This window comes from Oryctolagus cuniculus, chromosome 10 (assembly GCF_051225735.1).
Source record: "Oryctolagus cuniculus isolate XC-2025 breed Fujian yellow rabbit chromosome 10, ASM5122573v1, whole genome shotgun sequence".
Taxonomy (NCBI): domain Eukaryota; kingdom Metazoa; phylum Chordata; class Mammalia; order Lagomorpha; family Leporidae; genus Oryctolagus; species Oryctolagus cuniculus.
Genome location: NC_142876.1, coordinates 114,856,695 through 115,113,603, shown reverse-complemented (window position 1 = coordinate 115,113,603; position 256,909 = coordinate 114,856,695). Strand labels below are relative to the sequence as shown.

Sequence of the window (256,909 nt, the reverse complement as noted above, 5' to 3'; positions counted from 1 at the left end):
ATTGGGATCTTTGATGCTTCTGTAAGAATTCAGTAGTTGTGTCTGGTTCTCTGAAAAATATCATTGGTATTTTGATGGGGATTGCAAAGATCCTGTAACAATCAGTTTGTGTGGTATGGACATTGTACTGATAATTACTTTTCCATTCTATCCACATGGAAAATCTTTTATGTCTTTACATCATCTTCTGTTTCTTTCTTCAGTGCTTTATAGTTTTCATTGTAGAGATCATTTTCTTCCTTGAGTAAATGTACTTTATTGTGTTGTTTTTGTAGTTACTACAAATGGCATTGCTTCCTTGATTTCTTTTTCAGATAACTTGCTGTTGATGTATAATAGTGCTATTGATTTTTGTAAGTGACTTCATATTTTGCAACTTTGCTGAATGTGTTTATTAATTTTAACTCCTTTTGGCCGAGTCCTTAGGGTTTTCTATATTTGAGGTCATATCATCTGCAAATGGTGACAATTTAACTCTTTCCTTTTCTTTTTTTAAAGATTTTATTTATTTATTTGAGAGGTAGAGTTACAGACAGTGAGAGGGAGAGACAGAGAGAGAGGTCTTTCTTCCGTTGGTTCACTCCCCAACTGGCCGCAATGTCCGGAATTGTGCCAATATCCGAAGGCAGGAGCCAGGTGCTTCTTCCCGGTCTCCCATGAGGGTGCAGGTGCCCAAGGATTTGGGCCATCTTCCACTGCTTCCCCAGGCCATCATAAAGAGCTGGATAGGAAGTGGAGCAGCCAGGACCAGAACCGGCGCCCATATGGCATGCCAGCACTGCAGGTGGAAGATTAACCCACTGTGCCACAGTGCCAGCCCTTAACTCTTTCCTTTTCTATGTGAACATCCTTATTTTTCCCCTTAATTTCTTCACCAGTACCTTTCTCTATTGTCCAAGGAAAGTCCAATGGTATGCCTTGGACAAAAGAAAAGTCACTCTTGAGTTTTCTTCTTTTATGAAAATGTTTCTTCATATTAACATTTTGTTAATATCTCCATAATAATAATAGAAAATTTTAAACATATAAAATGCAAACAAAATAGTTTACTTCACCCACCCTCAGCAATATAAACATTCTGTTACTTTGTACCATCCTCCAGCTTTGTGAGATAATTGATATGACAGTATAATTTGAAGATATATCATGTAGATTTTATGTACACAAAGATAGACAAACATTGTAAAGTAGGTACCATAATCAAACCTGTTGACACTTCCCCTCATTCACATATGATGGTACTTCAAAAAGATTGTGGGAAAATGGAACTGAAAGATAAATTTTTATGGGTGCAAAAACATTTTTTAAATCCTTGCCTAGTTTTTAAAATCATAACATGGGTTTTTGTGAAGTTTTTGAAGAACTTTGTTTGCTTCTATGTGTGTTGATAATCTTGAGGATCTATTCTCTCACCCAATTCAAATGTATGATACAGTGTTAATCATGGCCACCATGTTGTATAGTGATCCCTAGGTTGTACTCAACTTAGAATGAAATCTTTCCCTCTGACCAGCAGCTCCCCATGTCAACCCCATGCTATCCCCAGCAACCATCCTACTATTCTATTCTTTGCTCATTTCAACTTTATTACATTCCACATAAAAGTGAAATCAATTTAAATGGTGGTTTTATTGTCAGAAATGTTTTTTGTTTTTATTTGAAAGGGAGAGAGACAGAAATAGATTTTCTATCCACTGGTTCATTCCCCAGATGCCCACAACAGCCAGGGCTGGGGCAGTCTGAAGCCAGGTGTCTGGAATTCAGCCCAGTCTCCCACATGGATGTCAGGGAGCCAATTACTTTATTTATCACTTAGCACCTCCTGTAAGCTGGAGCTCTGTCTACGCACAAGGCCATGAGCACCCATTTTGGCACACCCTCCACTGCTCTCCTGGCACTTACATATGGATCTGAGCATCTCTCAGAAGTTCCATGCCCATTGGATGGTACCGTGGTCACAGCATTGCCTGTGGCATGGATAATGGCAGGATGCTGAGTGTGTGAAGTGATGGCTGCCTGGAGCAGCTGTGCTACTCCTCTCCTGAATTCACAGCACACAGAGGTGGAGCGTGTACTCCACTGATAGAATTGTGTGTGGTCTGCACAGCGTGGAGACAGCTGGGGGTTTGGAGTCAGGGCCTCTGTTCTCTCCAAGGGAGCTCCCGTGGGTGGGAACTCCTGAATACATCTAACTGTATCATTTCCTGACCAGTAGTATTGAAAGGGAATAAGGTTTTCCAGTTCCAACTCAGGAATTTCCTGCATAGAAAAATGTAAAATCCTGTGTTTTTTTTTATTTAATAAATGCATTTTTACATAAATACAAATTTAGGAATAGAGTGGTTCTTTCCCCCATGCCTCCCACCCCACTCCCTTCCTGCCTCCCATTCCCTCTCCCATCTCCTTCTTCATTATGGATCCTTTTTAATATGACTTAATATATAGAGGACCATCTCTATGCTAATCATAGATTTCAACAATTTGCCTCCACACCCACACACAACATATAGAGTACAGTTTGGGGAGAGAATTTACAGTCAATTCTCATTTTGTAGTTCAATAGGGACAGAGGTCCTACCTGAGGAGCAAGTGCACAGAGACTACTGTTGTTCATTTAACAATTAACACTCTTGTTCTATGACGCTGGCGATCATCCGAGGCTCCGGCCGTGGGCCACCAGGGCCACGGAGGCCCCCTGTGATCACAGACTCCATCGTCACCTGGACACAGCCATAAGCAAAGAGGATGTTCTCCCCTCCCCTCAGAGAAGAGCGTCCCCTTCCCCGATTACCTTCCCCACCTCCCGAGGTCTTAAAGAGATCCTTCGTGTAGGTTCCCCCCACCCCCAGAATCGTGTCTTTCCGTGCTCAAGATGCTCCTGCAGGCCCTTCAGCCCAACCAGGAAGCCCCATGGGCTGACTCTGAGGTCAGAGTGCCATCCACCACGAAAGTCATTCTGGGAGTCTGCCAGGCTGACTGTGCCCCCCTTCAATTCCATTATTTTTACCAGGTATTTGATGTTATTTATGTCATCCCTTTTAAATTTAAACCAGTCTATCTGTTGCTTTTAACATTTAAGTTGATCACTGTAATGGTGAAGATGGTGTTTATACCACCGATCCTTATGGGTTTGGAGCCCCATGACTAGTTCTTGGGGTGTACCCTGAGAGGTAAGTCTGTATGCCTGTATGCAGAACCATACTGCTTTACAGTTTTAGACTACCTCCTCCATCTCTTATTCCCTCCCTTGTTTTTAACTGAGATCTTTTTCCAATTGCTTTAAAATACATGTAGTTAACTCTGTGTTAGAGAGTTCAGCATATAGTGTGAAGTAGAGAGATGAGAGAGAGAGAGAGAAAACAGAGAAAACGACAAAACAAAATGAAGAGGATATACACAGTAAAAAGTACAATGGTTGACTGTCTCTCAACAATCAGGTCAAGGATTCTTGAGGACGTTAGTTCTGAAAGTGACTATTTCGCTTCTATAGCTTTAATTTTAGCTGGGCTGTTAATTCTCCTGAATCAGGGAGAACATATGATGTTTGTCTCTTTGGGGCTGGGTTATTTCACTAAGTGTGAGGTTTTCCAGCTTGCTCCATTTTGTTGCAAAGCACCAGATTTCATCCTTTTTTACTGCTGTGTAGTATTCCATAGTGTACATATCCCACAATTTCTTTATCCAATCTTTGGTTGATGGACATTTAGGTTGCTTCTATGTCTTAGCTATTGTGAATTGAGCTGCAATAAACATGGTGGTGCAAATAGTACTTTTGTTTACTGATTTCATTTCCCTTGGGTAAATCCTAGTAGTGGAATGGCTGGGTCACACGGCAGGTCTGTATTCAGGTCTTTGAGGTATCTCCATACTGTTTTCCACAGTGGCTTTACCAGTTTACATTCCCACCCACAGTGGGCTAGGGTGCTCTTTTCCCCACCTCCTCGCCAGCATTTGTTGTTTGTTGATTCTTCTATGAGTTCCAATAGTCTCTTAGAGGGATCTATTGGATCCCCTATATATAGTATCATGTCATCTGCAAATAGGTATAGTTTAACTTCCTCCTTTCCCATTTGTATCTCTTTAATTTCTTTTTGTTGCCTGATGGCTCTGCTAAAACTTCTAGGACTATATTGAATAGCAATGGTGAGAGTGGGTATCCCTGTCTGGTGCAAGTTTTCAATGGAAATGCCTCCAACTTTTCTCCATTCAATATAATGCTGGCCATGGGTTTGTCATCAATTGCCTTAATTGTGTTGATGAATGTTCCTTCTAAATCCAATTTGCTTACAGTTTTCATCATGAAAGGGTGTTGTATTTTATCAAATGCTTTCTCTGCATCTATTGAGATAATCATATGATTTTTGTTTCTCAATTTGTTAATGTGATGTATCACATTGATTGATTTTTGAATGTTGAACCATCCATGCATACCAGGGATACATCCTACTTGGTCCAGGCGAATGATCTTTCTGATGTGTAGTTGGATTCAGTTGGCTGTGGGGAGCAACTGAGACTAGACTAAGTTATTGGAATTAAGACTTGTTCTATGCATCTGATCTCCCACAATATGGCGCTGAGAGAGACCAAACAACTTCTACGCAGCTGCCTCACCAATTCCACTGATAAACTGCAGGAGTTGATCCTGCTCCTGATTGGAGGAGAGCAGCGTGCTCGGCGTGTGGGCAGCAGAGCAAGGATTGGTGGAAGAGGACTATAAAGGAAAAGAAGGACAATATGCACTGGGGAACATCTGAGGAACATCTGAGCAGCCCCCGAGAGAGCCGGCTGGCGGTGTGCTGCTCCTCCGTGGAAGCAGGGAAAGCGGTGGGGGGTGCCGCCCCTCTGCGGAGGCGGGGGGCCGGCAGCTAACCCAGGATGGCGTCATTCCTCCATGAGTGAGGGAACAAACGGCAGCTAACCCGGGAAGGGCCGGACAAAAGAACAGTGCAGGGTCTGGTGTCGTTCCTCAGCGAATGGGGGAGTGACATAATGGTGCCGTGACTCGGATATGAAACCTAGGAGGGAAGAAGCGGGCAAATACTGGAGAGAGAGAATAGGGAAGAGCCTAGGGAAAAGCCGGATGGAAAAAGTGCCGGAAGAAGCTAGTGAAAGCCTAGGCATAGACTCGGATACAGACTATGGGGAGAAGCTAGGAGAAATCTAAGGTTGAAAGTGAAAGTGAAAGCTAGAAGAAACATAGACTCGGATACGGACTGTGGGGAGAAGCTAGGAGAAATGAGAGAGAAATATTGTTGGAAAAGTACTGGGTAGAGAAAAATATAAGCTAGGGAAAGTGAAGCCGTGGGGGTAGGCCGAAGTGGAGACGTAAGCTAGGTTGGGATCCATCAAGTCAGCCCGAGGAGCAAAAGGCGAAAAACTAAACCGGAAGCGGAGATGTAAGCTAGGTTGGAATTCGTCAGGTTAGCCCGGGGAACTTAGACTGAAAACTAAACCGGTAGCAGAAACGTGAGCTAGGCCATGATTTGTGGAAGCCGCCGAGCGCAGAGAGAGTGTGCGGGGTACGAGTGGAGAGAGCGCACGGGGCGCGAGCAGATAGGAGAGCGTGGGGCTGGTGCAGAGGCCGTGGTGCGGGCGCGAAAGGCGCGGAGACCATGGAGCGCGCGTGAAGCCGGGAAGCCGCACAGATAAGAGAAGCGCGGGCTGAAGCTGTGCAGAGCCAGGAAGCTGCTGCGGTGTGGGGTGCCAGAAAGCCACCGCAGGGCGGGTGCTGGGAACCCGCGGGGATAAGAGAAACAGAAGTATAGAAGTAAAATGAGAGAAATAGGAATGCTGGCAGATAGAAGTAAAATAAGAGAAATAGGAATGCCCAGAGATAGAGAAATAGAGAAAAATAAGGCCTCCCCACAACACGGCGATGAGAAGGCTCAGATTTGGTCTGCCTGATTAGTAAGGCGATAAGCACCTGTGGGCGGCTAGCAGAGTATGTGCAGCGGGTCACCGAAGATAGGCACGTATCAATGCCAATAAAAGCCTCCCAACAACACGGCAATGAGAGGGCTTGGATTCAGTCTGCCTGATTAGTAAGGCGGTAAGCACCTGTGGGCGGCTAGCAGAGTATGCACAGCGGGTCACTGAAGATAGGCACGTATCAACACCAATAAAAGTCTCCCCACAACACGGCAATGAGAGGGCTTGGATTCGGTCTGCCTGATTAGTAAGGTGGTAAGCACCTGTGGGCAGTTCTAGCAGAGCAGAGCATGCACCACAGGGCACCGAACACAGGCACGCATCAACGCCTAAAAACCTCCCCACAACATGGCAAAGAGAGGACCCGGATTCGGTTTGCCTGATTGGTAGGGCTGTAAGCACCTGTGGGCAACTCGAGCAGAGCAGAGCAGAGCAGAGTGTGTGCTGCGGGGCACCAAAGACAGGCGCGTATCAATGCCAAAGAATAAAAAGAAAGGGGGAACTGTGGGGAGCAACTGAGACTAGACTAAGTTACTGGAATTAAGACTTATTCTATGCATCTGATCTCCCACAATATGGCGCTGAGAGAGACCAAACAACTTCTACGCAGCTGCCTCACCAATTCCACTGATAAACTGCAGGAGTTGATCCTGCTCCTGATTGGAGGAGAGCAGCGTGCTCGGCATGTGGGCAGCAGAGCAAGGATTGGTGGAAGAGGACTATAAAGGAAGAGAGAGACAACATGCACCAGGGAACACCTGAGGAACATCTGAGCAGCCCCCGAGAGAGCCGGCCAGCAGTGTGCTGCTCCTCCGCGGAAGCGGGGAAAGCGGTGGGGGGTGCCGCCCATCCGTGGAGACGAGGGGCCAGCAGTTAACCCGGGATGGCGTCGTTCCTCCATGAGTGAGGGAACGAACGGCAGCTAACCTGGGAAGGGCTGAACAAAAGAACAGTGCAGGGTCTGGTGTCGTTCCTCCGTGAATGGGGGAGCGACAGTTGGCCAGGATTTTGTTGAATATTTTTGCATCTATGTTTATCAGTGAAATAGATCTGTATTTTTCTTTCTTTGTTGCATCTTTTCTGGGCTTTGGAATTAAGTTGATATTGGATTTATAGAAATAATTTGAGAGGATTCCCTCCCTTTCAATTATTTTGAATAATTTGAGAAGAACTGGGGTTATTTGTTCTTTAAATTTCTGGTAGAATTCAGTAGTGAAGCTGTCTGGTCCTGGGCTCTTCTTTTTTTTCAGTAGTGTGTTTATTACTGATTCAATTTCTTTCACGGTTATGGGTCTGTTTAGGTTTTCTATGTCTTCATGGCTCAGTTTCAGAAGGTTTTATGTATCCAGGAATCTGTCCATTTCTTCCAGGTTTCCCCATTTGCTGGCATACAGCTCTTTGTAGTGGTTTCTGATGATTCTTTTTATTTCTGTTGTGTCTGTTGTTACATTTCCATTACTATCTTTAATTTTATTCTCTCCCTTTTTTGGTTAGTTGGACCAATGGTGTGTCTATTTATTTTTTCAAAGAACCAGCTCTTGGTTTTGCTGATCTTTTGTATTGCTTTTTTGGTTTCAATTCTGTTTATTTCTTCTCTAATCTTTAGTATTTCTTTTCTTCTGCTGGGTTTGGGTTTGGTTTGCTGCTGTTTTTCTAAATCTTCGGAGTGCATAGAGAGGCCGTTTGTTTGGTATCTTTCCAGTTTCTTGATGTGGCACCAATTGCTATAAACTTCCTCTTAGCACTGCTTTTGCTGTATCCCACAAGTTTTGATAAGTTGTACTATCATTTTCATTTGTTTCTAGAAATTTTTTGATTTCTTTTATGACCAACTATTCACTCAGAATCACGTTGTTCATTCTCCATGTGTTTTATTATGATGTAGAGATTCTTGAGTTTTTGATTTTGAGTTTCATTGCATTGTGGTCTGAGAAGATGCGTGGTATAATTTCATTTTTTTTTTGAATTTGCTGAGGCTCCCTTTATGGCCTAGCATATGGTCAATCCTAGAGTAAGTTCCATGTACCAGAGAGAAACATGTGTACTCTGTGGCTGTGGGGTGGAAGGCTCTGTAGATATCTACTAGGTCTATTTGGTCTATAGTGTCAATTAACTCTGTTGTTTCCTTGTTGGTTTTCTGTCTGGTTGATCTGTCCATTGGTGAAAGTGGGGTGTTGAAGCCCCCTGTTACTATTGTATTTGAGTCTATATCTCCCTTTAAATCCTTTAGTAATTCTTTCAAGTAGCCAGGCACCCTATAATTAGGTGCATATACATTTATAATAGTAATGTCTTCGTGTTGGATTGATCCTGTAATCATTATATATTGTGCTTCTTTGTCTCTTTTAATAGCTTTTGTGTTAAAGTCTATTTTGTCTGATATTAAGATGGCCACACTGGCTCTTTTTTGGTTTCTGTTTGGTTGGAATATCTTTTTCCATCCTTTCGCTTTCAGTCTGCTTGCATCTTTGCTGGTGAGGTGTGATTCCTGAAGGCAACAGATAGATGGATTTTCTCTTTTAATCCATTCAGGTAGTCTGTGTCTCTTGATTGTAGAGTTGTGATCATTTACATTCAGTGTGACTATTGTTAAATACTGTCGTTTTCCTGTCATGTTTTCCTTATGTGTTTTGGGATTTGTTTGTAGTTTAGTTGGGTCATTTTCTACATTTGTTGTCTTTTGTAGTGAAGTTCTTGTTTTTGTATTTTTGTGTGCAGCACGTCCTTGAGCCAGTGTTGTAGGGCTGGACGTGAAGATACAAATTCTTTCAGTTTCTGTTTGTCATGGAAAATCTTTATTTCCCCTTCATTCATAAATGACAGCTTTGCAGGGTACATTATTCTCAGCTGGCATCCTTTATATTTTAAAACTTGAAATATATCATGCCATTGTTTCCTTGCCTGTAGGATTTGTGATAAGTCTGAGGTAAGTCTGATTGAATTACCTCTGAATGTGATTTGTCGTTTCTCTCTGGCACATTTTAGGATTTGTTCTTTGTGTTTCACTGAGCTGAGTGTTGCCACAATGTGTCATAGTGAATTCCTTTTCTTGTCATATTTGTTAGGACTCCTGTGTATTTATTGAATTTGGTTGTTTCTTTCAAACTGCCTATGTTGGAATTTTTCTGATACTATTTCATTGAAAATGCATTTAAATCCGTTCTCTCTTTCCACACCCTCAGGGACTCCTATTATCCAGATGTTACAATGCTTGATTGAATCTTGTAAGTCTTCAACTGTGTTTTTTAATTTTCTAATTTCTTCTTCCTGTGCTTGATCTGACTGTATTACTTTTGGAAGTTTGTCTTTGAGTTCTGATATTCGCTCTTCTATTTCATCTGTTCGATTTCTGAAGGGCTCCACAGTGTTTTTTATTTGGTGTTTTTTATCTGTTTTTCATTTCCAATGTTTCATTCTGGCTTCTCTTTAGGATCTCTAATCCTTGGGTGTGGTTTTCATTCAGATCTTGAATCTGTTTCTCATTGGTTCTAAGTAATATGATTATTAATTTTCTGAATTCTTTTTCTGGCATGACTTAAAATTCTTCTTCAGCCTCTATTATGGATGGTTTAGCTTGCTCCATTGGCGAATTCATAGGTTCTTCTATATTCTTATTCAGGATTTTCCTTTGTTCTTTGGCATTTCTGTTTGGTTTCTGTTTGGTTTAAATTTTAGGTGGATTTCCCTCTGCTATGGGTCTGTGCTGATTGCCAGTGTAAGCAGGCAGCTCCACCTTCTAGCGTTTGTTTATTTCTGGTAACTGAGGGAGGTGGGTACTTGTGTAGGCTGGTATCTGGGCTTTGAGGTACTAAGCTCTGCCCGCTGGGGCCGGTCTCCCTGTTCCTTAGTTCACCCTAGAGAGCCTGGGTTCCGTTGCTCAGCCCCCGCCCCATCAATGCTGTGGTCCTTGTTCCCTGGGTGGGGTGATCCCCGCCACTGAGGTTCGCATTCGGGAGGCAAAAGCAGAGCCCACTCTCTTTCATTCTGAATGTAAACAAACAAGATGGCTGTTCTCCGCCCACTGCAGCTCTGGTTGGGGGGGGAAGACACTGAGGGATCATGGTGTATTCAGTCTCTCAATTCATGCCCCAGGATCGCACCCTCTTCCCGCTTACTGCAGTGAGCACTATTCACTTTGCTTCCATTTTCTTCCCCACTCATCCGTGCTTGTGTCTCACCTGTCTGTCCAGAGTGGGTCAGAGGTCGTGGCGGCAGTGGTGGCAGTGGCAGCAGTGGCGGCGGTGGTGGCACTCATCCTCCCACTGGTTCTTTGTTCCGTTCTCTTTCTGCAGTTCTGGGCACCTCTACCTACCCTGGGGTGTTCCCTGGCACTCTCTGGCGTGCTCCTGTGCCACTCTGCGCCAACCTTTTGTGGTTCCATCACCTGTCCCCTCTATTCATCAGTCTTTCTCTGCGCGACTCAGCACACCTTGCTGCTATGCCGCCATCTTGAGCCCTATAGGTTTTTGTGTAATGACCTGCTTCAAGCATGGTTTCCCAAATGTCACTACAAATTCATGGCCTCTGCCCACCTACCCTGGCTTCTCTTTCTTTGCACATAATGTTGGCAGGACTTTGGCTCCCTAAGATCACTGAAAATAGTGAAGTCCTGTTACTTCAATGTGAAGGTGATTAAAACATACTACTTGACCCATTTTATGCTGCTAAATGTTTTACTGCACTGAAGAGAAATGATACAAGTTAATTAATGTCTTGGAGTTGAGATTCCATGATCATTTACAGCCCCTGTCTCTACTATTGAGGAACAGTGTTTTTATTCTTCATAATATCTGCTGAACTCTTTACTTGGTGTTGGGTTAGACTTAAAACTATAACATGAACTGAAAATAGATCTTTGTAAAAGTTCAGGGTGGATGTAGGAGAGGGAGCAGAAGGAAGGGTTGGAGTGTAGGCAGGGCAGAAGGTAGGGTGGAAAGCATTACTATGGTCCTAAATCTTTACATATCAGATACATGAAACTTGTATAGATGAAATAAAATTAGAATATTTTCTCTTTAAATATTTTTAAACATATTTCTTTATGCAGTGATCTGTTGATTCACATCTGGTTTGATTCTGTATCTTGGTTATAGTGAGTTGAGCTGCCATAAACATGGGGGTACAGATAACTCTTTCATATGCTGATTTCTTTTCCTTTTGGTAAATACTAAGGAGTGAGATGGCCAGGTCAAATGGTACATCTATTTTAAGATTCCTGAGGAATTCCTATACTGTCTTCCATAATGATTGTATTAGTTTACATCCCCACCAACAGTGTATGAGGGTACGTTTTCTCCCATGTCCTCTCTAGCATTTGTTGTTTTTGGATGATATCTATTGTAACTTGGGTGAGTTACAACTTCATTGTAGCTTTTATTTGCATTTCCCCAATATGGTTAGTGATCCTGAGCATCTTTACTGTGTGTGTTGACCATTTGTATTTCATCTGTTGAAAAACACCGGTTCTGGCTGGCGCCGTGGCTCAATAGGCTAATCCTCTGCCTGCGGCGCCAGCACACCAGGTTCAAGTCCCGGTCGGGGCACCAGATTCTGTCCCGGTTGCCCCTCTTCCAGGCCAGCTCTCTGCTGTGGTCCGGGAAGGCAGTGGAGGATGGCCCAAGTGCTTGGGCCCTGCACTGAATGGGAGACCAGGAGAAGCACCTGGCTTCTGCCTTCGGATAGGTGTGGTGCGCCGGCTGCAGCTGGCCATTGGAGGGTGAACCAATGGCAAAGGAAGACCTTTCTCTCTATCTCTCTCTTACTATCCACTCTGCCTGTCAAAAAAAAAAAAACAGTTGCTATCCTTAGCCCATTTCTTAACTGATTGTTTATTTTCTTGTTCTTGAGTTTCTTGAGCTCCTTATATACTCTGGATGTTAATCCTTGATCAGATGTATTGTTTGCAAATATTTTCTCCTCATTTTTTTGGATTGCTGCTTTATAAGTGTTTCTTGTGCTGTGCAGAAGCTTCTTAGTTGATATAAATCTATTTGTCTACTTTTGCCTTTATTACCTGTGCTGCCTCAGTCTTATCCAAGACAACTTTGCCTATGCCAATGTCTTCCATGTTTCCCCTCTGTTTTCCTCTAGTAGTTAGATAGTTTCTGGTCTTATTTTTAGATCCTTGATTGATTTAGAGGATGTAAGGTAGGGGACTTGTTTCATACTTCTGAATGCAGAAGTCCAGTGTTCCCAACACCATTTATTGAAGAGACTGTGCTTTTTCCAGGGGATGATTTTAGCTTGTATGTCAAAGATTAGTTGCTTGTGGAGGTGTGTATTAGTTTCTGTGGTCTCTATTTTGTTGGCATTGGTTGACGGGTCTGTTCTTGGGCTGGGACCAAGCTGTTTTGGTTTAACTGCCTTGTAATAATCCCTTCTTCTCCCCTCCTTGTCTTCTCCTTTACCTCATCCTCTCCTCCCTCGCTTGCTCTCTTCCTCCCCCACTCCTTTTCTCACCAGAGATAATTCAAACAACTGTCTTCTAGGTCAGATATTCTTTCTTTTGCCTCACCAATCTGTTATTAAGGCTTTACATATATTTTAAATGCTTTGTTTCTAATATTTCTATTTTTTAAACATCTCTCTTTTCAGAATTCTTCACAATGCCACCTACTAACTTCCTAATTTGACCTCAGTGTTTCTGTAAGTTTTTAAGTAACCTTATACTCTTTCTTTTGAATTATTTTTCAGGCATTTTCAATCTTCCTTCTTCACATTACAATTTTCAAGAATTATCATGTTCCGTGAGGACACATATGCCTTCCTTGGTCATGAGAGGTTGCATATGCCCTTCCTTGATTATGGTTTTGTGTAGCTACATTGACTTTCTCATATCTGGGGGATCTCTTGTTACTCTCTCCTCTGGAGAATGGGCATTTTAGTTTATTTTTTGGGTTTTTTTTTTGGTTGAATATTTTAATCCCAGGAAATGTGCCTCTGGGACTTGGAGGAGTGTCTGAGGCTTACACTTGAGTTCCAGGTCTTTGTGCTGAGAAGGACCAGGGAGCTCTGGCCACTGTTTGTGGGTGGGGCAAGAGTCCAGATTGACACCCACGCTGGCTGTGCTGCAGAGCCTCTGGTAGTCAGTGGGGCAGGGGATGGTGGAGGCTCCTAGTGTGTGGACAGTGGCAGCTTTCTCTGACAGGGTGAGCCAGTTGATTGAAGGTCTAGAGTGAGCTCATGGTGCTAGTGCCCTCCCCCACCTATGCACGTGGCCAGACAGGGCCCTGACTCACTTCACGGGGGGTGTGTCTCCCAACTCCCTGCAGGATCTGTCCCCAGAGAGCAGTGGGGTCTGAGACTCCACAGACTGCTTAGGTGCACTGGAACTCAGCTGCATCCCACCTCCTTCTGAACCCCATGGTGAATACCACCAACTCCCACAGTGACAGGGTGCAGGTCGTCTCCACCCTGCAAGTCGCCCTGCCCCAGGCCCTGGCAGGCTCCAGCAGGGATGCAACTGCCTGCTGTTAACTGAGTGAGGACAGAGCTGAGCCGCGGCTCCACCTCAGCAAATTGTGTCTGGTGCTTCGGTGGAGGAGGGGAGGGAGCCAACATGGCCTCGTTTCACAGAGCAAAGTAGTCAGCCATCCCCTGCAGCTCCCCAGGCCAGACTTGGATCCAGTGGGAGAGCTGGAATCCTTCCTCAGTGACAGCTGCCAGTGGCAGGGGCCCAGGCAACCTCCTCTGACCCTGCTGCCCTGTGAAGATGGAAGCCCCAGTCATGAGCCACTGACAAATGCAGCGGTGGCTGGCGGCCACGTGTCCGTCCTCCCTCCTCACTGCTCCATGGATTCTCTGTTCTGTGCATCCGCCACTGGAAGCTTCTCTGAATGAGTCCCCTGAGGATGTGGTCCTTCCTCTGCTTTTCTGGGAACTTTCTGTGCCTGGGGACAATGTAGCTTCCCCATTCCACCATCTCGAATCTCCCTTATTTCTATATTTCAGCGAACCTAGAAGAGCACGTTCTATAAGCAATCATGAAGCACTTAGAAGTCAAAGTATTTGCTCAGGGAAAGACATGTTTATTCCTGAACAAATAAACACTTAATTTCCTTCTCCCACATGAACTTGAAAAGCTTGATCATTCGTTTTTCACTGCTGATTAACACCAAGGGACCAATGGTTGCATAGCCATTGCCCACCAACAGCTGAATGCAGAGGTGAACTGGGTCATTTTTCCACCACAGCCCTGAGAATGAGAACACAATGCAGTCTGTCAAGTACAGGAGCACAAAGACACCCATGAGCAGCAGGATGGTCTGGGTTGCCCTGTGCTCTGGGGAGGCTCTTGGAGAGAGGCTGGTACTGTGAAGGTGCTGGGACTGCCTCTTGTGCCTGCACAGGAGAGTCACCATGTACCCACTTGAGACGGCCATGAGCCCTACAAGGGAGACATCCCTGAAGATCCACAATATGGAAAATGTGTATCTAGGTAAGTAGCTCAGGGGCCAAAGAGAGCAGGATTTAGTGACAAACATAAGACTGTGGGATGTACAATTTTTGGTGGCAACAGTGGAGGTTAAGAGACGAGCACTGATGGACAAATTGAACACCCATAGTAAGAGAAATCCAGACACGTTGTGCTGTGAGGACGTGTGCTTGAACTTTGCCAACCAGGAGCTCCTGGGGCTGAGGGTGATGGCCTGGAGGACACTCAGCAGGCAGGTGTTACATAGGGAGAGGCTCCGTGTCACCTGGTGCAAGTAGATGACAGCTTTACATGTGATGTCATACCAAAACTCCTGAGACTCAAAAATGTCTGAAGCTATGACTCCCACAGTGATCAGCATCCCCAGGTGGATGAGGGCCAGGTGTCCAATGGCCAGGTCGGTGGGCCTGGGCCTGTGCTTGAGAAAGAACCAGAGGATGTGGAAGAGAAGGAGGAAGGTGTTGGCTGTGATCCCAATGCTGACTTCAGAGAAAATGGCATTTCTGACAGCAATAAAACTGGAAAGTATAGTGTTCTTACTCATTTTTAGAGTAGAAAACAAATAGAAAGTCTGTGGAAAAAGTAAGAGAAAATGATCTATCAGAAATACTCCTTCATGTATTGGTTGTGACCCCAGCTGCTCTGTTCATGGAGATATCTGGATCAGTCCTCCTGCATCCTTCTGTACCTGGGAATACTCAGTCTACCTCAGCCTATCTTGGAAGCCACTGTGTTGCTAGCTGCACACCTGCCCACCATGATTAAGGAGTACTTCCCTGTCTGGACTCCCACAGGATCTGCAGAATGGAATTGTCACTATATTAAAGGTGTTTCCTGATTTTTACCTTACTTTGAGTTTTTCACCTGAAGGGCAGTGAGTTACTTCCCTTTGCAGCTGCAGGATCCTGATAAAGTTCTGAACCCAAAGTAGGAGTGAACTCTAAGAATTTTAGGAAAGCAGAAATGAGACCATCATGTGCAGTAAGTGGCAAGGGTCTATCTATGCATGTAAATGTCTTACGTCACTGTTAGGTTCATTTTCATTTATTTCCAGAGAAATTTTCTTAAAGAGTTAACAGAAATATTGGTTAGTGTACACTCTGAATTTAATTGTATGATCTGACATTTACTAAGTTTGTGACCTTCAGCTGTCACTCAACATGTGACACCCTGTTATCTGTTAGTATCGGTAAGTGTGTCACTTACTAGAGATGGTGTGTCAAAGGGTATTGGGTAGACGTGTGAACAGGTATAGGGCCTGGGGGACAGTGGTCTCTGCAGAAGCTGCAGCCACTGCTGTCCCTGTGAGGTTCTCCTCCTGAGCTCACCTGGAGAGAGCGCCGTCCTCTCCTAATGTGCCAGTTCCTTCCCTGCCTGGAGGAGCAGGGGGAAGTGAGCACCACAGTCAAGGGTGCTGAACGCCCTCTGTTCCACGGTCCCTTCCCCCTCTGTCCCTGCCTTATGGAAACCACAGTGACTATGTTCACAGGCTAAGCTGACAGATGACTGCTTTCTACAGAAATGATGATGGGACACAGATTTAAACAGTCTTCTCTGTCTTTCCTGTGCTTAAAAAGAAACTCAGCTATTTACTGGGTTTCTATTTCACCTAAGCTTGGAAAAATATTCTGATCATGTTTTAAAATAATAGTTAATAGATAGAAAATAATTTAATGATTTAGAAGATTGCATAAAAATTAAAATACTAGGAAAGGAAGATCTTTTTATCTCTCCGTCTGTAACCCTCCCTTTTAAATGGGTAAGTAAATCTTTGAAAATATCAAAGTTCTAAACTTCTACTTTATTTTTAAAAGATTTATTTATTTATTTGAAAGGCAGAGTTACAGAGAGGCAGTGAGAGAGCGAGAGAGAGAGATCTTACATCAGCTGGTTCACTTCCCAGATAGCCGCAGCAGATGGAGCTGCACCAATCCAAAGCTAACAGCCAGGAGCTTCTTCCAGGTCTCCCATGTGGTTGCAGGGGCCCAAGGACTTGGACCATATTCTGCTGCTTCCCCAGGCCATATCAGAGAGCTGGATTGGAAATGGAGCAACTGAGACATGAACCAGTGTGCATATGGGCTGCTGGCACTGCAGGCAGCAGCTTTACCTGCTATGCCATGGTGATGGCCTCTAAAATTCTATTTTCTTATGTTATTTGAAGTATTTGAGGATGTTTCTTATGTTGTTTGAAATACGTGAAAACATCAAAAAATGGAAACATGATTTTTTAAAAAAATTGAACTATATATATGAAGATCTTTAAAACTTTAATTAAAGTGCATGTTATGAAAAAAAAAAACTATGTGTGGATTTCAAAATAATCTGTTTTACCAAAATATGCTTACCTTTTACTTCTGTGGTCCTCGCATGCTTTGAAGTTCTCTTGTGTGTGCTGTGCTTGAATTCAGATTTAAAAATATAATGTAGCTGATAGGAGTATGGGCATATAATATTAGAACACTGATCTGCCAGCTTCCTCATCATTGGTAAGTTGGGGTTGGTGGACAACAGAAGTTGAGTGTTTGTCAGGGGCATGTGTAAGAAAAGGCAGGACAGATGATGCCACAAAGTAGGGATCATATCAGGAAGTACCATTCTCATGGATCATTCTTCAAACCACTGGAAAAGCCTTGCTTTGCCTATGGACGAAATTCCCCAGAAGGAGCTGGAAGACATCTCCTTCTTTCCCAGGGTGTTGATCAGGAAGAGGACACATTTGGATGCATCCAGGGCACGCACTGACGGTGTCTGTGGAGGATCAGGAGAGACGGCTGAAGACAGGAGTGCTCTCCCTGAGCTGTGTCCTCACCGTGCTGAGTACACACTGTGGCTGTCATTGCCAGATGCGTGCATTTTTATTTTTATGCACTTATTGAAAGGAAGCTAAATAGCTAATACCTGGTACTGTGTTATTTTATGAGAAGACATTCCTTAAGGTGTGAACATTTCAGAAAAGAAGGTGTAGAAATGCTGTCAGTTAGTTCTCCCCAGCTGTGCCTGCTCACACACAGCCCTGAGTAGCACAGCATGGTGTGGGAGAGTAGAGGATGGTACAGAACTCTGCATCAGCAGGAGGAGCCAGGAGACCCTCCTCCAGCACAGCTCCTGGGGTGATGATACTGACACCACACCTGCTCTCCTGATGCACCAAGCCCAAAATCCATTTGCCACACAGGAGACAGCAACCTGCCCTCAGAGAGACCTGAGGTTCTGAATACAGTAACATAAACCACAGGCTAATCATGTGGAAGAAAGTCCTGCAAGAGTTCTCACTCGGACAGGTCGCACCATGGGAGAGGAAGGGAAAGGCTAAGTGGGCAGGTTAGGAGAGCAAAACATGCACGGAGTAAGAAAGTCAACAGGAAATCAGCATTTCACTGAATGCTCACTGCCAGGAGTTGGCAGAACTGATCGTGAAGGCTGATGCTCCGTGAGCAAATTAGCAATGTTAGGACTGTGTGCCACCCCAGTAAACAGCAGTCACTTCTGACACTGCATTTACCCCAGTCAGGCAGTCTTACCACACACTGCACCATCAGATGGGCCAGGCACAAGGGGTTACTGCTTAGGTCAATGCACGTGAACCAGTGGACAGAGAGAACTGGCAGTGGTAACGGGACAAGGAAAACCCTCTGCAGGCCCCAGTGCAGGCTTTCTGACTAGGAGTTAGTGGGTGGACAGAGACAGGGTGAGGGAGGAAGAGAGGGAGGGCGTTTCAGTTCTGTCTCCTGGAGCATAAGTGTGGTCCTGCATCTCTCTCAGGACTGAGTTAATGGATATAAACTAGGATTTATGTCTGCTCCTTGCAATGTGCCTTGGATACATGAGGGAGCTCACCTTTGCTTGTTGTTACCATAGTTTGTCTTCACCACATGGTCGACATAAAAGCTCTCTGGTGTGTGGCACTGACCACACATGGTGTATGTATGTTAGGGACTATGTGTGTTTGGAACAGCATGTTCTATTCATGAACAATTCGAGCTGGAGTGTTATGAGATCTATGGAGAAACAGCTGACAGTAGCCAGCAGAGGCTAAGTTCCCCCAAAGAATCCTCCTAACAAAAAAGAGTGATTACTTCTTTTTACTGTTCTAGTAAATGCAAGATACATATACAGCAGGCACAAGATTTCTTGTATCTTCAGTATATCAAATTGGGGGGGGATGTAAATCAAGCAAGGACATCAAGGTACATGAAATTTATCTCTTTCTTTTCTTTTTTTTTTTTTTTTTTGACAGGCAGAGTGGACAGTGAGAGAGAGAGACAGAGAGAGAAAGGTCTTCCTTTTGCCGCTGGTTCACCCTCCAATGGCCGCCGCTGCAGCCGGCGCACCGCGCTGATCCTGGCAGGAGCCAGGAGCCAGGTGCTTTTCCTGGTCTCCCATGGGGTGCAGGGCCCAAGCACCTGGGCCATCCTCCACTGCACTCCCTGGCCATAGCAGAGAGCTGGCCTGGAAGAGGGGCAACCGGGACAGAATCCGGCGCCCCAACCGGGACTAGAACCCGGTGTGCCGGCGCCGCAAGGTGGAGGATTAGCCTATTGAGCCACGGCGCCGGCTCGAAATTTATCTCTTTCTAGAATTTCCTCCCAATGAAAGGTTTCTTCAGTATTTATCATCAGTAATACACAAGGACTTTTTCATGAATAGAGTAGTTATTAGGACACTTATTTCTGACATACTGTTCTTCTAAAAATTGGAGATAGAGAGAATTAAGTCCCATCTCCATCACTCCATTGTCATTCAGTGTAGTGGCAGCCTCATTTCCTCATCCTCTAGTTTGTACTTGCTGCACAGCCCAAGAGCTGACTTCATCAATCTGAACTGTGTGAAATTGCAGCCAGGACAAGAAAGCCCTCTGTGAGAACACACTGGGAGGAAGTGGAGAGAGAAATTTTCCTGGCATTGCTTTGATCAAACATTCCCATTTGCTAAAAAAAGGCTTAAGGTACTTTTCAGGACAAACTTTAAAGTAGTGTAAAATGACAACTCAGTGTCCTACAGATGAAAGAATAAAGCTGATAACTGAATGGAAACTGAGAATTCAACTTGTCCCATGTGGGGTGCGGTTAGAAACGAGAACTGTTGTAGTAAGAAAATGGTTGAAAAATGTGTACTTCATCAGGAGATAAACCAAGCCAGTGGATGTCATTTCATGGAAAGAAATTAATGTGAAACTGAAATTGATCAGTTGACTGTTTCATATGGAAAAATGTGCTAATTTTATGGGTTTCCAAATTTAAAGAGCAAATATCCCAAGAAGTAAATGTTCTCACTGGATCACAGAGAGCACTGCTGAGCTATGGAGGACTGTGAGCCCACGTCTCTTCTGAGGCTGCTGCAAACCTCACTGTAGCCACATTTGCTGCCATTCACAACCTGCCTAGGAACCACTGCACCCTGATTGCCCATCCGTGGAATAAAGAGCCACTTACCCAGGACGACAGCCGGGGGATTCCATGCACCTGAGAGCACCCTGCAGGGTTTTAAGGAAAAGACTCCCTGAGCTCATCTCTCTGTGGATCGTCATTGTGGTGTCTGGGGAAAGGTGACGGATCCCGCCGCACAGAACACAGAGTCCCCAGTGGAACATGTCATCTGTCTCTCCGTTTTCCTCTATTAACCCCTGGATAATAGCAATCTGGGGAGAGCTGAGCTCAAAACTTTCTTCTGAGTTTCCTGACACTTGAGTGAAGGTCAGAAGGGGCCCAGCCCCATAGACAAAACCAGGTTCTCCCAGTTTTATCCTAGAGCACCTTAGTCCAAACCACTCCACACTGTGCAGTGCCCCTTCCTCTGTCTGAGAGACCCCTGGTGTCCTCCATGACTTCCCTGATGCTGAGGGTCCTCTCCTTACAGTGTGAGGGGTGACCAGGTCCTGACATCCATTCATGCACACAGCACCTGATTTCTGTGTGGCATTAGTCATATATTCTATGATGTCTGTGACTTAGCAGCTGGCTGAGTTAGCTTTTACTCAGACAGCCACTTGCCAGCAATAATTATTAGAAACCTACATTAGCTTATTTTTGAAAGTTGGGACAGTTTTTTCTGTTTCTCTGCTTTTGAAAAGGTAAAATGGCTTTATCCCTAACTGTGTCATACATGGCTGATACCAGATTCCTCATGGCAGGACTTTGATGGAGCAGTGAGCATCAGGACATCTGTGCCACCTGAGCACCAAAGTGCACCTGCTCCACTCACTCATAGCCTTTGGGCACTCTGGATGAAGTTTATTTTTAAGGGTATTTTATTTATTTAAAAGGCAGAGAGAGAAAGATCTCGCATCTGATGGATCACTCACCAGATGCTCGCAATAGCTCAGGCTGGGTGGGGCAGAACCCAGCACGTGGAACTCAGTCCATGTCTCTTGCATGGGTAGCAGGGTTCCACTTGCATGACCTGTTACCTGCCACTACTACTGCATGTGGAAATCCAGTTTTCCCAGCACCATTTGTTGAAGAGACTGTCCTTGCTCCAAAGATTGGTTTAAGCTCCTTGGTGAAATATAGCTTGGCTGTAGATGCTTGGGTTGATTTCTGGTGATTATATTCTGTTATGTTCCATTGGTCTAGACATACATTTTTATATCAATACCAGGCTGTTTTGATTATAATTGTCTTGTAGTGTGCCTTGAAATCGGGTATTATGATGCCTCCGGCCTTGTTTTTGTTGTATAAGATTGCTTTAGCTATTCAAGGTCCCTGTGTTTCCATTTGAATTTTGGCATCATTTTTTCTAGATCTGAGAAGAATTTCTTTGGTATTTTGATTGGTATCACATTGAATCTGTAAATTGCTTTTGGAAGAATGGACATTTTGATGATATTGATTCTTCCAATCCATGAACATGGAATATTTTTTCACGTTTTTCTGTATCTTCCTCTCTTTCTTTCTTTAATGTTTTTAATTCTCATTGTAGAGATCTTTGACATCATTGGTTGAATTTATTCTAAAGTAATTGATTTTTTTGTAGCTATTGTGAATGGGATTGATCTTAGAAGTTCTTTGTCAGCCGTGGCATTGTCTGTGTATAGAAAGGCTTTTGATTTTGTGTATTGACTTTATATCTTTACTTTTCCAAAGTCTTCTTGAGTTCCAATAGTTTCTTGTTGGAGTCTTTTTGGCTCCCCTGTATATAGAATCATGTCATCTGCAAATGGGGATAGTTTGACTTCCTCCTTCCCAATTTGTATACCTTTGATTTTTTCCTTGCCTAATGGCTCTATCTGGCCAAAACTTCCAGGATTATATTGAATAGCAGTGATAATAGTGTGCATCCATGTCTGGTTCCAGATCTCAGTGGGAATTCTTGCAAAATTTCCCTGTTCGATAGGATGTTGGTTGTGGGTTTGTCATAAATTGCTTTGATTATGTTGAGGAATGTTCCTTGTATACCCAGTTTGGTTAGAGTTTTCATAATGAAAGGGTGTTATATATTATCACATGTTTTCTCTGCATCTATGAGATAATCATGTTTTTTCCTTTATTTTGCTAATGTGATGTATCACATTGATTTGCGAATGTTGAGCCATTACTGCATGCTAGGGATAAATCCCACTATGTCTGGGTGAATGATCTTTCTGACGTGTTGTTGGATTCGATTGGCCAGAATTTTGTTCAGGATTTTTGTGTCTATTTTCATCAGGGAAATTGTTCTGTAGTTCTCTCTCTCTGTTGTATCTTTTTTTCAGGTTTAGGAATTAAGGTGATGCTGGCTTCATAGAATTTGGAGAATTCTCCCCCTTGCAATTGTTTTGAATACGTTGAGAAGAAGTGGAGTTAGTTCTTCTGTAAATGTCTGGTAGAATTCAGCTGTGAAGCCATCTGGTCCTGGGCATTTCATTATTGGGAGGGTCTTTATTACTGATTCAATTTCCATCTTGTTGATGGGTCTGTTTAAGTTTTCCCTGTCTTGGTAGCTCAATTTAGGTAGGTTGTATGTGTCCAGGAATCTATCCATTTCCTCTAGGTTTCCCAGTTTGTTATCATACAGCTCTTTGTGGTAATTTCTGATGATTCATTTTATTTCTGTGGTGTCTGTTGTTACATTTCCTTTTCATCTCTATTGTTTTTAAACATGCAGAGTGGACAGTGAGAGAGAGAGATAAAGGTCTTCCTTTGCCATTGGTTCACCCTCAAATGGCCACTGCAGCTGGCGTGCTGCAGCCGGCGCACCATGCTAATCTGAAGCCAGGAGCCAGGTGATTCTCCTGGTATCCTGTGCGGGTGCATGGCCCAAGGACTTGGGCCATCCTCCACTGCACTCCCAGGCCACAGCAGAGAGCTGGATTGGAAGAGGAGCAACTGGGACAGAATCTGGTGCCCTGACTGGGACTAGAACCCGGTGTGCCGGCGCCACAGGCAGAGGATTAGCCTATTGAGCCGTGGTGCCAGCCTTCATCTCTAATTTTATTGATTTGGGTCTTCTTTTTTTGCTTAGTTGGGCTAATGGTATGTCAATTTTGTTTATTTTTTTCAAAAAACCAGATATTTGTTTTGCTTATCTTTGTATTTTTTGATTCAGTTTTGTTGATTTGTTGTAATTTTAGCTATTTCTTTTCTCCAGCTAGTTTTTGGTTGGTTTGCTGTTATTCTTCTAGATTCTTGAGATACATCGATAGCTCACTTATTTGGTGCCTTTCCTATTTCTTGATGTAGGCACCAATTGTTATAAAGTTTCCACTTAACACTGCTTTTGCTGTTTTGAAATGTTATATTATCATCTTCATTTATTTCCAGAAATTTTTTTTGATTTCTCCTATGACTCACTGTTCATTCAGGAGCATGTTGTTCAGTCTCCATGTGTTTGCATATGCTCCAGATATTCCTGAGTTTCTTATTTCCAGCTTCATTGCATTGTGGTCTGAGAAGATGCATGGTATTATTTTGATTCTTGTGAATTTGCTGAGACTTGTGTTAGCATGCGGTCAATCCTAGAGAAAGATCTCTGTACTGCTGAGAAGAATGTGATTTTGCAGCTGTAGGATGAAAAGTTCTATAGACCCATATGGTCTATAGTTTCTATTCATTCTTCTGTTTCCTTGCTGATGTTCTGTCTGGTTGATCTGTCCATTGCTGAAAGTGAGGTATTGAAATCCCCCATTAATGTTGTATTTGAGTCTGTGTCTGCCTCTAAATCCCTTAATATATATATTAGGGGGGAGCGGCAAGATGGCGGAATAGGAAGGGAGCACACTGATAGTCCGGGGAGAGACAGTTTAATAAAAGTGGAGATACTGCAAGTTCAAGGAAGAGTAGGGGAAGAAACAGCAGAGGAAACTCTTACAGAACTAGTGATTCACAGTGGACCTGCGTGGAGAGCATGGTTCAGGACACCAGTGGCAGACTCAACACACCAGCGCTGGAACCTGAGGTGAGCTGAACCTCAATAGCCCGAGACACCAGCAGGCAAGCGGAAAGAGGAGACTAGAGGGAACGATCCCATGGGCAAAAGTTCACCAGGCTAACTAGAAGAGAGGGAGGAAAAAAAAAGTGACCGATACGGACATGAGTTTCTCTCTCTCTGCTCACCTCTCAAAGGCGAGCAAGACAAAATGCAGGCACCATCTTGGACATATGTCATAAGCAGGGCGACCACAGGTCTGCACCGGCCCTGAGCCTACCAAAAAAACCTAACTCTGTGTTGGGGGGTGAATTAACAGGAGATTAGGACCTAGTGAATGTGTGGTTTACTGAACTGAGACTGTGAAAAAAGAGACGGTGGGAGAGAGAACTCAAGGAAATCACGTGAGTACTCTCCAGAGATGCTACAATTCAGTAACCTTGGCAACCCATTGGGAGACTGCAGGAGAATTTGAGCCCACACTGAGGGTAGGACAGATTCCCTGTGTGGTCCTTGGGAAAGAGCTTCTGATCTCTGGCTCCTGTGGGTATATCATTTGCCTGCTAACTACCTCCAATTCCACTCAGATGTGTGGAATTACATCCCTTTTGAATCAAAAAAAAAAAAGAAAGAAAGAGAGAGAGATCTACCACGCCTAACCTGGGAGTGTCACCTTGGACACACCCTTAACCCTGAGGAACCAGAGCTCTCAGGCCGCACCCATCTCAAGACTCTAAGGCTCCATCAAAAACAGACAGTCCACTTAATCTAGAGTTATAGTATAACAAGAAAAAACACCACAGTAAAGAAACCAAAGAATATCTCCAATATGCCAAACAACAAATGCAAAAACCGAGGTATTAAGAACAAAGAAGACACTATGACGCCCCCAAATGAAAAACACACCCCAATTCAAGATTATGAAGATGATGAGATAGAAGAAATGCAAGAAGTGGATCTCAAAAAATTGATAAGGACATTAAGAAGTTCTCAAAAACAAATTCTTGAACTACAGAAGTCCTTAACGGACAAGATAGAAAATCTTTCTCATGAAAATGAAATATTAAGGAGGAATCAAAATGAAATGAAACAACTAGTAGAACATGAAACTGTGATAGTGATGAGAAATCATAATGAAATGAAGAACTCAATAGATCAAATGACAAACACATTAGAGAGCCTTAAAAACAGAATGGGTGAAGCAGAAGAGAGACTATCGGACTTAGAAGACAGAGCACAAGAAAGGATACAGTCAAACCAAAGAAAGGAAGAGAAAATTAGAAATCTAAAAAATATTGTTGGGAATCTACAGGATCCTACTAAAAAACCCAACATTTGGGTTCTAGGAGTTCCTGAAGGCATGGAGAGGGAGAAAGGATTAGAATGCCTTTTTAGTGAGATAATAGCAGAAAATTTCCCAGGTTTGGAGAAGGACAGAGAAATCCTAGTACAGGAAGCTCATAGAACCCCTAATAAACATGACCAAAAGAGATCCTCACCACAACACGTTGTAATTAAACTCACCACAGTGAAACAGAAAGAAAAGATCCTAAAATGTGCAAGAGAGAAACGTCAGATTACTTTCAGAGGATCTCCAATTAGACTCACAGCAGACTTCTCATCAGAAACCCTACAAGCTAGAAGGGAATGGTGAGATATAGCCCAGGTACTAAGAGAGAAAAACTGCCAGCCCAGAATATTATATCCTGCCAAGCTCTCATTTGTGAATGAAGGTGAAATAAAGACTTTTCATAGCAAACAGAAATTGAAATAATTTGTCGCCACTTGTCCAGCCCTGCAAAAGATGCTTAAAGATGTGTTGCACACAGAAACACAGAAACACGGTCATCGACATGAAAGAAGGTAAAGGAAGGAAACCTCACAGCAAAAGATCACAGGGAATTCAAAGCATATATTAGAACTTATCTTTGGCAAATGGCAGGGCAAAGTTACCACTTATCAATAGTCACATTGAACGTTAATGGCCTATACTTTCCAGTTAAAAGACACCGATTGGCTGATTGGTTAAGGAACAAAACCCATCTATTTGCTGCTTACAAGAAACACATCTTTCCAACAAAGATTCATACAGATTGAAAGTGAAAGGCTGGAAAAAGATATACCATGCCAACAGAAATGAAAAAAGAGCGGGCGTAGCCATCTTAATATTGGACAACATAAACTTTAACGCAAAAACTGTTAAGAGAGACAAAGAGGGGCACTATATATAATGATTCAGGGATCAATTCAACAGGAAGATATAACAATTATCAATGTATATGCACCTAATTACAGGGCACTGGTTTATTTAAAATATTTGTTAAGGGACTTAAAGGGAGACTTAGACCCCAATACAATAGTACTGGGGGACTTCAATACTCCACTCTCAGAAATAGACAGATCAACAGGACAGAAGATCAACAAGGAGACAGTAGATTTAAATGAGACTATAGCCCAAATGGATCTAACAGAGATCTACAGAACTTTTTCATCCTACACATAAAGCATTTACATTCTTCTCAGCAGTACATGGAACCTTCTCTAGGATTGACCACATACTAGGCCATAAAGCAAGTCTCAGCAAATTCAAAAGAATTAGAATCATACCATGCAGCTTCTCAGACCATAAAGGAATGAAGTTGGAAATTAGCAACTCAGGAATCCCTAGAGCATATGCAAACACATGGAGATTGAACAACATGCACCTGAATGAACAATGGATCATTGAAGAATTTAAAAGAGAAATCAAAACTTTTCTGGAAGTAAATGAGGATAACAGCACAACATACTAAAACTTATGGGACGCAGCAAAAGCAGTGTTAAGAGGAAAGTTTATATCAATAGGTGCCTACATCAAGAAATTGGAAAGGCACCAAATAGATGACCTTTCAGTGCATCTGAAGGATCTAGAAAATCTGCAGCAAACCAGACCCAAATCTAGTAGGAGAAGAGAAATAATTAAAATCAGAGAAGAAATTAACAGGATTGAATCCAAAAAAAATTACAAAAAATCAGCCAAACGAGGAGCTGGTTTTTTGAAAAAATAAACAAAATTGACACCCCATTGGCCCAACTAACTAAAAAAAGAAGAGAAAAGACCCAAATCAATAAAATCAGAGATGAAAAAGGAAACGTAACAACAGACACCACAGAAATAAAAAGAATCATCAGAAATTACTACAAGGACCTGTATGCCAGCAAACAGGGAAACCTATCAGAAATGGATCGATTCCTGGATACATGCAACCTACCTAAATTGAACCAGGAAGACATCGAAAACCTAAATAGACCCATAACTGAGACAGAAATTGAAACAGTAATAAAGGCCCTCCCAACAAAGAAAAGCCCAGGACCAGATGGATTCACTGCTGAATTCTACCAGACATTTAAAGAAGAACTGACTCCAATTCTTCTCAAACTATTCAGAACAATCGAAAAAGAGGGAATCCTCCCAAATTCTTTCTAGGAAGCCAGCATCACCTTAATTCCTTAGCCGTAAAAAGATGCAGCATTGAAACAGAATTACAGACCAGTCTCCCTGATGAACATAGATGCAAAAATCCTCAATAAAATTCTCGCCAATAGAATGCAACAACACATCAGAAAGATCATCCACCCAGACCAAGTGGGATTTATCCCTGGCATGCAGGGATGGTTCAATGTGCACAAAACAATCAACGTGATATACTACATTAACAGACTGCAGAAGAAAAACCATATGGTTATCTCAATAGATGCCGAGAAAGCATTTGATAAAATACAACACGCTTTCATGATGAAACCACTAAGGAAATTGGGTATGGAAGGAACATTCCTCAATACAATCAAAGCAATTTATGAAAAACCCACGGCCAATGTGGGGAGCAACCCGGACTGGACTGAGTTACTGGAATTAAGACTTATTCTATGCATCTGCTCTCCCACAATATGGCGCTGGGAGAGGAGAAAACAGTTTCTACACAGCTGCCTCCAGTTCAGCCAATAAACAGCAGGACCTCCTCCTGATTGGAGGAGAGCAGCGTACTCGGCGTGTGGGCAGCCGAGCACGGATTGGCGGAGGAGGACTATAAAGGAGGAGAGAGACGGCATGCACCAGGAACATCTGAAGGAACATCTAAGGGGAACATCTAAGGGGAACACCTGTGCAGCCCCCGAGAGAGCCGGCCGGCGGTGTGCCGCTCCCCTGCGGAAGTGGGGAATGTGGCCAGGGGGAACTGCCCTTCCACGGAGGTGGAAGGGATAGTAGCCAACCCAGGAAGAACCAGCAGCAAACCCGGGGAGGGCTGAGCAGACGAAAGAACAGCGCAGGGTCCTGTGTCGTTCCTCCACGAAGAGGGGGAGCGACATAATGGTGCCGTGACTCGGATATGAAGCCTAGGCAGGGTTTAGTGTCGTTCCTCCGTGAAGAGGGGGAGCGACATAATGGTGCCGTGACTCGGATATGAAGCCTCGGCAGGGTTTAGTGTCGTTCCTCCATGAAGAGGGGGAGCGACATAATGGTGCCGTGACTCGGATATGAAGCCTCGGCAGGGTTTAGTGTCGTTCCCCCATGAAGACGGGGAGTGACATAATGGTGCCGTGACTCGGATAGGAAACTTAGGAGGGAAGAAACGGGAAGAAGCAGGAAAATACCGGAGAGAGAGACTAGCAAAGAGCCTAGGTGCCGGAAGAAGCTATTGAAAGCCTAGGCATGGACTCGGATATGGACTGTGGGAAAGAAGTTAGGATTTAAAGTGAAAGCAAGAAGAAACTTAGACTCAGATACGGACTGCAGGTTGAAAGTGAAAGTGAAACCTATAAGAAACTTAGACTTGGATACGGACTGTGGGGAGAGGCCAGGAGAAATGAGGGAGGAATATTGTTGGAAGAAAACTTAAGGAAACATACCGGGTAGAGAAAAATGTTAGGGAGGATGAAGCCGCGAGTGCAGGCCCAGGCGGAGACGTAAGCCACCTTGGAATTCTTCAAGTCACCCCGGGGAGCAAGAGGTGAAGATCTGGAACCAGAAGCAGAGACATGGGCCGCCAGGTTGGAATTCGCCAGGTTAGTCCGGGGAACTTGGACTGAATGCCGGTGGTGGTGGAAACATTCGCAGAAGCCGCCGCGTGCAGAGAGAGCACGGGGCGTGAATAGATAGGGAACGCGGGGCTGGCGCGAGGCCGTGGTGCGGGCGCGAAGTGCGTGGAGACCGCGGAGCGTGCGCGCGAAGCTGAGCCGCGCAGAGCCGGGAGCCCGCCGGCGGGGCGAGGCGCCGGGAAGCCGCGCAGAGCCGTGAAGCTGCCGCGGGGCGGGCGCCGGGAAGCCGCAGGGATAAGAGAAACAGAAGTTTAGAAGTAAAATGAGAGAAATAGGAATGCTGGCAGATAGAAGTAAAATGGGAGAAATAGGAATGCCCGGAGATAGAGAAATAGAGAAATAGAAAGGCCTCCCCTCAACATGGCAAGGAGAGAGCTTGGATTCGGTCTGCCTGATTAGTGAGGCGATGAGCACCTGCGGGCGGCTAGCAGCTTATGCGTCGCAGGTCACCGAAGACAGGCACGAATTAACATCAATAAGGCCTCCCCACAACACAGCAATGAGAGAGCTTGGATTTGGTCTGCCTGATTAGTAAGGCGGTAAGCACCAGCAGGCAGCTCGACCAGAGTATGAGCTGCAGGTCACCGAAGATAGGCACGAATCAACACCAATAAGCCTCCCCACAATATGGCGCTGAGAAGGCTTGGATTCGGTTTGCCTGATAGGGCTTGTAAGCCCCTGCAGGCAGAGCAGAGCATGCACTGCAGGGCACCGAACACAGGCACGCATCAGCGCCTAAAAACCTCCTCACAACATGGTGAAGAGAGGACCCGGATTCGGTTTGCCTGATTGATAGGACTTGTAAGAACCTGTTGCAACTCTAGCAAGCAGAGCAGAGTGTGTGCCGCAGGACACCGAAGACAGGCCCGTATCAACGCCAAAAAATAAAAAGAAAGGGGGATCTGTGGGGAGCAACCCGGACTGGACTGAGTTACTGGAATTAAGACTTATTCTATGCATCTGCTCTCCCACAATATGGCGCTGGGAGAGGAGAAAACAGTTTCTACACAGCTGCCTCCAGTTCAGCCAATAAACAGCAGGACCTCCTCCTGATTGGAGGAGAGCAGCGTACTCAGCGTGTGGGCAGCCGAGCACGGATTGGCGGAGGAGGACTATAAAGGAGGAGAGAGACGGCATGCACCAGGAACATCTAAGGGGAACATCTAAGGGGAACACCTGTGCAGCCCCCGAGAGAGCCGGCCGGCAGTGTGCCGCTCCCCTGCGGAAGTGGGGAATGTGGCCAGGGGGAACTGCCCTTCCACGGAGGTGGAAGGGATAGTAGCCAACCCAGGAAGAACCAGCAGCAAACCCGGGGAGGGCTGAGCAGACGAAAGAACAGCGCAGGGTCCTGTGTCGTTCCTCCACGAAGAGGGGGAGCGACATAATGGTGCCGTGACTCGGATATGAAGCCTAGGCAGGGTTTAGTGTCGTTCCTCCACGAAGAGGGGGAGCGACAGGCCAACATCATATTGAATGGGGGAAAAGTTGGAAGCATTTCCACTGAGATCTGGTACCAGACAGGGATGCCCACTCTCACCACTACTATTCAATATAGTTCTGGAAGTTCTAGCCAGAGCTATTAGGCAAGAAAAAGAAATTAAAGGGAAACGAATTGGGAAGGAAGAACTCAAAACTATCCCTCTTTGCAGATGATATGGTTCTTTATTTAGAAGATTCAAAGAACTCTACTAAGAGACTTTTGGAACTCATAGAAGAGTTTGGGAAAGTAGCAGGATATAAAATCAATGCACAAAAATCAACAGCCTTTGTATACACAGGCAATGCCATAGCTGAGGAAGAACTTCTAAGATCAATCACATTCACAATAGCTACAAAAACAATCAAATACCTTGGAATAAACTTAACCAAGGATGTTAAGGATTTCTACGATGAAAATTACAAAACCTTAAAGAAAGAAATAGAAGAGGATACCAAGAAATGGAAAAATCTTCCATGCTCATGGATTGGAAGAATCAATATTATCAAAATGTCCATTCTCCCAAAAGCAATTTAGAGATTCAATGGAATACCAATAAAAATACCAAAGCATTCTTCTCAGACCTGTAAAAAATGATGCTGACATTCATATGGAGACACAGGGGACCTCGAATAGCTAAAGCAATCTTGTACAACAAAAACAAAGCCGGAGGCATCACAATACCAGATTTTAGGACATACTACAGGGCAGGTGTTATCAAAACAGCATGGTACTGGTACAGAAACAGATGGATAGACCAATGGAACAGAATTGAAACACCAGAAATCAACCCAAACATCTACAGCCAACTTATATTTGATCAAGCATCTAAAACCAATTCCTGGAGCAAGGAGAGTCTATTCAATAAATGGTGCTGGGAAAACTGGATTTCCACGTACAGAATCATGAAGCTAGATCCCTACCTTTCATCTTACACGAAAATTCACTCAATATGGATTGAAGACTTAAATCTACGACCTGACACCATCAAATTATTAGAGAGCATTGGAGAAACTCTGCAAGGTATAGGTGCTGGCAAAGACTTCTTGGAAAATATCCCAGAAGCACAAGCAGTCAAATCCAACATTAACATTTGGGATTGCATCAAATTGAGAAGTTTCTGTACTGCAAAAGAAACAGTCACGAAAGTGAAGAGGCAACCAACAGAATGGGAAAAAATATTCGCAAACTATGTAACAGAAAAAGGGTTGATAACCAGAATCTACAAAGAGATCAAGAAACTCCTCAACATCAAAACAAACAACCCACTGAAGGGATGGGCCAAGGACCTCAATAGACATTTTTCAAAAGAGGAAATCCAAATGGCCAACAGACACATGAAAAAATGTTCAAGATTACTAGCCACCAGGGAAATGCAAATCAAAACCACATTGAGGGGGCTGGCGCTGTGGCACAGCGGGTTGACACCCTGGACTGAGATGCTGGCATCCCATGTGGGCGCCAGTTCGAGACCTGGCTGCTCCACTTCCCATCCAGCTCTCTGCTTTGGCCTGGGAAAACAGAAGGTGGCCCAAGTCCTTGGGCCCCTGCGCCCGTGTGGGAGGCCCGGAGGAGGCTCCTGGCTCCTGGCTTTGGATTGGCGCAGCTCTGGCCATTGCGGCCAATTGGGGAGTGAACCAGTGGATGGAAGACTTCTCTCTCTCTCTCTCTCTCTCTCTCTCTCTCTCTGCCTCTCCTCTCTCAGTGTAACTCAATGACTTTCAAATAAATAAATAAATCTTTAAAAAAAAAAAACACATTGAGGTTTCACCTCACCCTGGTTAGAATGGCTCACATTCAGAAATCTACCAAAAACAGATGCTGGCGAGGATGTGGGGGGAAAGGGACACTAACCCACTGTTGGTGGGAATGCAAAGTGGTTAAGCCACTATGGAAATCAGTCTGGAGTTTCCTCAGAAACCTGAATATAACCCTACCATACAACCCAGCCATCCCACTCCTTGGAATTTACCCAAAGGAATTTAAATTGGCAAACAAAAAAGCGGTCTGCACCTTAATGTTTATTGCAGCTCAATTCACAAGAGCTAAGACCTGGAACCAACGCTATTGCCCATCAACAGTAGGCTGGATAAAGAAATTATGGGACATGTACTCTATAGAATACTATACAGCAGTCAAAAACAACGAAATCCGGTCATTTGCAACAAGATGGAGGAATCTGGAAAACATTATGCTGAGTGAATTAAGCCAGTCCCAAAGGGAAAAATATCATATGTTCTCCCTAATTGGCGACAACTAACTGAGCACCAAAGGGGGAACCTGTTGAAGTGAAATGGACACTATGAGAAACAGTGACTTGATCACCCCTTGCCCTGACTGTTGATGAACAACTTAATACGTTATCCCTCTTAGTATTTTCTCTTTGTTTTGTTCTAGTACTATTGGTTGAACTCTGTGATTAACATACAATTATTCTTAGGTGTTTAAATTTTAACTGAAAAGTGATCCCTGTTAAATATAAGAGTGGCAATAAGAGAGGGAGGAGATGTACAGTTTGTAACATGCTCAATCAGAATTGCCCCAAATGGTGGAGTTAGAATCATGGCAGGGGATCCCAATACAATCCCATCAAGGTGGCATGTACCAATGCCATCTCGCTAGTCCACGTGATCAATTTTGGTCACAATTGATCACACTGATAGGTCTAATAGTCAAAGGGATCACACAAACATGTCTAGTGTCTGCTAAAACTAACTGATAGAATCAAAAAGGGAGAGAACGATCCATCATGGGAAGCGGGATACACAGTAGACTAACAGAATAGCAGTTGTCCTAAATAGCACTCTGGCCTCAGAATCAGCCCTTAAGGCATTCGGATCTGGCTGAAGGGCCCATGAGAGTATTTTAGGCATGCAAAGCCAAGACACCCTGGGGAAAAAAAAAAGGAAGACCTAAATGGAAGATCTCTGCGAGTGAGATCCCAGTGGAAAGAATGGGGCCATCAAAGAAGGAGGTACCTTTCTCTGAAGGAGGAGAGAACTTCCACATGACTATGATCCTGTCAGAATAAGATCGAAGTTGGCGAACTCAAAAGGCTTCCATAGCCTCGGCAACTCATGACTAGAGCCTAGGGAGATTACTGACACCATAAACAAGAGTGTCAAATTGTTAAGTCAACAACAGGAGTCACTGTGTACTTACTTCTCATGTGGGATCTGTCCTTAGTGTGTTGTCCAATGTGAAGTAATGCTATAACTAGTACTGAAACAGTATTTTACACTTTGTGTTTCTGCGTGGGTGCAAACTGATGAAATATTTACTTAATATATACTGAATAGATCTTCTGTATCTAAAGATAATTGAAAATGAATCTTGATGTGAATGGAATGGGAGAGGGAGCAGGAGATGGGAGGGGTGTGAGTGGGAGGGAAATTATGGGGGGGGAAGCCATTGTAATCCATTAACTGTACTTTGAAAATTTATATTTACTAAATAAAAAATAAATAAAAACATATATTTTAAACAGCCATGTTCCATGTTATTAGGTGTATATAATTTTTAAAAATAATTATAATAGTTATATCATCCTATTGAATTGATCCTTTAATCATTAGGTAATGTCCTTCTTTTTCTCTTTTAACAGTTTTTGTGTTAAAGCCTATTTTGTCTGACATTAGGATGGCTACACCAGCTTTTTTTTGGTTTCTATTGGCATGAAATGTCTTTTCCCATCCTTTCACTTTCAGTGCATCCTTGTATCCTTTCATTTTCACTGCGTGCATCTTTGTTGTTGAGATGTGTTTCTGTAGGCAGCAAGAAGATTGGTTTTGTTTTTCATCTTTTCAGCCAGTCTGTGTCTTTTATCTGGACAGTTGAGGCCATTTACATTCAAGGTGAATATTGATAAGTAACATCATTGCCCTGCCATTTTCCATAAATATTCCTATTTTTAACTTTGAATTTTCTTTGTACTTTTACTGGGAGCTTTCCTTCCTTTACCTTCTTCTGTAGTGAAGACCATGTTTTTGTGTTTCTGTGTGCAGCACATCCTTAGGCATCTTCTGCAATGCTGGATGAGTGGTGACAAATTCTTTCAGTTTCTGTTTGTCATAGAAGGTCTTTATTTCACTTTCATTCATAAAAGAGAGCTTTGCAGGATATAGTATTACGGGTTGACAGTTTTTTCTCTTGAGACTTGGACCATATCTCTCCATTCTCTCCTAGCCTGATTAGAAGTCAGCTATGAGTCTAACTGGAGAACTTCTGAAAGTAATCTGGCATTTCTCTCCTGCACATTTTTGAATCTTTTCTTTATGCTTCTCTGTGGAGAGTTTGATTACAATATGTCTTTGTGAAGATCTTTTCTGTTCATGTTTATTAGGAGTTCTAGGTGCTTCTGTACTTGGATGACCCTTTCTTTTGCCAAATTGGGGAACTTTTCTGTTATTATTTCACTAAAAAGGCCTTATAATCCTTTCTTTCCATGCCTTCAGGGCCTCCTAGAACCCATATGTTGGCTCATTTTATAGTATGTTGTAGGTTCCCAATAGTGTTTTTTAGTTTTCTAATTTCATCTTCTTGTGTTCAGTCTGTATAATTTCCTGTGCTTTGTCTTCTAAGTTGTGTATTCTTTCTTCTGCTTCACCGCTTCTGTTCTCTACTGTATTTTTTATTTGTTCTACGGAATTCTTCATTTCCAAGATTTCATTTTGCCTTCTCTTCAAGATCTCAATTTCGTGGGAGGAATTTTTTTTCATGTCATGTATGGATTTCATTAGTTCATGCATTTGCTTCTGATTACTTCTAAATAATCCTTGATCAGTTTTTAAAATTCCATTTCTGATATTTCTTCAGGCTCATCATCTTCACAATCTAGTATTGAGGTGTTGTGTTCTTTTGAGTGTGTCACGTTGTCTTCCTTGTTCTTGTTTCTTGGGTTGGTGCATTTGTTATTTAGCATTTGTGGGGATACTCCTTGTTTTCTTTGGGTTTTTGCTGTAGCAGCTTTTATCTTTGGACTACGTCTGATTGGATTAATGGAGTCTCTGCTGGTCTTACCTCACTCTCCATTGCTGGCACTGTGAGCTGCTGGGGTCCTGAGGGTGCACGTCCATCCCTCCATGTAGGTCCACTACTTTGTGTAGTGTTGTGTCCCTCTAATTTGTGCAGCATTTCCTCTGCCATTTTCTCTCTAACTCTTCCCTGAGATTGCCCTCTCTCCACTTTTTTTTTAAAACTATCTTCTCCTAGACTAGAGCAAAAGCTCCCTCCCTACTGCACTGTCTTAATCCAGGATGTTCTTGAAGTCACAATTACTTATCTGAAAAATTAAGCTACTTCCATTAACTCCCATTCTAAAAACTAAAATTAGGAAGTACAGCAGACACAACAAGAGGTGAAACATAACTACAGAATTGAAATGAAGAGCAATGTACAAACAATTATTCATCTCCTCTAAATTTCTTATCACTCTTAAAAATTCAACTTTCAAAATTTGTTTTCATTATAATCTATAATAAGAAATACATTTTACATAACGATCCAGTGCACACATCTGTGTATATGTAACTGAAACGAAAATGTTATCACTTAACCTTATGGCCTGTAATAGACCCTAATATTTTTGTTCCCTTTTTGTTGGGGAATAGAGTTAGCACCTGCAATGCTGATCTCTGCTGGCAGGTTGAGGAACGCTTCCAGCTCAGGTAGAAGTGGTTACATGTACAGCGTGAAAACACAGTAGGTGCTCCAATGTTTGCTGTATGTAAGACAGTGGTGGAAACGGAAATTTAAAAGAAATGACGGCATGAAGGCAGAACACATTGTTTTCTCGATCTAGAGTCTACACAGAACTACTTTCTCATTAAAATGCCTGCATGGTGGCTGGGACTAGAGAAATTGTTAGTTTTCCAGGCTCACTTGCTGAGGGAAAAATGGCTGTGAATGATTTAACAAAGTCCAGTTACTAAAAGTGTGTGAACAACTGTTACAGTGCATGTTGTGTTGTGGTGGCAGCCTCTGTGCTGCCTGTGTGGCCTGCTCTAGAATATTCTGTAAAGGCCAGAGATAGAGCAGGATAAATAACATGTACATATTCTCTGAACTTGATTCTACCCAGTTGCTTGCCCCTATGTCCCTCATGAGATACGCCAAGCTGGTTCAAATTCTATCATTTGTTTCCTTTGCTCGCCCTCTAGAGGACATGGGTGCATATTTAGAAGCATTTTATCTTCTTGCTGTACTGAACTTTGCATTAATAGGTGATGTTCTTCCTTCTCTGTACTTACAAATGCTGTGGACTTAAGGCCCTTCTCCCTGACATTAGTGTAGCCACCCCTGCTTCCCTCTGCTTATTATTTACATGGGATACCTTTATCTCGTTTCTTAGTCACCTTTTTTGTGTCTTTGATCTGAAGTCAATATTGTTGTGGATGGCAAATTTGGTCATGTTTTTCTCTCCATTATGCCTTCCCCTGCATTTTTCTTTTTATTTCACAAAAACTAAAACATTTAATCAAAATCTCTTTGATTTTTAACATTTTACCACATGTGCTTCATATGTAAATATCATATAAATACACATATGTACTGTTTTTCTTGAAAGCAGAGACATGAATTTCAGATGACATGGGTTAATGACAAGCATCACCAAGTGGGGGGAGGGGTGCATTATTATGGTAGTGAACACAACATTTATAACTATTTGTACACCAAATAATACAGCACCACACAGATTTCATACTCTCTGTATTACACATATGAGAGAAAAACAGGTAGAATTTGTCTTTCTCTGCCTTGTTTCAGTTATCATAAGGATCTACAGTTACATCCATTTTGTTGCAGATGTCAGAATATCATTCTTTTCTATAAGTAATATTCCATCAAGTGTATGTGCCACATATTCTTTGTCCAGTCATCAGTTGGTGAACATCTAGGTTGATCCAACATCTGCTATTTTGAGTTTGGCAATTGAAGTGGGAGTGCAGGTATCTTTTTGATATGCTAACTTGATTTCATTTGGTATATTCTCAGAAGTGGGATAGCATGTGGTAGATCTATTTTTAGTTTTTTGAAGAATGGACATTACTGTTTTCCATAATGGCTGTATTTTCATCTGCATCCTCTCTAGCATTTTTTTTTTGACTTTTGGGTAATAGCCTGTTTTTGATAGGCATGTTCAATCCATTTTTATTTAAAGCAATTCCTCATAAGGAAGGACTGATGTCTGTCATTTTTCTGTTTGTTTTCTATAGCATTAAAGCTTTGGGGTTCCTCATTTTCTGCAATAGCTATTTAGGGCTTTCTGTAGTGAAATGTTTGAATTCCCTCCTTATTTCCTTTAGCATGTTTTTCTACAGTTACTTTCTTTGTGGTCACCGTAGGGTTCTAACACCCAAAAGTTACATCATTGTGATGTGAATCTCCACCAGTTTAACATCAGTAACATAAAAAAAGCTCTGCTGCACTACAGCTCCCACCCAGCCCCTCTTAGGCATCAGTGACACAAGGATACATCTCTGTGCACTGTGTGTATAAAAGTGTAGATAGATTTTTAAAAGAGTTATTTCTTTATTTGAAAATCAGGGTTACAGTGAGAGAGGGAGCATCTGTAGAATTACAATAAAGGGCCAAGCATAGAGTCGGATAGATTGTGGGGAAATTAGGCACAGGAGGCAATTCAAAGATGGTGGCTGAAGGGAAATTAGGCACATGTGGCAATTCAAAGATGGCGCCCAAAGGAAGTAAGGTGGGTGGTGTCCAAAGTCATTTACCACCAAAGCTGATTGGCGGCCGTGCAGCATCAGGGGAGGTGACAACTGAGGATGAGTGTACAGACATATGGCTGTTCCTGTAAAAAGTCATCCCATAAAATGACCTTTTAAGTAATTGGTCCTTAAGCCCTGCCCCAGTAATCATGTGGTCTTGTGCTTTAAAAGGCTTTGCCATGTGCCAATAAACAGAGTTCTTGCTTGCTTGACTTGACTCCCCGCTGCGTCTGATTGTCTCTGGGATCGGGAGGCTGGGGAACGGGCAAGCGGCGCACTTACCTTTCTTCAGACCCAGTCCATCTTCGTTTGGGTGAACTAAGACCCAGCAAATGTTAATAATTTAGATTGGTGCTATTATCTTAGGACACTGAGATAGATTAAGGACACATATTATTGCTAGAGTGGTTTTCTCTGGGACCCTAAATACACTTGAAACCAATCGAGGACATGAAATGGCTTTTTGATGTGAATTGAATCAAAGCTTAGTATGCTGAAAATTGAAACAGAAATTCTAGAAATATTTTATATTACTTCACCTAATCAAAACTTAAGATCCATTATGATAAGCAGGATATTTGTTAAAAGGAGGTACATTTTTAAAAGTAAAAAAGATCTGTGCTAAAATGGGGTTGTTTTGCATGTTTTTTTCTCATCTTTCTAGTGTCTGGCTTAAGAGGAGTCAGCTGGACTCATCAGGGCAGGCACTGTGCTCGAAGTGTGTGGGGACGATCTGGTTTCACCTGGTAGGCAGTGGAGACGTGGAGAGCCGGTCCCAGTGCCGGCTGCAGCAATTAGATCTGGCTTTCTGCTAATTTGCCTAGGAAAGCATGGGAAGGTAGCCTAAGTACTTGGCCCCCTGCCAGCCACAGGGATGACCCAGATGGAATTCCAGGCTCCCGGCTTCAGCCTGGCCCAGACCCGTGCAATTGTGGCCATTTGAGGAATGAAGCCGCAGATGGAGGATCTCTCTGCATCTCTGTAACCGCCTTTCGTAAAGAAAACCTTTAGTCTTCTTCCAGTGAAGGGTGTCAGCTGCCGGTTTCCATTGTTTCCTGCCCATTACCAGGTAAGGAAATTATTTTATATTTCCACTTTGTTGAGTGTTGGATTTTGTTAAATGCCATTACCACACCATTGGACTTCTCTATGGGTTTTGATTTCTTCTATTGTTTAATACATTGACTTTTCTTTGTTGAAGCAAGCTTGCATTCATGGAATATAGGCGCTTGGTCATATTTATTTATTTATTTATTGACAGGTAGAGTGGACAGTGAGAGAGAGAGAGACAGAGAGAAAGGTCTTCCTTTGCTGTTGGTTCACCCTCCAATGGCTGCCGCGGCTGGTGCACCTCGCTGATCTGATGGCAGGAGCCAGGTGCTTCTCCTGGTCTCCCATGAGGTGCAGGGCCTAAGTACTTGGGCCATCTTCCACTGCACTCCCAGGCCACACAGAGAGCTGGCCTGGAAGAGGGGCAACCGGGACAGAATCTGGCGCCCCAACCGGGACTAGAACCCGGTGTGCCGGCACCACAAGGTGGAGGATTAGCCTAGTGAGCCACAGCACGGGCCATATTTGTTTTATTTTATGTTTATTATTTATTGGTCATGTGTTGCTGTTTTTGGTTTATGAATATCTTATTGAAAATTTTTGCATTTGTATTCATCAAGAGTGCTGGTCGTGGTTTTCCTTTCTCTGGTTGGTTCTCTGGCTCAGGATCACAGTGGACTCATCGAAGGAGCTTGGCAGTTTTCCCTGTTCTATTTCTGGAAGAGTTTGAGAAGAATTGGTGTTCAGCTCCCTTTTCCAGAAGATATTTTGGAAGCCCCTAGAATGCTAGATTGTTTTTTCTCCTGAAGTACTGGGTGGTGGTGGTGGTGGTGGTGGTGGTGGTGTGTGTGTGTGTGTGTGTGTTTTGCCCTCTGGCTTGAAGCATTTATGGAAAGAATGGGCTTTCATTCTTTGCTCCTGGGAACAGCCCTCCCCACTCCCAGCTGCTTGTCAGCTTTGTGTTCAGAGAGTCTTTCCCAGCAGTTGCGTTCAGCTGTGTGTAGAATGTTTTCTCAGTTCTGTTGGGATTCACCGAGCTTCTCCGACCTAGAGATTTCATCACATTTGGGAAAAACTCCAGCTGGCATTAACGTTTTCTCTGTCTTTCCTTGCATCTCCTATTAGACATAGGCGAGGGCCCTTGACATAGTCCATGAAGTTCCTGAAACCTCGAAGACTTTTTTCCTAGGTTTGCTTTCTTTCTTTCTTTTTTTTAAGATGTATTTATTTATTTGAAAGGCAGAGCTATACAGACACAGAGAGTGACACACAGAGTGAGTGGGAGAGGGTCTTCCATCTGCTGGTTCATTCCCCAAATGGCCACAACGGCCAGAGCTGGACCAATTCAGAGGCAGGAACCCAGAGATTCTTCCAGGTTTCCTACATGGGTGCAGGGGCCCAAGTACTTGGGCACCTTCTATTGTTTTCCCAGGCCACAGCAGAGAGCTGAATCGGAAATTGAGCATCTGGGTCCCGAACCAGCGCCTGTATGGGATGCTGCCACTGCAGGCAGTGGCTTTACCCACTATGCCACAGTGCCGGCCCCTCTTTCTTTGTTTTTACAATTGCTGTGTGTGTTGAATCAACTTATTTGATATGGCATCTACTGTGATGTCTACTTTTTGAGCGTATTTTCATTTAAAATGAAAGTTGGGCATAGAGGTATCCATTTTGACCCCTTAGTTAGACATACATAAAAGTTGCAAAAGTAACACCCAGGATTTGCTATATCCTCCACCTCGCTTCCCCTAAAGTTGCCAACTATGTAACATCTTATAGTTTAAAAATCTAATACTTTGACTATAAAAACCAAGATATTTACATTGATTGAAATGTTTGCTAATCTACATCAGTCACTCGAATTTCGTGAATTCTCCCCGTAACATCAGTTTCGCAGTCGAGTGTCTAACTGAAGATCCCACGTTTCATTTAGTTGTAAAGTCATCTTTCTGCAGAACCTGAAAGTTCCTCTGTCATTCTCGACCTTCCATGCCCTTGACATTTTTGAAGTCCTCACTTTATTTTGTAAACTCTCCCCTCAGTTTGGATCTGACTGGTGCTTCCTAATGGAAACATTGAAGTTAATGCATTTTTGGCAAGTGCTCCAATCAAGTGAAGGAGGCCTTTCTTAGCACATCACGGCAGTAGACAAGATGTCAGTAAGTGTTAATACCGGTGATGAAACTTGTTGTTCTCTGAGGTACCTGGCAGCTGGTGAGACATCACCAGTTTCTCATAGTCATGAATAAGCAACTCATGAGAAGTTAGCTTGGGATTCCAGAATACACTATTTCTCACCATGCTTGCACACTCTGATGTTAACCATCTATGAGATTCCTGCCTGAAACAGTTACTACTGCAGTGCTTGCTATTTGTTTTATAGTTCTTTCATTCCTTACACATTTGCCAGTTGAACTTTTGTTTTGTAAAAAGAGCATCCTCTGGGCTGGTGCTGTGGCGTAGTGGGTAAAGCCGCCATCTGTAGTGCTGGCATTCCATATGGGCGCCGATTTGAGTCCTGGTTGCTCCACTTCCGATCCAGCTCTCTGCTATGGCCTGGGACAACAGTGGAGGATGGCCCAGATCGATCCCTGCCTGCTGTCCTGTGTACCTGGCTGCCTTTCCCTGAGGCTGGCGGCAGGGGTCCTGGGGCACCGAGGCTGTGACAGCAGGTCTTGGGGGGTGGGTAAGTCATTTCTGGTCCCACTACAAAAACTTTATTTTTGATTAGAATAGAGTACCATCTCAAATCTCGCCTATAGAAACAAAGCAAAGAAACCCAGAACAAAAAAATGTAGCCACTTCACTCACTTCAAGACCTATATACATGTAAGTTGTTTTCTGTGTTTTTTTTTTTTTTTGCCTTTTTTCTTTAAATTTTTTTTTGCTTTTTAAAAAAACATTTTAAATTTAAAAACAAAATAAACTCAGTGTTCACATTTCTATAAAGAATTAATAACAAAGTTTCAGGAACCCTGCCCTGGCAGCACAGAGAGGCAGCGCCTCCCCTGCCTGCCTCCAGCCTGCTCAGCCACTCTGACGCACTGGGGCACCTGGGAGGTGGCAGCCCGTGGAAGAGGAGTCAACGTCAGGTCTGTGCTTGTAGGCCCTGGGGCCAGGAAGCTTTCGAGAAAGCAGAGGGGAAGAGTAGCTTACTGTGAAACCCTTTAAAAAATATTCATACACTTCAGCATGCGCCTGTCGAGTCGCGGGGAGAACAGGAGCTTGGAATGCCCCAGGCAGGCCATGGGCAGGCGGACAGGGCCTGGCTCTGCACCTGCAGGCAGGAGACCTGCCCGGCGCCCTGCTTCTCTTCCACTCTTTCCTCTAAAACCTGTGTCAAGTCTTTGACTGCATGCACGGGGAAGCATGAACGTTCGACTTGTATGCAAAAAAGGTACAAAACAACTAGAATATAAAAGTTTTGGTAATATAAGGCCATCTGTTCAGGGCCACCTTGGAAACCTGTAACAGATATTTAAATACTACAGTGAAAAGGCATCTTAATATACTTTTTAAAAACATCTGAAGTAATCTGCTAAGACTAAGTGTAAAAAAACAAAACAAAACAAAACAAAGCCCATTCCCATTGAGGGCACTTTGTCCTTTGGAGAGGGCTGGTGGTGGGGGGGTGGTGGTGGTCAGAGCTTCAGCCAGGGGTGGGCTTCAATGGAGGCCTTGCTGCAGTCCCCGTAGTCTTAGGGCAGCAGAAGCTTCTTAGCTTGATGTAATCCCATTTGTCTATTTGTGCTTTTATTACCATGCTTCTAGAATTTTACCCAAAAGTCTTTGTATAGGCCAATGTCTTGGAGCATTTCCTCTATGTTTTCCTCTAGTAATTTGATGGTCTCAGGTCTTAAGTTTATATCACTGATCCATTGTGAGTTGATTTTTGTATAGAGTATATGTTAATGGTCTTGTTTCAAATGTCTGCATGTGGAAATCCAATTTTCCCAGCATTATTTGTTGAAGAGACTGTCTTTTCTCCAAGCAATGATTTTAGCTTATTTTTCAGATTTTAGCTGGTTGTAGATGTGTGTGTTAATTTCTGGTATTCTGCTCCATTCCATTAGTCAACATGCCTATTGTTGTGCCAATACCAGTACTCTTTTGATTATAACAGACCTGTAGTATGTCTTGAAATCTGATATTGTGTTATATCCAGCTTTGTTTTTATTGTTTAAGATTTATTTGGATATTCAGGGTCTTATGTGTTTCCATACGCTTTTTTTTGTTCATGATATCACAATTTATTACTACACCACAATGGTAGATTTTTGATACCACAATGGTTTTTACAACTATGTTATTGATTATGACATCACAATAGTATAGTCATGGTTTTTGTCATCACAATGGTGGCTTATGACATCACAACTGATTATGACTCCATAATTCTCATTTATAATTTCATAGTGCTTTTTATGATTTCACAATTGATCATGGCATCTGAATGACAGCTTTATGATTCAACAATTGTGGTTTATCACAACCCAGTTGATATTTCAACCTCAAAATTGATTACTAGATAAGAATGGTGCCTTTATTTTATGTCATAATAATGGTTTATGAAATCACAATGGGTTTTATGACATCACAATAGAAAATAAAATAATAGTGGTTTATGACATAGCAATTAATTATGACTTAGAAAACTATTAATGGTAGGTTTATGATATACTGCTGGTTTTTGAGTTCACAATTGATTTTGAAGTCAGTATTATCATTTATGCCATAGCAATAGATTTTCACTTCACAGTGGTGTTTATGACATCACAATTGCTTATGACTTACAATGTTAGGCTTATGATATCATAGTGGAAGTTTGTTACATTCCAATAAATTATGACATCAGAAGCATCCTTACATCACAAATTATTATGACATAACTGATAGTTTTATGATATCACATGGACTTTTATGACATCACAATAGACTTCAAGATAACAATTATTTTATGATGTCAAAATTGATTTTAAAATCATAATGGTGGTTTTCATTTTAGAAAACATTCATTTAATAAATATCAATTTTCAAAGTACAACTTTTGAATTATAACGGTTCATCCCCTCCATTACCACCCTCCTACCTGCAAACCATCCCATCTCCTACTTCTTCTCCCATCCCATTATTCATTAAGATTCATTTTTAATTATCTTTATATATAGAAGATCAACTCTCTACTAAGTAAATATTTCAACAGTTTGCAGCCACACAGACACACAATGCATAAAGTACTGTTTGAAGACTAGTTTTACCATTAATTCTCATAGTACAACACATTTAGGACAGAGCTCCTTTATAGGGAGCAAGTGCACAGTGACTCCTGTTGTTGATTTAACAATTAACACTCTTATTTATGATGTCAGTAGTCACCCGAGGCTCTTGTCATGAGCAGGCACAGTTCTAAGAAGACAACCATACTCCTGTCCTTCCCTCTCTTCTTCTCCCAGACTTCTTCCTTTAATTCTTCCAATCCAGGATCCTGGAATATTCTTCATTTTTGTTATCTTCTATTTATTTCATGGGTTTTTTTGTAATTTTCATTGTAGAGATCCTTGGTTGAATTTGTACGAAGGCATTTACAGTTTTTTGTAGCTATTGTGAATGGGAATGGTCTTACAAGTTTTTTTTCTCACCTAGAAACTATTGATGTTTAAGAATGCCATTGATTTTTGTGTGTTGATTTTATATTATGCCAAATTCTCTTATGAATTCTAATAGTCTCTTAGTGAGTCTTTTGGTTCCCCCTATATAAATAATCATGCCATCAGCAAACAGAGATAATTTGACTTCCTCTTTTCTAATTTGTATCCCTTTGATTTATTTTTATTGCCTAAGGGCTCTGAATAATAGTGATGAGAGTGAGCATCCTTGTCTGGTTCTGTATCTTAGTGTAAATACTTCCAGCTTTGCCCATTCTATATGATGCTGCCTGTGTTTGTTATATATTGTGTTTATTGTGTTGAGGTATGTTTATTCTGTACCCATTTTTTTTGTTTTCATCAGGAGATGACATTTTATCAAGTGCCTTTTATTCATTTATTGAGGTAATCATATGGTTTTTATCTTTCATTTTGTTGATGTTACATATCACAATTGCTGATTTGCATATGTTGAACCATATATGGGATAAATCCCACTTGGTCAGGGCCAGTGCTGTGGTGTAGCAGGTAAAGCCGCCACTTATAGTGCTGGCATCGTATATGGGAATTGGTTGGAGTCTTGGCTGCTCCATTTCCAATCCAGCTCTCTGCTATGGCCTGGGAAAGCAGTAGAAGATGGCCCAAGTTCTTGGGCCCCTGCACCCACATGGGAGACCCAGATGAAGCTCCTGGCTCCTGGCGCCTGGCTCCTGGCTTCAGATCGACGGAGCTCTGGCCATTGTGGCCAGGTGGGGAGTGTACTAGTGGATGAAAGACCTCTCTCTCTCTCTCTCTCTCTCTCTCTCTCTTTCTCTCTTTCTAATTCAGCCTCAGCCTTGAGTATTGGTCTATTCAGGCTTTCTATATCTTGATGCCTCAATTTTGATAAATTATATAGGTCCAGAAAAGAATCCATTTATTCAAGATTTTCCAAATTTTAGCATATAATTGTTTGCAATGATTCCTAATTGTTTCTATTTCTGTGGTATCTGTTGTAACATCTCATTTTTCTTCTCTGATTTTATTAATTTTGATCTTTTCCCCTATTTTTAATTAGTTTGGCCAATGGCCTATCAATTTTATTTCTTCATAAGACTTCGCTCTTCATTTCATTGATTTTATTTACAAATTTATTTATTTATTTGAAAGTTACAGAGAGGCAGAGGCAGAGAGAAGAGAGAGAGGTCTTCTATCTGCCAGTTCACTTGCAAGAGAGCCATGGCAGCTGAGGTTGTGCCAATCCGAAGCCAGGAGCCTGGAGCTTCTTCCAGGTCTCCTACACGGGTGCAGGGGCCTAAGGACTTGGGCCATCTTCTACTGCTTTCCCAGGCCATAGCAGAGAGCTGGATTGGAAGTAGAGCAACTGGGACTTGAACTGTTGCCCATATGGGATGCCAGCACTGCAGGCAGTGGCTTTACCCATTATGCCACAGTGCTGGCCCCACATTGATTTTTTTACGGTTTTTAAATTTATATTTATGTATCCTATAATTTTATTTATTTGCTTCTACTTATTTTGGACTTTGTTCTTATTTTTATGGGTCCTTGAGATGCATTATTAGAACATTTATTTGATTTCTTTGTAATTTTTAAATGTAGGCACTTAGTTCTGTAAACTTCACTATTAACCCTACTTTTGATGTATCCCCTAAGTTTTGGTATGTTTTGTTTCCATTTCACTCATTTTAAGGAATATTTTGATTTTGCTTTTGATTTCTTCTATGACATGTTATACATTCAGAAGCATGTTGTTCAGTCTCTATATATTTGTATATTTCTTAGGATTTCCTCTGCTGTTAATTTCTAACTTTATTCTGTTGTGGTCAGAAAAGATATATGGAATTTTTTAATTTGTTGAGACTTACATTATGGCCTACTATTTGGTCTGTCCTAGAAAATGTTCCATGTACTGATGAAAAGAATGTGTATTCTACAGCTTTGGGATGGAATGTTCTGTAGGTATCTGTTAGTCCCATTTGGTCTGTGGTATGGAATAGCTCTGTTGTTTCTTTGCTGATTTTTTATCTGGTTGATATGTCCATTGGTGAATGTGGGGTGTTGAAGTCCTCCATTATTTTGTATTGGAGCATATGTCTCCATTTAGATCCATTAGCAAATTTTTTATTAAAGTGTGTGTGTTAGCAGTCATATCATATATTAGTTAGTCATATAATACATTTATGCTAATCATATCTTCTTGTTGAATTGATCTCAATAATTACATAATGACATTGTTTCTTTTAACAACTTTTGTGTTAAAGTTTGTTTTTTTTTTTCTGATATGAGTATAGCTCCTCCTACTTGTATTTGATTTCTATTTGCTTGTCAAGTCTTTTTCCATTCTTTGACTTTCAGTCTGTGTGTATCTTTATTGGTTAGGAGTGTTTCTCATAGGCAGTACATAAGTGGGTTTTGTTTTTTATCCATTCATCAGGGATGTGTCTTTTAATTGGAGAATTTAGTCCATTTACATTCAAGACTATTATTGATGATAATATTAAATATTCTTGTTTGTTTTGAGTCTACTTTGATCTTTCTGTATAAAGTTTCATGTCTGCACATTCTTTCATGTTGCTGATTGTCTTTCTCTGTTTCTGTGTAGTAAATTTTTTTTTGACAGGCAGAGGTGGACAGTGAGAGAGACAGAGAGAAAGGTCTTCCTTTTCCATTGGTTCACCCCCCAAATGGCTGCTACAGGCAGCACGCTGTGCTGATCCAAAGCCAGGAGCCAGGTGCTTCTCCTGGTCTCCCATGCAGGTGCAGGGCCCAAGCACTTGGGCCATCCTCTACTGCACTCCCGGGCCATAGCAGAGAGCTGGCCTGGAAGAGGGGCAACCGGGACAGAATCCTGCGCCCCAACAGGGACTAGAACCCGGTGTGTTGGCGCTGCAGGCGGAGGATTAGCCTAGTGAGCCGCGGCGCCGGCCAGTAGTACATTCTTAAGTATCATTTGTGATGCTGGCCTGGTCATGAGAATTTCTTTCAACTTTTGCTTATCTTAGAAGGTATTTATTTCACCTTTATTTATAAATTAGAGCTTCACTGGGTAGAGTATTCTAAGTTGGCATTGTTTTTTTCTTGTAGGACTTCGACTGTATCACTTCATTCTCTTGTGGCCTGTAGTGTTTCTGTTGAGAAATCTGCTCTCAGTGTGATAGGAGTTACTTTAAAGGTAATCTGACATTTTTCTCTTGCAAATGTTAGGATATTCTCTTTATGGCTTGTTTTTGTAAGTTCAATGCTTCATGGTAGGATTTTTCTGTTCATGCCTATTTGGGGTTGTATGTGCTGCCTGTATTTGGATGGCCATATCTTTATCCAAATATCTTAATAGCCATATCTGCTACTATTTCACTGGATAGGTTTTTTATGACTTTGTTTTTTCTTGTTCATGCCTTCGAGAACTCCTAAGGCTCGTGTATTTGGTCATTTTGTGATCTCCCATAGATCCTCACACTGTGCTTTCTTTCTGATTGTTTCTCCTCCTCTTTCTTCGTTTCTTCTTCCTCTTCTGTGACTGAGATATTTCAGAAGACTTACCCTCTAGATTGTCTTCTACCACACTGAGCCTTTGATAAGTTTTCCACTGTATTTTTGACATATTGAATGCTCCATCTCTTTATTTTTTTTAGATTTCATTTACTTGAGAGGTAGAGTCACAGACAGTGAGAAGGAGAGACAGAGAGAAAGGTCTCCCTTCCGTTGGCTCACTCCCCAGATGATTGCAATGGCCAGAGCTGCGCTGATCCAAAGCCAGGAGCCAGGTGCTTCCTCCAGGTCTCCCATGCGGGCACAGGGGCCCAAGCACTTGGACCATCTTCTACTGCTTTCCCAGGACATAGCAGAAAGCTGAATTCCAAGAGGGACAGCCGGGACTAGAACCATATGGGATGCCAGCACCACAGGTGGAGGATTAACCTAGTGCGCCATGGAGCTGGCCCCTGAATACTCCATTTCTAACGTTTCTGTTTTTTTTTCAGTATCTATCTCTTTCTAGAATTTCTTTTCATGTACTGATTTACTGATTTCATTTAACTCTTTATATATATATATATTTTAACTTTTATTTAATGAATATAAATTTCCAAAGTACAGCTTATGGATTACAGTGGCTTCCCCCCCATAACGTCCCTCCCACCCGCAACACTCCCCTTTCCCACTCCCTCTCCCCTTCCATTCACATCAAGATTCATTTTCGATTCTCTTTATATACAGAACATCAGTTTAGTATACATTAAGTAAAGATTTCAACAGTTTGCTCCCACACAGAAACATAAAGTGAAAAATACTGTTTGAGTACTAGTTATAGCATTAAATCTCAATGTACAGCACACTAAGGACAAAGATCCTACATGAGGAGTAAGTGCACAGTGACTCCTGTTGTTGACTTAACAAATTGACACTCTTGTTTATGGTATCAGTAATCACCCTAGGCTCTTGTCACTTATCTCCTCTGATAAAATATAAACTGATATTGCTTTAAAACAATATTTTTAAGTAGATGAACATTAGCAGTTCATAAATAATAATTTACAACAGTTCTGAAATTACCTTTCTGTGAAATACAGCTTTTATTTAATTCAGTTTAATTAGAGCTTTAAAACTTGCCCACAAAGTGAGCTAAAACTCACTGGGTAGCTAGCTCTAAACATCTGGGAATCAAGGGTGTTTGACTCTAATTCCAGTTTGCTTAAGACAGAGCAGTGCCACAGATGTCAGTGTTTAAGGAGGAGCAGGAGTGTACACAGCCCACAGTGCAAAATAATGTTTAGGAAATTAGAGCTACACTGGATCATTTTCTAAGACCACAGAAACCTTGCTTTGCCTATGGTGAAAATCCACACAAGGACCCGAGGATGTGAATCTCCTTCTCCAGGGTGTGGAGCAAGGACAGTGACACAGTAGATGGCATTGCAAGTGACAACTGTGCTTTGCTCCATGCGGTTCCAGGACAGACATGGAAAACACTTCTCAGCAACAGTGTCCACATAACGGACCACACACCCTCTAGCAGTGAAACACACATCAAATACAAATGGAACAGATAAATATATAAATATCAGGACGGTTTGGAGTCATTTCAGCCCTGATGCATCACTCTCATGAATAGGAATCATTCAAATAGAAAAAAATACCCCAAAGCCATGCTCTTGGTGAGTCCTCTCTTCATCACACACACAGGTGTAGGAATTGAGGGCACAGGACAGGAGCTCTCTGCCATCAGCAGGGTAACCTAGGAGACCTCCCCACACATGGCTCCTGGGATGTTGGTATGGAGACAGAACCTGGCTTGCGTAACCAATCCACACATAAAAATTGCATTTTCCATACTGGAGAAGACAGGAGGCCCTGAGAGAGTCATGACTTCAGTGATAAGTGACATAAATCACAGGGAGAACCATGTGGGCCTCCTGAGATACACTGGGGAAGAATAGGGGAAAGCAACCTGATCAGATTCCAAAAGTGAAATGCACATGGAGAAAGAAACATCACAAAGCCCTGAGCCCTCCTTGTTAGAGCTGGCAGTGAAGTCAGGGCAGCGTCACAACAGTTAGTGCAGTGAACTCTGCATACATGGAGCAAGGATGCAGTCATCTTAGACATCGTGACTCCCCGTGTGTACCCAACAGTGGACAATCCTGTGAGCCCCGGATCATCCAATGGCCCCGACTAGTGACTAATGCCTAGGTCAGTACATCCGAGGCCATGGACAGCAGAAACAGGAGGGGAAACCCCTCAGCAGAGCCCAGCACGATCTAGGGTGCTGTGACCTTGTGAGTGGACAGACACAGGATTAGGGAAAGGGCTGAGAGCCCACCTGCTTTCTCAGCAGCAGCCTGAGCACCACGGATGGAGACGCTGTGACACAGTGTGATGTTGTCCAGCACTGGTCAGTACCTGCCCAGCCTCATGTGCATGAACCGGCCCACTGCAGTCGTCATTCCCACAGAGCTCAGCTCCACCATTGTGACACTGTCCTCGCTGTGGGCACCTTGTATGTGTCACAGTGAAATTGGATGAGAGGGGACTGGGAGCTGAGATGGTCATGCACCGTGCATGTGGGTTAGGGATTGGGAAACTGCACAAGCTGCTCACCCTCACAGAGGAGTTCCAGCTGGGACACTCTGAGGCGCCCTGGGGGAAGTGGCTGTTACAGCCAGGAAGGCGACGTCATCTCCACGCAGAGCTCGGTGCTGTGTGCAGAGAGGCTGTGCATACAGGAGCCTGGAACCAGGAGCTTCCTCAGGGTCTCTCATGCAGGTGCAGGGGCCCAAGGACGTGGTCCATCTTCTACTGTTTTCCCAGGCCATGGCAAAAAGCTGGATCAGAAGTGGAGCACATGAAATGGAACCAGTACCCATGTGGGATGCTGGTGCTGCAGGCTGGGCTTTAACCTGCAGTACTACAGGTTCCTGTGTTTTTCTTTTCAAGAGAGTTTTTTTTCCTTTTTAAAAAGAATTTTTGAAATATAAAGAGAACAGATTTTATGTATTTCATACTATACTTCACTCACTTCCCCTCCTCTTCTTCAATCTCCTTTCTTCCATATTTTCTTCTTTAGTTTTTTAAAACTTTAATTTCAGTTTATTTATAAACATAGTTTCAGTACAACACTAACCATAATATTCAATAAGTAAAAAGTAAAAAGGCCACTGTCCATAGGAGTATAGACCAGGCTAATGCCAATAATCAAATCATAAGATACCTCTGCTTTTTCACACTGTTTATGGTATTCTTTATTAACTGCCACGTGTCAGGGAAAATATGATGTATGTCTTCTCAGGACTGGTCTTTTTCATGAAGCATGATGCTTTCCAGTTACATGAGCATGGAATGGATTTCATTTCTGTGTGTCTGAGTGAATTTCTTCCATTAGTGTAGTATACTTATTAGAGAATACATCATTCCCTTTCCTGGTTAAATTTCTTCCTAGTGATTTCATTTAATTTACTACAATTTTAAGGGAGATTTTTTTTTATTCCTTGACTTTTCACATAGTTTGTTTTTATTGTAAAGAAATGAAGGATGTTTGTTTTGTGTTTTTTTTTCTGTATACTGCAACTTACTAGCATTCTTTTTTAAATATTTGTTTATATATTTGAAAGAGTCACACAGAGAGAGAAGGAGATGGAGATGGAGAAGGAGAAGGAGAAGGAGAGGGAGGGAGAGAGGGAGAGAGGGAGAGAGGGAGAGAGGGAGAGAGGGAGAGAGGGAGAGGGAAAGAGGTCTTCCATCCTCTGGTTCATTCTCCAGTTGGCCTCACTAGTTGGAACTGCACCCACCTGAAGCCAGGAGCCAGGAGCTTGTTTGAGCCATCTTGTACTGCTTTTCCAGGCCATAGCAGAGAGCTTGGTTGGAAATGTCTGTCCATGTCTTTCATACATTTCTCAGTTGAATTGTGTTCTTCATTGCTACACTCTATCATCCAGATAGGTGCATGTTATTCTATCAAGTTAATTGATGGACATTATTTTATTTTGTAATATTATAATCTTGTGCATTTTGATTATATCAATTTTACAAAGTGAATGCAACATTTTTTTTTCCAGCAAATTACCAGCTCCTCTTACTCAAATTTAACATGTATTTAGATTACAAACCTAATGGGGAAAACTGCCAAATCAAAGAAGGAAGAGTGATATAAGGGTGCTTCAAAAAGTTTCTGGAGAACTGGAATTCAAAGATGTTTATTTTCATGTCAAACTTTTTTGAAATCCATGTTGTATATAGTATGCATTTTTTAACTTTTATTTAATGAATTTAAATTTCCAAAGTACAGCTTATGGATTACAATGGCTTCCCCCCCATAACATCCCTCCCACCCGCAACCCTCCCCTTTCCCACTCCCTCTCCCTTTCCATTCACATCAAGATTCATTTTTGATTCTCTTTATATACAGAAGATCAGTTTAGTATACATTAAGTAAAGATTTCAACAGTTTGCTCCCACACAGAAACATAAAGTGAAAATAATAGATGATTATTTTAAATGATGATGAAATCAGATCAGACCTATTGTCAAGTTTAATCCCAATGAGAGTCAAGTTGGGAATTGATAATTTCTTTTTTTTACAGAAGATCAGTTTAGTATACATTAAGTAAAGATTTCAACAGTTTGCACCCACATAGAAACACAAAGTGAAATATACTGTTTGAGTACTTGTTATAGCATTAAATCTCAATGTACAGCACATTAAGGACCGAGATCCTACATGAGGAGTAAGTGCACAGTGACTCCTGTTGTTGACTTTACAAATTGATACTCCTGTTTATGGCATCAGTAATCTCCCTATGCTCCAGTCATGAGTTTCCAAGGCTATGGAAGCCTTTTGAGTTCTCCGACTCTTATCTTGTTTAGACACAAGGTCATAGTCAAAATGGAGGTTCTCTCCTCCCTTCAGAGAAAGGTACCTCCTTCTTTGAAGACCTGTTCTTTCCACTGGCATCTCATTCACAGAGATCTTTCATTTAGTTCTTTTTTTTTGCCAGAGTGTCTTGGCTTTCCATGCCTGAAATACTCTCATGGGCTTTTCAGCCAGATCCGAATGCCTTAAGGGCTGATTCTGAGGCCAGAGTGCTGTTTAGGACATCTGCCATTCTATGAGTCTGCTGAGTATCTCGCTTCCCATGTTGGATCATTCTCCCCTTTATTTATTATATCGGTTAGTATTAGCAGGTACTAGACTTGTTTATGTGCTCCCTTTGACTCTTAGTCCTTTCATTATGATCAATTGTGAACTGAAATTGATCACTTGGACTAGTGAGGTGGCATTGGTACATGCCACCTTGATGGGATTAAATTGGAGTCCCCTGGTATGTTTCTAACTCTACCATTTGGAGCAAGTCAGCTTGAGCATGTCCCAAATTGTACATCTCTTCCCTCTCTTATCCCCACTCTTATGTTTAACAGGGATCACATTTCAGTTAAATTTCAACACTTAAGAATAACTGCGTATTAATTACAGAATTAAACCAGTCATATTAAGTAGAACAGACAAAAAAAAACTACTAAGAGGGATAATATATTAAGTTGTTCATTAACAGTCAGGGCTATGCTGATCAAGTCACCGTTTCTCATAGTGTCCATTTCACTTCAACAGGTTTCCTTTTTGGTGTTCAGTCAGTAGTCACCGATCAGGGGGAACATATGATATTTGTCCCTTTGGTACTGGCTTATTTCACTCAGCATGATGTGTTCCAGATTCCTCCATTTTGTTGCAAATGACTGGATTTTGTTGTTTCTTACTGCGGTATAGTATTCTAAAGAGTACATATCCCATAATTTCTTTATCCAGTCTACTGTTGATGGGCACTTAGGTTGGTTCCAGGTCTTGGCTATTATGAATTGTGCTGCGATAAACATTAGGGTGCAGACCGCTTTTTTGTTTGCCAATTTAAATTCCTTTGGGTAAATTCCAAGGAGTGGGGTGGCTTGGTCGAACGGTAGGGTTATCTTCAGGTTTCTGAGGAATCTCCAGACTGACTTCCATAGTGGCTTGACCAGTTTGCATTCCCACCCACAGTGGGTTAGTGTCCCTTTTTCCCCACATCCTCGCCAGCATCTGTTGTTGGTAGATTTCTGAATGTGAGCCATTCTAACCGGGGTGAGGTGAAACCTCATTGTGGTTTTGATTAGCATTTCCATGATTGCTAGTGATCTTGAACATTTTTTCATGTGCCTGTTGGCCATTTGGATGTCCTCTTTTGTAAAATGTCTATTGAGGTCCTTGGCCCATCTCTTAGGTGGGTTGTTTGTTTTGTTTTTGTGGAGAGTCTTGATCTCTTTGTAGATTCTGGTTATTAGCCTTTTATCTGTTGCATAGTTTGCAAATATTTTTTCCCATTCTGTCGGTTGTCTCTTCACTCTCCTGACTGTTTCTTTTGCAGTACAGAAACTTCTCAATTTGATGCAATCCCAATAGTTGATTTTGGCTTTGACTGCCTGTGCCTCCTGGGTCTTTTCCAGAAACTCTTTGCCTGTACCAATATCTTGAAGGGTTTCTCCAATGTTCTCTAATAACTTGATGGTGTCAGGTCGTAGACTTAGGTCTTTAATCCATGTTGAGTGGATTTTTGTGTAAGGTGTAAGGTAGGGGTCTTGCTTCTGCACGTGGAAATCCAGTTTTCCCAGCACCATTTATTGAATAGACTGTCCTTGCTCCAGGAATTGGTTTTAGATCCTTGATCAAATATAAGTTGGCTGTAGATGTTTGGGTTGATTTCTGGTGTTTCAATTCTGTTCCATTGGTCTATCCATCTGTTTCTGTACCAGTACCATGCTGCTTTGATTACAACTGCCCTGTAGTATGTCCTGAAATCTGGTATTGTGATGCCTCTGGCTTTGTTTTTTTGTACAAGATTGATTTAGCTATTCGAGGTCTCTTGTGCCTCCATATGAATTTCAGCATCATTTTTTCTAGATCTGAGAAGAAGGTCTTTGGTATCCTGATTGGAATTGCATTGAATATATAAATTGCTTTTGGGAGAATGGACATTTTGATGATGTTGATTCTTCCAATCGATGAGCATGGAAGATTTTTCCATTTTTTGGTATCCTCTTCTATTTCTTTAAGATTTTGTAATTCTCATCGTAGAGATCTTTAACGTCCTTGGTTAAGTTTATTCCAAGATATTTGATTGCTTTTGTAGCTATTGTGAATGGGGTTGATCTTAGCAGTTCTTTCTCAGCCGTGGCATTGCTTGTGTATACAAAGGCTGTTGATTTTTGTGCATTGATTTTATATCCTGCCAATTTGCCAAACTCCTCTATGACTTCCAATAGTCTCTTAGTAGAGTTCTTTGGATCTTCTAAGTAAAGAATCATATCGTCTGCAAAGAGGGATAGTTTGAGTTCTTCCTTCTCAATTTGTATTCCTTTAATTTCTTTTTCTTGTCTGATGGCTCTGGCTAAAACTTCCAGAACTATGTTAAATAGCAGCGGTGAGAGTGGGCATCCCTGTCTGGTGCCAGATCTCAGTGGAAATGCTTCCAACTTTTCCCCATTCAATGGGATGCTGGCCGTGGGTTTTTCATAAATTGCTTTGATTATATTGAGGAATGTTCCTTCTATACCCAATTTGCTTAGAGTTTTCATCATGAAAGGGTGTTGAATTTTATCGAATGCTTTCTCTGCATCCATTGAGATAATCATATGGTTTTTTTTCTGCATTTTGTTAATGTGCTGTGTCACATTGATTGATTTGCTCACACTGAACCATTCCTGCATATCAGGGATAAATCCCACTTGGTTTGGGTGGATGATATTTCTGATGTTGTTGTATTCTATTGGCGAGAATTTTATTGAGGATTTTTGGGTCTATGTTCATCAGGGATATTGGTCTGTAATTCTGTTTCAATGCTGCATCTTTTTACGGCTAAGGAATTAAGGTGATGCTTTCTTCATAGAAAGAATTTGGGAGGATTCCCTCTTCTTCGATTGTTCTGAATAGTTTGAGAAGAATTGGAGTCAGTTCTTCTTTCAATGTCTGGTAGAATTCAGCAGTGAATCCATCTTGTCCTGGGCTTTTCTTTGTTGGGAGGGCCTTTATTACTGTTTCAATTTCTGTTTCAGTTATGGGTCTATTTAGGTTTTCGATGTCTTCATGGTTCAATTTTGTAGGTTGCATGTGTCCAGGAATCGATCCATTTCTGATAAATTTCCCTGTTTGCTGGCATACAAGTCCTTGTAGTAATTTCTGATGATTCTTTTTATTTCTGTGGTGTCTGTTGTTACGTTTCCTTTTTCATCTCTGATTTTATTGATTTGGATCTTTTCTCTTCTTTTTTTAGTTAGTTGGGCCAATGGGGTGTCAATTTTGTTTATTTTTTCAAAAAACCAGTTCCTCTCTTGGCTGATTTTTTGTAATGTTTTTTTTGGATTCAATCCTGTTGATTTCTTCTCTGATTTTAATTATTTCTCTTCTCCTACTAAATTTGGGTTTGTTTGCTGCAGTTTTTCTAGGTCCTTGAGATGCGCTGAAAGCTCATCTATTTGGTGCCTTTCCAATTTCTTGATGTAGGCACCTATTGCTATAAACTTTCCTCTTAACACTGCTTTTGCTGTATCCCATAAGTTTTGATATGTTGTGCTGTTATCCTCATGTACTTCCAGAAAGTTTTTGATTTCTCTTTTGATTTCTTGAATGACCCAGTGTTCATTCAGGAGCATGTTGTTCAGTCTCCATGTGTTTGCATACTTTCTAGGGTTTCCTGAGTTTCTAATTTCCAGCTTCATTCCACTGTGGTCTGAGAAGCTGCATGGTATGATTCTAATTCTTTTGAATTTGCTGAGACTTGCTTTATGGCCTAGTATGTGATCAATGCTAGAGAAGGTTCCATGCACTGCTGAGAAGATGTGAAGTCTTTAGATGTAGGATTGAAAGTTCTGTAGATATCTGTTAGATCCATTTGGACAATAGTGTCGATTAAATCTGCTGTTTCCTTGTTGACCTTCTGTCTGATGATCTGTCTATTTCTGAGAGTGGAGTATTGAAGTCCCCCAGTACTATTGTATTGGAATCTAAATCTCCCTTTAAGTCCCTCAACATATCTTTTCAATAGACCGGTGCCCTGTAATTAGGTGCATATACATTTATAATAGTTACATCTTCCTGTTGAATTGAACCCTTAATCATTATATAGTGTCCCTCTTTGTCTCTCTTAACAGTTTTTGTATTAAAGTTTATTTTGTCTGGTATTAATATGGCTACACCTTTTTTTTTTGTTTCTGTTGGCATGGAATAACTTTTTCCAACCTTTCACTTTCAGTCTGCATGCATCTTTGTTAGAGAGATGTGTTTCTTGTAGGCAACAAATAGTTGGGTTTTGTTCCTTGAGCCAATCAGCCAATTGGTGTCTTTTAACTGAAGAGTTAAGTCCATTAATGTTTAATGTGACTATTGATATGTAGTGACTTTGCCCTGACATTTTCCCGGAGACATTTTCTGGTATATGCTTTGAGCTTCCCATGCTCTTTTACTGGTGGTTTTTCTTCCTTTACATTCTTTCATATTGGTGGCCGTGTTTCTGTGTTTCTGAGTGTAGCACATCTTTAAGTATCTTTTGCAGGGCCGGACGAGTGGCCGCAAAGTCTTTCAATTTCTGTTTGCTATGAAAGGTCTTTATTTCAGCTTCATTCACAAATGATAGCTTGGCAGGATATAATATTCTGGGCTGGCAGTTTTTCTCTCTTAGCACCTGGGCTATGTCTTGCCATTCCCTCCTAGCCTGTAGGGTTTCTGATGAGAAGTCTGCTGTGAGTCTAATTGGAGATCCTCTGAGAGTAATCTGAAGTTTCTCTCTTGCACATTTTAGGATCTTTTCTTTATGTTTCACTGTGGTGAGTTTAATTACAACGTGTCGTGGTGAGGATCTCTTTTGGTCATGTTTATTGGGGATTCTATGAGTTTCCTGTACTAGGATGTCCCTGTCCTTCTCCAATCCTGGAAAGTTCTCTGCTAGTATCTCACTAAAAAGGCCTTCTAATCTTTTCTCCCTCTCCATGCTTTCAGGAACTCCTAGAACTTGAATGTTGGTTTTTTTAATAGTATCCTGTAGATTCCCAATAATATTTTTTAGATTTCTAGTTTCCTATTCTTTTCTTTGGTTTGACTGTGTTTTCCTGTGCTCTGTCTTCTAAGTCTGATATTCTCTCTTCTGCTTCACCCATTCTGTTTTTAAGGCTCTCTAATGTGTTTGTCATTTGATCTATTGAGCTCTTCATTTCATTTTGATTTCTCTTCACTATCACACTTTCCTGTTCTACTAGTTTCTGCGTTTCATTTTGATTCTTCCTTAAAATTTCATTTTCACGAGAGAGATTTTCTATCCTGTCCAATAAGGCTTTCTGTAGTTCAAGTATTTGCTTTTGAAAACTTCTAAATGTTCTTATCATACATTTTTTGAAATCCATATCTTGCATTTCTTCTATCTCATCATCTTCATAATCTTGGCTTGGGGTGTTTTGTTTATTTGGAGGCATCATAGTGTCATCGTTGATGTTGTTCCATTGATTTTTGTGTTTGTTGCTTGACATAGTTAATGCTTCTTCCCTCACTGTGCGTTTTTTTATTTTTTTATTTTTATTTTTTTAATTTTACACTATGTCTGTGTTATGTGGACTGCCTGCTGTTGGAGGAGCCTTGGAGGCTTGAGATGTGTGTGGCCTGAGAGCTCTGCTTGGTTCTTCCTGGTAACGGGTGTGCAAAGGTGACACCCTCAGGTTATGAGTTGTAAATCTCTCTCTTTTTATTTATGTATTTATTTTATTTATTCAGGAGGTAAGTAATACCGCATCGCACGGCTGTGCAGAATTGATGGTGTTTAGCTTCCGATCTCTGGCTTCTACCCAAAGAGTCTGTGCAGGCTCAGTTTCTCCTCTGGACTCCCACTGGGTTGCCTAGGCTACTCAATTGTAGTGATTCAGTTCCTTAGCTCTCCCCTGTTGTTATGTAAATCCAGAGTGGGGCCTTCTCTTTGTCTCTTGCTCACCTTTGCAAGGTTGGCGGAGAGAGAAACTAGAGAGAAACTTGTCTGTACCAGTACCCCCCCACCTTTTTTCCTTCTCTCCTGTAGTCAGTCTGGTGAACTTTCCCACTCCCCTCTGGATTCTGACCACCGTTTTCCTGCCAATGTCTCGGGTTACTGAGCTCACCTCCCCTTCCAGCATCAATGTGTGGACTCGGAGCCCTGGGCATCCCTGCTCTCCCCGCTGATGTCTGTGTGACATCCACTCCCCTTCCTGCACTGGCGTGCAGACCCTGCGGCTCCTGTGGCTCGGCTTCCGCGCGGTTGGCAACCTTGTTCTCCCAGTAGGTCCTCCGAGTCACAGCCACTAGATCCGGAAGAGTTTCCTCTGCAATTTTTTCCTGATCCTTTTTCTGAGGCTACCGTAACTCCACTTTTATTAAACTAAATTTTCCCGGACTATCGGTGCGCGCCCTCACTATTCCGCCATCTTGGCTCTGCCCTCTATAGTATGCATTTTTATACACTCTTTGACCACCCCTCCTACTAATATATTCGGACATTTTGAACCAAAATATACTTACCATTCAATAGAATTATTAAAAAGATTTACTTATTTTGGGCAAGTGAGGCAAGAACTTATGAAATCAGTTTTCATTTATTTTTTGTTGAAGTGAATCCATCTTTATCTACTGTCTGCTGAGCTCCAGGCTGGTCATAGAAAGGACATATCCTTTGAAAATGTGGAGACACACTTATTTTATTAAATTAATAGTAATAAAAGTAGATTTAAAACTTAGAAATGAATTCAGAATTTTGGCTACTGGTAGTGAGGAAGGGAAGATGGGTGGGAAGTGTCATTATGCTCTTCAAATTGTACATATGAAATATGTTTCCTTTAAGCTCATGCCGTGGCTCAATAGGCTAATCCTCCGCCTTGGGGCGCTGGCACCCTGGGTTCTAGTCCCGGTCAGGGTTCCGGATTCTTTCCCGGTTGCCCCTCTTCCAGGCCAGCTCTCTGCTATGGCCAGGGAGTTCAGTGGAGGATGGCCCAAGTCCTTGGGCTCTGCACCCGCATGGGAGACCAGGAGAAGCACCTGGCTCCTGGCTTCAGATCAGCGCGATGCACCGGCTGCAGCACACTGGCCGCAGCGGCCATTGGAGTGTGAACCAATGGCAAAGGAACTAGAACTGGCACCCACACGGGATGCCAGGGCCTCAGGCCAGGGTGTTAACCCACTGTACCACAGCACTGGCCCCTGGATTGTTTTTTGAAACCTGAGTTTTAGATGATTTTATTAACTAGGAAGAACTAGCTTCTGGTATGATTTTAAGAGTTTTTTTTTTTCTTTTTATAACTTAAAGATACTATATGTCTCTAATGTTCATCTCATGAATTATTTTAGAGGCTAGGTAATTTTCCATGTATTGATTTATTACCTAAATTCTTTGTTTTAGCCTCATATTCAACATTTTATCTAGAAGGTTCCAAGGTGGACCTGCTGAAGATTTGCACCAGTAGAAAATAATCTTTAAATTATTGTTTGGTACAAATTTACTAAAAAATTTAAAACTTACTGAAAAACTGTAATTTGGCACTTTAAAAAGCTTTTCACTTTGTGTTTTAAGAAAAAACTGCTCCATTAACTAGAACATAAGTAGAAACATCTTTATTGTGTTAAAATACACATAACATAAAAATGTCCCCTTTAATCTTATTTAGCTGTGCAATCCAGTGGCTCTAAGTTCATCCCACTGTTGTGCAACCACAACAACCATGCATTTCCAGAATGTTTTTCTCTTCCTGTACTGAATTCTGTGACCATTAAACAAGAGCTGCACTTTCCTCCTCTCCATCAGCCTCTGACCACCTTATGTGAGGAGATTCGTAGAACACCTGTTCTTTGGTGACTGAATGATCTCACTTAGCATAATCAAGGTGCGAGACAGAATTTCCTTCTTGTTTGAGACCAAAAATGATTTCATTGTTTGTGTAGCCCACATTTTCTTTATACACTCATGTGGTTGTTGGGTTGCTTCTATTTTTTGACTGTTGTAATAATGCTATTATGGGTTTTGGTGTGCAAATCACTGTGTTGAGTTCCTGTATTCAACACTTTTTGGCATCTACATAGGGGTAGAGTAGCTGGATCATATGGTAATTCATGATAAAACCTGATTGTATGCATAGTTAGGCAGTGTACAGATCACTGTGGATTTGTTGAAAGTGCTTTGAACCCTCATGAATCTGTAACTGGATGACAGGAGGTAGTGACAAATGGGATCTATCTCACACATACATCTTGAGAAGCAACTCACACATAAAGCACATTTGTGTCAGGTCATACCAATACAATGTCCCATGATGCATTGTGATCTTGTAGTACAGGCATCCAAGTAAATAAATCCAAGGATAAGGCATAACCCCATATTATACTTTACCCAGACAGCAAATAGTGGCTGCAGTAGTAAAAATGTGAAACCAATGCAATAACTCATTTAGAGAACCACCTTTCACTGAACAGTTAAACACCTGTTTCTCTCCACCCTGAAGGATTTCACGCAGGTAATTATACGTTTTTCAGTACAGAGGAACACAAAAGGACTTACTGTGGCATAGCTGTTGGCCACAATAAAATGGGTACAGTAAAAAATTGGATCATTATTCATCTTGAGTCTTGAGGCAGAGAAAATGGATTCCAAAATGGACATGACCATGAAAAAGCTCAAGAGCACCAGAATGCTCTGTGTGGCCCTTTGCTCTGGGGAGGCTCTTGGAGTCAGGTTGGTGCCACGTAGGTGCTGGGACTTCCTCCTGTGCCTGTATAGAAACATCACCATTTATCCACTTGAGAGGGCCATGAGCCCTATATGGAAGACTTCCCTACAGATCATCAGTGTGTAGTATGTTTGCATTAGGGAATAGCTCATGGCCCAAATAGAGCAGGATTTAGTGATATACAGTAGACTGTGTGAGGTCCCATTGGGAGTGGCAACGATGCTGATTATGGTGTGACTGCTGATGGACATATAGAAGAAGCATAGGACAAGCATGGAGCACATGCTTTGACGTAAGTGTTTATGCTTGAAGTTTGCCAACCAGGAGTTCCTGGGGCTGAGCGTGATGGCCTGGAGGACACTCAACACTGGAGGGTCATTAGACTTCTTTGTGTTCAATTTGTTAATGGCTGTAGTTAGGGCCTGTATGGGTGTATCGGCAGGGTTTACCTCCTTTGTGGCTACTATCCATTTAGAAATGTCTTCATTACAGACTGGGGCGATTGCAGCTTTTGCCTCTTTGGTAGCACCTTCCCAAACTAATTGTTTGACCAAATTGTCTTGATCGGGGCCAGGCAGTAATCTTTTCTCTACTGCCTCCAAGACTCTGGCAAGGAAATCAGGAAACCATTTGCCTGGGCCTTGAACTAGATTTCTAAAGAGCTAACTATAATTAGGAGGATTTATATTTTTTAAGGCTTTAATTGCCAAATCTCTGACCTGATCAAAATAGGCAACTACTCCAATGTGGGCCTGTTCTTGAGGATATATGTAGATGCCATGGCTTGTAAGCATATCAAAGATTACTGCTATTCCATAGGCAGCATTATTGCTTGCTGCAGTTTCAGCCTCTTCCTGATAGGAGGCTTTCCACTGTGAAAACTTTGGTCTCAACAAACATGCTTTAAGCAGTGCAACCCAGTCAAAATGAGTTTGAAGGTTTGCTGCCCATTGTTTAAGCACTTGTTCAAAGTAGGGAGAGTCAGAACCTGACTCTTGAGAAGCCTTTTTTAGCATAGGAAGGTCATTTATGGGTGTTGGAATCCAGGGCCTGAATTCTGCATCCTCTCCTACAATAACAGCAAATGTGCAGGTGGGACGGGGTCTAGTGGCTGCCCAGAGAGCTTGGGGTATCTGAGTACTGCTACAAATGTGGGGATCCTCATTGGGTGCAGATGGGATGACCTCGCATGAGTTACCGTCTAGAGGTCCTCTAAGTTCATCCCATGGGTATGTGGCGGGTGGCTGACTAGGCATTGCTACCTTGTTTGCTACCTTGTATGCTACATTGTCATTTTCACTGTGGGAGCTCTCTCTCCCTAACTCATCAACTGTTGTCTGTGAGACAGATGCCTGGAGTGACAGGCTCTTATCACTCACAGATTCACTATGTTTGGTAATCGGTGTGCGCTTCTGAGAGGGGGTATCTCCCATGTCTGAGCACTTAAGAGTGGCACAGCACACCAACTTTAGCTAAAGGAAAGACATGCACAGCACTGCTGCCATAACAAAGCAAATTCCTAGTACCTCAGCTGTTGATGGCATTTTGCAGGAAGTTTCCCTATGTTAGACGAACACATAGTGGTGTATCAGATTGTAATTATGTCCTGTGCTTAGTGGGGGACTTCCTTGACTCATTAGGTCAAGGCCGTATGCCCACACGGTGTCTCTGGAGGGTCACCTCTCTCGAGTGAGGGAAGATGACTTGGTTCCAAATTCTGGGATGATCAGTCCCTTATGTGAATTCGCCGGGCAAACCAAAAGTAAAAGGAGGAGCCGAGAAGCGACGCACGCTTCTGGGCAGTGTGTGCCTAACCTGGGGTCATGTAGACCGAGGACAAGGACAAGGAAAGGGGTGTACGAAGGGGTTCTGTGCTCACCCTCACAGAACCAAACAGCACACAAAACACCGAGGGGCCTTTTTGCTGAATTCCAGGGGGGACCTTGTCAAGTCCCACACGCTGTCTCTTTCTCAGTCACGTTGGGGCACCAGATGTTGCAGTTGATTTCTAAACAATGTTGCAGTGGATTCAATTCTGAGAGGAGGAGCGTGGTGGGGGCAAGAGGCACAGAGTCACCACACAGATCCCAGGAGTCGGGTGAAAGCAGGCTTAAGGAAAGCAGCCCACAGACTTGTTTATTTCAGTTGGTACAACATCTTATATAACCAAGACCAGCCAATCCGGTCAAGGGACGGTCTATGCCTCAACCAAACATAGCCTGTTGCCAGGCAGTTTCCAAAGCCATCCAATCACAGCCTGTTGCCAGGGAGGCTCCATTTGCCAGGTGGGTTTCAAATCCATCCAATCACAGCCTGTTGCCAAGCAGGCTCTGTTGCCAGGTGGGTTTCAAAGCCATTCCTGAGTAACTGACACTCACTTGCCAGCGGCCACCTTGGCATGACCTTCTTATTCCACCGCATTGGGTTGCTTCTACTTTTTGACTGTTGTAATAATGCTGTTATGGGTTTCGGTGTGGAAATCACTGTGTGAGTTCATGTATTCAGTACTTTTTGGCATTTGTAGGAGTAGAGTAGCTGCATCATAGGAAATTTAAGGTAAAAGCTGATTGCATACATAGGTAGGCAATGTGCAGATCACTGTGGATTTGTTAGAAAGTGCTTTGATCTCATGAATCAGTACTTTCTGGATCACACGAGGCAGTGGCAAATGGGATCTATCTCACACTTCCATCTTGAGGAGCCACTCACACATAAAGCACATTTGTATCAGCTCATACCAGTGCACTGTTCCATTATGCATTATGATTTTGCCATGTATGCATGAGAGTAAATAAATCCAAGGATATATCATAAATCCATATAATACTTTACCCAGACAACATATACTGGCTACTGTAATAAAAATGTGACAACCAGTGCAATAGCTCATTTAGAGAACTGCCTTACATTGAATAACTTAACATCTATCGTTCTCCCCCTAATGGATTTCACGAAGGTAATTATACGCTTTTCATTACAGAGAAACACACAAGGACTGACTGTAGCATAGTTGCTGGACACAATAATATGCATACAGTAAAGAATTGGGTCATCATTGAACATGAGTCTTGAGGCAGAGAAAATGCAGTCCAAAATGCTTATGACCATGAAAAAACTCATGAGCACCAGAATGGTCTGGGTGGCCCTTTGCTCAGGGGAGGCTCTTGGAGAAAGGCTGGTGTCACGCAGGTGCTGGGACTTTCTCCTGTGCCTGTACAGCAGGATCACCATGTATCCACTGGAGAGGGCCATGATCCCTATTTGAACGACTTCTCTCATGATTGCCAATATGGAAAATGTTTGCATTAGGAAATAGCTCATAGCCCAAACAGAGCAGGATTTAGTGACATACATTACACTGTGTGAGGTCCCATTGGGAGTGCCAACGATGCTGATTATGGTGTGACTGCTGATGAACATAGAGAACATGCATAGGACAAAAAGGGAGCACAGGATGCGTTGTGAAAATGCCTGCTTGAAGTTTGCCAAAGAAGAGTTCCTGGGGCTGAGGGTGATGGCCTGGAGGACACAGAGCAGGCAGGATGTGTACAGGGAGAGGGCCCGCAGCACCCGGTAGGAGAAGAAGACTGCTTTACATGTGACGTCATCCCAGGAACGCTGAGATCCAAACATGTCCATAGCCTGGCTCACCACAATCATCAGCATCACTAAGTGGATGAGGGCCAAGAGACCAACTGTCATGTCGATCGGCTTGGGTCTGTGCTGGAGAAAGTAATTGAGGACATGGAAGAGAAGAAGGAAGGCATTGGCCGAGATCCCAATGGAAATTTCAGTGTATAAAATGAATTTCATCTCATTGCTTTCGTAAATTTCATAATTTTTATATATATTATAGGTGGAAGAAGTATACATGTTGGGTCTGAGGAGAAAACAAATTTTTCATCAAATTCATTAGCACATTGTTTCCTCCAACACTCTTGTCATTCAAAATACGGAGATCAACCCCATTCAACCTCTGTGACACTGAAGTCTACCTCACAGCCACAGCCCTGCCCCAGGACACCTCTGCTTTATTACGGTTGGATGATGTTTGTCATCTCTGGGCTCCAAAGTCCATAAGCTGTGCTCTTCATGAAATATTACCATAGGGCCATGTGTTTGGAGCAGCTGTTAAGGCAATACTTGGGATGGCTTCACCCTATATCACAGTGCCTAGGATTGAGCTCTCTCTGTATTCCTCCTTCCTAGAAATGTGCTCCCTAGGAGGTGGTAAGCGATGGCTCACATGGCTGGGTCACTTCCACCCATGTTGGAGACACAGATTGAGCCCCTGATTCCTCGACATGTCCTGGCTTGCTCCAGGCCAGTGTGGACTAGCGAATGGGGGAGTACATGCTTTCTTCCCTACCCCAGCACTCTGACTCTCATATAAACACAATCACTTTTAAAAAATGCCCTGTATCATGTAAGCATCCTTATTATAGCTTCACTCTGAGCTTTTTCAGGGGCACAAGCAATGTCTTACTTGGCTTGATCTGTATCATCTTGATAAAGTATCAGGAACAAAGTAGAGTTCTAGCACATTTTTTGGAATGGAATGACATAGATTGTGTAAAAAATGACACACACACACAGGGTCTCATAACTTAGAACTTCACAAAGCTAGTTTATATCAGTGATACTTTTTTGTATTTATTGCCATAGCGTGTATTCCTATAATGCATCCATGGAGCACATGTCCTTCAGAGTGAACTCTGGCGTCTGCCTGCTGGGATTTATGTCCCCGGGCTGCCTTCCCTACAAGTGTGACCTTCAGGCATCTGTGAGGCTGAGATCTGCTCATGTCGTCCACCCAGTATTCTCAATTTTAGATGTGACCTGGATCATTGTGCTAACATGTGTGAAAAAGATAAAGTATACATACCAAACGTGGAAGTGGACCTGGGGTTGTTTATCTTAGAAACATTTCTTCTTATGCAGGTCCTCAAAATTTGATCTAGGGGGCTTCATGCAGTTCTTTACTGATTGATCAACTCTGCCTCTGCCTAGAAAAATGAAGGTAAAATACAAGAATAGCAGAATATTTTCACAATATTTGGTTAGAGGTCTCTGATGTAGTTTTAATCCTTTTCTCTGAATTCCCAAGATAGCAACATTTCTTAACTAATTGTTATTATCTTGTCAAAGCACTGAGTGGATTCCAGTTATCAACTCTTAGAAAGACCTTCTCATTTTTTTTTTCACAGTTGGAAAAATATTTTTAATACATTTAGAAAGTCTTGCTAATGCAATGGACAAGTACTTAGCAATGAACTATGTGGGTATTTTTACAAGCACAATACTATGTTCAACATATGGTTTGTGGTGTGTTAAGCCTGTGATTATAAAGTAAATTGAAAGTACATTTTTGCAAAAATTAATGGGAAAAAAGAAAAAAGGAGGGGGGTTAATGGAGAGAGGGAGGGAAGTATGGTTATCCTTTTATACTGTATCTATGAAATACTTGAAATCTGTACTCTTTATATTTATAAAATTTAAGCAAATAGCATTCCCCATGTATGTTTTAAAGCTTTAGGTGCCAGCGTTGTGGGTACAAAGGGTGAGACCACTGCCTGTGATGCCAGCAACCATGTGGATGATGGTTTGCGTTTTGGTTGATCCACTTCTGATTCAACCCCCCTACTGATGGCCTGAGGAAAGCAACAAAGGATGGTCCATGTGCTTAGACCTCTGCTATGCGCATGGGGGACCTGGAGAAAGCTCTCTTGTGACCTGGCCCAGCACTGGCCATCGTTGGCATATGGGGAGTGAACCAAAGGATGGCAGATAGCTCTCTGTGTCTGTCCACCCCCCGCCCACCTGGAGCTCTCAAACGCTTTCTAATAAATGGATAAATCTAAAAGATTTATTGCATTTCTTTGAAAGGGACAGTGATGAGCGAGGAAGAAGAAACATTAAACAAAGGTATGTGTGTTTCCTAGCATTATAGATCATATATGATCCCTAGCAAATTGCACTAAACAAAATTCTTCTCTTCTGGGTCATTACAGGTGGCACATGTCTAGTACTGTAGATTTATCCCTTATGAGCAAACTATAAACTGATAATATTTGAAAAGAATACTTTTAAGTAGAAGTACATTGGCAATTCATAAATATCACTTTATATTAGTTCTGAAATTACCTTTCTGTGAAATACAGCTTTTATTTAATTCAGTTTAATTAGGGCTTTAAGACTTGCACACATAGTGAGATAAAACTCACTGGGTAGCTAGCTCTAAACATCTGGGAATCAAGGGTGTTTGACTCTAATTCCAGTTTGCTTAAGACAGAGCAGTGCCACCAATGTCAGTGTTTTAGAACCAGTAGTTTACACATCCCAGTCATGCAAAATATTGTTTAGGAAATTAGAGCTACACTGGATCATTTTCTAAGACCACAGAAACCTTCCTCTCCCTATGGTGAAAATCCACACAAGGACCAGAGAATGTGACTCTCCTTCTCCAGGGTGTGGGGCAAGGACAGTGACACAGTTGATGGCATCACAAGTGGCAACTGTGCTTTGCTCCATGTAGGGCCAGGACAGACATGGAAAACACTTCTCACCAACGGTGTCCACATAATGGACCACACACCCTCTAGCAGTGAAACATACATTAAATACAGGTGGCACAGTTGTATATAAAGATCACACAGGGTATGGAGTCATTTCAGCCCTGATGCATCATTCTGTGGATAAGAATCCTTCAAATAAAAAAAAATGCCCCCACCCCATACTCTTAGCGAGTCCTCTCCCAGCCGTGCCTCATCACATGCACAGGTGAACAGCACAGTGTGGTGTAGGAGATGAGGGCACAGGACAGGAGCTCTCTGCCATCAGCAGGGTAATCTAGGAGACCCTCCCCACACACGGCTCCTGGGATGTTGGTGTGGAGACAGAGCCTGGCTTGCATAACATATCCACACATAAAATTGCATTTTCCACACTGGAGAAGACAGGAGGCCCTGAGAGAGTCATGACTTCAGTGACAAGTGACATAAATCACAGGGAGAACCATGTGGAGCTCCTGAGATACACTGGGGAACAAGCGGGAAAAGCAAAGTGACCAGTACCTGCCCAACTGCACGTGCGTGAGCCGGCACACAGCAGTCATCATTCCCACAGAGCTCAGCTCCACCATCGTGACACTGTGTCCTCACTGTGGCACCTTCTGTGTGTCACAGTGAAATTGGACGACAGGGGACTGGGAACTCAGATGGTCATGCACCGTGCATGTGGGTTAGGGATTGGGAAATGACACAAGCTGCTCACCTCACAGAGGAGTTCCAGCTGGGACACTCTGAGCCACCCTGGGGGAAGTGGCTGTCACAGCCAGGAAGGTGACATCATCTCCACGCAGAGCTCGGTGCTGTGTGCAGAGAGGCTGTGCATACAGGAGCCAGGGATGTGAGGAAGAAGCACCTAGAGAATTTTGGGCAAATGAAAGGCAGCTCTTTTGAAATAATTGGAGGTGAGAATTAGCCATTGTTTTTGCAGCTGGGAGCCTTTTGTAGCACAGCTCAGCACTGACAGGTACAGGGAGAATATTTACAGCGTCTATATTTTTCAGTCAATCTTGAGAGAAATCAGGAGAAGGGAAAGGGTTTGAAGGTAGAGAGACAGGACCCCGAGAGCTCAGCCCAGGTGCTGTTCCGTCCTTACCAGAACCCAAGCCCTGGGGCCGCCCTGCTGCCTGCAGCACCCAGGACAGAATGGGAGCCCTGAGGGCTCTGCCTGGAAAGCAGTGGCTCTCCTTCATCTGCACTCGCTGTGCATCTGAGTTTGTCTTGTCCATGGCTGAGAGTTGGGAGGGGGCACTGAGAAAGGAGACTGCAGAGAGCGACTGATGGACGCAGACCCCTCCCTCTGCAGCTCTATGATACTGCATTCCTGAGTGTTCAGAGCTGAGAGGTGGAAGCTTCCATCACCTTCCCCTGCTTTTACTATTTTCTGGAACTGCGATGCATTGTCACTGTCCTCACACTGGGAGAGTGCAGGCTCAGGGTGTCATTCTCCACACAAGAATCCTGAAGTTTCCACTGGGAAAATGTTCCTGACAAATACTGATGTATTTCTGCAAGGATGTGAGGTTAAACCATTTCCTCCTCAGCATACACATGTTCTTTTTTAATCATCACAAACTACAGCAAACACCTATTTAGTAACAGTCCTGCTTGATATATGAGCTGAGAAAGGCACAATGGGTTATACTAAATAAAAGACTCATTGACACTTTGTTGTTTCCTGCTCACCAGTTTCTGCCTAAGTAACACTTTGTTTAAATTCACAATACAAAGTAATATGTAGTTGAATTGTTGTACAGCACCCTAAAAGACCTCTTAGTAACAAAAGTATATAGAAATCTAAAGCTAATTATTTTCTGTGAATTATCTAACTTTAGGTTCCTCGCTTTAAAGAACTGAATATACTGAGAAACACAGGGACCCTCGTCTAGCTGAGCAGGCGGGTGGTGCTGATGGCCCCTCTGAAGCTCCTACACCCCTCACCATGGCCCATTCCCTGCCAGTTGCTGTATGAAGGCCCCACCACCCCTGGCTCCCACGTGTGGAGTAAAGAGCCACTCACCAGGCAGACGTGTGCAGGGGACTCTGTGCACCTGAGGGGAACCTGCAGTTTTAAGGGAAGGACGTCTGAGCTCATCTCTCTGCAGGCTGTCATTTTCGCATCTGCCCAGAGCTGATGGATCCCGGTGGGGAGCTCAGAACATGGAGTCCCCAGTGGAAAATATCACCTGTGTCCTCACTGTCCTTTATTCCCTCCTGCACTAGAGGAGTCTGGGGAGAGCTGAGCTCAGAACTTCTTCTGAGTCCCTGACACCACAATGTGAGGGTCAGATGGGACCCACCCTGTAGATGACATCGAGTTCTCTCCTTGTGATCCTGAGAGCAGCTTAGTCTCTGCCCACTGCATCGAGGTCCCTTGCCCACAGTGTGTGATGGGCTCCTTCTCCTCCAGGGCCGCCCTCACACAGAGCACCTCGATCCTGGCTGTTACTGGCCCTGTAATTCCAGTATCTCAGGCTCTATGCTCAAAGTTTAATCTATGGCTCTAATTTTAAATGCATATTTAGTAAAGGTAAAATAGATTATTTTCATAAAAATGTAAACGCCTTGGGAACCAAATGAAAGTACAAGAACTAAAGACGTCACAGTTCAATGTCTGAAATTTGGACATGGTGGCCTGCAGGGTTCAGGACGCCAGAGCAGAAAGCTTCTATGAATGCAGCTCCTCCTTCTCCCTTGTGTTCTCTCCTTTGGTAGCAAGACTCCGGCAGAGCCCACCCTCAAGCAGGAGTGTGTTATGCACCCCCTCTGGCAGGGGCTCTAACTGCACTCATTATTTTGAATCCTTCTGTTTGACTTTTCCTTCTCCCTAACTTATTTGTGTGTAGTTTTTTTTTTTTTCTTGTAACATCAGTATGTGCTCATATATTCACCTTACTACATCATTCACGTTTATGGTCCCATAGTTACTGCTTTGGCTGTCGCGAAGTCTTTCAGCTGAGTTTCTGGGCCACTGTCACACATCTGTATTTTTTGTTTTGAGATCTCTTTCTTTCTACTGTAAGACGTCCAGGCTCCTGTTTTGTTTACCTTGTTAGTCCGAGTCAGCTATTTCTCCAACAAGCAGGTTTCTTTTCCATAGTATTAGCAGGGATTACATCATTTGTGGTGCTTGAGCAAAATGAAAAGCTGCAAGTCCTTATTCAAGCAGAGAACAAGTGCCATTGTTGTTCTAAAACATAAGATACTGAGTTACAGTGGTGCTTTTTATTTGCTTTTTTGAAGGTTTTTAGTGAATGAATACAAGTTTTCATAAGTACAGCTTCTAGGGATATAGTGTTTATTCCCCCCATTCCCTCTCTCCCATCCCCATTCCCATCCCACCTCCCACCTCCCATCTCCAACCTCCCACTCCCATTGCATTTTCCATTTAGATTGATTTTAATTGACTTTATATACAGAATACCTACTCTACACTAAGAAGAAATTTCAACTCTTTGCACCCACACAGACACACAAAGTATAAAGTACTGTTTGAAAACAAGTTTTACAGTTAATTCTCATAGTACAACTCATTAAGGACAGAGGTCCTACAAGGGGAGCAAGTGCACAGTGACTCCTATTGATGATTTAACAACTGACACTCTTATTTATGATGTCAGTGATAACCCGAGGCTCTTGACATGAGTTTCCATGGCTATGGGAGCCTTTTGATTTCACAGACTCTGTTGGTTTTTAGACTGGGCCATATACAAAGTGGGAGTTCTCTCTTCCCTTCAGAGAAAAGTACATCCTTCTTTGATGACCCCTTCTTTCCACTGGGGTCTCCCTCACAGAGATCCTTTGCAGAACCATTTTTTCCACTATATATTGGCTTTCCATGCCTGAAATTCTCTCATGGTGTTTTCAGTCAGGCCTTAGGGGCTGATTCTGAGGTCAGAGTGCTGTTTAGGGAGTTTCTCATTCTGTGAGTCTGCTGTGTGGACTGCTTCCCATGTTAGAACTTTCTTTCCTTTGTAATTCTATTGTTATTACCAGGCACTTGTTCTTATTTATGTGATCCCTTTGACTTTTTGGTCTAGCTATATGATTAATTCCATACTTTATATGATCACTTTATCACACAAGATGGGATTAGTGCCACCCCTATTAGGATTTGAGGTCCCATGGAAAGTTTTTAGCTTCACTCTTCTGGGAAGTCTAGGAATGTGTGCTGATCTGTACAGCTCCTCCCTCTCTGATACCCACTCTTATTTTTAACTGGAATCTATTTTCAGTTGATTTAATACATCTATATCAATTCTATGTTAAATAAGGAGTTAAACCAATGATATTAAGTAGAGAAAAAAAGAATAAAACATTAAATAAAATGAAATAATAAACTGTTCCTCATAGTCAACACAAGAACTATTCAAGTAATTGCTTCTCATAGTGTCAGTTTCACTTTTACAGGTTTCCTTTTAGGTGCTCTGTTACTTGTCGCAGATCAGGGAGAACATATGGTATTTGTCCCTTTGGGACTGGCTTATTTCACTAAGTATGATATTTTCCAGATTCATCCATTTAGCTGTAAATGATCGCATTTAGTTTTTTAAACTGCTGTGTAGTATTCCATAGAGTACATATCCTATATTTTCTTTTGCCAGTCATCTCTTGATGGGCATTTAGGTTGAGTCCATGTCTTGGCTATTGTGAATTGAGCTGCAATAAACATGGAGGTGCAGATGACACTTTTATTTGCTAATTTCATTTCCTTTGGGTAAATTCTGAGGAGTGGGATGACTGGGTCTGATGGTTGGGCTATATTCAGATTTCTGAGGTATCTCCAAACCGTCTTACATAGTAGCTTTATCAGTTTGCATTCTCACCAACAGTGGATTAGGGTACCCTTTACCCAAGAGCTTCACCAGCATTTGTTGTTTGTTGATTTCTGTATGAAAGCCATTCTAACTGGGGTGAGGTGAAACCTCATTGTGGTTTTGATTTGCATCTCCCTGATGGCTAGTGGTCCTGAGCTTTCTGTCATGTGTCTGTAGGCCATTTGGATTTCTTTTTTTGAGAAATGTCTATTTAAGTTTTTTGCCCACTTCTTGACTGGGTTGTTTGGTATTGTAGAGTTTTTTTGTATCACTTTATATGTTCTGTTTATTAATTCTTTATCAGTTACATGGTTTGCAAGTGATTTCTCCCATTCTGTTGGTTGCCTCTTTACTTTCCTGACTGTTTCTTTTGCTGTACAGAAGCTTCTCAATTGGATGTAATCCCACTTGTTCATCTTGGTTTTTATTGCCTGTGCCTGAGGGTTCTTTTCCAGGAACTCTGTGCCTAAACTGATATCTTGCAGGGTTTCCCAAATGCTCTCTAGTAACTTGATGGAATTTGGTTGTAGACTTAGATCTTTAATCCATGTTGAATGGATTTTTGTGTAAGGTGTAAGGTAGGGGTCTTACTTCATATTTCTGCATGTGGAAATCCAGTTTTCCCAGCACCATTTATTGAATAGACTGTCCTTGCTCCAGGGAATGGTTTTAGCTCCTTGGTGGAATATAAGTTGGCTGTAGTTCATTAGCTAGATTCCTGGCGTTTCTATTCTGTTCCATTTGTCTATCCATCTGTTTTTCTACCAATACCAGGATGTTTTGATTATAACTTTTTGTAGTATGTCTTGAAGTCTGGTATTGTTTTTTTTTCGACAGGCAGAGTTAGACAGTTAGAGAGAGAGACAGAGAGAAAGGTCTTCCTTTTTCCATTGGTTCATCCCCCAAGTTGCCGCTACAGGCAGTGTTATGCGCCTGTTGCACTGCGCTGTTCTGAAGCCAGGAGCCAGGTGCTTCCTCCTGGTCTCCCATGTGGGTGCAGGACCCAAGGACCTGGACCAACCTCCACTGCACTCCCAGGCCACAGCAGAGAGCTGGGCAGGAAGAGGAGCAACCGGGACTAGAACTCTAGGTGCTGGCACTGCAGCTGGAGGATTAGTCTAGTGAGCCACCTTGAAGTCTGGTATTGTTTTACCTGCAGCTTTGTTTTTGTGTATAAGATTGCTTAAGTCTCTGAGGCCTCTTGTGTTTCCAAATGAATTTCAGCATCATTTTTTTCTAGATTTGAGAAGAATGTGTTTGGTATTTTTCTTGTTATTGCATTGAATCTGTAAATCATTTTCTGAAGAATGGACATTTTCATGATCTTGATTCTTCTGATACAGGAACATGGAAGTTTTTACCATTTTTAAAATTCTTCTTGTATTTCCTCCTTTAGAGTTTTGTAATTCTTGTGGATTTCTTGACCTCCTTGGTTGAATTTATTCCAAGGTATTTACTTTTTTTGTAGCTATTGTGAATGGGATTGATTTTATAAGTTCTTTCTCAGCCATGGCATTGTCTGTGTATACAGACTGTTGTTTTTTGTGTGTTGATTTTATATCTTGCAATTTTACCAAAATCTTCACTGATGTCCAGTAGTCTCCTAGTGGAGTCTTTTAGTGTATGTGTGTGTGTGTGTGTGTGTGTGTGTGTGTGTGTATAATCATATATCATCTGCAAATAAGGATAATTTGACTTCATCCATACCAATCTGAATCCTTATTATTTTCTTTCTTTTGCCTAATGGCTCTGGCTAAACTTCCAGGACTATATTGAATAGCAATGGAGAGTGGGCATCTTTGTTAGGTTCCAGATCTCAGTGAGAATGCTTCCAATTTTCCCCTATTCAGTAGGAAGCTGGCCATGGGTTTGTTGTGCATTGCCTGAAGAATGTTGAGGAATGTTCCTTCTAGACCAAATTTGTTAAGAGTTTTCATCATGAAAGGGTGTTGTATTTTATCAAATGCTTTCTCTGCATCTATTGACATAATCATATGGTTTTTGTTCTTCAATTTGTTAACGTGATGTATCACATTAATTGATTTGTGAATGTTGAACCATGCTTGCCTACCAGGGATAAATTCCACTTGGTCTGGGTGAATGATCTTCCTGATGTTTTGTTGAATTCATTTGGCCAGGGTTTTTTTGAGGATTTTCTCATGAGTGTTCATCAAGGAAATTGGTCTATAGTTTTCCTTCTCTATTGCATCTTTTCCAGATCAAGGGATTAAGGTGATGCTGGCTTCAGAGAAGGAATTTGGGAAGATTCCATCGCTTTCAATTGTTTTAAATAGCTTGAGAAGAACTGGAGTTAGTTCCTCTTTAAATGTCTGTTCAATTCAGCAGTGCAGCCTTCCAGTCCTGAGCTTTTCTTTGTTGGGTGGGTCTTTCTGACTGACTCAATTTTTGTTTCAGCTATGGGTCTGTTTAGGTTTTCCATGTCTTCATGGCTCAGTTTAGTTAGGTCCTATGTGTCCAGGAATCCATCCATTTCTTCTAGGTTTCCCAGCTGGGAAACAGCCCTTTGTAGTAAATTCTGATGATTCTTTTCATTTCTGTGGTGTCTGTTGTTACAATTCCTTTTTCATCTCTAATTTTATTGATTGATGTCTTCTCTCTCCTCTTTTTGGTTGGTTGGGCCAGTGGTGTGTCAATTTTGTTACCAGCTCTTCATTTTGCTTACATTTTGTATTGTATTTTTTTTGGTTTCAATTTTGTTGATTTCTTCTCTAATTTTCATTATTGTCTTCCTTCTACTGGTTTTTGGTTTAGTTTGCAGTTTTTTTCCCCTAGGTCCTTGAGGTACATAGATAGTTCATTCATTTGGTGTCTTTCCAGTTTCTTGATGTAGGCACCGATTGCTATACCGTTTCGTCTTAACACTGCTTTTGCTGTGTCTCTCAAATTTTGGTATGTTGTATTGTCATCTTTGTATGTTTCCAGAAATTTTTTGATTTCTCTTTTGACTTCTTCTCTCATCCACTGTTCATTCAGGAGCACGTTGTTTAGTCTCCATGTGTTTGCGTATTTTCTAGGGATTCCTGATTTGTTGATTTCCAGCTTCATTGCATTGTGGTCTTAGAAGATGTGTAGTATGACTGGTTTTTTTGAAGTTGCTAAAACTTGCTCTATGGCCTAGTATTCATCAATCCTAGAGAAAGCTCCATACACTGCTGAGAAGAATGTGTATTCTGCAACTGTAGGATGAAAAGTTCTGTAACTATCTAATAGTTCTGTTTGGTCTGTGGTGTCAATTAATCTGATGTTTGCTTATTGATTTTCTGTTTTGTTGATCTGTCCATTGCTGAGTGTGGGATATTGAAGTCCCCCATCTCTATTGTATTTGGATCTATATCTCCCTCTAAATCCTTTAACATTTCTTTTAAATAGCCAGTCATCCTGTGGTTGGGTCCAAATATATTTATAATGGTCACATCTTCCTGTTGAATTGATATTTGATCTTTATATAGTGTCCTTCTTTGTCTCTCTTGATTTTTTTTGATAGGCAGAGTTAGACGGTGAGAGAGAGAGAGAGAGAGAGAGGTCTTCCTTCCGTTGGTTCATCCCCCAAATGGCCACTACGGCCGGCATACTGCGCCGATCCAAAGCCAGGAGCCATGTGCTTCCTCTTGGTCTCCCATGCGGTTGTAGGGCCCAAGCACTTGGGCCATCCTCCACTGCCTTCCTGGGCCACAGCAGAGAGCTGGACTGGAAGAGGAGCAACTGGGTCAGAACTGGACCCCAACAGGGGCAGGAACCTGGAGTGCCAGCTCCGCAGGCGGAGGATTAGACTAGTGAGCCATGGTGCCGGCCTCTCTTGATGGTTTTTGAATTCGTCTTTTGTGTATGATTGTAGGATGTCCACACCAGCTCTTTTTTGGTTTCTGTTGGCATGGATTTTCTTTTTCCATCCTTTCACTTTGCATCTGTGAGCATAATTTTTTGGCAAGATGTGTTTCTTGTGGCAGCAAATAGATGGATTTTCTTTTTTAATCATTCAGCCTTGTGGGGAGCAACTCGGACTAGACTAAGTTACTGGAATTAAGACTTATTCTATGCATCTGCTCTCCCACAATATGGCGCTGAGAAGGGAGAAACAGCTTCTACACAGCTGCCTCCAGTTCAACCAATAAACAGCAGGACCTGCTCCTGATTGGAGGAGAGCAGCGTACTCGGCGTGTGGGTAGCAGAGTTGGGATTGGTGGAAGAGGACTATAAAGGAGGAGAGAGACAACATGCGCCAGAAACATCTAAGGGGAACATCTGAATAACATCTGAGCAGCCCCCGAGAGAGCCGGCTGGCGGTGTGCCGCTCCTCCGCAGAAGTGGGGAAAGTGGCTAGGGGGAACCGCCCTTCCACGGAGGTGGAAGGGTCGGTAGCCAACCCGGGAAGAACCAGCAGCAAACCCGGGGAGGGCCGAGCAGACAAAAGAACAGCGCAGGGTCCTGTGTCGTTCCTCCGCGAAGAGGGGGAGCGACACAGCCTGTCTGTGTCTTTTAACTGGGGAGTTGAGACCATTTACATTCAGTGTTACTACTGTTAATTACCACCTTTGCCCCACCATGTTTCTGTAAATAGTCCTGTGTATGTACTTTGGATTTCATTTGTTCTTCTGCTGGGTGATTATCTACTTTTCCAATGATATTCCTGTCTCTGTGTTTGTGTATAGCACTTGTTTGAGCATGTTTCCTAGGGCTGGAAATTCTTAGAATTTCTTAGAGTTCTTAGAAATTTATTCAATTTTTCTTTGCTGTGGAAGATGCTTATTTCTCCTTCATTCTTAAATGAGAGTTTTGCAGGGTACAGTAATCTGGGTAGATGGTTTTTATCTCTTAGGATTTGGAGTATGTCTCTCCATTCTCTCCTTGCCTGTAGGGTTTGTTTTGTGAAGTCTGGGGTGAGTTTAATCGAGTTTGCTCTGAATGTGATTTGACATTTCTCTTGTGCACATTTTAGGATCTTTTCTTTGTGTGTTACTGAGGAGAGCTTTGCCACTGTGTGTCTAGGTGAGGATCTTTACTGGTCCTGTCTATTGGGAGTGCTGCGTAATTAATGAACTGTATGTCGGTTTCTCCAGATGCGGGAATTCTTTGCTCTTATATCATTAAGAAGGCATTCTTTTTTTTTAAACTTTTATTTAATGAATATAAATTTCCAAAGTACAGCTTATGGATTACAATGGCTTCTCCCCCCATAACTTCCCTCCCACCCGCAACCCTCTCCTTTCCCTCTCCCTCCCCCCTTCCATTCACATCAAGATTCATTTTCAATTCTACTTATATACAGATCAGTTTAGCATATATTAAGTAAAGATTTCAACAGTTTGCACCCACATAGAAACACAAAGTGAAAAATACTGTTGAGTACTAGTTATAGCATTAAATCACAATGTACAGCACATTAAGGACAGACATCCTACATGAGGAGTAAGTGCACAGTTACTCCTGTTGTTGACTTAACAAATTGACACTCTTGTTTATGGCATCAGTAATCACCCTAGGCTCTTGTCATGAGTCACCAATGCTAAGGAATCCTTTTGAGTTCACCAACTCTGATAATATGTAGACAAGGTCATAGTCAAAGTGTAAGTTCTCTCCTCCCTTCAGATAAAGGTACTTCCTTCTTTGATGGCCTGTTCTTTTCACTGGGATCTCACTAGCGGAGATCTTTCACGTAGTTGTGTTTTTTTTTTTTGTCAGAGTGTTTTGGCTTTCCATGCCTGTAATACTCTCATGGACTTTTCAGCCTTACCCACGTGCCTTAAGGGTTGATTCTGAGGCTAGAGTGCTGTTTAGGACATCTGCCAATCTATGGGTCTGCTGTGTATCTCGCTTCCCACGTTGGATCGTTATCTCCCATTTTTATTCTATCAGCTAGTATTTGCAGACACTAGTCTTGTTTATGTGCTCCCTTTGGCTCTTAGTCCTATCATTAGGATCAATTGTGAACAGAAATTGATCACCAGGACTAGTGAGATGGCATTGGTACATGCCACCTTGATGGGATTGAATTGGAATCCACTGGTATGTTTCTAACTCTACCGTTTGAGGTAAGTCAGCTTGAGAATGTCCTGAATTGCACATCTCTTTCCTCTCTTATTCCCACTTTTATATTTAACAGCAATCACTTTTCAGTTAAGTTTCAACACTTGAGAATAACTGTGTATTGATTATAGTATTCAACCAAAAGTATTAAGTAGAGCAAACAAAAAAATACTAAGAGGGATAACGTATTAAGTTGTTCATCAACAGTCAGGGCAAGGGCTGATCAAGTCACCGTTTCTCATGTGTTCATTTCACTTTAACAGGTTTCCTTTTTGGTGCTCAGTTAATTGTCACCGATCAGGGAGAACATATGGTATTTGTCCCTTTGGGACTGGCTTATTTCACTCAGCATAATGCTTTCCAGATTCCTAACAGGGATCACTTTTCAGTTAAAATTTAAACACCTAAGAATAATTGTGTGTTAATCACAGAGTTCAACCAATAGTACTAGAACAAAAAATACTAAAATGGATAAAATATTACATTGTACATCAACAGTCAGGACAAGAGCTGTTCAAGTCACTGTTTCTCATAGTGTCCATTTCATTTCAACAAGTTTCCCCTTTGGTGCTCAGTTAGTTGTCGCCAATCAGGGAGAACATATGATATTTGTCCCTTTGGGACTGGCTTAATTCACTCAGCATAATGTTTTCCAAATTCTCCATCTTGTTGCAAATGACCAGGTTTCATTGTTTTTGACTGCTGTATAGTATTCTATAGAGTACATGTCCCATAATTTCTTTATCCAGTCTACTGTTGATGGGCATTTAGGTTGGTTCCAGGTCTTAGCTCTTGTAAATTGAGCTGCAATAAACATTAAGGTGCAGATAGCTTTTGTGTTTGCCAATTTCATTTCCTTTGGGTAAATTCCAAGGAGTGGATGGCTGGGTTGTAGGGTAGGGTTATATTCAGGTTTCTGAGGAATCTCCAGACTGACTTCCATAGTGGCTTGACCAGTTTGCATTCCCACCAACAGTGGGTTAGTGTCCCTTTTCCCCCACATCCTCGCCAGCATCTGTTGTTGGTAGATTTCTGAATGTGAGCCATTATAACTGGGGTGAGGTGGAACCTCATTGTGGTTTTGATTTGCATTTCCCCGATTGCTAGTGATCTTGAACATTTTTTCATGTGCCTGTTGGCCATTTGGATTTCCTCTTTTGAAAAATGTCTATTGAGGTCCTTGGCCCATCTCTTAGGTGGGTTGTTTGTTTTGCTATTGTGGATTTTCCTGATTTATTTGTAGATTCTGGTTATCAACCCTTTATCTATTGCATAGTTTGCAAATGTTTTTTCCCATTCTGTCAGTTGCCTCTTCACATTCCTGTTTGTTTTGCCATACATAAACTTCTTAATTTGATGCAATCCCAAATGTTAATATTGGCTTTGACTGCCTGTGCTTCTGGGGTATTTTCCAAGAAGTCTTTGCCAGTACCCATATCTTGCAGAGTTTCTCAAATGCTCTCTAATAATTTGATGGTGTCAGGTCATAGATTTAAGTCTTTAATCCATGTTGAGTGAATTTTCGTGTAAGGTGAAAGGTAGGGATCTTGCTTCATGCTTCTGCACCTGGAAATCCAGTTTTCCCAGCACCATTTATTGAATAGACTGTGCTTACTCCAGGGATTGGTTTTTGTATCCTTGATCAAATATGAGTTGGCTGTAGATGTTTGGATTGATTTCTGGTGTTTCTATTCTGTTCCATTGGTCTATCCATCTGTTTCTGTACCAGTACCATGCTGCTTTGAATACAACTGCCCTGTAGTATGTCCTGAAATCTGGTATTGTGATGCCTCTGGCTTTGTTTTTGTTGTACAAGATTGCTTTAGCTATTCGAGGTCTCCTGTGTCTCCATATGAATTTCAGCAGCATTTTTCTCCAGATTGAGAATAAGGTCTTCGGTATCTTCATTGGTATCGCATTGAATCTGTAAATTGCTTTTGGGAGAATGGACATTTTGATAATATTGATTCTTCCAATCCATGAGCATGGAAGATTTTTCCATTTTTTGTTATCCTCTTCTATTTATTTCTTAAAGGTTTTGTAATTCTCATTGTAGAGAACTTTAATGTCCTTGGTTCAGTTTATTCCAAGGTATTTGATTGTTTTTGTGGCTATTGTGAATGGGATTGATTTTAGAAGTTCTTTCTCTTCCGTGGCATTGCCTGTGTATACAAAGGCTGTTGATCTTTGTGCATTGATTTTATATCCTGCTATTTTGCCAAACTCTTCTATGAGTTCCAATAGTCTCTTAGTAGTGTTCTTTGGATTCCCTAAATATAGAATATATCATCTGTAAAGAGGGATAGTTTGAGTTCTTCCTTCCCAATTTGTATCCCTTTAATTTCTTTTTCTTGCCTAATAGCTCTGGCTAGAACTTCCAGAACTATATTGAATAGCAGTGGTGAGAGTGGGCATCCCTGTCTGGTACCAGATCTCAGTGGAAATGCTTCCAACTTTTCCCCATTCAATAGGATGCTGCCCGTGGGTTTTTCATAGATTGCTTTGATTGTATTGAGGAATGTTCCTTCTATACCCAATTTGCTTAGAGTTTTCGTCATGAAAGGCTGTTGTATTTTATCAAATGCTTTCTTGGCATCTATTGAGATAATCATATGGTTTTTCTTCTGTGGTGTATCACATTGATTGTCTTGCGCACATTAAACCATCCCTGCATGCCAAGGATAAATCCCACTTGGTCTGGGTGGATGATCTTTCTGATGTGTTGTTGGCGAGAATTTTATTGAGGATTTTTGCATCTATGTTCATCAGGGATATTGGTCTGTAATTCTCTTTCAGTGCTGCATCTTTTTCCGACTTAGGAATTAGGGTGATGTTGGTTTCATAGAAAGAATTTGGGAGGATTCCCTTTTTTCGATTGTTCTGAATAGTTTGAGAAGAATTGGAGTTAGTTCTTCTTTAAATGTCTGGTAGAATTCAGCAGTGAATCCATCTGGTCCTGGGCTTTTCTTTGTTGGGAAGGCCTTTATTACTGTTTCAATTTCTGTTTCAGTTATGGGTCTGTTTAGGTTTTCTATGTCTTCATGGTTCAATTTTGTAGGTTGCATGTGTCCAGGAATCTATCCATTTCTGATAGCTTTCCCTGTTTTCTGGCATACAGGTCCTTGTAGTAATTTCTGATGATTCATTTTATTTCTGTGGTGTCTGTTGTTACGTTTCCTTTTTCTTCTCTGATTTTATTGATTTGGATCTTTTCTCTTCTTTTTTTAGTTAGTTGGGCCAATGGGGTGTCAATTTTGTTTATTTTTTCAAAAAACCAGCTTCTCGCTTGGCTGATTTTTGTAATTTTTTTTTTGGATTCAATCCTGTTGATTTCTTCTCTGATTTTAATTATTTCTCTTCTACTAGATTTGGGTCTCGTTTGCTGCAGTTTTTCTACATCCTTGAGACGTATTGAAAGCTCATTTATTTGGTGCCTTTCCAATTTCTTAATGTAGGCTCCTATTGCTATAAACTTTCCTCTTAACACTGCTTTTGCTGTATCCCATAAGTTTTGATATGTTGTGCTGTTATCCTCATGTACTTCCAGAAAGTTTTTGATTTCTCTTTTGATTTCTTCTATGACCCATTTTTCATTCAGGAGCATGTTGTTTAATCTCCATGTGTTTGCATACACTCTAGGGATTCCTGAGTTGCTAATTTCCAACTTCATTCCACTGTGGTCTGAGAAACTGCATGGTATGATTCTAATTCTTTTGAATTTGCTGAGACTTGCTTTATGGCCTAGTATGTGGTCAATCCTAGAGAAGATTCCATGTACTGCTGAGAAGAATGTAAATGCTTTATGTGTAGGATGAAAAGTTCTATAGATATCTGTTAGATCCATTTGGGTAATAGTGTTGATTAAATCTACTGTTTCCTTGTTGATCTTATGTGCTGTTCATCTGTATATTTCTGAGAGTGGAGTAATGAAGTCCCCCAGTACTATTGTATTGGAGTTTAAGTCTCCCTTTAAGTCCCTTAACAAATATTTTAAATAAACTGATGCCCTGTAATTAGGTGCATATACATTGATAATCATTATATCTTCCTGTTGAATTGATCCCTGAATCATTATATAGTACCCCTCTTTGTCTCTTAACAGTTTTTCATGGCTATGGCCGCCCTTTTTATTTTTCTGTTGGCATGGTATATCTTTTTCTAGCCTTTCACTTGTTTGTTGGAAAGATGTGTTTCTTGTAAGCAGCAAATAGATGGGTTTTGTTGCTTAAGACAATCAGTTAATCTCTTTCATTTAACTGGACAGTTCAGGCCATTAACGTTCAATGTGACTATTGATAAGTGGTAACTTTGCCCTGCCATTTGCCAAAGATATTTTCTAATATATGCTTTGAATTCCCTGTGATCTTTTGCTGTGAGGGTTCCTTCCTTTATCTTCTTTCATATTGATGACCATATTTCTCTGTTTACAGGGCTGGGCGAGTGGTCGCAAAGTCTTTCAACTTCTGTTTGCTATGAAAGGTCTTTATTTCACCTTCATTCACAAATGAGAGCTTTGCAGGATATAATATTCTGGGCTGGCAGTTTTTCTCTCTTAGCACCTGGGCTGTGGGGAGCAACTGGGAGCAACTCGGACTAGACTAAGTTACTGGAATTAAGACTTATTCTATGTACCTGCTCTCCCACAATATGGAGCTGGGAGAGGAGAAAACAGCTTCTACCCAGCTGCCTCTCACCAACTTGACAAACTGTAGGACCTGCTCCTGATTGGAGGAGAGCAGCGTACTCAGCGTGTGGGTAGCAGAGTTGGGATTGGTGGAAGAGGACTATAAAGGAGGAGAGAGACAACATGAACCAGGAACATCTATCTGAAGGAACACCTGTGCAGCCCCCGAGAGAGCCGGCCAGCGGTGTGCCGCTCCCCCGCGGAAGTGGGGAAAGTGGCAGGCGGCACCGCCCTTCCACGGAGGTGGAAGGGTCGGTAGCCAACCCGGGAAGAACCAGCAGCAAACCCGGGGAGGGCCGAGCAGACAAAAGAACAGCGCAGGGTCCTGTGTCGTTCCTCCGCGAAGAGGGGGAGCGACATAATGGTGCCGTGACTCGGATATGAAGCCTAGGCAGGGTTTAGTGTCGTTCCTCCATGAAGAGGGGGAGCGACATGGGCTATGTCTCGCCATTCCCTCCTAGCCTATAGTGTTTCTGATGAGAAGTCTGCTGTGAGTCTAATTGGAGATCCTCTGAGAGTAATCTGACATTTCTCTTTTGCACATTTTAGAATCTTTTCTATGTTTCACTGTGGTGAGTTTGATTACAACCTATCATGGTGAGGATCTCTTTTGGTCATGTTTACTAGGGGTCCTATGAGCTTCCTGTACTAGGATTTCTCTGTCCTTCTCCAAACCTGGGAAATTTTCTGCTATTATCTCACTAAAATGGCATTCTAATCCTTTCTCCCTCTCCATGCCTTCAGGAACTCCTAGAACCCGAATGTTGGTTTTTTTAATAGTATCCTGCAGATTCCAAACAATATTTTTTAGATTTCTAATTTCCTCTTCTTTTCTTTGGTTTGACTGTATCCTTTCCTGTGCTCTGTCTTCTAAGTCCGATATTCTCTCTTCTGCTTCACCCATTCTGTTTTTAAGGCTCTCTAATGTGTTTGTCATTTGATCTATTGAGTTCTTTATTTCATTATGATTTCTCATCACTATCACAGTTTCATGTTCTACTAGTTGTTTCATTTCATTTTGATTCCTACTTAATATTTCATTTTCATGAGAAAGATTTTCTATCTTGTCCATTAAGGATTTCTGTAGTTCAAGAATTTGTTTTTGAGAACTTCTTAATGTTCTTATCAATTTTTTGAGATCTGCTTCTTGCATTTCTTCCATCTCATCATCTTCATAGCCTTGTCTTGGGGTGTCTTTTTCATTTGGGGGCGTCATAGTGTCTTCCTTGTTCTTAATACCTCGGTTTTTGCATTTGTTGTTTGGCATATTGGAGATATTCTTTGGTTTCTTCACTGTGGTGTTTTTTCTTGTTATACTATGACTCTAGATTAAGTGGACTATCTGTTTTTGATGGAGCCTTAGAGTCTTGAGATGGGTGTGGCCTGAGAGCTCTGTTTGGTGTGCCAAAGGTGACACTCCCAGGTTAGGCGTGGTAAATCTCTCTCTCTCTCTCTTTCTTTTTTTTTTTTTTGATTCAAAAGGGAAGTAATTCCACACAGCTGAATGAAGTTGGAGGTAGTTAGCAGGCAAATGATATACCCACAGAAGCCAGAGATCAGAAGCTCTTTCCCAAGGACCACACAGGGAATCTGTCCTGCCCTCAGTGTGGGCTCAAATTCTCCTTCAGTCTCCCTCTGGGTTGCCAAGGTTACTGAATTGTAGCATCTCTGGAGAGTACTCAGAGAATTCCTTGAGTTCTCTCCCCCACCCTCTCTTTTTTCACAGTCTCAGTTCAGTAGCACCACACATTCACTAGGTCCTAATCTCCTGTTAATTCACCCTCCTCCCCAGAGTTAGGTTTTTCTGCTAGGCTCAGGGCCGGTGCAGACCTGTGGTCGCCCTGCTTATGACGTATGTCCAAGATGGCGTCTGCTCTTTGTCTTGCTCGCGTTTGAGAGGTGAGCAGAGAGAGAGAGAAACTCGTGTCCGTATCGGTCACTTTTTTTTTCTCTCTCTCTTCTAGTTAGCCTGGTTATCTTTTCCCCAGGGGTCGTTCCCTCTAGTCTCCTCTTTCTGCTTGCCTGCCGGTGTCTCGGGCTGTTGAGGTTCAGCTCACCTCAGATTCCAGTGCTGGTGTGTTGAGTCTGCCGCTGGTGTCCCAAACTGTGGGCTCCTACGCTCTCCACACAGGTCCACTGTGAATCACTAGTTCTGAAAGAGTTTCCTCTGCTGTTTCTTCCCCTACTCTTCCTTGAACTTGCAGTATCTCCACTTTTATTAAACTGTCTCTCCCCAGACTATCAGTGTGCTCCCTTCCTATTCCGCCATCTTGCCACTCCTGTGTACTGATTTTATATCCTGCTTCTTTACCAAACTCACATTCTGTGAGTTCCAATATTCTCTTGGATATTCTAAATATAAAATCATGTCATCTGCAAATAGGGACAGTGTGACTTCCTGTTTCCTGATTGGAATTTGAATCCCTTTGGTTTCTTTTCCTTTTTTTTTACAGGTAGAGTGGACAGTGAGAGAGAGAGAGAGAGAGACAGACAGACAGACAGACAGAAAGAGAAAGGTCTTCCTTTGCCATTGTTCACCCTCCAATGGCCACCGTGGCTGGTGCACTGCAGCTGGTGCACCACGCTGATCTGAAGACAGGAGCCAGGTGCTTCTCTTGGTCTCCCATGGGGTGCAGGGCCCAAGGACTTGCGCTATCCTCCACTGCACTCCCAGGCCACAGCAGAGAGCTGATTGGAAGAGGAGCAACCGGGACAGAATCCGGCGCCCTACGAGGATTGGAACCCGGTGTGCCAGCGCCCCAGGCGGAGGATTAGCCTATTGAGCTGTGGCACCAGCCTGGTTTCTTTTTCTTGCCTAATGTCTCTGGCTAAAACTTCAGGACTATATTGAATAGCAGTCATTACCAGATTAGAGAGGTTTCAGTTGTTACTTCACTGAATAGGTTTTCTGTGCCTTTATTCCTCTCTCCCTTTAGGGATTTCCAAAATTCTAGTTGTTTTTTCATTTCAGGAGTGTGTTAAAAGTGGTATTTTTCAAAAGTTCATGGGAAATGCAATTGCAAGCTTATTTTGGTGCCAACAATAGAGAAGCACATGCATAGCTTTTTACATGAAAATTATGGAAGAGTATTTACAGAAACCCAAGAGTCTGGTTAAAGAGCAAAGAAAAGTCAAAGGAGACGGGCACCTGACACACTTTGCAGATCCCAGGAAGACTGGGAAAAGGCTGAGAATGCGAAGCATCCCCTCAGGGAGGGATGAGACCACAGGAGCTGCCTTCAGCATTCTGCCCACAGGACAGCAGTCACACAACGAGGCAGGAGGACTGTCAGAGCCACCATCATCCTTCTACATGGTAACAGAGGTCCTTGCCACAGTAATTATGTAAACAGTAAATGAAAGGCATAAAACTGGAAGCAATAAGTAACATTATATGTTTGTAGATAACATGACTACATAAGTAGATGATGATGTCAAGAAGGGCTGTGCTGTGGCATAGCAGCTAAGTCCGCTGTCTGCAGTACTGGTGTCCCACATGGGTGCTGGTTCAAGACCTGGTGGCTCCACTTCAAATCCAACACTCTGCTATGGCTTGGAAAAGCAGTATAAGATGGCCCAAATCCTTGGGGCCCTGCACCCACATGGGAGACCCAGAAGAAGCTCCTGGCTCCTGGCTTCAGATCAGCACATCTCCAGCAATAGAGGCCAACCGGGGAATAAACCAGAGGATGGAAGATCGATCAATCTCTCTCTCTCTCTATGCCTCTCCTTCTCTCTCTGTGTAAATCCTTCAAATAAATAAACAAATATTTGAAGAAAAGGATTCAAGAAAGTTGCAGTATACAAAAAGTAAAACATAAAGCAAACCTCCTCCCCCATTTCTTTACACTAAAAACATACTGAAAAGTCAAGGAATAAAACAATCTCCCTTAAAATTGTAGTAAATTAAATGAAATGATTAGGAAGAAATTTAACCAGGGAAGGGAATGATGTATTCTGTAATAAGTATACTACACTAATGGAAGAAATTAACTCAGACACACATAAATGAAATCCATTCCATGCTCATCGATTGGAAAATTTAATATTGCTAAAATGTGAATACTACCTAAGTCATAGTCATAGATACAGATAAAGATCCATATATATATATATATATATATATACACACACACACACACACACGTAAACCTAGAAGATCTTTAGAAGCCAATACCATCTTGCAAAAAATAAAAACATTAGAAAGAATTTTTCTTACAGACTTCAAAATATGGTATAAGGAGCATGCATTGGGGACAGTAGTTAAGATGCCACAATGCCACCTTCCATACTGGACTATGGGATCAAGTCCCAACTCTGTTTCCCATTCCAGCTTCTTAATAATGCATACTCTGGAATGGCTTACTAATGCATACTATGGAATGGCCCTGCAACCCATGCTGGAAATTTGGATTGAGCTCCAGGATCCTGGATTTTATCTGGTTAGCCCCATCTAGTTTAGACCTTTAAGGACTGAGCCAGTGGATGGAGCAGTGTCTCTTTCTTTCTTTCTATTCATTCCTCCTTCCCTCCCTCTCTCTCTTTCTTCCTCTCTCCCTCCCTCCATTCCTTTCTCTCTCCCTCCCTCCTTCTATCCTTCTCTCCCTCTCCCCCTCCCCATATCTCCTCATCTCCCTCCCCATTCACCTCTCCTTTCAGTTCACTCTCCATGTAAAATAAATTTTTTAATGAAATTGATTTAGTGTTTTTAAAACCTCTCCAACAAAGGAATGATATTCAAAAGATATCAGTAACCTAAAGACTCTACAACAAAAAAATCCAATCCAGTTAAGAAATGGGAAGGGATGGTGCCGGTACTGTGGTACAGCAGGTTAACGCCCTGGCCCGAAGCGCCAGTATCCCATTTGGGGGCGGGTTCTAGTCCCGGCTGCTCCTCTTCCAATCAAGCTCCCTGAAACAGCCTGGGAAAGCAGTAGAAGATGGCCCAGTCCTTGGGCCCTTGCACCTACGTGGGAGACCCGGAAGAAGCTCCTGGCTCCTGGCTTTGGATTGGCACAGCACCAGCCATTACAGCCATCTGGGGAGTAAACCATCGGATGGAAAACCTCTCTTTCTCTCTCTGCCTTTCTTCTCTCTGTGTAACTCTGACTTTCAAATAAATAAATAAAACTTAAAAAAAAGAAAAGGGAAAGGACCTAAACAGACAGTTCCCAAAAAGAAATACAAATGGCCAACAAATATATGAAAAAATGCTCATCATGGGCCATCAGTGAAATGCAAATCAAAACCACAATGAGATCTCCCCTTACCCTTGTCAGAATGGCTAAAATTCAAAACTCAGAGAATAACAAATGATGGCAAGGATGTGGAAAAGGGGAGAACACTTATACACTGTTGGTGGGAATCTAAATTTGCCATCATGAAAAAAAAATGAGATATTGCTTAGAAAACTAGAAATGGACTTCTCTTGTGATACAGCAATCCCACTTCTGGGTATATACCTGAGAGACTTGAACAGAGATTCCTGCACCACCATGTTTTAACAGCACTGGGTCACAATAGCCAAAATATGGAATGAACCATGATGTCTATAATGAAATGAACGGTTAAAGAAAATGTTAGGGGCCTGCACTGTGGCACAGCGGATAAGCCACCTCCTGTAGTGTCAGCATCCCATATGGATGCCTGGTTGAGTCCTGGATGATACACTTCTGATCCAGCTCTCTGCTATGGGGAAGCAATAGAAGATGGGCAAAGTCCTTAGGCCCCTGCACATGCATGGGAGACCCTGAAGTGGCTCCTGGCTTCGGAACAGCTTTACTGCAGTTCATTTCACAATAACTAAGATATGGACTCGACACAGATGCCCATCAACTGATGACTGGATAAAGAAAATATGGTATATACACTAAGGAATACTACTCAGCCATAAAAATGACATACTCTCTTTGCAACAAAATGAATGTAACTGGAAACCATCGTGTTTTGTGAAACAGGCCAGTCCTGAAAAGACATACATCATATTTTCCCTGACATGTGGCAGTTAATAAAGAATACCATAAACAGTGTGTAAATTGAAACAGATATCTTATGATTTGATTATTGGTATTAGCCTGGTCTATACTCCAATGGTCAGTGGTCTTTCTTACTTTTTACTTATTGAATATTATGATTAGTGTTGTATTGAAGCTATGTTTATAAAGAAACTGAAATTAAGGTTTTGAAAACTAAAGAAAAAAAAGGAGATTGATGAAGAGAGGAGAAATAGAGTGAAGTATAGTAATCTTCTTAGACTGATATCTATGAATTATGTAAAATCTATTCTCTTTATATTATCAGAAATTCTTTTTTAAGTAGAAAAAAATCTCTCTTGAAAAGAAAAACACAGGGGCCTGTGGTGCAGAGGGTTAAAGCCCCAATGCAAACTTCTGAAAGAAAGAAACACAGTTGAAAGCATTACACTTCGCTTACTTCAAAATATGTTATAAGGAGCAAGCACTGGGGGCAGTGGTTGAGATGCCACAAAATGCCACATTCCATACTGGACTATTTGAATTCATGTCCCAACTCTGCTTCCACTGCCAGCTTCCTACTAATGCATACTCTGGAAGGCAGCAGGTAATGGCTCGCTCTCTCTCCCTCTCTCTCTCTCTCCCTCAATCCTTTCCAGACTCTATGCATCACTCACTCCCTCTCTTCTCCCTCTCTCCACTCCTGCCTTGCACTCTCTTCCATTGATTCTCCCTTTACAACATAAAATAAAAATAAACTATTTTTGAAAAACCTATCCAACAAACTATTAATATTCAGAATATATCAGCAACTTTAAAAACTCATCAACAAAAAACTAACCCCATTAAATAATGGGCTAAGGATCTAGATAGCTTCAAAAACAGAAATACAAATGGCCAACTACTATATGAAAAAACTCAACATCAGGGAAATGCAAAACAAAACCACAATGAAATATAACATGATTCCTGCGAGAATGGCCAAAATCCAAAACACAGAGAGCAACAAATGCCAGCGAGAATGTGCAGAAGGTGGAAACTTGTACACTTGGTGGGAATCTAAATTAGCCACCGTGGAAAACAGTATGCAGATTTCTTAGAAAACTAGAAACAGACTTACCATATGATCCAGCAATCCCACTTCTGGGTATGTACCTAAAGGACATGAGCACATTTTACCAAAAAGATATCTGTGCCACCATGTTTATAGTGGCAATGGTCACAATAGCCAAAATATGGCAGGAACCAAGCTGTCCTGCATCAGATGAATGAAAGAAGAAAATGTGGTATTGAAACACAATGGAGTATTACTCAGTTGTTAAAAAGAATGAAATCCTACCATTTTCAACAAAATGCATGCAATGGAAGGACATCATGTTCAGTGAAATAAGCCAGACAAAGAAAGACAAATATGGCATTTCTCCCTTGTTAGTGAAGGCAAAATTTTATGAGAGTATTTTAGGCATGGAAAGCCAAGACACTCTGACAAAAAAAAAAAAAGAGGACCTAAATGAAAAAAAAAAAAAGAGGACCTAAATGAAATATCTCTGCGAGTGAGATCCCAGTGGAAAGAACGGGAAAATACTCCTGTATTTTTTGAGATAACATGTTTTAAATTTACAGTATATTCAAGGTCTTAATACTCCACTAATAGAAAGTGTAAAAAGTAAAATCAAAAAAGCATACTTATAATTTTGTATTTTAGTATTTCTAATAAAAAAGAACATTATGTCTCCATAACTTTCTGAGTATGAATTGCTATCAAGGCTAGATAATTTTCCATAAATTATTCAGATTTTAATTCTATATTCCCCTTCATATAAAGCACTTCATCCAGGAAATTATGAGCCTGGAGCTACCCTAAAGCAGTGTAGAAAGTCTGTGAAAATTTGAGTAGCACAGAGTCGTACTTACCCACACCAAATACATCAATAAGTTCATCAGAGAATTATCAGTAAGATGTGTGCATTTAGGAAACAAATTTTAAATTATTACTTGGCATAAATTTCATACATTGTCCCAAGATTTGTCTGTCTGTCAGTTAATGTGTGTGTGTGTGTGTGTGTGTGAGAGAGAGAGAGAGAGAGAGAGAGAGAGAATATGAAATGAATGTAAATCTCTCTTCTGGCTCACTCTGTTACTGCCTGCAACAGCTACTGCTAGACTGGGCCACAGTCAACAGCCAGGAACTGTTTCCAGGTATCCAGCATGGATGGCCCAGACTCAGCTACTTGAGCCCTTACCTACTGTATCCTGAACATTATCAGGAAGTTGGAATGAGGAGCAGAGAAAGCCATCAAACCATGCACTCTGATACAGTGCTGGCATCCCAATTGGAACCCTAACCACTACACCAGATGCCTAGCCCCAGTTGCTGTTGTTGTTAGAATAAGGGTCCAACTTTATTCTGTTTGTGTAAATATTCTCTTCTCCAGCACAATTTGGTGAAGAGACTTATTCCCATACCGTGTGTTCTGGGCACGGTTATCTAAAATCACTTGTCAGTGTGCGTGTGAGATGATCTCCTGGCTCTCCTTTTCTTTTCCATTGGTGTCTGTGTTTGCTGCTGTTTCCCTGCCAAATGTGGTGGCATCACTGCTCACTTCAGGTGTCCATTTGCATGCATCCAGTGTTTCCATCCTCCCACCTTTATCTTATGTGCTTCTTTAAGTCTAAAGCGAGACTCTTGCAGGCAGCATTTTAACCATTGTATCTCCTTGATTGTTTGATTAAGTACTTGTATCCATGCATGTTTTACTTAGTGATAGAAGAAGACTTAAAATTGCCATTGCTTTCCGCTTTTTGCCTCATTTTCCTCTTTTAGAGTATTTCTGATGTATCTATACCATCATATGCTTTGACTCACTGATGTCTCTCCTTCATGTTTTACCATGAGTATTTTCATTGGGATTTTCTCAAAGCCTCCAGAAATGTGGATATTCCCGTCTACTTCAGCTGACAGCAGCAATTTCCGTCACACTCAGTCTGCACTTTTGGTTCTCCCTCATCCACCCTGTGCTATGGATGTCATGGTCTTTGTGTTCTGTACACAAATGTTTGTAGTCATTACATTACTTTGTCATTTATGCTTCATACAGGTTGAAAGTGAATTGCATGTCACCCTTACAGTAGTGTGGTGTCTGTTATTGGTTTGTGTGTTTACCTTTGCTCTGTACTGCAGACACTCAGATGTTTTCATGTCTGTGTGGTTTCCTTTCACTTCTCTGGATAATTCATACTTTTCTGTAGGATACATCTAGTGCTGCTGAGATGCTTCAGCTTCTGTTTTCTGGCATGCTCTCCTGTGTCTTCAAATATGTGCATGTGAAAGGGCTCTTGTACTGATTCACCTTGTCTATGCATGGAGCAAAGCGTGAGTCCCTCTGGAGGTCTCTTTCCCCAACCCAGCACCACGGGGTCATTCAAGACCTCCCTTCTTGTTGTCTCTGTCTTCCCTTTCCAGAAGTGAGTGGCCCGGCACTCACTAGCTGCCTTCTACCGCCCTGTCTATTCAACCCTACAGGCAGTTTTAGAATTTCAAGCCATTCTTTAGCAAGAAACATATACCTTATAGAGGAGAACAGTGTAATGTTCAGCCCCACAGTTTCATTGTACTAGAGCCTTCTGATTTCTAGTGAGGACATCATCTATCAGATTTTGTTAACTCATTGCCTTTTTGAGGTTACAAACATTAGAGTTAATTGTTTGTAATTCTGTAGGTTCTGACAAATACATGTAATCAGGTGCATAATGGATGCAGGGGTGGGTTTACCTGCTGTGGCACTGCATGGGCCCCTAGTCTGATATATTGCATGTGATAAAGGGCACATAAGGCTTAGTTATGTTGCTGAGTTAATCAATAGACTTCTCTTCTTTGCTGACAAGAACTCATTGTTTGCAAGAAAAGTATTGGCTTATCCTTGCCTCTGCTGGTATAGCATAATTGCTTCCAACTCATGCTGATTATGATGGAAGCAGCTGTAAACATTTACATACAGGGATTATAGTTTAGAAATGAGTTGGTTGAAATCTATAGGTTGATTGTTGGGTCACAGGTTAGGTCTATGTAAGGATAATAAATTCTCCTCCTGTGCCATAGCGATTCTATCATGTTGCCTTCCTACTACCATCAGTGAGAATTCCTGTGCTCTGCAGGTCCACCAGCATCTGTTATGGGTGTGTTTGGTGGTGCCTCACTGTTGTTTGAATTTCATTTCCCTGATGACATGTGATGTGAAGCAATTGTTCAGTTGCTACTTGCCTTCAAGTTGTCTTTTTGTATGAAATGTCTGTCCATGTCTTTCACACATTTCTCAGTTGAATTGTGTCCTTCATTCCTGCATTCTATTATCCAGATATGTGTAGGTTATTCTATCAAGTTAATTGTTAGATATTGTTTTATTTGGTAATATTATAATTTTGTGCATTTGATTACTTTAACTTTGCAAAGTATTTGTAATTACTTTACAAAGTGTATGCAACATTTTTCCAGCAAATTACCAGCTCTTCTTACTCAAATTTATCATGCATTTACATTACAATCCTAATGGCAAAACTACCAAATCAAAGAAGGAAGAGTGATATAAGGGTACTTCAACAAATTTCTGGAGAAGTGGAATTAAAAGATGTTTATTTTCGTGTCAAAATTTTTTGAAATCCATGTTGTATATAAAATGTATTTCTATACACTTTTTGACCACCCCTCATATGAATATATTTGGACACTTTGAATCAAAATATACTTGCCATTCAATAGAATTTTTAAAAAGATTTATTTATTTATTGGAAAGGCAGAGTTACAGAGAGGCAGAGAAAGAGAGTTCTTCTATACATTGGTTTACTCCTCAAAAGGGTACAGAGGCTGGATCTGAGCCATTCTGAAGCCAGGAGCCAGGAGCCTCTTCCATTTCTCCCATGTGAGTTCAGATACCCAAGGACTTGGGCCATCTTCTACTGCTTTACCAGGCCATAGCAGAGTGTTGGATTGGAAGTGGAATAGCCGGAACTTGAACCGGCTTTCATAAGGGATGCCAGCACTGTAGGCAGTGGTTTTATACAGTACGCCAAAGCATTGGCCCCTATGGAGTTTGTTTTGTTTGTTTGTTTTTTTTTTTTTAGTACATGATATTACTAAGTGATAGTATATATGTGATTTTGATTTCGTAACTGTTCTCTGGATTGTTTTTTTGAAACACTGAGTTTTAGATGATGCTATTAACTAGGAGGAACTAACTTCTGGCATGATTTTAATAGATTTTTTTTCTTTTTCTAACTTAAAGATAATATATGTGTCTAATGTTCATCTCATGAATTGTTTCTGGAGCTAGTGATTTTCCATGATTTGATATATTACCTAAATTCTGAGATTTACCTCATATACAACATTATATCTGGGAAGTTCCAAGCTGGAGCTGCCCAAGGCAATGCTGAATGTCTCTAATGGCAGCACAGAAAGGTCTTATATGAATCCACACTACATATATATCTACTTTCTTTGGGGAACCTGCAAGTAGGGTTTGCACCAGTAGAAAATAATCTTCAAATTATTGTTTGGTACAAATACTAAAATATTTAAAACTTGTTGAAAAACTGCAATTTGGCACTTTAAAAATCTTGTCACTTTATGTTTCTGAGAATAAAATTGCATCATTAGCTAGAACATAACTGAAAACATCTTTATTATGGTACAGTAATCAAAACATAAAATTTTCCCCTTTAACCTTATTTAACTGTGCAATTTAGTCATTAAGTACATCCCACTGTTGTACAACCTCAGCCATCATCCATTTCCAGAATGTTTTCTTCTTCCTGCACTGAATTCTGTGTCTATTAAACAAGAACTGCACTTTCCTCCCCTCCATCAGCCTCTGACCACCTTCTGAGAGGAGATTCTTGGAATACGTGTTCTTTGGTGGCTGAATGATTTCACTTAGGATAACAGATTCAAGGGTAATGACAGAATTCCCTTCTTGTTTGGTACCAAAATCTATTTCATCATTTTTGTAGCCCACATTTTGTTTATACACTCCTGTGGTTGTTGGGTTGCTTCTTTACTTGCTTTACTTTTTGACTGTTACGATAATGCTGTTATGGATTTTGGAGTTCAAATCACTGTGTGAGTTCATGTTTTCAATACTTTTTGGCATATATAGGAGTAAAATAGCTGGATCATATGGTAATTCATGGTAAAACCTGATTGTATGCATAGTTAGGCAATGTACAGATCACTGTTAATTTGTTGAAGATGCTTTGAACTCTCATGAATCTGTAACTGTCTGGATCACACAAGGCAGTGACCAATGGAATCTATCTCACACTTCCATCTTGAAGAGCCACTCACACATAAAGCACATTTGTGTCAGCTCATACCAGTACACTGTCCCATTATGCATTATGATCTTGCCATATAGGCATCCAAGTAAATAAATCCAAAGATAAATGATAACTCCATATTATACTTTACCCAGACAGCAAATACTGGCTGCTATAATAAAAACATAGAAACCAGTACAAGAGCTCATTTAGAGAACCACCTTTCAGTGAACAATTAAACATCTATTTTCTCTCCACTCTGATGGATTTCACAAAGGTAATTATACGTTTTTCAGTACAGAGGAATACGAAAGGACTGACTGTGGCATAGCTGTTGGACACAATAAAATGGGTACAGTAAAAAATTGGATCATTATTCATCTTGAGTCTTGAGGCAGAGAAAATGGATTCCAAAATGGACATGACCATGAAAAAGCTCAAGAGCACCAGAATGCTCTGTGTGGCCCTTTGCTCTGGGGAGGCTCTTGGAGTCAGGTTGGTGCCACGTAGGTGCTGGGACTTCCTCCTGTGCCTGTATAGAAACATCACCATGTATCCACTTGAGAGGGCCATGAGCCCTATATGGAAGACTTCCCTACAGATCATCAATGTGTAGTATGTTTGCATTAGGGAATAGCTCATGGCCCAAATAGAGCAGGATTTAGTGACATACATTAGACTGTGTGAGGTCCCATTGGGAGTGCAATGACAGTGATAATGGTGTGACTGCTAATGGCCATATAGAAGACGCACAGGACAAGCATGGAGCACAGGCTTTCACCTAAGTGTTTGCGCTTAAAGTTTGCCAACCAGGAGTTCCTGGGGCTGAGGGTGATGGCCTGGAGGACACTCAGCAGGCAGGTGGTGTACAGGGAGAGGGCCCACAGCACCCGGTAGGAGAAGAAGACAGCTTTACATGTGACGTCATCCCAGGAACGCTGGGATCCAAACATGTCCACAGCCTGGCTCACCACAATCATCAGCATCACTAAGTGGATGAGGGCCAAGAGACCAATCGTCATGTCAGTGGGCTTGGGTCTGTGATGGAGAAAGTAATTGAGGACGTGGAAGAGAAGAAGGAAGGCATTGGCTGAGACTCCAATGGAAATTTCAGTGTAATAAATGAATCTCATCTCACTGCTTTCGTAAATTTCGTAATTTTTATTCATATTATAGGTGTAATAAGTATATCGTGTGTGTCTGAGGAGAAAAAGAAGAATGATTTTTCAGCAAATTCATTAGATTTTTCAACTGATTCCTCCAACACTCTTGTCATCCAAAATACGGAGGTCAACGCCAATACATCTTTGCCCTCTGAGACACTGATGTCCACTTCACAGCCACAGCCCTGCCCCTGGCCACCTCTGCTCTCTTATGGTTGGATCATGTGTGTCATCGCTGGGCTCCAAAGTCTATAAGCTGTGCTCTTGATGAAATATTACCATAGGGCCATGTGTTTGGAGCAGCTGTTCAGGCAATACTTGGGATGGCTTCACCCCATACCACAGTGCCGAGGTTTGAGCTCTTCTCTATCCCTCCTTCCTAGAAATGTGCTCCCTAGGAGGTGGTAAGCAATGGCTCACATGACTGGGTCACTTCCACCTATGTTGGAGACCCAGATTGAGCCCCTGATTCCTAGACATGTCCTGGCTTGCTCCAGGCCAGTGTGGACTAGCGAATGGGGGAAGTACATACTCTCTTTCCCTTCCTCACCACTCTGCCTCTTGTATAAACACAATCACTTTTAAAAAATGCCCTGTATCATGTAAGCATCCTTATTATAGCTTCACTCTGAGCTTTTTCAGGGACACAAGCAATGTCTTACTTGATTTGATCTGATACATCTTGATAGAGTGTCAGGAACAAAGTTGAGTTCTACACATTTGTTGAAATGGAATGAAAAAGATATGTAAAAATAATAACACATGCACACACACACAGAGTCTTATAACTTAGAATCTCATAGAGCTAGTTTTTATCAATGGTACTTTTTGGTGCATTTATGGCCATAGCATGTATTCCTATAATGCATCCATGGAGCACATGTCCTTCAGAGTGAACTCTGGCGTCTGCCTGCTGGGATTTATGTCCCTGGGCTGCCTTCCCTACAAGTGTGACCTTCAGCCATCTGTGAGGTTGAGATCTGCTCATGTCGTCCACCCAGTATTCTCAATTTTAGATGTGACCTGGATCTTTGTGCTAACATGTGTGAAACAGATGAAGTGTACATACCAAACATGGAAACGGATCTGGAATGTAATGATATCCTAGAGATGTTTATCCTAGAAACACTTCTTGTCATGCAGGTCGTCATAAATGTGATCCAGGGGCTCCCTGCAGTTCTTTAATGATTGATCAAGACTGCTTCTGCCTAGAAGAGAGAAGATAAAATACAAGAATAGCAGAATATTTTCACAATATTTGGTTAGAGGTCTCTGATGTAGTTTTAGTCTTTTTCTCTGAATTCCCAAGATGGCAACATTTCTTAACTAGTTGTCATTATCTTGTCAAAGCACTGAGCAGAATCTAGGTATCTATTGTTAGAAAGATTTTCTCATTATTACTCATGCATGTAGAATGTGGTATTAAATGGAAGCACAACTGGAACAGTTTCATGGTCTTTCTATTTTAACAGAGTCCATTAAAACTAGAAATACAACTGTCATAGCTGCAGATTCTGACAACTGGGGGTATATCCAAAAGACATGAAAATGTTATATCAAAAAGATAGCTGCATCCCCATTTTTTTTGTATTACTGCTCACAATTTCCAACAGACAGAATTGTTCTTGATGCCCGTTATCAGAAGAATGGATAAAGAAAGTGTAGTATATTCACACAATGAAGTATTTTCAACAGAAAACCACAAATCCTGTCATTTTCAGTAAAACGCTTGAAGTAAAACTTTGTGTTAAATGAGATAAGCCTGGTGCAGAAAGAGGGACACCTTCACACGTGGAAGCTAAACAGCTCAATCTTGTGACAGAATGGTGATTACTAGAGGCCGAGAGTGGTGGAGGGAACAGCGGGGATTTGGATATAGAAGCAAGGAGAAAGTCCCTGGTGTCACATGGCAGACTGGGCTGAATAGAATAAGTAGCTCATAGTGCCCTGCACATACCCTCCACGTTTCAATCAGAACATGACGTCACTCGTGGGAAAACATCAGTCACCCTGACTGGATCCATCACATGTATTAGAAGTCATCTGTAGCCCATACATAGGTACAATTATTTATAAATTTTTACAATAAATTAAAAATATATCAATTTAAATTTCAGAGAAGCAAAGAAAAACATTTAACAAAGGTATGCATTTCCAAGGTTTAGGAGTCATATATGATCCTTAGCAAACTGCCCTAAACGAAATTGTCCTCTTCTGTGTCATTACAGATGGCATATGCTTAGTTTTGTACATGTATCCCTTCTGAGTAAACTATAAACTAATACTATTTGAAAAGAATAAGTACAAGTACATTAGCAATTCATAAATATCATTTTATATTAGTTGTGAAATTAGCTTTCTGTGAAATACAGCTTTTATGTAATTCAGTTTAATTAGAGCTTTTAGACTTGCACACAGTGAGCTAAAACTCACTGGGTAGCTCACTCTAAACACCTGGGAATCAAGGGTATTTGACTCTAATTCCAGTTTTCTTAAGACAGAGCAGTACCACAGACATCAGTGTTTTGGGAGGAGCAGGAGTGTACACAGCCCATAGTACAAAATAATGTTTAGGAAATTAGAGCTACACTGGATCAGTTTAAGACCACAGAAACCTTGCTTTGCCTATGGTGAAAATCCATACAAGAACCCGAGGATGTGAATCTCCTTCTCAGGGTGTGGGGCAAGGACAGTGACACAGTTGATGGCATCACAAGAGACAACTGTGCTTTCCTCCATGCAGTGCCAGGACAGTCATGGTTACTGATGCCAAAACAAGAGTGTCAATTTGTTAAGTCAACAACAGGAGTCACTGTGCACTTACTCCTCATGTAGGATCTCTGTCCTTAATGTGCTGTATATTGTGATTTAATGCTATAACTAGTACTCAAACAGTATTTTTCACTTTGTGTTTCTATGTGGGTGCAAACTGTTGAAATCTTTACTTAATATATGCTAAACTGATCTTCTGTATATAAAGAGAATTGAATATGAATCTTGATGTGAATGGAAGGGGGAGGGAGAGGGAAAGGGGAGGGTTGCGGGTGGGAGGGACGTTATGGGGGGGGAAGCCATTGTAATCCATAAGCTGTACTTTGGAAATTTATATTCATTAAATAAATGTTAAAAAAAAAAAGAAAACACTTCTAAGCAAACTATTCACATAACAGACCACACACCCTCTAGCGGTGACACATAAATTAAATACAGGTGGCACAGCCGTATCTAAATACAACAGGGTATGGATCATTTCAGCCCGGATGCATCATTCACATGAATAGGAATCCTTCAAATAAAAAAATGCCCCCATCCCATACTCTTAGCGAGTCCTCCCCAGCCGTGCCTCATCACACGCACAGGTGAACAGCACAGTGTGGTGTAGGAATTGAGGGCACAGGACAGGAGCTCTCTGTCATCAGCAGGGTAATCTAGGAGACCCTCCCCACACACGGCTCCTGGGATGTTGGTGTGGAGACAGAGCCTGGCTTGCTTAACAACCCACACATTGAAACTGCATTTTCCACACTGGAGAAGACAGGAGGCCCTGAGAGAGTTGTGACTTCAGTGACAAGTGACATAAATCATGGGAAGAACCATGTGGAGCTCCTGAGATACACTGGGGAACAAGCAGGAAAAGCAAAGTGACCAGTACCTGCCCAGCCTCATGTGCATGAGCCAGCACACAGCAGTCATCATTCCCACAGAGCTCAGCTCCACCATCGTGACACTCTGTCCTCGCTGTGGCACCTTCTATGTGTCACAGTGAAATTGGACGAGAGGGGACTGGGAGCTGAGATGGTCATGCACCGTGCATGTGGGTTAGGGATTGGGAAACTGCACAAGCTGCTCACCCTCACAGAGGAGTTCCAACTGGGACACTCTGAGGCACCCTGGGGGAAGTGGCTGTCACAGCCAGGAAGGTGGCGTCATCTCCACGCAGAGCTCGGTGCTGTGTGCAGAGAGGCTGTGCATACAGGAGCCAGGGATGTGAGGAAGAAGCACCTGGAGAATTTTGGGCAAATGAAAGGTAGCTCTTTTGAAATGACTGGAGGTGAGAATTAGCAGTTTTTGCAGCTGGGAGCCTTGTGTAGCACAGCTCAGCACTGACAGGTGCAGGGAGAATATTTACAGCGTCCATATTTTTCAGTGAATCTTGAGAGAAATCAGGAGAAGGGAAAGGGTTTGAAGGTAGAGAGACAGGTCCCCGAGAGCTCAGCCCAGGCACTGCCCTGTCCTTACCAGATCCTGAGCCCTGGGGCCTCCCTGCTCCCTGAACACCCAGGACAGAATGGGAGCCCCGAGGGCTCTGCCGGAAAGCAGTGGCTCTCCTTCATCTGCACTGGCTCTGCATCTGAGTTTGTCTCATCCATGGCTGAGAGTTGGGAGGGGGCACTGAGAAAGGAGACTGCAGAGAGGGACTGATGGACGCAGACCCCTCCCTCTGCAGCTCTATGATACTGCATTCCTGAGTGTTCAGAGCTGAGTGTTGGAAGCTTCCATCACCTTCCCCTGCTTTTACTATTTTCTGGAACTGCCATGCATCGTCACTGTCCTCACACTGAGAAAGCGCAGGCTCAGGGTGTCATTCTCCACACAGGAAAACCTGAAGTTTCCACTGGAAAAATGTTCCTGACCAATACTGATGTATTTCTGCAAGGATGTGAGGTTAAACCATTTCCTCCTCAGCATACACATGTTCTTTTTTAATCATCACAAACTACAGCAAACACCTATTAGTAACAGTCCTGCTTGATTTATGAGCTGAGAAAGGCACAATGGGTTACTAAATAAAACAGTCATTGACACTTTCTTGTTTCCTGCTCATGAGTTGCTGCCCAAGTAACACTTTGTTTAAATTCACAATACAACGTAATATGTAGTTGAATTGTTGTACAGCACCCAAAAAGACCTCTTAGTAACAAAAGTATATAGAAATCTAAAGCTAATTATTTTCTGTGAATTATCTAACTTTAGGTTCCTCGCTTTTATTTTATTTTTTGACAGGCAGAGCGGACAGTGAGAGAGAGAGACAGAGAGAAAGGTCTTCCTTTGCCGTTGGTTCACCCTCCAATGGCCGCCGCGGCCGGCGCGCTGCGGCCGGCGCACCGCGCTGATCCGATGGCAGGAGCCAGGAGCCAGGTGCTTTTCCTCGTCTCCCATGAGGTGCAGGGCCCAAGCACCTGGGCCATCCTCCACTGCACTCCCTGGCCACAGCAGAGGGCTGGCCTGGAAGAGGGGCAACCGGGACAGAATCCGGCACCCCAACCAGGACTAGAACCCGGTGTGCCGGCGCCGCTAGGCGGAGGATTAGCCTAGTGAGCCGCGGCGCCGGCCTGGTTCCTCGCTTTAAAGAACTGAATATACTGAGAAACACAGGGACCCTCCTCTAGCCGAGCAGGCGGGTGGTGCTGATGGCCCCTCTGAAGCACCTATACCCCTCACCATGGCCCATTCCCCGCCAGTTGCTGTATGAAAGCCCCAAAACCCCTGGCTCCCACGTGTGGAGTAAAAAGCCACTCACCAGGCAGATGTGTGCAGGGGACTCTGTGCACCTGAGAGGAACCTGAAGTTTTAAGGGAAGGACGTCTGAGCTTATCTCTCTGCAGGCTGTCATTTTTGTATCTGCCCAGAGGTGACAGATCCCACTGGGGAGCTCAGAGCATGGAGTCCCCAGTGGAACACGTCACCTGTGTTCTCACGTCCTTTATTCCCTCCTGCACAAGAGGAGTCTGGGGAGAGCTGAGCTCAGAACTCCTTAGTCCCTGACACAGCCATATGAGGGTTAGAAGGGGCACACCCTGTAGGTGACATGCGTTCTCTCCTTGTGATCCTGAGAGCAGCTTGGTCCCCACCCACACTGCACTGCAGCACCCTGGCCTCCTGCCAGCTCCCATGACACTGAGGTCCTCTCCCCACAGTGTGTGATGGGCATCCTCTCCCCAGGACCACCCTCTCCTTGTGCACCTGGCTCCTGGTTGTTACTGGCCCTGTACTCTCATGTCCCATGCTGTCCACTTCAAGGTTCAATCTGTGTCTCAAATGTGTATTTAATAAAATGATGAAAAGATTATTTTATAAAGAAATGGAAATATAAAGGGAACCAAATGAGAGCCCTAGAATGAAAAACTGTAATGGGTCCAAAATGTGGAGTTTGGGATTGATGGCCCGTGGAGGACAGGACGCCAGAGTAGGAAGCTGCGGGCCCTGCAGCTCCTCCCTTCTGCTCTCTGCTTTGGAAGCAGGACCCCAGCAGAGCCCACCCTCAAGGGGGAGGGTGTTATGCGCCCCCTCCTGGTGGGGTTCTGTCTGCACACATACTTCTGCAAGAACTTTCTTCTCCCTAATTATATTGTGCGGTCTTTATTTCTTTTTACATCATGTGTGCTCATACATTCCTCTTACTACGTCATTAACTTTATTGCTCCAATCGTTCCTGCTTTGGCTGTCACAAGTCTTCAACTGAGTTCCTGGGCTCTTGTCAGGCATCCACACATTTTGTTTTGGGAACAATTCCTTTCTAATATAAGGTGTCCTGGCTCCTTTTCTGCTTACCTGTTTAGGTCCTAGAATCAGCTATTTCTCCTCTGAGCCAGGTTTATTTTCACAGGGTTTACATCATTTATGGGGATGATTAAAATGAAAAGTTGGGGTTGTTATTCAAGCAGAGACCAAGTGCCACTGGTGTTCTAAAACACTAGATAATTACTCTGTTTTTTTTTTATTGGATTTCACTTACAAAATTAAATGCAGGTAACATTAGTAAGTTCATGATTGTGACAGCAGAGCATTGATGCTAGTGCAGGGACATTCTGAGCTCAGATTTCAGGTGTGACTGGAAGCTCACACATCTCTGCAGCTGGTGCTGCGATTTCTCCCTTCCTCCTTCCTCCCACTCCCTTCCTCCTCCTTTCCCATCTTCCTTCTGAACAATTACCATGAGATCTGTGCAAATAATTTTATACTTAAGCTTATCTTTGAAATCATTAGATCACCATGGGATACTTGTGCACCTCATGGTTCAGTGCAGTTATTTCAGAGCTTATGTGCAGAATCAGCTGAGCCAATCAGGCAGTCAGCTGCCCACTGCCCCGTCCTACATACTTGTAGTCGACCTGTGCCCGTCCTTCTGTGCACCGTGTGACACGGTGTTGTAGATGTGGTCACCTTTTATGTCGTGGGTGCCCAGGCCTTCTTACTGCTGTCTGGCTGTGCTTCGGTTCCTGCTATCCATGCTCCTTCCATCCCCACTCCCCACCTTTCCCCACTCTAGAAATCACCATCCTCATTTCAGATGAACTCTTCAAAATTTTCTACCTATCACAGAGGTTAGGCAGTATCTGTCTCACTGTGTCTTTTTATTTTAAAATACTTCACATAATACAGAAAAATGTAATAAAGAGCTCAGTGAGCACACAGAGATTTTAAATTTTAATGTTTTATCACAATTGATTAATTTATAGTCATTGCATATGTATACACATTACTTTTTTTAGGCTAGAATACATAGATTAATATTATCATAATAATCTCTAGTTAATTTCATTTTGCTGGAGATTTCAGGATTTTGCTCTTTGTAAAGACTGAAAACTAGTCCATCGTGAATATGTACCACATTTTCTTTGTCCTCTTGTCCGTAGAAAGACACCCACTTTGGATCCACGTCGTGGCTGCTGTGAGTGGTCTGCAGTGAACTTGATACTCAGACTTCCTTCCCCCGTGATGAGCCTAGACGTGAGATAGCTGGATCATAGGCAGACCTATTTTTCTTCTTTAGGAATCGCCTCATTATTTTCCATGACTGTACTCCCCTGCATACCCACCCCCAGTGCAAAAGGGTACCATTTCTCCACATCCTTATCAACGCGTGAGTTTTTTTGATATATTATTTAGCTGCTTATATTTTTTTGAGAAATGTCAGTTTGGATCCTTTGCCCGGTTTAAAATGGATTGTTTTTGTACTGGCTAGTTTATTTCTTGTTGAGTTTTGAATTCCTAATGTTTTCTAGTTATTAATCCTTTAGAAGATGAATATCTTGCAAATGTTTTCTTCCACTCTCTCAGTTTCTTCTTCGCTCTGTTAATTCTTCCCTTTGCTATGCAGAAGCTTCTTGCTTTGAGTAAGTCTTATTTGCCTAGTCCTGCTTTGATTCCTGTGCTTTTGGAATCTTAAATCAGAAAAATTCACTGTCTACACTGATGTCTTGAGCTTGTCTCCGGAGTTTTTCCCAGTAATTTCCTAGGTTTAGGTCAAATCTTTAGACCGTTGATCCACTCTGAGTTGATTTTTGAGTAGGAGGAGAGGTCGTAGTTGAGTTTCCATCTTCATACGGGCATCCAGTTGTGTCAGTCCCATCTCCTGACAGGATGTCCTTAACCCAGAGTGATCATGGCATCTTTGCCAAGAAACATTTGTGCAGCAGCATGGATTCATGTCTGAGGTTCTATTCTGTTCCATTGTTCTGTTTCTGTTTTTAAGCCAGTACCATTCTGTTTTGGTTACTGTCACTTAGTAGTATGTCTTTAGATCATTGAATGTGGTACCTCTGGCTTAGTTCTATTTGCTAAAGATTACTCCGTCTACTTGGAGGCAAAATTTTGTCTCTTCATAATAAAATTTTAGGATTATTTTTTCCTAGTTCTGTGAATAATGACAGTACTATTTTGATGGTGTTTGCATTGAATCTGTAAACTGTTTTCAGTAGTAGGGTAATTTTAATATTCTTTTCACTCATTTACATGGGGGGATTTTCCCATTTTTGTGTCTTCAGTTTCTTTTATTAATGTTCTATAATTTTTACTGTAGAGTTTGTTCATATCCTTGATACAATTTATTCCTAGATGTTTTACTGTTTTTTAAAGTTACTACCTTTTCTGCTTCATCAAGTTATTCATATGCTATTGATTTTTTAAAAAGATTTATTTATTGATTTGAGAGGCAACACAGAGAAGGATATGTAGAGGAGAGAGGGAGGGAGGGGTCTTCATTCCGCTGAATCACTCCCCAAATGACTGCAACAGCCAGAGCTGAGCTGATCCGGAGCCAGGAGCCAGGAGCTTCCTCAGGGTCTCTCATGCAGGTGCAGGGGCCCAAGGACGTGGTCCATCTTCTACTGTTTTCCCAGGCCATGGCAAAAAGCTGGATCAGAAGTGGAGCACAGGGAATGGAACCAGTACCCATGTGGGATGCCGATGCTGCAGGCTGGGCTTTAACCTGCAGTACTACAGGCTCCTGTGTTTTTCTTTTGAAGAGAGATTTTCCTTTTTAAAAAGAATTTTTGTTAATATAAAGAGAATAGATTTCATATATTTCATAGATATCAGTCTAAGAAGATGACTATACTTCACTTACTCCCCCTCATTCTTCAATCTCCCTATTTCCATCTTTTCTTCTTTAGTCTTTTTTAAAATTTTTTTGACAGGCAGAGTGGACAGTGAGAGAGAGAGACAGAGAGAAAGGTCTTCCTTTGCCGTTGGTTCACCCTCTAATGGCTGCCACAGCTGGTGCGCTGCGGCGGGCGCACCGTACTGATCTGATGGCAGGAGCCAGGTACTTCTCCTGGTCTCCCATGGGGTGCAAGGCCCAAGTACATGGGCCATCCTCCACTGCACTCCCTGGCCACAGCAGAGAGCTGGCCTGGAAGAGGGGCAACCAGGACAGAATCCGGCACCCCGACCGGGATTAGAACCCGGTGTGCCGGTGCTGCAAGGCAGAGGATTAGCCTAGTGAGCCACGGCGCCGGCCTCTTCTTTAGTTTTTTAAAACCTTAATTTCAGTTTATTTATAAACATAGATTCAGTACAACACTAACCATAATATGAAATAAGTTAAAAGCAAAAAGGCCACTGTCCATAGGAGTATAGACCAGGCTAGTACCAGTTATCAAAGCATAAGATATCTGTTCATTTTACACACTGTTTATGGTATTCCTTATTAACTGCCACATGTCAGGGAAAATATGATGTATGTCTTTTCAGGACTGGCCTGTTTCACAAAACATGATGGTTTCCAGTTACATTCATTTTGTTCCAAAGAGAATATGTCATTTTTTATGGCTGAGTAGTATTCCATAGTGTGTATATACCATATTTTCTTTATCCAGTCATCAGTTGATGGGCATCTGTGTCGAGTCCATATCTTAGTTATTGTGAAATGAACTGCAGTAAAACTGATCTGAAGCCAGGAGCAGCTTCTGGTCTCCCATGCATGTGCAGGGGCCCCAGCACTTGGGGCATCTTCTACTGCTTTCCCAGCCCATAGCAGAGAGCTGGATTGGAAGTATAGTAGCCAGAACTCAAATAGGCATCTAAATGGGATGCTGACACTACAGGAGGTGGCTTAACCACTGTGCCACAGTGCCAGCCTCCAACATTTTCTTTAACCATTCATCTCATTATAGATATCTTGGTTCATTTCAGATTTTGGCTATTGTGACCCAGTGCTGTTATTAACATGGTGGTGCGAGAATCTCTTTGGTACAGTTTGTTCAAGTCTCTCAGGTATATACCCAGAAGTGGGATTGCTATATCATAAGAGAAACCTATTTCTAGTTTTCTCAGCGATATCCCATTTTGTTTTTCATGGTAGCTAATTTAAATTCCCACCAACAGTGTATAAGTGTTCTCCCTTTTCCACATCCTTGCCATCATTTGTTGTTCTCTGTGTTTTGAATTTTAGCCATTCTGACATGGGTGAGGGGAGATCACATTGTAGTTTTCTTTCTTTTTCTTGAATACAGAGTTACAGAGAGAGGTAGAGACAGAGAGAGAGGTCTTTCATCTGCCGGTTCACTCCCTAGATGGCTGTAATGGCCAGAGCTGTGCTGATCTGAAGCCAGGAGCTAGGAGCCTCCTCTGGGTTTCCCACAGGGGTGCAGGGGCTCAAGGACTTAGGCCATCCTCTACTACTATCCCAGGCCATAGCAGAGAACTAGATTGGAAGAGGAGTAGCCAGGACTAGAACTGGCACCCACATGGGATGCCTGCGCTTCAGGCCAGGGCTTTAACCCACTGTTCCACAGCACTGGCCCCTCTCATTGCGGTTTTGATTCACATTTCCCTAATGGCTCATGATGAACATTTTTTTTTTCATATATTTGTTAGCCATTTGTGTTTCTTTTTGAGAACTGTCTGTTTAGGTCCTTTCCGATTTCTTAATTTGCTTGGATGTTTTTTGTTGTTGAGTTTTAAGTTACTGATATATTTTGAATATCAATACTTTGTTGGAGAGGTTTTCCAAAAAATGTATTTCATTAAAAATTTTATTTTAAATGGAGAGTGAACTGGAAGGAGAGGTGAATGGGAAGGGAGATGAGGAGATATGGGGAGGGGGAGAGGGAGAGAAGGATAGAAGGAGGGAGGGAGAGAGAAAGGAATGGAGGGAGGGAGAGAGGAAGACAGAGAGAGAGGGAGGGAGGGAGGAATGAAGAGAAAGAAAGAAAGAGACACTGTTCATCTACTGGTTCAGTCCTGAAATGTCTAAACTAGCTGGGGCTACCTAGATAAAATCCAGGATCCTGGATCTCAATCCAAATTTACAACATGGATAGCAGGGACACAAATAACTGAGCCATTCCAGAGTATGCATTAGTAAGAAGCTGGAATGGGAAACAGAGTTGGGGCTTGATCCCATAGTCCAGTATGGCAGGTGGCATTGTGGCATCTTAGCTACTGTCCCCAGTATGTGCTCCTTATACCATATTTTGAAGTTTGTAAGTAAAATTCTTTCTAATATTTTTATTTTTTTGCAAGATGGTATTGGCTTCTCAAGATCTTCTAGGTTTATATATATGTACATATATATATATATATATTAGGATTTTTTATCTGCATCTATGAATTTGTGATTGAGAATTTTGTAGGGACTGCATTGTATCTGTTGATTCACTTAGGTGTGGTATTCACATTTTAACAATATTAAATTTTCCAATCGATGAGCATGGGATGGATTTCATTTCTGTGTGTCTGAGTTAATTTCTTTCATTAGTGTAGTATACTTATTAGAGAACATATCATTCCATTCCCTGGTTAAATTTCTTCTTAATGATTTCATTTAATTTACTACAATTTTAAGTGAGAATTGTTCCTTTTCTTTCACATAGTTTGTTTTTAGTGTAAAGAATTGAGGGAGGTTTGTTTTGTGTTTTTTCTTTGTATACTGCAACTTTCTTGAATTCTTTTTTAAATACTTATTTATTTTAAAGAGTTACACATATAGAGAAGGCGAGGGGGAAGAGAAGGGGGAGGGAGAGGGTGAGAGAAGAGGTAGAGAGAGAGAGAGAGAGAGAGAGAGAGAGAGAGATCCATCGATCTTACATCCTCTGGTTCATTCCCCACTTGGCCCCAGTGGTTGGAGCTGCACTCATCCAAAGCAAGGAGCCAGGAGCTTCTTCTAGGTCTCCCATGTGGGTGCAGGGGCCCAAGGATTTGGGCCATCTTGTACTGCTTTTCCAGGCCATAGAAGAAAGCTGGATTGGAAGTGGAGCAGCCCATGTCTTTCATACATTTCTCAGTTGAGTTATGTCCTTCATTGCTATGTTCTATCATCCAGATAGGTGCATGTTATTCTATCAAGTTAATTGTTAGATATTATTTTATTTTGCATATTACAAGTTTGTGCATTTTAATTACTTTAACTTTACAAAGTGTATACAACATTTTTTTTCCACCAAATTACCAGTTCCTCTTACTCAAATTTAACATGTATTTAGATTACAATCCTAATGGGGAAAACTGCCAAATCAAAGAAGGAAGAGTGATATGAGGGTGCTTTGATAAGTTTCTGGAGAACTGAAATTAAAAGATGTTTATTTTCATGTCAAAAATTTTTGAAATCCATGTTGTATATAATACGCATTTTTACATACTTTTTGACCACCCCTCATATGAATATATTTGGACATTTTGAACCAAAATATACTTACTGTTCAATAGAATTTTTAAAAAGATTTACTTATTTTGGGCAAGTGAGTCAAGAACTTATGAAATCAGTTTTCATTTATTTTTTGTTGAAGTGATTCCATCTTTATCTACTGTCTGCTGAGATCCAGGCTGGTCATAGAAAGGACATATCCTTTGAAAATGTGGAGACACACTTATTTTATTAAATTAATAGTGATAAAAGTAGATTTAAAACTTAGAAATGAATTCAGAATTTTGGCTACTGGTAGTGAGGGAGGGAAGAAGGGTGGGAAGTGTCATTGTGCTCTTCTAATTGTACATATGAAATGTGTTTCCTTTATATAAATAACAAAGTTAAAAGAAAAAAAAGATTTATTTATTTGAAAGAGAGGGTTAAAGAGAGGCAGAAAAAGAGATCTTCCAGACATTGGATCACTCCCCAAATGGCCACAAAGGCTGGATTTGAGCCCTTCTGAAGCCAGGAGTCGGGAGCCTCTTCCATTGCTCCCATGTGCATTCAGGGTCCCAAGGACTTGGGCTATCTTCTACTGCTTTCCCAGGCCTTAGCAGAGCACTGGATTGGATGTGGAACAGCCTGGACTTGAACCGGCATTCATATGGGATGCCGGCACTGCAGGTGGCAGTTTAACACACTATGCCAAAGTATCAGCCCCTGAAGTCAATTTTACTGGAGATTTTTTAGTACCCTTATATTACTAAGTGATAGAATACATGTGATTTTGGTTTCAAAACTGGTCTCTGGATTGGTTTTTTGAAACCTGAGTTTTAGATGATGTTATTAACTAGGAAGAACTAACTTCTGGTATGATTTTAAGAGATGTGTTTTTCTTTTTCTAACTTAAAGATACTGTATGTCTCTAATGTTCATCTCATGAATTGTTTCTGGGGCTAGGTAAACTTCCATGTATTGATTTATTACCTAAATTCTGTGTTTTAGCCTCATATTCAATATTTTATCTGGAAGGTTCCATGCTGGAGCTGCCCAAGGCGATGCTGAATGTCTCTAATGGCAGCACAGAGTGGTCTTATATGAATCCACACCGCAAATGTCTCTACTTTCTTTGGGGAACCTGCAAGTAGGACTTGCACTAGTAGAAAAAATCTTCATATTATTAATGGCACAAATTTACCAAAAATGTAAAACTTATTGAAAAACTGTAATTTTTGCCACTTTAAAAAGCTTCTCACTTTATTTTTGAGGAAAAAAATTACTGCATTGGCTAGAACATAAGTGGAAACATCTTTATTGTGGTAATATACACATAACATAAAAATATCCCCTTTAATCTTTTTTTCACTTTTATTTAATGAATATAAATTTCCAAAGTACAGCTTATGTATTACAATAGCTTCCCCCTACCCATAACACACTCCATCTGCAACCCTCCCCTCTCCCGCTCCCTCTCCCTTTCAATTCACATCAAGATTCATTTTAATTTATCTTTATATACAGAAGATAAATTTAGCATATATAAGTAAAGCTTTCACCGTTTGCACCCACACAGAAACACAAAGTGTAAAATACTGTTTGAGTAATAGTTATAGCATTAAATCACAATGTACAACACATTTAGGACAGAGATCCTACATGAGGAATAAGTGCACAGTGACTCCTGTTGTTGACTTAACAAATTGACACTCTTGTTTATGGCATCAGTAATCCACCTAGGCTGTTGTCATGTGTTGCCAAGGCTATGGAGGCCTTTTGAGTTCTCCGACTCTGATCATATTTAGACAAGGTCATAGTCATAGTGGAAGTTCTCTCCTCCCTTCAGAGAAAGGTAGCTCCTTCTTTGATGGCCTGTTCTTTCTACTGGGATCTCACTCACAGAGATCTTTCATTTAGGTCTTTTTTTTTTTTTTTGCCAGAGTGTCTTGACTTTCCATGCCTAAAATACTCTCATGGGTTCTTCAGCCAGATCCAAATGCCTTAAGGGCTGATTCTGAGGCCAGAGTGCTGTGTAGGACATCTGCCATTCTATGAGTCTGCTGTGTATCCCGCTTCCCATTCTGGATCCTTCTCCCCCTATTTTATTCTATCAGTTAGAATTAGCAGACACTAGTCTTGTTTATGTGATCCCTTTGACTCTTAATCCTATCATTATGATCAATTGTGAACAGAAATTGATCACTTGGACTAGTGAGATGGCATTGGTATATGCCACCTTGATGAATATCCCCTTTAATCTTATTTAGCTGTGCAATTCAGTGGCACTAAGTACATCCCACTGTTGTACAACCACAACAACCATCCATTTCCAGAATGTTTTCCTCTTTCTGTACTGAATTCTGTGACCATTAAACAAGAGCTGCATTTTCCTCCCCTCCATCAGTCTCTGGCCACCTTATATGAGGAGATTCTTAGAATACCTGTTTTTTGGTGGCTGAATGATTTCACTTAGCATAATAGATTCAAGGCTCATGACAGAATTTCCTTCTTCTTTGAGAACAAAAATGATTTCATTATTTGTACAGGTCATATTTTGTTTATACACTCATATGGTTATTGGGTTGCTTCTATTTTTGACTGTTGTAATAATGCTATTATGGGTTTTGGTGTGCAAATCACTGTGTGAGTTCATGTATTCAACACTTTTTGGCATATACATCGGGGTAGAGTAGCTGGATCATATGGTAATTCATGGTAAAACCTGATTGTATGCATAGTTAGGCAGTGCACAGATCACTGTTGATTTGTTGAAAGGGCTTTGAACTCTTATGAATCTGTAACTGTCTGGATCACACAAGACAGTGACCAATGGGATCTATCTCACACTTCCATCTTGAAGAGCCACTCACACATAAAGCACATTTGTGTCAGCTCATACCAGTACACTGTCCCATTATGCATTATGATCTTGCCATACAGCCATCCAATTAAATAATCCAAGGATAAGGCATAACTCCATATTATACTTTACCCAGACAGCAAATACTGGCTGCAATAATAAAAATGTGGAAAGCAGTACAATAGCTCATTTAGAGAACCACCTTTCACTGAACAATTAAACATCTATTTCTCTCCACTCTGATGGATTTCACAAAGGTAATTATACGTTTTTCAGTACAGAGGAATACGAAAGGACTGACTGTGGCATAGCTGTTGGCCACAATAAAATGGGTGCAGTAAAAAATTGGATCATCATTCATCTTGAGTCTTGAGGCAGAGAAAATGGATTCCAAAATGGACATGACCATGAAAAAGCTCAAGAGCACCAGAATGCTCTGTGTGGCCCTTTGCTCTGGGGAGGCTCTTGGAGTCAGGTTGGTGCCACGTAGGTGCTGGGACTTTTTCCTGTGCCTGTAGAGGAGCATTACCATGTATCCACTTGAGAGGACCATGAGCCCTATATGGAAGACTTCCCTAAAGATCAGCAATGTGTAAAATGTTTGAATTAGGAAATAGCTCATGGCCCAAACAGAGCAGGATTTAGTGACATACATTACACTGTGTGAGGTCCCATTGGGAGTGCCAACGATGCTGATTATGGCGTGGCTGCTAACGGACATATAGAAGAAGCATAGGACAAGCATGGAGCACAGGCTTTGACGTAAGTGTTTATGCTTGAAGTTTGCCAACCAGGAGTTCCTGGGGCTGAGGGTGATGGCCTGGAGGACACACAGCACGCAGGTGGTGTACAGGGAGAGGGCCCGCAGCACCCGGTAGGAGAAGAAGACTGCTTTACATGTGACGTCATCCCAGGAACGCTGAGATCCAAACATGTCCATAGCCTGGCTCACCACAATCATCAGCATCACTAAGTGGATGAGGGCCAAGAGACCAACTGTCATGTCGATGGGCTTGGGTCTGTGCTGGAGAAAGTAATTGAGGACGTGGAAGAGAAGAAGGAAGGCATTGGCCGAGATCCCAATGGAAATTTCAGTGTAATAAATGAATCTCATCTCATTGCTTTCATAAATTTTGTAATTTTTATACATATTATAAGTGGAAGAAGTATACATTTTGAGTCTGAGGAGAAAAAAGAGTAATTTTTCATCAAATTCATGAGCACATTCATCAGTTTTCTCCAACACTCTTGTCATTCTCATTCATAATACGGAGATCAACCCCATTCAACCTCTGTGACACTGAAGTCTACCTCAGAGCCACAGCCCTGCCCCCAGGACACCTCTGCTTTCTTAGGTTGGATCATGTGTGTCATCGCTGGGTTCCAAAGTGTATAAGCTGTGCTCTTCATGAAACATCACCATAGGGCCATGTGTTTGGAGCGGCTGTTAAGGCAATACTTGGGATGTCTGCACCCCCGCCCCCCCATATCACAGTGATGAGGTCTGAGCTTGCTCTCTATTCCTCCTTCCTAGAAATGTGCTCCCTAGGGGGTGGTAAGCAATGGCTCACATGGCTGGGTCACCTCCTCCCATGTCAGAGATGCAGATTGAGCCCCTGATTCCTAACATACCCTGGCTTGCTCCAGGCCAGTGTGGACAAGTGAATGGGGAGAACATGCTTTCTTCCCTACTCCCAGCACTCTGACTCTCATATAAACACAATCACTCTTAAAAATGTCATATATCATGTAAATATCCTTATTATAGCTTCACTCTGAGCTTTCTCAGGGGCACATGCAATGTCTTAGTTGGCTTGATCTGCATCATCTTGATAAAGTATCAGGAACAAAGTAGAGTTCTACCACATTTGTTGAAATGGAATGACAAAGATTGTGTAAAAATAATAATACATACACACACACAGTCTCATAACTTAGAACTTCACAAAGCTAGCTTATATCAGTGATACTTTTTGGTGTATTTATTGCCATAGCATGTATTCCTATAATGCATCCATGGAGCACATGTCCTTCAGAGTGAACTCTGGCGTCTGCCTGCTGGGATTTATGTCCCCGGGCTGCCTTCCCTACAAGTGTGACTTTCAGCCATCTGCAAGGCTGAGATCTGCTCATGCCATCCAACCAGTATTCTCAGTCTTACGTGTGGCCTGGATCTTTGTGCTACCTTGTGTGAAAAAGTTGAAGTACATACCAAACGTGGAAGTGGATCTAGAGTTGTTTATCTTAGAAATGTTTATCTTAGAAATGTTTATTTTATGCAGGTCCTCATAAATGTGATCTAGGGGGCTTCATGCAGTTCTTTACTGATTGATCAACTCTGCCTCTAGAATAGAGAAGATAAAATACATATATAGCAGAAATTTTTAACAATATTTGATTAGAGGTCTCTGATGTAGTTGTAATCCTTTTCTCTGAATTCACAAGATAGCAACATTTCTTAACTAATTGTTATTATCTTGTCAAAGCACTGAGTAGAATCCAGTTATCAACTCTTAGGAAGATCTTCTCATTTTACTCATGCGTGTAGATGGGTGGGTATTAAATGGGACCACAACTGTAAGAGTTTCAGGGACATACTATTTTAAGAGAGTCCATTAAAATGAGAAATACAAATAGAAATGCCATAGCCACATTATTCTTTTTTTTTTTTTTTAACAGGCAGAGTGGACAGTGAGAGAGACAGAGAGAAAGGTCTTCCTTTGCCGTTGGTTCACCCTCCAATGGCCGCCGCGGCTGGCGCGCTGCGGCCGGCGCACCGCGCTGATCCGATGGCAGGAGCCAGGAGCCAGGTGCTTTTCCTGGTCTCCCATGGGGTGCAGGGCCCAAGCACCTGGGCCATCCTCCACTGCACTCCCTGGCCACAGCAGAGAGCTGGCCTGGAAGAGGGGCAACCGGGACAGAATCTGGCGCCCCGACCGGGACTAGAACCCGGTGTGCCGGCGCCGCTAGGCGGAGGATTAGCCTAGTGAGCTGCGGCGCCGGCCCACATTATTCTTGTGGATAGGAATCCTTCAAATAAAAAAAATACCCCCATGCCATGGTCTTAGCGAGTCCTCTCCCAGCCGTGCCTTATCACATGCACAGGTGAACAGCTTCAGTGTGGTGTAGGAGATGAGGATACAGGACAGGAGCTCTCTGCCATCAGCAGGGTAATCTAGGAGACCCTCCCCACACACAGCTCCTGGGATGTTGGTGTGGAGACAGAGCCTGGCTTGCTTAACAACCCACACATTGAAACTGCATTTTCCATACTGGAGAAGACAGGAGGCCCTGAGAGAGTCGTGACTTCAGTGACAAGTGACATAAATCACAGGGAGAACCATGTGGAGCTCCTGAGATACACTGGGGAACAAGCAGGAAAAGCAAAGTGACCAGTACCTGCCCAACCGCACGTGCGTGAGCCGGCACACAGCAGTCATCATTCCCACAGAGCTCAGCTCCACCATCGTGACACTGTGTCCTCGCTGTGGCACCTTCTATGTGTCACAGTGAAATTGGACGAGAGGGGACTGGGAGCTGAGATGGTCATGCACCGTGCATGTGGGTTAGGGATTGGGAAACAGCACAAGCTGCTCACCTCACAGAGGAGTTCCAGCTGGGACACTCTGAGGCGCCCTGGGGGAAGTTGCTGTCACAGCCAGGAAGGCGACGTCATCTCCACGCAGAGCTCGGTGCTGTGTGCAGAGAGGCTGTGCATATAGGAGCCAGGGATGTGAGGAAGAAGCACCTAGAGAATTTTGGGCAAATGAAAGGCAGCTCTTTTGAAATGATTGGAGGTGAGAATTAGCCATTGTTTTTGCAGCTGGGAGCCTTGTGTAGCACAGCTCAGCACTGACAGGTGCAGGGAGAATATTTACAGCATCCATATTTTTCAGTGAATCTTGAGAGAAATCAGGAGAAGGGAAAGGGTTTGAAGGTAGAGAGACAGGACCCCGAGAGCTCAGCCCAGGCGCTGCCCGGTCCTTACCAGAACCCGAGCCCTGGGGCCACCCTGCTCCCTGCAGCACCCAGGGCAGAATGGGAGCCCCGAGGGCTCTGCCTGGAAAGCAGTGGCTCTCCTTCATCTGCACTCGCTGTGCATCTGAGTGTTGTCTTGTCCATGGCTGAGTTGGGAGGGGGCACTGAGAAAGGAGACTGCAAAGAGCGACTGATGGACGCAGACCCCTCCCTCTGCAGCTCTATGATACTGCATTCCTCGGTGTTCAGAGCTGAGAGGCAGAAGCTTCCATCACCTTCCCCTGCTTTTACTATTTTCTGGAATTGTGATACATCGTCACTGTCCTCACACTGAGAAAGCACAGGCTCAGGGTGTCATTCTCCACACAAGAAACCTGAAGTTTCCACTGGAAAAATGTTCCTGACAAATACTGGTGTATTTCTGCAAGGATGTGAGGTTAAACCATTTCCTCCTCAGCATACACATGTTCTTTTTTAATCATCACAAACTACAGCAAACACCTATAGTAACAGTCCTGCTTGATTCATGAGCTGAGAAAGGCACAATGGGTTATACTAAATAAAAGACTCATTGACACTTTGTTGTTTCCTGCTCACCAGTTTCTGCCTAAGTAACACTCTGTTTAAATTCACAATACAAAGTAATATGTAGTTGAATTGTTGTACAGCACCCAAAAAGACCTCTTAGTAACAAAAGTATGTAGAAATCTAAAGCTAATTATTTTCTGTGAATTATCTAACTTTAGGTTCCTCGCTTTAAAGAACTGAATATACTGAGAAACACAGGGACCCTCGTCTAGCTGAGCAGGCGGGTGGTGCTGATGGCCCCTCTGAAGCTCCTACACCCCTCACCATGGCCCATTCCCTGCCAGTTGCTGTATGAAGGCCCCACCACCCCTGACTCCCACACATGTAGTAAAGAGTCGCTCACCAGGCAGACGTGTGCAGGGGACTCTGCACCTGAGAGGAACCTGCAGTTTTAAGGGAAGGATGTCTGAGCTCATCTCTCTGCAGGCTGTCATTTTCGCATCTGCCCAGAGCTGATGGATCCCGGTGGGGAGCTCAGAACATGGAGTCCCCAGTGGAAAATATCACCTGTGTCCTCACTGTCCTTTATTCCCTCCTGCACAAAAGGAGTCTGGGGAGAGCTGAGCTCAGAACTTCTTCTGAGTCCCTGACACCGCAATGTGAGGGTCAGATGGGACCCACCCTGTAGATGACATCGAGTTCTCTCCTTGTGATCCTGAGAGCAGCTTAGTCTCTGCCCACTGCATCGAGGTCCCTTGCCCACAGTGTGTGATGGGCTCCTTCTCCTCCAGGGCCACCCTCACACAGAGCACCTCGATCCTGGCTGTTACTGGCCCTGTAATTCCAGTATCTCAGGCTCTATGCTCAAAGTTCAATCTATGGCTCTAATTTTAAATGCATATTTAATAAAATAAAGTAGAAGAGAAGATTATTTTCATAAAAATGTAAATACCTTGGGAACCAAATGAAAGTACAAGAACTAAAGGCGTCACAGTTCAATGTCTGAAATTTGGACATGGTGGCCTCCAGGGTTCAGGACGCCAGAGCAGAAAGCTTCTATGAATGCAGCTCCTCCTTCTCCCTTGTGTTCTCTCCTTTGGGAGCAAGACCCTGGCAGAGCCCACCCTCAAGCGGGAGTGTGTTATGCACCCCCTCTGGCGGGGGCTCTGACTGCACTCATTATTTTGAATCCTTCTGTTTGACTTTTCCTTCTCCCTAACTTATTTGTGTGTAGTCTTTTTTTCTTTCTTGTGACATAAGTGTGTGCTCATATATTCCCCTTACTGCATCATTCACCTTTATAGTCCCATAGTTCCAGCTTTGCTGTCATGAAGTCTTTCAGCTGAGTTCCTGGGCCATTGTCACACATCCATGTTTTCTGTTTTGAGATCACTTTCTTTATAATGTAAGATGTCCAGGCTCCTGTTTTGTTTACCTTGTTAGTCTGAGTCAGCTATTTCTCCAACAAGCCAGGTTTCTTTTCCATAGTATTAGCAGGGATTACATCATTTGTGGTGCTTGAGTAAAATGAAAAGCTGCAAGTCCTTATTCAAGCAGAGAACAAGTGCCATTGTTGTTCTAAAACATAAGATACTGAGTTACAGTGGTGCTTTTTATTTGCTTTTTTGAAGGTTTTTAGTGAATGAATACAAGTTTTCATAAGTACAGCTTCTAGGGATATAGTGTTTATTCCCCCCATTCCCTCTCTCCCATCCCCATTCCCATCCCACCTCCCACTCCCTCTCCCATTCCATTTTCCATTAAGATTGATTTTAATTGACTTTATATACAGAATACCTACTCTACACTAAGAAGAAATTTCAACTCTTTGCACCCACACGGACACACAAAGTATAAAGCACTGTTTGAAAACAACTTTTACAGTTAATTCTCGTAGTACAACTCATTAAGGACAGAGGTCCTACAAGGGGAGCAAGTGCACAGTGACTCCTTTTGATGATTTAACAACTGACACTCTTATTTATGATGTCAGTGATAGCCCGAGGCTCTTGACATGAGTTTCCATGGCTATGGGAGCCTTTTGATTTCACAGACTCTGTTGGTTTTTAGACTGGGCCATATACAAAGTGGGAGTTCTCTCTTTCCTTCAGAGAAAAGTACATCCTTCTTTGATGACCCCTTCTTTCCACTGGGGTCTCCCTCACGGAGATCCTTTATGCAGAACCAATTTTGCCACTACATCTTAGCTTTCCCTGTTTGGAATGCTCTCATTTTTTTTTCAGTCAGGCCTTAGGGGCTGATTCTGAGGTCAGAGTGCTGTTTAGGGAGTTTCTCATTCTGTGAGTCTCCTGTGTGGACTGCTTCCCATGTTAGAACTTTCTTTCCTTTGTTATTCTATTGTTATTACCAGGCACTTGTTCTTATTTATGTGATCCCTTTGAATTTTTGGTCTAGCTATATGATTAATTCCATACTTAATATTATCACTTTATCACACAAGATGGGATTAGTGCCACCCACTATTAGGATTTGAGGTCCCATGGATAGTTTTTAGCTTCACTCTTCTGGCAAGTCTAGGAATATGTGCCGATCTGTGCAGCTCCTCCCTCTTTTATACCCACTCTTATTTTTAACTGGCATCTATTTTCAGTTGACTTAATACATCTATATCAATTATATGTTAAATAAGGAGTTAAACCAATGATATTAAGTAGAGAAAGAAGAATAAAACATCAAATAAAATGAAATAATAAACTGTTCCTCATAGTCAACACAATAACTATTCAAGTAGTTGCTTCTCATAGTGTCAGTTTCACTTCTACAGGTTTCCTTTTAGGTGCTCTGTTACTTGTCGCAGATCAGGGAGAACATATGGTATTTGTCCCTTTGGGACTGGCTTATTTCACTAAGTATGATATTTTCCAGATTCATCCATTTAGCTGTAAATGATCGCATTTAGTTTTTTAAACTGCTGTGTAGTATTCCATAGAGTACATATCCTATATTTTCTTTTGCCAGTCATCTGTTGATGGGCATTTTGGTTGAGTCCATGTCTTGGCTATTGTGAATTGAGCTGCAATAAACATGGAGGTGCAGATGACACTTTTATTTGCTAATTTCATTTCCTTTGGGTAAATTCTGAAGGGTGGGATGACTGGCTCTGATGGTAGGGTGTCGCTCCCCCTCTTCGCGGAGGAACGACACAGGACCCTGCGTTGTTCTTTCGTCTGCTCGGCCCTTCCCGTGTTTGCTGCTGGTTCTTCCCGGGTTGGCTACCGACCCTTCCACCTCCGTGGAAGGGCGGTGCCCCCTGCCACTTTCCCCACTTCCGCGGGGGAGCAGCACACCGCCGGCCGGCTCTCTCGGGGGCTGCACAGGTGTTCCTTCAGATAGATATTCCTGGTGCATGTTGTCTCTCTCCTCCTTTATAGTCCTCTTCCACCAATCCCAACTCTGCTACCCACACGCCGAGTACGCTGCTCTCCTCCAATCAGGAGCAGGTCCTGCAGCTTGTCAAGTTGGTGAGAGGCAGCTGTGTAGAAGCTGTTTCCTCCTCTCCCAGCGCCATATTGTGGGAGAGCAGATGCATAGAATAAGTCTTAATTCCAGTAACTTAGTCTAATCCGAGTTGCTCCCCACAGTAGGGCTATATTCAGATTTCTGAGGTATCTCCAAACTGTCTTACATAGTAGCTTTATTAGTTTGCATTCTCACCAACAGTGGATTAGGGTACCTTTTCCCCACATCCTCACCAACATCTGTTGATTTCTGTATGAAAGCCATTCTAACTGGGGTGAGGTGAAACCTCATTGTGGTTTTGATTTGCATCTCCCTGATGGCTAGTGATCCTGAGCTTTTTGTCACATGTCTGTAGGCCATTTGGATTTCTTTTTTTGAGAAATGTCTATTTAAGTTTTTTGCCCACTTCTTGACTGGGTTGTTTGGTATTGTAGAGTTTTTTTTTATCACTTTATATGTTCTGTTTATTAATTCTTTATCAGTTACATGGTTTGCAAGTGATTTCTCCCATTCTGTTGGTAGCCTCTTTACTTTCCTGACTGTTTCTTTTGCTGTACAGAAGCTTCTCAATTGGATGTAATCCCACTTGTTCGTCTTGGTTTTTATTGCCTGTGCCTGAGGGGTCTTTTCCAGGAACTCTGTGCCTAAGCTGATGTCTTGCAGGGTTTCCTCAATGCTCTCTAGTAATTTGATAGAATTCGGTTGTAGACTTAGATCTTTAATCCATTTTGAATGGATTTTTGTGTACGGTGTAAGGTAGGGGTCTTACTTCATATTTCTGCATGTGGAAATCCAGTTTTCCCAGCATGATTTGCTGAAGACACTGTCCTTGCTCCAGGGAATGGTTTTAGCTCCTTGGTCGAATATAAGTTGGTTGTAGTTCATTAGTCTGATTTCTGGCGTTTCTGTTCTGTTCCATTCGTCTATCCGTCTGTTTTTGTACCAGTACAAGGATGTTTTGATTATAGCTTTTTGTAGCATGTCTTGAAGTCTGGTATTTTTTTTTTTTCGACAGGCAGAGTTAGACAGTGAGAGAGAGAGACAGAGAGAGGTCTTCCTTTTTCCGTTGGTTCATCCCCCAAGTGGCTGCTATGGCCATCGCATTGCGCCTGATGCACTGGGCTGATCCGAAGCCAGGAGCCAGGTGCTTCTCATGGTCTCCCATGTGGGTGCAGGGCCCAAGGACTTGGGCCATCCTCTACTGCACTCTTGGCCACAGCAGAGAGCTGGACTGGAAGAGGAGCAACCATGCAGAACTGGTGTCCCGACAGGGACAGGAACCTGGAGTGCCAGTTACGCAGGCGGAGGATTAGCCTAGTTGTCGCTCCCCCATTCGCGGAGGAAAAACACAGGACCCTGCGTTGTTCTTTTGTCTGCTCTGCCCTTCCCGGGTTTCCTGCTGGTTCTTCCCGGGTTGGCTGCCGATCCTCCACCTCCGTGGAGGGGTGGGCCCCCCTGGCACTTTCCCCACTTCCGCGGGGGAGTGGCACACCGCTGGCCGGCTCTCTCGGGGGCTGCTCAGATGTTATTCAGATGTTCCCCTTAGATGTTTCTGGCGCATGTTGTCTCTCTCCTCCTTTATAGTCCTCTTCCACCAATCCCAACTCTGCTACCCACACGCCGAGTACGCTGCTCTCCTCCAATCAGGAGCAGGATCAGCTCCTGCAGGTTACTGGTCGAACTGGAGGCAGCTGTGTAGAAGCTGTTTCCTCCTCTCCCAGCGCCATATTGTGGGAGAGCAGATGCATAGAATAAGTCTTAATTCCAGTAACTTAGTCTAGTCTGAGTTGCTCCCCACACGTAGTGAGCCACAGTGCCGGCCTCTCTTGATGGTTTTTGAGTTAGTCTATTGTGTATGATTGTAGGATGGCCACACCAGCTCTTTTTTGGTATCTGTTGGCATGGATTTTCTTTTTCCATCCTTTCACTTTGCATCTGTGAGCATATTTTTTTGGCAAGATGTTTCTTGTGGCTGCAAACAGATGGATTTTCTTTTTTAATCATTCAGTCTGTCTGTGTCTTTTTTTAAAATTTTTTAATTTAATTTTTTATTTAGTAAATGTATTTCCAAAGTACAGTTTATGGATTACAATGGCTTCCCCCCCCATAATTTCCCTTCTACTTGCACCCTTCCCATCTCCTGCTCCATCTCCCATTCCATTCACATCAAGATTCATTTTCAATTATCTTTATATACAGAAGATCTATTCAGTATATATTAAGTAAAGATTTCATCAGTTTGCACCCACACAGAAACACAAAGTGTAAAATACTGTTTCAGTACTAGTTATAGCATTACTTCACATTGGACAACACACTAAGGACAGATCCCACATGAGAAGTAAGTACACAGTGACTCCTGTTGTTGACTTAACAATTTGACACTCTTGTTTATGGCGTCAGTAATCTCCCTAGGCTCTAGTCATGAGTTGCCGAGGCTATGGAAGCCTTTTGAGTTCACCGACTTCGATCTTATTCTGACAGGCTCATAGTCAAAGTGGAAGTTCTCTCCTCCCTTCAGAGAAAGGTACCTCCTTCTTTGATGGCCCATTCTTTCCACTGGGATCTCTCTCGCAGAGATCTTTCATTTAGGTCTTCCTCTTTTTTTTTTGCCAGAGTGTTTTGGCTTTCCATGCCTAAAATACTCTCATGGGCTCTTCAGCCATATCTGAATGCCTTAGTGGCTGATTCTGAGGCCAAAGTGCTATTTAGGACATCTGCCATTCTATGAGTCTGCTGTGTATCCCGCTTCCCATGATGGATTGTTCTCTCCCTTTTTGATTCTCTCAGTTAGTATTAGCAGACACTAGTCTTGTTTGTGTGATCCCTTTGACTCTTAGACCTATCAGTGTGATCAATTGTGAACAGAAATTGACCACTTGGACTACTGAGATGGCATTGGTACATGCCACCTTGATGGGATTGTATTGGAATCCCCTGGCACATTTGTAACTCTACCATTTGGGGCAATTCTGATTGAGCATGTTACAAACTGTACATCTCCTCCCTCTCTTATTGCCACTCTTATATTTCAGGGATCACTTTTCAGTTAAAATTTAAACACCTAAGAATAATTGTGTGTTAATTACAGAGTTCAACCAATAGTATTAAGTAGAACAAAAAAATACTAAAAGGGATGAAGTATTAAATTGTACATCAACATAAGAACAAGGGCCAATCAAGTCACTGTTTCTCATAGTGTCCATTTCACTTCAACAGGTTTCCTTTCTTGTGCTTCGTTAGTTGTCACCGGTCAAGGAGAACATATGATATTTGTCCCATTGGGACTGGCTTATTTCACTCCACATGATGGTTTCCACATTCTTCCATTTTGTTGCAAATGACCAGATTTCATTATTTTTCACTGCTGTATAGTAGTCTATAGAGTGCATTTCCCATAATTTCTTGCATTGTGGTCCATTTTAAGTGTCTAATTTCCTTATTTTGCTTGTGAATATCCCATTCACAGCACCATTTGTTTACGAGACTATCCTTTCTCCTCTGTTGTATATTTCTGGTCCTTGTGGCCTTCATTGTGTTGATTTATATCTGGGGTCCCTGTTCTGCTCCCATGATCTTCATTTTAGCTATTCTGCCTGGACTATAGTGTTTTAATTACTATAGCTGTGTGGCATTTTAAAATTTATCCATTTATTTTAAAATATTTATTTATTTTTACTTTTAATAAGAATCCATATTGTTCTGAGACACAGGTCTCAGAATATAATGATATTCTCATCCTATGTCTCCTTCTCTCCCTCCCACCTTACCTCCTCCATTTCTTTTTTCTTTATTTATAGTTTTTGAGATAATGTGTTTTAAATTTACATCATGCCTTAAGTGCTTAATGCTCCACTACATAGAATGTGAAGGGAAGAAAACCTTCTTTATTGGGTATATAGGGAAGTGGTAATAATAATTAAAACTGTACTAATATGACATTCTTAACCATTGGTTTCACAAAGGTATACTGGAAGCATTGGCAAAGCTGTATTTGTGGAAATGCCAATGCACATAGGCTTTTCTTCCTTTTTGGAATGATTTTCTTTTCAAATTTTAGCTTCCTCTTGTAAGGGAGAACATGTGGTATTTCCATTTTTGTGTCTGGCTTATTTCACTCAGTATGTCCTCCAGTTGCATCCATTTTGCTGTACATGGTGATTTAATTCTTTTTAAGAGCTGAGTAGTATTCCATCGTACATATAAACCACATTTTCTTTAACCATTCATCTCATGGTGGACAGTTTGGCTACGGTGACCCAGTGCTGCTATTAACACGATAGGGCAGGTATCTCTTTGATGCAGTATGTTCTAGTCTTGCAGGTGTATACCCAGAAGTGGGATTGCTGTATCAGAAGAAAAGGCTTTCTTGTTTTCTAAGCACTCTCCATTTTGTTTTTCAGGGTGGCTAATTTAGATTCCCACTGACAGTATATAAGTGTTCCCCTTTGTCCACATCCTTGTCAGTATTTGTTATTCTATGTGCTTTGAATTTTAGTTATTCTGACATGGGTAAGGTAATACCTCTTTGCTGTTTGGTTCACATTCCCTGATAGCTCATGATGGGGAGCATTTTTCTCATATATTTCTTGTCCGTTTGTATTTCTTTTTTTGAGTACAGTATTTAGGTCCTTTTCCATTTCTCAATTGGATGTGTTTTGCTGTTGAGTGTTTTAAGTTACTTATATCAGTTACTGATATATGTTATTATATCAATATTTTGTTGTAAATGATTAAAAAATAAATATAATGAATTTTATTTTAAAGGGAGAGATAACTTGAAGGAGAGGGGGATGAGGAGGGAGATGGCAAAATATGGGGAGGGGGAGAGAGGGAGAGGAAGAGAGAAGGACGGAGGCAGAGAGAAATGGATGTAGAGAGAGAGAGTGGAAGGGAAGGAGAGAGGGAGGAAGAACGAGATAAGAAAGAGAGAGATACTCTATTCCATCCACTTGTTCACTCCAGAATGTCTAAACTAGCTGGGGCTGAACCAGATAAAGTCCAGGGTCCTGGAACTGAATCCAGATTTCTAACACATGTTGCAGGGACACAAATAATTGAGCCATTACCTGCTGTTTCAAGAGTGTGCAGTAGTAGGAAGCTGGGTTTGGAAGCAGAGTTGGGACTTGAACCCAGATAGTCCAGTATGGAATGTGGCATTGTGGCATCTTAGCTACTGTCCCCAATGCATGCTCCATATAACAGATTTTGATATAAGAAAGTGTAACACTTTCTTATTTTTTTATAGGATTGTATTGGCTTTTCGAGATCTTCTAGGTTTCTATATAATTTTAGGATTTTTTGTTGTATCTATGAATATGCCATTGAGATTTTTATAGGGATTGCTTGGAATCTGTTGATTGACTTTATTGGGTGTTGCCTAAATCCTCCATTACAACATGGCACCTCGCGGATGTTTGAGGGGTGTGTTTGCGGCTGCTGCAGTTAAGCCATGTACGATCGGACCACCTGCAGGGATAGGTCTGCTTTAGTTCCAGACACGTGGACAGTGCATGATCCCTATACTTTGTTTAAGATGCCCCTGTATGTGGTCCATGCACACCTTCCTGACCTTTTCGCTGATTTGCTCCCCTACCGTGCAACGTGTCTTTTGTAAGCCTTGTAAGCCTGTACACTTCCTCAATAAAACAGTTCCTGCTTTTACAGGACTCACGGGTGCTTGCTGTGTTCTTGACCCGTTGACCTTACCTTTCCCTTTCGCCTAGTCGGGGAGTGCTTGTACTGTTCCCTGCTGGTCAGGGCCAGCCTCAGGCTTAAGACCCCAACATCACTGAAGTAGTATTCACATATTTTTGTAAAGATTTATTTATTTTTATTTGAAAGTCAGTGTTACACAGAGAGTGGAGAGGCAGAGAGAGACAGAGTCTTCCACCTGATAGTTCACTCCCTTATTGGCCGCAACGGCCAGAGCTCTGCTGATCCAAACCCAGGATCCAGGAGCTTCTTCCAGGTTCTAGAGGTCTGTAAATGCTGTTCCATAATGTTTCATGTAAAAAGCTATGCATGGATTTGAATTATTTTGGCACCAAAATAACCTTGCAATTCCATTTGCCATGAAGTTCTGATAAATTCCATTGTTGTATCACCTATGTTAAAGCACACTTGTGATTTTATATTTTGATTTGTTTTCTAGTAAAAATGAATATTCTGTCTCCATAACTTTCAGGGCATGAATTGCTATCAAGGCTAGGTAATTTTCAATGCATGATTCAGTATTGAAATTCTGTGTCCCCCTTCATATAAAGTGCTTCATCCAGGACGTTATGAGACTGGAGATACTTAATGCAATGTAGAAAGTGTGAGTAGCACAGAATGGTGTTTATCCACACCAGATAGTTGGATAAATTCCTCAAAATAGTAAACTTTAAACAAGATATACACATTTAGGAAACAAACTTTAAATTATTATTTGTCACAAAATTGATACATTGTCCCAAGATTTATTTCTCTCTCTTAATACACACACACAAATATATATATTGTTATTTTATTATTTTAATAATTTTATTTTATTTTTTTGACAAGCAGAGCTAGAGAGAGAGACAGAGAGAAAGGTCTTCCTTCCATTGGTTCACCCCCACCAAATGGCCACTTCGGCTGGTGCGCTGTGCTGATTTGAAGCCAGGAGCCAGGTGCTTCCTCCTGGTCTCCCATGTGGGTGCAGGACCCAAGCACTTGGGCCATCCTCCACTGCCTTCTCGGGCCACAGCAGAGAGCTGGACTGGAAGAGCAGCGACCAGAACAGAATCCAGTGCCCTAACTGGGACTAGAACCTGGGGTGCTGGTGCTGCAGGCAGAGGATTAGCCTAGTGAACCATGGTGTCAGCCTATTATTTTATTTTTAAAGTAATACTATTATTTATTAATATCATAAATATATATGTGAGCATATGAAATAAAGAGAGAGAGCAAGAGTGAGAGAGAATGAATCTTCTATTCGCTGACTCACTGTCTCAATGCCTGCAAAAGCCAATGCTAGACAAGGTCAAATCCAACAGCTAGGAACTACTTCCAGGTATCCAACTTGGATGGCAGAGACCCAGTTACTGGAACCTACCTACCATACCTAAGGGTGCAATTTAGCCAGATGCTGGAATCAGGAGCAGAGAAAGACATCAAAGCAGGCACTGAGGTACAGAGTGCTGGAACGCTAACCACTACACCAGATGCCTAGCCCCAGTTGCTGTTGTGGATAAGATAAGGGTGCAATTTTACTCTGTTTGTGTAAATATTCTCTTCTCCAGCAAATTTGGTGAAGAGACTTATTTCCATACCGTGTGTTCTGGGCACTCTTGTCAAACTCACTTGTGTGAGTTGATTTCCTGGCTCTCCTTTTCTCTTCCATTGGTGTCCGTCTTTGCTACTGTTTCCCTGCCATATGTGTGTAGGTATCCCTGCCCACTTTAGATTTCCACTTTGCATGCAGTCCAGTTTTTTCCATCCTCTCACCTTTTTCTTGAGTGCATCTTTAAGTCTAAAGTGAGGCTCTTCTAGGCAGACTTTTAACCATTCCATCACCTTATATTGTTTGGTTATGTGGTTATATCCATTCATGTTTTACTTAGTGATAGAAGAAGAGTTAAAATGGCCATTGCTTTCTGTTTTATTTTAAATTTTTGCTTCATGTCGCTCCCCGTCTTCGTGGAGGAATGACACAGGACCCTGCACTGTTCTTTTGTCTGCTCGGCCCTCCCCGGGTTTGCTGCTGGTTCTTCCCGGGTTGGCTACCGACCCTTCCACCTCCGTGGAAGGGCGGTTCCCCCTGCCACTTTCCCCACTTCCACAGGGGAGCAGCACACCCCCGGCCGGCTCTCTCGGGGGCTGCACAGGTGTTCCTTCAGATAGATGTTCCCGGTGCATGTTGTCTCTCTCCTCCTTTATAGTCCTCTTCCACCAATCCCAACTCTGCTACCCACACGCCGAGTACGCTGCTCTCCTCCAATCAGGAGCAGGTCCTGCTGTTTATTGGTTGAACTGGAGGCAGCTGTGTAGAAGCTGTTTCCTCCTCTCCCAGCGCCATATTGTGGGAGAGCAGATGCATAGAATAAGTCTTAATTCCAGTAACTTAGTCTAGTCCAAGTTGCTCCCCACAGATCCCCCTTTCTTTTTATTTTTGGCGTTGATACGCGCCTGTCTTCGGTGCCCCGTGACACACACTCTGCTCTGCTTGCTGGAGTTGCCCACAGGTGCTTACAAGCCCTACCAATCAGGCAAACCGAATCCGGGTCCTCTCTTCACCATGTTGTGAGGAGGTTTTTAGGCACTGATGCGTGCCTGTGTTCGGTGCCCTGCAGCGCATGCTCTGCTCTGCTAGAACTGCCTGCAGGTGCTTACAAGCCCTAGCAATCAGGCAAACCGAATCCAAGCCCTCTCATTGCTGTCTTGTGGGGAGACTTATTGGTGTTGATAACGTGCCTGTCTTCGGTGACCTGCAGCCGCCCACAGGTGCTTATCGTCTTACTAATCAGGCAGACCGAATCCAAGCTCTCTCATTGCCATGTTGTGGGGAGGCCTTATTTTTCTCTTTATCTCCGGGCATCCCTATCTCTCCTATTTTACTTCTATCTGCCAGCATTCCTATTTCTCTCATTTTACTTCTAAACTTCTGTTTCTCTTATCCCCGCGGCTTCCCGGCGCCCGCCCCGAGGCTGCTTCTCGGCGCCTCGCCCCGCGGCGGCTTCCCGGCTCTGCACCGCTTCAGCCCTCACTTCTCTCATCTGTGCGGCTTCCCGGCGCCCGCCCCGAGGCTGCTTCTTGTTTGTGCCCCGCGCGCTCTCTCTGCGCGCGGCGGCTTCCGTGAATCACACAGCCTAGCTCACGTTTCCGCCACCGGTAGTCAGTCTAAGTTCCCCGGGCTAACCTGGCGAATTCAACCTAGCTTACACGTCTCCGCCTTATGGTTTGGCTTCCCGTCTTTTGCTCCCTGGGCTAATCTGACAGATTCCAACCTAACTTACGTGTCTCCGCCTCTGGTTTTAGATTTTCACCTTTTGCTCCCCGGGCTGACTTGACGAATCCCAAGCTAGCTTACGTCTCCGCCTCAGCCTGCCCCCGTGGCTTCATTTTTTTTTCTCTAACATTTTTCTCTACCCGGTATGTTTCCTAACTTTTCTTCCAACAATATTCCCCTCTCATTTCTCCTGGCTTCTCCCCACAGTCCGTATCCAAGTCTAAGTTTCTTCTAGGTTTCACTTTCGCTTTCGACCTTAGAGATTTCTCCCAGCTTCCTTCCCACAGTCCGTATCCGAGTCTATGCCTAGGCTTTCAATAGCTTCTTCCGGCACCTTTTCCGTCCGGCTTTCCCCTAGGCTCTTTGCTAGTCTCTCTCTCCGGTATTTTCCAGCTTCTTCCCACTTCTTCCCTCCTAAGTTTCCTATCTGAGTCACGGCACCATTATGTCGCTCCCCCTCTTCGTGGAGTAACGACATAGGACCCTGCGCTGTTCTTTTGTCTGCTCGGCCCTCCCCGGGTTTGCTGCTGGTTTTCAATGATTGCCTGTCCCTGTGGGTTGTATGGGTTACCTGTGGCAGACTGTATGTTCCAAGATTTCAGGAAGGAATTAAATTCCTGTGATGTATACCCTGGCCCGTTATCAGTCTTTATGGTCCAGGGGACACCAAGGACCAGTATGGCTGATTTAACTGCCTTCATCACATTACTAGCTTTTTCTCCTGATTGAGCTGTTGCAAATACAGCCTTTGAATAAGTATCTACCACCACATGGACAAGCTTAAGTTTACCAAAGGAGTTAATGTGGGTGATGTCCACTTGTCATAGCTTATTAGGAGCAAGGCCTTGTGGGTTCACTCTTGCTTGTTGCAGTGGGCCTAATGGGGCGAGGGGTGCACAATTCTTGCAAGAGTGCACTAGATATTTGCACTGGCTCATTGTTAGCTCTGGGAAAAGCAATTTTATGTTGCTTGCTGACATATGAAATTTTTGGTGTAAAATATGGCTTGTTCTAAGTGTCCAATGGAAGCCATGTTGCAGGAGATAAGACAATCAACCTTTCTGTTGCCTTGGGAAATAAAGCCAGGTAACCCAGTATGTGATCTTACGTGTGATATATACCGTGGGTATTTTCTGTTCTCAGTTAGCTCTTTAAGTGTTGTGAACATCTGGTCAATTGGCTTATTGGTCGGGTTAAAGACTGCAAAAGAGATTGTCTTTGCTCCCTGTACTGAGTATTTGCTGTCCGAAAATATATTTACCAGTCCATCTTGGCTAAGGAGTAGAACCTTGACTATTGCTCTTATTTCTCCCAACTGTACTGATCCCCGGTGGAGTTCTACATGGATCTTATCTTTTTCTGTTAAAGATTTGATCACTATTCCAAACATTGACTTGTTGGCACCCGTAAACACACATGGTGCCATGGGTATAGGTTGATTAGCAGGGAAAGCATGTTTTGGATAGTCTATTTCTAAGGTTTGTAGTGTCTGGAGTAGCCTGTCCACTGGCAGGTGATTGTCAACCTGTCCTGGGAAGTTTATCATTAAAGTTTGAAAGAGTGTGCTATTCTGCATCAATATTGACAGTTCTAATTGTGATAGTGGTAGGATCACTATGTCTGGCTCTGTGTTAAATATCTTATTGACATAATATCTTAATTTAAGTCCCACCATAAGGATGGCATCTACTTTACTATTTTATGACAATCGCTCAAGGCTATGTGCACCCAAAAAAGTGGTCCATGTTGTTGCCAAATAACTCCTAAGGGGGCCTTGAGGGTAGATATGGTTATGGCCAATAGAGGCACCTGAGGGTCATATCTAAAGGTTTTTAAATTTGATAAGTGGGTGTTAATCTTTTCTATAGTGGATTTGGCTGCAGGTGTCAATGTGATTTTTGAAGAAGGGCTGTTTCCCTTAGTCAGTAAATCGTATAGCGGTCTAAGCTCTGCAGGTGTTAGGGGAAGGAAGGGCTTCAGCCAATTAATTTGGCCACATAGTTGCTGAAGTTCATTAAGTGAGTATTTATGCTTGACTTTCAGGTTTGGGCCCATTGGAGATATATGGGAGGAGATTTGATAACCCAAGAATTGAAAGGGAGGAAAATGTTGTACCTTTTCTGTGGCAATAGACAAACCCAGGAATTGTAAATTTTTTTCTCACTTAGACAGGCATTCAGAGTTGTTGCATTCTTGTGAGCAAGTAAGATATCATCCACATAATGTATGACCAAGCACTGATCTTTAAGTGTGCTGGTTGCATGAGAAACGTATCTTTGGCAAATGGCAGGGTTATTTTTCATGCCTTGTGGGAGTACTGTCCACTGGAATCTTTTTGCAGGGAGCTGGAAATTGGGCTCCCATTCTGTAAAGGCAAAGTAAGCCTTATCCTGCTCCGCAATGGGAATGGAAAAGAAGCAATCTTTGATATCAATGGTAACTATGTGATATCTGTTAGGAATGGCCCCTGGATGGGTAATGCCAGCCTGGAATGTTCCCATCTTTTTTTATATTTTTGTTAATAGCTCTCAAATCCTGTAGAAGCCTATATTTTCACTGTTTCTTTGGTATCACAAAAATGGGTGTGTTATGAGGGCTAGTGGAGGGTTCTATGTGCCCCTTCTCCAATTGTTCCTGTACCAATTCTTTAAGGATGCTAAGTTTGGGTTGTATTATTTGCCACTGCTCTACCCAGATGTTTACTGTTTTTTTCCCATTCAATGGGGATTGGTGAGCAGTGGCCCCTAGAATTGGGGGTGAATGTTACTTGTAGGTTCTCCATTAAAACTGTTGGCTTGTGGAGATTTGTGATCCATAGTAAGGACCACTTGCATTTGTGAGAGCACATCTCTCCCCCATAAGGTCATGGAAACCTCAGCAATTAGTGGAAAAATGATTCCTGTATCTCCATTGTCATCTCACCACGTTACAGGCATGATGACCTGATCAGCCAATTTTAATCCTCCAACACCTTGGAGGTTGGATCCAGGTGCTGTCTTCCAATATTGCATTTTTCTTGCATCCCTAGCTTTTAAGACAGTAACATCTGCTCCCATATCAATTAAACCCACAAAGGCAATATCATCTAAATATAGGGTCAATTTCAGCCTCAGACTGAAGATGGGCATCGACCAGTCAATGGTGGTGGGACTCCCTCTTACGTGCTGGGCTGAGGGCCTCCCCACTGGGAGTTTAAAGGCTTGGTCTTACAGTCTTTTGCCCAATGAAAGCCTTTTTTACATCTGGGATTCAGCATGTTGGGCGTGCCCCTTCTTTAGCATTTGGGCAGTTTCACCATAGGTGTCTTATTTCCTGGCATCCACAACAAACTGGAGGGTCATTAGACTTCTTTGTGTTCAATTTGTTAATGGCTGTAGTTAGGGCCTGTATGGGTGTATCGGCAGGGTTTACCTCCTTTGTGGCTACTATCCATTTAGAAATGTCTTCATTACAGACTGGGGTGATTGCAGCTTTTGCCTCTTTGGTAGCACCTTCCCAAACTAATTGTTTGACCAAATTGTCTTGATCGGGGCCAGGCAGTAATCTTTTCTCTACTGCCTCCAAGACTCTGGCAAGGAAATCAGGAAACCATTTGCCTGGGCCTTGAACTAGATTTCTAAAGAGCTAACTATAATTAGGAGGATTTATATTTTTTAAGGCTTTAATTGCCAAATCTCTGACCTGATCAAAATAGGCAACTACTCCAATGTGGGCCTGTTCTTGAGGATATATGTAGATGCCATGGCTTGTAAGCATATCAAAGATTACTGCTATTCCATAGGCAGCATTATTCCTTGCTGCAGTTTCAGCCTCTTCCTGATAGGAGGCTTTCCACTGTGAAAACTGTGGTCTCAACAAACATGCTTTAAGCAGTGCAACCCAGTCAAAATGAGTTTGAAGGTTTGCTGCCCATTGTTTAAGCACTTGTTCAAAGTAGGGAGAGTCAGGACCTGACTCTTGAGAAGCCTTTTTTAGCATAGGAAGGTCATTTATGGGTGTTGGAATCCAGGGCCTGAATTCTGCATCCTCTCCTACAATAACAGCAAATGTGCAGGTGGGACGGGGTCTAGTGGCTGCCCAGAGAGCTTGGGGTATCTGAGTACTGCTACAAATGTGGAGATCCTCACTGGGTCCAGATGGGATGACTTCGCATGAGTTACTGTCTAGAGGTCCTCTAAGTTCATCCCATGGGTATGTGGCGGGTGGCTGACTAGGCATTGCTACCTTGTTTGCTATCTTGTATGCTACATTGTCATTTTCACTGTGGGAGCTCTCTCTCCCTAACTCATCAACTGTTGTCTGTGAGACAGATGCCTGGAGTGACAGGCTCTTATCACTCACAGATTCACTATGTTTGGTAATCGGTGTGCGCTTCTGAGAGGGGGTATCTCCCATGTCTGAGCACTTAAGAGTGGCACAGCATGCCAACTCTAGCTAAAGGAAAGACATGCACAGCACTGCTGCCATAACAAAGCAAATTCCTAGTACCTCAGCTGTTGATGGCATTTTGCAGGAAGTTTCCCTATGTTAGACGAACACATAGTGGTGTATCAGATTGTAATTATGTCCTGTGCTTAGTGGGGGACTTCCTTGACTCATTAGGTCAAGGCCGTATGCCCACACGGTGTCTCTGGAGGGTCACCTCTCTCGAGTGAGGGAAGATGACTTGGTTCCAAATTCTGGGATGATCAGTCCCTTATGTGAATTCGCCGGGCAAACCAAAAGTAAAAGGAGGAGCCGAGAAGCGACGCACGCTTCTGGGCAGTGTGTGCCTAACCTGGGGTCATGTAGACCGAGGACAAGGACAAGGAAAGGGGTGTACGAAGGGGTTCTGTGCTCACCCTCACAGAACCAAACAGCACACAAAACACCGAGGGGCCTTTTTGCTGAATTCCAGGGGGGACCTTGTCAAGTCCCACACGCTGTCTCTTTCTCAGTCACATTGGGGCACCAGATGTTGCAGTTGATTTCTAAACAATGTTGCAGTGGATTCAATTCTGAGAGGAGGAGCGTGGTGGGGGCAAGAGGCACAGAGTCACCACACAGATCCCAGGAGTCGGGTGAAAGCAGGCTTAAGGAAAGCAGCCCACAGACTTGTTTATTTCAGTTGGTACAACATCTTATATAACCAAGACCAGCCAATCTGGTCAAGGGGCGGTCTATGCCTCAACCAAACATAGCCTGTTGCCAGGCAGTTTCCAAAGCCATCCAATCACAGCCTGTTGCCAGGGAGGCTCCATTTGCCAGGTGGGTTTCAAATCCATCCAATCACAGCCTGTTGCCAAGCAGGCTCTGTTGCCAGGTGGGTTTCAAAGCCATTCCTGAGTAACTGACACTCACTTGCCAGCGGCCACCTTGGCATGACCTTCTTATTCCACCGCATTGGGTTGCTTCTACTTTTTGACTGTTGTAATAATGCTGTTATGGGTTTCGGTGTGGAAATCACTGTGTGAGTTCATGTATTCAGTACTTTTTGGCATTTGTAGGAGTAGAGTAGCTGCATCATAGGAAATTTAAGGTAAAAGCTGATTGCATACATAGGTAGGCAATGTGCAGATCACTGTGGATTTGTTAGAAAGTGCTTTGATCTCATGAATCAGTACTTTCTGGATCACACGAGGCAGTGGCAAATGGGATCTATCTCACACTTCCATCTTGAGGAGCCACTCACACATAAAGCACATTTGTATCAGCTCATACCAGTGCACTGTTCCATTATGCATTATGATTTTGCCATGTATGCATGAGAGTAAATAAATCCAAGGATATATCATAAATCCATATAATACTTTACCCAGACAACATATACTGGCTACTGTAATAAAAATGTGACAACCAGTGCAATAGCTCATTTAGAGAACTGCCTTACATTGAATAACTTAACATCTATCGTTCTCCCCCTAATGGATTTCACGAAGGTAATTATACGCTTTTCATTACAGAGAAACACACAAGGACAGACTGTGGCATAGTTGCTGGACACAATAATATGCATACAGTAAAGAATTGGGTCATCATTGAACATGAGTCTTGAGGCAGAGAAAATGCAGTCCAAAATGCTTATGACCATGAAAAAACTCATGAGCACCAGAATGGTCTGGGTGGCCCTTTGCTCAGGGGAGGCTCTTGGAGAAAGGCTGGTGTCACGCAGGTGCTGGGACTTTCTCCTGTGCCTGTACAGCAGGATCACCATGTATCCACTGGAGAGGGCCATGATCCCTATTTGAACGACTTCTCTCATGATTGCCAATATGGAAAATGTTTGCATTAGGAAATAGCTCATAGCCCAAACAGAGCAGGATTTAGTGACATACATTACACTGTGTGAGGTCCCATTGGGAGTGGCAGTGATGGAGATTATGAGGTGACTGCTGGTGGACATAGAGAACATGCATAGGACAAAAAGGGAGCACAGGATGCGTTGTGAAAATGCCTGCTTGAAGTTTGCCAAAGAAGAGTTCCTGGGGCTGAGGGTGATGGCCTGGAGGACACAGAGCAGGCAGGATGTGTACAGGGAGAGGGCCCGCAGCACCCGGTAGGAGAAGAAGACTGCTTTACATGTGACATCATCCCAGGAACGCTGAGATCCAAACATGTCCATAGCCTGGCTCACCACAATCATCAGCATCACTAAGTGGATGAGGGCCAAGAGACCAATTGTCATGTCGACGGGCTTTGGTCTGTGCTGGAGAAAGTAATTGAGGACGTGGAAGAGAAGAAGGAAGGCATTGGCTGAGACCCCAATGGAAATTTCAGTGTAATAAATGAATCTCATCTCATTGCTTTCATAAATTTTATTATAGTTATTCATATTATATTTAGAAAAAACTTATAGCATGTGTCTGAGGAGAAAAAGAAGAAAGAAATTTATTATCACATTCATCTGTTTCCTCCAACACTCTTGTCATCCTCAAAATATTGAGATCAACCCCATGCATCTTTCTGCTCTTTAAACTGAAGCCCACATCACAGCCACACCCCTACCCCAGGCCACCTCTCCTTTCTTAGGCTTGGATCATGTGTGTCATCGCTTAGTTCCAAAGTGTATAAGCTTTGCTTTTCATGAAACATTATCATAGGGCCATGTTTATGGAGCGGCTGTTAAGGCAATACTTGGGATGCTGCACCCCATATCACAGTGCCGAGTTTTGAGCTCCACTCTCTATTCCTCCTTCCAAGAAATGTGCTCCCTAGGAGGAGTAAAGGATGGCTCACATGGCTGGGTCACCTCCACCCAGGTTAGAGACCCAGAAGGAGCCCCTGATTCCTGACATGTCCTGGCTTGCTCCTGGCCACTGTGGACAAGTGAATGTGGGAGTACAAGCTCTCTTCCCCACCCCCACCACTCTGCCTCTCATACAAACAAAATCATTTTTTCCAAAGTCCACATATCATGTAATTATCCTTATTATAGCTTTTTCAGAGGCACAAGCAATGTCTTATTTGATTAGATCTGCATCATCTTGGTAGAGTGTCAGGAACAAAGTAGAATCTACAACATTTGTTGAAATGAAAAAGACTGTAAAAATAACAATAACACATACATAGAGAGTCTTAGCAGCTTAGAATGCAAAGAATTCATTAATTTACATGCTGTTTTTTGGTGTATTTATGCCATACCATGTATTCCTATCTAATGTATCCATGGAGCAAAGTTGTTCAGAGTGCACTCTGGTGTCTGCCTGCTGGGTTTATGTCCCTGGGCTGCCCTTCCCTCAAGTGTGACCTTCAGCCATCTGTGAGGCTGAGATTGCTCAGGTCCTCCACCAGGTATGCTCAGTCTGAGTTGTGCCCTGGAACTTTTTGCTACCTCCTGTGAATAAAGATGAAGTGTACATACCAAACGTGGAAGTGGAACTGGAATGTAATCATATCCTAGAGATGTTAATCTCAGAAATGTTTCTTGTTATGCAGGTCCTCATAAATGTGATCTAGGGGGCTTCCTGCAGTTCTTTAATGAATGATCAATTCTGCCTCTGCCTAGAAGAGAGAAGACAAAATACAAGAATAGCAGAATATTTTAACAATATTGGTTAGAGGACTCTGATGTAATTTTAAGTCTTTTCTCTGAATCCCCAAAATAGGGACACTTCTTAACAAGTCATTATTATCTTGTCAAAGCCCTGAGTAGAGTCCAGTTGTCAACTCTTAGGAAGATCTTCTCATCATTACTCACACATGTAGAATGTGGGTATTGAATGGGACCCTGGCTGGAGCAGTTTCAGAGTCATTGTATTTTAAGAGAGTCCACTAAATCTAGAAATACAACTTCCATATGCTCCAGCTTTCTGGCAACTGGGAGTATATCCAAGAGACACGAAAACATTCTACCAAAGAGTTACTTAAACCCCGTGTGTGTTGTAGCACTGGTCACAATGTCCAACAGATGGAATCTTTCAAGGTGTGCATTATGAAATGAATATATAAAGAAAGTGTAATATATTCACACAATGATATATTTTTGACAGAAAACAATGAAATCCTGTTAATTTCAAAAATGCGTGGAACTAGAAGACATCGTGTTAAGTGACATAAAGCGTGGTAGAGAATGATGAACACCTTTTATGGGTCATATATGATCGCTAATAAATGGCTGTAAATGGAATTCTTCTCTTTACAGATGGCATATGCCTGGTTTTTGTACTTATCTACTATGAGTAAAATATAAACAAATAACATCTTAAAAGTATAATTTTAAATAGATGCACATTAGCAGTTCACAAAAAATTTTTTTTAAATGGCCCTGAGGACCAGCACCGTGGTGCACTATGTTAATCCTCTGCTTGCAATGTCGGCATCACATATGGGAGCCAGTTCTGTCTGGATTGCTTCTCTTATAGTCCAGCTCTTTGCTGTGTCCTGCGGGGCAGTGGAAAAGATGGCCCAAGTGCTTATGCCCCTTCACCTGCGTGGTAGACTGGGAGGAAGCACCTGACTCCTGGCTTTGGAAAAGCATAGCTCTGGCCATTGCATCCATCTGGGGAGTGAACATGGGGAAGGAAGAACTTTCTCTTTGTCTCCCTCTCTATCTGTAACTCTGTTAAATTAAATAAATAGAATTCATTAAAAACAGCTCTGAAATTACATTACTGTGAAATATAGCTCTTATTTAGTTCAGTCTAATTAGACCTTTAAGACTTGCACAAATAGTGAGCGCAATCTCACTGGGGCGCTTGCTCTAAACATCTGGGAATCAAGAGTGTTTGACTCTAATTCCAGTGTTGCTTAAGACAGAGCAGTGCCACAGACACCAGTGTTTTAGGAGGAGCAGGAGTGTACACAGCCCAGCCGTGTGAAGGAATAGGTAGAAACACAGCTTCAGTGAGTTCTTGGTTAAAGACCACTGATACTCTTTGCTGATGGTGAAAGTCCACAGCAGGACAAGAGGAAATGGAACTCCTTCTCCAGGGTGTGGAGCAGGGACAGTGACACAGTTGATGGCATCACAGTGACAGCTGTGCTTTCCTCCAGGAGTGCCGGCACAGATGTGGAGACGCTGGGACATGGTGTGATGCCTGTCCATCATGCGTCAGTACTCGCTCAGCCTCCCATGCATGAAGGGGCAGCCTTCAGTGTGTGCTTCCCACAGAGCTGCACTCCACCCTCATGACTGGTGGTCCTCGCTACGGTCACCTTCTGTGTGTGACAGTGAGACTGGCCGAGAGGGGACGGGGAGATGAGACTGGCCATGTTCCATGCAGGGGGGTGTGGGACTGGGTAGTAGCACAGCCCACTGTCTCTCACAGAGCATTTCCAGCTGGGAAACTCTGAGGAGCCCTGGGGGGAGTGGCTGGCAGAGCCAATAGGATGACCTCATCCCCACATAGTCCTGGGTGCTGTGTACAGAGATGCTGGGAAATGCAGGAGCCCTGGGGTGTGAGGGAGAAACACATGGAGAACACTTGGGCAAGGAAAGGCAGCTATTTTAACATAAATGGAGGTGAGAATTAACCACTGTTTTTGAAGCTGAAAGGGTTGTGGAGCACAGCTCAGGTTGGCACATATAGGCAGAATATTTACAATGCCCATATTATTAATATATCTTGAGAAAGGTTAGGCAAAGGAAAGGATCCTGTGAAAGTGCAGAGAAAGCACCCGGGAGCTCAGCACACACGCTGTGCTATCCTTACCAGAACCAGAGCCCTGCACCCGCCTGCTCCCTGCTGCCCCTGAGTTGGAACGAGAGCCCTGAGCACATTTCTGGCTGGACGGCAGTGGCTCTCCTTCATCTGCACTCACCCTCTGTCTGTGTGACAAGAGCAGGACACAGGGTCAGGTTTTCCTGATCATGGGAAGTGCATGCAAATCTGTCCTTTGGGAGAAATCTAAAACCTAAGCCAAGACCCGGGCAGGATCAGGTTCAAGTCCCCAGCATGTTTGTGCTTTTGGAATGAGATCAGTCTGCTCCATTGCTAAAGAATTGGGAGGGGGGCTGCAAAACCAGACTGCAGAGAAAGACTGATGGACACGGATCCCAAATCCTCTGCAGCTCTTTGAATTTGCCCTATTTCCCGTTTTGAGCTGAGAGGTGGAAGCATCCATCACCTTCCCTTGCCTTTAAAGTTTCCTGGAATTGCAATGCCTTGTCCATCACTGTCCTCGCACTGGGAGAGCACATTCTGCAGATTGTCATCCTGCACTCATAGAATCTGTAATTAGAACTGCACAAAGAAACTTTCCTGACAAGACACTGGTGATACTGGTATATATCTCACAGGGATGTGAGGTTACTCTCAATTCCTCCTCAGGATGCAAAAGTTGCTTTTTAATCATCAGAAACTGCAGCAATCACTTAGGCATAAGAGTTCCACTTGATTTATGAAGTTGAGAAGGGCACAGCAGATTACATTAAATAAAACAGTTGTTAACACCAGTTCCCTGCACACGTGTATGAGCCTTAGTTACACTTCAGTTTAAGCTCACTAGGTGCATAATATGTAGCATGAGTATTGCTAAAGCAAGTGCAAAAAAAGATTGTAGTAAGAAACATGAACAGATACCTAAAACTAACTAGGTTCTGTGAAAAATCATTTATTTGTAGGTACCTGGACATCCAAGGGCTGAATGACCTGAGAAGCAGACACCCCAAGTGCATTGCACAGGGACGCTCCTCTAGGATGAATAGAGCTGATGGCCCCAGTGAAGTTCCCACACCCCTCACCACTGCCCAGTTCCCCCATCAGTCCCCGTTCAGAGGCCCCACCACCCCTGGTTCCCACGTGTGCAATAAAGAGCCACTCACCAGGCAGACGTGTGCAGGGGACTCTGCACCTGAGAGGAACCTGCAGTTTTAAGGGAAGGGCGTCTGAGTTCATCTCTCTGCAGGCTGTCATTTTCGCGTCTTCCCAGAGGTGACAGATCCAGGTGGGGAGCTCAGATCATGGATTACCCAGCAGAACACATCACCTGTGTCCTCATGTCCTTTATTCCCTCCTGCACAAGAGGAATCTGGGGAGAGCTGAGCTCAGAACTTCTTCTGATTCCTGACACAGGAGTGTGAGGGTCAGAAGGGACCAACCCTGTAGATGACATCAGGTTTTCCCTTGTGATCCTGAGAGCAGCTTAGTGCCTACCCCCTCCACACTGCAGCACCCTGGCCTCCTGTGAGACCACAGTGGCACCGAGGTCCTCTCCACCCATGTGTGATGGTTACCCTGTCCCTAGGGCCACCCTCACCTTGTGCACCTGGCTCCTGGCCATTTCTGGGCCTGTAATTCCAGTATCACTGGCTCTCAGCTTCAAAATTCAAACTGTGACTCTAATTTTGAACTTATATTTAATTTAATACAATTGACAGTGTGTTATTTTCATAAAGAATTGGCAATGTAAAGGGAACCGAATTACAGTTCAAGAACTGAACACTGTAACAGGTCCAAAATCTGACACTTGGGATGGTGGCCCTAAGAGGACAGGACGCCAGAGCAGAAAGCTTCAAGCACCTGCAGCTTCTTTTTTCCTTTCTGCTCTCTGCTTTGGAAGTAACACCCAGGTCTGGCCCACACTCAAGGGGGAGGGTGCTAAATGCCCCCTCCTTGCTGGGGCTCTTTCTGCATGCATGATTTTGTCTTCTTCCCCCTAATTTATTTGTGTGCAACTTTTCTTTTTCTTGTTACATCAGTATGTGCTCATATATTCACCTTTCCATGTCATTATCTTTATTGCTCCAATGGTTTCCTGCCTTGGCTGTCATGAGTTCTTTCACTTATGTTCCTGAGACTTTGTCAGGCATCCATATATTTTGGCTGGTGATCACTTTCTTTCTAATCTAAGATGTCCAGGCTCCTGTTTTGTTTACCTTGTTAGTCCTAGAGTCAGCAATTTCTGCCACAAGTCAGGTTTCTTTTCCATTGTGATTAGTAGGGAATGCATCAATTGTTGCGCTTGAGTAAAATGAGAACCTGCAGCCCTTATTCAAGCAGAGAACAAGTGGAATTGGTGTTTAAAACATTAGATGCAGACTTGCAATGGTGCATTTTCTTTGCTCTTTAATGCTATATTAGATAATAAAATATTAATATTTATTAGCATGAATTTTCACATGTATCTTTTATTATACTGTGTCAATTTTAAATAATACATAAGAGCATTGAACTTGCATCTAGAATCTATAATTTAAACAAATCATAGTTTTTGGTCTTCACATGCATATGGATTTTATTCATGTCAGGACATTGAAAGTGCTACAAAAATAAAAACAATTTAATTGTGTCTGCTACACCTTGATACACAGGCACACCACCAGTTAACGCTGCCCTTGGCTTATTGATGGTAACAAAGACTGAAAAAAATTAACATGATAGATTATCCTGTCTTTCTCTTTCCTTCCATGTCTTTGGCATAAGAGTTTGGGTCATTCGGTGATATAACAGGCTTTAGAGAGAAAGAGATAGAGCTCCTTGGTCACAGGCATTTCTCGGGCTATGTTGCCTTCCTTCTGCATTTGAACCAGGTTCTGGTGTGAGCCAACAGTGTGAGCTCCCTGACTATAAAGATTTGCTACCCTCCTTGTTTTCTTCAATGTAAGATTTAGGTTGTATCTTTTTTAAAAAAATTATGTTTTTTTTTTGATAGATTTACACAGAGAGACATAGGTAGAGGCACAGAGAGAGAGAGAGAGTGTGTCTTCCAATCCACTGAATCACTTCCCAGATGGCAGCAAAGGCTGGAGCTGCACTGATCCGAAGCCTGGAGCCAGGAGTTTCTTCGAGGATTCCTACATCTGTGCAAGGCCATCTTCTACAGCTTTCCCAGGTCAAACTAGAGAGCTGGGTTGTAAGTGGAGCAGCCTCGTCTCGAACCGTTTCCCATACGGAACAATGGTACTGCAGGTGGCGGCTTTACCTGCTACGCAACAGCGCTGGCCCCTTCGGTTGTATTGTTACACTGATCCACTTTGAGTTGATTTTTGAATTGGAGGAGAGGTAGTTGTTGAATTTCCATCTTCATATGGGCATCCAGGTGTCTCAGTCCCATCTACTGACAAGACGTCCTTTCCCAATAGTGATTATGGCATCTTTGTCAAGTATCAGTTGTGTAGATGCATGAATTCATTTCTAGGTTCTGCTCTGTTTCATTGTTCTGTTTCAATTTTTATGCCAGAACTATTCTGTTTTGGTTATTATAGCTCTGTAGTCTATTTTTCAATAGTGAATTGTGACACCTTTAGCTTTGTTTAGCTAAAGATTGCTTTGTTTATTTGAGGACTTTTGACCTATTTAATGATATTTTTGATTTGTTCTTTCTAATTCTATGAATAATGACACTACTATCTTGATTGGGAATACATTGTAACTGTAAACTGTTTTGAGTACTGTGGGCATGTTAGTATAAATTCTTCCCACTGATGTACATTGAAGAACTCGCCTCTTTATTGTGTCTGCAATTCATTTATCAGTGTTTCCTAAGTTTTACTGTGGAGATCTTTCATATTGGTGGTTAAATTAACTTCTAGATGTTTTACTATTTTTAATGCTATCATTTTTCCTAAAGGTAATTATGTGCTATGCATTTTCATGTTGATTCTTTTATCTTATAACTGTACTGAATTTATCACATCTAGTAGTCTTGATGGAATCCTTGGAGATGTATATATGCCCACACCACTTGTAAGGATAGTTTGACTCCCTACTTCTTTATTTGTATATCCTTTAATCCTCTCTCTTGCCTAATTGCACTAGCTAAGACTTTCAATACAAAATTAACTAAGAGTGGTGAGGATGGACATTCTTGTCCAGTTCTAGATCACAGAGGAAATACTTTCAGCTATTCCTCACTCTCATAATATAGGTTTCACATATGAAGCCCTTTTATGTTGTGATATAATCTTTCCATACCTACATTGTTGACAGTTTGGTGATGAGTAGAAGGTAAATTTTATGAAATATTTTCTGCATCAATTGAGATGATTAACTGACTTCATGCTTCACTCTGTTGATGTTAATATTATATTCAATTGTTTGTGTATGTAGAAGCATTCTTGGACCCAGAGGATAAATCCCACTTGATCATAATGGTAGTTTTGGTTGTGCTGTTGAGTACAGTTTGCTAGTATTAGGGGAGGTTTTTTGCACCCGTGTTCATCAGGGATGTTGGCCTACACCTTTTTTTTCTTATTGTCTCCATGTCTGCTATTGGCATCATGATTATACTGGCCTTGTAATGAGTTTTGATTTCCTTTCATGTAACTTTTGGCAGTAGTTTGGGGGAGAACTGATGTTAGCTGTTCTTTAAAAGGTTGGAGCAATGCAGCAGTGAATCCAGTTAGTCATGTTAGACTTCATTAATTCAATCTCATTACTCATTATTGGTATGTCCAATTGGTATTTGTTTTTTTTTTCTTGTTCAATTCGGTAGTTAATGTGTTCAGAAATTTATCCATTTATTCTAGGTTTTTGATTTGTTGGCATTCATAACTGGACATACTTTTTTTTTTTTTTAATCTCTGAGGTATCATTCAGTCATAATAACCCCTTTCCCTTCTGTGGTTTTATTTGAGTTCTCTGTTGCTTGATTAGTCTAGCTGAAGGTTCATCAATATAGTTTTAGGCTTTTAAAAATAAGCTCATGGGGCCAGCACAGTGGCATAACAGGTTGACGCCCTGGCTTGAAGCTCTGGTCCCGGATGCTCCACTTCTGATCCAGCTCTCTGCTATGGCCTGGGAAAGCAGTAGAAGATGGCCCAAGTGATTTATCCCCTGCACCCACGTGGGAGACCCGGAAGAAGCTCCTTGCTCCTGGCTTTGGATTGTTGCAGCTCCAGCCCTTGTGGCCAGTTGGGGAGTGAACCAGTGGATGGAAGACCTCTCTCTCTCTGCCTTTCCTCTCTCTGTGTAACTCTGACTTTCAAATAAATAATAAATAAATCTTAAAACATGAAAAATCAGCTCAGTTTGGTTGATGCTTTGTATTATTTTCTTAGGCTCTATTTTGTTTATTTCTTCTCTGATCTTTGTTTCTTCTTGTCTTCTACTAATTTTTCATTTGCTTTGTTCTTGCCTTTCTAGTTCCTTGAGATGCTTTTGTAGATAGTTTACTTGAAATCTTTTTTTAAGAGTATAGTATTCTAGGTTGGCATTGTTTGTCTTTTAAAACTTGAAATATATCATGCCATTGTCTCCTTGCCTGTAGTGTTTGCGATGAGAAATCTGGGGTGAGTCTGATTAACTTACCCCTGAATGTGATTTGTTGTTTTTCTCTGGCACATTTTAGGATTTGTTCTTTGTGTGTCACTGAGCTGAGTGTTGCCACAATGTGTCGCGGTGAATTTCTCTTCTGGTCTATCCTGTTCGGAGTCCTGGCTATCTGTTGAATTTGCCTGTTGTTATCCAGCTGCCTTTGTTTGAAGTTTTCTGATAATATTTCATTGAAAACACCTCCCAATCCATTCTCTCTTTCCACCCCCTCAGGGACTCCTATTATCCGAACATCACACCGTTTGATTGAATCTTTTTGGTCTCTGACCATATTTTTTAATTTCTTCTTCCTGCGTTTGAACTGACTGTATTATTTCTAGAAGTTTGTCTTCGAATTCTGATATTCGGTCTTCTATTTCATCTGTTTGATTTCTGAGGGATTCCACGGTGCTTTTTATATGGTCAATTGAGTTTTTCATTTCCAGTATTTCATTCTGGCTTCTCTTTAGGATCTCTAATCCTTGGGCTTGTTTTTCATTCAGCTCTTGCCACTGTTTCTCATTATTTCTAAATATTCTGATTATTAATTTTCTGAATTCTTTTTCTGGCATAGTTTCAAATTCTTCTTCTTCAGCCTCTGTTATGGTTGGTTTAGCCTGCTCCGTTGGCGAGTTTATATGTTCTTCTATATTCTTATTGTGTGTTTTTTTTTTTTTTTTTTTTTTTTTGGCATTCCGTCTGGGTGGTTTTTCAGTTTGATTTCCCTCTGCTATGGGCTGCTGTGAGTCTGTACCAATATCCAGTGTAAGCAGGCTGCTCTGCCTTCTAGAGTTTGTTTGCTTATTTTTACTTATTTATTTATTTATAACTTGAGTGGGCTGGTGTCAGGGCTTTGAGGTGCCAATCTCCGCCCCTTGGGGGCCAGTTTCCTTGTTCCTATGTTCGCCCTTACATGTCTGTGCCTGGGGTTCATTGGTCAGCCACTCTCTTTCACTGCACCTCCTGTGTGAGGAGTGTCAAGTAGCTCCAGACCACCTTTGGACTCCGCCCCTGCTGCTTCCTCCTTTGGAGCAGTGGCCAGCCTCCTTTAAGCCCAAATGTAAAGAAACAAGATGGCTACACTCTGCCCGCTGCAGCTCTGATTGTGGGTTTGGCGGTCCTAAGGATCCTGGCGTTTTTGATATCTCAGTTCGTCCCCCTGGAACCTGCCCTCTTCCCGTGCGCGCTATTCAATTTTTTTTTTCTGGTAACTTCAGTAGACTGGTGTCAGGGCTTTGAGCTTCCCTCCCTCGCTGCCCACCCCTGCGCAAGGAGTGTCGTTTAGCTCCACTCCACCTTTGGGCTCCACCTCTGAAGGTTAGTGCCGAGGCAGAGGCAGTTCTCCTTTAAGCCCAAATGTAAACAAACAAGATGGCTGCTTCCCGCCTGCTGCAGCTCCGATTTGGGGGGAGGGATCCTCGCCTGTTTATACCCTCTATTAGTCCCCCTGAATCACTCACTCTTTCCGCAGGCACTGCTCACTCTATTTCCTTCCCCACTCAGTCATACATGTCTCAGTGTCCATCCCAGGGTGGGTTGGGGGAGGGGCGGCGGCTGTTACAGTGGTGCTGGGCAAGCGCCCTGTCTCACCTTGTCTTCCAGCGCTGGTGCATACACACTCCTGCGGTTTACTGCTCTTCAGGCATCTGTGTCCTCCTCGCAGGTCCACCCTGTCTCCCCCATTTTGGAAGAGCTTCCCTTTCCTGGAAACTACAAATTCTCACCCTCTTTGAACCTGCCCTTCCCAGACCATCGGTGTGCTCCCTCCCTATTCCACCATCTTGGAACCAGGTAATCCCAAGATTCATTTTCAATTATTTTGAGAGTTTGTTTGAATATATGACATGGAATGTTCTTCTCTGTCCCTCTGATGTGGGGTCTTTTGAGCCTCCTGTACTTGGAAGTTCATGTCTCTCACCCAATTAGAGGGTTGTTCAGTTGTTATTTCACTAAGTAGGTTTTCTGTGCCTTTTTTCCTCTCTCCCCTTAGGAATTTCCAAAATTCTAGTTATTGTTCATTTCACGGTGTTCCAAGGGTCTTTGAAGCATTTTTTCTGAATTCTTTGTGTTTTATGTTGTCGTCTGATATTTGAAAAAAAATCTGTCTTCAAGCTCAGATTTCTTGATCTAGTCTTCTGTGGAAGCTTTAAACTTACTTTTATTTGACGTAATGAGATTCAGATTTCCATGATTTTTGTTTGGTTCTTGATTGAATTCTTTGGCTAAATTTGTCCTTTATATCCTGCATTGTTTCCCCAATTTCATTAAGCTTTGTGGTCTTGTCTCCTTGTCTTCCATCATGGTTATAAATTCCTTATCATAGGATTCCTTATCATAGGATTCTTCATCTCATTTACATTGCAATCTTTGGTTAAAGCATTCTTGTATCATTGGATTCTTTTGCTAAGGATTCTTGTGTCCTTTTGGAATTCTCACATTGCCTTGCTTTCTGCACACCTTTGTGTCACTATGTATTTATGCATCTGGTGGGTCTTCAATCAGTACATCAGTTGTCTTTATAACTTTTGAGGGGTAGCTTTCATGGTGAAAAAATTTTTTGAAGGTGTATCTTCAGGTGCCCATTTGGTTGGCAACTTTGGCTTTAGTTCTCATTGGATGCTACGGTGTAGCCTCCTGATTCCTTTTCCCACTGTAAGTGATATTTGTAGAGGCAGGTAAGTGGGGGTACTCCTAAGCCCCAGAGTGGCTCAGATGCTGCACAGTCTCCCAGCTTCTCCATGAGAGACTGGAGTCACAAGAGTGAAGGTGGTGGTTGACAGCATGCTGGGAGGCAGTTCAGGCCAAAGTTGAGAGTGCCCTGGCTGGGAGTCCTGGTGTGCATGGGCCGTGGTAGTGTCCTGGGTGGTAGAGGGATGGGTTCTAAGCCTGAAGGGGCAAGCAAGTACCCATAACTTTAGGGTGTTGGAGTCAGATCCTGGGCTGTTCTTCACCCCTTTCCTTGCAGCACCAAGACTGCATGGGCTAGTGTGCTGGGTTGTTATTGCCCTTCTGGGTCTAGTGGGTTCCTCCTGCTGTAGTCCCTTTGGTTGGTGTGGTTCAATGTCTGTGGGGACTCAGGGATGAGAGGGTGCAAGGTTTCTGCCTCCCGGGGCAACATCATTTCTTACAGTGACTCTGTTCTCAGAATGGTGGCCCTCACCACAGCCTGTGCTCCGGGAGTTGTGTGGGAGACACTGAGATCCTTCCCTCAGGGAAACCTACTATGAGTTCTCCAGGTGCCTCTGGGATGCTATTTGGGATGTATGCCAAGGTGGCCACTGGCAAGCGAGCATCAGTTACTCAGGAATGGCTTTGAAACCCACCTGGCAACGGAGCCTGCCTGGCAACAGGCTGTGATTGGATGGATTTGGAAACTGCCTGGCAACAGGCTGTGATTGGATGGCTTTGGGAACTGCCTGGCAACAGACTGTGATTGGTTGGGGCATAGACTGCCCCTTGACCAGATTGGCTGGTCTTGGCTATATAAGATGTAGTTCCAACTGAAATAAACAAGTCTTCGGGCTGCTCGCCTCAAGCCCGCTTTCACCCGACTCCCGGGGTCTGTGTGGTGACTCTGTGCCTCTTGCCCCCACCACGCTGCTCCTCTCAGAAAAGAATGCACTGCAACATTGTTGAGGAATCAACTGTGACATCCCTGCCTTCTTCCTGTAGCTGGGATTGCCAGAGGAAGCATCCATGTAGATGGGCTCTGCTGAGCCCTCCTGTTCACACTTTCCCCTAAGCTGTGGATCCTCCAGACCAAGGATGGTGGCTTCCAGGTGACTTTGTTCCTGCCTTTATGCTGCCATCCCAGGTCTCTGTCTGTGACAGGGTTCCCATAGGGCCTCTTTTGAGTTCTCGTGTTCTACCTCATGCATTCACCTTGAAGGCGATCTTACTCTTTTTTTCTTCTCTGTGAAGGAAGAGGCACAGACTGGTCTCCTCTGTCTGATATCTCTTGATTAAGGGTTTTTAGGTGCACATGCAATATTGTCAATTATAAGCACACCACTTTAAAGCTAATCTAGAACTCATCCATCTTGTATAACTGAGGTGTCCTCCCAGTTGAATGGTCATGCCTTCACTCCCAAACCCAAACTGCTGACACCCAACATACTGCTCTCTTTCTCTGACTTTAACTGTTACAGCTCCCTCTAGGAGGAATCATGCAATATGAGTCCTTCCATGCCTGCCAGATTCTGCCTGGCATAATTTCTTCCAAATCGATCCATGTTCTCACAAGGGGCAGATTTTCTCTTTTTTTGGAGAGAATCATTAAGAAGCCATATTTTCTCTAGCTATTCATCTGGTGAGACAGAGGATATGAGGTTTAAACTTATCTAATTTAATTAGGTTATATATTAGGGAAACCTACCATGAGTTCTCCAGGTGCCTCTGGGATGCTATTGCGATGTTCTGCATTCTTCCTGTAGCTGGGATTGCCAGCAAAAGGCATCCAGGCAGACAGATATGTATAATATATATATTAGATTATATATATATATGTATATGTGTATATATATATATATATATATATATATATAGCTATGATTGGCATATGGCTCATAGGTCATGTGTACTGTATTGGAAAACACAGCCCTGGCTTGTTTCAATTGATGCAAATATGCATTTTGGAGGTATTGAAAATAATTTTTTTGTTTGTTTGTTTGTTTTTGTTTGTTTGGTAGGCTTCTTGTTACCTGAGCAGTTCAATTTTGTCTTGTAGAAGGCGGGGATAATGATAGCATTCACTTGTTAAGTTAACAAGTTATGTATTTCTGTATTGCGGATAGTATGACTACTGTTTAATGAGAATGAAAGTGCTAATTCTTCTAGAATTCCTTGTGGAAATTCATTGAAATCAATACTTAGAAGGGACATTGGTAGAATAGAGCAGGTATGTGGTGGAATGAGAAGGTCATGCCAAGATGGCCACTGACAACAGAAACTGCCTGGTAACAGGCTGTGCATGATTGGATGGCTTCGGAAACCACATGACAACAGAGCCTGACTGACCACAGGCTGTGATTGGATGGTTTCAGAAACTGCCTGGCAACAGAGCCTGACTGGCAACAGGCTGTGATTGGATGACTTTGGAAACTGCCTGGAAACAGGCTGTGATTGGTTAGGGCATAGACCACCCCTTGACTGGATTGGCTGCCTTGGCTATATAAGCAGCTGTAGCAACTGAAATAAACGAGTCTTCAGGCTCCTTGCCTCAGGCCTGCCTTCACCCGACTCCCGGGTCTGTGTGGTGACTATGCGCCTCTTGCCCCCACCACGCTCTTCCTCTCAGAAATGAATCCACCTCAACACAGGTAGATATTGATTTTTAAGTAAATTCTTTACTAGCTTCCATATTATGTAAAAGGCACCATTTTATTGTTTACATATTACATAAAAGGCACCACCAACAGTGTATAATGATTGTAATTTCAGCCAGCACCGTGGCTCACTAGGCTAATCCTCCGCCTGTGGCATTGGCACCCCAGGGTATAGTCCCCATCAGGGTGCTGGATTCTGTCCTGCTTGTTCCTCTTCCTCCAGCTTTCTGCTATGGCCCAGGAAGGCAGTGGAGGATGGCCCAGGTGCTTGGGCCCTGCACTGGCATGGGAGACCAGGAGGAAGCAACTGGCTCCTGGCTTCGGATCAGCGCGGCGCGCCAGCCGCCACGTGCCGGCCATAGCGGCCATTTAGGGGGATGAACCAACGGAAAATGAAGACCTTTCTCTCTCTCTCTCTGTCTCTCACTGTCTAACTCTGCCTGTCAAAAAAAAAGATTGTAATTTCTCCACATCTTTACTAAGAGTGGTTATCTTTTGGTTTTGTTTTCTTGATAAAAGCCATGCAAATAGGTGTGAAGTGAAGTGTCATTATGGTTTTGATTTTCCTTTCATTACACATTAGGTGATGTAGAGCGTTTTGTCCTGCACTATTGATTCTTTAGATGTCTTCTATGGGGAAAATGTTCTCATCACTTTGACTCTGGAAGTCAGGTTATTTGTTTTTGCTGCTGAAGTAAAGGTGTGCTGTGTTTTGGATATTGACTCAGTGGTGACTTAGAAATATTTTCTCCCTTTCTATAGGTTTTCTCTTTACTCTGTACATGGATTATTTGTCAAACAAAGTTTTTAGTTTGAGATAATCAATCCCATTATTGTATTTTTGTTTGTGCCTATTATTTTGTATTAATATCTAAGATAATATTGGCTATTATGACCAATGGTATGAAAATTTTCCTCTATGTTTTCTTGTAGTAGTTTAATATATTCAGTCCTGTGGTTTAAATATCCAAAACTTTGAGTTGATTTTTATGTGTAGTCTATTATAAGGGCCTAATTTCATTATTTTGCTTGTGAATATCCAGTTCCCAGCACCATTTGTTTAAGAAGCTATCCATTCAACTCTCTATATATTCTTGCTACCAGGATCAAAGATCTGTTGTCCTGCTTCTTGTTGGTTTATAGGTCACATCCAGTTTTTTTCCAATGATGTTCACATTTGTTATTATGCCAGGACTGCAGTGCAGTAATTACTATAGCTTTGTAACATTTTAAAATTTATTAATTTATTTCTAAAGTTTTTTTTTTAAGTTTTAACAGATTCAGTATAGTTCTTAGATACACTTCTCAGAATAAAATGATAATCCCTCCCTTACTCTCCACTTTCCCCTCCCAGCCTACCTCCCTCTCCCTTTCTTTTTTCATTCTTTTTTAGTTTTTAGGTAACATACTTTTATATTATAGCCAAAATCTTAATACTCTACTTACTAGAAAGTATAGCAAGTAAAAGCAAAAATACCTTAGTTTAGTTGGAATATAGGCCTATAGGTCTATAAACAATAACTGAATGGAAAGATGGCCATTCTCCCATTTAATTTTAAAGTTTAATGATCACAGATAATTAAAACTATAGTAATATACCATTCTTAACCATTGGTTTCACAAAGATGTAGCACAAAGTATATTTGCAGCAATACTGACAGACACACGGGCATATCTTCCTTTTTTGAATTTTTGATTTTAGTTTACAATTACAAGGGAGCACATGTGATAGTTCTCTTTTTCTTTCTGTGTCTGGCTTATTTCACTCAACCTGATCTTCTCCAGTTGCATGCCTTTTTTGTTTTGCAAATGGTAGGATTTCATTCTTTTTAATAACTGAATAATACTCCATTGTGTTTATGGTGTTTATGTACCACATTTTCTTTATCCATTCATCTAATGACGGACACTTTGGTTCATTCTCTATTTTGGCTCTTGTGACCAGTGATGCTATAAACATGGTTGTGTATGTATCTCTTTGGTAAAACTTGCTTATGTCTTTCAGTTATACACTTGTAAGTGAGATTGCTGTATCATATGGTAAGTCTATTTCTAGTTTTCTATGAAATCTCTATACTGTTTTCCAAAGTGGCTAATTTAGATTCCTACCAACAGTGTATAAGTATTACCAATTTCTCTACATTATTGCTAGATTTGTTGCTCTCTCTTTTGGATTTTAGCCATCCTGACAGGGGTGAGATGATGTTCCATTGTGGTTTTGATTTGTATTTCCCTGATGGCTATTGATGTTGAGTTTTTTTTTCATATATTTGTTGGACATTTGTATTTCTTCTTTTGAGAACTGTTTATTTAGGTCATTTGCCCAGTTTTTAACTGGATTAGTTATTTTTTTTGTTGTTGAATTTTTAAAGTTGCTGATACATTCTGAATATTAATCCTTTGTTAGACAGATTTTTTTGAAAAAATAAAATGAAGTTCTTTTAAAATTTTATTTTAAAGGGAGCAAGAACAGGAGTGGGAGTGAGTGTGTGAGGGTGGGACAGAGGGAGAGGGAGATCAAGAAAGAGAGAGAGAGAGAGGGAGAGACTGACTGAGTGACTGATTGACTCTTCCATACACTTGTTCACTCCACAAATGCCTATGGTTTTCTATATGGGTTGCAGGGACACAATTACTTGAGCTGTTACCTTCTGCCTCCCAGACTGGGCATTAGTAGGAAGCTGGAATCTGAAGCAGAGTTGGGACTTGAACTCAAAAAGTCCAATATGGAATGTGGCATTTTGTGGTGTCTTAACCACCACATCCAATGCTTGCTCCCTATAACATATTTTGGAGTAAGTGAGTGTAATGCGGTCAACTGTTTTTTTTTTTTTTCTTAGAAGTGTGCATTGGCTTCTCAGCGTCTTTTAGGGTTCTATATAGGTTTTAGGATTATTTTTATGTTTCTATAAAATGCCATTGATACCTTTATAGGGGTTGCATTGCATCTGTTGATTAATTTCAGTAGTATTCACATTTTAACAATATCAAGTTTTCCAATTGATGTATATGGAATGACTTTCATGTATGTGTGTCTGCTTTCATTTCTTCTATTAGTGTAGTACACTTTTCAAAGTCAACATCTTTCCTCTCCCTGGTTAAATGTCTTCCTATTTATTTTTATTTAATTTAATACTATTATAAGGGAGATTATTTTAGTCATTAGTTTTTCCTATAGTTTGTTTTTGGCATAAAGAAATGAGTTAGGTTTGATTTTTATACTGTAGCTTTCCTGAAGTCTTAGTCTGCTTCTGCAATCACGTTATCTGCAAACAGCCAGTTTTGCTTATTGCTTCCAGTTTTATGCCTTTCATTTATTTTTTCATAATTTCTCAGTCAAGGACCTCCAGTACCATGTAGATGGATGATGGTGGCATCCTTGCCTTGTTCTAGATGGTAGCTCTGACAGTCCTCCTGCTTTGTTGTGTGACTGCCGTCCTGTAGGCTGGAATGCTGAAGGCAGCTCCTCTGTTCTCATCCTTCCCCGAGGAACATTGGGCTGTGCTCTCTGCCTTTTCTCGATCTTCCTGGGTTCTGCAGTGTGCATCAGGTGGCCAGTCTCTCTGACTCTTCTTTGCTTCTGCAAACTACTGGGATCCCATATGTGCTTTCACAATTTCTTATGGTAAGACCTATGCATTGGTTTCAATAATGTTTGGCACCAAAATAAGCTAGCAATTTCATTTTCTCTTGAAGTTTCGCAAGTGCCATTGTATTATCACATATTTAAAAGTATGCCTGTGAAAAAACTTTGTTTTTATTACTTTTTCCAAGAAGAAAGAATTTTATATCTCCTTATTTTTCAGAACATGAATTGATATCAGGCTAAATAATTTTCATATATGATTCAGTACTTAAATTCTGTTTTCCCCCTCATATAAAGCACTTCATTTAGGAAGGTATGATACCAGAGCTTACTAAAGGATTACAGAAATCTGTGAAATTGTGAGCAGTACAGAGTAGTACCTATCCACACTGAAAACTTTGATGATTTCTTTAGGTAAATTAGATTACAAATAAGATGTGCACCTTTAGGGAACGAACTTCAAATTATTATTGGTACAAACTTGCTACCATGTCCTAAAATTGATGTCATTCTCTGCCCCCACCATTTCTCTCCCCACTCCTTCTCTTCTTATACCCACACCATACACACACAACACACACACACACACACACACACACAACTATTAAGTGTTAATTTAACAGTTTAATGTTGAAGGTGTCAGAAATGGCAAATAACACAATTTGATATTCACACGTTGCCTACAGGCATTGAATTATCACACTGTGCATCAACAACATGTACCTTTAAAACAAAACTAACCTAAATCATTGAAAATATTATGTTTTGATGCTTTTCAAATCTGGTGACTTGGCTTCTCTAACTTCAGAGAATATGTATTCACAATTGGGTGGTCAGTGATTGGAAACTTCTTATAATAGTCAAAGGTTACCCTTTAAACCATTTTAAGTGTATAATAATGCAGTGGCATAAGTCCACTTGCATTGCTGTGCACCCATCACCACCATCCATCTCCAGAACTTTTCTTCATCCCAGACTGAAATTCTTTGTCCATTTCCCTATTCCCTCAGCATCTAGACTGCCATTCTATTCTCTGTCTCTATAAATTTGTTTGCTCTGAGTTTCACTTCCCATAACTAGATTCACAGAATATTTGTTCTCTTTAACTGACAGTCTAGTTGTTATAAAATATTTTATGTCTTTTTTGCTGAACCATGTACCAGAGGGAGTGCCATTCCTTTTTAAGGCTGAATAATACTCTGTACAGGCCATACTGGTATGCACTCAGGTAGTCATGGACCTTGAGTTGTTTCTGCCTTTGAGTGTTTGGATCATGGTATGATGAGCCTTGCTGTACAAATAGCTGTGTTCCTGTATTCAATTCTTTTTGGTAGAATTGCAGGATAAAATGATGATTGATGGTGATAGATATTTCTTAGGCTAAATTCAGAATGCTGAGACTTATTAAAAAGTGCTATGAACAGTCACTTATCTGAGGTAGTGTGGGCTAACCCAAGTGAGACCTACCTCACAGGCACCCTCGAAGAGCTTGAGTGGAAATATAAAGTCCTTCTGTTTACTAAGAAAGGCATATGGTTCAATTATATCTAAAATATGTGACATCCACATATATCAAAGGAAACAGGTTATTGAGAAAGTACAGCTCTATGTTTTCATTCAACCAAGAGAGCACATGCTATGTACCATGAGTAACCTTTTTGAAGCCAGTATATTGGGACAATTTTTAAACTTACTTTTTAAACAGTAACATTTCAAAATAGGTTTAAATGTATTCAACAGCAATTTTGAGGTACTGCAAGAATTTCCATATTCCCACACAGCATCCCCATTGCTAACAAGTTATATTAGTATATTTGTTAAAATATATATGTTCTGTTTAAAATTGACATGTAATGTTTATCCATATTTTGGAGGTATAATGTGATGTTTCAGTTCAGGTGTACATTGAGTAATGGTCAACACAGGGAATTAGCATCTCTATCACCATAAAGTTGAAGAAAAATTATCCAACACAGAATAATTTAACCCTTGTTTTCTTCCCCTGTATGGATTTAATAAAGTCTATTATACGTTTTTCAGTGCTGATTAGCAGCAAAGGACTGATTGTGGCAAAGCCGTTGGCCACCATCACCTGGACACAGCGAAACACCGGGTCATTGTTCCACATCACTCTTGAGGAGGAGACAGTGCATTCCAACAAGTACATGAACACAAAGACACTCATGAGCAGTAGAATGGTGCGGGTGGCCCTTTGCTCTGGGGAGGCTCTTGGAGAGAGGCTGGTGCTGTGAAGGTGCTGGGACCGCCTCTTGTGCCTGCACAGGAGAGTCACCATGTACCCACTTGAGAGGGCCATGAGCCCTAAGAGGGAGGCATCTCGGAAGATGCCCAGGATGGAAAATAACTGCCAGACATAGTAACCCATGGGAACAATAGTACAGGATTCACTGAGAAATAGAAGACTGCCTGAGCTCACATTGGAGAAATAAACAGCAGAGTAGGAGTAGTGAGCACTAAAGAACATAGAGAAGACCCACAGGGAAAGGAGGGAACACAGCTGCTGATGTGGGGCTAGGTATAGTTTGAACTTTGCCAAGCAGGAGCTCCTGGGGCTGAGGGTGATGGCCTGGCTGACACTGAGCAGGCAGGTGGTGCACAGGGAGAGGACTCGCATCAACCGGTATAAGTAAATAAATGATTTGCACGTGATGTCATCCCAGAAACCTCGAGACACAAACATGTCTGTAGCCATGAACCCCATGATTAGCAGCATCGTTAGGTGAACTGGGGCCAAGAGACCAATGGGCAGGTCCGTGGACTTGGGTCTGTGCTTGTAAAAGAACTGGAAGAGGTAGAAAAGAAGGAGGAAAGCATTTGCTGACATCCCAACACTGACTTCAGAGAAGAAGATGTATCTAATAGTTATAACACTGGAAAGTTTGTTATTTCTATTCATCTTATGATGAATAGAGCAGTATCTGGGGAGAAAAGCAAGAAAAACTCAGTATCACAAATATAACCACTGTTACCAAATCAGCCAACAATACCTCTATCATCAAAACATATGGTCACTCCCAATGCATCCTTGTTTCCTCTTGAATAATCCTGTCTATGTCACACATCCATAAGCAGTCCCCTCTCTCCCCTATCCCATTTCACCCAATCATGGCTGGATTATGTCTGCTGTTGCTGGTCTCCTATGAGACCTATGCTTTCTGGTACACGAAAAGCTGCCAAATATCATAGAGAATATTTCCTCATTGCATAGCTGTTAGTTGTTCATGACAATCACTAGCAATGGCTGTTTTGGATTTGTTGTACATCATCTTGGTTAAGTGTTGGGTTCAATCTTGGTGAGTTCAAATGAAGAGGATTGCATACATGTGCAAATAAGATCCTCACAGGAAAAGCGTCTTAGTGGGTGAGACATACAGAGCTGCACTGTTTCAAAGTGATCTTTAGTCCAGTGTGTTTACTGCCAGACCAAATGCTCCTAACCTTCCGACAGACCAAACGCTGAAATTTGTGGGCTTTGCCTTAGATGTCTTAAATTTATGTCTCTGATCTGCCATATGCAACCAGTATGACTTTTATATATTACAGAGCTCAGCTCTGTGCACTCACCTCTGAACTCTAAACAGTAATGTTGCCTGGATCCTAGAGATTCCTGTGTGAATAAAGAAAGAGCGTATGTACCAAACACGGAAGTAGTTCTGGTGCATGATGGTCTTGATAGAAATGGTTGATGATGTTTTTATTATTATGATGTTCTTCCCATGTGTTACTTGGAAAACCCTATGCAGTTTTCTCACTAATTGGTCAGCTCTGTTCCTGCCTAAAAGAAAAAAAAAGAAAAAAACTCACCACAACAGTTAAAGATTTTAGCAGTCTCTGTCCAGAGAACTCTGGGTATTTTGAGTCTTTTCTATAACTTCCCGACACAGCTGCACATCTTGCATATTTTAAAAAATCATCCTACAAGTTTGAAAAGCCCATGAGTCAGAGTCCAGTTATTAAATATTAGCAGGAACATACTCTTATTTATTTTTCTAATCATGCATATGAATCAAAGTGCTAAACAGATACGTAATTAATTTTAGTTCAAGGATAAGTGTCCGCCCAACCCTGCGAGATAGGTCTCTGTAGGAGTCCAAGCTTTTATCTCTCTTTCATGTAAGCAGTAATATTTCTCTAAATTCAAGAGACCAAAAGTAAAATTTTTGTTAGACTAGAAAATTTGATGATGGCCAACTGGTAAACAGTTCTTGTAGAATACACATACTGACTTTAAAGCAACCTCTAAACACAATTTTTGTAGCATTTTGATGAGCTTCAGTGACCATGTAGAAAAATTGTCATCTAACAATCAAGGGTCTAAGATTAAATTTTTTCACAGCTCTAGTCTATATGTATGCTACAAAGGGAAAGTGATGGGCTGGCTAGATGGCACAGTAGGTTTAGCCTTCACCTGCCATGCCACCATCCCATGTAGGCACTGCTTCTAGTCTAGGATGCTCCTCTTCAAATCGAGCTCTCTGCTGTTGCCTGGGAAAGCAGTGGAAGATGGCCCAAGTGCTTGGGCCCCTTCACCCAGATGGGAGACCAGGAAGAAACAGCTGGCTCCTGACTTTGGATCGGTGCAGCTCCGGCCATTGTGGGCATCTGGGGAGTGAACCAACAGAAGGAAGACCTTTCTCTATGTCTCTCCCTCTCACTGTCTATAACTCTACCTCTCAAATAAATACATAAAATCTGAAAAAAGGGAAAGTGAAATGTTCAAGATTCATGAATATTGAATACCATTTAGGTGCAGTTTCTTGGTTAAAATATTTGAAAATATGGACTTCCTAAAATGAAAGTTCTGTAGCAGCAATAGGGAAAGTTAACCTTTTTCTAAAGTAAGGATGAGATAAGATGACACAGATTTCTCCATTTATTTGTTCATCATGTTGGAGTTGATGCTCATGACGAGCCCAAGAGGAAGCAGAGGAGAATAGAAACCCAAATGTCCAATACCATTAACACCACTTCTAAAATTACCTTTCATGTTATTTTTGAAGTGAGGTTTGCTATAATTTAGTTTACTTCATTTTAAAAATCTGACCTTGCAAACACACAGCACTGTGAAATTCTTGAAGTTGCATACTAAACACTAAGGTATTTGCCTGCCTTGTTTACAGGGTTGCTAAGGAAAGTCTGCTGTTACAAGCACAAATGTTTCTACCAATGGAGAAGTGTAGAGATACCGGTCATTGACAATAATTATAAGGAAGTCCTGGCTCTGGAAGATCATTTCTTGAAATGTGTAAGAAAATATGAGTTTTATGAATGTGAAATTTTGCAGTGGGAGCCAAAAATATGAATCTCCTTCCCCAGGGTGTGGATGGAGGAATTGGCACCAGTTGATGCAATCACAAGTGGCATTTCACCTTCTTCATGCAGTGCCAGGAGAGGCACAGAACATGTTTCTCTAGTCACCAGCAGTGTTCACATGTTGGATCATGCACAACTCTCAGTGAAGCAGCCACGTAAAATATATCCCTCTTAAATGTTTGTGAATAATATGAGAGATGTCATTATTATAGATAATACTTAATATGCAATTGAGGTCTAATATGTGATTTTTATGACACAGGATTCTGGTGACTATGAGCCCTTCAGATTAAAAAGCAAAGCCTGTAGTGCATCTTCTCCTGCTGTGCCTTGTCACACACAAAGATAGAGAAACAGATACAGAAATACACTCATACAGATAAACACACAAACACACACACCACACACACACACACACAGCTGACCAGCACAGCACAGCGCAGTCTAGGAGACCAGGGGACAGGAAGGGAGCTCTATGCCATCAGCAGGGTGAGGCCGTTCAGATCGCTGGTGCTGAGACTGCCCTTGTCTGTGTCAGAGCAGCATCACTGAAGTCACACTGAACACTCAGCAGGAAGCCGGCAGCCCTAGGGGACTTGCCATCCTGTGTCTCAGAGCAAGCAAAAGGAACTCTGAAATGAGTCACATTGGAGAGGGCACTTTGGCTAAAAGAAAGGAAAGGCCAAGTGGACAGATTAGGTGAAAATAAGCATACATGGAGTAAGAGATCTTAAGAAATATCTGAGCACTGATTTGTTAGAGCTGACGGTGAAGGTTGTGGCTCCCAGGGAGAAAGATGACAGTTAAGACTCCCTGTGACTTGCACATGACGGAGACAATCATTTAGACATAGCCTTACCCACTGTTTTCCAGAAAACAGATGATGCTGTGATGCATGGGGCCATCCAGTGGGCCCCTACTAGTGACCAGTGCTTGGCCAGTGCACCTGAGGCCATGTCAGGTGAGGAGTGGAGGGGCAACATGAGGAGGAAAACTCTGAGTGGGTGGACAGACACAGGGATAAGGGAAGGGCTGGAGGACTAGCCTGATTCTCATCTTCTGCCCGACTGCAATCACGCAGACTCCCTGGTGTAGAGATGATGTGTAAATAACACTACTTGTGTCCAGCTCTTAGCAGTGTGTGCTCAGACTAACATACGTGAAGAATACTCTTTGGGTTGTCCTTATCACCATAGCTGAACTTCACTATGTCTGTCATCGCTTCACTATGTTAGCAAAGAGGGATTCAGGGGTGAGCCTGGCATGCTACGTGCATGTGGGGTTGAGACTCAGGTTAAACACACCAGCTGCTCTGTATCACAGACCAGTTGCAGCTGGGAAACTGTGACAAGCCCTGGGGGGAAGCAGCAGGCACAGCTGGGAAGGAGACGTCATCTCCACGCAGAGGTCGGTGCTGTGTGCAGAGATGCTGGGAAAAACAGGAGCCTGTGGGTGTGAGGAGGAAACACCCAGAGGACATTTGGGCAAACAAATGGCAGCTTTTTGTAAAAAGTGGGGGTGAGAACAAACGACTGTCACTGTAAAGTCAAAGGATTGTGGAGCACAGATCAGGGTTCACACTTGCAGCTAGAACAGTGAGATTATCAGAGTTTTAAAAATATATCTTAAAGATTGGCAGAGGGGGCAGGCAGGAGGTGCAGGGAGTTAAGCTGCCCTAGAGACCCCCACATCAGGTTTGTGTCCTCGCTGTCCCACATCCCATCCAGCTCCCTACTGATGTGCCTGGGAAGGCAGCAGAAGATGCCCAAGTACTTGTACTTCTGCCACCCATGTGGGAGACCCAGATGGAGCTCCATGCTCCTGGATTGCACCTGCACCAGCCTGGGCTGTTGTAGCCATTTGAGAAGTGAACCAGTGGGGGAAGTTCTCCCTCTCTCTCTTTCTTTAACTCTGCCTTTGAAATAATTAATAAGTCGGTTGTTTTAAAAGAAAGAAAGGTCAGAAGAAGTGTTAGGATCCTTGGAAAGTAAAGGGCAAGGAGCCCAGGGAGCTTCATTGGCGCTCACTGTCCTTACCAGGAAAGGCGGTCCTGCAGGAGACCTTACTCCCTGGGCCACCAGGGATGGATGAGTCACATGAAGCTTTCCTTCATCACCATCGTCTGTGTCTGAGCGACAGGGCATAGGTTGACATTCACCTGTTCATGCGAGTTCATGAAAAGAGCATGCTTCAAAAATCCTGAAACACAGCACAGGAATCAGAACAGAGCAGGGTTCCCGTGGCCTGCATGTGTGCTCCAGGCATGTCCCTGACTAAAGAATGGGCAGGAAGTTTTATACATGGGAAATGCAAGGGGAAGAGAGGAACAAACGTCTTCCTGCCCTCTAGTTCTTAGAGATTTTGGTTCTAGGGTTTTGGAGTCAGCAGAGGAAACCAGCATCTTCTCCATTTAAAAAGTATTTGTTGTCCTGGAATCTTCACCATCCCTCTCCTCTTATTCACAGTTTTGAACTAGCAGAGCACAGACTGCAGGATGGTACCGTAATTTGTCATCTGTGAAATTTGAACTGGGAAGAGAAAGCTTTCAAGAGAAAGCACTTGGAAGTTCTTGCAGTGAGGTGAGGTTACATGCTGTGAGATGACATTTGCAACAAATAAACTCATTTAGTTCTCATGAATCTAAAATCATTTTTAAATGCACAGCCTATATACATCCCTTATAAAAGTAATACTCATATTTTATTTATGAAAAGCAGGGTATCTTAATAAGAACTGAATTTAAAGCTGAGTATATTTAACAAAGTAAGAAAGTAAAACTCAAAACTTGCCTGAGAATAAGGAATGTTTTAGTTTAAATCACTAGGTAACATAATAATACATAAGGCTACAGTTTGTCAATCAATTAAGATGATTTATTCAGGAGAACTGAGACCAAAATTGTGCATTTCACTCTAAAGGAAATGTATACTTTTATGTATTTTGTAGTCTAGAGAGCAAACACGCTAAGCAACTCCCCCCCCTGGATTGCACAGAGACCCTCTTCTGAGTCAAGTAGGGTGGTGATGCTGATGTCTCCACACCCCTCACCCACGAACTCATGTCCCCCAGTTCCTGCCTAGATGCCCCCTGCCCCTGGTTTCCCATGTGTGGAGTAAAGAACCACTCACCAGGTAGAGGTGTGCAGGGGACTCTGTGCACCTGAGAGGAACCTGCAGTTTTAAGGGAAGGACGTTTGAGCTCATCTCTCTGCAGGCTGTCATTTTCACATCTGCCCAGAGGTGACAGATCCCACTGGGGAGCTCAGAACCTGGAGTCCTCAGTGGATCACGTCACCTGTGTCCTCACTGTCCTTTATTCCCTCCTGCACAAGAGGAGTCTGGGGAGAGCTGAGCTAAGAACTTCCTCTAAGTTCCCTGACTCTTCTATGAGGGTCAGAAGGGGCCCAGTCCTGTAGACAACACCAAGTTCTCTCCTTGTGATCCTGAGAGCAGCTTAGTCCCCACCACTCCCCGCTGTGCAGTGCCCCTGCCCTGGGCTGAGAGACTCGTGGTGCCCTCTGAGAACTCCTGGAGGCTCTGAGATCCTTGCCCTCCAGCGTGAGGAGCACCCTCCCCCCAAGTCCACTCTTACCTGGTACCTGGAGGTCTATCAGTCTTGTGTTCCATGATTTCTCAACTTTCAATGTTTCAAAATGTCAGTCAATTGCAAAAAAAAAAGATATTAAAAAGAAAAGCAATTCTCAGTGGTAAATTGGAGGCTGAGCTAGGGGTTAGGAGTTGAGATCCCAGGCAGGCTGAACATAGATGTAGCCGAGACTCACCCTGAGCTGTGCTCAATCCGTGAGTGGGAGCAAAGCAGGCCCTGTCTCAGAAATAAGACAAAGTTGTGCTTCGTCCCCGGTGTACTTTTTGCTAAATTATGTGAAGCGTTACGAGACTGCGGACAAAAGGGGACCATGTGACCTGTATTCGAAAGTCAGTACACTCATTTCATGTAGATTCACTGATGTTCCATGGATTTGGAAGACCTCACTTTACAACATTCCCAATGAAAATGGGTAGAATGGATATACAGATGAGTCATTTGCAGAGGAAAAATGGAAATACAAGAACTAAAAATTATAACAGGTATAATCTGAAGCTTGGGGTCAGTGGGCCAGGGGAGGACTGGATGACACAGCAGAGAGCATCAGGGATGTGCAGTCCTTCTCCCCCATCTGTTTGCTCCTCTAAAGCAAGGCCCAGTGCAGCCCACCCTGGAGGGGGAGGGTTTTAGGAGGGGGGATCTGTCTGCACACATTATTTTGAATCTGTCTGTAAGATGTTTCTCTTCTAATTTATTTATACGTGAATCACTTATTTATATAAGTATGTGGTCATATATTTTATGTGGTGAGTTATAGTCTAATACTAAGTTACAAATTTTTCTTTATTCAATGTAATATTTATTATTTTTGAGCTAACTTATTTGTAACTTACATTGTAGTCAAAGGTTGAATGCTCCAGGAAATAGAGTTCGACAGACAGTAAAAGGACTATAGTCCAGCATAAAAATAGAGAAAGGCTTTATACAATAATCAGTATAAAGATGTTCACCCTCACTCATATAAATTTTAAATTAGTGACATAATCATTCAACCATAGCAGTATATAATTCCTACCAAGTTGTTTGACAGAATTTAATGCTTGAAAATATACTGTTTGCAGCAGACGTGATACACATGGGCGTTTGTTTCTTTTTTAGTTTAGCTCCAACATATGAGGGTGAACATGTGATACTTGCCTTTCTGTGTTCAGCTTATTTTACTCAACCGGATGTCTTCTGGTTCCAATCATTCTGTTGCAAGCAATAGAAATTCATTCTTTTTGAATTGCTGAATAACATTATACACAGAGAGACACAACTGCAGCCTCACAATTTTTGGTCGAAACATTTCTTGTTTCTTAGGTCTGTTTCCTTTTTTGGTTGTTTTTGTTTTACAAACATTGAAGTCCAGTCTTTTATTTATTTATTTATTTATTTTTATTTAGTAAATATAAATTTCCAAAGTAGAGTTAATGGATTACAATGGCTCCACCCCCCCATAATTTCTCTCCCACTCACATCCCTCCCATCTCCCGCTCCCTCTCCCATTCCATTCACATCAAGATTCATTTTCAATTACCTTTTTATACAGAAGATCAATTTAGTATATATTAAGTAAAGATTTCATCAGTTTGCACCCACACAGAAACACAAAGTGTAAAATACTGTTTCAGTACTAGTTATAGCATTATTTCACATTGGACAACACACTAAGGACAGATCCCACATGAGAAGTAAGTACACAGTGACTCCTGTTGTTGACTTAACAATTTGACACTCTTGTTTATGGCGTCAGTAATCTCTCTAGGCTCTAGTCATGAGTTTCCAAGGCTATGGAAGCCTTTTGAGTTCGCCGAGTTCGATCTTATTCCGACAGGGTCATAGTCAAAGTGGAAGTTCTCTCCTCCCTTCAGAGAAAGGTACCTCCTTCTTTGATGGCCCTGTTCTTTCCACTGGGATCTCACTCGCAGAGATCTTCATTTAGGTCTTCTTTTTTTTTTTTCAGGGTGTCTTGGCTTTGCATGCCTAAAATACTCTCATGGGCTCTTCAGCCATATCCGAATGCCTTAGGGGCTGATTCTGAGGTCAGAGTGCTATTTAGGATATCTGCCATTCTATGAGTCTGCTGTGTTTCCCGCTTCCCATGTTAGATCGTTCTCCCCTTTTTTATTCTATCGGTTAGTATTAGCAGGTACTAGTCTTGTTTGTGTGATCCCTTTGACTCTTAGACCTATCAGTGTGATCAATTGTGAACTGAAATTGATCACTTGGTGAAGTCCACTCTTTCAATACCAAATTCCATGTCATGACAAATCCATATACTCGTGTATCCATCACTCAGGTGTAACACAGAATAGTTCCTCCACCACAAAACTCCCCTGGGTGCATCATCTTTGTCTTCAGCCATTGCTCACTCCACCAATCCTGAAAACTGTTGATCTCTTCTCTCCCTATTTTGTTTCATTTTTGAAAACATCATACAAGTGGAATAATAAAATAGAGATCATTAGCAGCCTGACTTCTTCAGAACACAAGACACTTAACATTCATTCATGTCATTGAGCTGATCAGTAACTTTCCTCTCTTCTGCTGAGTAGTACTTGTTTTGTGAAAGCATCATATTTGCTTATCCAGCTCTTAGCTCAAATAGATCTCGATTGATCCAAAGTCTAGGATTATGAATAGAGCTGCTATAAACACTGGCATACATTATAAGCATAAGCATAGCTTTTCAAACAGTTTGAGTTAAAACTAGAAATGCACTTGCATCTGGCAGATATTATGGTTAAGTCTATGCTGAGAAGAGATGACCACCTGTTTCCCATAAAGGCTGTGTGAACTGACTCCTCACTCATCACCAGTGAGAATTCCTGCACCCTGAACACTCAGCAGCATTGTGGCTTCTACTTCCTTTCCCCAGTGATAGATGATTGAAGCATATTTTCTCTGCTTATTTGTCAGATATGTATCTAATTCTTATCAAGTATCTGTTCATGTCTGTTACACATTTCTCAACTGGATTGTTTCCTTCTAGGTGATGGAATAGAAGGAGTGTTTTTAAGATTTATTTATTTGAAAGTCAGAGGAGAGAGAGAGAGAGGGAGAGAGAGAGAGAGAATATGAGAGAGAATGAGAGAGAATGAGAATCTTCCAACTGTTGAAACACTCTCCAAATGGCCTAACAGCCACGGCTGGGCCAGGCCAAAGCCAGGAGCCAGGAGCTCAATCTGAGATTCCCACATGGGTGACAGGAAACCAAGCACCTGGGTCATCATCCACTGCCTTCTGAGTTGTGAGCAGGAAGCTGGATTGGAAGCACACACAGGGGCCTCTGATATGGACTGTGGGCAGTTTAACCTGCTGCTCTGTGGTGTCCACCTCTTTTGACTGTTATAAATCAGGTTTCCATGGGTTTTGGTATACAGATAACTGAGTCCCTACATTCAGTACTTTTAAGAATATACATAGGATTAAAATTGCTGGAATTTATGGTAATTTATGGTAATAAACAATTACATAGCTGGTTAGGTGAAATACAGATCACCAAGAATATTGAGTTATTAAAAGTGCTGCGGCCGGGGCCGCGGCTCACTAGGCTAATCCTCCACCTTGCGGCGCTGGCACACCAGGTTCTAGTCCTGGTTGGGGCGCCGGATTCTGTCCCGGTTGCCCCTCTTCCAGGCCAGCTCTCTGCTGTGGCCAGGGAGTGCAGTGGAGGATGGCCTAAGTGCTTGGTCCCTGCACCCCATGGGAGACCAGGAGAAGTACCTGGCTCCTGCCATCAGATCAGTGCGGTGCGCCGGCTGCAGCGCGCTGGCTGCGGCGGCCATTGGAGGGTGAGCCAACGGCCAAGGAATACCTTTCTCTCTGTCTCTCTCTCTCACTGTCCACTCTGCCTGTCAAAAAAAAAGTGCTGCAAATGTCCATGTACCTGTAAGTCTGTGAGCTACCCCAAGCCATGACATGTGAGATCCACTTCATCAGTCTCTCTTTAGGAGATACTCAGAAATATTAGATATATCAGAGAGGCACGTGGCACAATTACCTATTACTCATTGGCCATGCACATCTATCAAAGTAAGTGGGTTTAATGAGAAAAGGAGGGCTTCCTAATGTCATTGAATCCAGAAAGCACATGCTGTATCCTCCGATTAACGATTTTGAAACCAATGTGTTGGTGCATCCTGAGAGAATTTATCCATCACTGAATAATCACACAATAACCACGCACAGATTTCAGAAAGGTGATTATTCGTTTTTCAGTGCTGATGAACACCAGTGGGCTGACTGTAGCATAGCTGTTGATCACCAGCATATGGACACAATGGAGAGTTGGGTCATTGTTCCATATCACTCTTGAGGAAGAGACAATGTAGTCTGAAATAGACATGAACATGAAAATGCACAGGAGCAGGAGAATGGTCTGGGTGGCCCTTTCCTCGGGGGAGGCTCTTGGAGAAAGGCTGGTGCTGTGAAGGTGTTGAGACTGCCTCTTGTGCCTGCACAGGAGAGTGACCATGTACCCACTTGAGACGGCCATGAGCCCAGTCATGAAGACTTCTCGGAAGGTCACCAGCATGGAAAACATCTGCCTAAAGAAATAACTCATGGGCCTAATGGAACAGAATTCAGTGGCATAGATTAAACTGTCTGAGGTCAGGTTGGGAGTGGCAATGGTGGTGATTATGAGGGGACTGCTAATGAAGACATAGACAACCCACAGGAAGAGGAGAGAACACAGGCTGTGATGTGAGGGCATCTGCTTGAACTTTGCCAGACAGGAGCTCCTGGGACTGAGGGTGATGGCCTGGAGGACGCTCAGCAGGCAGGTGGTGCACAGGGAGAGACCCCGCAGGATTCGGTACAAGTAGAAAACCGATTTACACATGACGTCATTCCAGAAACCCCGAGACCCGAAAATGTCTGTGATGAGGAAGCCCATGATTAGCAGCATCACTAGGTGGATGAGGGCCAAGAGGCCAATGGTCAGGTCCAAGGGCTTGGGTCTGTGCTGGAGAAAAAACGTGAGGATGTGGAAGAGAAGAAGCATGGTGTTGGCGGAGACCCCAATGCCAACTTCAGAGAAAAGGGTGTATCTTATGTCACTGGTGTGGTGCTGTTTGTTTTTATTCATCTGGTAGGGAAAACAATAATACAGTAAATTTCTGAAGAAAACAGCAAGAAAAATTATTTGTCACAAATATTAGCTCCTTCCCGAATCTCAACTAACACTGCTGTTATTATTAAAACCTATGGATCAATCCCAGTACTTCCTGTTCTCCCTTCATTAGTCAAGTCCACCTCAGACCTTCCTGGAGCCACCCCTACCATCTCCTTCATCCCTCCACATGCCAGCTATGGCTGGGTCATGGGTACCGTGGCCAGCTCCCACAGAAACACACACTTTCCTGTGCATTAAAAACTGCAACATGTTACAGGTAGCAGGAACACATTCCAATGTCTTTTTCTAATAATGTGGAGTGAGGGTGGTAAATAGAACCACAATTAAAATAAATTCAATCTCATTTCAATTTAAGGTTTTAATTGAAGGACTTTTGTCTGAATATAAAAAAAAAAACCTTTAAGATAGGTATCCATGAGATCCCAAGGTTTCATCTCCCTTTCAAATAAGCAAAGATGTTTTCTAGACTCAAGATTTCCAGGAGTAAAAATTACACTAGAAAATGAGATGATGACATACTGTTGACTGTTTCCTCTTGAATATGTGTACAAGATTTTATTGAACCCCATAAATAGAAATTCTATAACACTGATTAATGTCTCCAAGCATATATTTAAAAAGAATTATCATTTGATAGCAGGGTATGTGGCACAATTATGTCATGGCTCCTTGAACCATGTGATTATATCATTTCAGGCACGAAAGAGAGGCAGAATGCTGATTTCCTGAACACGAGATGCCATAAAACTCTTCAGAACTCAGGTGCCTACTTTGTTAAAGATTGACAAGTGTGGATTTTTTTAAGGTGAAAATGAACAGCATGAGAAAAAGTTAACATTTTTCCTAGGTAGTGATCAGGTGGTTGGCAGGATTTGTTGAGCTCGTTTCAGATTGCCTCCATGGTCCTTCCAGGAAGACTGATGGTAAAATATTAATCCAGGGCCCACCACCTTCAAGCTTCATGGATCTCTGACAATCACCATGCTGATATTCTGCTATGTCTGTTACTGCATTTTTGTGTGTATGTTTTATGCAAGGTGAAAAATATCATGCTAATATTTAAATGAAACTGCCATGCTGTTTGCCAGAGTGGCTATACAACTTCACATTTCCACCAGCACCATGTGAGCTTTTCACTTCCTCTCCAACACATGGTCTTGTCAGTATTGTTTTTAAAGTCAGAGAGAGGCATTAGATGCAATTTGTAAGAGACCACTTGGAATGCCCACATCCCAGGTCAGAGGGCCTGGGTTTGAGTTCCAGCCCTGCTTCTGATTCTAGCTCCCTGCCAATGCACACCCTGGGAGGCAACAGGTGAAGGCTTAAGTAGTTGCATCCCTGCCGCCTTGTGGGAAACCCATCTGGCAAGTTCTGAGCTCCTGGCTTTGGCCTGGCCCAGCCTCCTCCGTTGTGGGCATTTGGGAAATAAACCAGTAGATGGAAGATTGCTCTCTGTGTCTACTCTCTGCCTATCAAACTGATAAAAACTTAAACACTTGTTTTAAAAGTAATTACTTGAAATAATTCACATTATCATTTAATAGCTAATATTCAGGATAGTTCTAAAATTACCTGAAGTCATTTAATTTTTGTGAAATAGAGACCTTGTGTGAGTTAAGTTTAACTGATTCTTGAAGCCTGAACCTGGCAAACACACAGCATGGTAAAACCCTCCAAGTACTGTGTTTTAATCATCTGTGAATCAAGGCTGCTTGTATTATGTTCAGTGTCACTTAGGAAGCTACTGCTGCAGATGTAAGTGGTTTAGGTAAAGCTGCAGTGTACCAGTGACATGAATTTGTAATAATATTCAGGAAATCTTTGCTTGGGTGAAATATCACTTTGATAACACTGGAAACTGTTATTTTTTTAGTGGTGAAATGCCACAGTAGAAGCAGTGAAAAATTATCTCCATTTCCAGAATGTGGATTAAGGATAGTGACAATTTTATTCATCACAAAGAGCAACTTACCTTTCCTCCAGGTATTGACAAGAGAGACACAAAATAGTTCTTCAGTCTTCTGTGTCCAAAGATGGGATCACACAAGACAGCACCAGAGAAACCCCTCAGATACACGTTGCTTAATTCTACTAAAACAGCGTCCAGTGTGTGAGCATTGTAAGGGTATATCACTCTTTCTGTGCTAATAGATCATTTCTACTAGAGACCACTCTGCTGAACATGGACCCTTTAAACAAATGAACTGAAATAATGCTCTTAGCAGGTCCTCTCCCAGCTGCTCCTTGTCACAGGCACATCTGACCAGCACAGTGCAGTCTAGGAGATCAGAGGACAGGGCATGGCTCTCATCCATCAGCAGGGTGAGCAAGGAGACCCTCCTCAAATAAGGTTCCCAGGTGTGCTGAGCCTGAGAGGGTCCTTGGGTGTCCTACAGTGCCACACACCAAAGTCACATAGTGCACTGTGGAGAGTTAGGTGCCCTCAAGGGACCTGGCATTTTGTACCTATGATGAAATCATAGGCAACAAGACTTCTGAAACAGGCCGTATGCAGAAGCCACCTTGGGGAAGGGAAGGGAAAGTCCAAGTTGTCAGATGAGAAAAAGAAAGACACAGGGAGAAATGATTTTCAAAGAAACAAAATATTCACTCCGAGAGCTGTGTGACATGTGAGATCATACAATGAGCCCCAAAGCAGGGACCAACGTCCAGGTCAATGTACACCAACGGCGGTCAGGAGAGTAGTGGAGGGTGCTTCTGGAGGAGGAAGCCCCTAGGCAGACCCCAGGGTAGGCCCAGGTGCCTGTGGCCTTGTGGATGTATGGGAACAGGGTGATGGAAGGTAGGGAGGACGCCTCTGCTCTCTGCATCCTGTGTGTCAGCGTTCACAGTCAGGGTTGAGATGATGTGTAAATTACATGATTTCTGCCCAGTGCTAAGCAGTACCTGTGCAGCTGAACGTCCATGAAAGGGCATACTTTGGCTTGTCATCCAAGACCTCAACCTGGCCATCATGAGATCCCAAGTGTCACTCTCATCACCTTCCTTATTTTAAGGAATAGATGGACGAGAGGGAACTGGCTGGTAGGTGAGAGTGAGCAGGCTTCATGCACATGGATGTGGGGCTGAGGTTAAACAGCAGCAGCTGACTTGTGGCACAGCTCCAGCTGGGAAGCTGAAGAGCTTGGGGTGGGATGGAAGTGGCTGGCAGAGCCAGGAAGGCGACATCATCCCCACACAGATGTCAGGGCTGTGTGCAGAGATGCTGTGAAATACAGCACCAAGGATGTGAGGATGGAACAGGTGGAGAACCTTTGAGCAAATGAATGGCAGCTAACTCTGAGAACTGTAGGGGTGGGAACTGGCCATTGTTTCAGAATTGAACAGATTGTGAAGCACAGCTCAGTGGTCACTCGGGTGGATAGAATGTTCACAATATCCACATTTTAAAATCTGTCTTGAGAGAAGTCGGGAAAAGAGGACCTGCATTAAGGTAGAGGGACGGGACCCCCGTAGAGCTTCTTCTCATATGCTTTGCTGTCCTTACCTGGAAAGGAGATTCCTGTGGGAGACCCTGCTCCCTGGGCCACCCGAGATGCAACGAGTTCACGTGCGGCTTTCTGGCTGAATGGCTTCGTCTTTCCTTCATCACCCTGCTCTCCTTGTCTGAGTGACAAGTGGAAGACACAGGTTCACATGTAGGCGGAGATGTCACTTGGCAAACATTTGGAACTTCAGCCAGACGCGGGCAAGGTGAGGTTCAACTCACTGCATGTTCCCCCTCACAGAGTAAGTTCAGTCTCTGACTGCTAAGGATGTGGGAAAAGAGGCATTTTAAAAAATAAGGTAATATTAAATTATTACTTCATAGAGAAAAGATGAATAAGCAGAAATAATCTCTCACTGCACCTGTTGGAATTTAAACTTCTCAGTTTCTGAAGCTTTGGAGGGGAAATTGTCAGCCTCTCCCCTTATTTTTTTAATAGCAACGTCATTGCAGCCTTCCTGTGCTTGTCCTCTCATTGGAGACCTGCAGGCTGACACAGCACTTGCTTACAAGCTGGCACTATTCCCTTGTAGTTTCTGGAACTAAACCTGAGAATACAAAGGCTTTCAGGGGAACTGCTGGTAGGTAACTCGGTAATGCGAGATCACACACCAAAAATGATATTTTGAACAAATAAACACATTTTTCTTAAGAATATGAATTATATTTTAATTACTATAGGAGTTTACTTACTATGGAAGTTACATAAGTCAGTAATTTGGACTCTTAATTAAAGGACTAAATGAGAAACAAACCTCCCCATTGCATTACAGAGGGATCTTCTCTGAGCAGAGCAGGGCAGGTGGGGCTGATGTCTCCTCTGAAGCTTCCACACTCCTCAGCATGGCCCAGTTTCCCCCTAAAGTCCCCTGCACAGAAGCCCCATCTGCCCCCGATCCCCAATTGTGGGGCAAAAAGCCACTTACCCAGTCAGACGTATGCAGGGATTCTGTGCACCTGAGAAGAACCTGCATTGTTTTAAAGAAAGGACGTCTGAGCTCATCCGTCTGCAGGCTGTCACATTAGCATCTACGGCGGTGACAGATCCCACTGGGGATCACAGAACACAGAGTCCCTGGTGGAACACCTCACCCATCTCTTCATTGTCCTTGATTTCCTCCTGCATAATTACAACCTGGGGAGAGCACTGCTCACAACTGTCCTGTGCGTGAACTTTCTGACGTGTTGTTGAGTTTGATTTGCTAGTGTTCTCTTGGGTTCCTGCCTCTGTGCTCATTAGCATATTGGTCTGTAGTTTCCTTTTGTTGTTTTTGCTGTTGTGTCCTTGTCTGGTTTCAGAATCAAAAGTGAGTTTGCTAGGGTTCCACCCCATCCACTATAATGGAATAGTTTGAGAAGAACTGAGGTTTTCCTTAAACGTTTGCAGAGGTCAGCAATGAAGCCATCTGGTGTTGGGCTTTTCTTTGTTGGGAAACTGTTCTGTACTGATCCAACCTAATTACCCATTACTGGTCTGCTCCATTGTTCAATTTTGAGAAGTTATATATATCCAAAATTTGTCTACTCTGTCTAGGTTCTACAATTTGTTGGTGTATAGTTTTTCATAATAGCTTCCAATAATCGTATATATTTCTGATTTTGAAAACTGACCATTTCTTAGCTGGATATGTTGCTCTGTTTTGTTGTTGCTGACTTTTTTGTTCTTGATATCCTCTGCATATTAATCCTTTGTCAGTTAAGTAGCTTGCTGCTATTTCTCCATCATTTTGGATGTCTCTTCACTCTTGATTCCTTTCCTGGGCAGAAGCTTCTGAGTTTGATATAATCCCATTTGTGTAGCTTTTCTCTGATTGTCTACATTTTTTGGCAGTGCTAAATCACTCCTCACCCTCCAACATGCCTATACCAATGTGTTGAAGGGTTTCTCAATATGTTTTATTCTAGAAACTTTAGAGTCACAGGTCTTAAATTTAGGTTTTGATCATCATGAGTTGCACATGGTGAAGTAGGTTTCTAATTTAATTCTTCTACATATACATGGATAAACACACACTGTTTAGAGGCGCTGGCACTATGGTGGTGTGGGTAAAGCTACTGCCTGCAGTGCTGGCATCCCATATGGGCACCAGTTTGAATCCCGGCAGCTCCACTTCTTTTACAGCTCTCGGCTATTGCCTAGGAAAGCAGCAGAAGATGCCCCAAGACCTTGGGCCCCTGCACCCACATGGCAGACCCAGAAGAAGCTCCTGGTTCCTGGCTTGGGATCAGTACAGCTCCAGCCATTGCAGGCAATTGGGGAGTGAACCATCGCATGGAAGACCCCCCCCCCCCCCGCCTCTCCGTTTTCCGCATAACTCTTTCGAATAATGAAATAAATCTTTAAAAACTCCATTAGAACTGATAGCCAATCCTGTAAAGTCAGATAAAATATCAACATGCAAAAATAGCATTTTTTACCACACTGATAATGATCTTACTGAAAGGGAATGTATAAAATCATGTCATCTTCAAACACACGTATTTTGACCTCCTCTTTTTCAATTTTGATGGTGTTTGTTCTTTTTGCATTCCCTAACTGCTCTTGCTAATATTTCAAATAATATTTTGAGTAAGAGTGGTAAAAGAGGGCATTCTTGTCTTGTTCCAGATGTGAAGATACATGCTTTCAGCTTTTCTCCACTCAGTATGATATGGGCTGTGGATTTGTCTTTTGTATCCTTGATAAGTTGGAGGTATGTTCCTTATACACCCAATTTGTTGAGAATGTCTATCATGAAAGGATACTGAATCTTATCAGGTGCTTTTCTGCATCAATTGAGATAACCATATGGTTTACGTTCTTCATTCTGTTGATGTGATTTATTATACTTAACTTGTTAGAATGTTGAGATAAAGCCAAGTTGATCATGAGGTAGATCTTTTTCGCATAGCAGTAAATTGGGTTTTCTAGTATTTTGTTAATGATATAAGCACCTCTGCTCATCCTTCTGTCTAAATAATGATTTTGAAGTTAATGGAAAATGAAATTAAAGGATGAAATTATTCTGTAGAAAAACACTTTGAAATCCACGCATATGAGAATAGTTGAAAAATTTCATGACAGTATATCTTGTGAAAAATCTATGCAATGATTTCAAATAAATATTTTTCAAATAAACACCTTTCAATTCCATTTTCCATGAATTTACCCTTGTGTGCTATGTTCTCTTCCAGAATTCAGTGTTGGAATCAACCTTACAGAATTATAGGGAGTGAGAGTAGGGGAAAGGATGGTTTTCAGTGAGTAATTGAGATACTTTTAAAGTAAGATTTATTTATTTGAGAGGAAGAGTTACAGAGAAAAAGAGAGACAGACAGAGAGGTGTTCCACCCACTGGTTCACTCCTCAAATGGCTGTACCAATCCAAAGCCAGGAAGCAGGAACTTCTTCCAGGTCTCCCACATGGGTGCAGGGCTCCAAGCACTTGGTCCATCTTCTACTGCTTTTCCAGGCCATTAGCAGGGAGCTGCATTGGAAGAGGAGCAGCTGGGATTCAAACCAGTGTCCTTATGGGATGCTGGCACTGCAGGCGGAGGCTTAGGCCACTGTGCACAGTGCCAGCCCCTGATTTTTTTTTGTACCTCTGGCATCTCCTATATTCTCTGAGTTATTTTAATGTCAATAAAATGGCATTGCCAATGGCTTCCTCTTGAAATAATCAATTTCTAGGCTGTGTCTGTCTACAGAAAGCACAGAGGGATCTCTGTGCCCCATGTGCTGCATGTCCACACACAAATCTCTGACCATCACAGGGCATCACCCCCAGCCTGCAAGCCACCATGGAAGTGTCCTGCATCTTCCTTCATACCTTTCACACCTACTATGAATGGTTTATTGGAGTCTGGCTCACCTGTTAGCTTTGAGTTGTCTGATGCACTGATTGGGTCCATTTTGCACAAATTTATGCTTGGAATCCTTGCTCAGTAGCTGCCATGTGTCCAGGGTTGAAGGATATTTTTGGATGACCAATACATGAAAAATTATGAAATACAAAAAATGACATACCTAGGAGGAGTAGGGAAGAGACACAGGGGAACAGTTAAAGTCAGAGAACAGAACATTTGCTAAAGACAGGACAGTTTGATCATCAGTAGGGAAAATATGACAACAAATTGAAACACTATTCTTAAATCTAAGAGTTCATAAAGAGAAAAAACCCTCACAGATCACTTTAGATGCTGCCAGGAAAGAAATGAGATGCTGTAACTGAAAACCAGAACTGCACAGGATGCATAGACACTCTTAACACACAGGCGCTGTTCATCATCACAGACGTGGCACAGTGGGCTAAGCCACCCCTCGAGAGGCCCACATCCCCCAGCACACTGCGGCCCCTCATTTTCCCACTCTGAAACTTGTTGTTACCGCTGATGCTGCTCCTCTGGAGAACAACAGGCTTTGCTTCCACTAGGTTTCTCTGGAGCACCTTGCTCTTTCCTCTTTATCTTGCTGTGGACTCACGGCCCAAATGGCTGCCAGGTGAGCCTGAAGAACCGAGTTCTGGTGGCAGAGGCTTCACTCCTGTCCTGCAGCCCAGCAGCCTCCTGCAGGCTCGCTGGCAGCTGTGCAGGGAAGTTTAGTACAGATCAAATCTCCCTTCTCCTGTCTGTTCAGATGTTGTATCTCTCCTTGGAGTCAGAATTGATCATTTTTGTGTTTGTAGGAATGTGTCAGTTTTACGTGGGTTGTCTGATTTGTTGGCTTCCACCTGTCCCCAGTGGACCCTACTTACAGTTCTGTAGACTTGGTGCTGTGGTCCTCACATGCACCTGTCCCCAGTGGTCCCTACTTACAGTTCTGTAGACTTGGTGGTGTGGTGTTCACATGCACCTGTCCCAGTGGGCCCTACTTACAGTTCTGTAGACTGGGTGGTATGGTCCTCACATGCACCTGTCCCCAGTGGCCCCTATTTACAGTTCCGTAGACTGGGTGGTGTTGTCCTCACATGCACCTATCCCCAGTGGCCCCTACTTACAGTTCTGTAGACTTGGTGGTGTGGTCCTCACATGCACCTTTCCCAGTGGCCCTACTTACAGTTCTGTAGACTGGGTGGTGTGGTCTTCACATGCACCTGTCCCACTGGGCCCTACTTACAGTTCTGTAGACTGGGTGGTGTAGTGTTCACATGCACCTGTCCCAGTGGGCCCTACTTACAGTTCTGTAGACTGGGTGGTGTGGTCCTCACATGCACCTGTCCCCAGTGGCCCTACTTAGAGTTCCGTAGACTGGGTGGTGTGGTCCTCACATGCACCTGTCCCAGTGGGCCCTACCTACAGTTCTTAGACTTTGTGATGTGGTCTTCACATGCACCTGTCCCCAGTGGCCCTACTTAAAGCTCTTTATACTACGTGGTGTGGACCTCACATTCACCTGTCCCACTGGGCCCTATTTACAGTTCTGTAGACTGGGTGGTGTGGTCCTCACATGCACCTGTCCCAGTGGCCCCTACTTGCAGTTCTGTAGACTGAGTGGTGTGGTGTTCACATGCACCTGTCCCCAGGGGCCCTACTTACCGTTCTGTAGACTTGGTGGTGTCGTGTTCACATGCACCTGTTCCAGGGGGCCCTACTTACAGTTCTGTAGATTGGGTGGTGTGGTCCTCACATTCACCTGTCCCCAGTGACCCCTACTTACGGTTCTGTAGACTGGGTTTGTGAGGTTCTCAGCCTCATTTCCTATGCAGTTGTTTGCATCTTCTCTTGCTGCAGGCCTTTCAGGTCAAAGCCTATCAATTTTGCTGATGGTCCCTAGGAATCTAGCTTAATTTTGGGTACCTCCTCTGTCTCCCTCTCTCTGCCTCCTCTAGTTCCACTCTAATGTGCCTCTTCTTTCCTTTGTTAGATTTGGGTTTGGTTTTCCTCTTTCTCAAACTCCTTAAGGTGTAAAGTTAGTTTTAAGTTGCCAGACTTTTTCTTTTCACTGCTGGCTTTCACAGCTGTAAGTCATCGAATTGATCCTTTCATTTTAGGCACTGGCATCCCTTGTTTCTAGAGACATTTTTTTAAATCTAAAATCCACTTTGTGGAGTACCTGAAAGTAATCTGCAGGAGTGACATAGACACTTCGAGATGAGAGAATTTTTTAAAATTTTTATTTAATATAAATTTACAAAGTACAGCTTATGGATTACAATGGCTCTCCCCCCTCCATAACTTCCCTCCCACCCGCAACCCTCCCATTTCCCGCTCCCTCTCCCTTTCCATTCACATCAAGATTCATTTTCAATTCGAGATGAGAGGATTTTAACAGTCCTTGTCTGGATTGTTGAGGAGCACTGTTTTTTTTTTTTTGTTTTTGTTTTTTGTTGTTGTTGTTGTTGTTTTGTTTTCCTGCATACTATTTCCTGAGCCCTTTATTTAGTGTAGAGTTAATCTTATGAGTATGAAGCTAACTGAAAATACATCTTTGTAAATAAAAATTAAGAAGGGAACAGGAGAGGGAGAAGGAAGAAGGGTGGGAGGGAGGGTAGGATGGGAAGAATCTCTGTGTTCCTGAATCCATAGGTATGAAATACATGAAATTTGTATACTGTAAATAAAATTTAAGAAAAAAAAAAAAAACCACGCCTGCTTATTTTTTTTCTAAGGAAAGCTGCGGTTGTTACCGTGGCATTTACGCAGGGAGGCCAGATGCGGTTAGGAAGGGCTATCAGTTCTAGCCACGCTCAGGTGGGCGCTCTCGCTGTCGCCCCCACTGCACAGGTGAGCGAGCCTGGGCACAGGGCGCAGCGCCGAGGTAATTTAAAGGCCAGAGGTCGTGGGAGCCCAGGTGCTGGGGCGGGCTCCGGGCTGGGCTGCGCTGCGGGCCTATGCTCCGCGCATGGCGAGGCCCAGCGCGGTGACTTTCTCTCCGCACCTGCCCCGCGCCCTGGCTTCGCGAAGCCGCCGCCTGGAGGAGCCCTTCCGGGAGCGCGGCGTCCCGGCCTCCCCGGAAGGCTTCGGAGATGACGAGGACTGGTGTGGTTTGCGCGGCTCCTGGCAGAGGTGCCCAGGTAGGTGGTGATGACCCGGCGGGCTGGTGGGCTGGTGGCGGGGTCGCGCGGGCCAGGCGGGCTGCGGGCGGGGACCGGGCTCTCGCGCCCCGGGACTGCCTGGGGGCTCAGATCTGGCATCGCGGCTCCAGGGCAGGGACGCGGCCTGGCGACACGGATTGCAGGGTCTTGGCTGTGCCACGTCTGGACCAGGCCGAGGTGTTGACTTTCTGTAGCTCTGAAGGCTCGGGAGGTGTGGAGCAAGGTTGGTGGGTTCTGCTGCCGGCGTCACGTGGACTTTGGGGCGCAGTGGCCAGGAGTCTCGATTCTTTAAAACGGTCGCACAGTGAGGGCATGGTCGCTTCGAAAATTCGCTTTTAACAAGCACACTTTAAAATTTCATTTATTTGAGAGGGAGAGCAGGAGGGGGGAGAAGTTGGTGACTCCTTAATCCCCTGGCCCTATCCTGCAATGCTCCCAAAGACCTGGGTGTGGGGCAGCCAGGGCCTGGAAACGCAGTCCAGGTCTCCCCCGTGAGTCGCTTGAGCCATCACAGCTGCCCCCAGGTCTGCGAGGGCGGGAAGCTTGGAGTCAGCAGTCCACGCTGCCCTCCGGAGTGGGACACCCGTGTTGACCACCAGGCTGAGCACCTGCTCCTTGGCTCTGAAGTTCCCATGGCACAAGGTCTGTAACTCGGTAAATTGGGGAGAGTTACCTAACTGAGAACTTTGCCTGCAGCAGTTGCATTTCGGGATATTTAGGAATTGGTTCCCAGTAGGACAAAACCTTTTGATTGCTAGATTCCCAGCCAATGCCACTGACTTCTCGTTCAGACAGGTGCGTCTCATGGGGTGTGCTCCTGTGGCTGGATTACTAGTTACAGCTCCTTTTAGCCTTCAAAATGCCTATGATACGTTTTGGTATTACAGAACTGCATTTCAAGCAAAGAGCTTTTTTTCTGTTAATGTGTTTTTAATCGTCTTTCATTGTGCTATTATAATCACTATAGCTTTGCAGTATATTTTAAGCCACATACTGTGCTATCTCTTTGTTCTGTTGAATTGTTTTTGCTGTTGGGTCATTCATGGGTCAGTGAAGAACCAAAGTGACTCCATTTTAAAACAATAAAAAAAGCAGCCTCTGTTTCCCATAGCAGACCTGGGTCCTTGTAAAAGCAGGCATTCAGGCATTCTGGAGATATCAAAGCTTACCAGGGACAGGTAGCTTGGTAGACCAAGGACAGCACAGCAGAGATTGCTAAACAAAGTCACTCCCTGTGCCCAAAGCTTCCGTGCTGAAGCCCCCACTGTAACTCCCTGTACCCAGAGCTTCCATGCTGTATGTAACTCTTTTTTTCCTGCTGATGTAGCCCTTTTTTCCTTTAAAAACTCTCCCAAAGAAAGACCAGGGCCTCACTGGGGCCTCACTCCTTCCTCCGCTGTGCCGGTTGGTTGGATGGGGTCCCTGTCGTGGCTTGTACTCCTGAATAAACCTTGCTTTTGGAGTTCGGTGTGATCGAGTCTCTGGGGGTCTCTGCGGGGATCTAATGATCTGGGGACAACATATTTTTTGGTGTCCAACATCAGTAGTGTTTCTGGTTCTCTGGAATTTGTCCTTGGTAATTTGATGGAGATTGCATTGTGTCTGCATGTCAGTTTATATAATACGGACTTGTAAATGGTACTTACTCTTCCATTCCCCGCATATGGGAAGTTGTTGTATGTCTTCATGCCCTCTTCAATGCCTGTTGCTAGTGATTCATAGTTGTAATTGTAGAGATCTTCTACAGTACATTTGTTTTACAGTAAATTTGTTGAAAATTATTATCTTTTTAAAAGATTTATTAATTTGAAAGCAAAGGTAAAAAGAGGGAGAGACAGGAAAAGAGAGCTCTTCCATCTACTGGTTCACTCTCCAGATGGCCCCAACAGTCAGGGCTGGAGCAGGCTGAAGCCAGGAACCAGGAGCTTCATCTGGGTTTCCCAGATAGATAGCAGTGGCCCAAGCACCAGGACCATGTTTCGATGTGTTCCCAGGGACATTAGAAGGAAGCTGGGTAGGAAGTGAAAGCAGCTGGGGTATGCACCAGTGCCCGTACATGATGCCAGCATCACAGGTGGTGGTGGCTTTATCTGCTACACCGTAACATGGGCCCCTTAATTATATTTTAATGACTATAATGATATCTGCTCTATCACTTCTCGGCCTTTTGGCTAAGATCAAGTGTAGCATCTGCTCTATGGTGATGTCTTCTCCCTAGTTCTGACTGGCGATCCATTCCTTTCTCCCATGTATTGATTCTAACCAGAATTTTATTTTCATCCTTGTAAAGATGATTGGCTTAATTTCTCTGTCAGTTTCTGAAAGAAGCAGCTCAGATAACCATCTGGGGACTGCTCTTTGTTGGAATACCATTTGATATTACCTATTATCCTCTATGCAGTGCTTAGGCATCACACACATTGTGACATAGGTTTGCCATTTCGGGTCATTTACACAATTTCTATGATTTCCCTTGGCATTGTTAGACTGCTGTGTTTTTTAGAAATGCACAGATTCATTCACAAATGTTTGAGGCTTCTCAGGATTCCTTTAGTTACTGATAGCTATTTGATTACCTTGTAGTTAAAGAATCTCACTTGTGTTAGTCAGACTTTGAGACTTAGAGCTGGCTGCAGGACCAGAACATGGCCTATTATCACAACTACACATCTCATCCCAGGTTAGGTGTCCCAGCTTTAAGTGAATGATATCAATGCATCGGCACATGCTGCAGCAGCTCTATGTGTCAGATGACAACAGTGACTATGGGGCTAAAATTTCCTTAAAAGTAAACAAACTGAGCATTTTAGTGGTTGCCTCCTACTTGCTGCCAAAGATCAAAGAGGTCATTTTATATCTGATGAGGATATTGAGTGATGAGACAGTGGTGCAGTGGGTAACACCAAAAAGGAAACCTGTTGAAGTGAAATGGACACTATGGGAAATGGTGACTTGATCAGCATAGCCCTGACTGTTAATGAACAACTTAATACATTATCCCTCTTAGTAGTTTTTTTTGTCTGTTCTACTTAATATGACTTGTTTAATTCTGTAATTAATACACAGTTATTCTTAAGTGTTGAAAATTAACTGAAATGTGATCCCTGTTAAACATAAGAGTGGGAATAAGAGAGGGAAGAGATGTATAATTTGGGACATGCTCAAGCTGACTTGCCCCAAATGGTAGAGTTAGAAACATACCAGGGGATTCCAATTCAATCCCATCAAGGTGGCATGTACCAATGCCATCTCACTAGTCCAAGTGATCAATTTCAGTTCACAATTGATCATAATGAAAGGACTAAGAGTCAAAGGGAACACATAAACAAGTCTAGTACCTGCTAACACTAACCGATAGAATAAATAAAGGGGAGAGTGATCCAACATGGGAAGTGAGATACTCAGCAGACTCATAGAATGGCAGATGTCCTAAATAGCACTCTGGCCTCAGAATCAGCCCTAAAGGCATTCGGATCTGGCTGAAAAGCCCACGAGAGTATTTCAGTCATGGAAAGCCAAGACACTCTGGCAAAAGATCTCTGCGAGTGAGATCCCAGTGGAAAGAACAGGTCTTCAAAGAAGGAGGTACCTTTCTCTGAAGGGAGGAGAGAACCTCCACTTTGAATATGACCTTGTCTAAACAAGATAAGAGTCGGAGAACTCAGAGGGCTTCCATAGCCTTGGAAACTCATGACTGGAGCATACGGAGATTACTGATGCCATAGACAGGATTGTCAATGGTAAAGTCAACAACAGGAGTCACTGTGCACTTACTCCTCATGTAGGATCTCTGTCCTTAATGTGCTGTGCATTGAGATTTAATGCTATAACGAGTACTCAAACAATATATTTCACTTTGTGTTTCTATGGGGTTGCAAACTGTTGAAATCTTTACTTAATGCATACTAAACTGATCCTCTGTAAAAAAAAAAAAAGAAATTATCAACTCCCAACTTGACTCTCACTGGGATTAAACATGACAATAGGTCTGATCTGATTTCATCATCATTTAAAAAAAATCACCTATTATTTTTCACTTTATGTTTCTGTGTGGGAGCAAACTGCTGAAATCCTTACTTAATGTATACTAAGCTGATCTTCTCTATATTAAGATAATCGAAAATGAATCTTGATGTGAATGGAAGGGGAGAGGGAGTGGGAAAGGGGATGGTTGTGGGTGGGAGGGATGGTATGGGGGGGAAGCCATTGTAATCCATAAATCGTACTTTGGAAATTTATATTCATTAAATAAAAGTTAAAAAAAAAAGAAAACCCAGGTGTGCTTTTTCTTGTACCTAAAGCAGGTCAGCGAGTGCTGGACCTCATGGTGGTCATGCATCATCTCAACTCCTGTTTCACTCACGCTGCAGATGGGAGAACAGCTGTGCCCTTGCCTCATTCCTTTGTATTTGAGCTCTGTCACTCACAGGGCCACAAGTACCTGCTCTGGGTCCTGTGACTGGGTCCACAGTCAATTCCCCAGTGTTTCCTATGCCCCTTTCTTGTCCTTCTATCCTGTGTATGTCCTCAGATCACATCTCCATCTTGAAAACTCACTGTGTTTAGTCACTTAAAGTTTGTAACTCAGGACAAGCTCTAGTTATTATGCATCTGATTTGAATTAGACGCTTGGGTTTACTCAATAGTTGTTGTAGGGCTAAGTTACCTATTTTTTACATGTCAACATGCAACAACATAAGTAGTTTAACAGAAAAAACCCTGAACTCCATAAATATATGTGAACCTGGAGAGCACATCTTGTACACAACCATTAATCATTTTGAGGTCAAATATTTATATCTAAAGACATGTTAATTATTGAAGAGTTTTTTAAATATTTAAGGTATCCAGATTTCATGCAATTCCCATGTACAGATTCAGGAACATAATGATAATTTCCACCCTATCCTCTCTCTCACCTCTTCTCCTACCTTTCTTCTCCATCCTCTCCAATTCTCATTCTTAAATTAACAAATATCTACGTTAGCTTTATACTTATAAGTCAACAAAACGCTAAGTAGAGTTCAACAAATAGTATGAAGAAAAAACCACTGTTCCTCAAAGTCGAGACAAGGGCTACGAAAAATTATTGAATTTCAAAGTGTGATTTCACTCCTATAGATGACATTTTAGGTACTGTATTGGTTATTCCAGATCAGGGAAATCATATGGTATTTGCCTTTTTTGGACTGGATTATTTCACTAAGAATTGTAGTTTCCAGGTGCATCCATTTTGTTGCAAATGACAGGACTTCATATTTTTTACTGCTGTGTAGTATTTCATAGTGTGTATGTATCATAATTTCTTTATCCAGTCTTCATTTGGTAGACATCTGGGTTAAATCCATATCTTGGCTTTTGTGAATTGAGCTGCAGTGAACATAGATGTACAGGTATTTCTTTAATATGCTGATTTATCTTCATTTGGTTAAATTTTCAGGAGTGGGATGGTTGGGTCATTCAACAATGGTTGTCTCAGTTTACATTGTCACCAGCTGTGGAGTAGGCTACCTTTCCCACCACATCCTTGCCAGCATTTGTTGATTGTTGATGTCTGTATGACAGGCATTTTAAATGGGGTGATTTCAAATCTCGTTGTGCTTTTCATTTGCATCTCCGTGATGGCTAGTGATCCTGAGCATTTTTTTATGTGTCTTTTGGCCAGTAGAGTTTTGCCTCTTGAAAAAATACTTACTTAATACCTTTACCCATTTCTTCGCTGGATTGTTGTGTTGTTGAAGTTGAGTTTTTTGAGCTCGTCATAGATTCTGGATATTAATCCTTTTTCAGTTGCCATGTTGGCAAATATTTTCTCCCATTCTCTCAGCTGATTCTTCACTTTGCTGAGTATTTCTGCAGTGCAGAATTTTCTTAGTTTGATGTAATCCCATTTGTTAATTTTGACTTTGACTTCCTCTGCCTCTGTGGTCTTTTCCAATCAGGACATTGGCATAGGTAAAGACTTAAGTCCAGTGTTCTCTAGTAATCTGATGGTAGCAGTTTGTAGATTTAGGTCTTTGATTCACTTTGAGTGGACTTTTGTGTAAGGTGGAGGTCCTGCTTCATTTTTCTGCATGTGGAAATCCAGTTTTTCCAGCATGATTTGTTGAAGAGACTCTCCTTTCTCCAGGGAATGGTTTTAGCTCCTTGTTTGAATATAAGTTGGGTGTAGATGCTGGATTGATATCTGGCATTTCTGTTCTGTTCCATTGGTCTATGCAGCTGTTTTATTTTAACTAGTACCAGGCTGTTTGAATTATAACTTCCTTGTAGTAATATTCGCAATTTGGTATTGTGATGCTTCTGGCTTTGGTTTTGCTGTATAAGATATGCTTTAGCTATCCAGGGTCTCTTGTGTTTTCATATGAATTTTACCATTGGTTTTTCTAGATCTAAGAGGAATGTCATTGGTATTGTGATTGGGGTTACATTGAATCTGTAAATTGCTTTTGGCAGTATGCACACTTTGATCATATTGTTTCCTTGGTGCATTGAGCCCTGGACTCTGGAGTTTGTGATACACTGAGAGGTTGAGCATACCTCAGAGTTGTAGATTGGTGCTGAGCCCCTGTCAGTCCTCCAGCCAGGCTTAACATCAGTGGGGAATGTGGATTTTTTTTTCATCTGGTAAAATCCCTGGATCACATGTGTGCAGAATACCAGCACGACCCTGCTTGTTTCACAATCATGTTGGGCATTTACAAGAGTTTCTGCAGCTGGTACTAACATTGGAAAGGTTGCCTCTCCCCATCTGTTGCCAGATGAGTGCATGGGAACTGCTGCCATTGCCTGTGCTGATGAGATGGCGACTGTCCCTGAAGCAGCTGCTTCAAAATGGCACCCACCCTCTGGCAGCCGGTTGATGTACGCTGTTGTTAGGGTTATGGGAAGAGAGAGATGTGCCCCTATTCTTCTCTGCTGGTTGAGTAAGAACCCTGTTCCCCTCAGGGTTGTGGACTGGACTCCAAGTGGAGTCTGCTGTGTCACTGCAGCTGTAACTACAGTGGCCTGGGCTGCTGCACTCTGATCTCATCTTGATCTCCAGAGCTGGTGCTTTCTGCAGCTCAGGGCTATTGGGTTCGTTTGTTTTGTGCATGCTTGTTGTGGTGCCTGTGCAGCCTGCACACAGATCCCCAGCATCGCTCTTCCTTCCACAGAATTTACACTGTAGTTGTTCCTCCAACTATCCCATGAGAATGCACAGTCTCCACTTTTTTTTAACTTTTATTTAATGAATATAAATTTCCAAAGTACGATTTATGGATTACAATGGCTTCCCCCCCATACCGTCCCTCCCACCCACAACCATCCCCTTTCCCACTCCCTCTCCCCTTCCATTCACATCAAGATTCATTTTCGATTATCTTAATATACAGAAGATCAGCTTAGTATACATTAAGTAAGGATTTCAACAGTTTGCTCCCACACAGAAACATAAAGTGAAAAATAATAGATGATTTTTTAAAAACCATTTTCTCCTAGCCTAGTAAAGGCTGCCCTGTTCCTATTCTTTCTTGAAATCAGGCATTAATGAAAAATTAAACACTTACGTGCCTTTCCAACATGGATTTGAAAAACTGGATCATTCACTTTTCACTACTGATGAACAACAAAGGTCCAATGGTGGCATAGCCATTGCCCACCAACAAATGGATGCACAGGCGAACTGGGTCGCTGTTCCACCACATCCCTGAGAATGAGTACACAATGCAGTCCATGAAGTACAGGAGCACAAGACACTCATGAGCAGCAAGATGGTCTGGGTGGCCCTGTGCTCTGGGGAGGCTCTTGGAGAAATCCTAGTGCTGTGAAGGTGCTGGGACCGCCTCTTGTGCCTGCACAGGAGAGTGACCATGTACCCACTTGAGACGGCCATGAGCCCTATTAAGGAGGCATCCCAGAAGATCCCCAACATAGAAAATGTGTGCCTGGGTAAGTGGCTCAGTGGCCAGAGAGAGCAGGATTGAGTGACAAACATAAGACCGTGGGATGTATCATTCGGAGTAGCAACAGTTGAGATCAAGAAACGAGCATGACTGGACAAATTGAAGACCCATAGGAGGAGAAATCCACACATGTTGTGCTGTGAGGATGTGAGCTTGAATTTTGCTAAACAGGAGCTCCAGGGGCTGAGAGTGATGGCCTGGAGGACACTCAGCAGGCAGGTGGTGCACAGGGAGAGGCCCCGCATCACCTGGTATGAGTAGATGACAACTTTACAGGTGATGTCATCCCATAAGTCATGAATCTCAAAAACATCTGCGACTATAACCCCTACGGTGATCAGCATCAGCAGGTGGATGAGGGCCAGGTGCCCAATGGTCAGGTCGGTGGGCCTGGGCCTGTGCTTGAGAAACAACGAGAGGATGTGGAAGAGAAGAAGGAAGGCATTGGCAGTGATCCCAAAGCTGACTTCCAAGAATAAGGCATTTCTGGCAGCAATGAGATTGGAAAGTATATTGTTTTTATTCATCTTTTTTGGGGGAAGAAAGATGTAGTAAATGTCTGAGGATAAAGTAAGAAATGTTGTTATGAGAAATACTATATTATTGATCATTTTCAACCACAAGATGTATGGATCATTCCAAGTGTACACTTGTTGCCTGCAGCCCCAGTCACGCTCTCCTGGGAGCCACTCTGTTTGCAGCTGCGCACTTGGCATTCATGATCATATACTATGTCCCACTGCTGGCCTTCTGCAGGACCTGGACCATGAAATTGTCATGCTGTGAAAATTGTTTGCTGAGTTTACCTTATTTTTACTTTTTCAAAGTCAAGGGCAATGAGTTTTTACTTTGAATCTATAAAATCCAGATAATTTTCTGGCTACTTAGTGAGAGCTCTGTAATTTTTGGTGGATTCCAATGAAGAGAACACTTTATAAGTGTCCATGATACACCCATGCGTGTAGTTATTTTATCTCACTGTTACGTTTATTTTGGTTTATTTCTTGATAAACACTCTGAATAATAACCATTCTTGGTTAGTATAGATTCTGAATTTAATCTTTTAATGACAGGAAGAGTTAGTGAGAGGGAGAGAGACAGAGAGAAAGGTCTTCCTTCCATTGGTTCACCCTCCATATGGCTGCTACAGCCGGTGCACTGTGCCTATCTGAAGCCAGGAGCCAGGTGCCTCCTCCTGGTTTCCCATGTGGGTGCAGGGCCCAAGGTCCTGTGCCATCCTCTACAGCCTTCCTGGGCCACAGCAGAGAGCTGGACTGGAAGAAGAGCAACTGGGACAGAATCTGGTACCCCAACTCAGTTCAATGATAGCATTTTTTAAAGCTAATCTTTCTTTCTCAAAGAATTGATCAAATAAATGACATAATCTTCTCCATTCATACTTTGAGCAAGATAAGATTTGATCCTGTTATATGCTCCGGAGGAAAGAGGAAAATATGTCTTGCTATTCACTCGTCTCTGCATTTCATGGGTCCTGTGCTGCCATTAACCTCTGAACAGTCTCCTCTGTCTCTCCTGTACTTAAATAAAATTCCCTTATTTGCTATGTATCTGTTTGACCAACCTTAGGTGAAATAAACTGATAGTACTGAAAATATATAATAGATTAAATAATATTTTCATGTCACATTTTACTAGATCACAGTAACATGGCTGGCACTGTGGCATAACAGGTTAAAGCTCTGCTTGCAGCACCAGCATCCAATATGGACAGCGGTTCAAGTCCTTGCTGTTCCACTTCTGATCTAGCTTTCTGCTAATGACTTGTGAAGGCAATGGAAGATGGCCCAAGTGCTTGGGGCCCTGCCCCCATGTGGGAGACAAAGAAGGCTGCTGGCTCCTGGCTTCGAATGGGTCCAGCTATGGCTGTTGTGGCCATTTGGGTAGTGAACCAGAGAAAGGAAGATCTGTCTTTCTGTCTCTCCCTGTGTCTGTCTGTAATTCTGCCTCAAAAAAAAAAAAAAACTTTTAAAAGATTGCAATAAAATTAAAATTGTAACCTTGTTTTCCTATGTTATTTGAAATGTGAGGATTTCTCTTAAGTTATTGAAATATGTGAGCCGGCGCCGTGGCTCAATAGGCTAATCCTCCACCTTGCGGCGCCGGCACACCGGGTTCTAGTCCCGGTTGGGGAGCCGGATTCTGTCCCGGTTGCCCCTCTTCCAGGCCAGCTCTCTGCTATGGCCAGGGAGTGCAGTGGAGGATGGCCCAGGTGCTTGGGCCCTGCACCCCATGGGAGACCAGGAAAAGCACCTGGCTCCTGGCTCCTGCCAGGATCAGCGCGGTGCGCCGGCTGCAGCGGCGGCCATTGGAGGGTGAACCAGCGGCAAAGGAAGACCTTTCTCTCTCTGTCTCTCTCTCTCACTGTCCACTCTGCCTGTCAAAAAAAAAAAAAAAAAAAAAAAAAAAAAAAAAAAAAAGAAATATGTGAACATTGGGCCGGCGCCGGGGCTCACTAGGATAATCCTCTGCCTTGCAGCGCTGGCACACCGGGTTCTAGTCCTGGTCGGGTTGCCGGATTCTGTCCTGGTTGCCCCTCTTCCAGGCCAGCTCTCTGCTGTGGCCCGGGAGTGCAGTGGAGGATGGCCCAAGTACATGGGTCCTTCACCCCATGGGAGACCAGGATAAGTACCTGGCTCCTGCCATCAGATGAGCGCGGTGAACTGGCCACAGCACGCCGGCCACAGCGGCCATTGGAGGGTAAACCAACAGCAAAAGGAAGACCTTTCTCTCTCTCTCTCACTGTCCACTCTGCCTGTACAAAAAAGAAAGAAATATGTGAACATCAAAAACAAATGAAACATAATTTTCTTTAAAAAATTGAACTCCATGTATATGAAGTCCTCAAAATTTTCATTAATGTACATATTATGAAAAACCTATACATAATTTTCAAAATGTTTTTCCTTGCAACACTAACTTGTTATTCTATGTCACCTGAGCTCTTTGAAGTTCCCTTGGGCAGACTTTGCTTCAATTCAGATTTTAAAATATAATTGAACATTCTAAGTACAAATACAGGTATCTACATTTTTATTTTTATGCAAGGATTATAAGAGAAAGAATATGAATATAGTTGATACTTGTTTCTGTTATTTTATTAAACTTTCTGTAAAATGTAAACATTTCATAAAATAGGGTAATAGAAATGATCTTAGCAAGTTTGCCCCAGCTGTGCCTACTCATACACAGTCCTGAATAGAATACAGGATAATACAGAACTCTTGGTATCAGGAGGATGAGCCAGGTGACCCTCCGCCAGTATAGCTCCTAGGAGCGACAATGCGAAGACGGCACCTGCTCTCCTGATGCACCAAGCCCCCATAGCATGTTTCCCAGATTTGAGCAAACAAACTTCTCAGAGACTTGAGGTTTTGAATATAGTGATTTGAATCACAGGCAAATCTTAAGAAAGAAAGTTCTGAAGGAGTTCTCACTTGGACAGATCACACCATAGGAGAGGAAGGAAAGGCCAAGTGGGCAGGTAGGAGAACAAGAAATAGAGTAAGAAATATCCATGAGGAATGAGTATTTCATTGGAAACTCAGTGTGAGGACTTTATAGAACTGATCCTGAAAGCTGATTTTCCTTGAGGAGCAAATTAACACTGTGAACACTGTGAAGACTCCCTATGTCATCTTGACCAAAGATGCAATCATGTGTGACATTGTGCATTTACCCAATGGTACATATGTGGGCAGTCCTGATACATGGCACCATCAGCTGGGCCAGAACCAGTGGGCAGGAGAAGTAAAACCCTCAGCAGACCCCAGTACAAGCTTTGTACTTACAACCTTGGGGTAGACAAACAGGGCGAGGGAACTAACTACAAGGGCCGTATCTGTTCTGTCACCTGGAGCATAAGCATCGTCATGAATCTCTCGTAGGACTGACATGATGGATAAATACTAGGGTTTATGTCCTGCACATTGTAAGATGCCTTGGATACATGAGAGCATACTTTGGTCATTACCATATAGATCGTTTTCTCCATCATTGTCAAAACATACGCTAACCAGTGTGTGACAGTGACCATACGTAGTACATGGCTGTTAGTGACTGTGGGTGTACTGAACAGCACTTTGTTTTAGTGACAGCTTCAGCTGGAGAATGAGGAAGAGATCTATGGAGAAACAGCTGATGTTAGTAAGCACAGGCAAAGCTGGCACTGCCTGAATTCCAACAGAACGAAGAAAAACCTTGAGAAATAGTTAGGTAAATGAATGGCAGCTCTTCCCAATAACACTCTGGGTGGGTTTATATGTTGGCCATACAAGGTGAAATAATTGTAAAATAAACTTCAAGGCACTTGCTTACCCTTGTGTATTTATGGCACCATTATTTTTATGTGCTATCTCACCAAATCAAGAGCAATTATTATATTCCAAAACACAGAAGAATACTGAGGGTTTCATCACTAAAGAAATCCAGTGTCACAATTACCAACCTGACAGTCCACTGAGAGCCGGATTCCTTGATCAGCAAAAGAAGAGGGAAGAGCAGCCTTACATGTTTGCAGCACATATTTTACTGTCATTCCTGATCACAGCATAGTCTTCTGTATTTTCCTAAGAAGAGATTATTTCAGACTAAGATATGATGGTAGAATGTACAGGCTCATTGTATCTTCCATATTCAGTACATAAGACTAAGGAGAAGAAAGCACAAGTCCAAGCATAGACATCATATAAGAAATGTATTGTAAACTTCCTCCTGGCTGAAGGGATCTGAAATATTTCTAACCAATGAAACACAGAAGGGCTCTGTTTTAGATGACTCTTTAAAGATACCAGAGAGATTCTTCTGAAATTTTGGGATAGGAAGGATAAAATCCCATCACCCTCTCTTCATTTTCCTTTTCAGTATAATTTCAGCCTCATTTCCCCATTCTCTAGTTTGGAGTTTGCTCACTGTCTGAGAGCTGACTTCATCAACTTGAAAATTGTGAAACGGAAGCCTGGACAAGAAATGACTTCTTGAGGAAAAGCTGGTAGACATTGTGTAGGCAGGGGAGGTTTGTTTTTATTGCATTGAGCAAAGATCCAAAATACTTCTAAAGGTTAAAGTCATTTTTAAAAGCAAACTTTAGATCAAAACAGGAGGCGGAGCCAAGATGGCGGAATAGTGAGGGCGCGCACCGATAGTCCGGGAAAATTTAGTTTAATAAAAGGGGAGTTACGGTAGCCGCAGAAAATAGAACCAAACAAAAATTGCAGGGGAAACCCTTCTGAATGGAGCAGGCATGAATCGGACGACCTACTGGGAGAACAAGGTCGCCCACCGCACAGAAGCAAAGTCTCGGGACCCAGCCGCAGAAGCCCCAGGGTCTGCGCGACAGTGCTCCAAGGAGAGTGCACGCCACACAGAAAACAGCGGGGAGACTTGAGACGCTCAGGGCTCCGAGTCCACACATCGGCGCTGGAAGGGGAGGTGAGCTCAATAACCCGAGACATTGGTGGGGAAACGGGGGTCAGAATCTAGAGGGGGGCCGGAAAGTGCAGCAAACTCACTACCGGAAAGAAGGAAAAAAAAAAAGCTTCGGGGTTTCTCTTCCCCCTAACCTTGCAAAGGTTACAAGGCTGCCAGACTTGAAGAATTCCCAAGAGACAAAGAGCAGGCCTCCTCTTTGGATTTACATATCAGTGGGGGAGAGTTAAGGAACTGAGTCACTACAATTCAGTAGCCTAGGCAACCCAGTGGGAGTCCAGAGGAGCCAAAGACTGGAAGCTAAATACCATCAATTCTGCACAGCCCTGCCCTGCAGTGTTACTTACCCCCTGAATAAATAAAATAAATAAATAAATAAAAAGAGAGAGATTTACCATGCATAACCTGAGGGTGTCACCTTTGCACACCCTTAACCTGGAAGAACCAGGCAGAGCTCTCAGGCCGCACCCATCTCAAGCCTCCAAGGCTCCTCCAACAGCAGGCAGTCCACTTAACACGGACACAGTATAAAAAAAAAAAAAAGAAAAAAAAAAGCGCACAGTGACGCAAGAAGAATTAACTATGCCGAGTAACAAACACAGAAATAGAGGGAGCAAGATCAACGATGATGACACTATGATGCCTCCAAATAAGCAAAACACCCCAAGCCAAGAGTATGAAGATGATGAGATAGAAGAAATGCAAGATACGGATTTCAAAAAATTTATGATAAGAACATTTAGAAGTTTTCAAAAGCAAATCCTTGAACTACAGAAATCCTTAATGGACAAGATTGAAAATCTTTCTCGTGAAAATGAAATTTTAAGGAAGAGTCAAAATGAAACTCAGAAACTAGTAGAACAGGAAAGTGTAATAGTCAAGAGAAATCAAAATGAAATGAAGAGCTCAATAGATCAAATGACAAACACATTAGAAAGCCTTAAAAACAGAATGGGTGAAGCAGAAGAGAGAATATCGGACTTAGAAGATAGAGCACAGGAAAACATACAGTCAAACCAAAGAAAAGAAGAGGAAATTAGAAACCTGAAAAATATTGTTGGGAATCTACAGGATACTATTAAAAAAACCAACATTCGAGTTCTAGGAGTTCCTGAAGGCATGGAGAGAGAGAAAGGATTGGAAGGCCTTTTTAGTGAGATACTAGCAGACAACTTTCCAGGTTTGGAGAAGGACAGAGATATCCTAGTACAGGAAGCTCATAGAACCCCCAATAAACATGACCAAAAGAGATCCTCACCACGACACGTGGTAATTAAACTTACCACAGTGAAACATAAAGAAAAGATCCTAAAATGTGCAAGAGAGAAACGTCAGATTACTCTCAGAGGATCTCCAATCAGACTCACAGCTGACTTCTCATCAGAAACCCTACAAGCTAGGAGGGAATGGCGAGACATAACACAGGTGCTAAGAGAGAAAAATTGCCAGCCCAGAATATTATATCCTGCCAAGCTCTCATTTGTGAATGAAGGTGAAATAAAGACCTTTCATAGCAAACAGAAATTGAAAGACTTTGTGGCCACTCGCCCGGCCCTGCAAAAGATACTTAAAGATGTGCTACACTCAGAAACACAGAAACACGGCCATCAATATGAAAGAAGGGAAAGGAAGAACACCTACCAGTAAAAGAGCATGGGAAGCTCAAAGCATATACTAGAAAATATTTCCGGGAAAATGGCAGGGCAAAGTCACTACGTATCAATTGTCACATTGAACATTAATGGTCTGAATTCTTCAGTTAAAAGACACCGTTTAGCTGACTGGCTCACAGAACACAACCCAACTATTTGTTGCCTACAAGAAACACATCTCTCTAACAAAGAGGCATGCAGACTGAAAGTGAAAGGTTGGAAAAAGATATTCCATGCCAACAGAAACCAAAAAAAAGCAGGTGTAGCCATATTAATATCAGACAAAATAAACTTTAATACAAAAACTGTTAAGAGAGACAAAGAGGGACACTATATAATGATTAAGGGTTCAATTCAACAGGAAGATGTAACTATTATAAATGTATATGCACCTAATTACAGGGCACCGGTCTATTTAAAAGATATGTTAAGGGACTTAAAGGGAGATTTAGATTCCAATACAATAGTACTGGGGGACTTCAATACTCCACTCTCAGAAATAGACAGATCATCCGGACAGAAGATCAACAAGGAAACAGCAGATTTAATTGACACTATTGCCCAAATGGATCTAACAGATATCTACAGAACTTTCAACCCTACATCTACAGACTTCACATTCTTCTCAGCAGCGCATGGAACCTTCTCTAGGATTGATCACATACTAGGACATAAAGCAAATCTCAGCAAATTTAAAAGAATTAGAATCATACCATGCAGCTTCTCAGACCACAGCGGGATGAAGCTGGAAATTAGCAACTCAGGAAACCCCAGAAAGTATGCAAACACATGGAGACTGAACAACATGCTCCTGAATGAACACTGGGTCATTCAAGAAATCAAAAGAGAAATCAAAAACTTTCTGGAAGTAAATGAAGACAACAACACAACATATCAAAACTTATGGTATACAGCAAAAGCAGTATTGAGAGGCAAATTTATAGCAATAGGTGCCTATATCAAGAAATTGGAAAGGTACCAAATAAATGAGCTTTCAGCGCACCTCAAGGACCTAGAAAAACTGCAGCAAACCAAACCCAAATCTAGTAGGAGAAGAGAAATAATTAAAACCAGAGAAGAAATTAACAGGATTGAATCCAAAAAAACATTACAAAAAATCAGCCAAGCGAGAAGCTGGTTTTTTGAAAAAATAAACAAAATTGACACCCCATTGGCCCAACTAACTAAAAAAAGAAGAGAAAAGACCCAAATCAATAAAATCAGAGATGAAAAAGGAAACGTAACAACAGACACCACAGAAATAAAAAGAATCATCAGAAATTACTACAAGGACCTGTATGCCAGCAAACAGGAAAACCTATCAGAAATGGATAGATTCCTGGACACATGCAATCTACCTAAATTGAACCATGAAGACATCAAAAACCTAAATAGACCCATAACTGAAACAGAAATTGAAACAGTAATAAAGGCTCTCCCAACAAAGAAAAGCCCAGGACCAGATGGATTCACTGCTGAATTCTACCAGACATTTAAAGAAGAACTAATCCCATTTCTTCTCAAACTATTCAGAACAATCGAAGAAGAGGGAATCCTCCCAAATTCTTTCTATGAAGCCAGCATCACCTTAATCCCTAAGCCAGAGAAAGATGCAGCACTGAAAGAAAATTACAGACCAATATCCCTGATGAACATAGATGCAAAAATCCTCAATAAAATTCTGGCCAATAGAATACAACAACACATCAGGAAAATCATCCACCCAGACCAAGTGGGATTCATCCCTGGTATGCAGGGATGGTTCAACATTCGCAAATCAATCAATGTGATTCACCACATTAACAGACTGCAGAAGAAAAACCATATGATTATCTCAATTGATGCAGAGAAAGCATTTGATAAAATTCAACACCCTTTCATGATGAAAACTCTAAGCAAATTGGGTATAGAAGGAACATTCCTCAATATAATCAAAGCAATTTATAAAAAACCCACAGCCAGCATCCTATTGAATGGGGAAAAGTTGGAAGCATTTCCACTGAAATCTGGCACCAGGCAGGGATGCCCACTCTCACCACTGCTATTTAACATAGTTCTGGAAGTTTTAGCCAGAGCCATCAGACAAGAAAAAGAAATCAAAGGAATACAAATCAAGAAGGAAGAAGTCAAACTATCCCTCTTTGCAGACGATATGATTCTGTACTTAGAGGATCCAAAGAACTCTACTAAGAGACTATTGGAACTCATAGAGGAGTTTGGCAAAGTGGCAGGATATAAAATCAATGCACAAAAATCAACAGCCTTTGTATACACAAGTAATGCCATGACTGAGAAAGAACTGCTAAGATCAATCCCATTCACAATAGCTACAAAAACAATCAAATACCTTGGAATAAACTTAACCAAGGATGTTAAAGATCTCTACGATGAAAATTACAAAACCTTAAAGAAAGAAATAGAAGAGGATACCAAAAAATGGAAAAATCTTCCATGCTCATGGATTGGAAGAATCAACATCATCAAAATGTCCATTCTCCCAAAAGCAATTTATAGATTCAATGCAATCCCAATCAAGATACCAAAGACATTCTTCTCAGATCTAGAAAAAATGATGCTGAAATTCATATGGAGGCACAAGAGACCTCGAATACCTAAAGCAATCTTGTACAACAAAAACAAAGCCGGAGGCATCACAATACCAGATTTCAGGACATACTACAGGGCAGTTGTAATCAAAACAGCATGGTACTGGTACAGAAACAGATGGATAGACCAATGGAACAGAATTGAAACACCAGAAATCAATCCAAACATCTACAGCCAACTTATATTTGATCAAGGATCTAAAACTAATTCCTGGAGCAAGGACAGTCTATTCAATAAATGGTGCTGGGAAAACTGGATTTCCACGTGCAGAAGCATGAAGCAAGACCCCTACCTTACACCTTACACAAAAATCCACTCAACGTGGATTAAAGACCTAAATCTACGTCCTGACACCATTAAGTTATTAGAGAACATTGGAGAAACCCTTCAAGATATTGGCACAGGCAAAGAATTTCTGGAAAAGACCCGGGAGGCACAGACAGTCAAAGCCAAAATCAACTATTGGGATTGCATCAAATTGAGAAGTTTCTGTACTGCAAAAGAAACAGTCAGGAGAGTGAAGAGACAACCGACAGAATGGGAAAAAATATTTGCAAACTATGCAACAGATAAAGGGTTAATAACCAGAATCTACAAAGAGATCAAGAAACTCCACAAAAACAAAACCAACAACCCACTTAAGAGATGGGCCAAGGACTTCAATAGACATTTTTCAAAAGAGGAAATCCAAATGGCCAACAGGCACATGAAAAAATGTTCAAGGTCACTAGCAATCAGGGAAATGCAAATCAAAAGCACAATGAGGTTTCACCTCACCCCGGTTAGAATGGCTCACATACAGAAATCTACCAACAACAGATGCTGGCGAGGATGTGGGGAAAAAGGGACACTAACCCACTGTTGGTGGGAATGCAAACTGGTCAAGCCACTATGGAAATCAGTCTGGAGATTCCTCAGAAACCTGAATATAACCCTACCGTTCGACCCAGCCATCCCACTCCTTGGAATTTACCCAAAGGAGTTTAAATTGATAAAGAAAAAAGCGGTCTGCACCCTAATGTTTATTGCAGCACAATTCACAATAGCCAAGACCTGGAACCAACCTAAATGCCCATCAATGGTAGACTGGATAAAGAAATTATGGGATATGTATTCTTTAGAATACTATACCGCAGTAAGAAACAACGAAATCCAGTCATTTGCAACAAAATGGAGGAATCTGGAACACATCATGCTGAGTGAAGTAAGCCAGTCCCAAAGGGACAAATACCATATGTTCTCCCTGATCGGTGACAACTGACTGAACACCAAAAAGGAAACCTCCTGAAGTGAAATGGACACTATGAGAAATGGTGACTTGACCAGCATAGCCCTGACTGCTAATGGACAACTTAATACATTATCCCTCATAGTATTTTTTTTTTGTCTGTTCTACTTAATATGACTGGTTTAATTCTGTAATTATCACACAGTTATTCTTAAGTGTTGAAAATTAACTGAAATGTGATCCCTGTTAAACATAAAAGTGGGTATAAGAGAGGGAAGAGATGTATAATTTGGGGCATGCTCGGGCTGACTTGCCCCAATTGGTAGAGTTGGAAACATACCAGGGGATTCCAATTCAATCCCATCAAGGTGGCATGTGCCAATGCCATCTCACTATTCCAAGTGATCAATTTCAGTTCACAATTGATCATAATGAAAGGACTGAGTCAAAGGGAGCACATAAACAAGTCTAGTATCTGCTAACACTAACCGATAGAATAAATAAAGGGGAGAGTGATCCAACATGGGAAGTGAGATACTCAGCAGACTCATAGAATGGCGGATGTCCTAAATAGCACTCTGGCCTCAGAATCAGCCCTAAAGGCACTCGGATCTGGCTGAAAAGCCCATGAGAGTATTTCAGGCATGGAAAGCCAAGACACTCTGGCAAAAAGATCTCTGTGAGTGAGATCCCATTGGAGAGAACAGGTCTTCAAAGAGGGAGGTACCTTTCTCTGAAGGGAGGAGAGAACCTCCACTTTGACTATGACCTTGTCTAAACAAGATAAGAGTCGGAGAACTCAAGGGGCTTCCATAGCCTTGGAAACTCATGACTGGTGCATAGGGAGATTACTGATGCCATAAACAGGAGTGTCAATTTGTAAAGTCAACAACAGGAGTCACTGTGCACTTACTCCTCATGTAGGATCTCTGTCCTTAATGTGCTGTGCATTGAGATTTAATGCTATAACGAGTACTCAAACAGTATATTTCACTTTGTGTTTCTATGGGGGTGCAAACTCTTGAAATCTTTACTTAATGTACACTAAACTGATCTTCTGTTAAAAAAAAAAAAAAGAAACTATCAATTCCCAACTTGACTCTCACTGGGATTAAACATGACAATAGGTCTGATCTGATTTCATTATCATTTAAAAAAAATCATCTATTATTTTTCACTTTATGTTTCTGTGTGGGAACAAACTGTTGAAATCCTTACTTAAGGTATAATAAGCTGATCTTCTGTATACTAAGATAATCGAAAATGAATCTTGATGTGAATGGAAGGGGAGAGGGAGTGGGAAAGGGGAGGGTGGTGGGTGAGAGGGACGGTATGGGGGGGAAAGCCATTGTAACCCATGAGACGTACTTTGGAAATTTATATTCATTAAATAAAAGATAAAAAAAAATATCAAAACAAATATAGATCTCTGAAAACTTTGAACAGAGAGCCTTGGCAATGAAGATTATGTTACCCATGACTTACAGCCATGATATAATGGAGCAGCTCCAGTAATTGTGCTTTATAAAGATAAATAAATCATCTTTTATTAGTAAAAAAAAAAAAAAAAAGCAAACTTTAAAAGGTAGTCTAGGCCAGCACCGTGGCTCAATAGGCTAATCCTCTGCCTTGCGGCGCCGGCATGCCGGGTTCTATTCCCAGTCAGGGTGCCGGATTCTGTCCCGGTTGCCCCTCTTCCAGGCCAGCTCTCTGCTGTGGCCAGGGAGTGCAGTGGAGGATGGCCCAAGTGCTTGGGCCCTGCACGCCATGGGAGACCAGGAGAAGCACCTGGCTCCTGGCTTCAGATCAGCGCGATGTGCCGGCTGCAGTGCGCCACCCACGGCGGCCATTGGAGTGTGAACCAATGGCAAAAGGAAGACCTTTCTCTCTGCCTCTCTCTCTAGCTCTCTCTCACTGTCCACTCAGCCTGTCAAAAAAAAGGTAGTCTAAAATGACAGTAATATTTATGAAGATGAACACATAAAGCTTATGACCTTGAATGAAAACCTAAGTGTTCAACTCTTCCTCTCCCAGATAAATGTGTTTATGAATGAGTGCAGTTTCAGTCTAATGTTAGTAGAACATCTGTGCTTTCAGAGTTGACATACCTAGGAAATCAGTCTTTTCATCCAAAGAAATGAATGGGAAACTAAATTTGATTAGTTAACTGTTTTAGTTTGATAACCCAAAAAGTCAGTTTGTTAATAGAAAAGACCAAATATCCTGAGAAGACCGTCTCCTTGTTGTGTTACACAGAGAACACCCCTGAGCTCTGGAGCACTGTTAGAGCCCACGTCTCTTCTGAATCGGCCACAAACCTCCATGTAGTCTTCATTTGTTCCTGCCTAGCAACCCACCCGCCCTGATTGCCCATCTCTGCGATAAAGAGCCACTTACCAGGAGGGCATCTGGGGGATTCCATACACCTGAGAGGAACCTGCAGTGTCTTAAGGAAAAGACTCCATGTGCTCATCTCTCTGTGGATCATCACTCTGGTGACAGCACGAAGCTGAACGTTGAGTCCCCAGTGGGACACGTCACCTGTTCTGTTTTCCTTTATTAACTGCTGGATAATAGGAATCTTGGGAGAACTGTGCTCAAAACTCCTCTGAGTTCCCTGACACTTTTGTGAGGTCCAAAGGGCCCCGCCCTCTAGACAACACCACGTCTACCCATTTTCATCCTGAGAACACCTTATTCCAAACCCACCCCGCAGTCTGCAGTGCCTGTACTATATGCTGAGAGACCATGATTCCCAGAGTCTGAGTGTCTTCTTGCTGCAGCGGGAGGGTTGGTGGTCTCAACATCCACTCACACATACACAGCTCCTGGTATGCAAGTAGCATTAGTTGTATATCCCATGATGTCTGAACTTAGTTTCAAGTTTCAAACTGTTTCAGATTAAACAAGAAATAAAAATCTCTTATGGCTGTGGGCTTCAGGGCCCATTTCATTCTTTTCATTCTTGAGTGATCCCTGCAGTGTCCCTGTGTTTGATACAAATCCTCAGCCCCTGCCTGGTGATGGTCCAGACCCTTCAGGAGATGGAGCTCACACCTCTGCACAAGGCAGGGACCCATGCACTCTGTGGCTGATGCACTCAGAAATCCATGCCCTCAGCCTCAGGACAAGAAAAATGAGGCCTGAGGGATGATGGGGCAGTGTGGGGGGAGCCAGGATTTCCTGGCATTGGAGGAACCCAGGCTCCTCTGATTGTTCTCCTGAAGCAGAGATGTCACACAATTTGTTCTGGAGCAATGCTCTGTTCATTTTATAAAATTATTTGGGAAGCAAACCACTTAGAGGAGAAAAGGTTCTGTCTTTGAAGCATTTCAATGAGAAGAATTTAAAATTTCCAGGAAAATGCATACATACCCACCTTGACTACCATCATACCAGTAAAACTGTGGGTTGAATACAAATGCTATGGATACACCAAGGATCCATAGGTAACCTGGGATTGCTCAGGCTTCGATTAGGTGATCCGTGACCCAAGGAAAAGAGGAGAGACAGGGAGCTCCTATCCATTGGTTCACTCCCCAAGTGGCTGCAATGGTTTGGGCTGAACTGAATTGAATCTAAAAGCCCGGAACCTTTTGCAGGTCAAGGTGTTGCAGGGGAAATGCTCTTGGGGTATCTTCTGCTGTTTACCCAGGTGCATTAGCAGGGAGCTAGATCAGAAGTGGAGCAGCTAGTCTTGAACCAGTGCCCATTTGGGATTCTGGCTTTAAAGATGGAGGCTTAACTCTTTTTGCCAAGTGCCAGCCCCACAAACACGTTTTCTGTATCCTTTAATCTTTTAAGGGACACTTACATTATTCCCATATTGTGGCTGTTGTGAAGATCACTGTAATAAACTCAATAGTGCAGATGTCTCTTCCCCAGAGTGGCTTCATTTCCCTTGCATATATGACTATCTGTGGACTTGCTGGGGCGTATGGCAGTTCAAGTTTTTAGAGGAACCTCCACACTATTTTTAACAGTAGCTGAACAAATTTATTTTTCCCGTCAGTATGCAGTGGTTCCCGTTCCCCACATCCATGCCAGCACTAGTTGCCATTTTACTTTTTTATACCAACGGTGTAGCACGAGTGAGGTGCTGTCTCACTGTGGTTTTGATTTATGTTTCCCAGTTGAAGAGGCATGTGCAGCATTTCTATGAACCTGTAAAGGCATAGGTCCAGCTTTGAAAAATCTTTTTAGAGATACTGCCCTTTTTAAAATGGGGTTGTTTTGCTACTGTATTTCAGACATTATGGTTATCAGCTCCTTGTTATGTGTTTACCTTGGGAATCTTTTCTCCCATTCTGTAGGTTGACTCTTTACTCTTTTGAGTGTTTGCTTTGTGGTCTGAAAGCTCTTTAGTTTGATGAAATGCTAGTGTCTAGTTTTGCATTTGTTTCTCATTCTTCTAGGGTCTGATAGTTTTGGATGAAATCTGTGCATTGTTTTTTCATAATGTAAATTACTGTGAACTTTCTGAACACCCCTTCTAAAACTGAAGCATCCCAACACACATTTTTGAACGTGTTTTCCATTCCCCTGAGTATCCACCTGGGAGTGGAAACATTGGGTCATGTATTATACTTCACTGTTGGACATTTTGGGAAACTCTTGGACTATTTCACAGGGCAGCTGCATTTGCAATCTTCACAACCGTATCAAAGACTCAATTTGCTCACCTCCTTAACAGCATTTGCCTCTTCCATATTTTCTTGTAGTGTCAGGAATTGTGAACAGGCCTACCTTGTGGTTTTCATGTACAATTTTCTCATGCTTAAGGCTATTGAGCATTTTTTTTTTGATTATTGACCCTTTTGTGTACCTTTTTTGTATATTTTTCCCAAAGAAACCTTTTATTTAAGGAATACAAAATTCTCTCATTTCATAAGTACAACTTTAGAAATATAGTGATCCGTCCCATCATAGGCACCCTCCCACCTACACTACAACCCTTCCTCCTCCCTCGGCCATTCCCAGTCCAGTTCTCCACTAAAGTCCATTTTCAGTTAACATAATACACAGAAGACAAGCTCTATGCCAGGTAAATAGTTCAGCAACTTGCACAAGGAATAAAAAACTGTTCAACAGTCAAGACAAGGGCTGTTCAACATCATTGCATCTTGAAATATATTTCACTTTTTTTCTTCTTGAGAAACTTAGTTAACTTTAAAGAAGCACTGAAGAATGATAAATTTTTGTGAGCACTTACACATAATTATAATACAACTCCTTGAGGACACAGGTCATGCATGGGAAGTTAGTGCACAGTGACTCCTGTTGTTAATTTAACAATTAACATCCTTATGTGCGATGTCAGTGATCACCCGAGGCTCCTGACATGAGCTGCCTAGGCTATGGAACCCATTTGAATCCACAAACTGTCAGTATTTATACAAGGCCATAAGCAAAGTGGAAGTTTTTCCTCCTTTCAGAGAAAAGTACCTCCTCCTTTGATGACCACTACTTTCCACTGGGGTCTCAGCCTCCATGGTGCTCCATATAGGAAGTTTTTTGCCACAGTGTCTTGGCTTTCCATTCCTGAAATGCTTTTGTGTCATTTCAGCCAGACCAGAATGCCTTAAGGGCTCATTCTGAGGTCATAGTGCTACTTAAAGTGATTGTCATTCTATGAGTCAGCTGTGTGAACTCGTTCCCATGTTGGATACTCTCCACTTTTTAATTTTTTCTGTAATTATTACCCAACACTTAATCCTATTCATATGATCACTTTCACACTAAAGATGGTATTTTTACCACCCCACTTAATGGGATTTGGGGGTTCCATGGCAAATTTTTAAACCATGCCCTTCAAAGTAAGCCTTTAGGAGCTGGCGCCGCGGCTCAACAGGCTGATCCTCCACCTAGCGACACCGGCACACCGGGTTCTAGCCCCGGTCGGGGCGCCGGATTCTGTCCCAGTTGCCCCTCTTCTGGGCCAGCTCTCTGCTGTGGCCTGGGAGTGCAGTGGAGGATGGCCCAAGTGCTTGGGCCCTGCACCCCATGGGAGACCAGGGGAAGCACCTGGCTCCTGCCTTCTGATCAGCGTGGTGTGCCGGCCACAGCGGCCATTGGAGAGTGAACCAATGGCAAAGGAAGACCTTTCTCTCTGTCTCTCTCTCTCACTGTCCACTCTGCCTATCAAAAAAAAGTAAGCCTTTAAGTTGGGGCTGGCACTGTTGTGCAGTGCATTATAGCCACAGTCTGATGTGCCGGCATCCCATTTGGGCACTGGTGGAGTCCCAGATGCTCCACTTCTGAACCAACTCTCTGCTAAGGCGTAGGAAAGCAGTAGAAGATGGCCCAACTCCTTGGGCCACTGTGTACACATGGGAGACCTGGAGGAAGCTCCTGGATCCTGGGTTCAGATCAGCACAGCTCTGTCCGTAGTGGTCATTTGGGGGAATGAACCAGCAGGTGGAAGACCTCTCCCTCTCTCTTTCTCTTGGACTCTACTTCTATCTGTAACTCTGTCTTTCAAATAAACAAAATCTTTAAAAAAAGAAGTATGTAGGAATGTATATAGTACTATATAGCTTTACAGTTACAAACTTAATAAATTACAGCTTTGGGAACATTCTTCCCATCAAGCCCACCTTCCCACCCACCTATACTCCCAGGCCTCTTACTCCTCCCTCTCTTATTTTTTACTGAGATGTATTTTCAATTGACTTCATATACACATGTTTAACTCTATGTTAAGAGTTTAGGGGCCAGAAGTGTGGTGTATCGGGTAAAGCCATGGGCTGTAGTGCCAGCATCCCATATGAGTGCCAGTTCAAGTCCCAGCTCATCTACTTCGAATCCCATTCTCTGCTATCGTCTTGGAAATCAGTGGAAGATGGCCCAAGTCTGTGGGCCCCTGCACCCATGTGGGAGACCATGGTTCCTTGCTTCAGATCTGCGCAGCTCCGGCCATTGCGGTCAGCTGCGGAGTGAGCCAGAGGATAGAGGACCTCTCTGTCTCTCTCTACCTCTCCTTCTCCTCCTTGACTTTGTTTTTGTATAAGATTGCTTTAAAATAAATAAAATAAATCTTTAAATAAAGTTAAACAAATAGTATGAGGAAAAAAATGTGTTCCTCAAAAGTCAAGGCAAGGGCTGTTCCAGTCATTGCTTCCCAAATTTTCCTTTTGACTTCTACAGGTTTCCTATTAGTCACTCTATTAGTTGCCACAGGTCAGGGAGAAAGTATGGTGTTTGTCCCTTTGGCACTGACTTATTTTACTAGGTATGTAGTTTTCCAGATTCATTCATTTTGTTGCAAATGACAAGATTGCAGTTTTCTTAGCACTGTGTAGTATTCTGTGGGATACCTATCCCATAATTTCTTTATCCATCTTCAACTGATGAGCATTTGGGTTGATTCCATGTTTTGGCTATAGTGAATTGAGCTGCAATAATCATGGGCGTTCAGTTAACACTTCAATATACTGATTTCACTACCCTTGGGTAAATTGCCAGGAGTGGGATGGCAGGGCCATATGGTAGGTCCGTATTCAGATTTCTGAGTTATCTACATGCTGTCTTCTGCAGTGGCTGCACCAGGTTACATTGCCACCAACAGTGGATTAGATTCCTCACATCCTTGCCAGAATTTGTCATTTGTTGATTTCTGTATGAAAGCCGTTCTAACTGGGGTGAGGTGAAACCTCATTGTGGCTTTGATTTGCATTTCCGTTATGGCTAGAGATGCTCAGCACTTCTTCATGTGTCTATTGGCCATTTGGATTTCCTCTTTTGAAAAATGTCTGTTTAAGTCCTTTGCCCATATCTTAACTGGGATGTTTGTTTTGTTGCTGTTGAGTTACTTTATCTCTTGATATAATCTGGTTATTAATCCTTTAGCAGTGGCATATTTGCAAATAATTTCTCCCATTCTGTCAGTTGCCTCTTCACTTTCTTGAATGCTTGTTTTGTAGTACAGAAGCTTCTCAATCTGATGTTATGCTGTTTGTTTATTTTGGCTTTTGTTGCTTGTGTGTGCCTCTGGGGACTTCTGAAAGAACTCTTTGTGCCAAAGTCTTGCAGGGTTTCCCCAGTGTTCTCTTAATAATCTGCTGGTATCAGATCATAGATGCATTTTGAGTGTATTATTGTGTAACGTGTAAGGTAGGGTGTCTTGTTTCATACTTGTGTATGTGCAAATCTAGTTTTCCCAGCACTATTTGTTAAAGAGACTTTCCTTGCTCCAGGGATTGGTTTTAGCTGCTGTCAAAGACAAGTTGGTTGTAGATGCCTGGATTGATTTCTGGTGTTTGTTTTCTGTTCCATTGGTCTATCCATCTGTTTTTGTACCAGTACCAGGCTGTTTTGATTATAACTGCCTTGTTGAAATCTGGTGTTGTGATGCCTCTGGCTTTGTTTTTGTTGTATAAGAATGCTTTAGCTATTCAGGGCCTCCTGTGTTTCCATACGTATTTCAGCTTCATTTTTTCATATCTGAGCTGAATATCCTTGGTATTTTTATATTGCATTGAACCGGTAAATTGGTTTCAGAACTATGGACATTTTGATTAGATTGGTTCTTCAAACCCATGAACATGGAAGATTTTCCATTTTTTTATATCTCCTTCTAATGCTTATCATAGAGATCTTTGAAATCCTTGGTTAAGTTTATTCCAAAGTATTTTATTTTCTTCTAGCTATTGTGAATGGCATTGATCTTAGTAGTTCTTTCTCAGCCTTGGCATTGTTTGTGTATACAAAGGCCATTGATTTTTGTGTATTGACTTTATATCCTGCTACTTTACCAAACTCTTCTATGAGTTCCAATAGTCTCTTAATGGAGTATTTTGGATCTCCTGTATATAGATTCATGTCTTCTGTAAATACGGATATTTGACTTCCTCCTCCCCAGTCTGTAACCCTTTGGTTTCTGTTTTCTTGCCTAATGGCTCTGGCTGAAACTTCAAGGACTATGTTGAATAGCACTGGTTAGAGTGGCATCCTTGTCTGGTTCTGGATCTCAGTGGGAATGCTTCTAACTTTCCTCATTCAGTAGGACTGTGGCCATGAGTTTGTCATAGATTGCCTTGATTGTGTTGAAAGAAGTTCATTCTGTGGCAAAATGTCTTGGAGTTTTCATCATTAAAGATTGTTGTATTTTAGTAGGGGCTTTCTCCGCATCTACTGAGATAATCATAGGGATTTTGTCCTTCAGTTTGTTAATGTGATGTGTGGCATTGATTTATGAATGTTGAACCATCCCTCCATACTAGGGATAGGTCTGCCTTGGTCTGGGTGAATGATACTTCTGATGTGTTGTTGGATTTGATTGACAAGAATTTTGTTTGAGGATTTTTGCATTTGTGTTGATCAGGGAAATTGGTCTGTAGTTCTCTTTCTCAGTTGCATCTTTTTCAGGTTTAGAAATTAAGATGAAGCTGGCTTCCTAGAGAGAATTGGGAGGATTCCATCCCTTTGGATTATTTTGAATAGCTTGAGGAGAATTGGAATTAGTTCTTATGTGTCTGGTAGAATTTGGCAGTGAAGTCTTGTGGTCCTGGGCTTTTATTTGTTGGTATGGTCTTTATTACTGATTAAATTTCTGTCTTGGTTATGAGTCTGTTTAGATTTTCTATGTCTTCATGGCTTAATATGCATAGGTTGTATGTGTCTAGGAATCTGTTTCTTCTAGGTTTCCCAGTTTGTTGGCATACAGCTCTTTGTAGTAATTTCTGAGGATTCTTTTTATTTCTGTAGTGTCTGATGATAAGTTTTCTGTTTGACCTCTAATTTTAATAATTTGATTCTTCTCTCTTTTTATTGGTTACTTGGGCGAATGATGCATCGATTTCGTTTATTTTTTTTGGAAAAGACGCTTTATTTTGGTGATCTTTTATATTGTTTTTTGGATTCAGTTTTTTTTTATTTTAATTACTTCTTTTTTCTTAGTTTTGGGTTTGGTTTGCTATTGTTTTTCTAGATCCTTGAGATGCATTAATTGCTCATTTGGTGCCTTTCCAATTTCTTGATGTAGGCACCAATTGCTAAAAACTTTTCTCTTAACATGGTTTTTACACTGTCCCATAAGTTTTGATATGTTGTATTGTCATCTTCATTTGTTTCCAGGAAGTTTTTTTGATCTCCGTTTTGATTTCTTCAGTGAGTAACTGTTCATTCTGGGTCCTACTTTTCAGTCTCTGTGTGTTTGTATATGTTCTAGAGATTGCTGAATTGTTGATTTCAAACTTCTTTGCATTGTGGTCCAAGAAGGTGCATGGTATAATTTTGAGTTTTTAATTTGCTGAGACTTGATTTATGGCATTGCATGTAGTCAGTCCTAGAGAAAGTTCCATGCACTGGTGAGAAAAATATGTATTCAATGGCTGTGGGATGGAAAGTTCTGTAGATACCTGTTGGGTCTATTTGGTCTTTGGCATCAATTAACTCTTCTGTTTCCTTGCTGATTTTCGTTCTGGGTGAACTGTCTATTGCTGAAAGTGGGCTGTTGAAGTCCCCCACTATTATTCTATTTGAGTCCATGTCTCCCTTTAAGTCCCTTATTATATCTTTGAAATAAGCAGTTGCCCTATAATTAGGTGAATATATGTTAATAATAGTTAGATCTTCTTGTTTAATTAATCCCTTAGTCACTACATAGTGCCCTTCTTTGTCTCTTTTAGCAGTTTTTCAGTTAAAGTGTATTTTGTCTGATAATAGGATGGCTCTACCAGCTCTTTTTGGTTTCCCTTGGCCTGGAATATCTTTTTTCCATCCTTTCACTTTAAGCCTGCATACTTCTCTGTTGATGAGATGTGTTTCTTTTAGGCACCAAATTGATGAGTTTTTTTTTTTAATCCGTTCTGCTAGTCGGTGTCTTTACACTGGAGAGTTGAGGCCATTTACATTTAGGTGACGATTGATAAGTAGTCTAAGTAATCCTATGATCGACTTTTTGTATTCCTATTCTGACATTTCTTCAACCTCTGCATCTTCATAATCTTGTATTGAAGTGTGGTAATTTTTGTGATCCTTAGATCCTTACTCTTGTTTCTTGAATTGGTGCATTTATTACTCGGCATTTGTGGGGATACTCTGGTTTCTTGGTTTTTTTTTTTTTTTTTCGATGTGGCTGCTTTCATCTTTGGAGCATGCCTCTGTGGATTAGCGGAGAGTCTAATTTTCAGTGAATACCTAGAGGTGTGTGGTGGGTGTGGCCAGGGAGCTTTGTTCCGTGCTCCAGGGTGAAGGGAGTGTATAAGGTGACAACCAGGTTTGGTATAGTAAATCTTGTTTTAATCAGAGGCTAGGTTTTTTTCTATTCTGTTGGTGTAGACTCGGATCACTCTTCCTCTCTTCACAGGAGATCAGTGCCTGGGCACTAGCCCCAGCAGGTATAATGTTCATCTGCACTTCCATGAGGACCAATCACAGGGATCTGTGCAGTCCTCAATGTGAGCAAATTCCCCAGTGATGTCCCTTACCAGGGAACCAGGGTGGGTTGAATGTGTGGAGTCTTCCACAGTGACTGCTCAAAGTGCTAACCACACCCTGGGCCCTCCCACACAGCCTCAGATTTTCACAGTTTGGGCACACAAGCCTCCCAAAGTCCCGAGCACCCATTCCCCGGTCAGTTCTCCCTATCAGAGTAAGGAGTCTGCACTTAGCTGATTGCTGGACATGGACATGAGCTAGTGCATCTGTTCTATATGTCGAAAATGGTGCCCCCTCCTTGTTGGCTTGTTAAAGGATGCCAATGCAATGGGAATAGAGAGAGGGAGGTTTGCCCCCCATCTTTTCCCTTAGTTTGTCAGATAAACTATCCCCACAGAACTCCAAGCCAGATTCACTCCAGGCTCTCCTGTAGCTTTATCACCACTGTCTTGGGCTACTGCAGTGTGGTCTTGCCTCACACTCCAAAGGTGGTATAGAGGCTCTCAGCTGCTGGGGTCCTGAGTTGTGCATTTTCTTTTTGAGTTGATTACTCCACTTATCATAATGTTCTCCAGTTGCATCCTTTTGTTGCAAATATCATAATTGCATTTTAATGGCTGAGTTGTATTCCATTGTGTGTATATGTCATATTGTCTTTAGCTGATCTCCAGCTGATGGCTATGTTGGTTGTTTAGTTATTGTGAATTGAGTGGCTACTAATATGGGAGTGCAGGTAATTTTGATACACTGATTTTATTTCCTTTGGGTGAGACTGCACTGCAGTGTTTTATGGCAGATGTGTTGTTAGTTTTCTGAGGAATCTCCATAGCGCCTGCCATAATGCTTATACCACTTTGCATTCTTCCCAGCTGTGTATTAGGGCATCTTTCTCTCCACAGAATCACTAGAATTTATTATTTTTTCATTTTTACATGGTAACCATTCTGACTGGGATGAGGTGACCCTTCATTGTGGTTTTAATTTGCCTTTTTCTTACATCTAGTGATCCTGATCATTTTTCCTTGTGTCTGTTGCACATTTGCATTTTGTCTTTTGAAAAAAAGACAAATATCGTTTGCCCATTTCTTTTTTTTAATTTATTAATTTGAAAGAGTTACAGAGAGGCAGAGGCAGTGGGAGATAAAAAGGTCTTTCATGTGCTGGTTTACTCTGCAAATGGCTGCTTTGGTGGGAGCTGAGCTGATCCAAAGCCGGGAACCAGGAGCTTCTTCTGGATCTCCCACGTGGGTGCAGGGGTTCAAGCACTTGGACCATGTATTCTTCCTTTCCCAGGCCATAGCAGAGAGGTGGATCGGAAGTGGAGCAGTGTGAACATGAACCAGCACCCATATGGGATGCTGGCACTGCAGGCAGTGGCTGTACCCACTGTACCACAGCATAGGCCCCTTGCCCATTTCTTAACTGATTGGCTTTTTTAGTTTTATTGAACTCCTTCTACATTCTAGATATATATACTTTATTGGATTCACACATTGCAAACATTTTGTCTATCTTCTGTTTTTCTAAGGCTATTGTCAGTGAACTAGATTACAAGTGGAGCAGCCAGGACAAAAACTGGAGCCCATATGTGGTGCCAGCAATGCATGTAGACTTAACCTGCTGTGCCACAACACCAGCCCCAAGCTTTGTTTTTATTGATTAAGACTGCTTTGGTGACTTTGGATCCTTTGTGCTTCCAGGTGAATTTTTGGATTATTTTTTGTAGTTCTGTAGAGAATATCCTAAGTATTTTGATTGGCATCACATTGAATCTACAAATTGCTTTGGGTTGTGTGGGCATTGTGATAGTGTTAATTCTCCCAATCCATGAACGTGGAAGAATTTTACATCATCTTGGAACTCTTAAGAGTTATGACTATTTGGTAGTTTAATGGTATCCCATAGACTTTAACACTGTTTTCAGTCTTTGTAATTTCTCTTCCTTCTCTCCTCCATCTCATCCTGCTCCTCTCCCTCCTCATCATCCTCTTGCCCTCCTCATCCTCCTCCCTCCCCTCCTCACCCCCTTCCCCCTCTTCTCCCTCCCCCTCCTCCCCCTCCCCTCTTTTTCCTCCTGCCCCCTCCTCTCCCTTTCTCCCTCCTCCAATTGTCTTCAGCTTTTTCTCTCCTCTCCCCCCCGCTTCCTTTCTTCCTTCTCCTTGCTTTAGCCAGAGAGAATTCAAAGACCTGCCTTCAAGGTCAGATACTTTGTATTTTGCCTCACCAAATCTGTTGTCATGGCTTTAAACGTATTTGTTTTGTTTTGTTTTGTTTTTTAAACTTTTATTTAATGAATATAAATTTCCAAAGTACAGCTTATGGATTACAATGGCTTCCCCCCCATAACGTCCCTCCCACCTGCAACCCTCCTCTTTCCCACTCCCTCTCCCCTTCCATTCACATCAAGATTAATTTTCGATTCTCTTTAATACACGTATTTTTAATACTTTGTGTAATATTTCCATTTTTAACATGTCTTCAGATTCTTGACAATGGCACATACTGACTTCCTAATTTGACCCCACTGTTTCTGTAAGTTTTTGAGTAACCTTACACTCTTTTGAATTCCTTTCCAGGCATTTTTATTCTCCCCTTCTTTTTTTAAAGATTTATTTATTTGAAAGAGTTACACAGATAGAAAAGGAGAGGCAGAGGTAAAAAGTGTGGCCTTCCATCCACTGGTTCACTCCCCAATTGAGAGCAATGGCTGGAGCTGAGCTGATCTGACACCAGGAGCTTCTTCTGGGTCTCCCATGTGAATGCAGGGGCCCAAGGACTTGAGATATCTTCTACTGATTTCCCAAGTCATAGCACAGAGCTGGACTGGAAGTAGAGCAGCCAGGACTAGAACTGGTGCCCATAAGGGATGCCTAAACTACAGGTGACAGCTTTACCTGCAACACCATAGCGCTGGCCTGTCTCCCATTCTTCACATTGCAGATGAGTTCATACAGAGGACACGTGCGCCTTCCCTGATCATGCTTTTGTGCATCTGCATTGACTTTTTCATATCTGGGGGATCTCTTGTTACTGCTCTGGGGAATGGGTGTTTTGGTTTATTTTTGTTTGTGTATTTATTTTTTGGTCGAATATTTTATTCCAAGGAAATGTGCCTCTGGGACTTGGAGGAGTGTCTAAGGCTTACACTTGAGTTCCAGGTATTTGTGCTGAGAAGGACCAGGGTGCTCTGGCCACTGTTTGTGGGTGGGGCAAGAGTCCAGATTGACACCCACACTGGCTGTGCTGCAGAGCCTCTGGTAGTCAGTGGGGCAGGGGATGGTGGAGGCTCCTAGTGTGTGGACAGTGGCAGCTTTCTCTGACAGGGTGAGCCAGCTGATTGAAGGCCTAGAGTGAGCTCATGGTGCTAGTGCCCTCCCCCACCTATGCACGTGGCCAGACAGGGCCCTGACTCACTTCACGGGGTGGGGGGTGTGTCTCCCAACTCCCTGCAGGATCTGTCCCCAGAGAGCAGTGGGGTCTGAGACTCCACAGACTGCATAGGTGCACTGGAACTCAGCTACACCCCACCTTCTTCTGCACCCCATGGTGAATAGCACCAACTCCACAGTGTCAGGGTGCAGGTCCAGTCTCCACCCTGCAAGTTGCCCTGCCCCAGGCCCTGGCAGGCTCCAGCAGAGGTGGAACTGCCTGCTGTTAACTGAGCTCACCTGCAGCTTCACCTAGGCAAATTGTGTCTGGTTCTTTGGTGGAGGAGTGGAGAGAGCCAACATGGCCTCGTTTCACAGAGCAAAGTAGTCAGCCATCCCCTGCAGCTCCCCAGGCCAGACTTGGATCCAGTGGGAGAGCTGGAATTCTTCCTCAATACAGCTGCCAGTGGCAGGGGCCCAGGCAACCTCCTCTGACCCTGCTGCCCTGTGAAGATGGAAGCCCCAGTCATGAGCCACTGACAAATGCAGCGGTGGCTGGCGGCCACGTGTCCGTCCTCTCTCCTCACTGCTCCATGGATTCTCTGTTCTGTGCATCCGCCACTGGAAGCTTCTCTGAATGAGTCCCCTGAGGATGTGGTCCTTCCTCTGCTTTTCTGGGAACTTTCTGTGGCTGAGGACAATGTAGCTTCCCCATTCCACCATCTCGAATATCCCTTATTTCTATATTTCAGCGAACCTAGAAGAGCACATCCTTTAAGCAATCATGAAGCACTTAGAAGTCAAAGTATTTGCTCAGGTAAAGACACGTTATTTATTCCTGAACAAACACACACTGTCCTTCTCCCACATGAATTTGAAAAGCTTGATCATTCGTTTTTCACTACTGATGAACAACAAAGGACTAATGGTGGCATAGCTATTGCCCACTAACATCTGGACACAGACGTGAACTGGGTCATTTTTCCACCACAGCCCTGAGAATGAGAACACAAGGCAGTCTGTCAAGTACAGGAACACAAAGACGCTCATCAGCAGCAGGATGGTCTGGGTGGCCCTGTGCTCTGGGGAGGCTCTTGGAGAAATCCTAGTGCTGTGAAGGTGCTGGGACCGCCTCTTGTGCCTGCACAGGAGAGTCACCATGTACCCACTTGAGACGGCCATGAGCCCTACAAGGGAGACATCCCTGAAGATCCACAATATGGAAAATGTGTACCTGGGTAAGTAGCTCAGGGGCAGAAGAGGGCAGGATTTAGTGACAAACATAAGACTGTGGGATGTACAATTTTTGGTGGCAACAGTAGAAATTAAGAAACGAGCACTGATGGACAAATTGAAGACCCATAGGAAGAGAAACCCACACATGCTGTGCTGTGAGGATGTGTGCTTGAACTTTGCCAACCAGGAGCTCCTGGGGCTTAGGGTGATGGCCTGGAGGACACTCAGCAGGCAGGTGGTGCTCAGGGAGAGGCTCCGTGTCACCTGGTACGAGTAGATGACAGCTTTACACGTGATGTCATCCCATACCTCCTGAGATTCAAAAATGTCTGTGGCTATGACCCCCACAGTGATCAGCATCAGCAGGTGGATGAGGGCCAGGTGCCCAATGGTCAGGTCGGTGGGCCTGGGCCTGTGCTTGAGAAAGAACGAGAGGATTTGGAAGAGAAGGAAGGCGTTGGCTATGATCCCGATGCTGACTTCAGGATAAAAAACATTCCTTACAGCAATAAAACTGGAAAATAAATCTTTTTGCTCATTTTTAAAGGGGAAAAACATAGAGTAAGTCTGTTGAAAAAGTAAGAAAAAAAATGGTTAATCTCGAGTATTAGTTCATTTATCAGTTGTGACCACAGCTACATTTCATGGAGATATCTGGATTAATCTCTGTACATCCTTTTTCACATGGGAATACTTCAGTCTACCTCAGACTATCTTGGAAGCCACTGTGTTCCTAGCTGCACACCTGCCCATCATGATTGGAGCATAGAGCCCTTTCTGGACTCCCACAGGACCTGGACAATAAAGTGGTCACTATATTAAAGGTGTTTCATGAGTTTTACCTTACTTTTAGTTTTTCACCTGAAGGGCAGTGAGTTCCTTCCCTTTGCATCTGCAGAATCCTCATAAAGTTCTGGATCCACAGTAGGAATGAACTCTCATAAGAATTTTAGGAAACTAGGAATGAGACATTCATATGCAGTAAGTGGCAAGGGTCTGTCTATGCATGGAACTGTCTTACGTCTCTGTTAGGTTTATATTCAGTTATTTCCAGAGAAATTTTCTTAACACTTGAGAGTTAACATAAATGTGAGTTAGTGTATGCTCTGAATTTAATTGTATCACCTGACATTCACTCAATATGTGATGCTCTGTATGGGTAAGCTTGTCACTTACTAGAGATGCTGTGTGTGCAAGGGTGTTACATATGTGTGTGAACAGGTGCAGGTCCTGTTACATGTGTGTGAACAGGTATAGGTCCTGTTACATACATGTGTGAACAGGTGCAGGTCCTGTTACATATGTGTGTGAACAGGTGTAGGTTCTATTACATACATGTGTGAACACGTGTGGGTAACAATAGTCTCTGCAGAAACTGCGGGCACTGCTGTCCCTGTGATGGTCTCCTCCTCTCACCTTGAGAGAGCGCTGTCCCCTCATATTTTTTAATAGAAAGCTTTTATTTAAGGCCGGCGCCGCGGCTCACTAGGCTAATCCTCCGCCTAGTGGCACCAGCACACTGGGTTCTAGTCCCGGTCGGGGCGCCGGATTCTGTCCCGGTTGCCCCTCTTCCAGGCCAGCCCTCTGCTGTGGCCAGGGAGTGCAGTGGAGGATGGCCCAGGTGCTTGGGCCCTGCACCCCATGGGAGACCAGGAAAAGCACCTGGCTCCTGGCTCCTGCCATCGGATCAGCGCGGTGCGCTGGCCATTGGAGGGTGAACCAACGGCAAAGGAAGACCTTTCTCTCTGTCTCTCTCTCTCACTGTCCACTCTGCCTGTCAAAAATAAAAAAAAAGAAAGCTTTTATTTAATAAATACAAATTTCATAAGTGCACCTTTTGGGTTATAGTGGTTGTTCTCTAATTTGCCTGCTCTGTCCTTGCCTGGAGGAGCAGTGTCTGAACACCTTCTGTTCCATGGTTCCTTCCTGCTCCATTCCTACCTCATAGAAACCACAGTGGATATGTTCACAGTCTATGTAGACGGATGATTCTTTTCTACAGAAATGATGATGGGACACAGCTCTAAATAGTCTTTTGTGTCTTTCCTGTATATAAAAAAACACAACTGTTTACTGTGTATCTATTTCACCTAAGCTAGGCAAAATATTCTGATAGTGTTTTAAAATAATAACATTTAATAAAAAATAATTTAAGGTAATGCTTTAGAAAATAGCATAAAATTACTAGGAAAAGAAAAACTCCTTTTTCTCTCCATCCCTCTGTAAACCTTCCTTTCAAGTAAATGCATTAATCTTTCAAAACCCATCAAAGTTCTATACTTCTATTTTCTTATTTGTTGAAATATTTGAGGATTTCCCTTAAGTTATTGGAAATAGGTGAAAATGTCTAAAATCTTCAAAAGAGGAAATCAAAATGGCCAACAGGCACAAGAAAAAATGTTCAAGATCACTAGCAATCGGGGAAATGCAAATCAAAACCACAATGAGGTTTCACCTCACCCCGGTTAGAATGGCTCACATACAGAAATCTACCAACAATAGATGCTGGAGAGGATGTGGGGAAAAAGGGATACTAACCCACTGTTGGTGGGAATGCAAATTGGTTAAGCCACTATGGAAGTCAGTCTGGAGATTCCTCAGAAATCTGAATATAACCCTACCATTCAACCCAGCCATCCCACTCCTTGGAATTTACCCAAAGGAAATGAAATTGGCAAACAAACAAGCTGTCTGCACATTAATTTTTATTGCAGCTCAATTCACAATAGCTAAGACCTGGAACCAACCCAAATGCCCATCAACAGTAGACTGGATAAAGGAATTATGCGACATGTACTCTATAGAATACTATACAGCAGTCAAAAACAACGAAATCCGGTCATTTGCAACAAGATGGAGGAATTTGGAAAACATCATGCTGAGTGAATTGAGCCAGTCCCAAAGGGACAAATATCATATGTTCTCCCTGATCGGCGACAACTAACTGAGCACCAAAGGGGAAACTTGTTGAAGTGAAATGGACACTATGAGAAACAGTGACTTGATCAGCTCTTGTCCTGGTGGTTGATGTACAATGTAATACTTTATCCATTTTAGTATTTTTTTTGTTCTAGTACTATTGGTTGAACTCTGTAATTAACACACAATTATTCTTAGGTGTTTAAATTTTAACTGAAAAGTGATCCCTGTTAGGAATTTGGAAAACATTATGCTGAGTGAAATAAGCCAGTCCCAAAGGGACAAATACCACTTGTTCTCCTTGATAGGTGACAACTAACTGAGCACCAAAAAGAAACCTGTTAAAGTGAAATGAACACTATGAGAAACAGTGACTTGATCAGCCCTCTCCCTGACTGTTGATGAGCAACTTGATATGTGATCCCTCTTAGTATTTTTTTGGTTTGTTCTACTTAATACTTTTGCTTGAATACTGTAATCAATACACAATTCTTATTAAGTGCTGAAACTTAACTGAAAAGTGATTGCTGTTAAATGTAATAGTGGGAATGAGAGGGAAGAGATGTGCAATTCGGGACATGCTCAAGCTGACTTACCTCAAACGGTAGAGTTAGAAACATACCAGGGGATTCGAATTCAATCCCATCGAGGTGGCATGTACCAATGCCATCTCACTAGTCCCAGTGATCAATTTCTGTTCACAATTGATCATGATAGGACTAAGAACCAAAGGGAACACATAAACAAGAATAGTGTCTGCAAATACTAGCTGATAGAATCAAAAAGGGAGAGAATGATCCAACATGGGAAGTGAGATACACAGCAGACCCATAGAATGGCAGATGTCCTAAACAACACTCTGGCCTCAGAATCAGCCCTTAAGGCATGTGGATCTGGCTGAAAAGCCCATGAGAGTATTTCAGGCATGGGAAGCCAAGACACTCTGGGGGAAAAAAAAACCTAAATGAAAGATCTCCATGAGTGAGATCCCAGTGGAAAGAATGGGTCATCAAAGAAGGAGGTACCTTTCTCTGAAGGGAGGAGAGAACTTCCACTTTGACCATGGCCTTGTCTATATATGATCAGAGTCAGTGAACTCAGGGGGCTTCCATAGCCTTGGCAGCTCATGACAAGAGCCTAGGGTGATTACTGATGCCATAAACAAGAGTGTCAATTTGTTAAGTCAACAACAGGAGTCACTGTGCACTTACTCCTCAATTAGGATCTTTGTCCTTAGTGTGCTGTACATTGAGATTTAATGCTATAACTAGTACTCAAACAGTATTTTTCACTTTGTTTCTGTGTGGGAGCAAACTGTTGAAATCTTTACTTAATGTATGCTAAACTGATCTTTTGTATATAAAGAGAATCAAAAATGAATCTTGATGTGAATGGAAGGGGAGAGGGAGTGGGAAAGGGGAGGGTTGCGGGTGGAGGGACGTTATTGCAGGGGAAGCCATTGTAATCCATAAGCTGTACTTTGGAAATTTATATTCATTAAATAAAATTTTGAAAGAAAATAAAAGAAAGTCAGAGTTAGAGACAGAGGCAGAAACAGAGAGAGAGAGATCTTCCATCTGCTGGTTCACTCCTCAGATGGCCACAGTGGTTAGCGCTAGGCCAAGCCAAAGCAAAAAGACAGGAGCTTCATCCAGGAGGCAGAAGCCCAAATAAAAAAAAAATTTTGAACTACATATATATGAAAGGTCTTTAAAACTTAAAGTGCATGTAGAATATGTATAGATTTCAAAATATTCTGTGTAACCAAAATATGCTTACCTTTTACTTCTGTGGTCCTCGCATGCTTTCAAGTTTTGTGTGTGCTGTGCTTTAACTCAGATTTAAAAATATAACTGTAGCTGATAGAAGTATGGACATATAATATTAGAACACTGATCTGCCAGCTTCCTCATCATTGGTAAGTTGGGGTTGGTGGACAACATAAGTTGAGTGTTTGTCGGGGCATGTGTAAGAAAAGGCAGGACAGATGATGCCACAAAGTAGGGATCATATCAGGAAGTACCATTCTCATGGATCATTCTTCAAACCACTGGAAAAGCCTTACTTTGCCTATGGACGAAATTCCCCAGAAGGAGCTGGAAGACATCTCCTTCTTTCCCAGGGTATTGATCAGGAAGAGGACACATTTGGATGCATCCAGGGCACGCACTGATGGTGTCTCTGTGGAGGATCAGGAGAGGTGGCTGAAGACAGGAGTGTTCTCCCCCAGCTGTGTCCTCACCGTGCTGAGTGCACACTGCGGCTGTCATTGCCAGATGTCTGCATTTTTATTTTATGCATATATTGAAAGGAAGCTAAATATAGCTAATACCTGGTACTGTGTTATTTTATTAGAAAACATTCCTTAAGATGTGAACATTTCAGAAAAGAAAGTGTAGAAATGCTGTCAGCTAGTTCTCCCCAGCTGTGCCTGCTCACACACAGTCCTGAATAGTACAGCATGGTGTGGGAGAGTAGAGGATGGTACAGAACTCTTTGCATCAGCAGAATGAGCTAGGAGCCCCTCCTCCAGCACAGCTCCTAGGGGTGATGATACTGACACCACACCTGCTTTCCTGATGCACCAAGCCCAAAATCCATTTTCCACACAGGAGACAGCAACCTGCCCTCAGAGAGACCTGAGGTTCTGAATACAGTGACATAAACCACAGGCATATCCTGTGGAAGAAAGTCCTGCAAGAGTTCTCACTCAGACAGGTCACACCATGGGAGAGGAAGGGAAAGGCTAAGTGAGCAGGTTAGGAGAACAAAACATGCACGGAGTAAGGAAGTCAACAGGAAATCAGCATTTCACTGAATGCTCACTGCCGGGAGTTGGCAGAACTGATCGTGAAGGCTGATGCTCCGTGAGCAAATTAGCAATGTTAGGACTGTGTGCCACCCCAGTAAACAGCAGTCACTTCTGACACTGCATTTACCCTAGTCAGGCAGTCTTATCACACTGCACCATCAGATGGGCCAGGCACAAGGGGTTACTGATCATGTCAATGCACCCGAGCCAGTGGACAGAGAGAACGGACAGTGGTAACAGGACAAGGAAAACCCTCTGCAGGCCCCGGTGCAGGCTTTGTGCCTAGGAGTTCGTAGGTGGACAGAGACAGGGTGAGCGAGGAAGAGAGGGAGGGCATGTCAGTTCTGTCACCTGGAGCATTAGTGTGGTCCTGCATCTCTCTCAGGACTGACTTAATGGATATAAACTAGGATTTATGTCTGCTCATTCTAATGTGCCTTGGATACATGAGGGAGCTCACCTTTGTTTGTTGTTACCATAGTTTGTCTTCACCACATGGTAGACATAAAAGCTCTCTGGTGGGTGGCACTGACCACACATGGTGCATGTATGTTAGGGACTGTGTGTGTATGGAGCAGCATGTTCTCTTTGTGTACAACTCGAGCTGGAGGGTTATGAGATCTATGAAAAAACAGCTGACAGCAGCCAGCAGATGCAAAGTTTTCCCAAAGTATCCTCCTAACAAAAAAGAATGATTACTTAGCATTTTTCTGGTCTAGTAAATCATGATATGTATATAGCAGGCACAACATTTCTTGTATCATCAGTATATCAAATTGGGGGAAAACTTAAATCAAGCATGGACATCAAGGAATATGAAACTATTTCTTTTAGAATTTCTTCCTAACAAAATTTCCTCAATATTTTAGTAAATGTTAAAAGTTTAGTTTCTACTTTTTAATTTTATTTTAACTTTTATTTAATAAATATAAATTTCCAAAGTACAGCTTTTGGATGATTTCCTCAGTATTTATCATCAGTGATACACGAGGACTTTTTAATGGATAGAGTAGTTATTAGGACACTTATTTCTGACATACTGTTCTTCTGAAATTTGGAGAAAGGGAGAATTAAGTCCCATTTGCATCACTCCATTGTCATTCAGTGTAGTGGCGGCCTCATTTCTGTATCCTCTAGTTTGGACTTGCTGCACAGCCCAAGAGCTGACTTCATCAATCTGAACTGAGTGAAATTGCAGCCAGGACAAGAAAGCCCTCTGTGAGAACACACTGGGAGGAAGCAGAGGGATAACTTTTCCTGACGTTGCTTTGATCAAACATTCCCATTTGCTAAAAAAGGCTTAAGGTACTTTTTCAGGACGAACTTTGAAGTAGTGTAAAATGACAGCTCAGTGTCCTGCAGATGAAAGAATAAAGCTGATAATTGAATGGAAACTGAGAATTCCACTTGTCCCACATGGGGTGTGGTTAGAAATGAGAACTATTGTAGTAAGAAAATGGTTGGAAAATATGCACTTCGTCAGGAGATAAACCAAGCCAGTGGATGTCATTTCACGGAAAGAAATGAATGTGAAACTGAAATTGATCAGTTGACTGTTTCATATGGAAAAATGTGCTAATTTTATGGGTTGCCAAACCAAAAGAGCAAATATCCTGAGAAGTAAATGTTCCCACTGGCTCACAGAGAACACTGCTGAGCTGTGGAGGACTGTTGGAGCCCACATCTCCTCTGAGGCTGCTGCAAAGCTCACTGTAGCCACATTTGCTCCCATTCACGCCCTGCCTAGGAACTTCCCAACCCTGATTGCCCATCCGTGGAATAAAGAGCCACTTACCCAGGATGACAGCTGGGGGAGTGCATGCACCTGAGAGCACCCTGCAGGGTTTTAAGGGAAAGACTCTCTGATCTCATCTCTCTGTGGATTGTCATTGTGGTGTCTGGGGAAAGGTGACGGATCCCGCCAGGGAGCACAGAACACAGAGTCCCCAGTGGAACATGTCATCTGTCTCTCCGTTTTCCTCTATTAACCCCTGGATAATAGCAATCTGGGGAGAGGTGAGCTCAAAACTTTCTTCTGAGTTTCCTGACACTTGAGTGAGGGTCAGAAGGGGCCCAGCCCTGAAGACAACACCAACTTCTCCCAGTTTTATCCTGAGAGCCCATAGTCCAAACCACTCGACACCATAGTGCCCCTTCCCTGGGCTGAGAGACCCCTTTTTTCCTCCATGACTTCCCTGATGCTGGGGGTCCCCTCCATTCATTCTGGGGGTGGCCTGGTCCAGGCATCCATTCATACACATAGCACCTGGTTTCTGTGTGTCATTAGACACATATTCTATCATGTCCAAACTCTTAGTTTCAGTTTTCAAGCTCTGTCTCAGATCAGCTAAGATAGTGATCTAAGATGGCAGTGGGTGAAAGCAAATTCCTTTGGAGACAGGTTTTTTTTTGTGACCTAGTGACCCCTGCTGTGTCCCTATATATGATGCAAGTATGCAACCCCTGTCTGGTGATGGCCCAGACCCTGCAGGAGATGAAGCTCACACTCCTGCCCTCCGTGCACTGTGTGGGTGATGTGATGAGAAGTCCATGCCCTGGGCCCTCCAGGGCAAGGAGATGAGGACAGAGTGATGACAGAGCAGAGTGGGGGAGCCAGGATTCCCTGGCATTGAAGGAGCCCCAGGCTTTAAATGTGATTGTGCTCCCAAAATAGAGGTGTCATACAGTTTTATCTGAAGCAACCCTGTGTTCATGTTATTAAATTCGTTAGGAAGGGAACACTTAGAAAAGTGTCTGTTCAACAGTTCAGTGCATTAAAAGCAAAATGCCCAGGAAACAGTGTTGCTCACCCAGCTTGTCCACCAAGCAGAGCAGTGAGACTGTGGGTTTAATACAACATGTGTCCATCCATAGCCTGGGCTCACTCGGGCTGTGATGGGTGAGATCCACCACCCATTCTGCCCTGGCCTTTTCTGATCAGGGATGTGGCTCATTAGGTCCATGGGTGCTGACCTGACAGACTCAGTGGCCATGGAACTCATAGGCATGGTGACCCCTATGCCAGGCATGAAGTCCTGTTCTCCCTCTGCACATGCAGTTGACTCAGCAGCTGGCTGAGTGGGCTTTTACTCCAACAACCACCTGCCAACAGTAATTATTAGAAGCCTACATTTGCTTATTTTCAAGTTTGGACAGTTTTTTCTCTGTCACTCTGCTTTTTTAAAGGTTGAATGGCTTTATAGCTTACTATGACGTACATGGCTGATAGCAGATTCCTCATTGCAAGACTTTGATGGAACAGACAGAGGAGTGAGCACCAGGACATCTGTGGGCTGAAAATGTGCAGAAGCTTCTCAGCTTGGTGTAATCCCATTTGTCTGTTTTGGCTTTTAGTGCCTGCTTCCAGGGTCTTATCCAAGAAGTCTTGGCCGATGGCAATGTATTACTGAGGTTCCTCATGGATTTCCTATAGTTTGTTGGCAGTATCAATCATCAATTAGATGTTTGATCCACCGTGAATTAGTTTTTGTATAATGTGTAAGGTAAGGGTCTTGTTTCATACATCTCTTCAGCACCAAGTGTTGAAGAGACCATCCTTTTTCCATGGATTAATTTTAACTCATTTGTCAAAGATTAGTTGTTTGTAGATAGATGGGTTAATTTTTATTGTGTTCCATTGGTCTGCATGTCTATTTTTGTGCCAGTGCCAGGCTCTGTGGATTATAACTGCCATGTAGTATGTCTTGACATCTGTTACTGGGATGCCTCTGGTTTTGGTTTTGGTTTTTAGAATTGCTTTAGCTGTTCTGGATCTCATATGTTTATATATGAATTTAGGATCATTTTTCTTAGGTCTGAGAAGACTTTCTGTGAAATTTCAATCAGAATCACTTTGAATCTGTAAATTACTTTGAGTACTATGGATATTTTGATAACGTAAGTTCTGCTAGTCCATTAACATGGAGGGATTTTACATTTTTATCTTCTAATTCTTCCCTTAATGTTTTATAATTTTCGCTTAATAGGTCTTTGACTTCCTTGGTAAAATGTATTTGACTATTTAAATTTGTGTAGCTTGTGCATTGTTTTGACTTTATGAGTTCTTACTCATCCCTGGTATTCTTGGTGTATTCAAAGGCTTTTGAATTGTGTGTGTGGGTTTATATACTACATTTGGCAAACTGTCTTATGAGCTCCAGTAATCTCTTAGTGGAGTCTTTTCATTCCACGATGTAGAACCAAGTCATCTTCAAACAGGGATGATTTGCCTTCCTCCCTGTTAATTTGTATCCCTTTGATTTCTTTATCTTTCCAAATGACTCGTTCTGAAACTTCGAGAACTATATTGAATAGTAGAGGTCAATGTGTAGGCTTCCTTTTTTGGTTCTGGATCTTAGTAAGGCGATGGTTCCAGCTTTTCCCCATTCAGTGTGATGCTGGATGTGGATTTGGAAAAAATTGCCTTCATTGTGTTGAGGAATGTTCATTCTAAACCCAGCTTGCTGAAGACATTTATTATAAAACAATGTTGTATTTTACCAAATGCTTTATCTGCATCTATTGAGAATCATAGGGTTTCTAAAAAGTTGTTGAGAATTATTTTGTGGCCTATTACATGGTCTTTCCTAGAGAATGTTTCATGAGCTGATGAAAAGAATGTGAATTCTATGGCTGTGGGGAGAAATGTTCTGTACATATGAATTAGATCCATGTACTCAGTAGTGTAGATTAGCTCTGTTGTTCCTTTGTTGATGTTTTTGTCTCGTTGATCTATCCATTTATGAAAGTAGGGTATTGATGTCTCATTATTATTGTTTGGGGTCATATGTCTCTCTTTAGAACCAGTAGTGTGTGTTTTAAATAGCTGCAGAGGTAGGGAGTGGCTCTATGGCATAATAGGTAAAGCCGCTGCCTGTGGTGCTGGTATCATATATGGGTGCTGGTTCAATTCCTGGTTGCTACCCTTTGAATCCAGATCCCTGTTAATATGCCTGGGAAAGCAGTAGAAGATGGCTTAAGTACTTGGGTCCCTGCACCTGTGAAAGAGATCCAGAAGAAGCTCCTGGTGTTGGATCAGCACGGCTCTGTCACGACCATTTGGGGAGTGAACCAGTGGTTGGAAATTGTCCCTGTCTTTTCCCCTGCCCCCATAATTCTTTCAAATAAATAATTCTTAAAAAAACCAAATAGCTGATGTCTCTAGAATTGGATGCATATACATTTACTGTAGTCACACATTCACACTGAGTTGTTAAATAATGACCTTATTTGTCTCTTATTTTGTCTTTTTTAAAATTTAAATTTTTTTTTTTATTTTTGACAGGCAGAGTGGATAGTGAGAGAGAGAGAGAGAGAGAGAGAGAGAGAGAGAGAGAAAGCTCTTCCTTTTCCTTTGGTTCACCCCAGAGTGGCTGCTGTGGCCGGCACACCACGGCTGGCACACTGATCCAAAGCCAGGAGCCAGGTGCTTCTCCTGGTCTCCCATGCGGGTGCAGGACCCAAGGACTTGGGCCATCCTCCACTGCACTCCCAGGCCATAGCAGAGAGCTGGGCTGGCAGAGGAGCAACCAGGACAGAATCCGGCGCCCCTACTGGGACTAGAACCTGATGTACTGGGGCTGCAAGGTGGAGGATTGGCCTGGTGAGCCACGGTGCTGGCCTCTTATTTTGTCTTTTTTTTTTTTTTGACAGGCAGAGTGGACAGTGAGAGAGAGAGACAGAGAGAAAGGTCTTCCTTTGCCGTTGGCTCACCCTCCAATGGCCGCCGTGGCTGGCATGCTGCGGCCGGCGTACCACGCTGATCCAATGGCAGGAGCCAGGTACTTATCCTGGTCTCCCATGGGGTGCAGGGCCCAAGCACTTGGGCCATCCTCCACTGCACTACCTGGCCACAGCAGAGAGCTGGCCTGGAAGAGGGGCAACTGGGACAGAATCCGGCGCCCTGACCGGGACTAGAACCCGGTGTGCCGGTGCCGCAAGGTGGAGGATTAGCCTAGTGAGCCGCAGTGCCGGCCTTATTTTGTCTTACAGTCCATTTTGCCTGATATTAAGATAGGTGTTCCTGGTAGTTGATTTTTATGTTCATAGAATATCTTTTGCCATCCTTTGACTTTGAATCTGTGTGCTATCTTTGATGGTGTAGCGTGTTTCATGCTGACAGCATATACATGGATCTTGCTTTTATATCCATTTAGCCAGTTTCTGTCTTTTAATTGGAATGTCTAGTCCATTTATGTTCAAGGTTATTAATGATATGTAGTGAATCAGTCTTGGTTTTTCCAGTAACAATGCTGCTGCTTTTGATATGCTTTGTACTGTTATGACAAGGCTTTCTAACTTCATATTCTTTCAGGATGTTGGTTATTTTTCTGTTGCTGTGTGTCACAGATCCTTCAATGTCATTTGTGAGGCTGGTCATGTTGTAACAAATTCTTTGAATTTTTTTCTTCACTGGATACAAGTTTTTTTCTGTAGGGTCTGGGACTATATTGCTCCATTCTCTCCAGTCCTGTTGGGTTTCTGATGAGAAACCTGCCATCTAATTGGAGATCTTTAAAGGTATATGGTGTTTATTTCTTGCACACTTTAGGATCTTTGTGTTTTACTTTGGAATGTTTGAATATAGTGTGTTGTGATGAAGATCTTCGCTGAACATTTCTACTGTGGGTTGAAATTTTCTTCCTGTACTTGGATATCCTTATCGTTGTTCAAATTCAGGAAATTTTCTGCTGTTATTTCACTGAAGAAATATTGCAAGTCATTTTGCTTTTCTACTCCTTCAGGAATGTCTAAGATTTGTACTTTTTCAAAAGATTTTATTTATTTCAGAGGAAGAGTTACAGAGAGAAGGAGAGACAGAGAGGTCTTCCATCCACTGGCCCACTCCCCAAATGGCCACAGTGGCCAGACCTGAACTGATCAGAAGCTAGGAGCTTCCTCTGGGTCTTTTCCTGTGGGTACAGTGGCCCGAGCATTCAGAACATCCTCCACTGCTCTCCTGCAGGGAGCTGGTTCAGAAGAGGAGCAGCCGGGACCAGAACCAGCACCCACATGGGATGCCGGCACCACAAGTGGAGGCTTTGCCCACTGAACCATAGCATGGGCCCCAGAAACGTATGTTTTGTCATTTGATGGTATCCCACGGGGATGGAACATTGTCCTCGGTTTTTCTCTTGCTTTTTTCTGATGAAAGAGTTCAATAGCTTTGTCTATGTTTTGGAAATTCTTTCTTCTGCCTCACCGAGCTTTTCCTCCCTGGAAATGTAACATAAGGGTTTGTGGAGTGCCTTGGGCTTTTACTTGAGTTCCAGGGTGTGTGTGCTAGGTAGAGGCAAGGATTTCTAGTCACCTTCTGTGGGTGGGCTAGGATCTGGTGTGACACAAACGTTGGGTGTGCTGGAGCACCTGTGGCTACAGTGAGAGGTGGGAGGTGATTGTGGAATAGATTCATGTGCGCCCAGTTGCAGCCCTTCACTGTGCTGGGTGAATTGGCTGATTCACAGTCCAGAGTAACCTCATGGTGCCAGCACAACCAACCCACCCAGGCACATGATAAACACAGAGCACAGGCTTACTCCATTTTCTGTCCCTCAGCTCTTCAGCAAGTTCTGACTATAGCATGCAAGGAGCCCATATTTTTCCACAGACTGTTGAGGTGAGCAGGAAATCAGCTACAACTCATTTCTCTCTCAGCTACATAACATAAGCCTAGAACTCACGTCGTCATGAGAGTGCAGGGGCCCACTCTCCACACTGCGAGCTCCCCCATCCCGGCCCTGGCATCGCCATAACTACCCATTGTTCCTCAGTCAGGACAAAGGGCAGATACACATCCACATCAGTCCATTGTGTCTGGTGCTTTGGTGGTAAAAGGGTGGGAGGCTATGAGGCCCCCCTTTCAAAGAGCAAAGTAGATGGCAAACCCCTGCCAGCTCCCAAGAATGCACTTGAAGGCAATGGGGACTGTGGAATTCTCCCTCATTCAAACATAGCCAGAATCAGGGGCTGCAGCAGCTCCTCTCACCCGGCCACGTGAAGATGGTGCTTTCCCTACAGTCGTGTTCTCTTCAGTGCCTTCTCCACTAAATGTGTCTCTCAGTCCCCTGATAGTGACCCATCCTTTATTGCACCAACGTCTTTCTGTGGCTGAAGTCAGTGTGGCTTTGCTCTAATGAACCATCTTGGGTCTCACTTAACTCCATACATTTAAATGAAACCAGAAAGCATATTCTATAGGCAATCAATAGTCATTTGAACATCAACATATTTGCTCAATGAAAGAAGTGAAATTTATCAGGGAACAATTGAACACTTACTTTCCTTCTCCCACATGGATTTGAAAAACTGGATCATTCGTCTTTCACTACTGATGAACAACAAAGGACCAATGGTGGCATAGCCATTGCCTACTAACATCTGGACACAGACGTGAACTGGGTCATTTTTCCACCACAGCCCTGAGAATGAGAACACAGTGCAGTCCATCAAGTACAGCATCACAAAGACGCTCATGAGCAGCAAAATGGTCTTGGTGGCCCTGTGCTCTGGGGAGGCTCTTGGAGAAAGGCTGGTTTTGTGAAGGTGCTGGGACCGCCTATTGTGTCTGCACAGGATAATCACCATGTACCCACTTGAGATGGCCATGAGCCCTATAAGGAAGATATCCCTGAAGATCCATAAAATGGAAATTGTGTGCCTCGGTAAGTAGCTCTGGGGCAAAAGCGAGCAGGATTGAGTGACAACTATGAGACTGTGGGACGTACGATTTGTGGTGGCAACAGTAGAGAGTAAGAAATGTGCACTGATGGACAGATTGAAGACCCATAGGAAGACAAAACCGCTGATGTTGTAATGTGAGGATGTGTGCTTGAACTTTGCCAAACAGGAGCTCCTGGGGCTGAGGGTGATGGCCTGGAGGACACTCAGCAGGCAGGTGTTACACAGGGAGAGGCTTCGCATCACCTGGTACGAGTAGATGACAGCTTTACATGTGATGTCGTCCCATAACTCCCGAGACTCAAAAATGTCTGTGGCTATGAACCCTGTGGTGATCAGCATCACTAGGTGGTTGAGGGCCAGGTGTCCAATGGTCAAACTAGTGGATGTGGCCCTGTGCGTCAGAAAGAAGGAGAGGACGTGGAAGAGAAGTAGGAAGGCATTAGCTGTGATACCAATGCTGACTTCCAAGAAAAAGGTGTCTCTTACAGCAATAAAACTGGAAAGTATATTGGTTCTACTCATTTTTTGTGCAAGACAGGCATGTAGTAATGTCTGAGGAAAAAGTAAGAAAAATTATCTGTGGTGGAATGAGAAAGCCATGCCAAGAAAGCCACTGGCAAACAAGCATCAGTTACTCAGGAATGGCTTCAGAAACCCCCTGGGAAACCACCTGGAAATGGAGCCTGCCTGGCAACAGGCTTTGATTGGTTAGGGCATAAACCGCCCCTTGACCAGAATGGGTGCCTTGCTATATAAGCTGCTGTACCAACTGAAATAAATGAGTCTGCAGGCTGCTTGCCTCTAGCCCGCTTTCACCGGACTCCCAGTGTATGTGTGGTGACTCCATGCCTCTTGCCCCCACCGCACCCCTCCTCTCAGAACCAATCCACAGCAACTTCTGGAACCCATCGTGCCTGAGACAGTGTTTCAGACTTAGTGGGGTCCCCCTGGAAAACCCCCAGAAACATATGTTTTGTCGTTTGCCACCTGGCAACAGAACCTGCCTGGCTACAGGCTGTGATTGGTTAGGGCATAAATTGCCCCGTGACCAGAATGGCTGCCTAGGCTATATAAGCTGCTGTACCAACTGAAATAAATGAGTCTGCAGGCTGCTCGCCTCTAGCCCGCTTTCACCGGACTCCCAGTGTCTGTATGGTGACTCCATGCCTCTTGCCTCCACTGCACTCCTCCTTTCAGAACAAATCCACAGCAACAGTTATTCATCACAGATAATACTCATGTATCAGTCTCAACTTCAAGTTTCTCCTTTTGAAGATATGTTGATCATTTTCCATGCACCCTTTTTCACCTTGGAATACTGCAGTCCACCAAAGACTCTCCTGGAATGTGCTTTGTTCCTAGCTCCACACAGGCCAATCATGATTGGATATACATCCCACTCCTGGGCTGCAACAGGAACTGGACAGTATAATGGCCATTATCTGAAAGGCATTTCCTGATTTTTATGTAATTTTTAGTTATACAAAATCTGGGAAAATGATTTGTTTCCTTATATAGCTGCAAAATCCTGATAAATTTATGGATACATAGAATGCAATTTTTGATGAATTGAAGTGAAAATTTTAGGAAAGCATAAATTAGACCCCAATACACAGTAAGTGTAAAGAGTATGTACATACATAATGTATGGCCTTCAGCTATAGCTCAACATGTGACCCCCAATTATCTACAAATGTAGGTAAGCATATTATTTATTAAAAACACTTTAGGTGAAAGAGTATTAGATAATTGCATGAAATGGATAATGTGCCTGGGGAACAATGGTCGCTGTAGGAACTGCAGCCATTGCTGTCCCTGTGAGGTTCTCCTGCTGAGCTCACCTTGAGAGAGCACCGTCCTCTCATAATTTGCCAGCTCTGTCGCTGTGTGGAGGAGCAGTGGTATGTGAACAGCACAGTAGCAGGCACTGAACACCCTCTGTTCCACAGTGTTATCTTTTTCCATTCCCAAGCATAGTGAAAGAGCAAGAATATGTTCATATTCTAAGGGAACAATTCCTTTTTTAAAAGATTTTATTTATTTATTTGAGAGGTAGAGTTACAAAGGAGAGGAGGGAGAGACAGAAAGGTCCTCAATCCACTGGTACACTCACCAGATGGACCCAATGACCAGAGATGAACTGATTGAAGCCAGGAGTCAGGAGTTTCTTCCAGTTTATCCCACATGGGTGCAGGGTCCCAAGCATTTGGGACATCTGCTGCTTTCCCAGGCTATAAGTAGAGAGCCAGATTGGAATAGGAGCAGCTGTGACAAAACCATTGCCCGTGTAGGATGCCAACACTCATGCAGAGGCATAGCCTACTATACCCCAGCACCAGCCCCGGATAATTCTTTTTCACAGAGTTAATGCATGAACACTCTCTCCACCTCCACCAAGCAGGTGGTTCTCCATAGGGCCCTGAGCTTCCTGTCCTCCTCATGTGAGGAGGGGCATGGGAAGTAAGCTTTAAGTTTGTCCGGGAGACCTTGTTCATGGCCTGCCTGTGAGATGCTGTCCCTGTGCAGTACAGTTCGTTACTTGGATTCAAGCCTTATAAGTATGTGGCATAGAATTTTGAAAAAAAATCCCCACTGTACATTTCCACAGAATTGTCATAAGAAAATCAAAATATCATACTGTTTCCTCTGCAACATATTAGAGTATTGTGGTTCTACACCACAAGTTCATAAGGAGAAGCAGAACTGCTTAGGCCACGTGATTCTTTAGCATTTAAGAATGCAGCGAGATTCGCCGGCGCCATGGCTCACTTGGCTAATTTTCTGCCTGCGGCGCTGGCACACAGGTTCTAGTCCAGGTTGGGGTTCCAGATTCTGTGCCGGTTGCTCCTCTTCCAGTCCAGCTCTCTGCTGTGGCCCGGGAAGGCAGTGGAGGATGGCCCAAGTGCTTGGGCACCTGCACCTGCGTGGGACACCTGGAGGAAGCTCCTGGCTCCTGGCTTTGGATCGGTGTAGCTCTGGCTGTGGTGGCTATTTGGGGGAATGAAGACCTTTTTCTCTGTCTCTCTCTCTCACTGTCTAACTCTATCTGTCAAAATCAATTAATACTGACGCCATAAACAAGAGTGTCAATTTGTTAAGTCAACAACAGGAGTCACTGTGCACTTACTCCTCATGTAGGATCTCTGTCCTTAATGTGTTGTTCAATGTGAATTAATCTTATAACTAGTACTCAAACAGTATTTTACACTTTATGTTCTGTGTGGGTGCACACTGTTGAAAGCTGTACTTAACATATACTAAATCGATCTTCTGTATATAAAGAGAATTGAAAATGAATCTTGATGTGAATGGAATGGGAGAGGGAGTGGGAGATGGGAGGTTTGTGGGTGGGAGGGAAGTTATGGGGGGTGGGGAAGCCATTGCAATCCATAAGCTGTACTTTGGAAATTTATATTAGTAAATAAAAGTTAAAAAAACATTCTTAAAAAATTTGTGGTCCTCACTGACTTTGAGTCTGGCCTGTAGGAGTGATGGGAATGAGGGCACCCACGGACCTCATGTAGCACTCCCCCTCTCTATCAACTTGCCTGGACACCTTGCCAAGGCAGGGTATCCATCAACCTCTATGAGTAAGGCAGCTGACTGTGGGAAGATCATGGTTCTTTCTGTGGATAGGGGAAACTAATGTAGATTGCCTGTTCCTGTGACTGTGGAATTCTGTGTGATAGGGTGTGCAGTCGGCTGTGGCTGGGTCTTTGGGCAATCACCAAGTCTGGATTCAGAGCTCAGGGTTCCTCACTGAGATTGAGACGTGCGTGGATCCATTGTTCAGTTCATGCATCTGAATGGGGGAGGTGCCTAGGCACTGTGGGTTCACCATGGGTGGTTGGATCACCTTGGCAGAGAGGAGCTGATGCTGTGTCCCGTGACATGATCCTACCCTCCCCTCTGCTGACTCTGCACCTGGATGTCACCCTGGGTGTTTACCCCAATCTTGATCACTGGCTGGAGCTCCCTGGTCCAGCTGGACATCCACTGAAGGAGCAAACACTCCACAGAGGCATAATTCAAAGATAGAAGCCATCAGGGGAGAAAACCAACAGGTGGATCTACAAACGTTTAAAAATAAGCATAGAAACACAAGAAACATGGAAAAGGATGAAAATAGAACTCTCCAAAAGGAACACAAGAAGACTTCAGTATTAGAATGTGAAGACAACGAGATGGGTCAACTGCCTGAAAAGGTATTCAAAAGCATGATAAGATTTCTCAAAGACCTAGAGAAACAAATAAAACAGAACTAAAGGAAACCACACATAACACAAATGAAAAAATTCTGATGGGCAATGGAGATACAGAAGAAAATTGTAACAAATATTGAAGATGGAGAATTCAACATGTCAAATAAGTAGAATGGAAAGTCTTAACAGCAGCATTGGTGAGACAGAAAACAAATTATAGAAAGGAATTTTTAGATGCAATACATCCCATTCAAAAATCAAAGGATATTCTTCTCATATCTAGAAAAAGCACTACTGAAATTCATATGGCAGCACAAAGACCCAAATAGCTAAAGGAGTCTTAAATAACAAAAAACACAGCTGGAGGCATCACAATAGTGTAGTTCAAGACATACTACAGGGGCGGAACCAAGATGGCGGAATAGTCAGGATGCACACTGATAGTCTGGGAAAAGATAGGTTGATAAAAGAGGAATTACAGTAATCACAGGGAAAGGCTTGGGGGAAAAATGCAAAGGAAACCCTTCTGGATCTAGTGGATGTGACACAGACAACCAGTGGGGAGAGCAGGGACGCCCAAGGCTCTTAGTCCACACATCGGCGCTGGAAGGGGAGGTGAGCTCAGTAACCTGAGACATTGGCAGGGAAACGGCAGACAGAGTGTAGAGGGAAGCAGGCTTGAGGAGGGAAAGTTCACCAGACTGACTACAGGAGAAAAGGAAGAAAAAAAAGTTGGGGTGTACTGGTAGGGGCGAGTTTCTCTCTCCGCTGACCTTGCAAAGGCAAGCAAGAGACAAAGAGCAGGCTCCATTCTGGATATAGATAACAAAAGGGTAGAGCTAAGGAACTGAGGTGCTACAATTCAGTAGCCTAGGCAACCCAGTGGGAGTCCACTGGAGAAACTGAGCCCACACAGATTCTTTGGGTAGAAGACAGAGATCTGAAGCTAAATACCATCAATTCTGGTCAGCCGTATGGTATTACTTACTACTGAAAAAAAGAAAAAGAGGAGCTGCGCAAGCTGCAGGGTCTACGCACAAGTGCTCGAAGGGGAGTGCGTGCCACACAGACAACAGCGGGGACACTTGGGACGTCCAGGGCTCCGAGTCCACACATCGGCGCTGGAAGGGGAGCGGACCTGCGTGGAGAGCGTGGGAGCCCACAGTTCGGGACACCAGCGGCAGACTCAACACACCAGCGCTGGAACGCGAGGTGAGCCGAACCTCAATAACCCGAGACACCGGCAGGCAAGCGGAGAGAGGAGACTAGAGCGAACGACCCCCGGTGGGGGGGGGGACTTCACCAAGCTAATTGGAAGAGAGAGAGAGGAAAAAAAAAGGTGACTGGTACGGACACGGGTTTCTCTCTCTCCGCTCACCACTCAAGGGCAAGCAAGACAAAGAGCAGGCGCCATCTTGGACATACGTCATAAGCAGAGCGACCTCAGGTCTGCACCTGCCCTGAGCCTAGCAGAAAAACCTGACTCTGGGCGGGGCGAATTAACAGGAGATTAGGACCTAGTAAATTTGTGGTGCTACTGAACTGAGACTGTGAAAAAAGAGACGGTGGGGGAGAGAACTCACGGAATTCACATGAGTACTCTTCAGAGACGCTACAATTCTGTAACTTTGGCAACCCAGTGGGAGACTGAAGGAGAATTGGAGCCCACTCTGAGGGTAGAACAGATTCCCTGTGTGGTCTTTGGGAAAGAGCTTCCGATCTCTGGCTCCTGTAGGTATATCATTTGCCTGCTAACTACCTTCAACTTCGTTCAGCTGTGCAGAATAACTTCCCTTTTGAATCAAAAAAAAAAAGAGAGAGAGAGAGGTTTACCACACCTAACCTGGGAGTGTCACCTTTGGCACACCAAACAGAGCTCTCAGGCCACACCCATCTCAAGCCCTAAGGCTCCATCAAAAACAGATAGTCCACTTAATCTAGAGTCATAGTATAACAAGAAAAAGCACCACAGTGAAGAAACCAAATATCTCCAATATGCCAAATAACAAACGCAAAAACCAAGGTAATAAAAACAAGGAAGTCACCATGAAGCCCTCAAATGAAAAAGACACCCCAATTCAAGATTATGAGGATGATGACATAGAAGAAATGCAAGAAGCAGATCTCAAAAAATTGATAAGAACATTAAGAAGTTCTCAAAAACAAATTCTTGAACTACAGAAATCCATAATGGACAAGATAGAAAATCTCTCTCGTGAAAATGAAATATTAAGGAGGAATCAAAATGAAACGAAACAACTAGTACAACAGGAAACTGGGATAGTGACTGAAGTGAAGAATTCAATAGATCAGATGAAAAACACAATAGAGAGCCTTACAAACAGAATGGGAGAAGCAGAAGAGAGAATATCAGACTTAGAAGACAGAGAACAGGAAAGGATACAGTCAAACCAAAGAAAAGAAGAGGAAATTAGAAACCTAAAACATATTGTCGGGAATCTTCAGGATACTCTTAGAAAACCCAACATTCGGGTTCTAGGAGTTCCTGAAGGCATGGAGAGGGAGAAAGGATTAGAAGGCCTTTTTAGTGAGATAATAGCAGAAAATTTCCCAGGTTTGGAGAAGGACAGAGACATCCTAGTACAGGAAGCTCACAGAACCCCTAATAAACACGACCAAAAGAGATCCTCACCACGACACGTTGTAATTAAACTCTCCACAGTGAAACATAAAGAAAAGATCCTAAAATGTGCAAGAGAGAAACGTGAGATTACTCTCAGAGGATCTCCAATCAGACTCACAGCTGACTTCTCATCAGAAACTCTACAAGCTAGGAGGGAATGGCGAGATATAACCCAGGTACTAAGAGAGAACAACTGCCAGCCCAGAATATTATATCCTGCAAGCTATCATTTGTGAATGAAGGTGAAATAAAGACTTTTCATAGCAAACAGAAATTGAAAGAACTAGTCACCACTGGTCCAGCCCTGCAAAAGATGCTTAAAGATGTGTTACACACAGAAACAAAGAAACATGGTCATCAATATGAAAGAAGGTAAAGGAAGGAAACCAAGGAAGGAAAGCTCACAGCAAAAGATCACAGGGAATTCAAAGCATATACTAGAACTTATCTTTGGCAAATGGCAGGGCAAAGTTACCACTTATCACTAGTCACATTGAACGTGAATGGCCTGAACTGTCCAGTTAAAAGACACCGATTGGCTGATTGGGTTAAGGAACAAAACCCATCTATTTGCTGCTTACAAGAAACACATCTTTCCAACAAAGATCCATACAGACTGAAAGTGAAAGGCTGGAAAAAGATATACCATGCCAACAGAAATGAAAAAAGAGCGGGCATAGCCATCTTAATATCAGACACCATAAACTTTACCACAAAAACCGTTAAGAGAGACAAAGAGGGACACTACATAATGATTAAGGGATCAATTCAACAGGAAGATATAACAATTATCAATGTATATGCACCTAACTACAGGGCACCAGTTTATCTAAAAGATTTGTTAAGGGACTTAAAGGGAGACTTAGACCCCAATACAATAGTACTGGGGGACTTCAATACTCCACTCTCAGAAATAGACAGATCAATAGGACAGAAGATCAACAAGGAGACAGTAGATTTAAACGACACTATAGCCCAAATGGATCTAACAGATATATACAGAACTTTTAACCCTACAGCTAAAGATTTTACATTCTTCTCAGCAGTACATGGAAGCTTCTCTAGGATTGACCACATACTAGGCCATAAAGCAAGTCTCAGCAAATTCAAAAGCATTAGAATCATACCATGCAGCTTCTCAGACCATAAAGGAATGAAGTTGGAAATTAGCAACTCAGGAATCCCTAGAGCATACGCAAACACATGGAGATTGAACAACATGCTCCTGAATGAACAATGGGTCATAGAAGAAATCAAAAGAGAAATCAAAAACTTTCTGGAAGTAAATGAAGACAACAACACAACATACCAAAACTTATGGGACACAGCAAAAGCAGTGTTAAGAGGAAAGTTTATATCAATAGGTGCCTACATCAAGAAATTGGAAAGGCACCAAATAGATGGGCTTTCAAATCACCTCAAGGATCTAGAAAATCTGCAGCAAACCAGACCCAAATCTAGTAGGAGAAGAGAAATAATTAAAATCAGAGAAGAAATCAACAGGATTGAATCCAAAAAAAATTACAAAAAATCAGCCAAACGAGGAGCTGGTTTTTTGAAAAAATAAACAAAATTGACACCCCATTGGCCCAACTAACTAAAAAAAGAAGAGAAAAGACCCAAATTAATAAAATCAGAGATGAAAAAGGAAACGTAACAACAGACACCACAGAAATAAAAAGAATCATCAGAAATTACTACAAGGACTTGTATGCCAGCAAACAGGGAAACCTATCAGAAATGGATAGATTCCTGGACACATGCAACCTGCCTAAATTGAACCAGGAAGACATCGAAAACCTAAACAGACCCATAACTGAGACAGAAATTGAAACAGTAATAAAGGCCCTCCCAACAAAGAAAAGCCCAGGACCAGATGGATTCACTGCTGAATTCTACCTGACATTTAAAGAAGAACTAACTCCAATTCTTCTCAAACTATTCAGAACAATCGAAGAAGAGGGAATCCTCCCAAATTCTTTCTATGAAGCCAGCATCACATTAATTCCTAAGCCGGAAAGAGATGCAGCATTGAAAGAGAATTACAGACCAATATCCCTGATGAACACAGATGCAAAAATCCTCAATAAAATTCTCGCCAATAGAATGCAACAACACATCAGAAAGATCATCCACCCAGACCAAGTGGGATTTATCCCTGGTATGCAGGGATGGTTTAATGTGCGCAAGACAATCAATGTGATACACCACATTAACAGACTGCAGAAGAAAAACTATATGATTATCTCAATAGATGCCGAGAAAGCATTTGATAAAATACAACACCCATTCATGATGAAAACTCTAAGCAAACTGGGTTTGGAAGGAACATTCCTCAATACAATCAAAGCAATCTATGAAAAACCCACAGCCAACATCCTATTGAATGGGGAAAAGTTGGAAGCATTTCCACTGAGATCTGGGACCAGACAGGGATGTCCACTCTCACCACTGCCATTCAATATAGTTCTGGAGGTTCTAGCCAGAGCTATTAGGCAAGAAAAAGAAATCAAAGTGATACAAATTGGGAAGGAAGAACTCAAACTATCCCTCTTTGCAGATGACATGATTCTTTATTTAGGGGACCCAAAGAACTCTACTAAGAGACTATTAGAACTCATAGAAGATTTTGGCAAAGTAGCAGGGTATAAAATCAATGCACAAAAATCAACAGCCTTTGTATACACAGAATGCCATGGCTGAGGAAGAACGGCTAAGGTCAATCCCATTCACAATAGCTACAAAAACAATCAAATACCTTGGAATAAACTTAACCAAGGACGTTAAGGATCTCTACGATGAAAATTACAAAACCTTAAAGAAAGAAATAGAAGAGGATACCAAGAAATGGAAAAATCTTCCATGCTCATGGATTGGAAGAATCAATATCATCAAAATGTCCATTCTCCCAAAAGCAATTTATAAATTCAATGCAATACCAATCAAGATACCGAAGACCTTCTTCTCAGATCTGGAAAAATTGGTGCTGAAATTTATATGGAGGCACAAGAGACCTCGAATAGCTAAAGCAATCTTGTACAACAAAAACAAAGCCGGAGGCATCACAATACCAGATTTCAGGACATACTACAGGGCAGTTGTAATCAAAACAGCATGGTACTGGTACAGAAACAGATGGATAGACCAATGGAACAGAATTGAAATACCAGAAATCAACCCAAACATCTACAGCCAACTTATATTTGATCAAGGATCTAAAACTAATTCCTGGAGCAAGGACAGTCTATTCAATAAATGGTGCTGGGAAAATTAGATTTCCACGTGCAGAAGCATGAAGCAAGACCCCTACCTTACACCTTACACAAAAATCCACTCAACATGGGTTAAAGACCTAAATCTACGACCTGACACCATCAAGTTACTAGAGAACATTGGAGAAACCCTTCAAGATATTGGCACAGGCAAAGAGTTTCTGGAAAAAACCCGGGAGGCACAGGCAGTCAAAGCCAAAATTAACTATTGGGATTGCATCAAATTGAGAAGTTTCTGTACTGCAAAAGAAACAGGAGAGTGAAGAGACAACCGACAGAATGGGAAAAAATATTTGCAAACTATGCAACAGATAAAGAGTTAATAACCAGAATCTACAAAGAGATCAAGAAACTCCACAAAAACAAAACAAACAACCCACTTAAGTGATGGGCCAAGGACCTCAATAGACATTTTTCAAAAGAGGAAATCCAAATGGCCAACAGGCACATGAAAAAATGTTCAAGGTCATTAGCAATCAGGGAAATGCAAATCAAAACCACAATGAGGTTCCACCTCACCCTGGTTAGAATGGCTCACATTCAGAAATCTACCAACAACAGATGCTGGCGAGGATGTGGGGAAAAAGGGACACTAACCCACTGTTGGTGGGAATGCAAACTGGTCAAGCCACTATGGAAGTCAGTCTGGAGATCCCTAAGAAACCTGAAGATAACCCTACCGTTCGACCCAGCCATCCCACTCCTTGGAATTTACCCAAAGGAATTTAAATTGGCAAACAAAAAAGCGGTCTGCACCCTAATGTTTATTGCAGCTCAGTTCACAATAGCTAAGACCTGGAACCAACCTAAATGCCCATCAACGGTAGACTGGATAAAGAAATTATGGGATATGTACTCTTTAGAATACTATACCGCAGTAAGAAACAACAAAATCCAGTCATTTGCAACAAAATGGAGGAATCTGGAACACATCATGCTGAGTGAAATAAGCCAGTCCCAAAGGGACAAATACCATATGTTCTCCCTGATCAGTGACAACTGACTGAACACCAAAAAGGAAACCTGTTGAAGTGGAATGGACACTATGGGAAACGGTGACTTGATCAGCATAGCCCTGACTGTTAATGAACAACTTAATACATTATCCCTCTTAGTAGTTTTTTTGTCTGTTCTACTTAATACTATTGGTTTAATTCTGTAATTAATACACAGTTATTCTTAAGTGTTGAAATTTAACTGAAATGTGATCCCTGTTAAACATAAGAGTAGGAATAAGAGAGGGAAGAGATATATAATTTGGGACATGCTCAAGCTGACTTGCCCCAAATGGTGGAGTTAGAAACATACCAGGGGACTCCAATTTAATCCCATCAAGGTGGCATGTACCAATGCCATCTCACTATTCCAAGTGATCAATTTCAGTTCACAATTGATCATAATGAAAGGACTAAGAGTCAAAGGGAGTACATAAACACGTCTAGTACCTGCTAACACTAACTGATGGAATAAATAAAGGGAAGAGTGATCCAACATGGGAAGTGAGATACTCAGCAGACTCATAGAATGGCAGATGTCCTAAATAGCACTCTGGCCTCAGAATCAGCCCTAAAGGCATTCAGATCTGGCTGAAAAGCCCATGAGAGTATTTCAGGCATGGAAGGCCAAGACACTCTGGCAAAAGGTCTCTGCGAGTGAGATCCCAGTGGAAAGAACAGGTCTTCAAAGAAGGAGGTACCTTTCTCTGAAGGGAGGAGAGAACCTCCACTTTGACTATGACCTTGTCTAAACAAGATAAGAGTCGGAGAACTCAGAGGGCTTCCATAGCCTTGGGAACTCATGACTGGAGCATAGGGAGATTACTGATGCCATAGACAGGAGTGTCAATTGGTAAAGTCAACAACAGGAGTCACTGTGCACTACTCCTCATGTAGGATCTCCATCCTTAATGTGCTGTGTATTGAGATTTAACGCTATAACGAGTACTCAAACAATATATTTCACTTTGTGTTTCTATGGGGGTGCAAACTGTTGAAATCTTTACTTAATGCATACTAAACTGATCCTCTTTAAAAAAAAAAAGAAATTATCAACTCCCAACTTGACTCTCACTGGGATTAAACATGACAATAGTTCTGATCTGATTTCATCATCATTTAAAAAAAATCATCTATTATTCCTCACTTTATGTTTCTGTGTGGGAGCAAACTGTTGAAATCCTTACTTAATGTATACTAAGCTGATCTTCTGTATATTAAGATAATCGAAAATGAATCTTTATGTGAATGGAAGGGGAGAGGGAGTGGGAAAGGGGAGGGTTGTGGGTGGGAGGGACGGTATGGGGGGGAAGCCATTGTAATCCATAAATCGTACTTTGGAAATTTATATTCATTAAATAAAAGTTAAAAAAATAAATAAATAAATAAAAAAAAAGAAAAAGAAAAAGAAAGAAAAAGAGAAAGGGAAAGGGAAAGGAAAGGGAAAGGAAGGAAAGAAGGAAAGAAGGAAAGATTTACCACGCATAACGTGAGGGTGTCACCTTTGCACACGCTTAGCCGGAAGAACCAAGTAGAGCTCTCTGGCCACACCCATCTCAAGCCTCCAAGGCTCCTCCAACAGCAGACAGTCCACTTAACACAGACATAGTATAAAAAAAAAAAACCTCACAGTGAGGGAATAAGAATTAACAATGCCAAGCAACAAACACAAAAATCGAGGGAACAAGATCAACGAAGACACTATGACGCCTCCAAATAAACAAAACACCCCAAGCCAAGATTATGAAGATGATGAGATAGAAGAAATGCAAGATACAGATTTCAAAAAATTTATTACAAGAACATTTAGAAGTTTTCAAAAGCAAATACTTGAACTACAGAAATCCTTATTGGACAGGATAGAAAATCTCTCTCGTGAAAATGAAATTTTAAGGAAGAATCAAAATGAAATGCATAAACTAGTACAACAGGAAAGTGTGATAGTGAAGAGAAATCAAAATGAAATGAAGAACTCAATTGATCAAATGACAAACACATTAGAGAGTCTAAAAAACAGAGTCAGTGAAACAGAACAGAGAATATCAGACTTAGAAGACAGAGCACAGGAAAACATACAGTCAAACCAAAGAAAAGAGAGGAAATTAGAAATCTAAAAAATATTGTTGGGAATCTACAGGATACTATTAAAAAAACCAACATTCGAGTTCTAGGAGTTCCTGAAGGCATGGAGAGAGAGAAAGGATTAGAAGGGCTTTTTAGTACGATACTAGCAGAGAACTTTCCGGGTTTGGAGAAGGACAGAGACATCCTAGTACAGGAAGCTCATAGAACCCCCAGTAAACATGACCAAAAGAGATCCTCACCACGACACGTTGTAATTAAACTCACCACAGTGAAATAGAAAGAAAAGATCCTAAAATGTGCAAGAGAGAAACGTGAGATTACTCTCAGAGGATCTCCAATTAGACTCACAGCAGACTTCTCATCAGAAACACTACAGGCTAGGAGGGAATGGTGAGACATAGCACAGGTGCTAAGAGAGAAAAACTGCCAGCCCAGAATATTATATCCTGCAAGCTATCATTTGTGAATGAAGGTGAAATAAAGACCTTTCATAGCAAACAGAAATTGAGAGACTTTGCCACCACTGGTCCGGCCCTGCGAAAGATGCTTAAAGATGTGCTACACTTAGAAACACAGAAACATGGCCATCAATATGAAAGAAGGTAAAGGAAGAAAACCCACCAGTAAAAGAGCATAGGAAGCTCAAAGCATATACTAGAAAATATCTTTGGGAAAATGTCAGGGCAAAGTCACTATGTATCAATAGTCACATTACAGGTTAATGGACTTAACTCTTCAGTTAAAAGGTACAGAGTGGCCGAATGGATTAAGGAACAAAACTCAACTATTTTCTGCCTACAAGAAACACATCTTTCTAACAAAGATGCATGCAGAGTGAAAGTGAAAGGTTGGAAGAAGATATTCCATGCCAACAGAAACCAAAAAAAGCAGGTGTAGCCATATTAATGTCAGACAAAATAAACTTTAATACAAAAACTGTTAAGAGAGACAAAGAGGGGCACTATATAATGATTAAGGGTTCAATTCAACAGGAAGATGTAACAATTATCAATGTATATGCACCTAATTACAGGGCACCGGTCTATTTAAAAGATATGTTAAGGGACTTAAAGGGAGACTTAGACCCCAATACAATAGTACTGGGAGACTTCAATACTCCTCTTTCAGAAATAGACAGATCATCCGGACAGAAGATCAACAAGGAAACAGCAGATTTAATCGACACTATTGCCCAAATGGATCTAACAGATATCTACAGAACTTTCAAACCTACGTCTAAAGACTTTACATTCTTCTCAATAGTGCATGGAACCTTCTCTAGGATTGATCACATACTAGGCCATAAAGCAAGTCTCAGCAAATTTAAAAGCATTAGAATTATACCATGCAGCTTCTCTGACCTCAGCAGAATGAAGTTGGAAATTAGCAACTCAGGAAACCCTAGAAAGTATGCAAACACATGGAGATGGAACAACATGCTCCTGAATGAACACTGGATCATTCAAGAAATCAAAAGAGAAATCAAAAACTTTCTGGAAGTAAATGAGGATAACAACACAACATATCAAAACTTATGGTATACAGCAAAAGCAGTATTGAGAGGCAAGTTTATAGCAATAGGGGCCTATATCAAGAAATTGAAAAGGTACCAAATAAGTGAACTTTCAGTGCATCTCAAGGACCTAGAAAAACTACAGCAAACCAGACCCAAATCTAGTAGGAGAAGAGAAATAATTAAAATCAGAGAAAAATTAACAGGATTGAATCCAAAAATACATTACAAAAAATCAGCCAAGTGAAAAGCTGGTTTTTTGAAAAAATAAACAAAATTGACACCCCATTGGCCAAACTAACTAAAAATGAAAAGACCCAAATCAATAAAATCAGAGATGAAAAATAAACATAACAACAGACACTACAGAAATTAAAAGAATCATCAGAAATTACTACAAGGACTTGTATTCCAGCAAACAGGAAAATCTATTAGAAATGGATAGATTCCTGGACACATGCAACCTACCTAAATTGAACCAGGAAGACAAAGAAAACATAAATAGACCCATAACTGAGACAGAAATTGAAACAGTGATAAAGGCCCTCCCAACAAATAAAAGCCCAGGACCAGATGGATTCACTGCTGAATTCTACCAGACATTTAAAGAAGAACTAATTCCATTTCTTCTCAAACTATTCAGAACAATTGAAAAAGATGGAATCCTCCCAAATTCTTTCTATGAAGCCAGCATCACCTAATCCCTAAGCCAGAGAAAGAAGCAGCACTGAAAGAAAATTACAGACCAATATCCCTGATGAACATAGACGCAAAAATCCTCAAAAAATTCTCGTCAATAGAATACAACAACACATCAGAAAAATCATCCACCCAGACCAAGTGGGATTTATCCCTGGTATGCAAGGATGCTTCAACATTCGCAAATCAATCAATGTGATTCACCACATTAACAGACTGCAAAAGAAAAACCATATGATTATCTCAATAGACACCGAGAATGCATTTGATAAAATTCAACACCGTTTCATGATGAAAACTCTAAGCAAATTGGGTATAGAAGGAACATTCCTCAATATAATCAAAGCAATTTATGAAAAACCCACGGCCAGCATCCTATTGAATGGGGAAATGTTGGAAGCATTTCCACTGAGATCTGGTACCAGACAAGGATGCCCACTCTCACCACTGCTATTTAACATAGTCCTGGAAGTATTAGCCAGATCCATCAGGCAAGAAAAAGAAATTAAAGGAATACCATTGAGAAGGAAGAAGTCAAACTATCCCTCTTTGCAGACGATATGATTCTTTACATAGGGGATCCAAAGAACTCTACTAAGAGACTATTGGAACTCACAGAGGAGTTTGGCAAAGTAGCAGGATATAAAATCAATGCACAAAAATCAACAGCCTTTGTATACACAGACAATGCCATGGCTGAGGAAGAACGGCTAAGGTCAATCCCATTCACAATAGCTACAAAAACAATCAAATACCATGGAATAAACTTAACCAAGGACGTTAAAGATCTCTACGATGAGAATTACAAAATCTTAAAGAAAGAAATAGAAGAGGATACCAAAAAATGGAAAAATCTGCCACGCTCATGGATTGGAAGAATCAACATCAAAATATCCATTCTCCCAAAAGCAATTTATACATTCAATGCGATGCCAATCAAGATACCAAAGACATTCTTCTCAGATCTAGAAAAAATGATGCTGAAATTCATATGGAGGCACAAGAGACCTCGAATAGCTAAAGCAATCTTGACAACAAAAACAAAGCCAGAGGCATCACAATACCAGATTTCAGGACATACTACAGGGCAGTTGTAATCAAAACAGCATGGTACTGGTACAGAAACAGATGGATAGACCAATAGAACAGAATAGAAACACCAGAAACCAACCCAAATGTCTACAGACAACTTATATTTGATCTCGGATCTAAAACCAATTTCTGGAGCAAGGACAGTCTATTCAATAAATGGTGCCGGGAAAACTGGATTTCCACATGCAGAAGCATGAAGCAAGACCCCTACCTTACACCTTACACAAAAATCCACTCAGCATGGATTAAAGACTCAAATCTACGACCCGACACCATCAAATTATTAGAGAACATTGGAGAAACCCTTCAAGATATTGGCACAGGCCAAGAGTTTCTGGAAAAACCTGGGAAGTGCAGGCAGTCAAAGCCAAAACCAACTATTGGGATTGCATCAAATTGAGAAGTTTCTGTACTGCAAAAGAAACAGTCAGGAGAGTGAAGAGACAACCGACAGAATGGGAAAAAATATTTGCAAACTATGCAACAGATAAAGGGTTAATATCCAGAATCTACAAAGAGATCAAGAAACTCCACAACAACAAAACAAACAACCCACTTAAGTGATGGGCCAAGGACCTCAATAGACATTTTTCAAAAGAGGAAATCCAAATGGCCAACAGACACATGAAAAAATGTTCAAGATCACTAGCAATCAGGGAAATTCAAATCAAAACCACAATGAGGTTTCACCTCACCCTGGTTAGAATGGCTCACATTCAGAAATCTACCAACAATAGATGCTGGCGAGGATGTGGGGAAAAAGGGACACTAACCCACTGTTGGTGGGAATGCAAACTGGTCAAGCCACTTTGGAAGTCAGTCTGGAGATTCCTCAGAAACCTGAATATAACCCTACCATTCAACCCAGCCATCCCACTCCTTGGAATTTACCCAAAGGAAATGAAATTGGCAAACAAACAAGCAATCTGCACATTAATGTTTATTGCAGCTCAATTCATAATAGCTAAGACCTGGAACCAACCCAAATGCCCATCAACAGTAGACTGGATAAAGAAATTATGGGACATGTGCTCTATAGAATACTATACAGCAGTCAAAAACAATGAAACCCAGTCATTTGCAACAAGATGGAGGAATTTGGAAAACATCATGCTGAGTGAATTGAGCCAGTCCCAAAGGGACAAATATCATATGTTCTCCCTGATCGGCGACAGCTAACTGAGCACCAAAGGGGAAACTTGTTGAAGTGAAATGGACACTGTGAGAAATAGTGACTTGATCAGCTCTTGTCCTGATGGTTGATGTACAATGTAATACTTTATCCATTTTAGTATTTTGTTTTGTTCTAGTACCATTGGTTGAACTCTGTAATTAACACACAATTGTTCCTAGGTGTTTAAATTTTAACTGAAAAGTGATCCCTGTTAGGAATTTGGAAAACATTATGTTGAGTGAAATAAGCCAATCCCAAAGGGACGAATACCACTTGTTCTCCTTGATAGGTGACAACTAACTGAGCACCAAAAAGAAACCTGTTAAAGTGAAATGAACACTATGAGAAACGGTGACTCGATCAGCCCTCACCCTGACTGTTGATGAGCAGCTTAATATGTGATCCCTCTTAGTATTTTTTTTGGTTTGTTCTACTTAATACTTTTGCTTGAATACTGTAATCAATACACAATTCTTCTTTAGTGCTGAAACTTAAAGAAACTTAAAGTGATCACTGTTAAATATAAGAGTGGGAATAAGAGAGGGAAGAGATGTGCAATTCGGGACATGCTCAAGCTGACTTACCTCAAACGGTAGAGTTAGAAACATACCAGGGGATTCGAATTCAATCCCATCGAGGTGGCATGTACCAATGCCATCTCACTAGTCCCAGTGATCAATTTCTGTTCACAATTGATCGTAATGATAGGACTAAGAACCAAAGGAATCACATAAACAAGAATAGTGTCTGCAAATACTAGCTGATAGAATCAAAAAGGGAGAGAATGATCCAACATGGGTAATGAGATACACAGCAGACCCATAGAATGGCGGATGTCCTAACAGTACTCTGGCCTCAGAATCAGCCCTTAAGGCATGTGGATCCGGCTGAAAAGCCCATGAGAGTATTTCAGGCATGGAAAGCCAAGACACTCTGGGAAAAAAAAAAAACCTAAATGAAAGATCTCTGTGAATGAGATCCCAGTGGAAAGAATGGGTCATCAAAGAAGGAGGTACCTTTCTCTGAATGGAGGAGAGAACTTCCACTTTGACCATGGCCTTGTCTATATATGTTCAGAGTCAGTGAACTCAGGGGGCTTCCATAGCCTTGGCAGCTCATGACAAGAGCCTAGGGTGATTACTGATGCCATAAACAAGAGTGTCAATTTGTTAAGTCAACAACAGGAGTCACTGTGCACTTACTCCTCAATTAGGATCTTTGTCCTTAGTGTGCTGTACATTGAGATTTAATGCTATAACTAGTACTCAAACAGTATTTTTCACTTTGTTTCTGTGTGGGAGCAAACTGTTGCAATCTTTACTTAATGTATGCTAAACTGATCTTCTGTATATAAGAGAATTGAAAATGAATCTTGATGTGAATGGAAGGGGAGAGGGAGTGGGAAAGGGGAGAGTAGCGGGTGGGAGGGACGTTATTGGGGGGAAGCCATTGTAATTCATAACCTGTACTTGGGAAGTTTATATTCATTAAATAAAGATTAAAAAAAAGAAAAATCTAAAAAAAAAGAAATTATGGGATATGTAGTCTTTAGAATACTATACAGCTGTCAAAATCAGTGAAATCCGGTCATTTGCAACAAAATGGAGGAAGCTGGAACATATCATGCTGAGTGAAATAAGCCAGTCCCAAAGGGACAAATGTCATATGTTCTCCCTGATTGGTGACAACTGACTGAACACCAAAAAGGAAACCTGTTGAAGTGAAATGGACACTATGAGAAACGGTGACTTGATCAGCCCTTGCCCTGACTGTTAATGAACAACTTAATACGTTATCCCTCTTAGTATTTTTTTTGTCTGTTCTACTTAATACTATTGGTTTAATTCTGTAATTAATACACAGTTATTCTTAAGTGTTGAAATTTAACTGAAAAGTGATCCCTGTTAAATATAAGAGTGGGAATATGAGAGGGAAGAGATGTACAATTTGGGACATGCTCAAGCTGACTTGCCCAAAACGGTAGAGTTAAAAACATGCCAGGGAATTCCAATTCAATCCCATCAAGGTGGCATGTACCAATGCCATCTCACTAGTCCCAGTGATCAATTTCCGTTCACAATTGATCATATTGAAAGGACTAAGAGTCAAAGGGATCACATAAACAAGTCTAGTGCCTGCTAATAGTAACCGATAGAATAAAAAAGGGGAGAGTGATCTAACATGGGAAGCGAGATACACAGCAGACTCAGAATGGCGGATGTCCTAAACAGCACTCCAGGCCTCAGAATCAGCCCTAAAGGCATTCGGATCTGGCTGAAAAGCCCATGAGAATATTTCAGGCATGGAAAACCAAGACACTCTTGCAAAAAAAATGACCTAAATGAAAGATCTCTGTGAGTGAGATCCCAGTGGAAAGAATGGGTCATCAAAGAAGGAGGTACCTTTCTCTGAATGGAGGAGAGAACTTCCACTTTGACCATGGCCTTGTCTATATATGTTCAGAGTCAGTGAACTCAGGGGGCTTCCATAGCCTTGGCAGCTCATGACAAGAGCCTAGGGTGATTACTGATGCCATAAACAAGAGTGTCAATTTGTTAAGTCAACAACAGGAGTCACTGTGCACTTACTCCTCAATTAGGATCTTTGTCCTTAGTGTGCTGTACATTGAGATTTAATGCTATAACTAGTACTCAAACAGTATTTTTCACTTTGTTTCTGTGTGGGAGCAAACTGTTGCAATCTTTACTTAATGTATGCTAAACTGATCTTCTGTATATAAGAGAATTGAAAATGAATCTTGATGTGAATGGAAGGGGAGAGGGAGTGGGAAAGGGGAGAGTAGCGGGTGGGAGGGACGTTATTGGGGGGAAGCCATTGTAATTCATAACCTGTACTTGGGAAGTTTATATTCATTAAATAAAGATTAAAAAAAAGAAAAATCTAAAAAAAAAGAAATTATGGGATATGTAGTCTTTAGAATACTATACAGCTGTCAAAATCAGTGAAATCCGGTCATTTGCAACAAAATGGAGGAAGCTGGAACATATCATGCTGAGTGAAATAAGCCAGTCCCAAAGGGACAAATGTCATATGTTCTCCCTGATTGGTGACAACTGACTGAACACCAAAAAGGAAACCTGTTGAAGTGGAATGGACACTATGAGAAACGGTGACTTGATCAGCCCTTGCCCTGACTGTTAATGAACAACTTAATACGTTATCCCTCTTAGTATTTTTTTTGTCTGTTCTACTTAATACTATTGGTTTAATTCTGTAATTAATACAGTTATTCTTAAGTGTTGAAATTTAACTGAAAAGTGATCCCTGTTAAATATAAGAGTGGGAATATGAGAGGGAAGAGATGTACAATTTGGGACATGCTCAAGCTGACTTGCCCAAAACGGTAGAGTTAAAAACATGCCAGGGAATTCCAATTCAATCCCATCAAGGTGGCATGTACCAATGCCATCTCACTAGTCCCAGTGATCAATTTCCGTTCACAATTGATCATATTGAAAGGACTAAGAGTCAAAGGGATCACATAAACAAGTCTAGTGCCTGCTAATAGTAACTGATAGAATAAAAAAGGGGAGAGTGATCTAACATGGGAAGCGAGATACACAGCAGACTCATAGAATGGCGGATGTCCTAAACAGCACTCCAGGCCTCAGAATCAGCCCTAAAGGCATTCGGATCTGGCTGAAAAGCCCATGAGAATATTTCAGGCATGGAAAACCAAGACACTCTTGCAAAAAAAATTACCTAAATGAAAGATCTCTGTGAGTGAGATCCCAGTGGAAAGAATGGGTCATCAAAGAAGGAGGTACCTTTCTCTGAATGGAGGAGAGAACTTCCACTTTGACCATGGCCTTGTCTATATATGTTCAGAGTCAGTGAACTCAGGGGGCTTCCATAGCCTTGGCAGCTCATGACAAGAGCCTAGGGTGATTACTGATGCCATAAACAAGAGTGTCAATTTGTTAAGTCAACAACAGGAGTCACTGTGCACTTACTCCTCAATTAGGATCTTTGTCCTTAGTGTGCTGTACATTGAGATTTAATGCTATAACTAGTACTCAAACAGTATTTTTCACTTTATGTTTCTGTGTGGGAGCAAACTGTTGCAATCTTTACTTAATGTATGCTAAACTGATCTTCTGTATATAAGAGAATTGAAAATGAATCTTGATGTGAATGGAAGGGGAGAGGGAGTGGGAAAGGGGAGAGTAGCGGGTGGGAGGGACGTTATTGGGGGGAAGCCATTGTAATTCATAACCTGTACTTGGGAAGTTTATATTCATTAAATAAAGATTAAAAAAAAAGAAAAATCTAAAAAAAAAGAAATTATGGGATATGTAGTCTTTAGAATACTATACAGCTGTCAAAATCAGTGAAATCCGGTCATTTGCAACAAAATGGAGGAAGCTGGAACATATCATGCTGAGTGAAATAAGCCAGTCCCAAAGGGACAAATGTCATATGTTCTCCCTGATTGGTGACAACTGACTGAACACCAAAAAGGAAACCTGTTGAAGTGAAATGGACACTATGAGAAACGGTGACTTGATCAGCCCTTGCCCTGACTGTTAATGAACAACTTAATACGTTATCCCTCTTAGTATTTTTTTTTGTCTGTTCTACTTAATACTATTGGTTTAATTCTGTAATTAATACACAGTTATTCTTAAGTGTTGAAATTTAACTGAAAAGTGATCCCTGTTAAATATAAGAGTGGGAATATGAGAGGGAAGAGATGTACAATTTGGGACATGCTCAAGCTGACTTGCCCAAAACGGTAGAGTTAAAAACATGCCAGGGAATTCCAATTCAATCCCATCAAGGTGGCGTGTACCAATGCCATCTCACTAGTCCCAGTGATCAATTTCCGTTCACAATTGATCATATTGAAAGGACTAAGAGTCAAAGGGATCACATAAACAAGTCTAGTGCCTGCTAATAGTAACCGATAGAATAAAAAAGGGGAGAGTGATCTAACATGGGAAGCGAGATACACAGCAGACTCATAGAATGGCGGATGTCCTAAACAGCACTCCAGGCCTCAGAATCAGCCCTAAAGGCATTCGGATCTGGCTGAAAAGCCCATGAGAATATTTCAGGCATGGAAAACCAAGACACTCTTGCAAAAAAAATTACCTAAATGAAAGATCTCTGTGAGTGAGATCCCAGTGGAAAGAACAGGTCTTCAAAGAAGGAGGCACCTTTCTCTGAAGGGAGGAGAGAACTTCCACTTTGACTATGACCTTCTCTGAATATGATAAGAGTCGGAGAACTCAAAAGGCTTCCATAACCTTGGAAACTCATGACTGGAGCATAAGGAGATTACTGATGCCATAAACAGGAGTGTCAATTTGTAAAGTTAACAAAAGGAGTCACTGTGCACTTACTTCTCATGTAGGATCTCTGTCCTTAATGTGCTGTACATTGTGATTTAATGCTATAACTAGTACTGAAACAGTATTTTTCACTTTGTGTTTCTGTGTGGGTGCAAACTGTTGAAATCTACTTAATGTATACTAAACTGATCTGTATATAAAGAGAATTGAAAATGAATCTTGATATGAATGGAAGGGGAATGAGAGCGGGAAAGCGGAGGGTTGCAGGTGGGAGAGAAGTCATTGTGGGGGGAAAGCCATTGTAATCCATAAGCTGTACTTTGGAAATTTATATTCATTAAATAAATGTTAAAAAAAAGACATACTACAGGATACTTATAATCAAGAGCCTGGTACTGGCACAAAAATACACACGTAGACCAATGAAACCGAATATTCACATGGCTATAAGCACCTAATCTTTGACAAAGGGGCTAAAATCAACCCCTGGGTTAGGATAGCCTCATCAACAAATCCTGCTGGGAACATTGTATTTCCATGTGCAGAAGCAGGTAACAAGATCCCTGCCTTGCACCTTAGACAAAAATAAACGCACAGTGGATCAAGAATCTTAATCTATGGTATGGCCTAATACCTTCAAATTGCTAAAGGAAAAATCGGGAAAACTCTGTAAGACATTGGGATAGGCAAATACTTCTTGTAAATGACCCCAGAAGCACAGGCAAGCAAAGCAAAGATAGACAAATGGATTACATCAACCTAGGAGGCCTCTGCATTGCAAAGCAAACACTCAACAGAGTGAAGAGGCAGCTAACCGAATGGTAGAAAATACTTGCAGAGTATGAATCTGATGAAAGTGACACCCAGGATCTATAAGGAGCTAAAGAAACTTCACAAGCACAAATCAGACAATCCAGTTAAGAAATGGGCAAAGGAAATGGACAGGCTAAGTTTCAAGTTCAAATGGCCGATCGACACAAGAAAAACTGCTCAGGATCACTAGTCATCAACGTAAATACCACAATGAGGTTTCACCCCACTCAAGCTAAAATGGCTCTCATCCAAAAATCAGAAACACTAAATGCTAGGAAGCGTGTGGGGGGAGGAATATATGCTAATATACCTTTTGATGGGAAAATGAGCTAGTGCAACCCTTTTAGAAGACAGCATGGAGACTACTCAGAAATCTGAAAATAGCTCTACCATCCATCCCACTCCTGGGAATTTACCCAAACGAAATGAAATCAACATATGAAAAGAATTACCTTTATCCTCGTGTTTATTACAGCTCAGTTTACAGTAGCTAAGCTGTGCAGTCATGTAGATGTCCATAAGAAATGACTGAAAGAAAATGTGGTATATATGCACACTTTGTAATACTAGTCAGTCATAAAAAGAATGAGATCTTGTGTAAGCAAATAGATGCAATGGGAAACCATTATACTTACTGAAATGATCCAGTTCCAAAAAGAAATACCATGTTTCCTTTGATATGTGGTAGTAAATACAGAATTATATATGAATAAAAAATAGTATAGGAGTAAAATGGATATATTGTGATTTGGATTGTTTATCTTAGCCCGTGTTTATACTCCTGTGGAAGCATGGTTTTTCTACTTTTTTCTTGTTCTAGAAAATGGTTAGTGATGCATTAAGCCTGTGATTACAGAACACATTGAATTTGTTATTGCAAAAATCGATGAATAATAAGGAAGGAAGGGGAGGGGATTGAGGGAGGGAGAGAGTGTGATGGAAAGATGGTTATCTTAGAATTGCACCTATGAAATAAATTAGTTCTTTTTTTAAAAAAATAAATACAAAGACTCAATCTAAATTTTGGAAATTTTCCAAATTTCTGGAGTAGAATTTGTATAGTAGTCTTTTTAAAAGTTAATATTTTCTGAAAGTATCTTTCAAATAATGACTTCATCTTCTCAATTCGTACATTCAGCAAGATAAGGTTTTAGCCTGTGATGCACTCATGAGAAAATGGGACAGTGTTTGTAAGATCGTCTACCTGTCTCCGTGTTTTAGGGGTTCTGTGCTATCATTAAGCACACAGCTTCGATAGTTTGTTCTGTCATTGCTGTACTTAACATGTCACCTATGTACTGCATATCTATTTCTCCTAAGTTAGGCAAAATATACTGAGGGTGTTTTATGATAACATTTAATGATGTAAAATTTTAATATAACACAGTAAAAGATTGTAATGAAAATTAAAACTCTTGTTTTCTTACATATTTGAAACATGAGGATTCCTTTTATGTTATTTGAAATATGTGATTACTTTAAAAAGCATTTAAAGATGATTTAAAAAATTTGAACTCCATGTATATGAAGTGTATTTATATTTTTCACTAAAATGAATATTCTGAAAAAAGACTACGCTTAGATTTCAAAATGTTTTGTCTGTCAAAAAACCTTATCTTTTAGTTCCATGTTACTTGAACTCTTTGAACTACTCTTGTGCAGGCCTTTCTTTAATTTGGTTTTTTTAAAACACAAGTAAACCTTTTTCATTCGAGTACATAATAGTGTAAAGATGATATGGTAGTTGGTTTCATCAGTTGTAAGTTGTGATTGATGGAATGTGTATGTCTAGCGTTTCTCAGGGGTGTGTGTAAGAACAGGCAGGATGCACGACACCACAGACTCGGTATCAGGAAATAAATGTTAGGTGGATCATTCTTCAAAAACATAGGAAGTCTTATTTTCCTATAGGCAAAATCCCCAAGAAAGAGCTTGAAACTTCCTTTTTTTCTCAGAATGTTGATAAGGAAAAGGACACATTGGGATGCATCCAGAGAAGCCACTGAAGTGTCTCCATGGAGGATCAGAGAGACACCTGAAGATAGGAGTGCACTCCCCCAGCTGTCTCCACACTGTACCGGGTACACACTGCTTCTGTAAATATAGCTAATACGTATTTCTGTGTTGGTATTTGATTAGAACACCTGTAAGACTTGAACATTTCACAAGATAAACTCAAAGAAATGCTCTTAGCAAGTTCTCCCCAGCTGCGCCTGCTCACAGAGAATCCTGAGCAGCACAGCATAGTGTATGAGAGTAGAGCATGTAGTGAACTCTTGTTATAAGGAGGATGAGCCGGAGACCCTCGTCCCACACAGCTCCTAGGGGTCACAGTGCTGACACGGCACCTGCTCTCCTGTTGTGCCAAGCCCAAATATCCATTTCAACACCAGAGAGAGCAACCTGCCCGCACATAGACTTGAGGTTCAGAATATAGTGACTTGAACCCAGGCAAATCATGTGGAATAAGGTTCTGAAGAGTTCTCTGGTCATACCATACGAGTTAAAGGAAAGGCAAAGTGGCAGGTTTGGAGAACAAAAACACACAGAATAAGAGATAGAATGGGAAACCAGTGTTTCATTGAAAACTCACCACTGGGAGTTCTTAGAACTGGTCGTGAAGGCTGATGTTCCTTCAGGAGAAAATGAAACCATGAAGACTCCCTGTGACACCCCAGTGAAGGAGGCAGTCCCCTCTGCTCCTGGCTTTGGATCAGCATGGCACGCCGGCCGTAGTGGCCATTTGGGGGGTGAACCAATGGGAGGAAGACCTTTCTCTCTCTCTTTCACTGTCCACAACTCTACCTGTCATATAAAAAAAAATAATACACCTGAAAGAGTTGTCAGGGCAGAGTTGGTAGTGGTCATGGAGTAGGAAAACCCTCAGCAGACCCCAGTGCAAGCTTTGTGCTTAAGAGATGGAGGGGGACAGAGACCGGGTGAGGAGGGAAGGGCATCTGTGTTCTGTCACCTGGAGCATAAGCAGAGTCCTGCAACTCTCTCAGGACTGATGTGATGGATAAACACTGGAGTGTATGTCCTTCACGTTGTCAGGTGCCTTGCATACTGAAAGAGAGCATGTCATTTTTGATCATTACCATGTAGGTCACCCACATCATCACAGCCAGCATAAGCTCTGGTCAGTGACACTGACCATACACAGGTCATGTACATCAAGGACTCCATGTGTACTGAGGAACACATTCAATTTGAGTACATGAAGAATTATGAAATGGTCAGCAGAGGCAAACTTGTCACCAAAGAGATGTTAGAGCTGTGTACAGAGATTCTGTGACATAGACGAATTCCACCAGAATGAAGAGAAAGCTAGGAAATTGTGAAGTAATTGAATGGCAGCATTTTCACAAAAAGCTCTGGGTGGGATTACATGTTGGTAAGGTCCAGCTCAGGATGGTTGCTCACTCTTGGATGTAAATGGTGCCAATATTCGATGTGCAGTCTGAGAAAAATCAAGGGCACAGTAATTATCTTCATTCCAAAACAAAGCACAGGAATATCCACGGGCTCCATCACTAACTAATTGTAGTGTCACACATGCCAGCCAGATAGTCCTGAGTCAGATTCCCTGATCAACCAACAGTGACGAGCAGCCCAACTTCCTGTCTGAACAGAGGAGCTGTCATTTACGATCACACCACAATCGTTTCTTTCTAACAAGCAGCAGTGATTATTGAACGTTTGTTTTAATAAATGCATGATAGGTGTAGACATGCACAATATTGCCTGCATCATCAATATCTTAGTTTGGGGTATAAAACAAAAGTCCAGTCACTGACTTCACGGTATCTGAAATTTATTCTAGTATTTCTTCCTAATGGTTTCTAGAATAAATATCAGTGAAGGTTTCAGTTTATTTTATAAAATATCAATACACAAAGGGCTGGAGAAAAATTTGGTCCTTCCCTACAGATGGTTTGCAAAGCACTGGCCTGGCATTGGACTAGAGTGCAACATTAGAGGATGTGTTTTCATGATCTAGAGTGTGCAAATTTAATACTTCCTAAAATGACTCAATATTTCTAATAGACGATTTCTAAATTAGAAGATAGGAAAGATAAAGTCTCATCACTGTCTCTCCATGTCCTTTGTTTCAGTGTAACATCAGCCTCATTTCCCCATCATCTGTTTGGCATTCACCCACAGCCTCAGAGCTGACTCCGTCGATTTTATATCTGTGCCACCGGAGCAGGATAAGAAGGGTCTGCATGAGAACATACTGTAGCCATTGTGCAGGAAAGAGAGGGTTAACTTTCCATGACTTGCCTCAAGGAAACATCCCTATTTGCATCTCAAAGTTTTATTTTTTTAAGGCAGACTTTAACAGGTAGTTTAAAGTGATACTTCAGTTTTAGGAAGATAAAAGTACAAAGCTGATAAGATGGAATGAAAATGTAGAATTGAACTCATTCCATCGTAGGTGAATGTGTGGTTGTGAATCAGTGCAATTTTAGTCTAAAATGGTGAGAAAATGTGTGCTTTGAGAGTTGACCAAGCCAATGA

At 42.3% G+C, this 256,909-nt stretch overlaps 9 protein-coding genes, 2 long non-coding RNA genes and 3 pseudogenes across 14 annotated transcripts; 3 read left to right on the top strand and 11 right to left on the bottom strand.

Moving 5' to 3' along the window:
* Positions 1-13,955: 13,955 nt before the first annotated feature.
* ORYCUNV1R1638 (vomeronasal 1 receptor oryCunV1R1638) lies at positions 13,956-14,906 on the bottom strand. Its single transcript, NM_001167322.1, is given in 1 exon segment — positions 13,956-14,906. A coding segment is annotated over 1 exon segment (951 nt).
* A 23,762-nt stretch (positions 14,907-38,668) lies between these two features.
* On the top strand, positions 38,669-172,493 carry LOC149124442 (uncharacterized). 4 transcript variants are annotated; one of them, XR_016214423.1, is made up of 6 exons: positions 38,669-39,056; positions 159,872-159,996; positions 160,938-161,025; positions 162,530-162,643; positions 169,489-169,554; positions 172,309-172,493. It is a non-coding gene; the product is annotated as an uncharacterized LOC149124442 (long non-coding RNA). The 4 variants fall into 4 exon arrangements; XR_016214421.1 differs by lacking the exons at positions 159,872-159,996; positions 160,938-161,025; positions 162,530-162,643; positions 169,489-169,554; positions 172,309-172,493 and adding exons at positions 47,767-47,854; positions 66,868-66,946; positions 67,457-67,772; XR_016214420.1 differs by lacking the exons at positions 159,872-159,996; positions 160,938-161,025; positions 162,530-162,643; positions 169,489-169,554; positions 172,309-172,493 and adding exons at positions 66,868-66,946; positions 67,457-67,772 and having other exon boundaries at positions 38,670-39,056.
* ORYCUNV1R-PS1584 (vomeronasal 1 receptor oryCunV1R-ps1584 pseudogene) lies at positions 61,662-62,294 on the bottom strand (annotated as a pseudogene).
* On the bottom strand, positions 64,813-65,799 carry ORYCUNV1R1507 (vomeronasal 1 receptor oryCunV1R1507). The gene is given in 1 exon segment (NM_001167196.1): positions 64,813-65,799. A coding segment is annotated over 1 exon segment (987 nt).
* ORYCUNV1R-PS1581 (vomeronasal 1 receptor oryCunV1R-ps1581 pseudogene) lies at positions 96,566-97,491 on the bottom strand (annotated as a pseudogene).
* Positions 113,398-114,342, bottom strand: ORYCUNV1R1540 (vomeronasal 1 receptor oryCunV1R1540). Its single transcript, NM_001167229.1, has one exon. The coding sequence runs from the start codon at positions 114,340-114,342 to the stop codon at positions 113,398-113,400; it is 945 nt and encodes a 314-aa protein (NP_001160701.1).
* ORYCUNV1R1511 (vomeronasal 1 receptor oryCunV1R1511) lies at positions 135,998-136,960 on the bottom strand. Its single transcript, NM_001167200.1, has one exon. It carries the CDS (start codon positions 136,958-136,960, stop codon positions 135,998-136,000), a length of 963 nt encoding a protein of 320 aa, NP_001160672.1.
* ORYCUNV1R1621 (vomeronasal 1 receptor oryCunV1R1621) lies at positions 156,694-157,647 on the bottom strand. The gene is given in 1 exon segment (NM_001167308.1): positions 156,694-157,647. A coding segment is annotated over 1 exon segment (954 nt).
* Positions 167,812-168,744, bottom strand: ORYCUNV1R1532 (vomeronasal 1 receptor oryCunV1R1532). Its single transcript, NM_001167221.1, is given in 1 exon segment — positions 167,812-168,744. A coding segment is annotated over 1 exon segment (933 nt).
* A 6,580-nt stretch (positions 172,494-179,073) lies between the features above and the next one.
* Positions 179,074-201,087, top strand: LOC149124441 (uncharacterized). Its single transcript, XR_016215170.1, has 2 exons — positions 179,074-179,292; positions 200,448-201,087. It is a non-coding gene; the product is annotated as an uncharacterized LOC149124441 (long non-coding RNA).
* On the top strand, positions 181,465-181,687 carry LOC127486916 (U2 spliceosomal RNA; annotated as a pseudogene).
* On the bottom strand, positions 186,852-187,786 carry ORYCUNV1R1603 (vomeronasal 1 receptor oryCunV1R1603). The gene is given in 2 exon segments (NM_001167290.1): positions 186,852-187,046; positions 187,049-187,786. Coding segments are annotated over 2 exon segments (933 nt in total).
* Positions 201,088-213,766: 12,679 nt separating the features above from the next.
* Positions 213,767-214,732, bottom strand: ORYCUNV1R1656 (vomeronasal 1 receptor oryCunV1R1656). Its single transcript, NM_001167335.1, is given in 1 exon segment — positions 213,767-214,732. A coding segment is annotated over 1 exon segment (966 nt).
* A 13,426-nt stretch (positions 214,733-228,158) lies between these two features.
* On the bottom strand, positions 228,159-229,106 carry ORYCUNV1R1571 (vomeronasal 1 receptor oryCunV1R1571). Its single transcript, NM_001167258.1, is given in 1 exon segment — positions 228,159-229,106. A coding segment is annotated over 1 exon segment (948 nt).
* Between the last annotated feature and the right edge of the window lie 27,803 nt (positions 229,107-256,909).

Coding starts and splice junctions, on each gene's coding strand:
- ORYCUNV1R1540 (NM_001167229.1), bottom strand. CDS start 114,342: ATGTATAAAAATTACAAAATTTATGAAAGCAATGAGATGAGATTCATT.
- ORYCUNV1R1511 (NM_001167200.1), bottom strand. CDS start 136,960: ATGAATAACTATAATAAAATTTATGAAAGCAATGAGATGAGATTCATT.